The sequence below is a fragment of the Hyperoodon ampullatus genome (genome assembly GCF_949752795.1).
Source record: "Hyperoodon ampullatus genome assembly, chromosome: 3".
NCBI classification, from domain to species: domain Eukaryota; kingdom Metazoa; phylum Chordata; class Mammalia; order Artiodactyla; family Ziphiidae; genus Hyperoodon; species Hyperoodon ampullatus.
The window spans coordinates 171,847,816-172,089,050 of NC_136916.1; the positions used below are offsets into that span (position 1 = coordinate 171,847,816).

At 43.7% G+C, this 241,235-nt stretch overlaps 5 protein-coding genes and 1 pseudogene across 8 annotated transcripts; 4 read left to right on the plus strand and 2 right to left on the minus strand.

The window, feature by feature from the left end:
• Positions 1-42,153: 42,153 nt before the first annotated feature.
• Positions 42,154-46,521, plus strand: BDKRB2 (bradykinin receptor B2; the record flags this gene model as incomplete). The annotated part of the gene is made up of 2 exons (XM_079700133.1): positions 42,154-42,203; positions 45,432-46,521. The coding sequence occupies 2 exons, from the start codon at positions 42,154-42,156 to the stop codon at positions 46,519-46,521; spliced, it is 1,140 nt and encodes a 379-aa protein (XP_079556259.1).
• A 21,513-nt stretch (positions 46,522-68,034) lies between these two features.
• On the plus strand, positions 68,035-69,075 carry BDKRB1 (bradykinin receptor B1; the record flags this gene model as incomplete). Its single annotated transcript, XM_079699213.1, has 1 exon — positions 68,035-69,075. The coding sequence occupies one exon, from the start codon at positions 68,035-68,037 to the stop codon at positions 69,073-69,075; it is 1,041 nt and encodes a 346-aa protein (XP_079555339.1).
• An 18,487-nt stretch (positions 69,076-87,562) lies between these two features.
• Positions 87,563-154,023, minus strand: ATG2B (autophagy related 2B; the record flags this gene model as incomplete). 2 transcript variants are annotated; one of them, XM_079701096.1, is made up of 42 exons in its annotated part: positions 87,563-88,051; positions 92,790-92,939; positions 93,656-93,810; positions 94,053-94,174; positions 95,158-95,240; positions 95,502-95,571; positions 98,071-98,278; positions 99,390-99,468; positions 104,398-104,499; positions 105,760-105,954; positions 106,898-107,003; positions 108,200-108,426; positions 109,166-109,368; positions 111,596-111,737; positions 113,316-113,486; positions 113,762-113,838; positions 114,245-114,315; positions 115,177-115,269; positions 115,433-115,539; positions 116,714-116,794; positions 116,967-117,166; positions 118,156-118,306; positions 118,789-118,961; positions 119,353-119,510; positions 124,151-124,293; positions 124,581-124,776; positions 127,786-127,888; positions 129,270-129,543; positions 131,342-131,530; positions 131,671-131,763; positions 132,728-132,878; positions 134,619-134,880; positions 135,609-135,714; positions 135,807-135,961; positions 137,155-137,340; positions 138,249-138,345; positions 140,455-140,634; positions 141,399-141,561; positions 142,235-142,337; positions 143,306-143,458; positions 146,875-147,037; positions 153,862-154,023. In XM_079701096.1, 42 exons carry the CDS (start codon positions 154,021-154,023, stop codon positions 87,821-87,823), a joined length of 6,234 nt encoding a protein of 2,077 aa, XP_079557222.1. In that variant the 3' UTR covers positions 87,563-87,820. The 2 variants fall into 2 exon arrangements, with proteins under 2 accessions (XP_079557222.1, XP_079557221.1); XM_079701095.1 differs by having other exon boundaries at positions 106,898-107,006.
• A 17,154-nt stretch (positions 154,024-171,177) lies between these two features.
• On the plus strand, positions 171,178-173,982 carry GSKIP (GSK3B interacting protein; the record flags this gene model as incomplete). Its single annotated transcript, XM_079700309.1, has 2 exons — positions 171,178-171,469; positions 173,821-173,982. Exons 1-2 carry the CDS (start codon positions 171,212-171,214, stop codon positions 173,980-173,982), a joined length of 420 nt encoding a protein of 139 aa, XP_079556435.1. The 5' UTR covers positions 171,178-171,211.
• Positions 173,983-178,906: 4,924 nt separating this feature from the next.
• AK7 (adenylate kinase 7) lies at positions 178,907-232,591 on the plus strand (the record flags this gene model as incomplete). 2 transcript variants are annotated; one of them, XM_079700019.1, is made up of 17 exons in its annotated part: positions 178,907-179,011; positions 181,788-181,976; positions 187,202-187,310; positions 194,058-194,152; positions 198,605-198,715; positions 202,306-202,386; positions 206,721-206,809; positions 208,715-208,805; positions 209,635-209,712; positions 210,826-210,975; positions 214,331-214,459; positions 216,639-216,771; positions 221,130-221,258; positions 226,051-226,248; positions 228,521-228,741; positions 232,032-232,190; positions 232,491-232,591. In XM_079700019.1, the coding sequence occupies 17 exons, from the start codon at positions 178,907-178,909 to the stop codon at positions 232,527-232,529; spliced, it is 2,106 nt and encodes a 701-aa protein (XP_079556145.1). In that variant the 3' UTR covers positions 232,530-232,591. The 2 variants fall into 2 exon arrangements, with proteins under 2 accessions (XP_079556145.1, XP_079556146.1); XM_079700020.1 differs by lacking the exon at positions 221,130-221,258.
• LOC307050849 (large ribosomal subunit protein P1-like) lies at positions 184,885-185,201 on the minus strand (annotated as a pseudogene). The gene has a single exon. The product of its transcript is annotated as a large ribosomal subunit protein P1-like (transcript).
• Positions 232,592-241,235: the final 8,644 nt, after the last annotated feature.

Below are 241,235 nucleotides of genomic sequence, written 5' to 3' on the forward strand. Positions count from 1 at the left end.
TGCCCCAAAGGCAGTCTACTGTAGGGGTTATATTGACTTGAAGGTGATAACTTAGTTTTACGTCCATCCTGGGCATTAGTCACCTTTGCTGGGCAAGACATATTTCTGGGCTTTAGCGTCACCATCTTTACCTTGAAGTTGTTGACTCTATCAGTGATTCTCAAGTTGAAGCCAAGCAGCATCAGTATTACCTGGGAATTTGTTAGAAGCACTGCTTCCCAGGCCCCAGCTTGCACCTACTAAATTAGAAATTCTGGGGCTGGGCTTCAGCAATATGTGGGGTTTTTCCCTCCAGTTTTATTGAGACGTAAGTGGCAAACAGCCCTGTATAAGTTTAAGGTGTACAGCGTAATGATTTTTTTGAATTTTTTTTAAACTTTTTATTTTCTATTGGAGTACAGCTGATTAACAATGCTGTGATAGTTTCAGGGGAACAGCAAAGCGACTCAGCCATACACATACACGTATCCATTCTCCCCCAAAAGTCCCTCCCATCCAGGCTGCCACGTAACACTGAGCAGAGTTCCCTGTGCTATACTGTAGGTCCTTGTTGGTTATCCATCTTAAATATAGAAGTGTATACATGTCAATCCCAAACTCCCTGACTAACCCTTCTCCTCACCCTTCCCCTTTAACTGTAAGTTCATTCTCTAAATCTGTGAGTCTGTCTCTGTTTTGTAAATAAGTTCATTTGTATCATTTCTTTTTAGATTCCGCATATAAGCGATATCATACAGTATTTCTCTTTCTCTGTCTGACTTACTTCACTCTACCTACAGCATAGTGATTTGACTTACCTACATCATGAAATGACTACCCCGATAGATTTAGCGTTCCTCCCCTTTCTCAGGGAGCCCTGATTGCCTAGGGACCTTCCTTTGTGATCTTCCCTTCCCCACCAGCAGCTCTTATTTCCTTCTCACGCTGGAGCTCGGGAGGTCAGATTTTATCTTACACAGCAAACCTCCCCTCCCCAAATGTTTGTTTAACTCTCTTACCTGCTGGCCTGTGAGTTCCATGTCACCTATCGGAGTGTAAAACAAAGCAAGGTTGTTGATACAGCCTGATATTGGTGGACAGGTTAAAAATCCATTCATGAAAGCATGTGTTTATTCATCCACCATTTCTCCAGTGCCCACCACACTGGTGAGGCTGATGTGTAAGAGGTGAGGCCACTGCCCCCAGGACTCCATGGGAACAAAGACATGTATGCAAATAACCCTGGAGCACCTGCTGGGTTCCAGGTGCCCAGGGGAGAGAAATAATCCCTCTCAACCGGCAGGTCAAGGCAGGGAAGCATGGGTGCTGTGGTGCTCATGGCACGGCTACAAGCCCCTGCAGCCGGGGCTTCCAGGGCAGGGTCTCAGGGGCATGGATGGTTAAGCTGAGGATGCTGCAAAATGAAGGGAATGGGAAGTGATGGGGAGAGTTCCAGGGCTGGCTGAGTACGTATTCAGCCAGGATGTCCTGGTTACTAAAATAGTGACATTCTTCCATATGCATTAATAGATAGATATTTTCCCACATGCCCACCCCTAACACTCTGGTCAACCCATAAGGATTGAATTGTGTCCCCTCGAAAAATCTTTGAAGCCCTAACCCCAGTCCCAATGAATGTGACTTTAATTGGAAATAGGGTCTTTACAGATGATCAAGTTAGGATGAGGTCATTAGGATGGGTCCCTAAGCCAATATGACCGTGTCCTTATAAAAAGGAGAAATTTGGACACAGACATGCACATCAAGAGAACGCCATGTGAAGACTGGAGTTAAGCTGTCATAGCCAAGAAGCTGGGAGTGAGGCCTGCTGGCACCTTTAGAGGGAGCACAGTCCTGCCGACACCTTGACCTCAGACTTCCAGCCCCCAGAAATGCAAGGCAATAAATATCTGCTGTTTCAGTCACTCCCTTTGTTGCACTTTGGTACAGCGGCCCCAGGAACTAATACCTTCTAGCGATCCAGACATTAAAGGGGTAACTCCTCGTAGAGCAGGAGGCCTCTGGGACCCTGTTATTGCATATTGCCTTTGTTCAATATTTTTAATATCACCCTTGGAGAAAAGCAAATGTAAAAATATGGAGTGCATGCTCCTTCTGGGACGGAAAGGAAGCTTGAGTGGAGAGTAGCGGGGCGTAGGGGGAGGTTGACAAGTCTAAGAACAGTGAGAAACGGTGAGGGTTTTAAGTGACAGATGCTGATGTATGTTCTTGGAGGGGCCCTTGGGCTACTGGGTGGAGACTGGGTGGGGGAGGGGCAAATGTGTCCCTGAAGACGGTACCCGGGCTGGAGGGGATGGTGGTAACGAGAACAGGAGGAGCCCTCATCCAGTGATTTTGGTTTTCCCTGTGAAGTAGCAGGAGGGTCATTTGCTTGGAGGAAGAGGAAGTTTTGGAATTTGAAGGAAAAGAGAAGGACCAGCAGATGAGAAACCATGGGCGACGCTAGGCGCTGTTCGGGGCCCGGCTGGGGTTGGCAATTCTCAGTCGACAGTGGCATCAGGGCTGTATGAGCTTAGTAGAGAGGGGATGGAGGGCAGTAAGGGACAAGGGTACAGGGAGGGACAACGGGCAATGTTGCAGTGTGGGGAAAGTCATGCACGTCCTGTGGGAAGAAGGGAGGTCATAGAAAGTAAAATGCCAGTTTTGGTTAAAAGTGGCACATTCGGGCTTCCCTGGTGGCGCAGTGGTTGAGAGTCCGCCTGCCGATGCAGGGGACACGGGTTCGTGCCCTGGTCCGGGAAGATCCCACATGCCGTGGAGCGGCTGGGCCCGTGAGCCATGGCCGCTGAGCCTGCACATCCGGAGCCTGTGCTCCGCAATGGGAGAGGCCACAGCAGTGAGAGGCCCGCGTACCGCAAAAAAAAAAAGAAAAAAAGTGGCACATTCACCATTAATGGGTCTCCCCCGTCTCCCCAAAACCCCTTTAAAATATTAATAGAGGTATCACCAAAAAATGGTAATACTCTATAAGAACATAAACACAGGAGAAGCTGCACTAGCAGCTGAGAGAGTCACGACGTTGTTAGTGGACTGAGAGCAGAAGAGGGATCTGGCAGAATAGGGATGGTTTCCACCTAAGGGCGTGAAGAGGGAGAGTCCATATAAACACACCACTTGACCACAGAACCCACAGGGGATGGGCGTCTGAGGCACCAGATACCACGAAAGGAGGGCGTTGGATTCCAGACTAAAAGGGCAGTGGAGATTGGATGAAAGTTTCTCTACAAAATGTTCAGGTTCCCGGTCCCTGGTCTGACACCAGCATCAGCTTCTTCCTTCCCATGCCACCTCCAGCCCCAGGACATGAGGTTTATCCTCTGGAAAAATCAGATTGAAAGGCGTAAAGGTGAGGCATGAAGCTGAACAGCCTAGGGAGCTGTAAACATCAGCACATTGAGCTCTTGCACCCACAGACCTGTCCCCAGAAAGCCAGGGGATCGGTAGGTTCTTCTCTGGGAAGCTGAGCGGCTTCAGAGGAAACACTGCAGCACTGACATTTGGAGGTTCCCCGACAGCATTCCCTGCTTGCTGCTTGGTTGTTCCTCCAGGAGGTGCACTTGGCACCAAGGCCAGCCCAGGTATGCAGAACCCTGGACAGCTCACTCTTCAAAATAAACAGACAGCGAAGGGAACTGGCCCTTTGAGGAAACCCTCTAAGCTAAAAGCAAAGAAGAAAAGAGACCAAGGATAAGCAGTGCAGAAAATAGAAGAAAAAATTTTAAGTATAATTTATATGTTCATAAGGATGAAATAGTGCATCCATTAAACAAGAACAGGATGTTATAAAACAAACAAAAAAAAAGAGGAACAAGAATAAGCAGAGAGGGGCTTCCCTGGTGGCGCAGTGGTTGAGAGTCCGCCTGCCGATGCAGGGGACATGGGTTCGTGCCCCGGTCCGGGAAGAGCCCACATGCCGCGGAGTGGCTGGGCCCGTGAGCCATGGCTGCTGAGCCTGCACGTCCGGAGCCTGTGCTCCGCAACGGGAGAGGCCACAACAGTGAGAGGCCCACGTACTGCAAAAAGAAGAATAAGCAGAGATCTTATACATCTACCCAGAAACAACATTTCATATCAGAGACAAAGTAACATGAAAACTGACGCTCGATGTAACCAAATAGTTTATATTACTATATTGAGAAGGATGGGGGGAGCAGACCAAGAGGAATGTATGTAGTGACGCACAGAGATGGGGAATGTGCAGCAGAATGTCAGGCCGAGTGCACAGAGCAGCACAAGCAAAGGCCCGGAGGCATGGCAATATGAGACACGGATTGGCCTAAGCATGGAATGTCCGTAGGGGACTGTTGTGAGCATGTTATTCCTGTTGGTCTCCCTCCATCTCGGAATACCTTTGCTGAGTTTGGGGGATTCCCCACCCAATGAGTTTTGGAGGATGGCAAATGCTTTCCCAGCCTCTCTTGCAACTGGGGTGCAGGCTTGTGGCCACGAGCCCCAACCAGACGTTCCCAAATGGCCTTTGAATCAGAAGCTAGTGAGGACCTGGAACCCATCCCAGGAGGGTGGCAGCAGCTGGCCCAGCTCCCTGATGCACCAGTGTCCAGTGCCAGGGCCTGGGCGCATCAGCAATGGCAGCAACAGTGTCTACACAGGCGAAGCTCCAAGGTGGCTTTGGGACACCATTCCTGGCTGGACAGCCTCCAAGCCCAGCCTCTAGTGTCCCCACTCCCATGCCCACCGTCAGGCTTGGGCCACCTACTCATGGCCTTGGGTGCACAGGCCTGCGCCAAAGACCAGCCTTCTATTGTAGGTCTTCAAGTGCTCTGTGTGCACAGGGCAGCGGGGAGAAGGCATCTGCTTAGTCAGTCAGCAACTGTTTTTCACACATTTCCCTTGGGCCAGGCGCTGTGTCAATCTCAATAATTTGACATAATTCACTTTGACTTCCATTAGGTTGCTAAAACAAACAAACAAACAAACAAAAAACTCAAATAAACCCTGAAATTAAAAACGTAGCCCTCAGGAAAGGGTAAGGTCACCTCCTCGCTCTGAATCACTCGGGTCTGGGAAGAGAACAGAGCTCCGTTCCCAGAAGGGCAGTCAGTCCCCGCCCACACCGTCTCTGCAGCTTGGGGGGCCCTGACCTATTTCTGGCATCACCTCCACGCCCTCAGTGTTTGGGGCAGAGAGGTGTTTTGGAAGGTGGTGCCTATTTATGGGGCAGAAACAACAGGATGGACTTGCTCACGTTCCCCTGACATCGTCAGGGCTGGTTCCTTCCCGGGCCCCAGAGCACCCCTCCCCTATGTCTCCTACACATCTGCTTTTGTGACCCACCCTAGAAACACAGGGACCCTCAAGGATGGGCTGGATGACTGAAACATCCCCTCTGGACCCGTTCCCCCGCGGGGCACTGAGGGAGCCCCCAGCTCTGAGGTGCCCAGCCCGCCCCGCTTTCTCCTGTGGACCCTCCAGGATCCAGGCTCCCTCTCTGCCCACCTGAGGACACATCCTCTTGCCCATCTCCTGCCTTTCTCCGAGGGCACTGCGTGGCTCCATGGGCGCTGTGGTGCCCTGCGGTATCTTCAGGTCATGCTCTCCTTGGGCAGGTCACTTCCCCTCCTGTTGATAATTCTAGTGTCACTCACCCCACAGGGCTGGGAGGAAGAGGCAACATGAGGAAGTGGGTGGGGGAGTCATCTCCCACCTCTGAAGTGCACGGTGGGGATGGGCGGCTGTTAATCTTGACCGTGGGAAAGCAGGGGCCAGCCTTACCAGCTCTGGGAGCCCTGGGCTGGCACGAGGGACAGAGCTGGCCTCAGTGAGTGTTTGATGGACAGACAGATGGATGGATAGATGCACAGATGAGTGAGAATCCTGGGGACGCACAAGGCACAGTGGAAAAGGTACAGATTGAGAGTCAGACACAAACTGGGTTCACTGCCATCAGCAGCCCCCCTTCATCTGTTCAGTGAGTGTTTTCTGAGCACCTAGGACCTGCCTGCCTGTGGATTGGCGGGTAGTGTAGACACGGTTCTGCCCTCATGGAGCTATGAGTTCACGGCAGACAAGGGAGACACACGAGCACACACATACAACTTTGCACCTTGTGGGTGTTCCGTAGAAGGGACCCAGGTGGGAAGGAGGGCACCTTCTTAGCCAGGCTGGCAGAGAAGACCCGCTCCCCCGAGAAGGAACCACTAAGGCTGTGACTTGGGGAGGAGAGCAGTTGGCCCTGGGAGAAGAGGGAGGAACATTCCTGGGGGAGGAGTGGGCGATGCTAATGTCCTGTGGCAGGGTATGCACTGAGTGAGCAAGAGGCCTGGAGCTGCATTTTATTTTAGATGCAGTGGAAGCTGTCACCAGAGACTGATTTTACCTTCTTTAAAATCCCTCTGGATAGAAAACAGATCAGCAGTTGCCAGAGAGCAGGGCACTGGGGAGGGTTGACGGCAAAGGAGCCTGCAGGCAATGTGCAGGGTGATTGAATTGTTCTGCGGGGCACAAGGGTGTAGATACACGATTCTGCCTTTGTCAAAACTCACAGAACCAACTGGACACCACAAAGAAGGAACTTGACTCTGTGCAATTTTTTTTAAGTTTTCTATTAAAAAAAAAAAAAGATCCCTCTGGCAACTGTGAAAGGGAAGGGTGGGAGGGGCAGGAGAGGAAGCGGGAAACCGGCCAGGGCTAACGGCAGTGGCCTGAGTGAGAGTGGCTGGGTCTGGGCTGGTGGTGGCTCAGGTTGTTGACCTCTGGGAGCCTGTTTCCTCACTGGGGACAGGGTTCCCACCTAGAAGCTGACTGCGTGGGTTGGAGATGTCACCTGTAACCTGCCTGGAGGGGCCTGGCTAGAGCAAGGTGCTGGGCACTTGGGAGCCTGGCTGATTGTGTTTTCCGGAGGGTGGCTGGAACTCACCAGCCAGGGCAGGGGGTGGAGGCTGGGAGCTGCCTGGGGCTGCGTTAGGAAAACAGACTAGAAAGTGAGCCAAAGGGGAATTACTCAACAATGAAGGGCACCCGGCTGGAGGCCCCCAGGCAGAGGAATGTGGCCCAGAATGCTGTGTACTAAGCTTCTCTCTCCCAGGGAGAGTTGGGGCGAATTCAGAATCTGGCTGCAGTGCCAGCCTGGGCAGAGAGGGATGGGGAGCAGAGAGTTCCAGGGGAAGGCTGGCTCTCGGGGGCCATCCACCGGGAAACAGAGGCGCCCGTCTGCAGGCTACAGTGCAGAGGAGGCCTGGATTCCTGCTCCAGCTCAGCCACCCTCTAGCTGGGGGACCTTCAGCAGGTTACTCAACATTTCTGCTTCGTTGTAAGACTCTGATGCATAGCACATGGGAATGCACCTCTTTGAACTGAAAATACACGAAACAAATGGATGAAGTGAAATGGAGGCTGATGTTGATGGTGATCAACGGTTAGCCCACTGAGTCAGTAGAAACGCGAATTGTTACTGAACGCAAGTTCATGTGCCCTACGCACAGGGAGGCCAAACAAACCGAAACGTCAGAGTCTGCAGCAGAGGAAGGTTTATTGCAGGGTCAAACAAGGAGAACGGGTGGCCCATGCCCCCCAAAACCCCAAACTCCCTGAAGAGTTTCAGCAAAGCATTTTTTTTTTGAGAGCAGCAATTTACAGCTTTTTATTTTTTACATTAAAAAAATTTTTTTATTTTATATTGGAGTACAGTTGATTAACAATGTTGTGTTAGTTTCAGGTGTACGGCAAAGGGATTCAGTTATACATATATATATCTATTCTTTTTTCAAATTCTTTTCCCTTTTAGGTTATTTCATAATACTGAGCAGAGTTCCCTGAGCTATACAGTATCATAGGGGCGGGGCATTTTTAAAGGCCAGGCGAGGGCGGGGCACCCCAGAGTCTGTAATCAGCTTGTGCACAGTTCTCTGATTTGTTGATGGTGAGATAACAGAGCAGTATCACAGGGATTAACCTTATCAATCCTTAGGCACCAGAAGGTCTGGGGGCTACATGCTCGTGATTATCCAATAGTTAGTTCATTTCTTCCATTTGGTGGTGGTTTTAGCATCAGGAAATGTGCATCAGATACTATTATCCAGGTGCTTCAGAGAGGAGCTACAGCAGAGGATGTCAGGGAGGGGCCTGTCTGGGAAAGTCCCCATAGGGTTCTGCTCGGCTCCAGAATGCCCCCCAGGGCAGTGTCCTTCTCCGCAACCCTCCAGCAGCATCAGTGCGCTAGGTGTTTGAACCTATGAGTGGGGAACAGCAAGGGGTTGGGGAACAGCAAGGGGTAGGGGCACCTCTTGATGCGGCTGCTGTGAAAACAGTCTGGCCCTTCCTCCAAAAGAGAAGCACAGAGTTACCCCATGGCCCAGCTGGGTACATACCCAAAAGATTGAAAACAGGAACCCAAACAAACACTTCTACGTGAGCGTTCCTGGCAACGTTATTCACAATGGTTGAAAGGTAGAAAGAGCCCCGAAGTCCATCCATGGGGGAACGGACAAACAGATGTGGTCCAGCCATATGACGGAGCATTGCTGAGCCACAAACAGGAATGTGCCGCCATGTGGCCGAGCCTCAAAAACATGACCCTGAGTGTAAGAAGCCAGGCCCCAGAGGCCACATGTCATAGGATTCCATTTCTATGAAATACCCAGAATGGGGAGATCCGAGGATGCCACTCGCTAGAGTAAATCCCCTCTCGGAGCTTCAGTCTCCTGATGAGGGGGTGGGAAGGGGAAAGGAGGGGCCTCGGCACCGAGCCTGGTGGGCGCCGGACCTGGGGTCCCAGCTTCCACGGGAGGCACGAGGAGACACGAGGACCCTGCAGGTAGACCCGGCTCCCTGGGCACCCTGGCTCAGCGGTCAGTCCCTTGAGAAGAGAGGCAAGGGGTGCCGGGAATCAGCCTGAGATCCTCACCCTTAGGATTTCCCAAACTTGGCAGCCCCCCAGCCTGCCGCCCGGGCAGGAAGTGAAAAATCACCTCTGGACATAAGAGCAGCGGCAGCCCCAGGGCCAAGGACAGAGGTAGGAAGCAGTGTGGCCAGGCCGACTGGCAACCGAGGCCTCCTTCCCACCAACATGCTGGCCCAGCAGGATGAGGCCCCCATCCACCTCCCAGGGCGGCAGGGAGACAGACAGACAGACGGAGGAAAGACTAGCCTCCCTGTGCCCTTCGCCCCCACCTCCTTCCTCAAGTTCCTCTCTGATCGCAGCTCTGAAGGTCTTTGCACCAGAAATAGCAAGGATTTCACTCACACCCTAAATCTGAGGACAGGGTGGTGGGAAAGTCCAGTCGGACAGAAATTGTGAGGAAAAGAGCCCATATCAAGAAGTTAAATAAAAGCAGATGAGTTTGCTTTCTGCCATGTTTCCACTGTTCTGGAAAGAACAAATACATATGCACGTACAAACTGCAAAATATAAATGGTGCTATTTCGGTGATTTCACATATGAGTTAAACGCACAGATATTTGCACTTCAAGCTGAGTAATATAAAGGTGAATGGTAAAATGCATGTTAATAAATTAAAAGTTTAATTCTCCTTTACTCAGAAGGATTTTAAACAGCTAGTAACTTAGCACTGGGGAGTGGACAGCCCGGGGGTTGGAGCTGGGGACTGAGGGCCAGCTGTGCCCAGGACGAAGCTTCCTGCAGGGCTATGGGGGCCTCTGGGGGTCGGGGGCGAGAACAGAGGCAGAACGCAGGGGGCTGCACGTCGGCTGGGACTTGCTCTGCAGGGTCCGTGGATGTGGGCATCAGTGTCAACCAGCCCACACTATAGGCTTTGTGCACGTTTCGTTCTGAATCAAAATCCGTGCCCACCCAGTTTTTCAGGATTGGTCTGCCTGTGGTATGCCGGGTGGCTGCCGAGTGACAGAGAACAGGGGTTGCTTTCTGGTCAAGACCATAGAGTTCTGGACAAAAGTGCAGCCCACTTCTGGAGGTGGATGGAAAAGGCCCTTCCTGGGGAGAGGACTGAGGACCTCAACCTCACACACAGACATTTGGAGAGAATGTACTGGAACACTGGGATGGAGGGGCAGACATACATAAACAAACACGTGTGCGTACATAGCTTGCTTTTGTGCTGTTCTGTTTTTTTTTTTTTTTTTTCCCCCGGTACGCGGGCCTCTCACTGTTGTGGCCTCTCCCGCTGCGGAGCACAGGCTCCGGACGCGCAGGCCCAGCAGCCATGGCTCACGGGCCCAGCCACTCCGCGGCACGTGGGATCCTCCCGGACCGGGGCACGAACCTGTGTCCCCTGCATCGGCAGGCGGACTCTCAACAACTGCACCACCAGGGAAGCCCGGTGTGCTGTTCTGTTTTATGGGATCTTTTCTCCACCCCAGTGAGGTTGGATCTGGGGGCTTTTGCCCATAGATTGACCTGTGTCTTCATTCCATCAGCAGGAGTTCACAGGGGCCCTGCTATGTGCTGGATGATAACAGACAGGATGATAAATAAAGAAATAAGACAGGAGTCCCTGCCTCACGGGATTCATGTCCAGGGGGCATGGAGGAAAACTCGGCACCATGGAGGGAGGCGGCCAGGCTGCTGAGTGCAGGCGGGGTGCAGCCTCCACCAGGCACATCAGGAAAAGGCCCGTGAGCGGCCCCTAAACGAAGAGTGGGAGTTTCCAAAGGAAGGGCGCTCCAAACAGAGATCACTGCATGTGCAAAGGTGTGGAGTCAGCTGCCATCTGCCACATTTGGGAGACTTAGATGACTGCGTGATGCTAAGGCTTAAGTCTGGACTTGAGCTGGAGAGGCCAGGGGTCGGTTCTTACCAAACCACAGAGGGGCCCTGGCTTAGTGCGGAGGCCATCAGGGTTATATGCAGGAGGAACTTGGTGCCTCCTCTAGTTGTCCCTGAAAACCCCCGGGCTGGCTGGAGCCGGAGTCCTGGCAGGGCTGAGCCCCCTTGTGACCCCAGCCAAGTGGATAAATGGAAAGGGGTAGAATAAGTCAGGGGTGTCAGATTTCGCAGGAAGGGTTTAGCTAAGTTTTCTCATAGCAAAAATGAAATACAAATATGTGCCGATCCAGATACAAATGAATGTGGGTTGTTACTGAGTTTGTGAGAAATTCCTTTTGAAATGGTTCCCTGGCCTCGGTGGTGGGCTCCTCCCAGACTTGGGTGCATTGACTCATTCACTTCTGCCTAACAATGCACAGACTACCTATGCGGATGTCTGATAAATCAGTGGATGGATGGATGGATGGACGGATGGATGGATGGATGGATGGAAGGATGGGAGAGCAGGTGGGTGGATGGGTGAATGGGTAGTTACACGTGTAGGTGAATGGAAGAGTGGGTGATTATTTTACAAGATTTAAAGATTCTTTGGTTGGAGAGACATGACACAATGGCACTCAGATAGATGAAAGGCAGAATTTTTTGTTAGTCACTTCCCCAAAGGAGAGAAGTCTTCCAGGCAGGGCCGCACGGGGGTTGCACCTGGAGACAGAGTAACAGCAAGCTGGTGCTACAGGGAGAGCTTATGTACAGCAAGCGAGATGGGTTAGGCAGCTTTCTCAGGCTCCCTGTGGATTGGCTACTGTGAATAATTTTGTAAGTTCCAGGGTATAGGGCCTGTCCATAGTTGTTTGGTACCTGGCCCCTGCGTGATGAGGGCAGGTGCATAGTGGCCCAGAGTGTGAAAGTCCGAGAAGGGAAGTGATGGGAGTGTGAACTTAGCTGTTCAAGAAGAATTGACCAACCACCAGCCAGGACTTCAAAACTGGGTCAAGATAGCATTTCCACCACCCCTCCCCCCAAAAAAACTATATTACAGTGGTGGATGGAGAAGTGTGTAGATGGACGATGCCTTCTGGAGCTCTCTGTCAATAGTATTTACAGAAGCATCAGCACTGGATTCAGACCTTTGAAGATTTTTCATCTCATAGATGTAGAACCCTAGAATATGTGAGCTGGAAGGGACCTCACAAGGTCTCTCTCTCTCTCTGACATCTGAGGGACTCAAGATGCTTTGGATCATAGAAGATCCTTTCAGTAATTTGATGAAGACTCTAGATCCTCTCTCCTGGAAAAAGCATATAGCACAGTCCATGTTCTAGGGCTGGTGGACACCAGGCAGCCTGTCCACAGAGCACTGCTTGCATCTAGGAAGTCAGAAACCTCAGATCAAGGAGTCCCAGCACCGTAGAACCAGCCACTGTGCAGAGGAGTCTCTGAGACACCAGGTCAGGGAAAGGACCACATTCAAGTTTATGCAACCAGTTCACAGGCAAGTCAGGCCTAGATCCCAGGCCTCGCCGTTAACCCTTCTGGGACTCAGTTTCCCCGTATCTCTGATAATGGAGTTGGACTCAGTTGCTGGTTTGAAGACTTGAGTCAGAGAAGTTACAGGGGAAGGGGAGACAGCAGGTGGAGTTGTGACCCTCCCATTTAGTCCCCCAGTCCCCCCGGACCCACGTTATCGGCTCTCTTTTGAAGGAAAGGCTTTAAGACTTTTTCCAAAAATGTTCAAAGGCCCCCATACTTTCCAGCTTCTAAGCTTCTGGGAGTGTTAAGTGCTGTGGATTGTCAGTAAGTCTCCAGAGCGAAGCCAAGATAGCCAATCAGCGTTGAAGTGTGAGGAAACCACAGCCAAACGTCCCCAAAGAAATGGCTGAGTCTCAGAGGCACAAATCCTTAAGTGTCACCAGAAAACAGGACAGGGAAGGGTGTTCTATCTCTGAAGATGTTTCCGAGTTTCTGCTGCCATCAGCCCTTTGGAAGTATACACGGCATAAAAAAAAAAAATCAGAACTCCCCTGCCTCCCTGGCCACCCTTGTTTCTAGCTTCTGTGTAAATGCCCACTGTTTACACCTGAACTCGGACACAAAACAACCACATAGGGAAAAGAAATCATGATAAGCAATACATGTGCTATTAGACAAATGTATTCACTTGTGGAGTGTGTCAGCTACCTACCTCAATACCAGAAAGAAGAGAACTAGTATTTTAGGGGTCACCTGCTATGCATCCAATATTCACACCAAAATTTCATTTAGTTGAGAAAAGCGATGGGAAAGTGGTTAAGAACAGATTTTGGAGCCAGACTGCCTGGGTTCCCGGGAGGATTAGCTGAGTTAATGCATTTTATGGGCTTAAAAAAAGCACCTGCCACAGTAAAAGTTATATACATGTCAGGACTGTTACTAATCCTCACCACTCCCTTCTCTGAAATTTGTCACCATCAGCAGCATTTCAGAGTTCAGAGAGGTTAAGTCACCTGCCCGAGGTTTTTCGCCTGGAAAGTGGCAGCACTGGGACTGAAATCCAGGCTGACTTGGAGCGCAGAACGCGTTTGCCAATCCGAGCCTCTAAAGGGCAGCCTGTCTACACAAGAGAACACTCCGTGGACTAACCTGGAAATCATCCATGCGGCTGGCCCAGCCCCCCAGGCTCAGAGGGCAGCAGAAGCCCTGGGCAGATGCAGCCACCCACCTGGCCTCTGTAGGTCTGGCTTCTGGAAACTGTAGCCAGCCTGGCTGGGGCCGGCGCTGGGCAGGAGCCGGAGCTCTGGACTAGGCTGGAGGTGGAGGGAGGAAGTGCCCAGGAGGGTGATGACATCACAGCCCAGCCCTTGAAAGATGATCTGTTCCCGCTGCCACTCCAGCTCAGCTCCGGAGGCTCCTCGGAGGACTGGGGCCCTCTGGACCAGAGAACTACGAAGTGCCTGTGTTTGTGCTCCGGACAAGGTGGGTGCCGGGCAGGGGCTGGTCCAGCCGCCTCACCTTCTCGGGGAAGGACAGGCAGACCAAGCACAGAGGGAGGGCGGGCAGATGGGTGACATGCGGGCTGATTCCCAGGCTGGGTGAGAAGTTTTCCTCAGGTCCTAGGGAGTTTGGGAAAGTTCCCTTCCTTCCCTACAGGTAACAGGAAGGGCTCCCAGCAAGAGAATTGTTCTCGTTTGTTCTAGGTTTGTCTTCTCCCTGAATGGAGGAGACAGACAGGCAAGTGTGTATTTATGTGAGCCATTTAGTGACCTGATTTTTATAGACTTTGGGTGGATTCCTGCACTAAAGCAGACAGGGTGGTGAAGCAGGGAAGGTGTGGGGTTTAGACTCAAGAATCTGGCTTTTCACTCACAGCCCTACCGCCCATTGGCCCTGTGTGACCCTGGACAAGTTACTCAACCTCTCTGAGCCTCAGTTTCTCGTCTGCAAAGTACCCTGCTCGCCTGCTTCCCGGGGCGGCGGGAGTTAATCAGAGCACAGACGGAAGGGGGTTTGGCTGATGTGCATTGGGGCAGTTGTGGTGATAACTCCGACAAGCTTCGCATCCCTCCCGTCTGGTCCTGGCTGTCCAGGACGGAGGGATAAAACAGTTTGTTTGTTCAGAGCGTGGGCTTTGCATCCAGCCCTGGGTTGGCACCAAGCTCTGCTCTCATCCCCTGGGTAATGTTTTTGAGTTCGTTTTTTTCCCAGTTTCCTGAGCCAGAAAGCTCACCTGGCAGGATGGGGGGCAAAGACAGAAATGGGCTGATGAAGTGAAGTGTCGCATATGCAGTAGGTGCTCAATAAATCGTAGCGGTTATCAGAGCTGCCGAGGGCAGGTAGTTTCCCCAGGCTGCGTCGGGGTGGGAGGTGGGAGTTGCTCTCCCAGGCAGGTGAGCATGTGCCTCCTTGAGTCAGGCTGCCTGGGGCTCCCACCAGTCCACAGGAAGTGGGAGCTCTGGCCCAGGAGTGGGACATGGGGGCCCAAGGGCCAAGCCGCCTCTTATTCCTTCTCTCAGTGGGTGGCTGGGGGTAGGGTGAGCGACCCCACAGGACACTGTCCACCCTCCTTATCTGGAGGAAAACTGTTCTGTGTCCTTCTGGGCCCTGTCAGCAGTCGGGGTGAAGAGGACATTCCACAATAGGAGCCCCACAAGCTTGAAGGAAGAGTTCACAGTTTTTCTCCTGTTCGGGACAGGAGTCAAGCAGGGGGTGGGGACGAGCCAGGAGAAGGGGTTTGGAGAACACTACAGATGCAGGCTCCCATGCTGGCCCCGTAGCCAGGACCCCAGGGTCTCATCCCAGCTCTGCCGGGAACTCACAGAACCCCTGCAGTCATGCGCTCTGAGGCCATCACAGGACAGATGAGGAAACTGAGTCTCTGAGCCAGGACGTAACTGAGCAAAGCCCTCTGCTCAGGGTCCGGGAAAGGTCTTGACCTCTTTGGGACTCAGGTCTCTCACTTATAAACAGGGGAAGTTTCCGATGATTGACGAAGGGTGAGACTAAGGACGTGGGATTAGACCGAACTGGAGACATGCTGGCCAATGGCACCAAGCAGGGGAAAGAGCAGTGCCACGTGGTCTCTGCTAACACAGTGACCGTGTCTGAATAAAAAGTTCAGAGGGGATCCGAGGGTAACACTAATGGCTGCCTTTCCGACCTGTGCAGCCTTGGGGTCAGAGAGGGCACTGGAGATTGCCCTGCAGACCCACCAGGGGATTCTAGTTTTCAAAATCAAAGTAGGGATCATGTCTGTCCATTCACAGCTGGCTTGCCTGCACTGAGAACTATGCCTACCATAAAGTGGGCACAGGTCAGTATTTGCTGAATGACTGAATGGTAGATGGGTGGGTGGATGGCTGGATGGGTAGATGGATGGATGGATGGATGGATGGATGGATAGAGGGATGGATGGGTGGATGGATGAATAAATGAATACTGGTCACTTGGCAGGCACTAAAAGCACACAGAGCATATTACTAAGTGAAAGAAGCCAATCTGAAAAGGCTACATACTGTAGGATTCCTATTATATGACATTCTGGAAAAGGCAGAACTATGCAGACAGTGAAAAAAATCAGTGGTTGCCAAAGTTGGGGGGAGGGAGGAATGAACACACGGAGCACAGAAGATTTTTAGGGCAGTGAAACTACTCTGCGTGAAGCTGTAATGGTGGATACATGTCATTATACATTTGTCCAAACCCACAGAATGTACAACATCAAGAGTGAACCCTAATGTAAACCATGGACTTTGGTGATATGATATGTCAGTGTAGGTTCATTGATTGTAAGAACACAGCACTGTGGTGCAGGATGTTGATAAGTGGGGAAGATTGTGCACATGTAGGGTAGGAGGTATATGGGAACTCTCTGTACTTTCTGCTCAATTTTTCTGTGAACCTGAAACTGCTTTAAAAATAAAGTCTATTTTTTTTTTAAAGCACACAGTGCAGGACTGTGTGCTGAGGATTCAGAAGGCACTTAGGGTATCCCAGAGCCATGAATCAAATGATCAGAACTTCCTAAGACTTGATAGTGAGACTGAGTATATCACTTCCAACACCCATCCGGCCCAGGAATCCCCTGACTTCTTTGTGCACATGCTTCCAGGAACGGGGAGGTCACTATTGTACAAGGCAGCCTGCTCCATCTCGAGAGGGTTGTACTGTTAAAAAGCCCTTCCTGGGCTTCCCTCGTGGTGCAGTGGTTGAGAGTCCGCCTGCCGATGCAGGGGACATGGGTTCGTGCCCCGGTCCAGGAAGATCCCACGTGCCACAGAGCGGCTGGGCCCGTGAGCCATGGCTGCTGAGCCTGCGCGTCTGGAGCCTGTGCTCCGCAGTAGGAGAGGCCACAACAGTGAGAGGCCCAAGTACCGCAAAACAAACAAACAAACAAACAAACAAACAAACTCCTTCCTTAGACTGAAGCTAAATCCCTCTCCCACTGAGCACTGGGCCACTTTCTATCTCTTGGAGTTGGACTGTATAATTTTCATCCTATGGGTCCTCCCTGAGCAAAACTTCCACAGCTCTTCAATCAAAATATACTTTCCAGGGCTTCCCTGGTGGCGCAGTGGTTGAGAGTCTGCCTGCCGACGCAGGGGACATGGGTTCGTGCCCCGGTCCGGGAAGATCCCACATGCCGCGGAGTGGCTGGGCCCGTGAGCCATGGCCACTGAGCCTGTGCGTCCGGAGCCTGTGCTCTGCAATGGGAGAGGCCACAACAGTGAGAGCCCCGTGTACTGCAAAAAAAAAAAAAAAAAAAATACTTTCCAGAACAAACCCAAGAAGTAAAGTATCCCTTTGACTCTGGAATCTATAGGGTTCTACAGACTAGAAAAATGTGAACCCCCTCCAAAAAAAATCATCACAGCACAAAGCAGGGTGGAACAATCACAGGATCTGCGTTCAAATTCTGACTGTTTACTGCTGGAGAAGCTCTCTGAGCCTCAGTTTTCTCAACTGTACGATGGGGATAGTCATGCCTATTTCTGAGGAGCATGGAGAGGTTTATCTCAGATGGTGTTAGTGCAGTGCAAACAGGGGCCAGGCTTACTGCAGGTGCCCACTTAGCAGAGGGACGGCAGCAAGGACCTGGGACTACCAGAGGTGTTGTCTGCCCTGCAGTGGGGTCACTACAGCTTGGGGGTTCCCAGGGAACAGGGTGCCCCAGCATGCCCACGCTCATATTCCTAGGCAGCACATCTGTGGGTGGCAACAGCTGGAGCCCTGCAGCTTTTCCCTTGAGGTCTCAGACCTCAGGTTTCCAGCCCACACTCCCCAGCGCCTCTGGGCCCCTCTGATTTCTCTGGCCAGTGGAACTCTGGGAAGGCGGGCGCAGAGAACTGGCTTCCATACCCCGATCCAAACTCGCTAGCTGGCTGAACCAGCTCAGCGAGGTCACTTTGCTTCTCTGAGCCTCATGAAATCAGCAGCGCCTGTGCCAGACACCTCGTGGGGTGTTGTAAACTGTAGAGTGCCAGGCACTTGGGCAAGGCCAGCGCTTCTGTGGCTGTTACTGTGCTGATGTGTACCTGTGACATTGTGCTCCCTCTTCTTTCCTTTGGGTCCTCAAGTGACCATATTCCAAGGGGGTGTGGCCTGACCGGGAAGACCAGCCACGGACACACACTGCCTTAGCAAATGGCTTTCTGGGGGGAGCAAATTTGAAAGGAACTCAGGCCCTGTCCCTGCCCTAGACCCCAAAGCCACCATCCCCAGACCCTCCTCTTAATCTCCATGGCCGAAATTCAGGGCCCCCAAACCCTGGTACCCAGGGTTGTATCACCGCCCCCTCCCATGTCATTTCAGGAACCGACAGACACACTCTCCCTGAGAACTCGGGGCCTCAGACAGCACCCAGCCTAGCTCCCCTGCAGGTGGATTTGGGCCTCAGGAAGCATCAAGCTGTGTCCTGCCTCTCCCACCCAAATGAAAGCCCCTCCAGGGAAAAGACTGAACCCAGCCCAGCACACGGCACCTACTATGAATACCTATACGGCAGGGGTGACACCCTGACGGCAGTAGGGAGGCTCTCTGGTCCTTCCAGAGCCTCTGAGATTGCACCTTCCAGCCAAATGGGAAATTAATCCCATCAAATAATTCAAGAAAAGGAAAGACAAGTTATAGGGAAAATTAGCTGATCAGTTAAACCAGTTCAATTCTAAACGATGGCTAACAAATTGGTTGTACTGTGATTGTGAAGCTTTGTACCTGTTTAGGCAGGATACTTAAAATAGACATAAAAATTAGGAAATAATCTGGAACAAAAAGTTCCTATTATTTCAGCTAAATCTGAAAAGTGAGAAGAGAAAAAGAAGGGAGGAGGAAAAGTGTGCTAAAGATTTTTTTTAAATTGAAGTATAGTTGATTTACACTAAAGATTTTATCTTAGCTAGAAGAACAGTTATTTTTCTACTCTTTTTTTTTTTAATGTTGAGCCTTCTTTTTAAATTTATTTATTTTTATTTTTTTGGCTGTGTTGGGTCTTTGTTTCTGTGCAAGGGCTTTCTCTAGTTGTGGCAAACGGGGTCTACTCTTCATTGCGGTGCGCGGGCCTCTCACTGTCGTGGCCTCTCTTGTTGTGGAGCACAGGCTCCAGACGCGCAGGCTCAGTAGTTGTGGCTCACGGGTCTAGTTGCTTTGCGGCATGTGGGATCTTCCCAGACCAGGGCTCGAACCCGTGTCCCCTGCATTAGCAGGCAGATTCTCAACCACTGCGCCACCAGGGAAGCCCTATTTTTCTACTCTTGATGCTAATAGATGGATACAAGTTTTAATATGTTTGTTAAAATTTTAAAGATAACCACTAGAAGAATTGAAGAGTATATATATATATATATATAATTATAGTATGTTATATTTGTAACATATAATTGTTATAAATTATGATAAATTATCTTACATTGTATTCAACAAAGGAAATACATTCTAAGGAATAGTTACAGAAATTGATTATGTTCTAGGCCCTAAAGAAAACCTTAATATAGTCCCAGATATAAAACTCTTACTGGCTGCATTACTTGATCATACTGTAGAAATTAATATCAAATATAGAAACTAAACATCACAAATCACTTGTAAATTTTAGGAAATGCTCTTCCTCAGAGCTCTCCCGTCAGAGATCATCAAAACTGAAATTACAGATATCTGAGACAAGATCAGTTACAAGAACACTGTTAATCAAATTTATGGGATACAGACAAAGCCATACTCATAGTTGAACTCATGTTAATAATAATAATTATGATGATGATTATTATATTATTGTTTATAGAGATTGCAAGTAAATGAATAAAATGTTCAGTTCAAGAAGCTGGATGGACAAAAAAAGTAGAAGAAAGAACAAAAGAAGAAAGAAAAAGAAGTAGAAGAAAGAATAATGATGACAAAACAAAATGATTCATTAGAAAGGAAAAAAACGTTAATATCAGTATTCCCTCTAAGGAAAAACCAAAAGCTGGCTCTTCGAAAATAGGGAAGGGGAAGGAAATATTAGGAAGTGATCTGTGCTATGCGGAGAATTAGAATAAGTTGCTGAGACAGGGAGGGCTGGGCTGCCACTTTATTTGTGGTCAAGAGTGGCCTGCAGCAGGGCTTCCCTGGTGGCGCAGTCGTTGGGAGTCCGCCTACCGATGCAGGGGACACGGGTTCGTGCCCCGGTCCGGGAAGATCCCACATGCCGCAGAGTGGCTAGGCCCATGGGCCATGGCCGCTGAGCCTGCGCGTCCGGAGCCTGTGCTCCGCAACGAGAGAGGCCACGACAGTGAGAGGCCTGCGAGCAAAGTTGGGGCCCAGCATCCCAGCCTTTCCAGGCTGTGGGAAGGAGGATCTGCCTGGTTGGGGGTTTCTGTTGGCCCCATGAAGGCCTTTTTTCCATACGGGCCTCCTGTTCACTGGGAGGGTCTCATGTCCCTGAAAGTACAAGAGCAGAGCTCAAAGCCCTGCCCCCCACCATGACCTGGCCCTGGAATCCCATCATCTCTGTTTCAGCCTTTTATACCTAAGTCTCAGTCAGAGCCCACGAACCAACAGGCTCACAGATGTGCTAAGTATTTAGCCACCAGCATTTCTTAAAAGAGTCAATATTTTTAAAATGGGATATTGCACAAAAAATTCAGCTAGCTCCCCAGCTTCTCTAGAAATGCAGACAGCTCTGGCAAGGCTGAAATTTAACGCCCCACCTGGCCACACACAGCTCTTTAGGTCAGACCTTGGCCGTCCCCCAGCTCCAGCATCTGCTCTCATCTCCAGCACCCCACTTTAATGGGCCCCTGTGGGCATTTGAATTTGAGGCCCTGCTTGGCGCGTTGATAGGTGCAGGACTGGTGAAGGCCACCGAGGCAGAGCTGAGCTGGTTACGACTGGGAGAAAGAACTTTCCGAGCAGATTTACAAGGGCAGCCTCTCCCCAAGACAGCCCCACGTAAGGGAGGGCAAAGACAGCCCCTCCCCACGCCAGCCTCTGGGGGCTGAACTCTAAAATGGGCCTGTGATGATGCTGCAGAGTGCCTTAGAGATGGAGCACTTCCCAGGCCTAAAGCAGGAACACCCAACCGTGGAGTTGAGACCATATTGGAGGGCTTGACTCTTCCAAACAGAGAGGGGAAAAAGCTGGTGTGAAACTGAGGAAACTCTGAACTACCCAGGATCCTAAGCACACGATGCTCTCCAATGCCTCTGAGCCTCAGTTCATGCTGTTCCCATGCCTCTGATGCTTTTCCACACTTTCCTCAAGCTTCTTCTACTCAGCCTTTGAGATGAAGGGGTCCCTCCTTCCAGGAAGCCTTCTACACCCCTTCCCAGAAGCTAGGTCCCTCCTTGGTGCCCCGCACCTGCCTTTGGCCCCTCAGTGACAGCACTAGCCATGCTGTGGTGACATAGTCTCTGTGTTTGCCGCTCCTGCAGCCTGCGAGCCCCCTCAAAGGCCAGGGCCTCATCTTACCCCTCTGTCCATCCCCAGCCTGGTCCCCAGGGGACCTGCAGTGCCCTCCTGGCTGTTAGGGCCTGTACCCTGGTAGGCTCAGCAGGCCTCCTGGGAGGTCGGACTCTACAGTGACAACAGGAAGGGCATCTGGCCATCAGATGCCAGGGCCAGTGAGCACTGGCATTCCCTGAGTGTGGCCTCTGGCCTCCTGGAGAGAGCAGGTGTTCCAAGGAGGCCTCTTTGTCACTGCAGACTAACAGTCGGGTGGCAGGTTTCCAGGCTTCCTTTCTGTGGGTCTTGCCATGCCCCTATGTCCTAAAGGCTCCGGGGCACAGATGAGATTTCTGAGCCCACCAGCTCTGAGCCGGGGTGCCTTCCCCAAAGGAATGGGGTCCGACCCAGGGGGTCCCGTGGCAGCCACTTGTAGGCCTGCATCACTCTGCAAAGTCCCTTCTTTTGGACCCTGAGTGCCAGCTTCTGCAAAGGTGGCCTCCAGCCAGTTCCAGTCCCTGGGCAGAGGCCATGGTGGAGGACACCGGCCTCGTTTTCCAACAGCCCTGCATTCTGATCGAGGCTTGGCCAACTGCTTGCTGAGTAACACAGGGCAGGTGGCTGACCGGCCTGAGCCCCTCCCTTCCCACCTGCATCAGGGGATCAGGACGACCATCCACAGCTTTTGTGCAGCCGACCCAGCAGGACTGGGTGTGAAGGTGCCCACACCGTGCAGGGCCCGCTCATTCCTTCCTTTCTGAACCACTCGGGAGAGACTCTCTGGGCTCCCAACCCGGAGGCTCCTGCCCACGAGGAGTGCGGAGCCTGTGGGAGCAACAGGCGAGGGCCTGGGAGACTTGGACTCAGCACCCTGCTCCTGTGACCCCAGGGGCCAGCCCAGAGGACCCAGGACGGTCACGTCCTCTGCTTGTCCTGAGCCTCCTGAATCCAGAGCCAGATGGCAGGATCTCCACCTTCCCCTTCCTGGGCCTTTGTGTGCCAGCCTGCCACACACACCCACACATCACACACACACACACACACATACACCCACACACACACATACACCACATGCTCACACACATTCACATACACACACATAAACACACACACAACACAGACAACATAGACACATACACACATGCACACACACGTACACACAAATACGCCACACCACACACACACAGAGCTCACACAGACACACATATACACTGCACACCACACGCTCACACACACTCACATACACACACGTAAACACACACACAACACAGACAACAAAGACACATACACACATGTACACACACATACACACCACACACACATTTCACACACGCACAAATATACACAAATAAATACACCACACACACACTACACTGCACACACATACACACATGTACACACACAGACACACACCACTACCTCTCTGCTGCCTGCATGTCCCCATAACCATCTTGTGACATCTATGCTCTCTGATTGTCGTTGTGGGCAGGGTTCAAGTTCTCTCCCAGGAGGGTCCTAGACCTTTAAAGTGGAGGGCGGGTCTAAATGGGGAAGAACAGGTGGGAGCCCACCCAGGGCCCCAAGAGTGTGTATCTCGGCCCTACCCTGGGCACCCTCGCCCTCAGAACTCTGCTAAAGCTGCTAAGCGGGGATGCTTCCCCGCAAAGCGCGGACACAGTGCTCTCTAGAGGTGACACAGCTGGTCAGAGGCGGTGCTAGGATCGGGACCTGGTCTGGTTCCCCCACGAGGACGCCGTGGCTCCCTGGATGGGCAAAGATGTCAGGGTGGGCATCAGGAGGTGCGCTCAGGCCGGCGGCGGCGAGGGTACCAGCCCTGCCACCACGGGGGAGGGAGCAGGTCGGGAAGCAAAAGAGGGGCCAGGCCTGGAGATGCCGGGGGGAGCCCGGGCCTTCCCACTCGGGGGCACCATCCCGAAGCCCCAGCTGGGCGCTGACTGCCCTGACTGGGCCGCCTTGCATGTCCCCAGCGGTGTACACGTGTGTTTACTGCAAAAATAAATCACAGCCACGGGGACTTTCAAGTGGCCTGGGGAATTTCTTCCAAGAGCGTGTGTGGACCGTGGTGGCTGTGCCTGAGGGGGTGAGTGTGGGCCCCCCGGGGCGGTCACCGCACAGAACACATGTGGATCTGGGGTGCCGTAGAGGCAACGGTTACTCCGAGGCAGTAAAGGGAGCCGAGGGCTAATGAGATCCTGATGGCCAGGGCTGATCCCGCTGGGTCCTCACCACAACCCGCAGGCAGGAGATAATGTCTCTAGTCCTGCAAGTGGGGGGACCCAGGCCCAGAGAGGCGGCCACTGGCTCAGTCACACTGTTGGTAAAGGGCAGAGCTGGCATCTGGTTGCCTGCAGACTGATGCTACCTCCCAGCCTTTTTCGTTTCGCTGCAGGTTTGCCTCAAGGGCCAGCACTGGCCTGACTGAGGATGACCTGAGAGGGTGGTGAGGACGGGCAGCCAGATAACCCAGAGGCGGGGGAACGGGGGGAAAGCGGCGAGCCACACACAAAGGAAGGAAAATCAGGCTGGCTTCAGGGTTTCCACAGCAGCAAATACACCAAATCCAACAGAGGAGCGTCTCCAGACTCAGGAGGGAAGCAGGCTGTGACAGCGCAGGGCCTTCCGTGAGTGAAGGGGGCAGAAAGACATGCTGAACGTGAAAGGGCTCAGAGAACCTGCCGTCCTTGCAACCGTCGTGAAAAAAATCCCTCAGAGACGAAACCCAGGTGACAGGGACATGAGTCAAAATGAAGAACAGAGGCTGGGGAAGGATTTTTGGTTCATTGGGACCCCAAATGTAAAAAATCAGGCTGAACCCTGTGACAAGAAGTGGCTTTTGAGTCCAGCAGGAAATCCCACCTTCCCAGAGTCTCCCTCAGCAGCTCCCCACCTGGGTGCTCTTTCTTGGGTGCTTAGAAGCCCACTGACTCCACCTGCTTGATACTGACCAGGGTTCTTGGACTTCCCCAAGCAATAGAAATTGACTAGAGGCCAGACAAGAAATTCAGGCAAGACTTATTGGGGCGCCTGCTGCAGCGGGTGGCAGGGGGTGGGTGAAAACAAGTAACAGTTTCCCTTGCTTGCCCCCGCCCCCAGGAGGGGCGAGCTTGTTCCTTATATGGGGTGAGGGTAGGGGTGTGTCCAGGGATCCAGCCAGAGGGGTGGCTTAGGTGTTTTGCCCACCCCTCTGGTGGTGTTGAGTGCAGGGGGCATGAGTAGTACACTGCTTTTGCTGGCGACACCCTGTTTTTGCTCCCAGCTCTTCAGAAGTGGCAGTTGGGGTTTTTTTGGTCTTTTTGTATCTTTTTGTCTGTAATTTGCCCCAGCTGCACATGCACACAGTTTTATTTTTAGTCCCTTATAATTTCTTTGTAATTTGTAGCTGGAGGAGACGTTTGTCCAGGTGCAAGCACTGCAGCAAAGGGTCCCAAGTCCCAGCCTGTCTCATGCTCAGGACTGGTGGTTGGGTAAGACAGGAAATCACTGCAGAAACAACTCATAAATACACTCAGCATTTCATTTTATATGAAAACAAGATTATGCATTGATTCACCGGTTTTTAAGTAAGCAAGGCCTTTTCTTTGAGCATGAGCTGGCTGATTATCTTTCTTACACAAGCTAACCCATCATTCATTCTCTATTTTGAAAAAAATAGGAGAGAACACTTGGCTTATTTAAATAGTTTCATTCCAAAAGCAATCAAGGTTCTTCACAGAAAATGTGAAGGCTACTACAAAGAATAAAGAAAACACAAAAGCAGCACAGGGTCCCGCTGGTCAAAGGCAACCACCACTAGTAACCATTTGGTATTTTGCCTTCCAGATTTTTTCCTGCTGTGTTATACACATGATTTAGTGCCCAGCTTTTTTTCCCACCTGGCCTGACATCAGAAGTATTCTCTCTCTTTTGGTGAACTCTTTGGAGCGTCATTTTTCATGTATAATATTTAATCAGTCCCCTGGTCCGAAAAGTTTTGGTTGTTTCTTATTTCCCTCATCGAAGGACAGGAGGCTTTCCCTGTCTTTCTGATTGTTTTCAGAAATCCCAAGCAAAAAGTAAAGGGTATTTTTTTAGGTTCTTGATTTGCTTCATTGAATTATCCCCAAATCAAATGTTCTGGAGGCAGGTTTGAGAGCCAGTCAACCCTCTCTGCCTGACCCTATTTGGAGAAGACCATCGAAGCTGTCGTCTGCCTGCCTCCCCACTCCGTGTGTGACTGGCCCATTAAACATTTGCAAACCAGATTGTTTTAATGCGGTCTTGGCTCCGAGGGTTCCTGAGGAATCAGGTCCGGGCAGCCAGGGGCTGGAGGCAGTGGACTTGGCATCTCGCCAGATACAAACTCCTACTAATCCCTCACTGAGTGCCTATGAGTGACCAGTCCCATTCCACCGATAAGGAAACTGAGGCTCCGAGGGGTTCAGGGACCTTGCAGTGAGCAGAGGCACAGAACTGTTGCCCCTGTGTCCCCTGGGCAGGCTTCAAGCTGGGTGGGTGGGAAGGTGAGCTGCTTGGTTGTGGCCCCCGTCTGGCACAGTCTCCCCATAGGCCGGGGACGTCATTTTCCAGGTTCTTCCTTCTGCTTCCCAAACTGGGAAGTACACAGGGATTAGGCAAGCTCGTGGTGTCAGAAATGCTCCTCCATCCCGGCTCAAAGATTTGGAATTTTCCGCTGCTTTAGCACTGAAATGATAAACCCTGGGGCCCTGCACCCACAAGCAGGGTCTGCGGAGGTCTCAGAGCCCCGGACCAGGACACACAACCCCTTGTGCCAGCTGAACTGCAAACCAGGCTTCCTCTGCAGGGTTATATAATAGAGATAATAACACCCTCCACACCCCGCCACTGCTTCTCTCCCCCTCCCACAAGGAGAAGGCAGCCTAGTGCGGGGTTGAATAAGTGCAGATGTTGGGTGGTCTGAGGCCAAACCCTGCTTCACAGCTGGGTGGCCTTTTGGGGGTTAGTGACCTCGCTGAAGTTCATTTTTCTCCCTGAAATCGGATGGTGTCTTACCCAGTGTAAACTTCCTATGGTGTTCTTGGAGAATTAAGGGAGATAGGGTCTGTGAATCTACTGACATACAATGGGCAATTGCAGTACCTTCATATCCTACAAATTTAATATATGTGTCTCAAACCAGAAAGGCCGAGGGGCAGGGGAGCCATGCATTGGATGGGACAGTCATATATAGTCCTAGGGCTAAATCCATAGAATTTAAGGAATCTTGGTCCAAATACACTGCCCAGACTTTACTTGAATACTTCCAATGACAGGGAACTCACTACTGCTAATAGCAATGCAATTCAGCAAACATTCAACAAGCAGTTACGTTGCCAGGACTGCGGATTCAGAGAAGCAAAGACTGTCGTGTGCTTGAGCGATTGACAATGTGGCAGTCTGGATGCGTGTAAAGAGAAAGAAAATTGCATGTGTGTGTGTGTGTGTGTGTGTGCTTGTGGGAACACCAATGTCTGGAATATGTATTAAGAGGAAGTCACTACAGTGGGGAGACCCACCCCAGCACCAGAATGAACAGATTTAGAAAGCTGCTAATCACAGACTGTCACAGTGGGAAAGACCTTACAAAATAATCTGTGTAATCACCCCCCTGCTTGCCCTACAGATGAGGAAACTGAGGCCCAGAGAGGGAAAGCCACCTGCTCAAAGGCACATGCTGAGTCAGCGGCGCAGGGTAGGTCTAATAATAGTAATACTAACAATAGCAAAAGCAACTCTGATGGCGGCTACCGTGGGGGGACCCCAGCTCCGTGCCAGCCCCGGGGCTCAGCATCTGACAGCACCAGCTCATTTCAGCCCCAGACAACATGGAGGGGGACACGCTACTACTATCCCCGCCTTGCAGATGAGGACACCGAGGTGCAGAGGGAAGTGGGGGGCTGGGGGTCAAGCCAGGTCTAACTGTCACCGCCCAGCCTTCCCACTGCCTGGCCCCAGGCTGACATTTGGGAGCACTGAGGAGACAGCCCCATAGCTGGGGGACGGGGCTCAGGAGGGGCTCATGAACGGGGTCTGCCTGATGCACTTGACCACAATCAACCTGGCTATTCTTTGGTTCTTGTCGTCTCTCTGGTGGCTCTGGGAGTTGTCACCTGGGTCCCCACCTAGGAGTCTGTGACCTTGGATACATCACTTTGCTGAGCCTCTGTTGCCTTGCCTATAAAATAGGCGTCACATCCCCTGGCAGGACAATTATGTGAGGATCAGGGAAAGAACCGCTGATCAGGGTACAAACCTCCCTGGCATAAACTGTAAAGTGCAGTGCACACTGCCACTGAGTAACCGGCGTCGTGGGGTTGTGTGCAGAGGGGTAGGGTCAGGACACTCATGCACGACTAGGGACAGGCCACCTCCCTCTTAGAGCTTTAATTTCCTCACGGTTAATATAGGGTTGGACTAAAAAAAACTTGTAATGGCGAGATCCTTCCAGCTCGAAAATTCCATGGCCTTAACACATCTGGGCTACTTGGCTCTTTACAAAGCACTTTTGTATCTGCAACCCCTGAGTTCGAATCCTACCCCATTCCCACCCACTTAATGGCTGATGACCTTGGCCAAGGCCCTTTACCTAAACTTGGACAAGCCCCTCACTGGAGTCGGAGCCTGTTTTGTTGTTTATTAAGATGAGGGCAGCCGCATAGCACAGGGAGATCAGATCAGCGTTTTGTGACCGCCTGGAGGGGTGGGATGGGGAGGGTGGGAGGGAGGGAGACGCAAGAGGGAAGGGATATGAGAACAGATGTATATGTATAACTGATTCACTTTGTTATAAAGCAGAAACTAACACACCATTGTGAAGCAATTATACTCCAATAAAGTTGTAAAAATAATACTAATAAATAAATAAATAAAAATAAAAATAAAAGATGATGGCAAGGCTGCGAGCCCCGCCTTTCTTACAGGACTGAGGGAGGCACTTCTGCACAGTTTCCCAGGCAGGGCTCTGCCGCTGAATTTTGCTGAGGCTCAGTTTCCACATCTGTAAAATGGGGTTAGCAATGCCTGTCTAGAGTTGTTGTAAGGATTGAGTGAGTTGATGCTTGTTATGTGCTCTGAACAGAACTGGCATGTGGAAGATGCTACATGTGTTGCTGTCAGCATCACCATCATCATTATTCGTCCTTTCCAGAATACTTCCTGAGGCACCTGCCCTTGGCCAGGCCCAGCGCTAGGAGATGGGGATACAGTGGAGGGAAGACTGAGACATTTATTGCAGTCAGGGTGCTCCCAGCCTGGTGGGGAGAGAACCAATTAAACAAGCTATTTACATAAGTGTACTGAGAGCCATGAGAGCACAGAAGCTAAGGGCCTCTGTGCAGAGACACTCGAGTCCAGGAAGACCTCCCGGAGGAGGTGATGTTAAGCTAGATCTGAAGGATCACCAGGAGTTGGAAGGGCTCCTGCCCTGTGCAGCGGGGTGGGTGGGCAGGGAGGCAAGGCCCTGAGACATGGTTGCTGGGGCTCTGGGCAGGGCAAGTCGGGAATCAACTGTCACATTGTCAGGAATTTCATGAGCTCAACTGGGCTTGAAATCAGCCATGGTGGGAATATTTACAACACGGAAATTTGCAGATGCTACCAGTTAGCGCTTTTCCCCCCCGAGATCCAGTTGGTAACAGGTGCCAGCACACCACTGCCTCTTTCTCCTCTCGGTCGGCCCGAAGAAGCCCACCCTTGCCCAGAGGTCCCCAGGGGCGCACGGCAGGGCAGCAGGAGCTTCTTCCTGTGAGCGCTGGTCCTGGGCTAGTCCGAGGGAACACCAGAGTGTTTATGGAAAAAAAGTTTACCAGGAGTCCACCCGTGCCAGGGGCTCAACGGTGGCGCAGGAGGCATGAATGCGGCTCTTGGGGACGAGCTTTCCACGCCAGGACAGGTAGTCCCAGGGTGCTGTACATCGACTACAAAGGGCAGAAGTGAAGGGAAAAGGAAGCTGACAGACCTTTGCTTCTCAAGAGAAGCAGAGGCTTGGGGATGAGAGAAACTGTTAAGGTCTTTCTGTCTGCCTTCTGAGGAGCTGGGGAGCACCTGAGACCCTGCAGGTGGAGGTGCCAAGCCCAGACCCAGAGGGCTTCCCTCTGCTGTTCTGCCCTCCCTCTCCCCACCCTTTTCAAGGCTGCTGATGCTTCACCTTCTCTGGAGTCCATCCCCCTTCTTCCATTTCCTCCTCCTACACCTCCCCCTCCCTTTCTCTCACCCTTCCTGCATCCCCCCATCCCCCTCTCCCTCCTTCCTCCCTCCCTCCCTCCATCTCCTCCTACCTGCATCTCCCCCTCCCTCCATCCCCCGTACCACATCCCTTCTCCCTGGATCTCCCCTTCCCTCCCTCTCTTCCTTCTTCCCTCTCCCCATCCCTCCCTCTCCCCCTCCCTCCTTGCCTTCCTCCCTCCCTCCATCCCCCCTCCATCTCAGGCACCATCTCCTCTCCCACCTGGCTGCCACAGCCTCTGACTCCCTGCCTCCAGATTTAGCCGGCCCCCTCATCCCAGCCAGAGTGATGGTGCCAGTCACCCATCAACAACGTCACGCTTTGGCTGTGTCAGGCGTCCTAGCAGAGAAGCCAAGGAAACAGAGCTGTACACGAGCGCTGCACAGTTGAGATCACCTGGTGCTCTTGGGCAGGGTCCAAATCTTCCCCAAGGAATCCTCCTGTGCTCCCACCCTTGGGCATACTCCCCGTCACCTGGGAGACACCTGAGGGCAGGTGCCAGCTCTCGTTTACCACTGTCCTCATACCATAGAGACAGTGTCGTGAGGTTCTAGTGTCAAATCCCAGCTCCACCAGTTACTAGCTGTGTGACTCTAGACAAGTCACTTCACCTCTCTGTGCCTCTGTTTTCTCATCTATAAAATGGGGATAATGATAGAACCTCCATTTAAGATAGGTGTGGATCACCTGAATTAATTCATGGGAAGCACTTAGACTACTGCTTGGCAATCAGAGTGAGACAACTGGAAATTGGAATAGTTGCCTGGATAGTTGATGCTGCTAAGGATTTATTGTTGGCTTCTTTTAGATGGAATAAGGGGTATGCGATTATGCTTTTTGAAAAAAAGGGTCCTTATCTTTTAGAGATGCACCCTGAAAGATGTACAGGTTAATGATAGGCATGTGAGATTTGCTTCAAATCATACAGAAGGGCTGGGGTGGGGTTTGGCATGGAAGAAACAAGATTGACTGTGACTTGGCAATTATTGAAGCTGGGTGGTAGGTACATAGAGTTTCATGATGCTAGTCTATCTTCTTGTGTGCATATTCAAAACTTCCATAATAATAAGCTAAAAAACAAAATCAAAAATCAAATCTGGGGGTCTGGCTTAGACCACCTGGGTTTAAAATCCCAGCTCCACCGTGCAGGCTGTGCCTCGGTTTGCCCATCTGTAAAATAAGGATGATAATAATAATAGTTCCTACATGCAGAGGTTACTCTATAATGTACTTAGAAACATGCAAACAAAGTTGCAGGCACTTTACACATTGCTGCCAGTCTTCACAACACCCTTTTCAGGGGAAGCGATGCCCATTTTACCAAGAGGCTACGTCGGCTGCCCCAGGTCATCCAGCCAGACAAAAACCAAGACACATCCCAGGCTTGCCTGGCTCTTGCATCCAGGCAGGATGTGAGTGCCGGAGCTGGGGACATGGGCCCGTTTCCCTTACTCTCTGCTTCTCCATTCTTGGGGGATTCCAAGCTCTGCAGATCAACTCTAAGAAATATGTACCTCTCCCACTCTTTTCTAAAAAACGTATCACACTGACAGAGCCCAGAGCTCTGGAATTCTGAAGGTTGACTCCCTGGATTCCAAGGAGATCAGCCTCCCTCAGTGGAATTGGGCAGAGGGAAGCAGTCATGTGGCTAGGGCAAGGCTGTTTTTTTTTTTTTTTTTGAAGTATAGTTGATTTACAATGCTGTGTTAATTTCTGCTGTACAGCAAAATGATTCAGTTATACATATATATCCATTTTTTTCACATTCTTTTTCACATTCTTTTCCATTTATCACAGGGTATTGAATATAGTTCCCTGACTATTCAGTAGGACCTTGTTGTTTATCTATTCTATATATACTAGCTTGCATCTGCTAATACCAAACTCCACTCCATCTCCCACCCCCCTCCCCCTTGGCAACCACAAGTCTGTTCTCTATGTCTGTGAGTCTGTTTCTGTTTCATAGATAAGTTCATTTGTGTCATATTTTAGATTCCACATATAAGCAATATCATATGGTATTTGTTTTTCTTTTTCTGACTTACCTCACTTACTGTGATAATCTCTAGGTCCATTCACATTGCTGCAAATGGCATTATTTTGTTCCTATTTTATGGCTGAGTAATACTCCATTGTATATATGTACCACATCTTCTCTATTCATTCATCTGTCCACAAACTTTTAGGTTGTTTCCATGTCTTGGCTATTGAAATAGTACTGCTATAAACAGCGGTGTATGTATCTTTTTGAATTATAGTTTTGTCCAGATATATGCCCAGGAGTGGGATTGTTGGATCATATGGCAACTCTGTTTTTAGTTTTTTGAGGAACCTCCATGCTGTTTTCCATAGTGGCTTCACCAACTTACATTCCCACCAGCAGTGCAGGAGGCTTCCCTCTTCTGCACGCCCTCTCCAGCATTTGTTATCTGTAGACTTCTTAATGATGGCCATTCTGACCAGAGTGAGGTGGTACCTCATTGTAGCTGACTTGACTGTGGCTTTGACTTGGGCAGGCCTGACAGGGCAGGGCCAGTACCCAGGACCTGGGATCCTTGGAGGCTTCAGGGAGCCAGACAGGGAGGCAGGAGGACACCTCTGTTTCACCACACCCAGTGAAGGTGAACTTACTAAGACTGCCTCATTCCGCCCATCTCCATAACAGTTTTCGGATGCCAACGAGTGGGGAGATGAACCCTGAAGATTCAGTGTGCTGACCCTATTGCCTCTGCCTGCATGCTTCTTAGAATGGGGAGCTCACTCCTTCCCCACAGCAGCTCATTTCCCCCCTAGGGACATGGTTCTACAAAGGTCTCCAGAACCACCTAGTACAATCTCTCATTCTCTCAATGAGGAAATGAAGTTCCAGCGTTGTCAAAGCATTTATCCAAGGTCACATGTGGCACTCAGTGATGGAGGCATGACTAGAACCCAGGGCTCTGATGCCCAGAGGCTTGCACCCTTCCATTTCTTTGCTATAGAGTCTCAGACAAGGGAGAGATCTCTGCTGGCTGAGAAATCAAGGAAGGCTTCTCAAAGGAGGTGACGTTTGAGATGGCCCTTGAAGGATGGCACTAGGTTGTGTCTTGATGTCCAAATTCTTTTTGTCCTGCCCACCATGCCTGTGCCCTTCCCATGATATCTTACACTAAGCATGGCAAACACATGGGGAATAGAAGTTTGTTGACTGAATGAATGAATGGGCAGGAAGGCCACTCGGGGAACTGAACAGGTACCGGTCCCTCAGGAGCCAAGGGCATCTTGTGGGGACCCCGTGCAGGAAGGGATAAAACTCCACCTGCCTCAAATTTGGTGTTCACCACTCCTTTTGCACGCATCTTAGGCAGGACCCAAATCCCTTCACACTACGAAGGAGTTTTTTCTCTGTGGTTGGCTCAGAGACTCCATGGTGTTTTCCTCCCCCATGTTTTATAACCAGGCTGGATGGGAAGACAGGTCATGGCACACACTTGCATGTGGCCGAAGCCCCAGGTCAGCCACCCTCTCCTCCCACCCCAGCAGGGCCAGGGCCACCCCCGGGGCCACAGGGACATTCAAGGAGCTGGAGTGTCTACGGGGAAATGAGCATCTTCAGCTCACCAAGTCCGAGCCGTTCCTGAGCAAAGGCTTTTCTGGAAAACAGACTCCTGCTGGACCCTAAATGGTTTTTGCTTTACCCTCTTGCAAAGATTTCTATTTCTTCCCATTATAAATTATTTACACGCTTGTAACAGAAACCCCAGAATGTACAGGAAAGTGGGAAGAGAACATCATTCTTTAAAAACATTTTTAATTGGAGTATAGTTGATTTACAATATTGTGCTAGTTTCTGGTGTACAACAAAGTGATTCAGTTTTATATATATATATATATATATATATATATATATATATATATATATATATATGTATATTCTTTTCCAGATTATTTTCCATTATAGTTTATTATAAGATGTTGAATATCTGTGCTATACAACAGGACCTTGTTTATCTATTTTATATATAATAGTGTGTATCTGTGAATCCCAAACTCCTAATTCATCCCTCTCCCACTTCCCCTTTGGTAACCATGAGTTTGTTTTCTATGTCTGTGAATCTGTTTCTGTTTTGTAAATAAGTTCATTTTTATAATTTTTTAGATTCCACATAAAGGTGATATTGTATGATATTTGTCTTTCTCTGACTTCACTTAGTATGATAATCTCTAGGTCCATCCATTTGGCTGCAAATGGCATTATTTCATTCTTTTTGATGGTTAATATTCCATTGTATATGTATACAACATCTTCTTTATCCATTCATCTGTCAATGAACATTTAGGTTGCTTCCATGTCTTGGCTATTGTAAATAATGCTGCTATGAACATTGGGGTGCATGTATCTTTTTGGATTAGAATTTTCTCCGGATATATGCCCAGAAGTGGGATTGCTGGGTCGTATGGTAGTTCTATTTTTAGTTTTTTAAGGAACCTCCATACTGTCGTCCATAGTGGCTGCACCAACTTACATTCCCACCAACGGTGTAGGAGGGTTCCCTTTTCTGCACATCTTCTCCAGCGTGTGTTATGTGTAGTCTTTTTGATGACGGTCATTCCGACTGTGTGAGGTGATCCCTCATTGTAGTTTTGATTTGCATTTCTCTCATGATTAGTGATGTTGAGCAGCTTTTCATGTGCCTGTTGGCCATCTGTAGGTCTTCTTTAGAGAAATGTCTATTTAGGTCTTCTGCCCATTTTTTGATTGAGTTGTTTGTTTTTTGTTATTGAGTTGTATGAGCTGTTTGTACATTTTGGAGATTAAGCCCTGTCAGTCGCATCGTTTTGCACATATTTTCTCCCAGAAGGACATCTTTCTAATCACACAAAGGCAGCAGCTCGTAACGTTTTGGTGTGTGCCCTCACCATCCCTTTGCGTGGGCTGTGGGTATGAGCTTGGGTTTTTGAACATGGTCATAATCAGACATTAGCACACAGCCCTGTCTCTACACGGGATGGGAGCAGCTGTAGGACGATAAAAAACAAAAACAAAAAAAAAACACAGAAACAAACAAACAAACAAAACACAGGGGGCTTAGATACCATAATTGCAGGACCTGGGTTCAAGATTGAGCTCTGCCACTAACTGGCTGTGTGTCCTGGGATAATGTCCACCCTCTCTGGGCCTCCGTGTCCACTTATATAACAGGGGCCTGATGAAGTAGTGTCCAAGAGCCCTTCCCACCCGAATATTCCAGGATCCTGTCATGTTAACCCAGGAAGGGTTTCCGGAGCAGGAAAAGGAAGGAGGAATATGCTGGGTATAGGAACCCATGCTTCCATTAAGACGGCCACTTGGGCTCTGTCCCCAGTGGCCCCAGACCTGTGAGTGTGTCCCAACCCCTGGTCACCTCTGGCCTGGAAGAGACCCCTAAAAGGCCACTCCAGGAGGAGACAGGCCAGGCCGTGGCTCTTTCTGCAGGCTGGCATTTACTCGCTGTGTGGCTTTAGGCATCTCCTCACCTCTCTGAGCCTCAGTTTCCCCCTTTGTCATGAGGGGTTGGAGGTAGACTGAACATTTTCTTTTTAAGTAGAACTTTTTTTTCCAATAAAATTGTTTGCAGAAACCTAATACAGAGCAGAGGGGAAGGAAACCCTGACACGTATAGAGAATTTAAAGTGTGTCAGGCATTGTTCTAAGCACTTTATATTCATTGACCTTCCTATCCTCACAGCAACCCCACAAAGTGGGTGATCTTAGCTTCCCATTTGACAGATGAAGAAGCTGAGGCCCTGAGGGGTTGGGCTGCTTGTCCAAGGTTATACACAGCTAGTAAGTGTTGGAATTGGGATTCTGAGCTGGTTGTATCTCAGTCATGAAACCCCAGGTCCCTTGTCTTTCCAACCCCTTAGGGACATCTCGGGGCACCCAACCCATGTTCTTACACACACACACACACACACACACACACACACACACTGTGTCTTGCCCTCTGCAGTTCCAATCAAGGTCCAAACCACAAGTGACTGGCGAGATTAAGACACTGAGCTTTCCTGCCTCCAAAACCCGCATTACCAAAAGGTCCCAGGGACCGAGTCCCACGGGCTGCCAATTTCTAGCCCTGTGCGAATCCCCCTGCCACCTCCACATGGCCAGCTGAGCCCTCATCTGAGCTGCCCGCCTGCAGCTGCCTGCACAAAACTTCTTCCCTTGAGGAATGAAGTCACAGTGCCCCCTCCAGGTCAGGGACAGCCAAACCTGCAAGCCCACTTAATCCCTCAACTATTCCGAGGGGGGGTCTCGCACCAGGAACTTCGACGAGGGGGAGATGCTTTCTGATGCAAGAAAAATGCCTCGGGGTTTGGAGTCAGGCAGACCTGGGTTTGAAGCCTGGCCCTGCCTCTGGCTAGCTTTGTGAGCTTGAACTATCTCAGGTTACTTAGCTAAACCTCTGCCTTCATGTCTGGTATATGGGAATAATGATGTATCAACCACACAGTACAGTCTTGAGGATGTCGCAGGAAGGGCACACGGTAAGTTCTTCCATTTCCCTTCGCCTCTACCCTGCAGATGTGTCTGCTGGGGAGAAAAAGAAAAGTAGGGATCGCCCTGCCCTCTATCAGGTCAGTCAACGATCATTTATTGAGTACCTAATAGGCATCGGGCACGGAACAGAGAAAAGAAGAAGCAACATAAGCATCTCTGATAGACCTGCCCTAAATGAATGTCACGGAGAAGGAGGGGGGAAGAGAAGGAAGAGAACTCCACTGCTCAAGGGCGTTCAGCAGAGAAAAAGAGTCAGTGGGAGAAATGTATTAACAGATTTATTGCAAGGAATTGGATTACTTAATTGCAGGGCTGGCTAGGCAGCCATCGGTAAGGTGGTCAGGAGAGGCAGGCCAGAACTCTTGGATATGCACTGAAGCTGCTGTTCCCAAGTGGAATTTCTTCTTCTGGGAAACCTCAGTTCCGCTCTTAAGGCCTTTCAACTGATTAAGCCAGGCCCACCCAAATACTGGAGGATAATCTCCCTTACTTAAAGCATGATGAGGGACTTCAATAACATCTACAAAATGTCTTTACCGCGACACCTAGACCAGTATTAGATTGAATAACTGGGGGCTGTAGCCTAGATATGTTGACACATAAAACCAGCCATCGTAGGGCACTTAAGGAGGAGGTTCCGTGGAAGGGTTGGTGACTCAGCCGGTGTCACCTTCAGGCAGAGGGCCGAGAAGGGCACTCAGGCAGAAGGGGCAGCCCCAGCAAAGGCAGAGGTGGTGGGAACGTGAGAACTATCCTTGGGATCATCCTGACAGAGCCCCATGGAAATACATTACATACGAAGGGATCGGAATCGAGGAATGGTTTCATAAACCACAATATACCAATACAATGCATTCTTTTAAAGGCATCCTTATGACAGCAATGGAGCCACATGGGAAAATCCCCTTGATGCGATATTCTACGTAAAACCACAGGAGATGAAAAGCTGGTTGAGTGTGGATATAAAAAGAGCTGTTTGGGGATAGAACTCTGAGAGATTCTAGTATTTTTTTTTAATATTTATTTATTTATTTGGCTGAACGGGGTCTTAGCTGCAGCAGGCAGGCTCCTTCATTGTGGCATGCAAACTCTTAGTTGCAGTATATGGGACCCAGTTCCCTGGCCAGGGATCGAACCCAGGCCCCCTGCACTGGGAGCGTGGAGTCTTATCCACTGTGCCACCAGGGGAGTCCCAAGATTCTAGTGTTTTTAAATGCCCTTTACTGTGGTCATATTATCTTTTAAGACAAAAAGGGAGATGTTATTTTTTTAAGGGGAAGGAGTGGTATTAGGATATCAGATAAAGTTGCTCATTCGTTAAAACTACAGAACCCGAGGTGAGGGAATCAGGATGTGCTGAACAGAATAAGCGAACAGTAAGAAACAGGAAACAGATGAAGCCCAGCAGGAGCCGGGGTGTGTGAGGGGGAGCAGTCAGGGAGGCACACGCCGTCCTCGGCTGCAGAAAGCAGGTGCGGAGAGGGGCTCCGCTTCTCAAGGCTCCCCCCGCTTCCTGCCACCCCATCTCCGCCCCCGTGTTTCCAAAACATTCCAGGCCCACAAAGTGTCCAAACGCAAGAAGGGCCCACACGGACGTCTAAGGTTGAATGGATCTTCTGATTCAGCTCTTAGGTGTTCCTGGAACCAAGGTTGAATTCCCAGAACCCCATCCTTCCCCGACAGACAGCTCTAACCTTTTCTCAGGGAAAAGGAGAAAAAGCCCCTTGGAAACTGTACTCAGGCCACACTTCTCCCTACAGACAGCATCCGTACTCAGCGATCACATAAAGCAGATTTTAGAGGAAAACATTTATTCCGGGGAGAACTCCAGGGAAGGGCTCTGAGCTGAGATTCGGGAGACCTTGGTTCTTTGTAGCTCTGGCCTTGACTCCAATTTGCTGGGTGGTCTGAGAGATTTTACTTATTTATGGAGTAAATATTTTCCAGGAGACTGGGATGTGCAAAACACAGCAGCAGGCACGGCAGAGGGTGGAAAGACGAGCGAGGCAGGTGTATTTAATATAACGGGACAGGAGCATGCGTGCATCCACACACAGACACACACACAGAAGACTATCACTGTGAGAGGGGATGCCAAAGGCGAAAGGGGACCGCACTCCCGACAGGATAGAACTGTGCGGTCTCAAGGGTTCCCCTGGATCAGCAGGCTGGTGATGTCCCAGCGACACACTCATCTCTCCATCCAGCTGTGGAGCTGTGTCTGAAAACCTCAACTGGGCTGTGGGTGGGAGAGCAGGCCACGTGGGGGGCTCCTGCAGCAGACAAGCCCCCCTGGGGAGCGGGGGTGAAGCAGCGCCCATCCTGGACATGTTCACCGCATGCTTCGTGCATTGGACATGGATTCACTCATCTAGTCCTCACAGCCACCCTTGGTGGTGAGGGCTCTTTTTATACTAGCCCCCATTTTACAGTTGAGAAAAACGAGGCACCACGAGGTTAAATAATGACCCGATAGAGGGGGACCCAATTCCAGCTCTGGCTCCAGAGCCCATAAGCCTGACCGCGGGGCTGGGTTTCCCGTTTGTGACGTGAGTTTCCAGCTAGACTCCTCAGACTGTTTCCCTCATTCGGTCATTCCATGCACAGGCTCTGACATCTATGTCACCTGTACAGTTACTTCTTTAATAGCGGCTCACTTCTGAACTGGTAACTCCATATCACCAACTTAAATGGGAAATGAGTATCATCTGTCACCAAAAAAAAAAAGCCTGTAAAAATAAATACAATGGACCATAAACAATCCGGTTAAAGTCTGGCTAGATTTGGGGGCCAGCCCAGGCGCTGGGCCTGCTGTGTTTGTTGAAAGGTGGGTTATAAACACCAGAGAGGTGCTGAAGACACTTTCTCCAGGGCTAACCCAGAGGAGTGGCTCAACGATTCGAGGTTATTTACCGTCCAGTCCACAACCCTCGCTTTGGGAAATACCTCCTATCTCCAACACACCGCCACAAAACATGGGGCATGAGTTGGCTACAGGATCAGGGGCTCCATACAAGGCAAATCCTGGCCCTTGAGAAAGTGACGCTGTGTGTCCTGGGGTGGCCACAGCCGCAGAGCCCTCAGACATGGATTCTTGGGCAACCAAAATAGACTCCCTCGGAGACTAAAATGGAAATACTCTCCAAAGCACCAAGAGCCAGTGTTTATGTGATTCAACCAAAGGAAATACTTTTAAAGTAAGTCTTCTTGGACCAGTTTCTGAGGGAGAATGTTGGATGTTTCTTCTAAAGCATCAGCTTGCAAAACAAGGGGAAAGCCCAGCTGCGGAGTCATCGGCCCAGCGCCCCGACCCAGACACGAGGATCAGAGTAGAGGCGGGAGGCGGCATGAGTCCATTCCCTCGCCCGACCACCGCTCCCACCCCCAGCCGTGTCGGCGAGGACACCGAGGCCCAGGGGGCTAAAGGGACTCCCTCAAATAACACCCAGAACCTCACACCTGATCGCCACCACCCTCAGCGCCGGCGTGCCCGCCACACCACGCCCGCGTGCCCGCCACACCACGCCCGCGCCCTCCCCCCGACAGTCCCTTAAATAGTTCTCTGACAAATGAGTTTATAATCCAAAGATATATTAGTCAGGGTCCAGTAGGAAGGAGAGGGCACATTCAAACCAGCTAATACTGGTTAGCGGAAGAGAATTTTAACAGAGGGTCTATTTTCTGCCTGTAGACAGCGCGTGGGGACACTGCCAGGGCCTCAGAGCTAGAGCAGCAGAGGCCTCGGCAGACGACCCACTCGTGCCTCCCTCCCTCCGGGCCTGAGGCCTGAGCGGCAAGAGGAGGTGGCACTTACCAGCAGCACTGGACAGCGAGTTGGAAAGGGCCCCGATAGGAGCTGTGAATGGGGCCAGGCCCAGCCAGCCCCTGGAGGCCCCCAAAGGAGGGAGCTGGGAGCCGGCACCCCATCCTCATTCTCCTCCCTCCCTCGGCCTCCTGCTGGTGCCCCCCATGGGCCAAAACCCATGGGAAGCCAGGTGGCAGCCATCTCATCCCCAGGGAGTGGTCCCCGCACTCCCAGGACAGGGCTGGGGAGAAGCAGGGGGTGATGGATGCTCCCACACGTGGAGCATCCAGAGCAGATGCAGAGGAACTAGAGTCGCCTCAGACTCCTACCTTCTCCCTGGTCCTCAAACTGCCTGCTCTCTGCACATGTGAAAGAGAAAAGCCCTCAACTTTGTTTTGAACAGGAAAGCCATGTTGGCAGTCCTTAGCAAACAATTAGGGTCCAGTTGGGCTGATCCTGCCAGATCTGGGGACACCTGGCCGTGCAGACCCCTAACAGAGGGCAGACAGGGAGGGCTGCCACCTCCCCAGGGTGACCGAGTTGGGAGACCCTGGGTTAGCTATGTGGCTGTCACTGTCCTGGTGGAAATGGTGACCTCAGCAGGCAGGCTGAGGTCCCTTGGCTGGACAGAGAGCCCCATGGGGGCAGGGGAAGCTCGGCTTCACTCTTCCCCACCAAATCTCCAGCACTGGAAAAACACTCAATAATTGCTGTTGAGGAATGAATGATCTGAATACATGACCTCTGACCTCTAGTTGAATTTTCTTTCCATGGGCCCAGCAGGGCCCCTCAGAAAAGCATTCTACTAGGTCTTTCTTTCCTTCCCCTAACCCCCCTCCTCGAAAAATCAAAAGGACTTGCTGTGCATTGCATCTCTTGCAAGTTCTAAATCCTGACCTCAGCTCAGCTTGGGGGTTTGGGGAAACACTTTCTGGGTGTTAACTGAAGATCTTTGGCTTTATTTCCTGCTTACCAACCCAGTTTTTTGTTTTGTTTTTTTCCTAATGTGTTCAAATTTCCAGAATTGTCTGCTAACTGATCTCCACCTCCCACAACTGCATTGGGAGAGCTGGGCTTCTGGAAGCCAGGTGTGCAGGGTCTGCACAGACTCCTCTAGCTGAGAAGCTGCTGAAACCTAGGGCAGGGCAGATCCGTGGCTAAACACACGCACACACGCACACACACACACATGCATGTGCCCAGCTTTTTACACCCTTCCCAGACAGCAGCCAGAGGTCACGTGGGATACTGGTCCGAGCTCCAGGTCTGGCACCAGAAGGGTTGAAGTCCCACCTCCACCTCTTGCCAGCAATGGCACTTGGATAAGTCACCCCACCTCTCTGCACCTCGTTTCTTCCTCTGCAAGGCAAGCGTACAGCCAATGCCTACCTCTCTGGATGAGAGTGCAGTTGAACTTGAAGAGGGAGAGGGAGGTTGCGTCAGTGCAAGCCCCATGGGGCAGAAAGGTCGTCACTTTTCCGCGGGGCTCAGGTAAGGACCCGGCTCAGAACTTGAGAGCACGTTGCAGCACTGACCACAGCTGTGGATTAGAAACACTCCTCTGTATTTGTCTATTAGGCTCGAAGGCCCTGGAGATCCTGTGTCTAATTCATCTCCATTGCATCAGGATGAGCCTGTCCTCCAGCCCAGCCCCCTCCCCGAGTTCCAGACCCACGTGCAAGTCTCTAAGCACTTCAAACTTCACAGGTTCAAGTCTAAACACATGATCCTGTCTCTCCAAGTTAGCCCTTCCCATTCATCCCCTTCATAGGAGACAGCAGCAGCGGGACGGGGGTGGCAGCATCCTTGATCCCTTCCTTACCCTCATTTCCAACCTCTCCATGTCCAATTTTGCTCCAGACATGTCAGTGTTCCTCCCTAAACACCTCTGGAATCGATCTTCTACAGTCTCCATCATCCCATGCCCAGAAAAACGGGCAGCAACTGCTCCTGCTCCCACCACAATCCAGCCACCAGGGCCTAACACACATCCACACCCAGCATCTTCCTGCCCCAGGGCCTTTGCACCTGCTGCTCCTTCTGCCCAGACATCCTCCACCACCATCCTTTCACCCAGCTTACTCCTGCTCCCCCTCGGGTCTCATGATAAATATCCACTCAGCCCCTGCCCGTGGCTGGATTAGAACCCCACATTCCATGCTGTCATGGGACCTTGAATTTTATTTCATAGGATTTATGTCAGTTTTCAGTAATTTAGTGATTGAGTTATGTCTGGCTTCTCCATGAGACCATAAGCCCCCGGAGGACAGACACTGTGCCTGTTCTCACATTACGTCCTGGCACCCAGTGTATGATGGATGCTTAATAAATATTTGTTAAGTGAAGGCCTCCATTTCTCTTCCCTAGTGGAGAATGCGTGTGTTTTATGGTCCCCAGTCCCACCACCTAACTGTCTTTTCTCCTCCAGTCAGCCTGGGCAGGCCGTTACTCAGGTCCCCCTCTGAGTCCAAGTGTTCTCTGCCTGGAAGAGATCAATGATCCAATCTGTTCATGAGGATGCTGTGCCCACCACTGCCTCTTTCAGCTGAGTCAGAGGGGTTCCTCGATTTACTATTTATGGGGCAGAGGGGAGGGCACAAGCTGGAGAACACCTAGGAGAGCACGCCCTTCCCCTCCGGGCCAACACTTGAAGCAACAGGCAATGGTAACCCAAAGACAAAAGTTCTCAAGGGCTGGTGAGGCTGGTGTTCCAATCCCCAAAGGCCTGTCGGGGGCAGAGGGAGTGGATTTTTCTGTTTGAGGGAGGGGAGTGCAGGAGGAGAAGCACACATTACACAGATGGTCACGTGTGAATGACCCCAGGTGAACGTGAAAAGAAAGAGATTGAAATTCTGAAGTCAACACAAGAAATCAGACAGAGATGTGGCATGTCTCCAATGGAGATGGGACGTCTCCAGCACAAGGCTGACCTCTGGGGAAGGTCTGAACACTCTCAAGAGATAATGTAGGGGGAATTGACCCCGAGTGGAAGCAGAGGAAAGGGAGAGTCAGTCCTGAGGGGGGCAGGGTTAGGAAGACAAAGGGGAGCTGGGCCCAGCCGGGCCTCTAGGTCCTGTGTCAGGTGTGACCTACTATGGACATGACCAGATGGCCATCTCAGCTGGGGCCATGGAACACGGGCCCTCTAACTCCTGGTCAAGCACTCCCCAGGCCACCTTCTAACGATCCTGTGGCTTCTCAGAGCCAGGTATGGGCCAGGTGCCATCCCGTTGGCTAGGGACTACCTTGTGGGGGAAATTAACAAGCAGCATGTGGTGTGACACTTGAGTGTCTAGAGAGCTGGACCATGAGAGACAGCACCCCAGGTCTGGGGCGCTAAGGAAACAAGTATTTTGTACCTGCAGAAATTGGGCCAAAGCCTGGACCAAGGGGACCGTGTAGGGGAGGTCTTACCTTCAGAGGCTCTGCAGAGAAGCCTGCCAGTTTCCATGGGTCAGGAATTTATGGTCCAGTGGGGATGGCTTGTCTCTATTCTGTGATGTCTGGGGCCTCAGCTGGAAGACTCACAGGCCGAGGGAACAGAATCTAACCGAAGGCTTCACTGGGGCCAGAGGATCCATGACCAAGGTGGCAAGTCGGTTCCTCTCCATGGAGCCTCTCCATGTGGCTGCTTGAGTGTCCTCACAACATGGCAGCTAGCCTCCCCCTGAGTAAGCAGCCCAAGAAGCCAAGGAGGAAGCTGTAAAGCCTCTTATGCCTCCATCTTGGATGTCACACACTGTCACTGTCGCCATGGGTGGGAAGCAAGTCACTAAGTCTGGCCACATTCACTGGAAGAGGACTTAGACTCCACCCTTTGAAAGGAGGAGTATCGAAGAATGTGTGGACATATTAAAACCACCATCCACTAGGAGGGCCTTTCCAGAGCGTATTTCCAATAGGGACAAAGCCTCACTTTCTCAGCACCCACTGAAGACTGCCCTTATCCCCTTATTCAACCCCATCACTTGCCACTTCCCACCTCCCCATCCAACATCTAGTCCACCTGCCAGAACACACCAGCGGCTTCCCCACTCCGGTGCCTCTGCTCAAGCTGCTCCTTCTGCCTGATCTGCCCTCCCTCCTTCTTGGCCCCTGTTGACATACTCTTCATCCTCTGAGACCCAGCTCCGGAGTTACCCCCAACCTCCTCCCCCCACATCTGTGTCCCTTGCCTCTCCTCCCACCCCTCGGCACTCATCGCGCACACTGGGTCGCAGGTGTTGGGAGCCTGGGCAGGGCAGGAGACGTGTGGTGTTCCCCTCTGGGTCCCTAGAGCCAAGGTGGAGCTCAGCACAGAGGAGATGCTCAAGAAACATTGAAAGATAAATTGCATCAATGAATGAGTTCATCCCACATCTCCAGTCTAGCCCCTCAAAGCCAGCCAGCTGCTCCAGGACATTTTCTGGGAAATCCCAGAGACAATCAGCAGATTCTTTCCCATGATCTATTGCTCAGCTCCTCCCCCACGAGCCTACCCAACAATCAATTGCCCAGGAAGAGCCCCTCCACCTCCACCTTCCTTCATCCACCCCACAGAGCACTAGGAAAGTGCCCAATTAGTCCTGCCCTTTGCATTGTGCTTTTAGTTTTTCAATGTGTCTTCATACCTGCTCTTTGATTAAACCTTGCAAGAGCCATGCAAGGCAAGCCAGGGAGAGAGCAAGACTCTATGACAATAAGGTGGAAGCTCAGAAAGGTCAAGCAATTTACCCAAGACAACACAGCTAGGGTTGGAGCCAATGTCTATCAAAACCCCATGCCTATTTGCTGAAGTCGGAGAGGAACTTCCAGAAAATGAACTGCCCCCCTGGTCTGAGTCTCACCGCTGGTCTGAGTCTCAGAGTGAAAGAGGAGCCAGTGGGTTAATGATGAAATCACCAATATAAGAGCAAGAATCTGCCAACAGTGGTGCTGGAGTTTGACATTGGTTATTTTAATAAGTTCGCAAAAAACAGGTAATTATTCATGTTTACTGAATCAAGTGCAGTGCTTGGGGCTTTCTGCACCTTGTCTCAGGTCCCCACCACAACCCTGAGAAGATTTTGTTATTCCCATTTTACAAGGTAGAACATTAAGGTTCAGAGAGGTTCATTAACTTACCCAAGGTCACACAACTAATGAATGAGTCAGGACTGAACCCAGAGGACTGTCTGGCTCCAAAGCCCCTTCCCCTCCCTTTTCATCAAGCAACCTCTGCTCATCATCAGTGCTCCACTGACGGAAGGTACGGAAGCATGATGCTGCCCTCTGCCGGAAGGAGACAGGGAGTGGGCAGGTGGACAGTGGTCTCCAAGCCAGGCTGGGATCTCCCTGTCTGACATGATATCACTTTTCTCTTCTAATAAATTGCTCACCCATGGCCAGGCCACAGGAGGCTGAAAGAGACCAGAGCCCCTGGGGGGGAGGGGTGGCCCTGTGATAAGGAAGGAATGTGCTGTGTATCCTCCCATCATGGAAGCTTCGAGGAGGTCCAGGGTCTAACACTCATGCTTGTTAGTCTGGGTGATGGATGCTGGTCAAGTACACATCCCAATGGAGCCTGGAGGCGAAGAACAGGAGCTCTCAGTTTAAGCCCAAGGAGCAGAGACGCCTTTCTAAGACCCTGGGGACACAGGTGTGCCTGAACTGCCTCTGAACACCGCACAGACAGGGTCTGAGTCTCACCCCTGACTTTGCCTTCTGGAAGCATCCCCCTCTCCTTCTGCATCAGTTGTTTCTCCTTTCTCTTGTGACCCTGAGGTGTAACTGCCTCTTTTCCACTTTCCTGCAGCGCCAAAATGTTCAACGTCACCTCGCAAGTCCTTGAACCTGCTCTCAACGGGACCCCTCCCCAGAGCAGCAGCTGTGTCGACTCCGACTGGTGGAGCTGGCTGAACACCATCCAGTCCCCCTTCCTCTGGGTCCTCTTCATACTGGCAGCTCTCGAGAACGCCTTCGTCCTCAGCGTCTTCTGCTTGCACAGGAGCCGCTGCACGGTGGCGGAGGTCTACCTGGGCAACCTGGCCGCGGCCGACCTGCTCCTGGCCTGCGGGCTGCCCTTCTGGGCCATCACCATCGCCAACAACTTCGACTGGCTCTTTGGGGAAGTTCTCTGCCGCGTGGTGAGCACCGTGCTCTACATGAATCTCTACAGCAGCATCTGCTTCCTCATGCTGGTGAGCATTGACCGCTACCTGGCCCTGGTGAAGACCATGTCCATGGGCCGGATGCGTGGGGTGCGCTGGGCCAGGCTCTACAGCCTGGTGATCTGGGGCTGCACGCTCTTCCTGAGCTTGCCCATGCTGGTCTTCCGGACCATGCAGGAGTACAGGGCCGAGGGCCACAACGTCACCGCCTGCATCATCATCTACCCGTCCCGCAGCTGGGAGGTCTTCACCAACAGCCTCCTGAACTCCGTGGGCTTCCTGCTGCCCCTGAGCGTCATCACCTTCTGCACCGTGCACATCATGCGCGTGCTGCGCAACAACGAGATGCAGAAGTTCAAGGAGATCCAGACGGAGAGGAAAGCCACCGTGCTGGTCCTGGCCGTGCTGCTACTGTTCATCGTTTGCTGGCTGCCCTTCCAGATCAGCACCTTCCTGGACACGCTGCAGCGCCTCGACGTCCTCTCCAGCTGCTGGGACGAGCACGTGGTCGACGTCTTCACGCAGATCGCGTCCTACGTGGCCTATAGCAACAGCTGCCTCAACCCGCTGGTGTACGTGATCGTGGGCAAGAGCTTCCGCAAGAAGTCGCGGGAGGTGTACGGGCGGCTGTGCTGGCAGGGGGGCTGCGGGGCGGAGCCCAGCCAGACGGAGAACTCCATGGGCACGCTGAGGACCTCCCTCTCAGTGGAACGCCAGATTCACAAACTGTCGTAGTGGGTGGGAAGCAGCCGGTGAGCACTTGTCACCAGGGCTACTAACGCGGGTGACGATTGTTGCTCAGTGATTCTCAGGCTGTGCCCCAGGAGGAATGGAAGGAATCCCAAGTGTGACCTTGGACAGTGAGTCGGTGTCTCCAGTAAATTCCTTCCCGGCTCAAGTTGCAGATAACAAGGCTGTGAGGTTGGAGTGATCTGGTACACAGCCAAGGGCTCCAGAAACACAAGAGTATTCTTGTTCTTATTTGCTGCCACCTCTAGACCAGTCTGCTGCTTCCCAGGAGTGGAGGGAGCCTGGGGGCAGGGACAGGAGTGACCGAGCTTCCCTCCCATGTGGTGTCCCACCTTGCCCCAGCATGACAGCTCAGATCTCCGGAAATGCCAGCCAGCTTTGGTGCAGCTGCTGAGTGCCCACGCAGGGCTCGGCTGAAGTTTTGCCTTGGGTTTCTTTAATCCACTCAGCTAGGACTTTGGAGGATGATTTCTCAGGTTAATGAAGGTTAAACTCTGAGAGATCCATGGTGTGAACCCGGAGACCAGGATTCTTTCATTCCCGTCATGGAAAGACAAGTGGTCTGTGCCAAAGAAGAACCCAATAAGCACTTATCCAGCACTTGCTGTATATGCAGCCTTGAGCACTGTGGGTAAGAGAAGAAAAAGAAAGTACAGTCTCTGTCTTGAAGGAACTTGCAGACTCATGTGGGGATAAGGCAGCACCTGCAGCCACCAGAAGGCTGCTCTAGACATGGTCAAGCAAGGCACAGTGGGCGGGGCAGCGCAGAGGGATGAGGAGAGGCCGCCCCAGCTCAGCCTGTAACTAGTTGCACGTGGCTGTGTCCCTGCCTCGGTTTCCTCCTCTGTAACACGAGGCTGTTGGGGGATTAAAGGAGCTAACAGGCATAAAAGCACTTTGACAAGTGAAAGGTGCTATGTAAATGTGAGGCATTATTACGCCCACAGAACAGGAATAAATTTATTATAAGGAGAAAGACACAGGTTCAGCAAAAGGGCCGTAGAGGATAATCGGTAGCTAATGGTGTGGTGTAAAGCACCCATCAGTGTCTGACACATACTAGGTGCTCAGTGTTAGCTCCCTTCCACCACCTGTCCTTCGCATCAACGTGCACACACACACACACACACGCGCGAGCACGCGCACACACAAGCATCTTCAGTGGAGGTGGGAGAACGCCCTCCCCAACCCGTAGATCATTTGCCCAAAGAAGCAGCTGCAGAGGGGTCCGCGGCTCTGCCTCCTGTGGGCGGGGCAGGGGCGGGTCGTTGTGCCGAAGGGCGGTGTGCGCAGTGACGGACGGGGCGGAAAGCCGGTACCAGGTGTCAGGCAGGATGAAGCTGGACCAGCATCCTTGGCCAGAGGCTTAAGACACAGCCCTAGCCCCAAGCCCGAGGTCCTCCAGGCAGAATTCGTTTCTTCTTTTTCTACACGTTTTATAATCTGCCTTCTGTGGCCGGCCCACGTGGAGATAACGGAGAACGCACCGCCCAGGCGCCAACATCAAGCCCTCAGAGTCAAGGCAGGGAGGCACGCTCAGTGGCAGTGGAGTTCGGGACGCGTAATGCAGGCAGCGCCCTGGAAGCACTCACTCGATCAGTAAATGGGTGATTTGTTAGCGGGCTGTCTCTCTGGAGAGGATAGAACCTGGGGGACCAGGAGGATTTAGATGGCAAAGAGCCCATAAATACTGCCCAATCCAGCTCTGGATTTTAAAAGAAAAAGAGTCACAGAAGATTCTTCCCCATCCCAGCCTTTGTTTTGTGCTGCTCATACCCCGCTGCCCAAATAAACATACACACTTCTAGCTGGAGAAAGAAAACAGAGGAAATAAGAAATAGGAACCATTTAGCATTAGAAAGAAGCAGGAACCATTTAGTATTAGAATGAAGTTAAAGCATGTGCATATTGTGAGTGAGGTAACACAAAAGGAGGCTGGGCTTTGGAATGTGTACCACTGATTCATCAGTGGGTGTGTATGGTCTGAAGGTCTCCTATGAGCAGAGCCGCATCACAGCCCTGGGCCCCTAATGGTCATTTAGGGTCCACCCGTGGGCTAAGGAGCAATCGGTCTGTGGGAAGGGAGCTGCCCCGTGGGTTGTGTTGCTACCATGATAAAGAACATCTGTCCTGTGAAAGGTCCAAAGAGCTACTACATTGTAAAGAGGAAGCATTTCGCAAACAAGGAGAAATGGATGAACCGCATAAACATGTGTTTTTGTCCAGCATAATAAAGGGATGAGGCATTTTTGCGCAGTTCTTTCATTTGTTACAACTCCCGAAAATCTGAGTCTTGTCACAGACACTGCCGTGGCGGTTAGAAGTCTTTGGGCTGGGGGTTCCACTTATTTCCACTCAACCTACTTTAGGGCTTCTGTAAGTCAGTGGTGTCCAAGCTATTGTAATTGTGTATCCATATAAGTAAAAAAATGTTGATTATATGTACCCAATACGTACACTTATTTACATGTATTAAAAGGTACATTCTAAAATATACTCAAGTACAATCTAAGAAATTTCAACAGGGTTTGAATATTTTCTCCCATCCCATATTCCTACACTGGTGACTCATTACCAAGCACCCATCAGGTGCGCATGAGGCCCCATGAGGCCCTAGAATCATAAGGATGATTGTAATTCAATCATCCATGCATGTGATATATATCTATTAGGCGCCTTCCATTTGACAAGGTCTAGATCAGACAGTTGTCTAACTACAGCTTGCATACTACCAGTGACGGGGAACTCACTACCCACTCCATTTTGAGGTCCCTTCATTATTCATGCATTCATTCACTCATTCATTTATTTAAAAAACTTGCTTTCTGTGTCTACAGAAATGACACTGCTCTGTCTCCGCATCCATCAATCCATGCTAGAAACCTGGGGCTCATGGTAAAGAGGAATAACCTTCTCTGTTCTTCCTTACACCTAGTGAATCAGCACCTCTTTTACATTCCACCTAAGTATTTCCTGGACCTATCTGCTTCTTTCTATGTCTAATCATCATCTCTTATTGGTCTCCCCATCTCTGATATTAACTGCCACCATCTCCCAATTCATATTCTCCACTCTTCAGCCAATGACGTCTTTTAAGAAGGCAAAGACAATGATAGGGAAGCTATACATGTAAAGAACATGTAAAGAACAGCGTTTAAGAGCCAAGGCTTTGGGATCAGGCAGACCTGGATTCCAGTTCTGCTTCTGGCTCAGACTCATTTGCTGTGTGGTTTTGGGCATCTCAGTTATCCTTTCTGAGTCTACATTCCCTCATCTGTAAAATGAGGATAGTAATGGCATCCACATCATAGAACTGTTAGCAGACTTAGTGCATGAAAGTGCTTGCTTTTGAACTTCTGGCCTCCTGCACCATGAGAGAATACATTTCTGTTCCTTTAAGCCACCCTGTCTGTGGTACTTTGATCTGGCCGCTCTAGGAGACGAATACAGATGTTTTAACAATTCTGAGTGCGTGCTCACCCACCAGGTGCCCGTCACAGTCCACACACACTCCTTCCCCCAACAATGGAGGAGGGAACCAGACACTTTCTTCAGGTCTCCTGGGGTTTCGAGATGCTAGTTGGTGATAGAAGGTGTCCTAAGAAAGAATGGGATACACCATCTTACAGAATTTTAGAGATTTCTTCACAGGGAAGATACTGAGGCCTCTCTCATGGTAACATAGCGTGCTGGGGGCTGCCCAGGCCCGTACAGTGTGTGCACCACAGGCCTCGACACACCGTGTCTACTGACCCAGGGCCAGGGCTGCCCTGTTTCTCTCCTTCCCCCTAAGGCAGGCCAGTTCCAGGAGTCTCAGACTGGGTTAAGAAGAGGCCACAGGGCCCAGCTCCCAGCTTCCTGACAGCTTCACCACCAAGCCCACCTTGGTGGGACGTTGTTTATAAACAACCCTGAAAAATGGCCCAAGACGGAGCTCTGAGGCTCCTCTGGACGCCCCCCTCCACGCTGAGTCACCGCACGGCCCACTCAGGGCAGTCAAGTACGCCTGCCTATTCCTCTCCCCAGTCCTGGCCAAGGCAGAGGACAGCTTACGTAACCCTGCTGTGCTCACGCTACCACCGCCTTGTGCAACGGCCAAGTGATGAAACCAGAGCAGCTCCCGCTGGCTGCCGACGAAGGGCCTGCTACATCGCCATCTCACCTGATCCCCAAACTCGGAGAAGAGGCCCACTTCACAGATTAAGAGACTGGGTCTCCTTGGGGGGCTGGGGGAGAGATAAATTAGGAGTTTGGGATTACATATACACACTACTGTATACAAAATAGATTAAAAAAAACAAGGACCTACTGTATAGCACAGGGGACTATATTCAATATTTTGTAATAATCTATAAGGGAACAGAATCTGAAAAAGAATAGACATATTTATGTGTATAACTGAATCATTTTGTCATACACCTGAAACTCACACAACATTGTAATTTAACTATACTTCAATTTTTAAAAGTGATTTTAAAAATCCAGAAAAAAAATAATGAAGAAACTGAGGCCCCAGGAGATGGTATAAAAAATGGCCCAAGTTCACCCAGCTCAACCGTGATGGAGCTGGGATTTAAACCCCCGTGACGTGGTTCCTCGGCCAGACCTGCCCACCCTGGCTTCCGCATCAGACCTCAAGGACCAGGGTCTTGCTTTGGAATCAGATTCTTTCACAAAGTACCAGCCCCCTTGAGGAAGACAAAGCAGTGAGACCCCCGACAGCTTGACAACTGAATGGCCTTCTGGACTAGTCCGACCCCTCCCCCTCGGCCTCCAGCTGGAAGAAGAGAACCTCTCATTTGGCAACCCCTCCCCACTCCATTAGTTGCCCAAATTCTTTTCTTCCACTCAGTCCTGACCTCATTTTCTTCTAGAGCTGCAGGGCTCCCCTTCCAATGTTTAAGCTCTTTTTTTTTTTTTTTTTTTTTTTTGCGGTACGCGGGCCTCTCACTGTTGCGGCCTCTCCCGTTGCGGAGCACAGGCTCCGGACGCGCAGGCTCAGCGGCCATGGCTCACGGGCCCAGCTGCTCCGCGGCACGTGGGATCTTCCCGGACCGGGGCACAAACCCATGTCCCCTGCATCGGCAGGCGGACTCTCAACCACTGCGCCACCAGGGAAGCCCTAAGCTCTTTTGATGCCATTATTTCCTTCTGCAGAGTTTCCGAAAGTTTCTCAAAAAACAAAAACAAAAACAACAAAAGAAGAGTCTGGCTCCTGATTGTTTACAAGAGTCTGAGAGGGCTTGGCGCAGTGGTTGAGAGTCCGCCTGCCGATGCAGGGGACGCGGGTTCGTGCCCCGGTCCGGGAAGATCCCACATGCCGCGGAGCAGCTGGGCCCGTGGGCCATGGCCGCTGAGCCTGCGCGTCCGGAGCCTGTGCTCCGCAACGGGAGAGGCCACAACGGGGAGAGGCCTGCGTACCGCAAAAAAAAAAAAAAAGAGTCTGAGAAATGCAACTACTACATCTTTCTTGTGGGGCTGCATAGATGCATACTGAAGGCCCTGGGAAGACCTGCAGGCAAGAGGCCAGTCCACTCTGCTTTGTCCAATGCAGGGCTTTGTCTAACCCATGGGCTCCCGGACTTGATGGGCACAGAACCTGGTCTTCACTGCCTACTCCTGCCTACTCTGCTTGCCCAGTGTCTCCTTCTCCACCTGAAGCTGAAATGTTGGAATTCCTCAGGCTTCAGTCCTAAGTCCTCTTCTCATCTCTCTACAGGGCCCACCTAACTAATCCCAGCCAGGGTCATTACTCTAAATATCATCTGTGATGCTTAGTCTTGTGTCAACGTGCCTGGGCTCCAGCACCCAGTTATTTAATCAAACACAAATCTAGGTGCTGCTGTGAAGGTATTCTGTGGATGTGGTAAACATCTCCTATCGATGGACTTTAAGTAAAAGAGATCATCCTCGATCATGTGGGTGGGCCTCCTCCAAGCAGTGGGAAGGCCTTAGGAGCGCAAACTGTGGTTTCTTGAAAAAGCAGAAATTCTGCCCCAAGACTGGAGCTTCAGCTCCTGCTTGAGTTTCCAGTCTGCTGACCTGACCTACAGATTTTGGACTTGTCAACCCCTACAATGATGTGAGCCAATTCCTTGAGATAAATCCATAGATAGATAGATAGATAGATAGGTATGATAGATGATAGATAGACAGATATGATAGATAGATGATTGATAGATAGATGATAGATAGATAAATGATAGATGATAGATAGATGATAGATGATAGATAGATGACAGATAGATGATAGATAGATGATAGATGATAGATAGATGATAGATAGATGATAGATAGATAGATAATAGATTAAGAGATAGATAGATGATAGATGATAGAGAGATGATCGATAGATAATAGATGATAGATAATGATAGATAGATGATAGATAGATAGATGGATCATAGATAGATAGATAAATAGATGATAGATAGGTGATAGATAGATAGATAGATAGACAGATAGATGATAGATAGATCCTATTGGTTCTACTTCTCTGGAGAGCCCTGACTGATACACATGTATGCCAACAACTCTCTTCTGAAAAATCTGCTCTGATCTAAATGCCTACTGGAAAGCCACTTAGGTATTTCACATGCATCTCCAACTTAAGTCCAAAACCAGACTTTCTGATTCTCTTTTTAAGAAACATATTCCTCCTTTCATCTCCCCCATCTCGGTAAATGGTACCACCCAGTTACCCCTACAAAAATCTGTGATGCTTCCCTCTGCCCCTGCACCACGAGGCACCCCTGGTCCTACCTCCAAACAGTATCTCAGACCCATCCCCATCTCTGGCTCCTCTTCCCGCCTTGAACCCTTCCAGCCCATCTGCCACACAAGAGCTAGGGTGACCTTTCTAAATGTTTAAAACCCTTTGGTGGCTTCCTATTTCTGGTCGATGTGCCATCCAGATGCTCCTCAGGGAATGAGGGATCTGCTACCCCAGCTGCCAGGGAAGCTGCCGGCAGATAGTGCTTACCTTAAGCGCTGCTTCACCCAAGGTCATGCCGTCTTCCAGGGCATCCTTCATCCAGTGGCTGAGAGAAGGTAGGAAGCCCAGCCCTCTTGCCCTGACTCAGACAGCTTTGAAGCGTCATCCCATCCAGGAATTTTCACAGGTCTTCGGAAGCTTCTCTTAAGACGACGCTGCAGCTCAGTTCTCCCTTTGCCCGATCCTTCCTTCCTTTCACTCTCACAGGTCCTGATCCCTTGGACCTCCTGCACCCTGCGATGCCACTGGACATGGGAAGCTCCAAACTCCATCAGCCGCTGTCCCAGGCTCTGTCTGGTCTGGCCCTGCCCAGCGTCCACCTCCTCTCCAGCCCTTCCACCTTCTGTGTTAGCTTCTTCAGTTCCTCAAGCAGATGGAGCTGTCACAGCCTCAGGGCCCTTGTTTATGCTGTTCCCCCTGGCTGCACTAAGCTCCTCCGGCTCTGCAATTGGTTTCTCCTGTTGCTCCCAGTTTTCCCTCTGCCTCCCTGACCTCCCTCAGTACAAGTCCTCACACCCTCTCTGTTTCGTGGAGCACTGCATCCTGAGCTGTTTCTTCATAGAACGCACCACAATTACAATCACAGTTGGTTTTCTCTGTTTGCTTGTCTGTCAAGGGTGACCCTGAGTCTTACAGGAAAGGTGAAAGTTATCTTCCACATTCAGTTCCCCTGTACCCAGAGTTTGCAGCTCAAAGAAGCATCCCCCATCATGGGGGCCAACATGACCTATGTTAAAGACAAATGCTCACAGCATCAATTCCATCTCCATTAAATACATCATATGAGAACTACTGGTTTCAAAGGAAGAGGAATTTTACTTCATGATCCCATTTTTTTGCAGTACATGTGGGCCAGTTAGGCATCTAGGCTGACTAGAAAATGGGTACTTTCTCCTAGATTACACAGAGAAAAGTCATAAAACTGGGAAAAGCTACATCAATGTATATAAACATTCATCTTACCCTGTGAACATATGTATAAAGTGATATTGACAGTTTCCATGCATGTGTATGATCTTCAGAACGGCTCTCAAAGCAGGGCATGATCTCAGATAAAGAAATCGAGGGTCAGAGCATTCCCAAGATTGTGTGGGTCACACAGCTCCCTTCCAGGAGTATTGCAGGTGGACGGCCTCCCCCTCTGTACCCACTCTCTCAGATCTGAAACTGTTTAATTCCCTTTCCTGCGCCAAACCAAGAGCCTTTGGGGGCACACCTGCACAGGGCCTGCCCCAGGGTAGGAGCTATGTGATCTCACATAAAGAATGACTAAATGGGGCGGGGTGGGGGAACGGCTAGAACCTGGGCTTTCTGACTCCAAGTTCCAAGTGAGTGTTCCACAAACACATCTGTGCACATGTGTGTTTATGGTATGCATGTGGGTCCTTCCATCTACAATGTTTTTCTCAGCTTGCCTGCCTTCCAAACTCCTATTCGTCTCTCAAAACCCCACTCAAATATCCTTCCACCATGAATCTTTCCCAACTCTGCCTTGAGCAGAATTAAATCCTCTCAGTCTTGACACTCAGACAGAACCTTGGCACTTCATTGCCACTTTGCATTCCACAAAGTATAGTCACTGGATGTCTGCCTGAGCTGCTCAAGGGGACAGCATTCACCTTTGTCCCTCCAGCGCCCACACAGGACCTGGCACCCACAAGGGGTTTGGGACATGCATGTTGATACAGAGACAAGCTGTTGATATTCTTGTATATAAATAAATAGAATTATGAAGTCATTCAGCAAATATTTATTAAGCATGTGAGCCCTGTTGTAGGAGCTGGGAACATGACTCTAATCAAAAGAGATAAACCCTTTGCCCGGTGCAGCCCACATTCTGCTGGGAGAGACAGGAAGTAAAAGATAAACGGATGAACGTATCCAGGTGATGATAACGGCTGTAACAAACAGTGAAACTGGGCAAGCGGAGGAAAGGCTATTTCAGGGGAAGGCTCTCTGATAAGGGGGGGATGTGTGGGGACCAGAAGGACCTGAGGGAGTGAGCGTGCAGGTCCCTATGGGAAGGGCGCTCCAGGCAGAGAGAATGGCCAGTGCAAAGGCCCTGAGGTAGGAGACAACACGGCTTGTTCAAAAGAGAGCGAGGAGGCCAGGGAACAGGCGGAGAGAGTGAGAGAGATGCTCAGAAAGGCATCAGGGGGTGGGGCACTGTGGCCTTGAGGGCCACTGTCAAATCTTAGTGTCCTCCTGGGCCCGAGACAGGACATGCCATGATCTGACTTAGGCTGTAGAACACCGAGGAACATAGCTGGTGATCCTCTGGCAGACCCCTTCTGAGTGTTGCCCCTGGGGGGGTATTTCCTGAGGGCCAGCCTGTGCCAGGCTCCAGGATGTGTTAGCTCATGGGATCCTCCCAGCTTCCCTAAGAGGCGGTTTCTAGTGAGCACACTACCCACCTGAGAAAACCTGATCTCCCAGAGCAAGGCCAACGTGGGGATGGAGAGTTTTCTGTGGACTTTCTTAAACTTTCGTGGTCCATGGAACCCCTGTCCCAGCGGAGTTTTCTCTGCAGAGTGACAGGCCCCAAGAACCCTTGGCTTCTCAACGGCCATGTACTCAGGCCAGGGCAGCGCCTGCGCCGCCTGAATACCCAGGACACACTCAAGTTGGCAGCTGTCTCCCTGTTGATCTCTGGGTCTTTGCGCTTTGTTAAACCTACATGGAGGAGTTTATTTTTATCTCCCTGACGTCATGACCCCTTCCTCCAGCCCTGCCCCGCCCTGCCCCCTTTGTGCAGCAGCTGTGCGGGGCTCTTCTGCCGTGGCCTTTGCCACACATGGCTGCTCACCTGCCTCATCCACCCGAGCGTGAGCGGCCCAGCACGGATGCTGAGACGTCCTCTCTGCCCCCGGCCCCCAGTTCGCCCCTGGCCCCAGGGAGCTGCTCCCCACGTGTTTGCAGAACAGGAAGAAAAACGCTCAGACCTGTGCTCACAAAGAGCAGAGCTTACAATGGGATGTGAACGATGGATGGACATGAAGCAGAAAGAGAGGACTGGGATGGTGATTTCTAGCGAACGCTCACAGGCCGGTGAGTCCAGATGCATTAGGCCCATGGGACTTCCCTCTCAGCCAGAATGGAAGAACCAGGTAGAGGTGGCTCTGGGTGATACGGCAGGACCGCCAAGGAGTGTGTGAATTCCAGGGGGCGGGGCCATTGAAGTGACAAAATCCAAGTCCTTCCGGAATATTCATCTAGCCCAAGGATAAACTGAAGGGAAAAAAATCAGAAAGCAAGGAGATTGGTTTGGGGTTCTTTGTTGCAGACTTATTTGTTGCATGAGTGTCTAAAACCAAGATGGGAAGGAAGGCTTAGGCAGAGGGGAAGAGCGCTAGCTAGACGGAAACGAAAATGCTGCCTTTCATCCTGGTGGGAAGCCGCCCCGCGGTCGTTTTCTTTCCTTAACTGCGGTGGAGATCCTGAGAGAGACGCCAGCTATTTTAAGGACTGAGCAGGACCCTCACCCCACCCCGCCCCCACACAAGAGGCTAGGCATACAGGTGTCATTCGTAGAGTTGCGCTGGATGAAATATACCAGAGTCTTTGACCTTGAAGAAGCTGCTGGATGTGACTAGGAAGGAGAAGAGACCAAGTGACTCCAGTGCTTCGCGGCTGGAGAGCCGGAAAGTGACCCTGAACGCCAGAGTGGGGACATAACCTCTTCGTCCCCAACTTCCTACAACTCCAGCGCATCCCTTCCTTGAATCTGCATCGAGCACAGTCCGAGCCCACCTGTACCTGCCTGGGATCCCGCTGCGTCAACACTGAGGACAGTTTCCAGGAGGGTCGGTCTGTCCCACCCAGCTGGCCAGGCTGTCCTCTGTTTCTGCGTCTTCCACCAAACGGTCTCTGCTGTAATCATTTTTAATTGGTTAAAATAATCATTTTAAATCTGTTAAAATAATTTTTAACACATTAAAAATCAGTTTTATTAACTAACGTATATTAAGTGCACACACTTAATGAACAAAGTGAGCAAAGCATTTCACAATCCACTGTAGGACCCTCGATCCGAATACAGATTACAGGAATGCGGAAGCATTCTTCTCCTTCTGGTATAATGATCAGAGAACTGTGATTTCTATGGTTCACAAGACGGGGCCTAATGATTTAGTAAACGTGGATGAACATTACTTTTACTACCTCTTAGGGATGGGTTACTATACTTTTCTTGGGTATCTGTGAAGATGTCTTCATTTCAGCCATGTCAACTAATATTTGTGACTTCTATCTGTTGCTTTTATGAATACCTAAGCCCACCTCCCCACAAAGGTCCCAGTGCCCAGGGGACTTCCACCCAGAACAGCTCACACCAGGCCTTTGCCATGTCACTCTCAGCGTCCTCCCACCTTCTCCACGTTCCAGGGATCTGTGGTGCCTTCCTACACGTGGGGTTCCCTCACCCTGCCCTCAGACCCCAGAATTCAGACTCCCACACCCCACAGCCCCAGAGGCAGAAGGAGACCCTCTCCTCCCTGGACCAAGGCCCACTTCCCTTTGCCCATCCCGGAAGGCAGCAGTGGGAGCATCCATTTTCTTCAGAGACCTTTCCATTCCACCACAGGGTGGGGCTCCGCAAGGCCTTGGCAGGGCTGCCATAGTGCCACTTACTCAGCCCTCACTAGTGGCATGTGACATACGGACAGTCCTGGCCATGTGGCCCTGCCACGCACAGGCCACTTCTCACAGTGAGGCAAAGCCAAGGTCAGGCCTGCGCACCCCACCTCCCAGCAGGACTGGAGTCATGACATCCTGTGGGTAAACCTGTGTTGGAGCCGGCAGACATGTCCTGAGAGCAGATACTTCTCAGAAACAACCCTGTGCAAACTCACATCAAAGGGAGAAAAGACAACCACCTTCTGCAAAGGCGGGTCTGGCTGGTGAGACTCTGATCTACATTACTAATTAGGAAGCACTGACAACTGGGATTTGGAGAAATTTCTCTAGTTAAAATCTACCCCAACATGATGGCAGGTACTCACCTAACATCTGCATGACTGAAAAAGTCCCAGATCTCTCCTGATACGAAGGGCCCTTCCCCAGAGATAAATTCCAGGTTTCTCCCTAAAATACACATCTGGTCCTTGGAGTGGCCTTTTTTTTTTCAACCTGCTTCCACAATTTTAAGATGTCCAGCAATGGGAGAAAACTGCTAGGAAATTCAAAGGTGCAATTGGTCTCCAGTGAGGTGTTAGTAACAGAAAAGGGAAACACGGTGAGGAGGCCAGAGTCTGAGGACAAAGGGGACATTTTCTGCTCCAGACACGCCAGGCTAAAGGTGACATCAAGAAATACAAGCAGGGCTTCCCTGGTGGCACAGTGGTTGAGAGTCCACCTGCCGATGCAGGGGACACGGGTTCGTGCCCTGGTCCGGGAAGATCCCACATGCCGCGGAGCGGCTGGGCCCGTGAGCCATGGCTGCTCAGCCTGTGCGTCTGGAGCCTGTGCTCCACAACGGGAGAGGCCACAACAGTGAGAGGCCCGCGTATTGCAAAAATAAAAGAGAGAAATACAAGCAGAGCGTCCAAGAGGCAGGACTAGGGTGTAGGGAGGCCTGAGGCCTGAGATTTGGGAGTCACTTTCCAGAAGCTAGAATCAAGCCCTGGTGTGGAAGCATTCTCCTGCACTTAGGGAGCGAGATTAGAACGTCTTCATTTTTAGGAGCTAAGATAGAAAGTAGGCGGCATTCGGTCAAAGGCTGTTGAGGTCTGACTCTCAAAAAATGCCAGATATGTCAGACTGTCTGAACACGAGGTCCTGAGTGGTTCAACTTGATATCCACAGACTTACATCAAAAACAGACTTCAGAACTGCCAGGGAAGATAAGGGAAAAGTGCATCTGACTTTACTCAGCTCTGCATATTGCATGAGTCAAGCTTTTTGTGGCTCACTGTTTGTTTAAAGGGGTCCACAGTGATGGATTCTTGGTGATATACCCTTCATGACCAAAATTCAAAGGTGGACATTCAAGTCAGCTCCCACAAAATTAAAGATGGCGATGGTAGTTGAGTAATCGCTTGCCAGCCCCAAAGTGCAAAGTTGTTTTTCTTTCAAAATTCCAGCTTGCTTCCTCTGTCTGAAAGACTCACTTTTTCAGCAGTCCAGCTGGTGACATCACTGTAATTTAAGGCCACCGCACTTCCACGGGGCTTCCCAGAACAGAAGATACCTCCAAAGGCAGCTCTCACCAGCAGAAAGCCCAGCTGAAGTTGTGACCTCTTTCATTTTGTCTGGGTAAGTAAATGACCATCTTTTTTTTCTCTTATAAGAGTAAAATATAAGAGAAGGTCCATATCTCAGGGGGAAAAATTTTCCTTTTACGACTAATATTGGCAGAGCTTTCAGCTTTCTGTTGTTGTATGTTTTTTAAAAAAAACAAAACATAATTCGGAATCAATTTAAGAGACTGTATTCCATGCCTACTTTGGGTTTTAGCTGCTTTTCCAGAAGAGGAGGAGGGAGGCTGTTTGGAACAGGAGAGTACTTCCGGCAGCTCTTTACACCAAGGTCACATGAAACGTGTAGAAGCTAAATACAGTCATCAGAGCTCCGTGTGGACTCTGACCAGTTACAGTCTACAAGTTCCAATTTATAAAAATCAAATTGCTCTCCCCAGGATCGCTTACAAAATTTCATAACGCCAAAAACTGGTTGGGTTAGTTGTGGATTGAAAACAGTATCTTATGATGTGATTGGGTTGACATCCTTTAATATCTATGTCTATTTCAAATGCCTTTATCATCACCTCACTTCTGAAATTGGAATTAATTTGAAGAAGGCTAATTTGTTGAAGAAGTAGCATGCACCAATGTTTTAATGTGCAGAACTCAGAAAGTATCACATAGAAATGACAGAATCGATCATCTCTAGTAGACTTGCCCAATGTCACTCTTGACTTTTTCAGATAAGATCAAATATGACTAATAATATCAATAGCTGCTGGTTTTTGAACACATACTATGTGCCAGGCAAATATCAGAGCTAAGACTCGGAACCAACAAAGGAAGGTTTCTCCTCTCTGGCCAACTTTACATAAACACAGGCAGCAGCTGGTAAAGACAACCTCCTGAAAATAGGCTTGGCTTGAGCAAACACATGCCGTGGCCACAGACCCAGCCGGGTCGCATGGGATGGCGGGCAGTGTCTGCTGAACCAATCAGATTCGAGCTGAAGTAAGAGGTTTCTGCTGGTGGCATAGGTGACAGTTCCTGGTTTCCTGGGCAGCGTGAAGCCTTGACCCATGTATTAGTGTCCAGTTGCTGTTGTAACAAATTAGCACAAATCTAGTGGCTTCAAAGAACACAAATGTGTTATCTTATAGTCCTGGAGGTCAGAAGTTCAAAATCAGCCTCACTGGGCTAAAGTCAGGGTGTTGGCTAGGGCTGTGCTCCTTCTGGAGGCTCGAAGGGAGAAGCCGTTCCTTGCTTTTTCTGGCTTCTAGAGGCTGCCTGTGTTCCATGAGCCTTAGCTCATGGCCCCTTCTCCATCTTCCAAGCCAATAGCATAGCATCTTCTACTCTCTTCCTGCCTTTGACGGCCCCCTACCTCCCTCTTTTACTTATAAATGAAATCACTTTCACTTGTGATGACGCCAAGCCCACCTCCATAATCCAGCATCATCTCCCCATCTCAAGATTCTTACCTCAACCCCACCTGCAAAGTCCCCTTTACCACGTAAGGGAACATATTTGCAGGTTCCAGGGACGAGGACGTGGACATCTTTGGGGACCATCATTCTGCCGACTGCACGGCTCTGGGGTACAGCCCATGGTTTGGTCTGGCGGTGCCCGGGCAGCCCCTGCCTCTTGCTGACCTGTGGTCCCTCAGGAGCACACAGGAGCCAGGCCCCCTTCACTGCCTCCCAAAGCCACCCTTTCGTGCCCAGACACCCACACTTCAAAGGGGACTCGAAATCAACGTTCAAGGTGACCTGGAGGAGGAAAGGGAGGGAAGCAAAGCAGACCACATCCGGGGTCTCTCTCAGCGTCCACAACGAACCGCTTCCCTCCTTCCAGCTTCTGCTTAAACCTCCTGGTGGTGAAAGCTCCAAGGCTGGAGACGAATGAGAATCCCACTGCCACGAAGACAGGCCCTCCTGGAACTCAGCTTTCTGGAATTTTAGTTCCTTAGTTTCCTGGTGTGCTAGGTGCCAGGTAATCCCTGAACTGTTCCACAGCTCAGGAAGAGCAGAAAAGGGGTCTCTTGGTACTTTCCAACCTCATGTTCTGACACCAGGGTAGCCCACATGAAGGAGAGGTTGCTTACACTCGGAGGCACCAGGACACTTTATCATCACATTATTATTACTACCGTAGTTATCACCATTATTATTGTTGTGGTGGTTATCATCATTCGAGCCTCATATTTGATGCTTTGCAGTCTACAAGGGGATTCTACAGGTATAGTCTCCTTCAAGCTTCACCATGACTCTTTGTAATAACTGCCGTTATTCCCATTCTACAGATGAACAAACTGAGGCTCAGAGAAGTTATCTGACTTGCCCAGAATCACAGCTTGGTGACCCCAGGACCCAAGCCCAGGCTCCCTAACACGAGGCCCATTCTCTTTATGGTCACAGCACGCTGGGTAAAAGAGGCCTGACCCTGAGCTGTGCCTGGAGGAAGAGCCATGTATAAACAGACTGGCTCCTATCGCCGTATGAACGTAGGCAAGTCATTTCATTTCTCTTCACCTCCGTTTGCCCATCTGTACAATGGGCAAGACAGCCATCCCTCCTCCCAGGCATGTTGTCAGGATCAGGTTACCTAAAGCCCAACACAGCCCACAGATCACAGGTGTGGCTGACAGTGAAGGGTCAGATCTGGCATCAGGGGCTTACTCTGCAGCCCCAGTGTCGGTGGGAGACTGGGGCTGAGACGAAGATGCTCGGGTTTTCCGTGGCACATAGAGCTTCCTCAGCACGTGCAGAGAAGCACACAGGAAGGAATGGCATGAGGCCCAACGGCAGTCTCAGGAAGCAGCTCCCACACGTGTGTGTAGTACAAGGGGGCTTCCGGGACAGGGGGCATGGAGGGGCCACCAGGTATCTGAGAAATCAGGCTTGCTGAGTGTATTGCTTTCCTGTGGCTGCCAGAGCAAATTACTACAAAACACTTAAAACTGATTATATTATATTGATGGAGTTATAAAGTAGTTCTAATCAAAAGCTTTTTTTTTTTTTTTTTTTTTTTTTCAGTACGCGGGCCTCTCACTGTTGTGGCCTCTCCTGTTGCGGAGCACAGGCTCCGGACGCGCAGGCTCAGTGGCCATGGCTCACGGGCCTAGCCGTTCTGCGGCATGTGGGATCTTCCCGGACCGGGGCTCGAACCCTTGTCCCCTGCATCGGCAGGTGGACTCTCAACTACTGCGCCACCAAGGAAGCCCTCAAAGGCTATTTTAAAAAAATATGTATATTTAATTATATATACATGTATGTATATGTATATACACACACACACACCAATGAATTGGTTATATTATATCCATGGAGTTATAAAAGTAGTTCTAATCAGGGCTTCCCTGGTGGTGCAGTGGTTGAGAGTCTGCCTGCCGATGCAGGGGACACGGGTTCATGCCCCGGTCCAGGAGGATCCCACATGTCGCAAAAAAAAAAAAAAAGTAGTTCTAATCAAAAGCTATTTTCAAAATAATTATATATTTAACTGTATATATTTATGTGTATACACACACACACACCCCAACTAATTGGTTATATTACATTGATGGAGTTATAAAGCAGTTCTAGTCAAAAATATTTTTTCCAAAAAAGTCTAAATATATTCATTAAAGCAAAATGAACGATTTTCTTTCTGTTAATTAACTGAACATTGAAAAATAACATAAGCAAAATAATTAGTTTGGGTACACATGCAAGTGCTACAATTAGCTTCTTGGGCTTGTACCTGACTCTCATATGTCTTTGGCGTTTTCCAGAGAATGTATTTTTCTCTCAATATGGTCTTTTTTTTTTTTTTTTTTTTTTTTTTTTTTTTTTTTGCAGTACGCGGGCCTCTCACTGTTGTGGCCTCTCCCGTTGCAGAGCACAGGCTCCGGACGCGCAGGCTCAGCGGCCATGGCTCACGGGCCCAGCCGCTCCGCGGCATGTGGGATCTTCCCGGACCGGGGCACGAACCCGTGTCCCCTGCAACGGCAGGCGGACTCTCAACCACTGCGCCACCAGGGAAGCCCGGTCTTATTATTTTTAATGATTCCATATAATTGCCTAAATTCTTTTTCCTTCAAATTTTATGGTTAATAAATTTAAATTAGTGCCTTCAATTAACTCTTCTCTTGGACCAGAAAATATTTAATGAAGAAAATGTTCTCTCTGCAGGTGTTGAGGTATCTGATAAACTCTGAGCAAATTCTGCCAAGCAGAGGCTATTCTCAAGTCTAATTCTTTGCATATGGAATTATGTAAATATTTCAGCCCAGATATTTTCACAGGCGCTGTCTTTTTGCCTCAGTTTGAGTTCCTTCAACACATATTTTCACCACATTAAACTCTTCAGATAAGTTGTAGCTATTTATAAGTTTTGATTGCTTTGTCAAATTTAGATGTTGCAGATCCGGGGCTGTCCCAATTTCATCTCAATTTTGTACAAAATATGAACTTCTCCAATTGAAAAGATGCTTCCCACAAATTGAGACATTCCAAAGTTCATTATAAAATTCAAAAATGAAATCCTGTGCACCATTTGACCTCTCATCGCTTAGTTTGATCATTTTCTCCCTTGCTTTTTTAGCTATAAATTTCAATTATTTTCTGCATAAAATTTTGTTTTCAATAACTACAATCTTCTAAAAACTCCAAAAGCTGCTGTTTTGGTGCTCCATTCATTGAATACTTGCTCGAAGATTCCTCATTGATTTGGAACAAAATTCAACAAAAATTCTCAATTCTGCTGTAACAAATAGTTGAATAACATTTTAGGGCACTTAGTGTCTTCTAAAATTGATTTATGGGGCTTCCCTGGTGGCGCAGTGGTTGAGAGTCCACCTGCCGATGCAGGGGACGCAGGTTCGTGCCCCGGTCCGGGAAGATCCCACATGCCGCAGAGCAGCTGGGCCCGTGAGCCATGGCCGCTGAGCCTGCGCGTCCGGAGCCTGTGCTCCGCAACGGCAGAGGCCACAACAGTGAGAGGCCCGCATACCGCAAAAAAAAAAAAAAAAAAAAAAAAAAAAAAAAATTGATTTATGATGGGCAGCAGAGAAAGAAAACGCATGCTAAAGTTGTTTTAATTCCTCATCAAGGGAATTCCCTGGCGGTCCAGTGTGTAGGACTCTGTGCTTTAACTGCCGAGGGCATGGGTTTGATCCCTGGTTGGGGAACTTCACAAAGATTTCACAAGCCTCACGGCATGACCATAAAAAATTCCTCATCAACTTCATCACAAAAGTTCGCAGTTCAGTAATTCTGAACTACAAATCTTATGTTTTAGAATTTTGTAAATCTTGTCAAATATAACCTCCATATCAATTGGTAAAATACTGAAACGTGTTTATATGCAGTTACAAATTGTGTGTGCACCATGAACTGTTCAAAGTACATTTCTGCTTCATCTGCTTTATATTAGCAAGAATATTGTTGTTAGCATGACCCTGGGCCCCACCAAAATGTGTGTGATCATCAGAAAAATACAAGTTTCTCTCCAATGTGAACAATTTAAAGTGAATGTAGGACTTCCCTGGTGGCGCAGTGGTTAAGAATCCGCCTGCCAATGCAGGGGGCACGGGTTCGAGCCCTGGTCCAGGAAGATCCCACATGTCGTGGAGCAACTAAGCCCGTGCGCCACAACTACTGAGCCTGCGCTCTAGAGCCCATGCTCCGCAACAAGAGAAGCCACCGCAATGAGAAGCCCGCACACTGCAACGAAGAGCAGCCCCCGCTCGCCACAACTAGAGAAAGCCCGTGTGCTCCAACAAAGACCAAATGCAGCCAAAAATAAAAATAAATTAATTTTAAAAAAAAGTGAATGTAGAATAGCATTCACAAAATGTCCATTGCTTCACTTTGCCAGAGTGAACTCTCAAAAGTTTTGCTTTGATTCCATGAACTGGATAAAAAAATGGAATCATGATTGGAATTGACTGGTTTTTCTATTTGAAGACTCTGAGGATACTGGTATCAAGCTGGCACCATTTCACTGTCCGTGGATTTCTTATGGAGCCGTCACGTTAATCAGCCATCACTTCATTTCTGTGTGTGCACGAGATAACCTGACACTAAAAATGAGCTGAATTAACTTTAAGAACAGTCGTTTGCTCTAAGTGAAAAGTCACAGCATCTTCTGCAGTAATATGGGTGAAATCAACGTCTTAGGGCTGATCTTTGAAAAATACCAACTTCTGAATTAGCAGCTTTGTGTTAGGTTTCCTTGTGGTCAGGGAAAGCGCTACAGCCCCCATCATGATATAAACGTCAACAAACATTTTGTGCAAGTTACACGTTCATCATTGACTTCCCTCAGAGACAGAAGTTCAGGACTTAAATTTTCATTAAACGTTCTTTTTTTGCTCATTGTTGCCAGAAGAACTCATTGCAAAATTGAAAAGTATTGCCAAATAACAAAATAAATACTTCATTGTGGATTTACGCCCTGAAATCAATGACAAAAGAAGAGTGTCCTTTCTCTTCCATATGCTCTGGGTCAGACCCTATAAACCATGGATACGTCATAGCCTCCTAACCCATCATTTCCCGTGTCCTCTGCTGACCTGTCAACAGGCAGCCCAGCAGCTGATTCTCTTCTCTGCCTACATTCTCCCTGGGTGATTTCATCCAGTCCTGTGACTTTAAATACCAAATACCATCTGTGTGATTATAGCTCCCAATGATGTATCACTGTCTCAGACGTGGTCTCTCAACACCAGTGCTGTGTAGCCAACTGCCCCAGTATGCCCACCTGATGTCCAACAGACAGCTCAGCCTTCACATGTCCAGACGTGAACTCCCGATCTTCCCCGCCAAAAAACCTGCTCCACCTTCACTCTGTCATCTCCGGTTCAGTTAACTGCAACTTCCTATTTCCAGGTGCTCAGGCCAAAAATCTAAGCATCATGCAATTCCTCTTGTGTCATAACCCATATCCGATTGGAAATCATGGTGATTCTACCTTCGGACTCTATCTAGAGCCTGATCGCAGCTCACCGCTTCCATGGCTGCCCCTCCCCGGCTAACAGGTTTATTCAGTATACTTATTGTCATTGCCTCTCTCCTCCCACAAGGCTAGAAGCACCTTGAGGGCAGGGGGTTTTTCCTGTTTGATTCACTGCTATGTCCCTAATACCCAGAACAGTGCCTAGCACATAGTGTGTGCTCAGTACATACTTGTCCAGTGGATGAATGAATGGAGAGACCCATGGATTTTACCCGATGTGAATGGCACAGTGTGTGGGTTACAGTGTCACAGTGAGAAGGTCATCACGTCCTCCTCAGATGAGGAAAGTCGGGCTCAGAGACACAAAGTGGTTGCCTAAGACTGCAGAGCCAAAAGGACTTTCCTGAGATCAGCTCTCTTACGCAATATCTTGTGCTGGATACTATGAGTTTTGCCCAGTTGAAGGGAAGGACTATTAGGCATCACTAAGGATAGCGATGATGATGACAGTAGTTAAGGGGTAGCACGTGCCTACAAAGAGCCAGGAACCCTTTGAAGCACTTTGCATATATTAACTCATCCAGGTGGGAGGAGGATTTTTAAGTGTAAAGCCCCAGAAACCCCACACCTTCTACTACTGACCTCACCTCCTCCACCCTACTGGTCCCAGTCCCAGTGGATCAGCACCCCTGAGGGCCGGGCCTCTTCCTTGCTTCATTCTATCTTCGGTCATCGACCACTGTCTCCATGTCTGCCTCCCTCTAGATGGTGAGCTCCTTCAGGGGGCTGGGCCCTGTTCCCTGTATCTCCAGTACCTGGCAAAGTACTGGCACAAAGTAGGTGCTTCTTAAATCAAACATGAGCACCTACTTTTGTTTAATGAAACACTGCTAATAACAATGGTAGGGTTGTAAATAAGACTCATCCTCCCCTTCCATTGAGCACTTCCTCTAAGCCAGGCGACCAGGCCAAGCTCTCCACAGATACACTCACCAGTCCTTGCCACAATCCCACAAGAGGGATACAATTAGTTCCAATGTTCAAAAAGGAAAATAAAAGTCAGTGGATCTAAGTGGCCCACACCAAGTAGTTACGTCAAGATTTGAACTCGGGTTTCAAAAGCCCTGGTCCTTTCCTTTATATCTGGGGTCATGAAACTTTTCCTCTAAGGGAATAAGGGGCAAATATTTTCAGTTTTGCAGGCCAAAGGGCCACTGTTGCAACCGCTCAACTATGCTGTTGTAACACAAAAGGTAAATGAATGGATGCAGCTGTGTGCCAATAAAACTTTATTTTCCAAAACTGGGGACAGGCTGGATGGGCCGCAGGCTAGAATGGGCTGCCTCCCGTGTGATGCTCTGTGATGTTCATTGCAGGTCACCGTGGATGGCCTCCCGGACCCTCCTGGAGCTCCAGTCCTCCAACCAGAGCCAGCTCCCGCCTCCAAATGCCACGTCCTGTGACAGCGCTCAGGAAGCCTGGGACCTGCTGCATAGAGTCTTACCCACATTTATCATCACCGTCTGCTTCTGTGGGCTGCTGGGAAACCTCTTCGTGCTGTCCGTCTTTCTCTTGACCCGACGGCGCCTGAACACGGCAGAAATCTACCTGGCCAACCTGGCGGCTTCCGACCTGGTGTTCGTCTTGGGCTTGCCCTTCTGGGCAGAGAACATCTGGAAGGAATTCAACTGGCCTTTCGGAGTCCTCCTCTGCCGCGTGGTCAACGGTGTCATCAAGGCCAATCTCTTCATCAGCATCTTCCTGGTGGTGGCCATCAGCCAGGACCGCTACTATGTGCTGGTGCACCCCATGGCCAGCCGGAGGCAGCGGCGACGGCGGTGGGCTCAGGCCACCTGCGTGCTCATCTGGGCCGTGGGGGGCCTCCTAAGTATCCCCACATTCCTGCTGCGCTCTGTCAAAGCTGTCCCGGAACTGAACATCTCTGCCTGTGTGCTGCTGTACCCCAGCGAGGCCTGGCCCTTTGCAAGGATGGTGGAGTTAAATGTGCTGGGGTTTCTTCTCCCCCTGGTTGCGATTGTCTTCTTCAACTATCACATCCTGGCAGCCCTGCGAGGGAGGGGGGAGGTCAGCAAGACAAGGCACGGGGGGCCCACGGACGGCAAGACCACGGTCCTGATCCTCATGCTCGTGGCTGCCTTCCTGCTCTGCTGGACCCCCTACCACTTCTTTGCCTTCCTGGAATTCCTGTTCCAGGTGTGGGCTGTCAGAGGCTGCTTCTGGGAGAATTTCACCGACCTGGGCCTGCAATGGGCCAACTTCTTTGCTTTCATCAACAGCTGCCTGAATCCAGTGATTTATGTCTTTTTGGGCCGGCTTTTCAGGACCAAGGTCTGGGAACTTTATAAACGATGCATCCCTAGACGACTGATTCCAATATCCACATCCCCTTCAACTTTTCTGGAATAATTAAAACAGCAGGGAGGGACTTCCCTGGGGGCACAGTGGTTTAGAATCCACCTGCCAATGCAGGGCACACGGGTTCGATCCCTGGTCCGGGAAGATCCCACATGCTGTGGAGCAAGTAAGCCCGTGCGCCACAAATACTGAGCCTGCGCTCTGGAGCTGGAGAGCCACAACTGCTGAAGCCCACATGCCACAACTACTGAAGCCCGCGAGCCACAACTACTGAAGCCTGTGCACCTAGAGCCCACGCTCTGCAACAAGAGAAGCCACCGCAATGAGAAACCTGAGCACTGCAACAAAGAGTAGCCCCCACTTGCCGCAACTAGAGAAAGCCTACGTGCAGCCACAAAGACCCAACGCAGCCAAAACTAAATAAATTTATTAAAAAAAAAAAAACAGCAGGGAGCCAAGAAGTGTGACTTCCTCATCAACTATTACTGACGTAATAAATACTACTGTAATAAGCTGAATGATGGTCCTCCAAGATCACCAGGACCTAGTCCCTGGAACCTGTAAATGTTTATAGGGTAATGGGGACTTTGCAGATGTAATTAAGCAAAGGATCTTGAGATGGGAAATTATCCTGGGTTATCTGGGTGACCCAATGTCATCACAGGGGTCTTTATAAAGAGGAGGCAGAAGTCTCAGAGACAGAGAAGGCTGGAGGGATACGATGAAGGGACCACAGGCCAAGAATTGCAGGTCCCCTGTCGAGACGTGAAATGGCAAAGAAATGGATCCGCCCTGGAGCCTCCTTCTGGAACCAGCCCTGCTGACATCTTGATTTCAGCCCAGTGACATTTCAGATGCCTGGTCTCCAGAACCAGAAGATAATAAATCTGTGTTGTTTTTAAGTCACCGAGTTTATGGTTAATTTGTCCCAGCGGTAGGAAACCAGTTTCCAGGAAGCATCTCTTGTTACCTTTCCACTTGCCTGTCCAGCCAGAATGTTCTAAGTTAACTGCTAGGACTAGAGAGAGGACATAGCTAGAGAGCCTATCCACAAGGAACTTGCGTAGATCGAAATGATTATAGTATAAAAACAAGTAAATGAGAAATCACATGCGCGCGACACAGACCCAGTACCTGGAGCATTCAGAGGGAAAGGGGACGGTCTCCTTCTAGGGTCATCAGAAAAGAGGCTGTGAAGGGAGTGAACTGAGAGCTGAGTTTGACGGGGGGTAGAATCGGGTACACGGAGAGAGGGAGAAAGGGCTGGTAGAGGCAGGACCGCACACACAGGTAGAAAGCGTGGGCTGCAGGTGAAAGGGTATCTACCGAACACTTAATGCTTCAGTGCCTTTCTTGCCGCGAGGGTCCCAGCGGTGAGCCTGAGAAAGTCTGTCTTCCAGGAGGCCGTGGCAACGGGGACGATCATGAGGACAGTGTCACAGTGTGGGATGATCCACCGCCAGGTGAAAGCAGGTGCTCTGAGAGCAGAGACAAGGGGTGTCCAGCCTGGGGTGCTGGGAGGGGACGTCTCGAGAGGGTTTCCCGGAGGAAGAGATAGAAACGCTGAGTCCCAAAAGACAAGCAAAATGGGGGAAAGGAGCATTCCAGAGAAAAGAAACGAATCAGATCCGGAGACAGGATGGTTCACAGGTTAAGGAGGAGGATGAAGGAAGGAAGGATGAGGCGGCCCTGGAAGGGTTCGAGGTTTGAGAAGGATGCACGTGTTGGGAGGATCTATGAGGGTCAAGGGCAGGGAGGGAAGCCTGAAGGCGTTCCAGGGGCTTTGAGGGCCCGGCTGGAGCCAGGAGGCATGCATTTCTTATGTGAATTACTCTAGCCAAGCTCAGCGGGCCCAAGAACAGCAGACAGTGGATGGTTCCAGAGTTGGGGATTTGTCAGATGGGCAGCCAACGTTCAAGGGCATTGGGGATTCTGGTTATACTATGGGACATGGCTCAATCGGGGAAGAAAATGAACATAGGAGATGAGGGAAGCGGAGTGCTGTTGATATGGTTAAAGAACAGGCGTAGCAGGCGTACCTAGATGAGAGGGCCAGAAAAATAGGAGGCTGTGGCCACAGAGTAAGAGTGTTGGCACAGAACCTTCCAAAGGTGGGGCCATCCCAGGAGATGACAAGGACCAAGGGCGGCCATGGCATCGCATGGTTGGAATAGAAGGACAAGACAGTCAAAGACTAGCGAGGTGAGGGATGGGTTATCAGGCAGGCAAGATGATGGAAGGACCTGGGGAGGAGGGGCCAGTGGGCCAGGTGCCAAGGCCAGTCTCCATGGAACAGAGCGGGACGGCGGAGGAGCAGCCTGTCCTGCTGCACGGGAAGGACTGGTCCTTATGCGATAGCAGCAAAGACCCAGATTCATTCAAGAAATGGAAAGGGCGCTGGTGTTGCTGGAGCCTGGTGACGGAGGAGCTGGCAGGGGCTGGGCCACCAAGCCCTCATAAGCTATCGGGGACAACACTTTGATCGGTGCTCCAGCCCCTGTAGGTTTCCTGGAGAGCAAAGAGAGGCTCAGGTGGCCTGGATTTAGGTCAGCAAGCAGGATCCCACCTCCACACGTATCTAATCTGGACCACACGGTGTTTAACTAATATTTAAATTCCATACAAAAAATCCATCTTTGGGGCTTCCCTTGAACACTTGGAAGCTCTTGCAATGCTGAATCTGCGCTCATTCCTTCATCTGATATGTAGTGAGCATCTGCTTTTGCCAGGCACTTAAGTAGGGAACTTAAGCAGGAAACAAGACGGAGGAGCATCCCTGGTCCTCTTGGAGCTGACCTCCTGGGGCTTCCCCAGGGCACCAGTTCTTCGGAGCCGAGTAGCTGCACCCCTGCTGACAGAGCAGGCCTCTTCCCCAGGGGTGGAGGCTGCACTCACTCGGCTTGCTTGCCTCCAGCGCAATGCAATTTCTGAGCCCCTGCACAGGAATCCAGTGAGCGAAGCCCCGTAGCAAAGTGGCCAGAATAGGCAGAAGTATCAGGCAGGAAGAGAGAGTTGGAAAGAGAAAATGACATCCAGTCTCTTGTGCAGTGACCTTCCTTCTTTCTCAGCCCCTGCTTTAAAGCTGTAGCTTACAACAATCCTTATAGAGCTTGCAAAGAACAATCCCACGTTCTAGAAGAGTGTGCTGGCCTGAGAAATCAGAACATTGCTCATTGGCCTGAAGTTCAACAGTAGACTGTCAACACGGGCTCTGATAAGCAAACACCTGACTTATGGAATGCCCGTCACATTTACCAAAGCACAGTGCACGGTCCTACAGCAGGACAGAAATTGGCAAACCCCACAATTAGGATTCTGTTGTTCTTCTACTGGGAAGGTCAATTATTCATTTGCAGATGAGGAAATTCCTGCCTTGGTTAACAGGATCAATGCTGAGGGAGACATTAATATTTTTGAGTTCCCATGAGTTGACGTGCCTGCCGGGAATATTTCACACCTGGGTCCAGGCCCAGGCCTCACCTTGTAGGGCTAACTAACACCTGGCATGGCAGGTTAGCAAAGGGTCTCCTAGCATCCCCAGCTCCAGCGCCCCAGCTCCTACTCTCTCTCTCTCTCTCTCTGAAGGGCCGAGTACAGACATGGAGCTTCTTCTCCAATCCACTTCCAGCTTTGGGCCTGTCATGTGGGTCCACGGCCGCTGGCCTCCCTCCCCCGCCACATCCACCATCCCATCCATCACGGGCACTGAGAAGCGCTAAGCCCCTCTAAATCCCAGCCTGGGGAGATTCCCCGGTGTCACAGTAGACATGGGCAGTTTCTTGTTCTCCGGAGGTGAGTCGCAAGTTTGATAAAAAGCAGGTGGGAAGTTCCCTCCTATGACCTAGAAGAGGCTTTAAATATCATCAAAATGAGTGCATGTCAAACTGGTGCCATCTGAATAAAAACTGAACAATTATATCAACGTCAGCTTCCTGGCTGTGACATTGTACCATACTGAGTTAAGATGTTACCACTGAGGGATACTGAGTAAAGAGTACGAGGGATCTATGAATCTAATAACAAGTTTTAAAAAGAAAATATGGGCTTCCCTGGTGGCGCAGTGGTTGAGAGTCCTCCTGCCGATGCAGGGGACGTGGGTTCGTGCCCCAGTCTGGGAGGATCCCACATGCCATGGAGTGGTTGGGCCTGTGAGCCGTGGCCGCTGGGCCTGCGCGTCCGGAGCCTGTGCTCCGCAACAGGAGAGGCCACAACAGTGGGAGGCCGCGGTACCGCAAAAAAAAAAAAAAAGAAAAAGAAAAAGAAAATATCATCAAGCTCAGCCCCTCCATTTCACAGACAAGGACACCAAGGCCCGGAGATGGGTGGAGAATTACCCAAGGTTACCCAGTGAGCTGGACTCCTAGGGCAGGGCTCTATCCAGACCAGGGATGCCCACGAGGCTGGCAGTTCAGAGAATAGACCTGAGTGCCAGGGATGCCACCATTTGAGTTGCCTTGATGGTGGCAGAGCTCCCTGTGTCTGGGGTCAGATTTAAGGCGGTGAGCAGGAGGACAGGCTTACTTTCCAGGAGTTTCGGGAGACAGAAAAGTATCAGAAGGCCATGCCACTCAATGGAGGCTCTGAGCAGGGGAGTGTCATATTCAGGCCTGCATTTCAGAGAGATCACTTCACTAGAACATGGAGGATGGCCTGAAGAGCATATCCGTCATCTATCGCTGCATAAAAAACACCCCCAAACAATGATTTAAAGCAAACACCTTAGCTCACCGTTCCGTAGTTGACCACTTGGGCTGGGTTCAGCTGGATGGTTCTTCCACTGGTCTTGGCTGGGTTCACCTGCCCACCTGTGATAAGCAGCCAGTCAACTAGTGGCTCTGCTTCTGGGGATTGAGCAGGGGGATGCAGTAGGCACAGAGCTGACCTCGGATAGAGTTAAAAACCACGGTGGGATAGGCGTAATGATGGTGGGCTGGGGAGCACCCCAACCGTGACCTTCCCAAACTCAGATGGAATCAGAGCAGCTAATTCATTCAGTGCTTTGACTACACATATTGAGTGTTCAATCCAGGCCGGGTATTGTGCCAGGCATAGGGGCGCAGAGTAAATAAGACTTTTCATACCTTCAGAGAGTTCACAGGATGTGGAAGAGATCAGCCAGTGCAGCCTGTTCAATTTACTGACGGAAAAACTGAGGCCCAGAATGCTTTGCCCGTCCCATGGTGACACTGTCCATGTGGGGTCTGGGATCAGGGCCAGCTCTTCTCCTGCCATGTCTAGTCCTCCAGCCCTGTCAAGTGGCTCCCTGGAAAACACTCCCTGAGATAAGCTTGTCTTTCCAATGGAAGTGCCTTTGCCCAGTGTTGATGGAGGCACTGGGAGGGGCAGGAAACCCTTCCTCACTCTTCTGCGCGAGACGTGACTGCTGCTCTCCAACAATTCTAGTTCCCTGTCCTTCTGGGAAGTGGGAGGATTGAACTTCCTCACCCTGTTGAAGCTAAGAGTGGCCTTTGCACTTCTTGGGCCAATGTGAGGGCACCCGTGGGTCACTTCTAGGCAGGAGCATTCAAGAGCAGAGTCCTCTGGGACCTCCTTTCCCTGCCATAGTGAACCCTGGGGACTTGCGTCAAGACCGTGGTGTCATTAAGATGTACAGCCCATCAACCTGGACCCCTGAAGGACTAGAAGAGCAGGGCCCCTGTGTTAAACATGCAGCATGAGTGAGAAATCAACCTTTGTTGCTCTTAAGCTACAGAGTTGGGGGATGTGTTTTACTGCAGCAGAACCTAGCTCATCCTCACTGATTCACCAGGTTTCAATGAGGAAGGTCTGCTCCCTAAACTCTGGGCCTCTTGCCCACCCCTTACTCCTCTCCAAGGAAGAAAAGTGATTTATCTGATTGATCAGTTTCAAAAAAAAAAAAGAGAACTGAGCCTACAGAGTGTATTTCCCTCCTCTGTACTCACACTTTGGGAAGTGCTATCTGCAGACCCCGGGCTTCTCTCAGCCATGAGGTTCTTCCTCAGAGGCGGGAAACTGTCAGCACTGTCTGGGCCTGTGTGGGTAAGTCAGCCTGATTCTGGGATTCAGAATTAAGAAGCCCATTGTTGTCACACGCCTGAGTGACACTGTGCAACCGAGTTCTTCTCAGTAACAAAGATAACGGGCTTCCCTGGTGGCGCAGCGGTTGAGAGTCCGCCTGCCGATGCAGGGGACATGGGTTCGTGTCCCGGTCTGGGAAGGTCCCACATGCCGCGGAGCGGCTGGGCCCGTGAGCCATGGCCACTGAGCCTGCGCATCTGGAGCCTGTGCTCCGCAATGGGAGAGGCCACAGCAGTGAGAGGCCCGCGTACCGCAAAATAAATAAATAAATAAATAACGTGGTGGCCCCATCTGCTGACTCCTGTTGCCTCCTTTAGTTCAGAACTGAGGCAGGAAAACAGGAGTGTCCTCAAACCCCAGCTCCTATTACCTTGCCCATCCCTTAGTCCACGGGACTCAAGTTCCAAACATCTTGCGTAAAAACATGAAGGCCTGTTGGTGAAATGCATAACTGATTCCTGAGAATTTTCACAAAATACCTTAGCAAGGTTGATGCAGCGTTCTTAGCACTAAGGACATTTGGGCCCAGATAGCTCTTTGTTGTGAGGCCTGGGCTGGGCATTGTAGGATGTTTAGCAGCATCTCAGGACTCTACCTGCTAGATGCCAGGAGCATCCGCCCTCCCCCAGTGTGACAACCAAAATGTCTCCAGATACGACCAAATGTCCTCTGGGAGCAAATCATCCCCCATCCCCAGCTGAGAACCACATTTTGGCTGACTGGATCCAGTTACTCAACAAAGACCTCTAGGAAAGGCTAGTGATCTGGGGGGACTTCTTGGAGGTGGTAGAATGTCAGCCCTTGAAGGATTGAACTTAACAAAGGGAAGGGGAGAAGCCATGGCGCTAGGATAGTGTGAGCAAAGGGAGGCTTGGAGGCCGGCACGCTTGGAGGTTGGCGGGGTGGGGAGCGGGGACTGCGCAAACAACAGGTGGAATGATTAAATAGCCAAACACAGAGAATCACTCAGCATTGTACATGCAATAAATGTTTGCTAATATCACAGCAGAAGCTCTCCTCCAGTCCAAACAGTGGCAGCGTTTATAGCAACTAGCCATCATTGATTCTGGCATCATTCCCAGTGTTTAACAATGAATACCCCTCACCTACACCCTGTGGCTTCTCCCGATGTTATTTTCCCCGCATCGTACTATAGCCAACCGTGTGATGGGGGTGGAGGGGCGGGTAAGACTGGGAAACAGGGAGCAAAGGGAGGAATGTGATTCAGTCATAATGAGCAAAATATCACATGTTAAGGAAAGACAGGGTCCAGCAGACCTGGCTGAGAGGGAGGCCACTGAGATGAGCATGGAGGTGCATGGGTCATCCTGTCTTCATCTAAAATGTCACCTTTTGTTCATCATGGGTGTTTGGCATTCATTTTGAGTTTTGAAAAACATTGCATTGAATTATTATCTTGATTCCTGCTGTGCTCCTGTACTCACACCCCTTCCTTAAACTTTGTGCCCAAGGCGAGGGCCTCAGCCGCCACACCCTAGCCCCAGCCTGGAGTGGCAGGATTCAGGGCTGGGGCTGCATTCCCAGTAGAGGAATGAATTAGCAGAGAAGCTTAAATAGCCTTCTGTTTCAGACTCACCTTTACATACCCCCTGCTGGGAAAACACAACAAAAATCTTTATCTGAATATAAAGCACATTTCTGTTGTCTCAGGCCCCAAATATTCCCTTATCAAACCTGTTGTGAAAACTGCATCAGGGCAACTTTCACAAGCCTCGGGGATTGAGAGAGGGGCTGGCGGTGCTTTACCCCTCAACCCAGTATTTACAGGGAGAAATTAATTGTGAAATCACATGACATTTTTATTTTAAATTTAAGCCATTTCCTCGACCAAGAGGACGCTGCCACAGACTAGCCTTGGGAAAGGGTAGGGATAGTTAGGATTTTTCCAAAACCTTCCCACCGTGTGCGGGGGTCAGAATTTGCGCAGGCTCAGATGGGCTGCAGAGGCTTCAGAAGGGGCAAATGCTGGAAACCAAAGTTCCACTCAGGAGGGGAGCGGGCGCCCCCTGCTGGCCTCGCAGGAGGAGTGCTCTTTCCCCAGAAATGTTTCTGCACAAATATTCAAAGCAGGTCCTTGAATGGGTTACAACAGATAGGTTACAAAGCTTAACAAAACATGGAAACGTGAACTTGAGCCCTGTTGGTGGGTATGTCAGTAGGTACAACTTCTATAAGAGGGCAATTGGCAAGAGCCACTCAAATTTTAAATGGGTGTCACATATCATTGATTCAGTGTTTTCCCTCGTAGTGATCCATCCAACAGATAAACTGAGACAGGCTGATCTTGGGTGGCCTCGGCCAGCAGCGGCTTGAAGCAGGGTTTCAGTTCCCAGCCAGTGCTTGAGGTTGGGTCACAGCAGTGAGAGCACCGAATCCCAGCCACTAGACCGGTGGTCAGTGACAAGGCCCTGGCCCTATGGCTTTGCAGAAAAAGAATTCCCACAAAGAAGGAAAGTAGTGAAACAAGTAAATTATTTAGTAGGAAAAAAAAGTACAGTACATGTGGATAGACATCCAGGCAGGCTCAAAGAGAGAGTCGTGCCCCTGTGGCAGTCTGAATCACTTTTATGGGGCATTTCTTCTGGGTTTCCTTTTGCCAATCATTTTGATTTGCCTGGTTCAAAAAGTCCGTATTTGGTGTATCTCAGTATCTTCCCACGTGTGCGTGTGCATCTCTTAGCCAAGATGGATTCTACTGAGAAGGACAATGGGTAGATTTAGCCACACTTAGCATCACTTCCCTTCTGACCTCCAAGGAGCCTTTCTGTGCATGTGTAGTTGGGGAGGTCTCCTGACTTTGAGAATGAGGAATATGTGGTCTCTTAACTTCTATCTGGGCAGGGCCCAGCCTCCTCTCTCAGTTGTCCTGTTATTCTTGTCTCGGAGTATCGGTCCACAGGACCAAACTCAAACTGTTTGCCCCGGGGGCCCATCTATCTCCTGCCTCAAGGCTGGAACCTGGGACCTTTTGCTGCAGTGCTGCAATGCTTGCACCTGGACAAACATCTCCTCGAGCTACAAAATACAAAGAATCTATAAGAGACTAAAAAATAACTGCGGGTATGCACAGTTGGGGCAAATTCTGGACGAAAGATACAAAAAGACCCAAAAACCCAACTGCCACTTCTGAAGAACTGGGAGCAAAAGCAGGGTACTGCCCCCGGAACTCAACACCACCAAAGGGGTGGGCAACCCACCTAAGCCACCCTCTAGCCTGACCCTTGGACACAGCCCTACCCTCACCCCATATAAGGAATGAGCTTGCGCCGCTCAGGGAGTAAACAAGGGAACCTGTTACTAGTTCTCAATCCCTCCTGTGACCACATGGGCCCCAATAAGCCTTGCCCGAATTTCTTGTCTGGCCTCTAGACAATTTCTGTTGATTGGGGAAGGCCAAGAACCCTGATTGGTATCAAAACCACTGAGAAACTGAGGTGCAGCCAAGTTCAGTGACTTGCTCAAGGTCAATCCTTGGGGTAGTGAGTTGGCTGAAACCCCAGCTCAGCAAATAAGACAGATTCGACTGAGAAGATGGCTTTCAAGATGAAATCTGGTATGAAGGATTAAGGAGGGTTTTGAAGAAAATAATATTTTAAAGAAAATGGGGGTGGGGTGAGGGAAGTAAGTAAAACTTAAGTTTAAACTGAAATGGAGAAGAAAGGGAGGTATTTATTTGGCCTTAGAAGTGCTTATTGTAAATGAAAAGAGGATTTCTAACTATAGAGCTATGACATTGATACTGATTTTTAAATAGCATATGGGGGGGTGGTATTGTGCTTAACTTTTACTAAATGTTAACTGTTTTTTGAGTTGTAGCCTTGAGGTCTCCATCACTCTAAAAATAAATGGGCCACATCTGGGCTGACAAATGCTCACATTAGGTTTTGGAAGCAACGGTAGTACTTGGTAACGAGCAGTCGTGTTTTCCGTTTTACCTCAGTGAAATCTAAATTTAAAAGAATGTTTTACCCTCTTCTGACAGCCTTAGGAATTCTTACTGTAAGGTTGTGCTAATGCTCATTTGTCTCAGCAAACCCAAAAGACTTTGCCTCCAGCACCCTCCTTGACTTTTATTTCCAGGTGCTACCCAAGATGTCTCCTTCAACTCAAATTTCCCTGTAACCAGTCAATCCTGAACATCAGGCTAAGAAGGGAAGCGGCTCCCCCAGCTTTCCCAAGGCTGCCCCGGATCTGTGTTTAACGCCAGGGAAGCAGATGTCTGGATGGCAGTGGAAGAGGAGACCAGGTGGTGTCTTCAAAACCAGGAATTCCAATTCTAAAACTGCTCTGAGCGGCTTCTGCTCCTTTTCTTGGCTTCCTATAATGCCATTCAATTTCTCAGAAGCAAAACAAATTGATTCCCATTTATAAGGAACAAATGGCTGGAATGATTAGCTGTGTCTAAGCTGTTTTATATTAGAGTCTGATGTATTCCCACTGGGTTCTGAGTTCCCCCAAATTGAGGACCGTATCTTTCATCTCTGGCCCAGAGCATTGCTCATAGTAGGCATTCGGGAAACAGTAACAGTATCTAACACTTAGATGGTACTTACTCTGTGTCAGACACTGTTCTGATTAACTCACGTCATCCTCATAATAACCCTATTATTAGCTCCATTTTATAGAGGAGGAAACTGAAGCACATAAAGGTCAAGCAACTTCCCCAAGGCCACACAGCTAACAAGTAATGCAGCCTGGGTTCACACCCAGGCAGTCTGACTCAAAAATATATATTCTTAGCCACTATACCAGCAGTTCCCCAACTTGTCTGAAATTAGTCACCTAGGGAGCTTCAAAAGTACACCTTCAAAAAGTACATTTAATACATTATGTTGTGATTTAATTGGTCTCGGGTATGGTATAGGTTTTGGAATTTTTAAAAGCTCCTCAGCTGATTACCATACACGGACTCATTTTGAGAACCAGTACATTATACTATCCTGCCTCATTACTCAGCAATGTTTGCTGAATTTAATGTGTTTGCTACAGGAGAAACTGCTTTCAGGAATGTAAACAAACAAGGAGGAAAAAATAATATCCAAACTTTGGTTGTATCAAATTACCCTGGACTGTAACTGATTGTAATTCCAACAGAGTCTGTGCTAAGAGCATGGGTCTGGAGTCAAGGCATTCTTGGATTAACATCTCTGCTCGTAGCAGAGTGTGAGTGGAAAATGTTGCCTGCCACATTACTAAACAAAGGATGTTGCAGCCATCAAGCCACTACAGCTGCCCTGATGGTGAGGCCTGAGGGAACTCAGGATGGAGACAAATGACCTCGCTGCCAGCCCTCAGCTATGGCAGCTGCCCCCAGTGGTGTACCCTGAGGGGAATCAGGATGGAAAAGCACGGGATACTGGCCCCAGATAGCTAAGGTGCACATCAAAGGAATGGTTTCAAGGAGCCCAGACTCTTGCATCTTCCCATACACAGAAAAGTGCTGAAGTCCTTAACTTGAGATACCTGATTTTCTTTAATTAACAGTAATCTTTTGAACTCCAACTACCTGGTCTTCATTGCAAAAACTCCTATGTATCCTGGCTCCTCCCTTACCTCTTCAGAGCTGTCCCTCAGAGCTAACTGAGAGGCTGTCTTCTGGGCTTGAAGTCCTCAGAAAGACTGCCAAATAAAACATAATTCTCAACTTTGAGGTTGTGCATTATTTTTTCCAGTCGACAAGAGTCTGCCCACCAACCTCCATTTCCTTCCTGCCTAGGCACACAGCAAGACTACATTACCCAGATTCCCTTGAAGCTAAAGTGTGATCACATGACAGGATTCTGACCAATAGAATGTGGGCAAAAGTCTCCAGCATTAGGCTGTCCTCTCTTTCCCGTGAGGCAGATTCTGAATGGGGAGGCAGAGCCTGGGCTCTTGCAGCACCACTTAGGGGAGAGCTGCCAGATATTCAGGAGCACTGACTGGACTTGATGTAAATGAGAAATAATTTTTTTGTTAAGCTGCTGGGATTCGGGGGTTTATCTGTCATCAGTGACTAGTGTTCCTTAACTAGTACATTGTGTGGCTTTGGGGAGGTCACTTATCCTAAGCCTCAGTGTTGTCATCTGCAGAATGAAGAGTACAAATACAAATCATGTCCGAGTGCTGGACAGCTTTCATTTGCCCCTCCAGATCCACTCTCCACCCCTCTCCCCTGCTCTCTGCAGGGGAGGCTGAGCCTGAGATACTGCAGCAAGTCAGGCTCAACCTATAGGACGCTCCAGCAGGAGATGGGAAAGCAGGGGCCTGAGGGTGGGGATTTAGTGGTCTGGGCCCCTCTGGCTACTTGTCTCCACCTAAGGCCACAGCTGCTATCAGGCAGCCCTCTCCTTCAGCTACAGGTTCTGTGAATCACTCTCTCCCTTTGTCCCCTCAGGCCTGTGATGAGGCTTAGCACTGCTTCGGTCTCCTGATAGGTGGGATGGGGAAGGGGGAGCAGCCTCGTGTTCCTGTGTCCAAGGACAGCGGGGGGGAAAAAGTCAGACACCACCACTGACTCACAGAGCTGAGGCCCCGAGTCAGCTCTGGAGGGGCCAGTGGAGCTCCCTCGCCCCTGCCCACCTATGCTAAATGAAGTCCCTTCCTTACACCTCCTCCAGTCGCCCCAGTGGCCATGTGCTTCCTGCCAGGACCCTGGCTGATACAGAATGTGAATGCCATGTTGCTGAGGTTTGAACAAAGTAGTAAATCACACAGTAAATACTTAACAAATGTTGAATTTAAAATGAGAGAAATGCCACAGAGTTTGCTGAGAGGAGTGTGTGCTATAATGAATAATGAGGTAATAAAGAGGTAAGGGTGGCTGGGCCTGAGAAGGGTAATCTTTAAGCTGAGATAAGGAGGAACCAGGCAGAATATTCCAGAAAGGAATGTGGGGAGGCTCTCAGGCACTGTGCTCGCTCCATGCCGCACATGATTTTCACCAGGGGAGCTTTTGGCCCAGTGGTTTGCACCAGGGGACATTTGCCACCCAGGGGACACTTGGCCATGTCTGAAGACATTTTTGGTTTACACAAGTGGGGATGGGGTGCTACTTGCATGTACTGGGTAAGGCCGAGGATGCTGCCAAACATCCTACAATGCACAGGACAGCCCCACAGCAAAAACTTATCTAGCCCCAAGGGTAAGATTTCTAAAGCAGAGAGAATCTAATTTAGACCTACTCCCAGACTTAACAACTGTGGCTGGAGCCCAGCCAGAGCCCAGGGGAGAGGGGTGGAGATGCAAGATAAGCAAGTTTGTCTGACTAAAGTATTCTAAGAGCCTATAGTCTCCATTTTCTAGCAAAATTCCTTTCTTGGTTTCCTAATTAGTGAAGAGTTTTCACTCATTTAGACAACTGTCCAAGTTCCTCTTAAATAAAGTCCTAGAATGAGCGTGGGCTTTGGGAGTCAAACCACGTGACCTTAAGCAACTTCCTTGACCTCTCTGGACCTCAGTCTCCTCCTCTGGAAAAGAGGGACCATTATAAGCACCCCTCAGAGGGGCTACTGAGGTTATGTAAAGAAGCTGGCTCACAGCAAGCACCTCACAAAGGTTCCCTTCCCTCTCTCCCAAGAGTCATGTGTGAAGTGTGTCGTCACTTACGATTTTTCCATGATTGCTCGAAGTGGGTGGTCATATAATGACATCTGTCACATCAAAACTTCTTTTACAGTACTGTCTTTAAGAATAAATATTTCTTTTAAATATTCCTTTTATAAATAATAATATTCCTCCAAAAAGAATAGGTTTTTCAAGTATGTATCTAGGTCCCTAAGACCAAAACTATAAGATGTGTTTGCTGCAAGTCTACATTGTGGAGATAAGATAACTAACTCAGTGATTAATATCCCCAAAGGGGAAGGAGTGGCAAATTCTAACATTATATGCCCTATATATCTCAGAAGTCAGCAGCAGGTAGCTGCAAGATGTGCTATTAGAAGTACTTATCAGGACAGGATCATAGGGACACCATTTCACAACAACAGGATCTGACACAGACCTACCCTCTGCCTCAAAAAGTATTTTATACAGGGAACATTTCTTGGTGAAAGACAATAGTGTTTAAAGCAAACTCCAAAGAGTAAATATTTTAATTTTCTTCAAGAATATTCTTAAATTCATAATACTTTAGTCACACTAACAAGTTAACATTTCCACAAAAATACTCATATAGCATCAGTATTCTTAAAGTATTCATATCCATAATTACCTCAATTAGGAAACTTAGCAATGACAGTCAACATACACAACATATGTTTTTTACTTCTGGTGAGATCAATTCAATGTCTAAAATAAATCAGGATGGATTAACATAAGAGCTGAATTGGCATCCCTACCAAATTTTGCAATGAAAAAGCAAACAATCCTGTGTGACTGGCAAGTTACACAAACAATGTAAGACAAATCCGACTAGAAACTGGAAGCTGCCATTTCATATACACAAAGTACATGTGAAACAGCAAAGTAAACATGTTTCTTAAAGGAGGGGCTGCTATTTCAACACCCCCAGAGCATTAGAGATGTCACTGAGTCAGCCAACATCACATCTACAATCTCTTGAAATACATCAGATAGCCATCTGGTGCTTTTTATGAAGCAACATGCTTGAAACCAGGGGCCAACACTGGTTACAGGAAGCAAAAATGTCTAACACCTCTGTTTTTAAAAATTGCTGACATTTCAAAATATGAATTGTTGAAACTCAAGTTTCTCACCCCCAAAGAAGCCGATCATGGTGTGTTAGAATGCCTTCTCTCTCTCTGATTTGCAGACACTACAATGAAAGGAAAATACTTCTGATTAAAACTAGCTGACTTGCAACTGTGCATGTAAACTCTACTACAGGGAGCAGTGCCTAGCATGATCCTGAAACTTTTGAGATAAAAATAAATTGGCATTAAAGCACTCAGTTATTCTCAGTGAAAAGACTGACTATACCTTCCAGGACACAGAAATAAGATTTCTTGGTAATGGAAAAAAATTTTTCTTTCCTTCATTATCTGTATACTACCCAGATAACCTTCCTTTTTAACCTAAGACTCACAAATTTATATTGATACTTGAGTTATTCAATTTAGTACCAATGGGTATGTCCAGTTGATGCATTTGCAGATGCAAAGTATCGCTTTGCATATGCACAGGCCCTTACTTTTACGATGCTTAAAGAACTTTATAGACATTTTCTCTCATGTCTTAAATAGGTCAAGAGGATATAAAGGAAAACAGGGAACAGACTGCTCACCACGGGCCACGAGTCCTGCCACACTGCCACAAGGCTGAGGGTTCATTTACACCCCACTCAGGTGTGAGAAAACTGAGGCGGGGCAAAGGTAAATGATTTCTCTTAAGCTGAGTCATGCAGCTTTTTACATATACAAGATCTAAATTCATGGTAAGATAATTAATTGTTAATCCTATAACTACTTAGTGCAAGTGTGGATTCCTCGTTTAAAACGGCTTAACTTGCCTCTGCCCTCTATCTCTCGTCTCTCGTCTCTGCTGAGAGCACACACGGTGCACAGAACCTGAACCAACAGTACCCGAGGGTGCCGAGCGGCCCCGAGGAGCAGACGTAGTTGTTTGGACTGTTTGGGAACTGAACAAAGGCACCAAACCTACAAAACACAGTTTTTAAAGGAGATGGAAGTGACGCATAGCAGGACGCAGGAAATACTGGTTTTTAGTCTTTTTCCCATTTTAGGCACATTGCTATTTGGGAAGATGTTTTTTTTTTTCTTAAAGTGAGTTCTGCATTATAAAAATATTGATGTTAAATATATGTGCTTAAGTGGGAATCCAAATTGGACCCAAGCTTTGCTAAAATGAAAGTCTTCGCTATGATGTCTAGAAAAAAACATTGCATCCTATCTGTCCTAAAAGGCAAATGCTGAGCGGACATTCTATTTGTAAATAATAGCAATCTGTGGACAGACAGGAAGGGAAACTGGGGGATCCTAATCAAGAGAAGATGTCACCATGGCCTCTGCTGCCTTTGTAACGTAAAGTGGTCTTAACGTGTTCCTGCAACACTGTGAGGTTCTGAAACTCACAAACGCATCCTGATCAAGCTCGCTGACCTGGACCCCTCGGGAAGAAACGTACGTGGACTCGATGCAGCAATACGTGCACATGCTCCGTTTGCTCCATTCAGAAGTCAGCCTTGAAGACACCATGGCCGTTCAGAGACACGTTACTCTAAGAGATCAGAGATCTGAAGGAGCCGCGGCTACTGTGGGTGTGACGTGGCCAGTGCTCTCGTTCGACGCCACCACCCGTCCCAGGTGCCAGAGGCCTGGGGCCCTCGACAGAGTGCCACATCCCATGCCATCATTCACATGCATACACATGCACGCTCTACTCATCCGAAAATCTCTGCTGGGCTTTGTCGTAAGAAACCCCTTCGTTTACAGAGAGGGACACAGAGGCACAAAGAAACTCAATGTCTCGGCAAAGGCATCCACTTGGTAAGTCACAGATCTGGAAACACGAGGACCCTGCCGATGCTCTTTACTGTGTTGTGGTGACATCAAAGTTCGGAAAGACACTCTTGAAAAAATTAAGGATATTTAACAATGCCTAAGTATTCAAATATAGAAAGGACCTCTATGTAAACATCTCAAGTAAAGAGCATCTTGGTTAAACTGACAATGACTAGACCCTTGACACTCAATCTTTCTGAGACACAAGGTTTCTGTTCCCAAACATGGATTCTATTAAAAGCAGGTGCAGGAGGGCAGAACAGAGAGCCATGGAAATTACACTATAAAGACATATGTTTAAATGGGACTTAGAAACCCCATTTGCCAAAAAAAACAGGTCCATTTGCAACTCAGAGTACAAAGAAGAGGATGATTATTTCTCCCTATACTAATTATTTAAGTTCAATTAGATATAGTATGGAAAATATATTTAATAAAGAGATTTTATATTTTTAAATTTGAGCAAGTGTTTTCCAGTTTGATTAATCGTCACAGATATCACACACAGCATGTTCCCTTATAAGGGAAAATACTGGTGTCAATGTGAGGGTGCCTGGAAAGCACCCCGGAAGCAGGCTGAAGCTTCATATAATAAACAGCCATGGCTAGCGTTTACTCAGGACCACGTTCTAGGTGGACTCCATCTAATTGGGGCCGTGTAATAAACGGTCCTGTGATGCTTAAACAGGTGGTTTTCTGAGCACTATCCTTTTAAGTTTTTCAGCAGTAAACAGAAAAAATTAAATTAAATGCTATTTAACATAATTTTATAAATTTTAAATGTTCAGATTTTTGGTTTACATTTGCTTTCTTGTTTAAAAAGTTTAGAGAATGAAATTGATTCAACGTCATTTTCCAAACCCCAAAGTGAAAGCAGTTCTGAAATCCAAATTCACCTCCATGACATCCCCCCACTCTAGAAAATGAGAATGTACATCATGCAACTTTAAACAGTGGATGAATACAAAGTCCTATATTTTCTTTCTGCTAGATTAATCTAAAGTTAGAGGCTGAGTTCTTGAGAACAATTTCCCTCTCACTCCTAGGTAATGATTTACTTGATACTAACCAAAATCAATTTTGAGAAAGTGTTCCCAAGGATCTTGGAATAAATTCTAGTCTTGCATCTATGAATATGCTTTAAGAGAAGCAAAATATTCATGGAAGCATAAAACAATTTTACCTTTAAATAAAAATACTTTATTCATTCCTGACAGATTATCAAAATGTACATTGTTAACCAAGTAAAAATGGTACTTCGAAATAGCTGACTAGGGCATATTTGGAGGATTTTTGGTTAATTTCAAAAGAGTAAAAACCACTTTCAATCTCCCTTTCCACACATTCCTAATAACCTTGCACTATACCTGCTTGAAACTGAATATATAAACAATTAGATGGGCCCCAGTTCATTATAGAATGCACATTTTCATTTACACTTAGAATGAATGAAAGCTGTTACATTTGAGTTACCTTCCTTTGCCAAAAACCTTCAGACTTACCCCTCTTTATATTTTGTGTAACTCTATAAATTACACGTAGAATATAGCACATGACTTGTATTAATCTAAACACACACACACACAGACACACACACACAATAAAGTGCAACACAACAGAACCAGTCTGCGACATTCACGTCCTCAAACTCCCACAGAAGGCTCTTCTGAGCAAATGGAAACGACGCTGTTCTCGAGTGCGGGAACACTAAATCCAACAGACTAGGTTATTTTTTCCTCACGGGTATTTATATTGAACATCCTATTTGTTTTACTTTCCCTGTGGCTTCTGTCTCTCATTTTCAATGAAAGTTTCAAAGCTGTGATTCTCTTCAAACCTAGAGAAAAATCAACTCCTTAGAGCAACATAAATAGTGCTTTCAAAGTGCTCAAATGTTTCTGAGCACTCTGTCCTGTGAAAGGAGGTTTCCAGGGACAGCTGTCTGTAACAAGGAAAAGTACAGTCATTTTAATAAAAGCAAACATTCCACTCACTGGGCAGCAAATGCTTTATGGACTTTTGACACCAGCCACCAAACATTTCTATTCTACAGGCAAGTACCAAAGTAGCCCTAAAATGTCAAAAGGTTTTGGTTGCATGTTGTTTTGATACTAAATTATTTCACTAAGAAATGGTTTTGTTCCTGAGATGAGCACAATCAAATGAAACGAGTTCCCTCTAAAGCTGCCAGTGGGATACTCCGCTCCTTGTTTCCACCCTCATGATCCTCGTAAAGAATCATGTCTGAAATGTCAGTCTTCTCCGTGGCGCCATTTCTGTGACTCGTCTTGCCGAACGTCCGGTCTAATTTGGTTTCTCATGCCACCTAAGACGTTGGATGTTGCTTCTGTGGCAACGATCAGAGGTTTCACCACGGCTGGGGGGATCTGGCGCAGGACTTCGCCCACGGCGCCAGTCACCCCTCTGCTCTCGTGTTCCCGGGCTGCGGTTTCGTAAATGGTCTGAGCCGTGTCTGCAATTCCCTGAAAGGGGGGAGGGGAGAGAAGGGGAGTAAATCACTGGTCAGAAAACTCTCTAAATTATCTCATAATACACGCTTTAGTAGAGTTAATCAACAGCAGGTTTATAACTAGACAAAAAACAAAACAAAACAAAACAGAACCTGTACTTTTGAGATAAGCCAGGATAATTATTTTTATGACAATTCTAAGGGAAAGTAAGATGCAATTATTATGATTTAGCATTTTGTTGTGACAGTTGTGTAAACTACTATTGTAAACTACAATTTCACATGGGGAAGCTTACAGAAATAGTTAATAATCCAAGAGCAGCTTTTCTGGCACTAGTAATCACTCTAGTTAAATCAAACTTAGCAAACAAAGCTTCCTAAATAAACATAATCACTAAATGAATATGGTGATAGCTCCTGTGATTCAACTGTAACAAAAAAACCTAATTTCACTAAGCTCCAGAAAATAATTTAATTTGTTTTAAATTACTGGCTATGTACTAGAAGAGATAACTGTGGAACATTCAATTAAGATAAAAGGCTAAATAGAACATGTTACTGGATTAAACAGAGAAAATTCTGAGAACATAAAGCAGGAACATGTTTAATAATTAGAAACAAAGCTTCTGTAGCATTTTTCATCTTTCTTATAATGGTGTAACATTGAAATAATCATGATTGCTGAGCTTTAGAGCTGAATATACAAATGAGTAGGTCAAGCCAGCGTGGTAAAATGTCATACATGACTTTCAAATCTCTACCATTTGTCTAACTCAAAATCCCTTAGGGGCCACGAGGCACTATTCCACTGTGACCATTTCAGTGACGGGCACAATGAGAGGAACTTTGGGCTCTCCAGGGAAATCAAGGAGCTTTGTCCTAGTCCAAAGTCTAGCCCTCACTTTGACAACCTGACAGGAGTATCATTTTTACACAGCACAGCAGGCAAAAAACACGTAATACCGTGGCGGGGAGGGGGTTACAGAAGAACTAAAAAAAAATGTAAGTGCTGTTTTTCAAACTATCTACAGAATAACAGCCAACAAGTAAAACCGTCACCACAGTGAAGAAGACGCTTACAATTTACACATTTGCCCATATCCCCTCCTGCCTGCTCCCAGGTCCCCTCCCTAACCCACAAACAGTCGCTGTTAGTGTGTCAGATGTGGCGATCCGCACCACCAAGCAAATTCAAACCTCAGCCCCATCATTTAGCTGTGTGACCTTACACAAGTGCTTTAAGAGGGGAATGAAGATGCTGTACTGATTGTTAGAGTTAAATGAAATACTGCACCTAAAGCGCCCGGTACAACTCAGCAGGCACCAAGTGCTCACCGAACAGCCCCTACATAAACCACTACTTCCCTCACCACTGCTCCCCAACCACCACGAGACCTGATCGTGCAGAGCGGGGCTCGGCAAACTGTCCCTGCAAAGGGCCAGGTGCTAAGTATTTGCGGGCCACATAGTCTCCGTCATATACTCTTCTTCTTCCTTCTTGTTTTCTTCTTTTTACAATCCTTTAAGACTGTAAAACTCATTCTTATTAGAAGGTCCGTATAAAAACAGGTATGGGCCAGATCTGACCTGAGACCTATCATTGGCCAACCCCTGATCTTGTGAAACACATGGGATGTTTCCTCTTGATCTTTGAGTTACCAACATATGATAGGAAAAGAGAGAGTATTTTTTAAATACATTTATTTATTTTATTTATTTATTTTTGGCTGCGTTGGGTCTTTGTTGCTGTGCGCGGGCTTTTCTCTAGTTGCAGTGAGCGGGGGCTACTCTTCATTGTGGTGCACGGGATTCTCACTGCTGTGGCTTCTCTTGTTGCAGAGCACAGGCTCTAGGTACATGGGCTTCAGCAGTTGTGGCACGTGGGCTCAGTAGTTGTAGCTTGCGTGCTCAGTTGCTCCACGGAATGTGGGATCTTCCCGGACCAGGGATTGAACCCGTGCCCCCTGCATTGGCAGGAAGATTCTTAACCACTGCACCACCAGGGAAGTCCAAGAGATAGTATTTATCACCACTTAGGAACGTCTATTTTACAAGTTTTCTAATACAGAATTCAGACTCCGTCTAATCAAGCACACCTACCACATCAAATCATGCTCACCTTCCTTCCTCCCTTCTTCGCACAGACGGTTTTAGAGAACTAAACATTAGACCCAAATACCTGGGTTCCGATCCAGGCTCCACTACCGCCTTGCCACAGTACAGTGGGGAAGCCATTCTTGCTGACCCCGTTTCCTCATCTCTAAGTCAGGAAAACCACCTATCCTTTAAGGGTTACTATACTCTTGGCACAGAGTAAGCACACAAATAGTTTTATTTAAATGAGCAAAGATTAAATTAGGGAAGCATTTTGTGGACTTCAAAGTGCTACATACCCAAGTGCTATTATATCCTGCTGCAAAGTGCCCCTGCTATGCCTTGAAGCCCAGGATCATTTTTACAAACCTGATTTCTAACATGTCTGCTGATTACTGGCCCAATCCTGACATCTGTAGGAACAGGTCTGACTGGGAATTATCTCTCTTTATTCTCCCAACTAAATTTCTTTTTAGAGAGGTGATCTGGGGCTTCCCTGGTGGCGCAGTGGTTGACAGTCCGTCTGCCGATGCAGGGGACACGGGTTCGTGCCCCGGTCCGGGAAGATCCCACGTGCCGCGGAGCGGCTGGGGCCGCGAGCCATGGCCGCTGAGGCTGCGCGTCCGGAGCTTGTGCTCTGCAACGGGAGAGGCCACAATAGTGAGAAGCCCATGTACCAAAAAAAAAAAAAAAAAAAAAAAGAGAGGTGATCTGTGGTCTTGCCTTTATTTATCCACTAGCACATTTCTTGGGGGCCTCACTTCAGTCTTCTTCCCACCATTTGGGACCACATGGGCTTTTTTTGTCACGTAAAAGACTGTCCTAAGGCACTTCTGCCTGTCAGATTATGACGGAAAAATATCATTAATGAAATCTTAATACACAAATTGTAAGTAAAATGACCTCAAACTTCATGTCTTATGTCAAAAAAAAAAAAAGATTAAGACAAAGAATGCTAAAAAAAGGAAAAAAAACTAATACTAAACTTTCTTTGTGTTATTTGTATGGACATATGTTAATATTAATGTTTCAGACATTACATGAAATTCCTAAAAATCTTATATGTTCTGGTATAATGTTACAAGTCATAATTCTAGTTATTATTTTAAAATGTATATCTCAGAAATAACTAAATTTCCTTGTCAATTGCATTATTATGAACTTTCATCAAATCTTTAACCGTGGTCATTTTTAACCGTACACAGTTCTGGGTGTACTCTGATGCTTTTGCAAAAATGTTCCTATAAAAGGGTTTCATCTTCAAGGAATTCATGGAAAAGACTTTGACAAGGACAGGTTTCTGGTAACTGACTATACTGCTGAACTGAATGAATAAGTATTCTCAGAACTCTAATGGAAAACTGATGAATTCACAAAAGTGCTAAGAAAAGATCAAGATGAAAACCAAATTAATTACATGGGACTGAGTGAACTGATGAGGATGATTATAATTTTTGTGACTTTCTCTTTGAATAAGAAAAAAAGAAGAAGAAGAAAAAAAAGACAAGGAATGCTCCTGTCAACACCCATAAAGAACCAGGATTCACTGGTGCAACTAAATTACAATTTGTTAATGCTTAATAAGTGTCAAGATTCAAATAGTTACAAATCACCAATTCCACCCTTAACAACTTCTTGCACATACAAAGGGGCATTTATATGAACATTCCAATAGCTGTATTTCTAGGAAAAAAATGGAACCTGGGACTTCCCTGGTGGCGCAGTGGTTAAGAATCCGCCTGTCAATGCAGGGGACATGGGTTTGATCCCTGGTCCGGGAAGATCCCACGTGCCATGGAGCAACTAAGTCTGTGCGCCACAACTACTGAGCCCACACGCCTTAACTACTGAAGCCCGCACACCTAGAACCCATGCTCTGCAACAAGAGAAGCCACTGCAGTGAGAAGCCTGTGCACCACAACGAAGAGTAGCCCCCGCTTGCCGCAACTAGAGAAAGCCCTCGCGCAGCAACGACGACCCAACACAGCCAACAAGAAATAAATTAATTACTTTTTTAAAAAAAGAAACTGTCCACCAATAGGAAGATAAATAAATTATGCTATATTCATACAGTGAAATACTATAAAAGTTTAAATTAGATCTACATATAACAACATGGATATATCTTGAAAGACAAAAGTTACAGAATGGTAGAGATGATACCATTTATGTTAACTTTTAAAATATAAGCAATTAAGTATTTGCTTATGAATACATATTTATATGAAACTATAAAAACGTGCACAGAAAAAATATGTACCATCTTCAGGATAGTGAAGGCATGGGAATGGGGTCAGCATTTGTGATTAACCTGAAAAATTTTATTTTTTAAACAAATCTGTGGAAAATACAGCAAAATATAAACATATGTTAACTCCACTGGTGAGTCCATGGCGTGTTTCTACTACTCCTGTTTGCTTCTGTATGTAAAGAGATCAGTCTTCCCACTAGATCACTACTCTTCTCGTGAGCCTGCAGGTCAGGACACAGCCTCCTCTCTTACCTCATGCAGATATTTGCACCCACCAGCGACAGAACAGTCCCAAATCCACCCCAGGGGTTTCTTTGGAACAAAGCCCAAGCGCCGATGATCTTTAGATGAACGTCAGGAAAGCACGCAAACTGCTTCTGGCCTGTCCCCTCGGGTGCCCACTCACCTCCTTCACGACACTGTAGGCCTTGGCCACGCCTTCCCTCAGGTCCACTGGCTGGTGGGCTAAGCGGTGATGAGGGAACCTTTTGACCTTCTTGGGCTCGATAGAAAGGGTACCAGGAGACACCATGTCATAAGCAGTCTCCGCCGCCGCCTGGATCATTTTATCAGAGAGTGAAAAGTGAATCAGAAAACAAAAAAGTGAATCAGAAGAAAGTCTGGAGGGTTAAGCTCCAACAGTGCACTGCCTACGGGGAGAGAGGAAGAGCAGAGGGACTCACACACCCTCAGACCAGCCCTTCTGCAGCATGTGAATTCTTTACAAGAATGTGTCACTTTTATAACAAGAATGTTAAAGTGTACTCTAATAACTCATATCTGGATTGAGCTGCATTTTTCAGGCCCTCCTCTGCCTTCTGAGAACACTCTCCGTATTACCAAGGTTAGATAAGAATGCATGGTCTGTGAACAACTGGATAAGGCCAAATGGAGCTTAATACTTAATACAGCAAACCTTAATATGACTACTATTAGATCTCTAATGCCTTCTTTACATTCAGCTATGATCTTTTCACATAAATGTGGTGAAATAAATCCTTGGCTAACTTAATAGTTATAATTTACCTGAAAGAGGCAAACAAATCAGAGGCAAACAAATTTGACACTGTAGTCCACTGCTTTATTATTTAACTACTTATTTAACACTGGACAGCTAATCAAAAATAAAAAGTTAATGATATGAAATCATTACAAATAAAATATTCTCAATATTTTATATACTGTCACAGTACATTTTGAGAACAAAATAACCCAACTGCTTACAACAGCTCTTCCTCTTTGTATAGATCAAGCTGGTCTTTGAAAAGATACCTGTATGGTTTGAACCATTCTGTTCGTGAGTTCTAGAGCAGCCATCGCTGTTGAGGTGCCAAAGGAGGCAGCGCCTCTCTGAAACCCTCTGACGATGCGGCCGCCCTTCCGGTACTGCTCAACTGGCAACCAGACCAAGTCCTTCAGGCCTTGCGCTAGAACAGCAGCCAACACACAGAAATCAAGAGGCGTGCTGGAGCTTAGATCTCTGCTATCATTCCAACCCTCGGGTTTTTAACTCCTAAAATGGGAGGCAAAATTTTGTACGACTAACATGTAGGTTTTTCTAGAAAGATGATCCTCACGTAGATTCTCAAAGGCATCCATAACCCCAAAAGAGTTAAGAATCACTGATCAGGCAAAATAAATTATCTTCTAATTAAAAAAGAACACTCACCTAATTGCACTAGTGAATGCATAGGCCCAACACCTCCCAGAATTCCTGGCAGCTGGTTCTTCTTAATGTCAGTAAGCCATTCAGTGATTGCATATGAGAATAATTTGTCAACACCTAGCAAACTAGAGCAAATGACCGTAAGTATATAGGAAGGAAAATGAAATTTATAGGTTTAGACAAGTTTGGGGATATTTTTTACTTAAGACAAAAAAAGAGGGCTTCCCTGGTGGCACAGTGGTTAAGAATCCGCCTGCCAATGCAGGTGACGTGGGTTCGAGCCCTTGTCCGGGAAGATGTCACATGCCGTGGAGCAATGAAGCTCGTGCGCCACAACTACTGAGCCTGCGCTCTAGAGCCCGCGAGTCACAACTACTGAGCCCACGTGCCTAGAGCCCGTGCTCCCCAGCAAGAGAAGCCACTGCAATGAGAAGCCCGCACACTGCAACAAGAGTAGCCCCCACGCACCGCAGCTAAAGAAAGCCCGTGGTGCAGCAACAAAGACCCAATGCAGCCAAAAATAAATAAATAGATAAATAAATAAGTTTATTAAAAAAAAGACAAAAAAGAAAATGTACAAATTATAAGGACAAAATTTTATAGATTTTCAATTTAAGTATATACATACTTCTATGTATACACATACATTTAACCCAACTGTAATGCTAATCATTTCTATATAAGGCTTAGGTAGTATATATAAGTGTGCTTTTCCACTGTTCTTACTTCTTCAACATCTAAAGCTTTGGCATAGGGTTAACTCAGTGTCTATAAATTGCCAGACAGTTCTTAGCTACTAAGAACTGTTACCTTGTGAACTTCCAGTCTTTTCAATGAATAGGCTAATTTATAACTTTGGGAAATTATTTTTAAAAATCCTAACTATAGCTGTTCTTTGAAAAATACTACTCTCTTCAAACTACTTCTATCCTCTCAGAATAAAAATTAGCCCCTAGCCAGTAAAAATCCTCTAAAAATGAGGTCTCTGCAAACAACACTGTAAAATAATTAAAATTATGTACGCTCGCTAAGAAAACTTAATTTTTTGTTTGTTGTAAACTAACTTTAGTAACTACATCTTATAGTCTCATGTAATAAACCAACTTACCCATGCCGATAGAAAAGTCTCTTCAGCTTTAGTTCAGAGCAGTTTAACTGGGCCAGACCAATCAAAATCCCAGCTAATGTACCCTTTAAAATTAAAAAAAAAAAAAAATCACTATTAAAGGTAAAACACCTAAAATACTTAGAGCAAAAAAGTACTTGTATTTTATATGACCCAATTTATATCAAATTTTACTCAATTTACTTTAAAAGCAGAATTAAATTTTAAAATCTTGCACTGCATTTCACATACACAAACTATAACGGAAAAAAGTTTTTAAAAAATTGAGTCCACTAAAAAAAAAAGGAGATAATTTTGTAAAGTATATTTGTGCAAAGTTTCCAGACCTGATCCATTGATACGTGTTTGCCATGATAATCAAGTCGAATAGGAACTTCTGATGTGAATCTAAATTCTCTGAAGATAAAGAAAGGAGGGGAGTTATTTATATTCAAACTTACTAAGAGCTGAAATTAGATATAAATGAATTTGTTCAATTGGAGAATAAAAACAAAACCACAAAATAAATAATGTGAATATATTAAGGCCTAAATAAAAGAGAACGTCTTTTAGCTCCACCTTTTCTTAAGGCAATGTAACAACTAAACAGATGTTAATCATCTTATAAATCTTATTTATTTCATTATATATTAAATTTCTCACAAAAACCTTTTCCTAGTTTACTAAACAATGTTTATCTTAGGAAAATTTATTCTGGCACATATTCGATTCATACAGAGAACGAACTAATAAAAACAACTTTCAAGATTAAACCAAATAACACAATCATTACTAAAAAGTAAAAAAGGGCTAAGGTATTCATTTTAGCTCTGTGATAAAGCAGAAAGATCCCGAAGACCTAGACATGAACCCTAGTTTTATCAGTTACATGGGATGCAGTCGAGGCAAGTAACTTAAACTCTCTGAGCCTAAATGTCTTCATCAGTAAATTTTTAAATGCCATCTACATTGGTGAATTTTAGTGGACAGTCATGAAGTTAACGCTTGCAAATAGGATACTGACACACAAATATTGGGAATTCTGAATGAAATTATAATTATACTTTGATGGTACACATCAAACAAAAGCAGTTGGCTTCCAAAAGTTGGACTGTAAATTGGAGGCTGAAACACATTTTTACTACAGAATTAATGTCGGTGGTTCTATACTAAGTCATCCCACAGAAGTCCATTTAACCTACAGTAAAATGGAAATGCTGGATATTTATATCAACCACGACAAGAAGTCTGGGTTCCCAGGTCATCCCTCATCTTCCGAGCACTCATCTGCACTGGGTTCTCTGGGCGACAGCCCCTCGACACCTGTCTCCTCCATTCTCACTCTTTCCTCCGTGGCATGTACGTAATAGGCCAAATCATATATTTTTATTATCTATAAGCTCAATTAAATAGGGATTTTTCTCTACTTTGTTCACCTAGAACAAAATCTGACATACGTATAATAAATGTTCAATAAATATCTGCGGGATGAATAAATGTCTGCAGGAGAGGGGGCTATTATGCCATTACTTGGAAAACGCACTGGATTTGGGATTCAGAAGACCTCTGTTCTAGTCCTGGCTTGGCCACTAACTAACTGTGTGGCCTTGAGCAAGTCACCTCTCCTCTTGGTGCATTAACTTCCTCATCTGTAAAGTGAGTAATTTGAACTATATCACCAAGTACCACCCCAGGGTCCTAGATACACTGGGAGCTTTTGAGAGTAGAAACAGAAATCTACAAGCTATTTTAAGTAGTCTAAATGGAAAAAAACAAATATTTACCTAAGTAAGTGAGGTTACATAGTTTGACTAAAAAGTGTCAAATTTCTGTGCTTTCAGGCCAGAATTTTAACAATTCAATTTCTTTTATACTGGTTATGCAGTGTTCACAAAAACCAAATTGGCAGCTTATATGAAATGAGAATTCAAATTATTACTTAAGATACACAATGTTTTTGTTAGAAAAAAATTTTAAATAAAAAAGAAATGTAGGAAAAGAATAAAAGAGATTCTTCTTTTATGGTAGAAAAGTTTAGAACCACCAGAGATCCTCTCTCCCAGGATCTTTCCAATTCTCACATTCTATTTTCTAACTCTTTTCATCAATATACAAGATATTTAAAACATGAAAACACTTTAAAACAGTTATACTGCCTACTTTGGGCCATATTCTAAACTCAGAACTTAGAAAGACAGAACTTGGGGACCACTGATGTCAACAAGAGAGGACTACAGAAAACCAGGGAAAGGAGCTAACTGTCCCTCACAACACAGGTGGTTTCGATCTTCAACCTCTCTCCTTCCAATAGAGCCAAGGCTCCATCCCTACCATCAAGGGATGGGAAAGAAAGAAGATGGTTAGAATGAACGGATCTGGAAACGAGGAGAAACTCCAACGTACAACCAGCTAGTTGTTGGCTGTAGTCAACAGGGACATGCGTTTCCTGATGATTCCAACTCAGCCAGTTAGCAGCGGGTCAGGAAGGACACAACAGTGATAGAGAAGGGCACAGAAAGTAGACAGAAAATCCCCATAAGGGAAAAGGGAGGAATGCTGAAGGCGAGGTCTTTGAGGGCAAAGGACAGCATCACGTCCAAGGACACACAAACAGGCCATAATAAGTGACTGGAAAGCGAGGGACAGGTGGAGGAAAAAAGAACGGAGAATCTAAGGGGAAGAGAAAATTCCTGCTACAGAATCAATAGGAGGATGAATCCTGAGCCAAGGTTACTATGTGTAAAAATGAGAGGTGCAAGTAGGTGGGGCCCGCATACAAATAAATACACTGGTTGATTATTTGCCAGTGCACAGAAACGCTGATGCGACCTCATGATTTCTGGTACACAAACACATTAAAGGACAACCTTCACACTCTAAAATAACTTCATTTGTTATCAAAATTAAATGATGTACCTAAAAAACACAGGCTGATCACTAAACGACGCTTCTTCAGCAGAGAAGTCCTTCTCTTCTTCCCCATTGACCACTTGCACTGAATTGGCACTGCCATTTGGGGAAGGCTGCTTTGGCCCAGGGAAAGAAATAACTAGATTTGGCTCCTTTGAGGTGCTTAAATGCCTTGGCAAACTGCAGGTGACATCAGCTCCAGGAGACTTTTTAACTGAAAGTGCACATTTGAAAAATTAGGTGTATTTCTTTAAAGCAACAATTTAAATCAATCTACACTTAACTTCTTTTGCTACATTTCATTTAATAAATACAACTACTGCTAGAGAAATCTTTCACCTTTTAAATTATTACAGTAGTCCCTCCTTATCTTCAGTTTCACTTTCCAAGATCAACTGTGGTCCAAAAACATGAAATGGAAAATTCCAGAAATAAACAATTCCTAAGTTTTAAACTGCACACCATTCTGAGTAGCATGATGAAATCTTGCATTGTCATACTCTATCCCACCGGAATGTGAATCATCCCTTTGTCCAGCATATCTCACCAGTGAGTCACTGAGTGGCCGTCTCAGTTATCAGGTCGACTGTTGGGGTACTGCAGTGCTTGCATTAAGTAACCCTTATTTTATTAATAATGGCCCCAAAGTACAAGAACAGAGATGCTGGCAATTCGGATACACCAAAGAGAAGCCGCAGCATGCTTCCTCTAAGTGAAAAGGTGAAAGCTCTTAATAAGGAAAAAAAAAATTGTATGCTCAGGCCACTAAGATCTACAGTAAGAACAAATCTGTATAATTGTGATGAAGGAAAAAGAAATTCACGCTCACTTTGCTGTCATACCTCAAAGGTTACAGCCACAGTGCATGATAAGTGCTTAGTTAAGATGGAAAAGGCATTGAATTTGTACAAGACATTTTGAGAGAAAGATCATGCTCACCCAACTTTTATTACAGTATATTGTTATAATTGTTTTATTTTATTACTAGTTACTGTTGTTAATCTCTTACTGTGCCTAATTTATAAATTAAATTTTATCATAGGCATGTACGTACAGAAAGAAAAAACTTAGTATATTTAGGGTTTGGTAGTATCTGCAGTTTCAGGCAGCCACCGGGGGTCTTAGAAGGTACTTCTGGAGGATAAGGGGGGACTCCTGTACTTTTACATAAACTACATTTGTACAACTTGACAAAAATGAGCACAGAGCACATTTATATAAATGAGAATAAAGATGTGTACGTACATTCTCAAAAAGGCCTCATAACAATCAAAATCAATCCAAGTACTTGTTATAGATTTTTTCAAACTCTACACATTTAATACCTTCTGGATCTGGAGCCATGAGAAGCTCTACTTCTGTGGAAACACTTGTGAAGAAATCCTTCAGGAAGAACAAGGCATCCTAAAATTGAGAGATGTAATTATAACTAAAAGGTTCTAAAACTATGAAACGAAGTGTCTTGAAGTCTTATATTTCACTCATTGTTCATATACAGCTATAATTTATTCAGTCCCTACTCTGTGCCAAGCATGTTCCTATTCTCAATCTCTCCCTCTTTCTCACACATACACACACACACACTTCCTTGTTAATTCTCACAACTCTGAGAAAATTAATTTATAGATGCAGAAATTAAGACAGATAAGTTAGAAATTAAACTGCTATTTCTAAGTCAAAGTACATTTTGGTTTTCTTAGAAATATAGTAGTCTCATTCTTAATTTGGCATTAGTTCTCACTCTGAATTGGTAGCAGTGATATTACTAAACAATAACAGCAGCTAGCATGTACTGGATACTCAGATGTGCCTTAAAAGTTCTTAATGTCTTATTTCTGCTTTTACCACTATGTTGTATTGCCTTAAACATTTTCTTCATTAGACATGATATTCAAAATAAAAACTGAAAATAAATAAAATCACCCAATCAGTGTGGTCTTTTCTGAAATTCTATGGTATGGACCGTTCTTGGTGCTGTGTATGCAAGCCACATTTGCCCATTATTAGCAGCTTCACTAAGCCTTACTGAGACTGACAAATCCATTTTGGGGAATATGAAAATTAAATACCTGAGTCTGTTCTTTCTAACTCTTCCCTCCCATTAAAAAAAAATTAAATTAATATAAAACAATATTGTACCAAACCGCAATGTGAAAGTGAAATACAGGGTCACAGTAAGTGGTAGCACACCAAGTGCCTGACTGGCAATTCCAAAGGATCCGATCTACTACTGATCTCACTTGTCAGAAGTATAAATGATGGAAGTTAGAAAGGTATTTTTCTAGATAACATGGCACATGGGAGACTGAGGGCTAGGACTGAAGAACAAACAGGAGGTTTCAACAGTATTAGAAATATTCTGGTTCTGCAGTTGGGGAGTAAGTTCATGAACTGTTCATTATATTATTATGCTTTATACATACATATTTAAGTATATATTTATATATTATTTACACTACATACATCTATTATAAATCACTATATATGTGTATATTTACATATATCAAATATTACATGTTGACAGTTAATAGTATATAAAATGTTATCCTTTGGCCACCAGATGGCGATATTTTAACACTATGAATGTTTTGCCTCCAAAAAACACAAAGAGAAAATTCCAGGTATAAATGTGCTCTTATTTAAAAAAAAAAAAAAAAGGGAAGACTAAAGCGACAGTGGTTTTTACACATTTCTACTACAAACAACAGACAAAGGGATACTAATTATCAGCTTTTCAAAATGTTCTCCAAATTTTTTATTTTGGTATTTACGCTGAACTCTTTACAACTCAATAAGACAAACAACCTAACTCTAAAACTAGAAAGACACAAGGATTTCCCTGGTGGTGCAGTGGTTAAAAATCTGCTTGCCACTGCAGGGGACACGAGTTGATCCCTGGTCCGGGAAGATCCCACGTGCCGCAGAGCAACTAAGCCCGTGCGCCACAACTACTGAGCCTGCGCTCTAGAGCCCGCGAGCCACAAATGCTGAAGCCCGCGTACCTAGAGCCCGTGCTCCGCAACAAGACAAGCCACCGCAATGAGAAGCCCGCGCACCGCAACGAAGAAGAGTAGCCCCTGCTCGCAACAACTAGAGAAAGCCCACACGCAGCAACGAAGACACAACAGAGCCACAGATAAATAAATAAAAAATAAAATTTTAAAAAATCACTTAAAAAAAAAACTAGAAAGACACTGACACTTCAAAAAAGAAGATATACAAATGTCAAATAAGCTCACGAAAACATGCTCAGCATCATTAGTCATCAGGGAAATCCAAATTAAAACCAAAATGAACACCAACTAAGATAGCGAAAATTAAGAAGACAACACCAAGTTTGGTCAGAGCTGAAGCAGCTGCTGCTCTCGTCTGTTACTGATGGGAACCCACAATGGTACAACCACTGTGGAAAACTATTCGGCAGCTTCTTACGATGGTAAACACACATCTACTCTACGACCCAGACATTCGGTTTATAATTACCCAAGAAAACTGAAAACTTATGTCCATAAAAGACTTGTACACCAATTTCATAGCAGCTTTATTCATTAAGAGCCAAAACAAGAAATATTTTTCAAGCTCAAACTGTATACCTAAAATCTCTGCATTTTATTATATGCAAATAATACTTCAATAAAATCAATTTTTAAACTTTAAAAAATATGGTTTATTATTTATGTTAAACCTTCACTATAAAATAGTTATTTCTAGCTTTAAGGTCCTATGGTAAAGGATATTAACAGTGTGATATGACTTAAGGTGTTGAAAGAAATGCTTTCAATGTCATGCTCGGGTGATGCTGAAAAAAATCACAAACATGCCAGCTGGTACTGCTACATGTTCATCACTTCCAACCTCAGCCAAGCACCTGTCCCACCCAACGGCCTCACATTGCATCTCACAACCTGAATTAGGCTCTCAACGCCTTTACAAAAATTCGTAATTTTACATTCCTTAAGACCCAGCTTGATTGTCACCTCCTCCAGGAAGCCTTTACTGCTCACCCCTCATCTTCCAAACTCCCAGCCCGGCTTAGGAGCCCTCTTCTGGTGGGACACAGCTTTATGCCTATCTTCTTCACAGGGTGTTAAAGCCATTTGTCTCTTTGTCTCCCCACTAAACAGAGATCTCTGAGGATGGGATGTTTCTTCCTCTTTGTATTCCCAGCATCCTACTTCAGACCTGGGACAAGGTTGGCACATTCAGCAAATGATTTGGAATTAACATATCTTCCCTACACAGATTTCCAGGCAGTTCAATACTAAAATGAACACCAGACCAGGAAATCTGGCCCCTTCAGATTTCGGATCTCAAACCGCTTAGTTACACAACCTCCATCGTCTACTTAGCTCCCCACATGGCAATCACTCCATCTGCCTAGTGTCCTGCCTGCCCTACAGGTACGCTGCGCTTCACAAGCAAGTGCACCGAGTTTCAACAGCAAGGCAGCTTCTTAGAAACAAGAGAAAACAACACATTGCTTTCATACTTACTGTCTATGATCCAGTGAAGATAAAGTCAGAGATATGCTTGGTAAGAAAAATATTACTCAAAGCATTCTCATTCATCAACTGGTATGTTTTCAAAAGAAAAACTAAAGAACACAAATATTTGGCTTTCTATTCAGATGACCATTTGGTATGGTATGTCAATCTTAGAAAAGGCAAACTAGAAAGGACTCTTTTGTATCATAATATTCCTAGTTAAGGCATTATGTATTTGTAGCATGGCTTTGTTTCCCTCGATCCCATACCTTGGGGAATTATTTCCCATTCCTCCTCAGTTTAGTCATAACATTCATTTCCCTGACTGTTTTTGCTAAGGTTAATATTTCTCCATTTTAAAATCATAATGCTTTATAGTTCTAAAGAAGAAATTAAGCTCAATATTAAAGAAGAGGTCTATTAAAGAAAACTGGGCTTGATAAGTCTGGTAAAGTCATGCCATAAAGATAAATCTCACTCAAATTCTTGCTCACACTGGTGATTTTCACAGATCAAATTTCCCATAAATACTTCATCATATTCCTACTAGGCCAATATGGATAAATTAAATTAAAATATGGGTTTCAAAAGATATTCTTCTCATAATGAGAAAACATAAATCTAAAATACTCACTGGCAAGACTGACCCAGCTCAGAAGCTACAAATATTAACATAAAGTTGTGCTAAACTTCTGTGCTTCACAATACATTTTCTCTGAGATATTCCTATATTGTGTTTACAATATAAATATTACTTCAGATTATCCCTGATACATCTATTACTTATTTAAATAATGAATCGACATTATTCAATCAATGTTATTTAATCAAACAAATAATACCACCCCACATATACTCTACTTCCAAACCTGAGCTCACACCAATATATAAGGTATAAGGGGAGGGTTTTGTTATTTTAAAAGCAGATTATTATAAAAACTCCGTGTATTTTCTGTAGTTGTTATACGCTTCAGTTAATAATAACAGCTAACACTTCTGATCGTTAACAGTGTGTGCCAGGCACCAAGCTAAATGTTTTACATACACCAGTCTCCTTTAATCCTCATTTTTAAAAAAATGATGCTACATGTACTATTACTTTTTCCATTTTATCAGTGAAGAAACTGAGGCTTGGGGAAATTAAGTTACCTACCAAAAGCCACACAGTTAGTAAAAGAGAACTGAGATTTAAGCCCAGGTCTGACTCTAAACCCACACTCTTCACTACACTGCACTACTTCCAAGTATCATGTCTTCATACACCGAACAAAGCTTGTAAAACACCAACTATGCTTTAAACAGCTCTCTGGGAAGGCAAAACCCAGGATCATTTGATGGGGTGCTTGCCAGAATATAGGAAAGTGGATTTGTTTACCTCTTTCCATAAACCTCTGCTTTGTTTGTGACCTGTTCAAGTGCCAATTTACTAATTTGTCATTGTGCCCAGGGCAGGGAATTCTCTTTCAGATGCTGTGATTACAATCCCTTATATCTTTCAATAGCATATATCGAGGAGTCCTTCCATCCTCTGAAAATACCTGTATATCTGCATTAGGAGTACGTATGTAAAGATCAGAGAACATGAGAAGCAGGTATTAAGCGCTATGTCACGTAGACAGTGAGTAGGAAACTGGAGGACAAAATCTAATAATGTTTATTCACTAATAATTCAGATTCCAAACAGCTAATGAATTTGCCCTATTCTTTACCAGCAGAAGTCTGTTTTAATTATGCAACTTCCATAAAAGTTAAATCATAATAAACATAATTCTACTAAACTAAATCTCTCATTCTGAATGTGGGATATATATTTAAACATAATTCCATGCATTATGCTTGTAATACAAACCTGGTCAATATTGAGGCGAAGTGGCATTAGTGACACTCTGAGGCAGCATTCCTGTGGTGACCTGCCAGACTCCGGGCGCACATGTAATGCTTTCACTGTCAGCTACAAGATGAGACAGACAAACACATTTTTTCCCTAGTGATAATATGACCTTGTTTTCATTAAAAAAAAGAAAAGCAAAAAGGAGGGAAAAAAATCCTGTATCTAGTCCCTATATCAGAACAAAAAGTGGAACTGTTTACCCTCTTTCCTTAGAATCCTGAATCTAACTTTTTTGGGTCACACACTCTTTCAAGGATCTGATGAGGGCTTCCCTGGTGGCGCAGTGGTTGAGAGTCCGCCTGCCGATGCAGGGGACACGGGTTCGTGCCCCGGTCCGGGAGGATCCCACATGCCGTGGAGCAGCTGGGCCCGTGAGCCATGGCCACTGGGCCTGCGCGTCCGGAGCCTGTGCTCCGTAGCGGGAGAGGCAACAGCGGTAAGAGGCCCGCGTACCGCAAAAAAAAAAAAAAAATCTGATGAAAGATATGAATTCTCTTTACAGGAAAAAACGCAAACGATAATGTTGTATTCGCAGTCTCAAAGAAGTTTGCTAAGCCCCAGAAGCTAATCCATAGACCCACACTCCAAAGACAACTTCTATGACGTTTTCTTCTGGAAGTCCTGAGCTGATCATTTCTATTCTAATAAAATTTAAAAGTTAGAAATGTGGAATACTGCCAACAATTTCATTTAAATATTTTGTGTTTTTTTTTTTTTTTTTTTTTTTTTTTTTGCGGTACGCGGGCCTCTCACTGTTGTGGCCTCTCCCGTTGCAGAGCACAAGCTCTGGACGTGCAGGCTCAGCGGCCATGGCTCACGCGCCCAGCTGCTCTGCGGCATGTGGGATCTTCCCGGACCGGGGCACGAACCCGTGTCCCCTGCATCGGCAGGCGGACTCTCAACCACTGCGCCACCAGGGAAGCCCTAAATATTTTGTGTTATTTTTGGCCACGCCGCGTGGCGTGTGGGATCTTAGCTCCCCAACCAGGGATCGAACCAGGGCCCTCAGCAATGAGAGCACGGAGTCCTAACCACGGGACCGCCAGGGAATTCCCTGTGTAAGTGTTTTGTGTAGATCATTATGGACTTCTGGTTTTCCTCAGGTATTGATATATTGGCAATTATAGAAACAACATGCAAAATAATTTTTAAAACATAAAACTTTAAGCAGCGTATTTAAAAGGGATTTTCATATAAAAATGAGAAAAAAAAATCCCATAATTTTCCCTAATCTAAAATAAATCTTCTGCAGTTAGATATAATAAAAATACTTTTCTGAAACTAATACAACAACAAAATATATGAAGTTTTAAATCTTACCATGTTGGAATGAGCTTTTCGAGGCATTTCTTTACTGCAATACAGGTACAAAAACTTATTCATTTGTGATGTTGCCAGACGATCTCGAATTTCAAGATCCTGCACAATGAACACCTGCCGCGAGACCGGGTGCTCCAAGAGGCTAGAATCGCACTCTGGTTTGCATGGGGGGTAGACCTCGTGCTGAAACTTCACCTTTACAGAAGAGAAAGAACACAGAACAATCTCTACATTTTATTTAAATCAGATTTTCTCTTTAAAATGTAACACATCACTCATTTTCTTTGAATTCTCAACTTTCGATTCCACTTTCAGAGAACAGCATAACATTCCTATATTTGTCCACGTATTTATTTATTAATCCACGTGCTCAGGACCATACAAGGAAAAGCCTGACTGACATTTCTTATTTGACCTTGGTAAAATCCCTATCCTTTCCAAGTAAAATGCTCAATAGGCATAAGTCATAAAATTATTGTCTTGCATACCTATGAAACTGCTTGGAGGCAAAGTTCAAGTCCCCAAAGGGCGCAAGGACACAATTAAGTATATGGAGCTGTCATCACTGCCCTATTTCTGTGCTAAGAGCCCTAATATTCGACCCTTGGCACAATCCCAGACAAGCTGACAGAATGAACTGCATCACTGGCACCGGCAGCCTGGCCTACTGGTCTCTAGATGCTCACAAAGGACCTGAGACCTGTGTGCTATGCAATGGCAGGCCTGCCCAGAGACACACCCCAGCGCAGTGGTTCCCCAAGCACGGTCCTGGGTAAAGTGGTATCACAATCACCTGGGAACTCATTAAAAATGCAAATTCCTGGGCCCTACCTCAGACCTACTGAATCAAAAACTCTGGGGCCCAGCAACCTGTGTTTTAACAAGCCCTCAAGGGGATTCTGATGCTTGTTCAACTCTGAGAGACACTGCTCTAGGGAGCCTGGGAAAACAAAAACAAACACCCTAAATTTTCTCAGAGTATTTGAGAAAGAAAAAGAGGCAAGAGTTTCTATACAAGACCCCTGCACTTTTCCACTTACACCCCAAGACCACATGGGGGAGGGGACAGGGAGTAACCAAAGAACGCCCACTAATGCTCCTACTTCGGTGGATTTTTCCTTTCAAAATGTCACATTACCTTGCTTAACTGTATTTCCATTAAAAAGTCATGGTTTCTTCCTTTTCCCCCACATACTACATTACGTCCATGTCTTGCAGGTGTGTGAGAAGGTGAGCTGTGGGGACTACTATAAATGAAAAATAAAACCTTTTGTTAAAGGAATAGTCAAAGAAAGGCAATGAATGACACCAGAAAAAATAACAGGATGAAAAAAGAAAATAAGATTACAGAACTAGCAAAACACTTCCACAAACTGTATTGCTATAAATCAAAACCGCATCTTTTATCCCTTGGAGACACTGAGAACATAAATGTTATTACTGCCATTACAGCAATCATCTACTTGCTAAATATTTAAAACTACAGAAAACGCTAACTATGATGTTGGTGTGCATATCACATGATAGACTTAGAAATGAGACCTCCCTGTAAGTTCCTTGTTACTTCAGAAACCCCTGAGAGTCAGAGGACAAGTCCTAGAAATTCCAATTAACACGGAAAAGAATTATAGTAAAGTTGTAAGTTTTTTTAAAAGCACTTTTAAATAGAAAAAGTCATTACAATGCTGTGCCAAAGGTTCCCACCCCGTGAAGCCTTTCCTGACCCTCCCCACCCCACTGAGAGTGTTTGCCCTTAGTCTCTGCCTCGTCTTCCCATCCAGTTCCCTTCTAGAACCATGGAATAACGCACTCATTAACAGGTACTTCAGCAGCATCCACTCTGTGCTGGGCACCCTGCTGGGTGCTAGAGAATCAGGGGCACGCGTGGTCCCCACCTCCTGACGCACACACTTCACTTCATTGCCCTCATTGGCTCATGTAACTCTCTCTTCCTTCTGAACTTAGGACAGGGTCTGGGTAGTATTCATTTGAATGAATGTGCCTCTAACACAGGCTCTGGCACATGGTAGGTACCCGAAAAATTTTGCTGAATGGAAGTGGCTTAAGTCATCATATTTTAGGAGAAAAATACAAAGAATGCAAACAAGTTTTCAAATGCAAAACTTTAACATTAAAAGAGTAACATTTAAATTACAGTTTTTAATACTACTTATTAATAATTCTTAAAAGGATAAATTCTATGTATTTTTAGTGAAAAGAAAATATTGGTCTGGTGGTCCAGTGGTTAAGAATCCGCCTTCCAATGTAGGGGATGCGGGTTTGATCCCTGGTCGGGGAACTAAGATCCCACATGCTGCGGGGCAACCAAGCCCTCGCGCCACAACTACTGAGCCCATGCGCCACAACTAGAGAAGCCCGTGCGCCGCAACAAAGAGAGTATATTGGTCTGCCAAATAAACTTATGTAGAAATTAACTTACATATAACTTTTAGCTGGAGAAGCAGGAGGGGCTGTTCCAAAATCTTTTCCTCCAAAAAGATGCCAAACGAGAGAGACTTCTTTAACCAGGTACCGAATTACAGGAATAGGAAAGTGTAACGGGGCTTTGCTCGTATCCGTCTTCTTAACAGGCAGACTAAAATAGTTATCTCTTATCACAATCGCATCATCAACCATTATTTTTACAACTGGTTCTTCTTCCTTCTCCTAAGACAAAGGAAGAGGTAACTCATACTCTCTTATTTAAGCAGAAACCACTGATTATGGTGCGCATCTCAAGGGGATTTCTTGATGCTGCATTCTTTCTAATAATTTCAATATATAAAGTGGAATAACAAATACTGACGTTAATCACCACATAAGATACTCTGCTTTATTAACAATAAAATGAACTCTCTCTTCTATGTGAATCACTCCATAAGAATTTTTTATAGTCTACGATTTGGCTTTTACTACTTGTTTGACAATAAAAAGGTACAGATTCAATGCTTTACCATTTTGTTTAGTGAACTGTGGATTCATTAAATCCAGACCATGCTTTTACAATGTGAGCATGATTCTAAAAAGGAAATTATATATCCATTAACCAAGCATTAGCCTTCTCACAAATCACATCTTATCTTTCCCAATTCTTGTGTTAACAGCTCTGTACAGAACTCCTTTCTGCCATTTAATTTCACAACCCTGAAGAGGTATCTTACTACATACTTCCTCTGTAGTTCAATAAACAATGCAGGAGACTTTGCAAGTAGAGAGTCTCTGAGAGATGTTCATAAAAAGAGTAAAGTATAACAAACATTTACAAAGTCTCAAGAGTAAATTACAAAAGGAAGTAATTCTGAACTGTACAGAGTTAACAAAACCTAAAGAATCTTTTCAGGTGCCCTTTGGTCAATTCAATTTATAACACTATTTTAAGACATTAATTATATCATCAATTTATTACCTGAATGGTTGCTCTTGGTGCAAAAAGAATGCAAAAGTCGTCGTTTTCTGTGGGCACGCCTGTCACCGCATCACTCATCAAGTGGTGTGTGAATGAGGCGTAAGTGGGCCCAGGCTCCTGGGACACATTTCCACTCTCATCAGGAAACAGGAAGAGGTCTGAACAACATGGCTCCTGAATTTGAGATTTTTCATCCAAAACACCTAGGTGAAAAGATTACAACATTCAATTTTGGCATATTTTAAACATCAACAACAATAACATTTATTAAGCATTTTAGGACTTCCCTCGTGGCACAGTGGTAAAAATCCGCCTGCCAATGCAGGGGACACAGGTTCAATCCGTGGTCCAGGAAGATCCCACATGCCATGGAGCAACTAAGCCCGTGCACCACAACTACTGAGTCCCTGCACTGCAACTACTGAAGCCCGTGTGCACTAGGGCCCACGTGCCGCAACTACTGAGCCCGCGTGCTGCAACCAAGGAAGCCCGCGCACCTAGAGCCCGTGCTCTGCAACAAGAGAAGGCACCGCAATGAGAAGCCCACGCACCGCAGACAAGAGTAGCCTCCGCTCACCGCAACCAGAGAAAGCTTGCATGCAGCAACGAAGACCCAATGCAGCCAAAAATTTTTAAAAAACAGTATCTCACTTATTTCTTACAATAACCTTCTGACTACGAATAAAAAGAATAGTAAGTATGAAGTTTTCTACGAAACAGTAAATGATGGACTCATAAAGTTACAGTCTCCTCTTAGTTATTTAGTGTCAGAGAAGTTCAGGAATTCAACAGCAGCTAGTTAGTGTGGACTGGAGTTCCATTTTAGCCAGAATTTCATATTGACAATTATGTGCTGTAGGTGCAGTTCTGGAAGAAACGCCTTGGACAATATAGCAAGGGGAGGGGAAATAGTTACATCTAGCAGCGTCTCACCTAAAACTATAGGAAATCTCTGCTCGGGGAAGGGGTGGGGGAAACAGTTGCCAAGCATGTCTTAGGCCAGGGAATGATTCGAAGCAATAAAAAGACTCCTTGGGGTCGCTGGATACCCAAATGGGACACCTGTTCTCAGGTAGCTCTCACAATATGAAGTTCACAAAAGGCTGCATGTGTGCAAAAATCTGTATGTGAACATATATTTTTTTATACATTTATATTATATATTAGATTCACTAATTCTTTTCTTATCTTTTTTTTTTTTTTTTTTTTGTGGCCGCACTGCATACTATGTGGGATCTTAGTTCCCCCGACCAGGGATCAAACCCATGTGCCCTGCGGTGGAAGCATGGAGTCCTAACCACTGTACTGCCAGGGAATTCCATAGATTCACTAATTCTTTCTCCATTCATTCATTTAAACCAAACCCTGTCATATGAACTAAGAATACTAAGATGAATGCGGTGACATCTTAGCCTCGGAAGGCTCACAGACTAGACTTTAAATTCTCCTACTTTGAACCCACTCATCCTTTTAAGTGCTCAGTGTCCAGTACATAGTCTTGTGTGTTGAAGCTGCTCGGTAAATATTCATTAAACATTCTTTCCCACATGAGTAGGTTAGCTGCTAACATTTATTACAAATAATGTTAGTACATAGGGAGCTAAAAGTTCCCATTTGCTTCCTTAGCTCTAATTTATTCTAAATTAGAATGAAAGCAACACTGAATGCTAAACTTCTATAACACTATGAAATAATTTTAAAAATTAAGATCTCACAACATACAGAAATAGGTATGTTCAGCCAATTAGAAAAAAACTATTTTTAGATAGATACTTCAAAATATTTAGATGCTTCCACTTGGCTTTAAAGCTCTCTGTCTGGTTCCTCCCTGCTTATCTAACATTACTGCCTAATTCTTTTCGACAAGAAGGGAACTTTTGTTCCAGTATTAATAGCCTGAGTTACTAGATCATTAAGGCTCATACAGGCCTCTGGGCCTCTGCTGATGTTAGTGACATTGCCAAGATTATCTTCTCTCTCCACACTACACGCCTAGGTCCTACACACTTTTTAAAAGCCAACTCGTCTCATTTTCACTGAAGTCTAATGAAGGGATTCCAAATCCTTTCCAACCAGTGATTAGAGTGTACACTACATTCTGAAGTGTTTTCTTATATCACCTCTCGATGGTTCTAAGCACTAGCCTCAGTCTGGTTCAGTGCCAATTTGCTGCACTAGACCATGAGCTACCAGGGAACATAAGCCTTGTCTTCCATTTTATCTGTCGCCCCCCACCCAACACTCTGGCCAGTATTATTGATCTACTAAACATTCAATAAACACAAGCTGACTGACTAATAAATATCCACCAAAACTCAGACCTGTCTTTTCTTTAGTAAGCTACTTATTGAGGACTCTGTAAGAACACAAACAATGTCAGCCTCAACTACGACATCACAGTTCCCAGGAAGAAGTCCTGGTCTGTCTCACCATTAGACTGTGGTTTTACAGACACAGCAGCCTCTTGCGTGTCAATTTCCTCCATAGCGTCACTCATCAAATCTCGTAATATTTGTTGATCTGCTTCAGGAAGTACTGAACCACGTGAGGATGACCGACCAGCGGAATCTACCTACAGCCAAAAAACCTAATTAAAATCAACTTGAAAATGCTCTAAAAAGCAAATTACTCAACGTTTATTTTGTCCTAGAAATACATTACATTTCACAAAAACACCAAAAACAGTAGCACATTCATTTTTCTACATTCTCTCAGCAGGTGTTACATTTTCATTTTAAGTCTTTAGTATCAGCATTTTCACCCCAACAACTACTGGCAAATAGAAATAAATGTGTTATATCTCAAAGCCGGCACAGTGAGCTGAATCTTGAAGAGGTCAGACATTCGAAGAGAAGGAAGGTGAAAAACACTGCAGTGAAGCTGGAGGAGAGGTGGGGTCTCTCTGTAGAGAGTCCGATCTGCTCAAACCTGATGGCTGCCATGACCTCCACCCTCTGAGACAAAGCCACTGTAGGTAGAGCCTCATTTCTTGGAACAAATAGACACCTAAAGACAGTAGGGGGTATACATGAGAGGGGAAATCTACTAAAAGGTGATCTGTGGAGTTCAATTCCAACATTGATGCTTAACCATTTTTGTTAGTGAATCGTGGATTCATTAAATCCAAACCATGCTTTTAAAATGTCAGCATGACTCTAAAATGGAAAGATCTCATTTGAAAGGGATAATTTAAAATAACTTTTAATAAACCGGAGAATAAAAGAGAAGAAACAGTAGAGAGAGAGTATCATAAATCACTTCATTATCAGGGAGAATACAGCAGGAGCAAGGAAACAAAAACAGACATGTAACACAAATGAGGTGTAAGATCAGCGTGAACAAAAGATAATGCAAGGCCTGTCAGACCCTTACTGAAGGATCTATTGACCTAAGGGGACTGAGAATTCTGTTCACAGAAGAGGCCATGAAGAAGAATAAAAAGACTGAAAAAAAGTAAATGCTAAACAAACTGGACATTGTTCTATCTGGACATATGAGAGGGCAGAGAGGTGACAGCTGGGGGCATAAGAAAGCAATGAACTGGGAATCCAAATACCTGCATATTGTTGCTGTTGTCTGCTACTAATTAGGGCAAATTACCTAAATTCTCTGAGTCTTAACTTATTCATCTACTAAACAGAGATGATAATCTTTAACCTCTCAACTGCACTGGCTAAGAGTAAATCACATATGAGAAAGTATACTGAAAACTGGATAGAATTGTAGATAACAAATATGAAAGATAATACCATATAAATAAGTCTTCTGGTAATAATACTAATTCCTGCCATCTACCTTCTCAAAGCATTTTTACATACAACTGCATATAACAGACTCTCACATGATAAATGTTTTCTTTCTTCCCTGAGGACATATGAAAATAACTTAAGTCTGGGAAAATATATGTTGGTTGAGAAGATTAATGCTCTGAAACTGAGAGCATCAAACAGTAGAATGGTTTTCCAAAAAGGCCCATGGAATCACCTTTCTAGACCCCATCACCCTGAAAGTAAGAATAGATAGATGATTATTCAAAGTTTCCTTTCTACCCTATGACTGTCAAGAAGACCTCGCCGATGTACAGGTCACTCGCATGTCTGGAATGAGGTGGGGGTGAGTGAGTTCTAATGAATGAGGCTGGCGGCTGTACCTTCATCTTTCTTTGCGGGGCTCCGGACTTCACGTCCGCCTTGTTAGCCGCATGTAAGTCCCCGTAGCTTGCAACGTACTGAATGAGATTCATTAATGCAGCACAAGAGTCCGAGCACGTTCTAATGTGGACAACGTCACTCGAACAGTGTAATTCAAAGTGCGGCTCAGTCTGGACAGGACACGGAAAAAAGGATAAAAATGTCTACCAAAACGAGAAAAAAATGTTTGCATAGGTTTACATTAAATAAAATATAATATGATAATTTGTCTTGCCACAGGAAACATGCATTTATAATAACTCAATCTTAACTTCCAAATATTTTATCTATTTCTGACTAAAATTAGGTAAGTGGAAAAATAATTTACAGTAAGTTCAGTATGTTTTTAGTCTCTTCTATAAAAAAAGGACTTAAATAAAAATATCCATTTATTTTAATAACTTACTTGCTCTCCATCAGAATCAGACTTCACTGCAGTTATGGTTAATTCCAAAAGCCCCATATCCATCACACGAACATAATCTAAAATTTTTTTAAGTAATTAATAAAATATCTGAGTATAACTTTCAAAAAATGCTTATCCAACAAACACCTAATAAAACTAGTGTTTCTTTAAAATTCATGGCAGGTAGTACTACAAATACTTATAATGTAATGGAAACATAGTTTCATCCTACAAAAATCCTACAGTTCACTTTATTTTTAGTTAGAAACAAAATCTTCCTTCTATTAAATAAACAAGAGTATATATATATAATTTGATGCATTTCACCAATGTTATTGATATTATAAACTGGTATTACAATACTCAGACTGATAAGATCCTTAGTTCACTGGCATTATTCTAGAGTTAAAATGCTTAAAAATATTCAAATGCAAAAAATAAAAGAGGATTCATCTATCCCAGATTTTGTTTTTTAACTCTTACCTCTATTCAGATTTACAGTGACAGTATTACACTTGTCAGACAGATGTAAAGCAGCTTCATCCAAGATTATTCTGGGCAAAAAAAAGATAAAATCAAGATCTAAAAAACTAACCTTGAATATAAGCTGTATGATCACTATATACTTAGCTGTACCATTCTTTCTGATATAAATATGATCAAAGTCATATGCAGTTTCTAACTTACAAATGTCACCTAACATTTGTTTTTTTAATATTTATTTATTTTTTTATCTATCTTTGGCCGTGTTGGGTCTTAGTCGTGGCACACGGGATCTGCAAACTGCGGGGTCTCTCGTTGCGGTGTGCAGGCTTCTCTCTAGTTGTGGTGCGCAGGCTCCAGAGCACGTGGGCTCTCTAGCTGTGGTGTGGGCTTAGTTGCCCCACAGCATGTGGGATCCTAGTTCCCTGACCAGGGGTTGAACCCATGTCCCCTGCATTGGAAGGCGGATTCTTAACCACTGAACCACCAGGGAAGTCCCTAACATTTCTTTAAAACTCACTGTTTATGAGTACTAGAAACATTTAAATGGCATAAATGAGATTAAATCATCTGCTCAAATCAATTTTAAATTTTCAGCAATTTTAACAGATGCCCAAATTCACAAGGTTTAAATTAGGAAAATGAAGTGTATCAGGTATTATGGGAAGTTTACATATAAATGTTTTAAAAAGTTAACCAAAAATCTCAAGAATTAATTTTCTCCCTAAAAATGAAATACAGTAATGAATTGAAGAGGTGGGACGAATCATCTGAGAAAGAAAAACTGAAAACTTGGATAAAGGAACATGACTAATAGTAAAAGGATGTTGCTTTTAACAAAGACTGAGACTTTAATCAAAGGGTTGAGATAAAGCTCTGTCAGTATGTTTTGAACTGCTGCATTTAGTAGACAGCGAGGCTTAACACGGTACCTGAGAGTAGAAGATGATTTATCCAAGGCAACACTACTTGAAATGCTGAATGTTTCAACAGTAAGAAGAGATCGGATTGGCAAATAAAGAGGCCTATTACCACAAAGAAACAAGAGAACATTAGTCTGCTGCAAAAAAAAGAAACTACCTTTAAAGAGCATTTTGAACCTTAACTCTACTGAATTACATATTTTTCTCAAAACTTAGTACACATTTTAAAGACTAAAACTTTATTTTGCTCCATTTATGAACTAACCTATAATCAAGTGCACAGCTCCAGAGATGAACATGAAAGGTTGTAAATGAAGTTGGAGGATTGTATCCCAGAACAGGTTCATCAGCAATATTCAAGAAGTATAAAATCTATAATCACAAAAATATAAAATGCCCTGCTTTAGAAGAAAAAAAAAGTTTTGATATGATATCCTTAATACCAACATGAAATAAAATAGCTCACACAAAAAAACAACCATTTAGTGGAAAATCATAATGTTAAAAGAAAATCATCATTTGAAGGAATTCATTTCAAAAAGTATTTGCAAAACTAGAATTTGAAATGAAGAGGCCCATCTAACAATTGCAATGCTACAGAGATATTGGAAAAATCATATCCTATGAAACTAACAAAGTATGTATAACATACTTCCAACATTACTTTGCTTGGACTAATTCTTTTGAAAAAAACAAAATTTGCCAAAGACTGTTTAAAACTCTCCATCTGGTTTTCTATAAAATCCACTGTTGGGAGAAGTTCCTGTTCCTTAATTTATACCCAGATCTGTCTGAAAACCAGTCCTTCTCACCAACATCTACTCTATATTTCTATCTAAATAAAAAAGTTAGGCTAAATCCCTCCCTTACAGCCAGCCATTTGACTGACCATCTCTCTACCCCTGCTCTATTTATTCTCTCTTTCTATCTATATATTTTATGTTTCAGAATGTTTCTGAAAGCATTCAGGTTTAAAATAATTTATTATTTTCCAAGCACAAAGAAAAGCTTTCTCCTTCTAAGGAAAATGAACAATAATCATAGTGTGCTAGTTTTCACTCTCATATAAAGAAGAGTTAACTTCTTACCCAAAGTTTCCTTTGAAAAAATGTAATTAACCAAATACAGTTATTACACTGGAAATTAATTACAGAATTCCTTATAAATGCCTCAGTGTATATTATTGGCCTAGGAGATAATTCTGAAATTACGGCACTTAAAGAATATACAGTTATAAGTGCAAGTCAACACTCATTTATTCTCCTCTATGCCAGGCACTCTATAGGTCCCTTCCCTTTAATGACAAAACATAACTGTCTTTGAGATGATTAAGGACCAAACTTTAAGGTAAAAAATCAATTACATTCTGCGGTGGTGATGATGTTCTATTTCCTACCATAACAGGTGGTATTTATATAGGAGTATTTATTTCATGAAAATTCGATGAGCACTGAATATTTATGATTTGTGAACTTTTCAGTATGTGTATTACACATTAACATAAAGTAAAAAATAAATCAATAAATATACATCACAGCTCTCTTACCTGCTCATGCCAGCTAAGCCCAGAAGGAAGCATTCTGTGCTGGAGAGTGGCTCCTTTCAGTCCCACAGCAATGAGAAATTCCTACAGAGCAACACAAAGAATTACATTTATCACCTACATAACCCTCTGGTTCAAAACTTGAAAAGTTTTTCTAAGAAAATAAATGTGTTACATTTATGCAATCATTTTTATTAACTAGTAATCAAATCAGCAGCAGCAAGTATTTAATGGTATAAAAGTACAAAACACACACCTTTGTATTGGACTCTGATTTATCAGACAATATTTTAACTGCAACAGAGAGCATATTCAAAGTCTCTCCTCCAACACCATCTGAAGAAGCTCGACTGAGGCCATCTTCTTCAGAGGAATAAATAGTAGGTTCTAACCAATGTGGTCGGGTTGAACTGGGCAGTCGTGTTTCTGTAGAAGGAATTGCTCCATCCACTATGCCTATATCCACAATGAGGTGACAAGATAACAAAATGATTATTTGAAATGAATTCACGAACTTCTATAACTCAAAACAAAAATCCATGTACTTCCACTGAATATAACATACACTGGAGGCAAAATGACCAAGAACCAGCTTGATATTAATAATTCATTCTCCTCTACTAATGTTGGTATAAGTGACTATCCAAGTTAAAAAAAAAATTTGAGATCTGAAATGCTAGAAAAGTTAAATTTAAATAGGAAAATCTAATAAACATTAAGAATGTGCAAGTATCTCATTTCTATTCACAAAGCAACACAAGGAATGTGCTCAAAGAAGAGCAATTTCTGTATTTGTTACCAAAAGGAAATACCACTTAAGAGAAAATAAAGAATGTAAAGTCGCATCAACTGACCAATGTATAATAAGACATGGTATATCCATAAAATGGAATATTCCTTGGCAATAAAAAGGAATAAAACACTGATACATTTGGATTAACCTTGAAAACATCATGCCAAGATGCCAATCACAAAAGACCTTCTATTGTATGATACCATGTATATGAAACAGCCAGAATATGCAAATCCATAGAGACGGAGAGTAAATCAGTGGTTTCTTGAGGCTAGAGTGGACTGCAGGACTGGGGGTTTATAGCTCAAAGGTGCAGACTTCTTCTGGGGGGTTGATGAAAATGTTCTAAAGTTGACTATGATGATGGTTACACAGCTCTATGGAATACTAAAAACCACTGAAATGTATATTTTAAATGGGTGAATTACATGGTATGTGAATTATATCTCAATATAAGTTGCTGCAAAAAAAGAACATAAAGTCAACTTCTAATTTACAATAATTATTACTTTGCCAGTGGAATCAGAACACCCTACAGAAAATAATTTCTAATGTTAAGAGTTCTGTTCTCAGTAGATTTTCTTTATTAAGCAAAATTTAAACATGTCTAACCAGAAGTGAACAAAACACACATATTTAACATTTGTCCTACCTTTGTGATAGAGACTGAAACTGCTACAGTGAAGGCAGATATAGTGCTTGTCATCAAAACCTTCATATTTTGTCACACAAAATAATGAACCACTGTTGAATTCTAACCAGAATTCACCATGCTTGTTTTCCAACAGATCTCCATTATCTTGCTAATAAGAAGATCAGAAAAAACAGAGAAGTCATTAATTAAATACAGAAAAGTAAGAACGACCCTTGAGATGCTCCTCCTTGATTCAGGTTAGGAGGATCTCCCACACTGCAGCAAAGTGGTCTGATTCTTGAACCATCCAACATGGTGGTATTCAAAACTGAATAATTAAACACTAGGCCGGCCTCTTCTGCCAAATGAACCTCGGTACTTCATCACCCTTTGGAACAGATAAATTACTGTTACCACCCCAGGAGTGGGACCAGCATGTTTTCCAAAAGAAGGTCCAGGTAATGTTTGTCTTTTGATCTGCAACGAAAGCTAAGCTTCCAAAGCTGCTGTCATCGTGGTGCCTCAGAAAACTGACCTTCATCAGCAGTCACTGAAACAACCTCCAACTACCTCAGTTACTGAATGCGTACATCATGCTAGATTTATAATAAGATGCACTTGAAAAATCACTTTGGATTTGTACATCCTTACCTTTACATCTGTAAACACTGCAATTAATCCATGATTAATGCTCAGAAGAACTGAGAGAAAACTCTGCGAGTTCTTGTTCTGAGAGTCTAGTTTTTTCTTCCTACGAGAACGATAACTGGGATCAACAGTGGAAAAATACTGCAAAGTCTCCTCCTCAGATCCACTTTCCTCATCTATGAGAAATGAATTGCACAATTACAGCTGTTCTAGCAGCTTATTAACACAAAACAGCATTCAAACCTGAACTTTATCACAAGAATATTTACTTATTTTACAACCTGTTTATTTTTACAAAGAATCTGGTAGGACAATAAAAATGTACTGTCTTTACCACTGAACTTCAGACAATGAATATGCTATCACTATAAAAATAACACTTAACTGATAACATTCTTAATAAATAGCTAGAAGTGGGGAAATACTGTAAATTACTAAAAGATATTATAAAATATAGTTATAAATGGAAAACACCAAAGAAACATTTTTAAATCCATCAATTTAAAAGGTTACTACTTTATTGATAAACCAGGCATTTTAATTCAGAAGAAATTTAAAATATATTACCATAGTGAACTGTAGATTTAAATGGACTGAAACTATCTTTGTTGAAGGTATTAATCAGTTGACTGGCTACTGAAAGCCCAATACCATATGAAATATTTTCAAATGTCTCTACTGGTGAAGGAGCTGTTGGTTCCCAGAGCAGCAAATCATTAAAGATCCTACAAAGGCAAAAGTTGAAAAATAAATACATAACTCCTACTTCAACCAAAGGCAAACTAAAGTATATCCCTTTAAGAAGTCACATGAATAATAAATTTTCCAAATGGTGAAATGGAATTTCTTTCAATGGAAAAAAAACTGCTATGCCTATCAGGGCAATGAGAAAGGAATCTGGACAATTAGATACCTAATTAGATATCCTCCTAGTTTCACCAGTGTTATATGCATCAAATTACATACATCTAAATGCACTTAAAGGAGGAGGTTTATTAAAAATAAAACCCATAAAGAACAAAAGGATTGTTCACATATATGAGAACACTCAATAAACTATAACAGATTATGCACTGTCTCATTTGACTCCCCTCAATCCTCTGGGGCAGCCAAGGCAGAATTATTATTCTCACTTTACACTTGAAGAAACTGCATCATAAAGGTTAAGTGACCTGCCCAAGGTCACACAGCTAATTAGTGGGAGAAGTGAAACCAGAGCCCAGATTACGTCCAGCTCCCAATTCAGTTCTCTTCCATTACTCACTTTCTCTAGGGATATCTGCTTTTTCTTTCTTCCACAGAAAGCACAGCTTCGCTGGGAAGTTTGCATGAGATGAAGAAGCAGACAGAATAGGGAATAAAGAGAGGAAACCCTTCTAACTAATGGAACAGACGAACAGCCAAGTCAATACTGGTGACTACTGGGGTGATACATGTCAAGCTAGGTCACCACTGCATCCTATTTTTTCAAAGAAATATTTGTCACTTCTCAGATACCTCCACCCCCACCACTCACCTCTATGTTGTCATGAAAACTGAGACTTTACAATGTTCTCTACAAAGATTGTTGTTAGGCTTGGACCCATAGCACATCCTTCACGTGCATAATGCAGTCACTGCACCTATAACATTCTACTCCATTTTCTAGTTTCCCTTTCCTAGACTAAGACTTGTGTCTTAGTCATCTTTATATGTGCCTAGCACAGTGGCTGTCACACAGCAGGCACTGAAGGTTTGAAGAAAGGACCAGTGGATGACTCACATGGAAGGACTGCCAAAAGCACAGACTTGTCAAAAAGCCTAGTGTGAATACCAATCAAGGTGCCAAGCGATGATGTAGCCCTGGTCCCTTCCTGTGAGAAGCCACTTGTCTAGGAACCTTCCGGGCCAATTCCTGAGCTTCTGAGGCCCTAGAAAGTATAAACGAGGACTGAGTACTGTCACTCTCAGTAGACTGTAATCCCCACCCAAAAGGTCTCTTTTTGGAAGCATTGCTGGATGAAGAATACCAGGGACACGGGGCAGAAGCATGTCTCACCTCAGACACCCTGACAGCGATGCCCAGAACTGTGCGGTACTCATTTGGCTCGCTACCTCTTGGGTGCGTCACTCACAGAACAAAGAAACAAGAGTCTAGGACTTCCCTGGTGGCGCAGTGGTTAAGAATCTGCCTGCCAATGCAGGGGACAAGTTCAAGCCCTGGTCCGGGAAGACCCCACATGCCACGGAGCAACTAAGCCCGCGAGCCATAACTACTGAGCCCGCATGCCTAGAGCCCATGCTCTGCAGCAAAAGAAGCCACCGCAATGAGAAGCCCGAGCTCTGCAACGAAGAGTAGCCCCCGCTCGCCGCAACTACAGAACGCCCGCACGCAGCAACGAAGACCCAACACAGCCAAAAATAAATAAATTTATTGAAAAAAAAGAAACGAGTCTAAATCCAGATCTTAGTCTAAATTCCTGTATGAAGAAATAGTGAAAGTATAAAATGAAGAATTTTCTCAGGAAATTTTTCTTTACCTTATTCCCTACAACCATTCTCTTATCTTCACAGGTTAAAGAGAAACTATTACTTTAAATAAAACCTGGAGTTCATGGTATACGACCTGCAAATATGTTTCATATGATTTTACTATTTTTCCTTATTTACATTTTGGTCTAAACACAGTCTTGATACCATAATATTATAAAACACTGAATGATGTTTCTAATATCAAGACAAAAAAAAACACTTAAGATGTTTAAGGACACATCACCCTGATTCCGTGGCGATGAGCTTGAAACATTATAGAAGCTCAAAAATATCTGATTTAATAAAACCAGGTAGAATATTTTTTATATTCTATTCTAAAGGATTTTTGACATAGAAAAAAAATCTATCTGTACTTGAGACTATCTTTCTGAAAAGAGTCAGCTGATGAAGGAATAAACCAACATTTCAGATGTATGAAGTAAAGGCAGAATTGGTTATAATTCCTGCTCAGAAAGATACCTGTAAATTTTATGTATAATAAAGGGCATTATTAAGACATTTAGCAAAACATGAATGGGGTCTGAGGATTAGATGCTAATGTATAATATTAATTTTCTTGTTTTAATGTCTGAATTATGGTCATGTAGAAGAATGTCCCTGTTTGTGAGAAATACACATTCAACTGCTCAAAGCAGAAGGGACATCAAGTCAGTAACTTACTCTCAAATGGTTCAGGGTAAAAACGTTCTTTGTACTGTACTTGCAACTTACCTATAAGTTTGAGAATGTCTGAAAATTAGAAGAAAAAAAAATATATATGTATATATAGACAAAGCCAAACAGAGGGCAAAGAATTCACATGCTAACTTAGATCTATGATTTATATGACCCACAGTGGGGGAACACTGCGGTATTTATATAAGTCTAGGGGCCTGGGAGACAGAGCAGTGGGCAGGGTAAGAGAGAACAGAAACTCTCGTGACCAACACCCCTGAGCCAGCTCCCCAGATGAGCAGATGCTCTCCAGTTCCCTGATTTAAGCTACCCTGCCTGCCGTACTGACTGACGTCCCCCACATGCTACCGCTTGCTGCTGGTAGACAACTCGCTAGCCCACCTGAGAACTTCTGCTCCCACCAGCTGAATTATATGTTTTGTATAGTCACCACGGGTAAATCGTGCTTGGCCCCAAATCTGCTCATCCCAGCTGTATGTTATTGTAAGCATAGTTTAATTCAATCTTGTGCTAACTGATGACTTTTAAGTATATACACTGAAGTGAGAAAAAAATCTTAAAAACCTGAAAGGATTCTGCACTCAGACTGCTTTGAAACTATTTTTTCACTCCACTTCAAAGAAACTGAAACTGAGAATTGTAGACAAAGCCTTCTGGGTATACAGTAAGCAAAAATTCTAACCAGTGGCTTGTCATCAAAAAAAGGCACTGTCCTACATTTTAAAAAGAAGTGGTGGCCTTCCCTGGTGGCGCAGTGGTTGAGAGTCTGCCTGCCAATGTAGGGGATACGGGTTCGTGTCCTGGTCCGGGAAGATCCCACATGCCACCGAGCGGCTGGGCCCGTGAGCCATGGCTGCTGAGCCTGCACGTCCAGAGCCTGTTGCTCCGCAACGGGAGAGGCCACAACAGTGAGAGGACCACATATCGCAAAAAAAAAAAAAAAAAAGAGGAAGTGGTAAATGAACATATATTCATAAATGGAATGTTTAAGTTATATTTTACTATTCTGATGTTGCAATCTAACCAATAGCCACCTGTTCAATCAATGCATAAGGAGAAAGAAATGGATGAAGCCCTTCTGACCTCTGGGATGGACTTTGAACTAGTTGTTTCATTTTGCTCAGTCTTAGCCTTGCACATTCGTTAGCTCTTGGTAGATATCCCTCAACTATAAAATAAGGAGAGTAGTCTAGAGATCAGTGGTTTCCAAATGTCAGATCCTGTATAAATCCAAATCCTATTCTGTACCAAGTAAATCTACAGCAGAAACAACGGTCTGCAGTTTCTGAAGATTAACAAAAATCTGGATACTTGTTTACAAGTGGGAAGCTAGCGATAACAGACACTAAGGACCTGTCTTTTTCCAGAAACCCACACGACCACCTTTCAGCTATGCCACAGTGGGCGGGAATGATAACATTCTTACTTACTATTCGCCAGGCACTGCTCTCAGAACTTTTCCAAATGTTGTATCATTTAATGCTCCAAACAACCCACTGAGGCCTGTACAAGTATCATCTCCAATTTATATGTGAGGAAATGGAGCTCAAGGGGCCTAGGTAAATTGTACAAGATCTTCAGAGTCTATGACCTTTCTACTCTAGAGTGCCATTTATTTCAACATATTTGCTTGGTATATATGTTTAAGGGTATTTAAATGTAATAAATTTAAGTTTTTATAGACAAGTTTATAAGTTAGAGTTTCTAATTCTAAAAAGATGCTTTTTTTTAGACTCTGAGAAGGGATTCTCTTTGCACAAAGACTCTAGGACTCTGACTTTACACCAGTATCTCTTGGCCCTCTATACAAGTATATCCTAACTCTTTTCATGTCATTATACACAAAGAGATATTTTCTCAGTACTCTGTGGTAAGGTGACAGAGGGCAACCAGCCAACCTACGATGGAGGGAATACCTCTCACACACAAGAAACCCAGTTACCAGACACACTGGTTAGGAAACTCTGCTATGACAATAGCTCATCATAACGGTAACAGGTCTATAATCAACACTATACAAAGTACATTGAAATAGCTGATAATATTAAAACAAGGAAAGAAAAGGGGGAAGAGGGAAAACAAGGAGGTAGGACGGTAGAGAGGCAGTTAGACAGGAAAGTTTGATCCCAAAGATTCAATGAAATGTGTTTAAACTCACCTATTATAAAGCTTCTCATAAAAGCTTTTATTAGGTAGTGTTATATGAATATTGGGTAATGTAAGTTCCAGCACATAGTGAGAATTGCTGATTGCTTTATCTTGAAACTCTGTCATTTCTACAGGGTCTCCTGGCATCACCATCTAAAACATAACAATTTAGTGCAAAAAAAAGAAGAAAAAAAAAGCATCAAATAACTATTTTATATTTAAAATAGTAGTAGCATCTTCTTACCGGACCCATACGACTTGTATGTGGGCAAATAAATAAGCATGTAACTTTTAACCAAGGGAAAAAAATAGATATTATTCAATCTTGGAGCTAAAAATATGGCAAAAAATAGTATACAAAGTATTTTTTTAAAGATAGAGCATGAAAAGCTCTCTGATAGAGGGTACTCCTTTGTTGCTTGCTCACACTTTTATTTTACCTGTTCATTTTCAAACATCACTCTACGAGAAGAGAAGGGAGACGGGGCTGGTCTTCTCAGATCACAAACGTCTTTCAGGGAATGAGCGCCTCCTTCCTCTTCTTCCTGGTAGTGGCCATCACTCTCTTCTGCTTCCTCAGCTGCTATTCTCTCCAAAATGGAATGCATGGCTGGTGGGTTTACTTTCAGCACAATTCTGATAGCAAAGACAATTTAAAAAATCAAGATCTAAGTGTAAACTGCAAAACTAACCTGTATTCAAACTAATACAAAGCCCACTGATTAAATCATTACTGATAGGCGTCAACTTCTCCACAAAGTCTAATTATATCTAACGCAACCCACTCCTGAGCATGCTGTAAACTTAAAAGTGTGGAACTGATGAAACAAGCAAATAAAAGAAGGGCATTAACATTTTATACTTGGATAACTGGAAAATCTGCTCTTTTGAGAACAAAAGGGTTATTTTAAAATTTCATTACCAAACTTACTTACAAAACAGAAACAGACTCACGGACATAGAAAACAAATTTATGGTTACCAAAGGGGTAAGGGGGTAGGGGAGAGATAAATAAGGAGTAGCAGATACACACTACTATATATAAAGTAGATAAACAAGATCCTACTGTATAGCAAAGGCAACTATATTCAATATCCTGTAATAAACCATAATGGCAAAGAACATGATAAAAAATATGTGTGTGTGTGTGTGTGTAATATATATATATATATTCATACACACATACATACATATATATATATATATATATATATATATATATATATATCTGAATCACTTTGCCATACACCAGAAACTAACACAGTATTGTAAATCAACTATGTATCAGTTAAACAAAATTTTTTTTAAAATTTCATTAACAGCTTGCAAATTTTACCTAAGAATTCTATTTATTATCATTAAACCAAATCCTTCTACATTCCAGCTGTTCAGCTATTATGGAACACTTGCATACCTAAGAAACCTCATGCTATATAAATTGTTCAAATGGAAGAAGGAGAGTTTGATTAGAGAATATTTTCAGAACTGCAACAACAAAGTAATCTTCTCCTTTAGGAAGTTCAATAATAAAAGACTTGTGTTATTGGTGGTGTTTTGTAGCTACAAACCCAAAATATCAAGAGCTAACAGCCTTTGATGACATTAGCTTCTGCCCCAGAGTAATGCCAGTCCTTTCCTAACTCTCTGCAGCATGTCACGAGCACAAGGCTTTGTAGCCTCCTTTTTATCTCACCAGCCTGCCGTCATGATGAGGCATGGCACGCTCAAACAAAACAGCTGTGTTGCATCTATAATAGCTTATTTTTTCCTAAGAAGGTATTGCCAGTTGGTTTTAGTTATCAACTAAAACAACTGCTTCCTAATTTACAGATATCTTAATGTAAACTGTGCTTTCAAATTACCTAATTGAAGTAGATTCGTTTCTTATGATGCAAACTCCTGCTCGTGATCAGCTGTGTGCTGACAAGGCCTGTCCTAGGAGTCTGATAGGTGGGACACATAGGGTATAGGGGTGTAAAAGAAGGCAGGTAGAAAAGCGGCACAAGAAAGATCACTTTAATTCTTGAGAGAGGCTTCACAAACTCAGTTTTCAATATAATAAAGGATCATTATTTTGGGTAAACTAAGTTCTTTTAAATGTAATCCAAGGGACTTCCCTGGTGGCGCAGTGGTTAAGAATTTGTCTGACAATGCAGGGGACATGGGTTCAGAACCCTGGTCTGGGAAGATCCCACATGCCGTGGAGCAACTAAGCCTGTGCGCCACAACTACTGAGACTGTGCTCTAGAGCCCGCGAGCCACAACTACTGAGCCCACGTGCCGCAACTACTGAAGCCCACGTGCCTACAGCCCATGCTCCACAACAAGAGAAGCCACCACAATGAGAAGCCTGTGAAGCACTGCAACGAAGAGTAGCCCTCGCTCACCGCAGCTAGAGAAAGCCCGCGCACAGCAACGAAAACCCAACGCAGCCAAAATACAAATAAATAAATTTTTAAAAAGAGAAAAAAAAATGTAATCCAAGCCCATTATTAGGCTAATTTAGAGAATGAGTTCTCCTGCCTAAGAAATCCTGAAGCAGTGGTTCTCTAAATCCAACTGCACATTGGTATCACCTACTGTAGTTTCATTTTTTTAATTGCAGTATAGTTGATTTACAATGTTGTGTTAATTTACAGCAAAGTGATTCACTCATACATATATATGTATATATATATTCTTGTTCATATTCTTTTCCGCTATGGTTTATCACAGGATATTGAATATAGTTCCCTGTGCTATACAGTAGGACCTTGTTGCTTATTCATTCTATATATAATAGTTTGCATCCGCTAATCCCAAACTCCCATTCCATCCCTCCCCCATCCCACCTCCCCCTTATCAACCACAAATCTGTTCTCGATGTGAGTCTGTTGCTGTTTTCTAGTTAAGTTCATTTGTGTCATATTTTAGATTCCACATATAAATGATATCATATGGTATGTCCTTCTCTTTCTGACTTACTTTACTTAGTATGATAATCTCTAGTTCCACCCATGTTGCTACAAATGGCATTATTTCATTCTTTTTTATGGCTGGGTAGTATTCCATTGTATATATGCTCCACAGCTTCTTTATCCATTCATCTGTCAATGCACATTGAGGTTGTTTCCATGTCTTGGCTATTGTGAATAGTGCTGCTATGAACATATCACCTGGTGTATTTTTAAACTATACTGATGCCCAGGTTCTATCTCAGAATCTCAACGTGGGGCGCAAGAATCAGTGTTCTGTAAAAGCTCCCCAGATTTGAAAATACTTTCCTAAAACAATCACTGACTATAAAATTCATCTGATAATTAACCAAATGGTGCTGTATGATACCTCTTCTACTAAAGCCTTTTTCAAAAATGAACTGTTTTTAGAATGGTCATGATTCTTTTGTCCATCTCATTAGGCTAAGTAACTTGAGGCCAGAGAACACATTTTATATGTCCATCTCTGTCCGTATCTCACAGGCACCTTTGATAAAGTAGTACATATTTTTTATTTAATTTTTCCATCTTCCTCGGGGTTTTCTTATCAAGGCTGGATACTTTTAGCTTAAATTTAATAGCCAAAATGTCAGTCAAAAAAGCTATAGCAACTTGTTTCTGAGAGGAAAGTCTCATTAAATGTATGTATCATGTCCATCTGCTTACTCACCGTGGCCAGTCAAAGTCATCTGACGATGCTGTATCTCCATCTCCTCCACTAGTCACGTGGAAAAAATTAACAGATGGTTCTCCTTTATCCTCCTGGAATGACCCTAATAAAACAAGACTGATTCATGGAGATGCATTTCTTCTCAAATACTAAGAGAAGACACTTTCCTCCTTTGAGGAGCAAAGATCCTCTAAATCAGGGACATAATGCAGTGTTAAGTTCTACAACATTTATTCATTTATTCCTGCTGCACATGTACATGTGGGGAGACAGGATGAGCAGATAAATTAAATTAAATGCTGTTTTCTGCTCAAACTCAAATTCTTAAGTATGAATGTTTAACGTGTAAGGTGCATAATCATAACATATTAAATATAAGGGACTTCCTTGGCGGTCCAGTTGTTAAGACTCTGCGCTCCCAATGCAGGGGACAAGGTTCAATCCCTGGTCAGGGAACTAAGATGCCACGTGGCATGGCCAAATAAATAAATAAATAAATAAGCATAACATATTAAATATAGTAGTTACCACTTACTGAGTGCCACTTAGTGATTATTCTTCATAAAAGTTTATGCGGTTAGTCTAGGAACAGATTTTTTTAATGTAGTTATTTTAAGAAATAACTACATTTCTTAAATGTCTATTTTGTACCAAGCACTGTAAGAATTACTTCTTCACAATAAACCCATATATGTTTTTTCATTCCATTTTACAAAGAATGACTTTCCACCAGAATAATGAGTTTCTTATCACTAGAGATAAGGGAAGATTCCAGATAACCCCTAAAGGCCTTTCCATGAAATCATAACTGGCAAGTCAATTTTAAATATCTCTAATGATATGCAAAACTCAGAGAAAACAAGGGAAGGAAAACTGCAGCCTACAGAGAAGGAGGTGAGCAGAAAGAGGAGGAGAGGGGAACTTAAAACAGATTTTACAAAGAAAAGTCACTGTTAGTATGATGGTCGAAAGCTCAAGCTCTAGTGTCAGACTTGGGTTTGAATCTTGATTCCGCCATTTATTACTACATTGACCTTGGGAGGTACCTCTTCGGAAGTTGACAGATTCCTCACTTATAAATGATAAAAATAATTGGAAATAATAAGCCTATCATAACTATGATGATTAAAGAAAACAAGATAATGTGTGTGAAGTGCTCAGCACACAGCAAACACAGAGTGGCACTCAATAAATTTTGGCTACTATTAGCCCTACAACAAGTAAGTAGTAGGTGGTATTAAAATGTAGGCTAAAGCACTATATTCTCAAAGTGAATAAATCATCATGCATTGTAGTTTCTTTTCAAAAACTGACAGATATCACGTTTGCATACAGTATTAGAAAAAAGCTGTTACACCTGCTTTCTAACATATGTTCTTTAATTTTATTGTATTGGGGGGCTGTCATATACTTTTCTTAATGTAAGTTTCAGTAGCAGTTGTTAGTTTCTAGTCTGGCTCTTTTACGGGCATGGTCAATCTTACCAACTAGTTCTCTAAAGGTAAGTTCCAATTTAACTTGTTCAGGGGTTGATCCTCCTAGGAATTCAGTCTTAAATTCTAGATCTGTGAATGCTAAATGAAGAATCTCCTTCTGAAGTGACTTCTTAAACCATGGTCCCCTCTCTTGATCTGATCGAAGATCAGGTATTGGGAAGCGAACAGAAAGGTTTAATACTGGCGTGGCAACTTGTACTGATATCCGACAATTTGCAGGATTATGTGAATCATCTTGAAATACTTCAGTGAAAGCTTTGTGCTAAAACACAAAACATCAAAAATATGCCAAAATGTTAAATTAAGCAAATGAACATAAATGACACTAGTATTCAACATTACGATATACATAATCACTACTTCCTCATTCAGGATAACGTATTAACACACAATTCATATTAACTACTACATTAATTTAGTGTAATGAAATTTTATAATGCAACAGCTACTGACAAAAGTCAAAGCTACCGGCAAAAGTTAAATCCTCACCTAAAAAAATTAATTAAAATAAAAACTGAACCAAAGTGAAGACACAGGTGCTATAGATGTATATGTATCTTACTACAGACTATAAAGAATAATGTGTAAATTAGCTTATCAACAAACTCAATATGGTTAAAACTCACTATAGTACCCAGCATTCAATTTGAAGGATTTATCCACCAACATGCTACTTTAAAGACTTCAGTGTGAAATCCGATGAATTATCAAATGCAAAGGCCCATCCCTGACTCATCTTTGTATTTCCAGGACTAAGCAGGGCCTGGCACATCACAGGTTCTAAATAAATATTCCCTAAGTGACTCACTCTGAGTTCCCCCTAAATGGCTCACTCTGAGCTCCCATCCAACTGCAGGGTATGATGCCATCAAATGACTCATAGAAACCAAAACATGTATGCACCATTTACTTAAAGCCACATTATAATAAAAGGGTCAAAGAACATGCCCTTCAGATAAAAGTCTATTTCTATTTTTTCTCTAAAATGAATTAAAACTTATGAAGCTTTAGTCCAGAGTACAGTGTAGGTGATAACAATCCTCAATTTCACGGATCAGTCTCTAACCACCTAGATTAGAAAATTCCATTTTTATGCTAAGACTTGGATCCTATTTTTTCTCTCCCTTATTTGACTTTCTAATACTAACACCCACTCTCAGCAAAAATTGCTCAAGAGATAAAATCATCATCCCAGTACATCTATGGCTAACAGCAAATATAAACACTTGCCCCACAGAACTTAAAATAGCAATTGTTGACAATAATAATTAAAGAATCTTGATTTAATGTGAATACTCACCACTAATTAAGGGAGAGGCAAATATGTAGAAAAATATCTTTTCCCTTTTCTTTTTAGACAAAGTTGTCTCTGACTGTGCCTAATCCTAAAATTCCTAACAGGCACCTTACAAACCTGACTTATTTGATTAGCTTAGAAAAGACTCCAGGTACCAGATCTAAGTAAAAGTGATACAATGTGATGCTCCATAACACAATATGATAAATTATGTTCCCAGTTTCAAGAGTATATTCTACATTATATGGGCTGCATTTTACAGGAGATTCAGCTAGTTCATTATATGTGTGAATAAAGTTTTATCAAGATATTATAGTCACAGTTTATAAAATTCAGATAAACACAGAAAAGGAAATCTAATTTTACTACTCTAACATAATCAGTGCTACCAAATGGTATATTTCAATCCAGTCTTTTTCTATACAATTTTATTTACACAGTTGTAATAAAAGTTTATGTGGAAATATATTCTACATTTCACTTCATACTTCTTCATGAGCCTTCTTCATGCTGCTGTACCCTCTTTATAGCCATCATTTAAAGTGGCAGCATAAAATTGCACTCAGTACATTAGCACAACTTATTTAGCTAGTCTACTATCTAGACATTAAAGATGCCTCCTTTTTTCATTATTACAAATAATGCCGTTTTAATAACATATGCTATTTAACCTATTAAGAATACTTAAGCTCAGAAATCATCCCAATAAGCCTATTAGCTAGCTATGATCATGATGTGTATTTGCAACTTTTTAAATACTTACCAGACTAATATGCTTATTATATGAAGTATACATGTGTGATGCCATCATCTCTACTGTAGTGAGCTTCTGTGGTTGAAGCAAAGAATTTAACCTGTCCACAATACTGATATCCAGCTCACAAAACACTGGATTTAACTTAACTTGTAATTCTGCCTTCTGAGGAACAGAACTAAGTCTTGCCTGACTACCCTAAAAAAAAGAAAAAGAAAAAGAAAGCATTAATATGATCACTAACAATTCTATAAAATTAAATTAAAACCTTGTGATTGTGATAAAATATATATCAAATGAAAATTTACAGGTGCTAATCACACAAAAAGATCTCTTACCTGGGGTCCTTTATTCTCAGAATGCTTATAATGAAGCTGAAGACACACAGGGGGGTGAGAATCAGTTTGTTCTTTGGAATGGAACATTAAAAGCTTAAAAACAAAGATGAAGATAAATGAAATGTACAATATTGAGCTATAATTAATCACATGAATTAATGGAGCTAACATAATAGTGGAAAGAGCTTTTTGAAGTCAGAAAGGCTGGTTTAAGCCTTAGTTTTGTCACTTACTAGCAATGTGACTTTTAGACAAATTAGTTAACTTCTGAAATACTTAGTATCACATCTGCAAAATGTATGTTAGGATTCAAATAAAGCGCTTTGAAAATAAAATAACTCACAAGGGCAAAGTAACAGCAATAAAAATGTCATTCTGATAGCTTTTAAAAGTTTCTCTAGGACATGCTTTTAGGATAGGAAAAAAATCAGATTAACGATAAATGAGCACAAGACATTTCACTTATCTTGAACAGTGCTTAGCACATAGTAGGCATTCAATAACTGTTCGTTGAATAATAGAATTCTTCTGAAATTAAGAGTGCTTGGAAAATGAGTGAAATTAAGTCATTTGTCCCATAACCTGTCTGACTCTAAAACAAGTCAACTCTAAAAATGTAACACACTCTTATAATGGCCTTAAAGGTCACCCTTAAAAATCTGTTTCAGGACTTCCCTGGTGGCACAGAGGGTAAGACTCTGTGCTCCCAACGCAGGGGGCCCAGGTTCCATCCCTGGTCAGGGAACTAGATCCCACATGCATGCTGCAACTAAGAGTTCACATGCTACAACTAAGGAGCCCGCCTGTCGCAACTAAGGAACCCACGTGCTGCAACTAAGGAGCCCGCCTGCCACAACTAAAACCTGCTGCAACCAAATAAATAAATAAATATTTTTTTTAAAAATCTGTTTCAACAAAATATAAATGCAAACACCACAAAAAACTTCTTCCTATACAACTTCCTATGCCTTTTTAAAGAAAATCATTGCTGTTCACACAATTCTTAACAAGCAAGACATTTTAAGACTAATCCTAAAGGAAAAGTATCAGCATTTACCTCTGTATAGTGAGGAGGAACAGAATGAAAATCAGTCGGAAACAGGCATTCCAAAAGTTCCATTTGCCCTATGGACATATCAGTACTGAAATATCTAGAAGCTGATCTTTGTCTTTGTTCATAGGATACTTTGATGCCAGTACCTATAAATCTGTTATAAAAAAATGCATCATTTAAGAGTATCCATATACTTCTAGATTAAACAATGTGTCAAAGAATAGTACACAACTGTTAATACCTACCTGTTCTGACAAGTTCAAATTGTTAGTAATAACTAATATTCTTAAGGATATTAACCAGAAAGACCGCTTCAAATTCCCCATTTCCTGACATAAGATAAAGAAATCAGATCTGCTGATAAGAAATCACCCAGGACATATTTCCCAACACTTCCCTTCCCTCTTCTACATTTTAAAATTTTCACTTCAGGGCTTCCCTGGTGGCGCAGTGGTTGAGAGTCCGCCTGCCGATGTAGGGGACGTGGGATCGTGCCCCAGTCCTGGAGGATCCCACATGCCGCAGAGCGGCTGGGCCTGTGAGCCATGGCCGCTAGGCCTGCACGTCCAGAGCCTGTGCTCCACAGCAGGAGAGGCCACAACAGTGAGAGGCCCGCGTACCACAAAAAAAAAAAAAAAATTTACACTTCAGTGGATAAAATCTTTCAAATCTGTAAAATGTATGTACATAGTTTCTTAAACTTATCTAGAAGGATCATGCAATATTTTTAAAACTTTAGTCAGTGGAACTCAAATGAAGGTCTACCTCTAGTTTTTGTTGCATTTATTGTATTTCCTACTGGCAGATATTTGAAACCTTATCAAAATAAGGAGGAAAAAATGTTTTTGCAGTTTTATTATAAATATTATGGTCCTAACCTGTAGAGTTTCTGTTGCGAGATATAAAAACTACTTTGTATATTAATTTTAATACTTCAAAAAAGTTAAAGTTAAAATGAAAGCCCAAAGCGTTTTCTAAAAATAGTAATATATGTGCCTAAGCCATTACATAAAATAACATATGAATGGACAATTTATAGGTCACTCTCATGTTAAAATAAATAGTATTTGGGCTTCCCTGGTGGCGCAGTGGTTGAGAGTCCGCCTGCCGATGCAGGGGACACGGGTTTGTGTCCCGGTCCGGGAAGATCCCACATGCCGTGGAGCGGCTGGGCCCGTGAGCCATGGCCGCTGAGCCTGCGTGTCCAGAGCCTGTGCTCCACAACGGGAGAGGCCACCACAGTGGGAGGCCCGCGTACCACAAAAAAAAAAAAAAAATTGCACATTAACAATATTATATGTACTTATAAACTTAATTATCTCCTCATCTATTAGGACTCAACCCATAAAAAGATCAGTGGCTATTTGAACAGCTTTGATTTTTTTTTTTTTTTTAAGCAGGAGTTGAAAATGTAGCATCCAAGCTCAGGATGAGCCTTGGTATCATTTCCCACCCCATGGCCAGCAGCATATGAATCACTTTCAAGTCCCTTTGCATTAGCCCATTCTATGTTCACCACCACTGCCATCTCTACTAAACCTGTGACAGTAAGAACTATTTTTATGATCATAATGGTGTCAGTGGGGAATGAAGGCAAAATGTGGGCAAAGAAACTTGACAAGAGCAGGGCAGGGAACTAAAGAAAAGATAATTTAGACAACTCCAAATTATATAGATCTTATATCTGAATGTTTCACATGCCAAATAACCTGAATGAGAGATTCTATGGTAAACATCTTTGCAGCACTGCAAGAAAACCACACTCACTCCACTCATTTACAAATATTTAAAATGTGAATTGGAAAAACAAATGGAGATAGGTAGGCATTGTAGATAAATGAAAAGTCCACATTTGGTTCTTTTTCAAGGATCATTAAAAAATATAAGAGTTTACCTAAGGTGATCATGTGAGCAAGCTTCTGCAAATACTGCTCGGAAAGACTTAAAATCTTCTGTTGAAAATCTTGCTGGATCAATCTTTTCTATACAAGTAAAGAAAGCTATCGCCATAGGTGTCAATGGATTAAGGTTCAATGATGTTTCAGGTGGAGATAAAGGATCGATGTGAAGCACAGAGATTGAAAAAGTTCCCACAGCTAGTCTAAAAATAAATTCAGGCCTGGATTCATCCACTGAAACAGATCTAGAGGGGAGAGCTGAAATACATGTATTAAAATTATATTCATAAAAAAGTTAATACTTTAAACAATCCATTATATCAAAATTATAAAACATTTACTCGTGTGTTAATTTTAAAACTAAACCTGAGGTTTTAGTCTCAAAAAGCATGTGACCACACATTTTTAGTGATATTAAACAAGTAAAATAAACTAATCTTTCTGCATTTTATATCCAAGATCCTTGATACTTGAAGTACAAAAAAAAAATGTTACAACAGGAAACATATGAACAAAACTTCTGCATTAATAAAACTGTATTGGAAAAAGTCAGAGATTAACCAAAAGCTGCTCTTCAAATTTTCCTTTAAGCCTGTGTCTATTTCATTTAAATTGTGCAGAAAAGAAACTTGAGGTTCTCTTTCAAGGAAAGCGTAAACGTGAAACAAAAATCAGATAGTTGATTGAGACCCCTAAACTGCAATAATAATATGAAACTTATGGTGTACTTTTTACTAAAAATATTTAAGTATTTAAATACACAAAGAATACAATAATAGGCACCTATTCTGAAACAGTTCATAGTGAAATGTTCAACAATGCTTCATTTTGTTTCTAAATTTTGTTAAATAGCCTAGACCAAAGAAAATTTTATGAAAAAGAAAAGAGTCAATAGAATGGCATTTCTTAAAAACAATTTTTTTTTAATTTTTAAGGTTTTAAAAATTCCAGGGGAAACTATCAACAAACGTCTTGTTTTTACTTACCAGTCTTCTGTAAAGACGCTGGGTGAACTAGGTTGGATGGTAATGCTGACCCTCTTACTGGCTGTTCTTTATGATGATCCAGGAAATCTCCCCAAGTTGGCTGAAGCTATAAAATAATTTTTTAAAAGCACATGAATAAAGTGTAAAATTTTAGAAGCAACTTTTCAAGAATAGAACAAAAATTAATTAATACTTTACCACAGTAGTACTTAACGGAGATCCTGCTGGGGTGTTTGTATATGTACTAGTTAATGATAACTCAAGGTCCATATTTGGGGGTTCCCCAAGGGGTGGAAGAGAAGAGAGACTATGGGACATGTCCATATCAGCCATGGAGAAGAAAACTTCTTCTTCTAGACAGAATTAAACTTTGTCAGTTTTATTATAATTCCAATTCACATCTTTAAATAAGTTCATATATATTAATATCATATTCTTCCCTCAGGTTATCTGAGATATAGTGATGTTCTAAATTTTATGTTACTTCAAATGGGGTAATTTCTTTGGAACCAAGATATTAATGTCATAGTAAAAACTCAACTGGTATAGATTAACAAAAGGTTAAGCTAGCCCACTGGTGAACTTTTTAAAAAAATATATGATAAGCTACATTACACGGTATAATGTAATGTCATTAACTGTCATATGATTTTAAAATAATTCAGACTATGAATATCTTGCAATCTCTGGTTTCATATGGATACAGCTATTTCTTTAAAAGAAAATAAAAGAGTTGAATATTTTATTTAGAATTCTATTTATGTTTTACTTCTTTCTAGAGACTGTTTTACTCTCATGCAAATGAAGTTTCTTATGGCCAAAATTTCTTGAGTAGACTTTAATTTTTTATTTAGTTCAACATTCCATACTTAAATTAATTCTTATTATTCGTGGTATTAGTGCTTACACATTCTGAAATGCAAAGTAAACTGGGTAAAGATTATATATACATTTAATTGATAGAACGATTAATGGACAAAGGTTTCTATGTAAAGAAAACTACTGTAAATCATTATGTGAGCACATAAGAATTTGACAAAATGAATAATTACCCCCAATTTATCTTCTGTGTAAATCCACATTTTTAATTGACTTTCCTTAGAATAAATCATGATTTACAAAACAAAACTATACAATCAAAAGGGATACTGGGGCTTCCCTGGTGGCGCAGTGGTTGAGAGTGACCTGCCGATGCAGGGGACACGGGTTCGTGCCCCGGTCCAGGAAGATCCCACATGCCATGGAGCGGCTGGGCCCATGAGCCATGGCCGCTGAGCCTGTGCGTCTGGAGCCTGTGCTCCGCAACGGGAGAGGCCACAGCAGTGAGAAGCCCGCGTACCGCAAAAAAATAAAAAAAGAGATAGTGCAGCACATGTGTGCCAGCGCACCACTGTAAGGCTGTGGTTAGATCAACTTATAAATTTAAACCTTCTTGGATCTTCAGTTTTTTCATTACTAAACTCCATTTTACAGCAGCCAAAATTAAGTTTACCTTGCTCTATGATGATAATGCATGATTCTGAAGTCAACTTTTTGAGTTGCTTACCCCGGCTAGAAGGTGTACGAGTTGTTTCTGTCTCATAAAAGCTTTGCTCTGAGGATACACCCACAGAGAGGGAATCTTTCCTTAAATAATACCGGTTTAATTCCATTTGAATTCGATATTCATCTTCTTGCTGCATGGGTCGATTTTTTCTGTCTTTATTAGCTAACCCGATTTTGCTTGAATTTTCTACAAGTATACAAAAGGAAAGCAAAACAGTAATTAAATTTGGAGTTAATTAATCATTTCTCTCCCAACCCACTTATCCAATATCAATGGCAACTTAGTACCACAGTCAGTGCAAAACCACCACTATTTAATATTAACCGGAGATCTAAGCAATAGCTCTTAGCAGCTAGCTAGGAATCAGAAGTTCTGATCTCTGATAGATAAGTCATTAAAAATTTTAAGTGCGTGCTATTTAATGTGTTTAAGAATTACACCTTCTCAGTTGTATGAAGTACTACCCCCAACCAAGGAAGTAAGCCAGTCAGTTCTGAAAATGTTATGTATATGATACAAAGAATCTGAACTACAATTTGTGCCACGCTAATACAATTTGAAAGATCCAATCAAATTTAACTATTGGGGATTCTTATTTACAATACATTACAGCTCTTTTTTTTTTTTTTGGCTGCATTGGGTCTTCGTTGCTGTGCACGGGCTTTCTCTAGTTGCAGCGAGCAGGGGCTACTCTTCATTGCAGTGCGTGGGCTTCTCATTGCGGTGGCTTCTTTTGTTGCGGAGCACGGGCTCCAGGCATGCGGGATTCAACAGTTGCAGCACATGGGCTCAGTAGTTTCAGCATGCAGGCCCTAGAGTGCGTGGGCTTCAGGAGTTGCAGCACGCAGGCTCAGTAGTTGCGCTGCACAGGCTTAGTTGCTCCGTGCTTGTGGGATCTTCCCAGACCAGGGATCAAACCCGTGTCCCCTGCATTGGCAGGCGGACTCTTAACCACTGTGCCACCAGGGAAGTCCCTACAATACAGCTTTAAGTTCACACATTTCCTATATAGCAATACAATTTCCTATTTGTATGCTATATATTTTAGCTAAAACGTTTTAAAGAATTAGAAATAATAACAGAGTTATACTTGCCTGGTCCAGCAATAGCTGCTAACATATCCAAAAGCAAGTGCACCTGCCTTGGCGACAGGAATAGATGTATAGAGTCTATCTGTCCATCAATATCCAACTTGAAAAAAAAAAGAAAGAAAACTACTCAGGATGAATACTCTTTATAAACTCATCATGACAAATCCCAGTGCATTTTAATGCACTAAGAGGAATACTGATCATTTAGCCTTGGATTCCTTTACCTAAGATTCTCTCTACTAATCCACACAATCTAAATGAAAAGATATAAGGCCAACAACTGTTGTCTTAAGAGGGAAAATCCTCCTGAGAAATTCCATGTTGGCAAGTCCAATGTCATACTTTGTGTCTCTCTGAGTTTTCTGAGTATTTAAGGTATTTGAGGAGGCCTTAAGATACAGTCTCCAAGAAAGAATATCTATAGCAGTAACAGAGTAATCATTCCCGTCATGATTTCAAAAGACTCAAATCATAATCTTTAAAGCTTGATTCAAACCAAGAGCAAATAAAGTTGGCTTTCATAAGTTTGCCCACAGATCACACTCCTTTGTAGAACATGCAAGGACCTTCTCTATCAACAGTGTGTCCCTGTGAATGCCCTCTGTGCTCCACAAAGCCCACTCTCCACTGGGCATGGGGCCACAGCAGAAAGAGGGTGCTCATGTGGAATTCCCTTCTCTTTTCCAACTCCCTGTCCATTTTTCCTTCTAGAAATAAAAGCCTGATCCCACTCTCACCCTGGTTCTTTTGGAGTATACTCTGACAAAAGCAATTACCCTGTTCTCTGTGTCGCATTCTGGAAAGTTGAATATGCTCGCCTTACTTTTCATTCACCTCCTCTTATTTCTAATGTTAACACAGACTCCTATTATCTTTATGCCATTTTACAATTTAAAGCTAATTCAATTAAGAAAATACTTATATTTGGGAAATGGCATCTTTCCCAGGCGAAAAACAAATTTCTTCTGATTGTAAGAACAAAAAATAAAATAAATCACAGAGTGACTTTGAGAAATTTCCATGATCTAACTAATAAAATAATACATCCTCCAATAATAATAATCATCATTATTACCAACTTTTTTTTTTGCGTACTGGGGCACTGTGTTAGATGCTTTTATTTCCTCTAATTCTTAGTACTGTTCCTGTCTTACAGATGAGAAAACAGTTCACCAAGATTAAGTCATTTGCGCAAGGCCATCGAACAGAGCCAGAGCCAGGATTTTCAGCCAAGCTGACCCGTGGAGTGCTGGTTTCATGGGCCTCCTTACTGACTGCTGACATCCCAGGCCATAAATCAACAAGGAGTTAAGGCTGGGGACAGTGGGAAGATCTCTTTTTGATTATATGCTGAACTTAAAACCTTTCTATGTATGTTCACGTGTACTCAGTGGCTCCCTCTTCCACATTCCCACAGCCATGTCTATGCCCTTATTTTCTCTCTTATTAAGACAAAGATTGCATTCCGTTCATCTCTGCATCCGTCCCAAGAACTTGTATCGGGTCTGGCATACAGTAGTCACTCAAACGTCTAGAGCTAGTTAGATAAGTGAATATACAAATGAATAAACCCTGATATCTTCTCAAACTCCATTTTACACAGATTATTAACTGACTAAATACATGCAAGTTTTTTAACTGACTAAACACATGCAAGTTTCCTGATTCTCCAGACTGTTCAATATTGTCCCCTAAGAAATGAGTATGGTTGTCTTTACACTGTCTTCAAAAAGCTATGAGACATCATGAAAAAAATCAATCTCTTTTCATAAATATTATAAAAATGGACATTCCATTCAAAATACACATAGGTGGATAGTTTTACATACATGTAATTAAACATCCCCTTCAGTCAACTTCCTTTCCCAATCTCTCCTTCCTTTAACTTTATCATTTGATGACGACAGAGATTCTTTAAGACATTCCTAGTTATCTGAACTAATGAATGTTTCTGAAAGTGGAGGAAAGTAAGCGTAGGAGACAGCTTCAAATCCTGAGCTGCAGCAGATGGGCAGAAAGCCCGTCTTCACCCGAACTCTGTCACCTACAGACAGAAGCACCAGCTGAGAGTAAAAACGCTGACTCCAAGACCGTGGCCCCCTCATCACAGGGTAATTTACAGCAACCAATCAGTGGGTCCCCGCATAGAGTAAAGGATGCCTGTGGCTTCCTTATGTTTTTATCTACAGAAAATAAAACAAATACTTACCTTAGCTCCAGGAAGTACCTCATTCTGTTTCAATGTGAGACTCAACCCCAAACTACCGACTAGCCCTCCAATCTGCACCGGGTCAGAGGGTGCTGCTTCTGGCAAACTCCTAGTTAGTTGCGGGTGTGGCTCATACACAATTCTGGGACTCCAGCTAGGGGACAGCTTTGGCTCAGCTTCCTACAGTAAGGCAATAAGAAAAAAAGCAATTCTTTAAAATACCTTATGTAAATAAATTGAAATGCAAAATACAGTTGCCAGTTTAAGAAGAATAAAGTATTTGACATGAAAACTGTATGATGTGACAATGGATAAACCAGTATTGTAGAGGTACCATGAAACAGCACAGTACCTTAATAAAGGCAAATCATGGAAAAGGACTTTATGAATAAAGCACAGTCTCTGTTCAAGTTCCATAATAAGAAAATGTAATAGACATTCTATCATTAAGAAAATAAGATTTGTGAAATAAAGTAAAAGATAAATCATGGAGTGACTAATTTATAAAAGGACTCTCCACTCTCAGAAGGGATTAACAAAGAGCTCCTTAATTATAAAACTTCTTTAAGATATGACTTGTAAGATACATTTTCAGCAATACATTCAGCATGTAAGGTAAATGTGAACATTACTTGATTTCCTGTTTTTACTGTAAAAAGGGTATTAGGTGTTAATATATCATTTCCCTCTGAGACATAGAATCCAGTGTTTCTCTATCAAAGTAATACATAGCAAACTGGCAGAAATGGCAGTAATTATAAATGTGAGGATTCTTAAATCTCCAAAACATATGCCCCCATTACTGAATATCTGTGTTAACTCTCACAGCAGATGGAAACCTATTAGTACATATTACATATCCTAGGAAATTTTAATAACCCTCATGTAAACCTTTCAAAAATCTATGATCTTGGTTTTTTGGTTTTTTGTTTTGTTTTCCTTACCACTGGTGCAGTTGAACAAACTGGGGAAGATTTTGCTGATGCAGAAAACTCATCCCAGAAGAGAGACACTCCAGAGAGCTGAAGTAACTTGTGGGCAAAAGCTGTGGGTTGATGTACATTAATTCCTGAGGACTCGTCAGCAGTTTCATCACAGTACATGGTTCTGAAAGTTAAAAACAAAAAGAGCGTTTGCATAAAACTCCTAGGAAAACCTACTTGCAGTTATAAGAAATGCACATAGCTGTTGAAGTTAAAGGAATTTTTCAAGTGTTAGCTCTTCTTAGAATATATCTAAAAGGTGGGTCAGCATTACCATGCTTTACTACAGTAAATATTTTCATGAAGAGACATTAAGCCCAAGAAAGTAACGTTTTGAGGCCCCTAAATTTGGGGAAAAAATTAATAACTTCCTAAAGTTAGCTTCAAGGAAAACAACTCCTGTGTGCCCTCACAAACATCTCTTGGTTAACAGTGAGACAGCATTTGGCTCCAAGTCACAAGTCTGACATGACATTTCTTGAATTCCTGTAACTATTCTATGAGTCCTTACGACTCATCTTCAGCTTAAATATTGTTGTGCTAAATGCATGAGATTTTAGAAATTTTTTACAGTATAGCTCTACAATACTGGTTTATCCATTGTCACATCATACAGTTTTCATGTCAAATACTTTATTCTTCTTAAACTGACAATTGTATCTTGCATTTCAATTTATTTACATTAAGGTATTTTAAAGAATTGCTTTTTTTTCTTATTGCCTTACTGTAGGAAGCAGATTTTATTATTTACAAAGAAAAGAACAGGGTAATTTGCTTTCAGATATAAGAAGTCTTACCTTTCTATTCGAATTTCAAGTGCAGTTCCAGTTTTGGAATTTTCTGGCACATGTTCAATTCTCAAGACAGTGTCTATAAAAGTGACTTTTACTCTTCTTAGTACTAGAGTAAACAGGTAACCGTCAACATGAGACCATGTGTATACTAAATAAAAACTTCTAATGAAAGGAATAAATACTAAGTTAGTTTAATAAGAACTTACAAAATAAAAGTTGAATTTCTTTCCTTAAAAAAATCCCCAAATCTTGAGATTTGTAATAAATATTTTGCCTTGCTGAGCACTTACCCATGTAACATCTCAACCTGGGGCAATGACTAACACTATCTGTTGAATTCTAATCCCTTCATTATGCAAGCATAATAAAATAAACAGAGGAGAAACTAGGGTAAAAAAGAACATGAAATTTAATTGAATACAGTAAGTCCCCTACATATGAACGAATTCCATTCCGAGAGCGAGTCCAATTTTTTCCTAAGTCCAACAAAGTTAGCCTAGGTACCCAACTAACACTATCGGCTATATAGTACTGTACTGTAATAGGTTTATAATACTTTTCACACAAAATACATAAAAAAACAAACACAAAAAATAAAGAAAACATTTTTAACCTTACAGTGCAGTACCTTGAAAAGTACAGTAGTACAGCACAACAGCTGGCATACAGGGGCTGGTAGTAGTACCAGCTACATCACTGCTGTTTTTATGCTTGCTTCTAGACATCCTGGGCTTGAAATAAAGATACTGTATTACTGTACTCTATATAGTACTGTGCAGTAAAGTACATAAAAGCACAACCACTTGAAGAGGATGCACACACATGACAACGTACACCAGACACGTGAACTAACACGTGATTGGACATGTGAACGCACGTTCACATCTTTGAAAGTTCGCAACTTGAAGGTTTGTATGTGGGGGATTTACTGTACAATTTTTTAAATAACCTCAATTCTAAAGTTCTGAAGTAAGAATAACAATTCTTTTAAAATCACTCAAATGAGTTTTTCTTATACAAGGCTTACTACTAAGTAAAATCTAAAATTTTTGAAAATACTCAATAATGCCAAACCTGTTTCAATGGTTTCAGCAAACTTTTCAAGTCCTTCAAAAGGCTGGGATCCTTCTCCTTGTTCATCTGTTAGTTTCTGGCTAAGACATTCTTTTGCCAATTGCATACTGCTGGTCATGAAACTTGACCAATACATAGGCTCAGAACCAGTTGCTGCAGAAAATATAGATTAATCCTAAATAACTTCTCACAGTTACAACAAAGCCATTTCTTAAAATCACACATTTCAAACAGATAAATTCTTAATCCTCCAAGAGATATTCAGCATCATGGTGTCACCCAGGGATACCATAGTCTAGAAATTACTCCTGAGATTTAAACATCACCTTATAATAACTAAGAAGGAAAAAAAAAATCACAGAAAAAAGTCCAGAGACACATGTTCTCATTACATGATATATATCTGACAAATATTAATTCACATATTCATTCAAGTATTTAATGGATATTTTATATGAGTGGTATTGTTCAAAATACTGTAGAGCAGGGGTCAACAAAATTCCTGCAAAGGATCAGACAGTAAATATTTTAGGTTTTGTGGGCCATATGGTCTCTATCACAACTACTCAACTGTCTCACTCTAGTACAAAAGCAGACAGAGAGAATGAATGAATGAATGAATGAATATGTATATATGGTGATGTTCCAATAAAAATTTATTTACAAAAACAGATGACAGACCAGATTTGGTGTGCAGGCCATAGTTAGCTGACCCTGCTATAAAAGAAAGAAAAACAAAATAATTATTAATTCTGCCCTCAAAGAGACTACAAGATAGTAGAAGAAATGAGATAAAATTAAGAAGAATTAATAGCCAACTACTGAGTGTCAACAGAAAATATTATGATAACTAAGAGAAGAGGCTAAATCTTCTAGCTGAGGGAATTCACGGGCAAGTAGAGATAGCAGCTGACCTAGGCTTTAGAAGGTTACTATAAATGTAGATAAAACAGAAGAGCATCCTTGGAGAAGGAACACATGAACTGTGAAGAGTCTTTTCCAGATCCTCCCTTAGGAGAGAATTCCACCACACTTCCTTATGTGATTCAAAACAAACTGACAGAGATTACTAGAATCATTGTCTTCTAAAATTAAAAGTCCTTTTAATGAAATATTTTTAAAATAAGGGGAGAATATTTGACTTTCCTTAGTAAAGTATTACTATATCTACTCAGCTTGGTTAAAATATAAAATATTCTTGTTAATTAAATACCAGATTATTAAGAATTTCCATGCATAGATTACCAATTTTAAAAATACAGATACTAAATTTTACTAAGCATAACTTAAACGTTGGTGTTTCAGTCAGCATTTGGCATCATAATTCTTCAAATATATCTTTACAAACATCACTTGTCACTGAAAGAATTTAAGTTCATAATTTAAGTTGATTCACCATCATGACTTTACTAGCTTATACATAAACACACACTCTCTGCAGCAGACAATCCAAGACACAACATAGCACAGTGGTTAAGAATAGGGGCTCCAGAACTAGACTGCCTAGATCCAGATCCCATCTTTTCCATTTAATTAGCTATAACCTTGGACAAGTTATTAAACCTAGTATTTATGTTTCAATTTCCTATTCGGCAAAATGGGGATAATTAAAAGTATCTATGTCAAAGAGCTACTGTGAGGACAGTACTTGTAAACCACCCAGAACAGTATCTGGCATGCAAGAAGCACAGTACACGTTTGATAAATCAGAAAACATCATATGTGTAATTAAAGCTACCACACGCATATATTTGTAAACAATGACTTGCTACTACTTTAAATCTTTTCCTTCCCAAAGTTTTCTTCTGAAAAATTTCAATCCTAAGAAAGAGGTGTACAATGAACACCTGCATACCCTACACCTAGATTCATCAAGATTACACACACACTGAGACTTCCCTGGTGGTCCAGTGGTTAAGAATCCGCCTTCCAATGCAGGGGATGTGGGCTCAATCCCTGGTCGGGGAACTAAGATCCCATATGCTGCGGGGCAACTAAGCCCACGTGCCACACCCAGAGAATCCGTACGCCGCAACTACTGAGCCCACACGCTACACCTAGAGAAGTCCATGCGCTGCAACGAAGAGCCCACACACTGCAACAAAGAACCAGTGCAGCCAGGAAAAAAAAAAAAAGATTACATACACACTTTCAAACTTTCACTGAACTATTTGAAGGTAAACTGCAGACATCATAACACTCACTCCTAATGACTTCAGCATGTAACTCCTAAGAACAGGACCAGTCTCCTGCAAAAGCTCAATACCATTAACACACCCAAGCAATGTAACATTGACAAAATATCTTACATACATTCAACACCCAAATTTCCCCAGCTGCCTCAATACCCTTCATAGGAAAGAAAGAAAGAGAGAAAGAGAACTATGTGCTGCAATTAGTTATTCGTGTCTTTAGCCTCCTTTGATCTGAACAGTTCCTCCACCTTCATTGTCTTTCATGACACGGACATTTTTTTAACAGTACCAACCAGTTAGTTTACAGAAGTTCCCTTATTTTGGATTTGTCTGACTGCTTCCTCGTGATTTGATTCAGATTAAGCACTTTTAGCAGGAATAATACATAAGTGATCACCTCTTTCTCAGTCCCTCAGTCAGGACACACATGATGTCAGTTTAACCCATTATGGATGAGGTTAAGCTTGATCACTCAGTTTATGGTGGTGACTGTCAATTTTCTGCATTGTAAAAGAAACTTTTTCCCTCTGCAAATAATATGTAAACAGTGGGAGATATTCTGATACTGTCTAAAATGTCCAGTTTTTCAACAACCCTTCACCGAATGGTATCAGCGTTCATTGACGATCTTGATACCATTAATTTTTACTATGGTGGCTGAAAACATGGGGATATTCTATCATTTTTTATGTTTATAAGTAGTAGCAATGAAGAGCTTTCCCTTCTCCTTGCCCCCTTTACATACTTATTTACTTATTTGTATTGACATGGACTCAGGGTTTTTTTTTATTTAGTGTGTTATAATCCATTATTTTCATTATCCTTTTTGATGCTCAAGTTTTCCAGATTTGGCCAATGGGAGCCCCTTCAAGCCCAATCCTGTGTCCTTTAACATTTCTCCATCAATCTTTGAGCACTTCCTTGCTTTCTGGCACAATACTTTGAATCTTTAAAACATAAGTCACTTTTTATTCAGTATTGTGTAATAACTGATAATGGAAAAGAATTTGAACCATAACATATATACATATAAACATATAAATATGTATAACAATCACTTTGCTGTACACCTGAAGCATTGTAAATCAACTATACTTCAAGTAAAAAAAAAAGCATAAGTCACTTTAGATAACTGGTAACAAACAATTAAACCAATCATCTATATACTAAAGTTCCTGTAGGTAAATAGAGACAGAAATAACTCTGAAGATACAATCACATGCCCCCCACATGGACCACGCCCTAATATTTCATCTACTGAAAATCTCACAAATACAATGCAAAATTAATACTGAATTTAACGCAATTAGGTTACTTTCCCAATCTCTGAAAATTAAAAATAGAAACAAACAGAAACACATAATATACGCCTACCTAGGCGAGGTCTCGGTCGGAAGACCAGTTCTAACCCTTTCACTTCCAGTGCACAATTATCCTGCAGCAAGGAGCCCCATGGAACGGACAGAGAAATTGACTGTATGAATCCTTCAGTGACTTCTAAAGGCGCATCTGCTGACTCCAGGATCTCATTGAGACACTAAAGACAAAAAAAAAAGTGCATTCTGAAATTACAAGAACAAGAACTTAAAATTGTTAACTTATTCAGAGATGCTAAATATGCTCGTACATGTGTCAGGCTCTAAGGATAAAGAAAGCAGAGACCAAGATAAGGGTGAGTCCTGTCCCTCACTAAGCTGACAAAACAGCTTACCACAAAAGACACATTTAACTAAAGTGGGATAAGCTGCATGACAGAGGAAATACGCTGTACTATTTGAACCTAACCTAGAGATACAAGGCAGGCCACCTGAGGAAGTGCTATTTAAAGCTGAGACCAGAAGGCTGAGGAGTTAATTGGACACAGTGGTCCAGAGAGAGACAATACCATGTAGGAGGCAGACGTCAGAGTGTACAAGCACACATACTTGAGATATAAGAGTTTTGGGCGGGGTGGGGGGCAGGTGTGGAAAAAGCTGCTTTAGGCTTTCCTGTAGCATGCCAGGGTGAGGAGCGTGCCAGGGTGATGAGCCAGAGATAAGGCTACATAGATAAGGGTGAATGGGATCCAAAAAGCCTTGTAATTAATGTTAAAGAGTCTGAAATTTATCTCAAGGGCAATGTGAAGCCAGTGAAAGATTTTAAGCAAGCGCGCCATGATGGGGATAGAACTTGTAGTGAGCCACTCCTGCTGTCATGTACAGCATGTATCGGAGGAAAGCAAAATTCAAGCAGAAAGCATGTTATAAGGAAGAGAAACTAAAGTTTGGTTTGGCAAGGATAGTGACAATGAGGAAAGCTAGAGGAAGATGGATTTTTGTAATATATTAGGAAGTAGAATTAACTGGCATCATGAGGGGTAAAGACAAGAAGGAATGAAGAACGACTCGCAGGTTGCTGGCTTGGGCAACGGCTTAGACAGGGGCGCCATTTACTGCGACAGGGGAAGGGGAAGGTGAGGAATTCAGTTCCAAAGAGAATAGCTGAGCAGACATCAAGGTGGAGATGTCTAGGAGGTCTAGAGCTCAGGAGAGCCATCTGGGCTTATAATACAGAAGGGCTTTATAAACACAGAGGGTAAATGAAGCCACAGGGGTGAGCAGAGACAGCCTTTGGGAACTAATGTAGAGTAAAAAGACAAGAGGCCTAGGACAGAATCCTGATAAACACCAACATTTAAGAAACAAGTTAAGAAAGAGGAACCTGCAAAGTAAACAAACAAAAAAGCAAACAGAGAAGTAGAAAGAAAATCAAGAGAGCCTCTTGCCCCAGAAAATTGTGGAAAGACAACATAAAGAGTGGTCAAGTGCAACAAGAACTAACAAGAAGTCAAAGATTTTTAAATGTCCACTGAATTTAGTGACATTTAGGGTATAGGTGATCCCACTGACAGCAATTTCAGTGAAGTTTTAACTAGAACAAAAGGAAGACAGATGGATGTAAATACAGTTAGTAGAATAATTAAATGGATTTTTTTTGAGAGACAATATACTTTTTAAATTAAAATAACAAAAATTTATTAAATGCCAGCCTACACGTAATGTGCTTCCTGTATGCTATGTTGCATAAGGGTAGTGTTGTAATTCTTTGTCTACAAACCTAACGTTGAACATTGAGATCTAGACTGGCTCACGTTCTATCACTGGAGGTTACTACCTTGATTTTTTTTTTTTTTTGGCTGCACCACAGCACGCGGGATCTCAGTTCCCCGACCAGGGACCCGCGCCCCCTGCAGTGGAAGCGCACAGTCTTAACCACTGGACCGCCAGCGAAGTCACTGGAAGTTACTATTTTAATAGGCTTTCTTCACAATGGTGTTTGTGCGATCCTACAGACTTCCTAAAGAGTACATGGGCATGGATGGTTTTCAGGGATAAAATTCCAGATCCCCAATCTCCAAATATATTCTTTCCTAAAATGGACCTTCCTGAGAAGGGTACTTAAAGCAGTGGCATCATGTTGGGTCTCCTTTCCCATATTCCCTTGTACAGTCTCCCTTCTCCCACTGAGCCAAAAATGGCATATCTTTTTCCCTTCCTGAACCCACCCTTACGCACTGCCTAGGACATAAAAATCTTCAGGCAGGACCAGCAATAAGTTTTCTGGTCTTTCCCCACCTTATACATATTTTTGGCATTGCCATTCAAAGAAATTCAAAGAACTACGTGATACTGCTACTGCAAAATCCCTGTAATTCTCATCTACTTATTTAGGATGGCAGTGTTTCTCAAGCTTGTAACAATTTAAAAAATTTAGAGTGAAATTTATACTGAACCCTATCAAATTCTAGTTGTAAGTACTTTCGTCTATGGACACATGAGCAAATCAGGGAAGAGGGAGAAACACACCCATAACATCAATAAATATATTTCCAATAAGTTTTTATGTTTAGTTATTCAAATGTATAATATATTTACATTGTTTTGATCAACTGCCCTTAAAATTGTAATAACAAAACAATCCAGGGGAAAAATTCACTTAAAACCCAATGATTATGTGAAGGAGATACTGATAAGATCAATATGGTAAAAGCCCTAGAGCAACCACTAAAAAACTCAAAAAAAAGAATCAATAGTGAAGAAATTATATGGGAATTAAAACGTTACACCAGAAAATATTCACTTAATGCACAAGAAAGTTGAATTGTGACAAAAATTTATCGTATGATCGATTTCAATTTAGTTACATGTTTTTATTATAGAGAAATGACAGCATGATCAATAAAAGATGTAAGCATAAGATATACAAATTACAATAAAATTTTGCAGAGGAAGTTGGATGGACATATGAGTTCAATGGGAAAACATACAATGTTAAATTTCCAACTATTAATGGTGACCTTGTTCAAGCATGTTTAAATATATAATGGCAGGTATTTAGATCTTACTGGGTAAAAAAAACTATATTTTTATTATATCAGTATTTACATTATTCTTACAACTATTTAAACTTATAATGAAAACATTTTAAAGTCAATTTTAAAATGTACAAGGAATATGTTAGTATTTCAAAAATTTTTTAAAGAAAACTGGGCAAACATGTTTGAAGAATAGTCTTCTAAAACATAGTCTTTTAAAACACAGTAGCTCGGTCACTTACTAGCTGGGTGGCTTTGGACAAGTTTTTAACTTGAGTCACAATTTCCTCATCCATCAAATAGCGATACTACCAGTTTAAGGTTATTGTGAGTGTAAACGAAATAACGTGTAAAGCTACCAACATGGTTCCTGGTGCCAAGTAAACACTCTATAAATGCTGGTTATTGTTCTTTGTCTTCCACACTGCCTACCTAGTACAATGATGAGCACTACTAGGGATTCAAGGTGTGCTTGGCAGGATGAAGAAAAGCAAACATTAAGTTATACGCTTCTTTTTGATACCGTAAGACTAAATAGGAAAAGAATACATCCCTATTAGTTTAAGCCCAGGCATAAGAATTCAAATAAAGATAAAACAGATTTAAAAGTTGTAATATACTTAATGTACAAATGGGCATTTGCACTCTCACTCAGGCCATACATCAGACTGGAACAAAGAGAAGACTAGCAGTTCCACAGTGGGAAGGGTGGTACCTTTGGTTGGACGTTCCATTTCAGTGCACTGACACTTGAGCATACAGTCTACATAAGAAAAACAGACTTTTAAACAGTAGAATCTTTGTGAGAGACAGAAAATGACAGTAACTTTCTGATTTCCTGGGTTTTCTTATGACCAAACATTTAGGAGTTGAATTTAAAGATAATAAGCAATTTTCTTCTTCACAAAGACTAGAATTTTAAATATGCCTGCCTTTTATGTGATGACAAATGGCTATCAGTAGTACATGCTACCTAGCAGGTATACTCCAAAACACAAAACACACTTAATCTGTCTTTTCAAAGTAAAGATACCACTTTATTAATGAGTGAGAAAAGTCGCTGCTTTTCAAAGGATTTTTGTACTATGGAGAGGACATTTTGAAAAGTTTTATTTGGAAATGTTTCCACTGTTACATGATTTTGTTGCTGAAAAAAATGTCTATTAAAAACACTATTTTTTTAAAGTCGTTATCTACACAGGTTACAAAGGTTTGAAAACATGAAAAATTATCTCAGTAAATTTAAAGTCTTCTTAAAACAGTTTTATATATATAAATGCTACATGTCCCAATTAATTAGCAAGAATAATTGACTGAGATCAAGGAAGAAGGGAATCTCACAGGCGATTTCAACACAATCCTGCGCATAATTGATGACTGAGAATTGAAACATTAGGAATGTTGTCAATAATAGGATTCTCCCATTTGGATCTATGAATCTTTGTGAGGTATCTTTTTATCTGTCATGAAAGTCCTTCAAATCAAATGTCAAAAGTAACTGAATTTGCAATCAGAAGTTTAAATAGTTGTATCTAAACGTCACACCAAGATTGATCTTAGTCATAAACACAGCACACTATAATGAAATAAAGAAACCAGCAACAGCCTATGTTTAGTGGATACTTTATTTGACATTATCATTTTGGCTGGGCATATCCCTCACCTTCAAGAAGCAGAACAAAACATAACCTTCAGATTAAGTCCAACCATAAGTTACTTTTCCAATGATCCTGAAGTCAAACTGTAAAACTGAAATATTACCACCTCTGATTTCCCATGAAGATTAAATAAAACCTCGTAAATGACATGCCTAGGACAGTGCCTGAAATAAACAAATGCTCAGTTACATTAACTGCTCTTTCCTTGGCTTGAAGCCATGTGATTAATAAAGAAATAAAAGGCTTAAGGAGTGAGACTTGAATTCTCACTATACCACTTGCTAGCTGTGTGACTTGAGGCAAATTATGTAACTCCATCTGTAAAATAGTAATAATAATTCCCACCTTATAGGGTTAATGTGAAAAGTCATTAAAGAATAATGCAGGGGCTTCCCTGGTGGCACAGCGGTTAAGAATCTGCCTCCCAATGCAGGGGACACGGGTTCGAGCCCTGGTCCGGGAAGATCCCACATGCTGTGGAGCAATTAAGCCCGTGCACCACAACTACTGAGCCTGCGCTCTGGAGCCGGCAAGCCACAACTACTGAGGCCGCGTGCCCATGCTCTGCAACAAGAGACGCCACCGCAATGAAAAGCTCACGCACCACAATGAAGAGTAGCCCCCGCTCGCCACAACTAGAGAAAGCCCGCGCTCAGCAACAAAGACCCAATGCAGCCAAAAATAAATTAATTAATTAAAAAAAAGAATGATGCATATGCACAACATTGTAAATCAACTACACTTCAATAAATAAATAATAATTTAAAAAGAATAATGCAGCCAAGTCATTCAACCCAAAAAGGACTGTTAATAAATATCCAACCCTCCTCCTTAAAGACAGTCTATTCATAACTGTACCAAAAGGATAGACTTATGGGTCAATGAATTTTAAAATACCCATCAGAATCCTTATCTTTTGGTAAGAATTACAGCAATGCAGTACCCTGACACAGTGCCTGGCATGGAGTGGATACTCCATTAATGTTTACTGAACTCGGGTGAATTACTATGTCCAATGTCACTTGGCTAACTGTGGCAGCATGCGCTAGCCTGGGTTGGAACTAGGTCCTTCTGCTACTCAAGCCAAGGCTTTTCCCACTATCCTGTGTACTCTCCCTAGTTTAGGTCATCCACTTGCTGATAAAATTACATGCTTATTTACACCAGTACAAATTAATTTAAGGGTCAGAGTAAGGTGTCACCATAATTTGAGTTTTTCAGGTTTCTACAGCTAAAGAAGTCACTACTCTGTTAAAATACTTTTACATAAAAGAAAAACAAAAACAAAAAAAACACACAAGCTTTTTACACAGCTTAAATCAAGAAAAAAATGTTTCCTTTTGTGTTGCCCAGCTACCACAGGAAAGTTACCTATATTGATGATTTCCTAAACGTAAACCGTGCTGGAACGTTTTCAGAATAGTAATACTTTAGAATGGTACAACCAACACAAACTGTAAGCCGCAAACTCTAGTGGAACAAATAAAGAGTTGGGGGAAGTGGGAGAGCCACTCCATTCTTGCCAAACTCAAGGCTGAATACACATGAAGTAAAATACTATGCACTGAAAACATACAGATGCAGGTTCAACTATACATGAAGCACCTGTTAAGACGAGTCAACTCACAACCTCTGGATGACAAGCGGAAAACAGGTTTTTAAATGTCTGAACGCTGCAGCTTCAGCGCTTTTCCAACACCCGCTGTTACGATCTGTCACGTGAAGCAAACAGGCACAACCAAGCATCACTATTAGAGCCACACTACCATTCACCGACTGGCCTTCTACACACAGTATCAAACAAAAGCAGGTAAACCGGCAGAGGAGGGCTTCACCTAACTTTCTTCCAGATGCCAAATGCTGTACGGAGGCCGCGGTGCGCAAGTAACCAACCCCAAGTAAATAAATGAATACCTAGGCATTCTGACATCCCCAAAGGTCCTCCTCATCCTTAATCTTTCCAGAGTGTCATCCCATGAAATACGACTTGTTTGCACAGAACCCCGCGACCCGTCCTTCCCCAAAGGGGCAGCACTGATCACCTCCTTCCATGGACCCCTTTCAGCCAGATTCACAGACACCCACCCCCGCCCAAACCACTGACTCCGCTGATTCCCACAGGGTAGACTCCATTACCTATGTTAAGTTTCTGAACACGTGATTTGGGAGAGCAAACTTGCTAGAAACAGATTACACGACACTTGAACACATTTCTCGGAGTACTGCCCCATCCTGGAGCCAAACAACCCCCAGGGAGGGACTGAACGTCACCAATCTTAGATGACACTCGTTCGAATCGCGCTAAAGAGAAGACTGAGTCCCTCCCGGCTGGCCGCCGGCAGCTCTTACCCATTTGTCCAAGGGAACTTGGGCGAGAGACCCGGTGCCCTGGTACAGGTCCAGACTGAGCTGCTCCAGGCTCAGTTTCTCCTGCAGAAAGTGGCCCAGGTACCTCTGCAGGAGGTACCGACAGGCCCTCTTCTTGATGGACTCCGAAAACGGCCAAGGCATGACGAGGGCTGGCAGCTGGGCCGGCGGGGGCTGCGGACGGCTCTGGCCTGGGGGTCCAGGCTCCGGCTCCAGGCCGCTGCTGTGGCTGAGGCGGCGTCTCAGGTCCCGGCCGGCGAGCCCAGGCCGCGACGAAGCCTAAGCCCGGGGAGGCCCCTCCATGCCCGCTCGGGGCCGGGAATCCCTCAGGGAGACCCCATCACCTGTGCCGCGCCGCTCGCGCTAGGCCTGGCGGGGACAAGGCGCGGAGGAGTCCCCGTCACCCCAAGCCCGGGGGCTTCCGAGGGGGTCCTAGTCGGCCCAGAGAGAGGATGCAAGAGATCACGCGGGGAGACGGCAGGGCCTGAGGCCGGGGCTGAGGCGGACACCTCCACCGCCGCTGCGCGACGAATTTGTTGTCATCCACGGGGCGCGCTCCCGACTGCGGGACGCTACCGGCGCGTCCGCGAGACACGGACTCCAGCGCGCGGCCGGGCAAGGCGGAAGTGACGCCAGACTGGGGGCCGAAGGAGGCGGGGAAAAGGGCCCGGAAGGGGGCAGTTCCGGCTCCGAGGGGGCGGGGCGAGGGCGGGGAGGAGAGGGGCTGGCGCCGCAGGTCGCTTCCAGAAGGCTGGGGAGGGAATGAGAGGAGGGCGAGGGGCGTGCGCAGGTGAGCAGTCGCGGGGCCGGCGGCGGGTGGCCGGCCGGGGGCCGAGGGGGGTTCGAGGGCGAGCTGGGGGCCCTCTGAGCCGGACGTGGCTCTGCAGGCCGGGCGGTGAGGGGCGACGGCAGAAGCGGCCCGGTGCCCGGGCTGAGAGGGGGAGGGGTCTGGGGGTGGATCCGGCCTGGGCTGTCCCGGGCAGCTTAGACCCCGACCCCGGAAACGGGCGCTCGGACGCCGCCGGCTCTACGGGGAGGGCTGCAGCCCCTCTCGAGCATCCCTGTCCCCCCGTATTGGCCGGTGCCCATAGTCTGCAAGTTATTCGTCGCCCGCCTCATTCAGGTATTGTTTTCCGGAGCTTCAGCTTCGCTACTGTCTGTCTAGAGGCTTGCAGTTTCCAAAGCGCTTTATTTATCCCGCGTGTGCTGCGCCAGCGACCAAGACACTTGAGCTTTCTAGGCATTTGTGGGCAAAACTGCTCTCTCTGATCGATACCAGGATCTTCCGACCCCGCGGAAACCTGGGCAAAGTACTTGTGCGGTCTGGGAATCTGCGCAGCCGTGTTCCTGCCTTTTAGAAGGCAACTCCTGCAGAGGCGGAGCCGGCTCTTAACTTGGTCCACCCACGAGAAGGCCTGCGTGCCGGTGTTCCGTGGCCCGGAATCCAAGTGTCCTGGGTTAGAATCCCGCCCCTGGCGCTCATTAGCCGAGCCCCCTCGAAGCGGCCGCTGCCATCTCGGAGTCTTCGCCAACTGTGAGCACATTAATAATATCTTATCTCCATATATTGTTGGGAAACTTAAACGATATCCGTAGGGAACCAGCGGAGTCCCGATATATCCAGTTTAATCAAGAATAGTGAAATAAACCCGCCTTTCGCTTTATCAGTCGGACTCCTGTCTGTCTTGGTTATTCCGGGGGAACAAAGGAAGTACCCTTTTAAAACTCAAGCAGACTGGGTGTTTTGTCTTGTAACCTGTCAGAGGAAACAGACTGTAATAAGCTTACTGGAAAGTCTTGTGGAGTTTGTCACTAAGCAGTTCTAGTATTCGGAGTGTAGAAAGTTTAATTAAAGTTGTAAATTTTATTAGCCGTCCGGTTTTGCTTAAATTATTTGGTATTTCTACCAAATAATTGAGTCTGTCACCTCATTAGAAGAGAGCTTAAAAGTGGGGATGTTTGCCTCAAGGCCCCGTTCAGTAAGATTTAGTAAATGATTTTAAATTTGCCAACACTTTGTTGATTTATCCTATCTGTGGGTAAAAAGGTTCATGGTTAGTTAATAAATGAAACTGTCGAAAGAAAAAAAAATAGTGAATTAAGACGACCGGGTTAAGAAGATTTTGTTTGTATGCTGATAACTTTCACCAGTGCCTTAGAAATACTAACACAGCCCACAAGTGTTGGCAGATGGAGAAAGCTCTGGTTCCCCTTTCCACAGTCACCTTTTCATTTTGGAACCAGGGTGCTTTCCACTGTACGGAGGTGCTGGGATTGTTGCTACCCCTCATTCTTTGTAGACTTGTCCCAAGCATTCTTGGTAACTTCAGTTCCCTTGCTCTTCATGCATGTTTAAATGTTTGTTAAGGGTCCTTTGAATGAAAGTCTCCACAGTTGGTGATGTGAAAAAGGTAAAGAGGAATTCAAGGAGCTTATGTTCTATAGTGAAGGGGTCACTCCTTTATTCAGTAAATGTTTACTGATTGCCTGCTATGTGCCAGGGATTGTTCTAGGTACTGGGGATACAGCAGTGACCAGATTAAGTCCCTGCCCTCATGGAGTGCTTACATTTTATTGAAGGGAGGGGAAACAGTAATCAGATGTGTCATATGCCATGCGGTGATAAGTGCTGTAGAAAAAAAAATAAAGTAATATAAAGGGAATGGAGAGCAGAGAGATTTGCCACTTTTATATAGGGGATAAAGGAAGGCCTCTCTTGTTTAATAGGTGACATTTTAACAGAGACTTAGGGGAAGCTGGGGAGCAAGGCAAGTGAATACCTGCAAGAGTTTTCTAGGCAGGGGGGACAGCAGAACTCAAGGCCTATGTCAAGAGCATGCTTAGCGAGTTCAAGGAACGTCAGGAGGGAGTGAAGGAAAGAGGAGAAGCTGGGGGTTTGCGGGAGGAGGGGTCATATAGGGCCTTGTAGGCCACTATAAGGACTTTGCCTTTTTATTCAGTCGGTGAATGGGTTTGAGGAAAGCAGTGCCATAATCTGGCCAAAATTTTTACAGGATCATGCCAACTGCTGTGTTGAGAATAGACTTTTGTGGAGGTGAGAGGACCAAAGGAGAAAAGGCAAGACCAGTTAGAGAGATATTGCAATAATACAGGCAGAGATGACAGTGGCTTGGACTAGAGTGATAGAAGTGAAGATGGGAAAAAGCAGTTGGATTCTGGATATATTTGGAAGATAGTAAGCCATGTTTATGAATAATTATAATGCTTAGCATAAAAGGAGTGTAAACAAAGTGGTATGAAACTGGGATCCAATCTGGCAGGGAATTAGACTAGACCTTGGGAGGTTTGAACCAGACTTTTGATGAATGAGTACAGCTGACTTCTTTTCAAGTTGAAATGTTAAGTAAGTGATTTCTTTTGGAATATAGAATTACATTCAGACTGTCCATAGAATGTGTGAAATTTCAAACATCAGAAAAGGGAAATAAAAATTAGAAGATTTTGTAGAAACAAACATGCTCCCTTCACAGTCTTAAGTGTGTTGCCGGGTACGTTTTATGCTTTCTAGGAGAAATTCAGCATAAATTGTTAAGGTTTGGGATCTGTCATTATTATACCTCTAGCTCAAATAGGGTACAGACTCATCCTAACAGCGTTTTGTGTTTTATCAAAGACAAAGTACTATCACAAAATTTTAACAGCTAACATTAATTAAGGGAGGACGATGAAGGTAATTACCAACCAAACATTGTCAACTTCCAAAAAATTCTAGAAAAGATTTGAAATGACAGGTTAGAGGCTGTATACCAGAGGCTGAATGGGTCATGTCAAAAAATCATCCATGAAAGAAATCCATGTTAACATGTGAAATAAAAGAAAAGCTGAGATGTTGTTGTCCTTCTAAGACTTGTGCCTGAGGTAACAGGAATAAGATAATAGTGTTCCTGTGTCTCATGCTTCTCAGAGCCGTGAAAGGCCGCAGCTGCAGCCACTCCACATACTGTAAAGAGCATGGAACTTGGAGTCAAAGGGCTTAGGTCAGAGGTTAGTCTTTCTTCTTTAAAGATATTTAAATACTCTATTTTTAACAATTAGCAGATAATATTTCTTGAGCTTATTGCGTGTCCAGCACCGTGCTAAGCGTTTTCCATATATTCACTCATTTAGTTCTCTCGGGATCCCGTTAAGGTAGATGCTCTTGTTGGCTTCGTTTTAGGGAGGCGGAATGTGTGACTAGAGGGATTAAGATATCTTACTCCAAGTCGCAGAGTAAGTGGCAGAGCTGAGATTCTAGCCCCGATCAGTCTGTTCAAAGAGCCCTTTAACCATCGCACCATATGGCCACTTCTTATTCACGTTGACAGGATTTTCCAGACTGCGATGTATGATACAAATAAAAGTACAGTTGACCCTTGAACAACGCTGGGGTTAAGGACGCCAACCCCCCCAAAACTGAAAATCCATGTATAACTTATAGTCAGCCCTGTATATACGCAGTTCCACATCCGCCAATTCAATCAACATGGATAGTGTAATACTGTAGTATTTACTATTGAAAAAAATCTATGCATAAGTGGACCTGTGCAGTTCAAACCTGTGTTGTTCAAAGATCAGCTGTAATCATCATTAAGATATTACATTTTAACCCTCAGCTGACTGTTGTAATGGCAACTGAAAAATCGAACTTTCTTTCAAAATGTAAATTTGACATCTGTATACTGCTCTTGAAATCATTCTGGCTCTGTTCTTTTGCCATGCTGTAGACACGCAGACAGTCGTATGTCTTTCTCTGCCCATTCTTTTGTCATCAAGGACAAATCTAGTCTTTTGCTAGCTCTTTAATGCTGTAAGTTTGTGATGAAACAAAACAAAGTCTACTAAATTAAGAAGTAGAGAGTAAAGAATTCAGTGAGGGGCCTCCCTGGTGGCGCAGTGGTTGAGAGTCCGCCTGCCGATGCAGGGGATACGGGTTCGTGCCCCGGTCTGGGAGGATCCCATATGCCGCGGAGCGGCTGGGCCCGTGAGCCATGGCTGCTGAGCCTGCGCATCCGGAGCCTGTGCTCCGCAACGGGAGAGGCCACAACAGTGAGAGGCCCGCATACCACAAAAAAAAAAAAAAAAAAAAGAATTCAGTGAACAATATCTTGATAACTAGTTTCATGAATTCTCCCCAAACCACTAACACTGTCCAAAAATTATACCAACAGATGAAGTAAGAGCGGTTCCTAAATAATTTATGGATGATGTTATAAGGGATCATTTGGAAACTTTTTGCAAGGTGATGCAATCTACCAGAATAACGAAAAGCAACCATACGGTATTCCAATTTTTGAAGGTGCTGGCAACAGGATATTGCTCAGAGTCTGGTAGAGAGTCAATTTAGAGTTTACCAGGAAAACAAAGAGGTTTTCTATTTCATATCTCTTTAGATATTGATTTATGTTGGTTAGAATGTACCTTATATTAAATATAATACCAAGTCCTCTGTATAACCTAGTGGATTATATAGAAACAAAAAACTAATTCCTGGAGTTATTTTGGTTTTAGTTCTTAAGCGTTCAATTTTTTAGTCTTAGAATCTCATTTACTATTTCTGGTTTCAAAGGAAAGATTGTTTACAGGGTTGTAGTGTTCTTGCCTATTTTTTTACAGTTTAAAAGACTTCTCCAGGAGTACCCTTCTAGTTGCCAGATGGGATTCTGCCCGATTCATGAACTGCCTAATAAAGCCAATTAAATCTTTAAAAAAAAAAAAAAAGACTTCTCAAATGAACATCATATATTTCTTCACCGTCACCTTCCTCTTTAATCAGCTGAAGCACAATACAATTCTGGTGGCTTGATTTGTTATTACTAGGTTGTGTATGTGTGTCTTTGTTGAAAGTGGGGTGCAGAATAATTTTATAAATCAGTGTACAAATGGAAGGATAAGCCCTTTTTATTTGAATTACAAATAATATATGTTTTTAATGCTGCAAATGATTCTGATTTAAAATTTTTAATTTCAAAATAAGCATCTCAGAGCTATTGAAAACATTAAATGTTATGTGTTACAGAAAATAATGTTTAAACTAGCTTTAGCTTCACCTCAATTCTAAATATTGCGAATTAGTCAACTTTATTCATCTTTACTTTCAAAACAGTAGTTTGAAAGGCAGATAAATTCAAAGCTCTCATTTCATTTGAAACTGAAGCTGCTAGTTAATTTAACTGTCTTAGGACTTCCCTGGTGGTGCAGTGGTTAAGAATCTGCCTGCCAGTGCAGGAGACACGGGTTCGATCCCTAGTCTGGGAAGATTCCACATGCCAAGGAGCGACTAAGCCCGTGTGCCACAACTACTGAGCCTGCACTGTAGAGCCCACGAGCCACAACTGCTGAGCCCACGCACCACAACTACTGAGCCCATGCCCCACAACTATTGAAGCACGTGTGCCTAGAGCCCAGGCTCCACAACAGAGAAGCCACTGCAGCAAGAAGCCAGCGCACCGCAACAAAGAGTAGCCCCCACTCGCCACAACTAGAGAAAGCCCACACACAGCAACGAAGACCCAATGCAGCCAAAAAAAACAAAAAAACAAAAAAAACACTAAGTAGTCAGGCTTCTCTAAGAAGAAAAATGTTTCTGCTTCCTACACCTCATACTTTCTAATACATCACATTTTTTAAAGTTTTTTGTCTTATTACAAACATAATACATTTTTCTGCCATAGAATATAAAAAATTAGGAAATAGAGAATGAAGGACTTAGTAATCAATATCTTGATAACCAGTTTCATGAATCCTCCAAAAACACTAACACAGCCCCCAAATTATACCAGAAGTAAGAGCTATCAATAATTACCTTAACTTTTAATAAAGAGCATTATTATAACTGAAGTGGGAAGAGCTATAAAGACTTAGAGAAGGTCCAACCCAGTACTAACATTCCACTCTTCCACCAGCTCCAGCCTCTGCCTATTAACTTTATACCTCCAGACCCAGTGCCTGGAATTTTCAGCTTTTTTAGTTAATTCCTTGAGTTAAAGCAGTCCTTCTCTCACTTATTTTTCACTCATATATTTCAGTCAGAGGCAAAGGAAACCCTAGAGGTGGGGAAACATAACCTAAAGAGGACATGGCTTGAGGCTGCCATTTGCTTTAAACTTGTACGTAATTTTGCATCGTACTTCATAATATTGTTACTCTAGTAGTGATGTGTATTTTCCAGGAGTGTCTATCATGTTTATCCTGTAGCTTTGTATGCCCCGTGTCACAGAGCTGAGTACTACAGCTTGAGAAGCAGAAAATTAGTATTTTTCCTTTGGTTTATTTGCTCAGAAAGTATTCAGTGAAGACCTGCTTTATGCCAGACACTGTGCTGGTGATATGGACACCACAGACCTTCATTTGCAGTGAGGTATGATAAGCACAGAAGTATCAAAACAAATTCTAAGGAAGGAGGATATAGTGATTAACTCTACCTTGAGATCTGAAACAGATGTGTCCGAACTGAATTTGGAAGGATTAGAAGTCTGAAAGTAGTGTCAAAATATAATTTTTTAAGTTAAAAACGTGAGTCTTGGGCTTCCTTGGTGGCGCAGTGGTTGAGAGTCCGCCTGCCGATGCAGGGGACGCAGGTTTGTGCCCCGGTCCGGGAAGATCCCACATGCCACGGAGCGGTTAGGCCCGTGAGCCATGGCCATTGAACCTGCACGTCCGGAGCCTGTGCTCCGCAACGGGAGAGGCCACAACAGTGAGAGGCCCGCATACCGCAAAAAAATAAAAATAAAAAAAAATAATAAAAACGTGAGTCTTATACAAGCATATAGTAAGCATGTGTCAAAAATGTATTTAACTCATTAATGAAAGAACCAACAAGATGGTGCAGTTGATTCAAAGTAATATAGGAGAGACCAAAATCAATGAAAGAAAAACTGATGAAATAAGATTCCAAAATTAGCTGAAAACTGGTTAATAAGCTTTCCACTTCTGGCTAAGATAGAGTAACAGGGACCAGATTTACCCTTCCACCTGAAACAACAAAAAAAGTGGGCAAAAGTACATGAAACAATGGTTTTAAGACTTTGGACGTTAGGCAGTGGAGGACAGTGATCCCTGAGACAAGATGCAAACTGTTGCCGCAGATTATTGCCTGGAGAGAATTTCTAGGCATGGCCTTGGGAGGAGAAACCCAGGTAGAACTAGCAGTCTACCTGAATTGAGGATAAGAAGCTAGGATTCCAGGAAGGCCAAGGCAGCTAGGACAGAGTACTAGAAGGTAGAGAGCTTCTTATAGCCGTGGATAAGTACAGAGGATACCCCTCCAGTCTGCAGCTGAATACTGATCAACACATAGTTGTGAGGAAACTCCCCAGGGCTGGGGAAGAGATTACCCAAAAGAATTAGAGGAATTTTCAGAGCTCAAACAGGACCAGTGATAGTTCCAGTTCCTCTCACCCAGAATGAAAAATCTCATAATTCATAGGCCATCCAGTAGAGTGCTCAGAAAGGTTTTGCCTCTGTAGTTGGGAAAAAAATTAACCAGAGACTAAATGAGTTTTGATACTGCCTTAAAAAGCCTAAAAGCAAGACCTGAAAGGATCAAGCTTTTCCCAGATAACTACATCCCAGGGCAATACTCAATAATATTTATAGGAATATAAAAATATCAAGCACCATGCAAAGTAAAATCCACGCAGTCTAGCATCCAGTCAAAAAATATCAGGCATGCACGTGGAGCAGCTGGGCCCGTGGGCCATGGCCGCTGGGCCTGCGCGTCCGGGGCCTGTGCTCCACAGCGGGAGAGGCCACAACAGTGAGAGGCCCACGTACCACCAAAAAAAAAAAAAAAAAATCAGGTATGCAAAGAAGCAGTATGCAACCCATAACGATTAGAAAAATCTATCAATTGAAACTAACCCAGAAATAACAGTGACATTAAAACAGTTATTATAATTATTCCATATGTTTAAAAAAATTAGAGAAAAGATTGAGCAAATGAAGTAGAGGCATGAAAAATGTGTTTTTTAAAGAAGAACCCAAGTATAAGAGATTAGATACAGCAAAGAAAAGATTAGAAAAAAACTTTAAATAGCAATAGAAACTATTCAAAGTGAAACACAAAGAGGAAAAGAGTGAAAAAATGAGCATAGGGGTAGGACAACTTCACTTGGACTAATATTCATGAAATTGGACTCCCCAGAGAGAGGAGAGACAAATGTTAGAAGAAATAATGACCAAAATTTTTCCAAATTTGCTAGAATCTATGAACCCACAGATGCAAGAGGCTCAATGAACCCCAAGCAAAAGAAACATGAAGAAAAACTACACCAAGAGGAGCAAAGATAACAATGACATCAGATTTCTCATGGGAAACAGTGCGAATAAGATGATGGTAGAGAAACATCTTTGATTTTTTTCTTGAAGGAAACATTTTTTCTTGAAAGAAAAAAAGTCAGCCTAGGATTCTATACCCAGCAAAAATATCTTTTAAAAATGAAAGTGAGGCTTCCCTGGTGGCACAGTGGTTAAGAATCTGCCTGCCAATGCAGGGGACACGGGTTCGAGCCCTGGTCCAGGAAGATCCCACATGCCATGGAGCAGCTAAGCCCATGTGTCACAACTGCTGAGCCTGCGCTCTAGAGCCCACAAGCCACAACTTCTGAGCCTGCGTGCTACAACTACTGAAGCCCATGTGCCTAGAGCCTGTGCTCTTCAACAAGAGAAGCCACTGCAATGAGAAGCCCGCGCGCTGCAATGAAGAGTAGCCCCTGCTTGCCGCCACTAAAGAAAGCCTGCGCACAGCAACAAAGACCCAGTGCAGCCAAAAATAAATAAATAAAATAAGTTTATTTAAAAAAATGAAAGTGATAGGAAGACTTGTTCAGACATAGAAAAGCTGAAAGAATTCGTCAACAGCAGACCTACACTACAGGAAATGTTTAAGGAAATCATCAGGCAGAAGAAAAATTATATAGATCATAGATACACAAAGAAATGAGGACCATCAGAAATAGTAACCATATGGTTAAATATAAAATGCATTTTTCTTATTACCTAAGTCTTTTTGAAAAGTAACTGGCTATTTAAAGCAAAAATAATGGGAATTCCCTGGTGGCCTAGTGGTTACAATTCCAGCCTTTCACTGCTGTGGCCTGGGTTCAATCCCTGGTCAGGGAACTGAGATCCCACGAGCCATGACGTGTGGCCGAAAAACGAACAAAAAAACACTGTTAAAAATAATAATAAAGCAAAAATAACATGTATTATGAAGTTTCTAACATATGTAGAAGTAAAATGTATGACAAAAATAGCACAAAGACTGTGTAATATACTCTTGTAAGGTTCTTATATTATGCATAAAGTAGTATAAGAACACTTGAAGGTGTGATAAATTAAAGATGTATACTACAAACTCTAAAGCAACCACCAAAAACCTTCAACAAAGAGTCAATAAGCCACCAAAGGATGTAAAAAAGAATCCTAAAAAGTGGTCAGTCCGGGGCTTCTTTGGTGGCGCAGTGGTTGAGAGTCCGCCTGCCGATGCAGGGGACACGGGTTCCTGTCCTGGTTTGGGAAAATCCCACATGCCGCGGAGCGGCTGGGCCCGTGAGCCATGGCCGCTGGGCCTGCGCATCCGGAGCCTGTGCTCCGCAACGGGAGAGGCCACAACAGTGAGCAGCCTACATACCACAAAAAAAAAAAAAAAAAAAAAAAAAAAAAGTGGTCAGTCCAAAAGTAGGCAGAAAAATAAGGAAAAGGGAATAAAGTACAGATGGGACAAATAGAAAACAAACAGCAAGATAGTAACCACATCAATCATAGTAATCATATCAATAATCATAGTAATCATATTAAACATAAATGGTCTAAACACTCCAATTAAAAGGTAGAGAGGGCTTCCCTGGTGGCGCAGTGGTTGAGAGTCCGCCTGCCGATGCAGGGGACACGGGTTCGTGCCCCGGTCTGGGAAGATCCCACATGCCGCGGAGCGGTTGGGCCCGTGAGCCATGGCCGTTGAGCCTGCGCGTCCGGAGCCTGTGCTCCGCAATGGGAGAGGCCACAACAGTGAGAGGCCCACGTACAGCAAAAAAAAAAAAAAAAAAAAAAAAAAGGTAGAGATTATCAGACCGGATGAAAAAGCAGGACCAAACTATATACTGCCTACAAGGAACCTACTTTAAATATAAAGACATTGCTCTTCCCATTCTCAAGAGCTTAAAACAGCCTATTGTATCAAAATCAAATTCTTTTGTCTGGGTATTAGCACCTTGTCACATTGGGCCATTCCTGTCTGTTATTCTCTTAGCATTTTCCTTGTAGTAGACTACCTAGTCTAGTTTCCTTACAATTCCTGCCACACCCTGGACCTTGTTTATGCATTGTTCCCTCTGAAGAACCCTTCACAACTCTCAAGTCTTCTCTGCTTATCCATAACTTTTCATCTGTGCTCATTCAAGCCCGATTTTGACTGACCTGTTCCATGAGTCAAGCCCCATAGTAACTAACAATTATGTCATAAATCATGGAATGTCAGAGCTCTCAAGAACAGTAAAGAATTTCCCATTCATTCCCCCTTATTCTGTAAGTGAGAAAACCAGTGAGGTTACATGGCCAGCCCAGGTTTACACAAGTTTAGTGGTAAGTTTGTAGTAGGACCAAGGCATATTGTTTTCTCTAATTATACATTTTTTATGTTATGATTCATGTGCATGGCATTAATATTTGTGTACGTATTTCATGTGCCTGTCTTATTTCCCAAATTAGGCTGTAAACTACTACCAGTAAGCATACTTAATTAGTGTTCTAATGCTTAGAAAAGTGCTGGATATATAAACTTAGAGTCTAAATTGAAAAGATTAAAAAATAGAAGTAATTCATTGGTTTTTACCAGTGAAACACTGACAGTTAATTTCCCTCCATAGATTAGCTAAGATTCAAAATAGATTTTCTAACATACCTATTTCCAAATCTTGGTACTCATATAAAATAAGCTGAATTTAGTACCTTTATATCTATTGATTTTTTTCAACAATAATATAAATTCAGTTCATTATATTATCCACAAGTATTCACAAAGGTCTAGTCCTGTGCTATGTGATACAGTAGCCACTAGCTTTTTAAATTTAAATGAATGAAAATTAAATAAAATTTGAAATTCAGTTCCTCAGTCACTCTAGCGAAACTTCAAGTGCTTAATAGCCACATGTTTCTAGTAGCTACTGTATTGGACAGCATAGATAAAGAACATTTCCATCATTGCACAGAGTTCTACTGGTCTAACATTTCTCATACAATAATAAGTTGTTTTGCCTACAGAAGAATCCAGGGATTTTTACAGGAATCACATTGATGAGTCAACCATTCTGATAACCTGACAGCATCTCTCATGTTTCATTAGTAATTTTAGCAGTTGGCCCTTCACCAACAGGGACGTATATGTCCCCATCCTCAATGGTGCAGGCTTCTACAGTTGGGTACACAAGATAATCCATTGAGAAGAAGAAAATAAGCTTATATTTCATATTTTACCTTCTCTTTAAATTCATATTTATGTGTTTTGATATGCTGATTGTGATATTATATGTAAGTAAATATACATATGATGAGGTATCTGCTCAAAATATTTTTAGTTATGGGGATGAATAATCAAAATATAGAAACCACTCCTCTAGTGCCCCATTGGTAAGGCTACCCAGTTGCTCCCCGCTTTGCTTTTGTAGCTCCTTTCATCACACACTGAATTCATGTTTTTTGGCTCTGTGTTCATACTCCTCAAAAGAGGATCTGATTGGATGAGCCAGTCACCATCCAGAATCGGGTAGTTGGACAGAGCTCTTGATTCAAGACAATTCTTAAACCCCTCGCCAGCCTCGAAATGGTGACTTTAATTAAAACACCCAAACCCAGTTCATTTCACTGTATCACGGTGCTGGAGTTACAGAATACAAATCATGAAACCTGTAACTAAGGAATCTTTCCAAAGAAGGCAGTGAGCTTGACAAGTACGCTGGACCTCCTTTTAAAAGTAAATTATGACTGTTCCAAAAAGGAAAGTCAGAAAATGAAGTCTCTTTGACTACCTTTTTTTTTTTTTTTTTTTTTTTGCGGTAGGCGGGCCTCTCACTGTTGTGGCCTCTCCCCCTGCGGAGCACAGGCTCCGGAGCACAGGCTCAGCGGCCACGGCTCACGGGCCCAGCCGCTCCGCGGCATGTGGGATCCTCCCAGACCGGGGCACGAACCCGCGCCCCCTGCATCGGCAGGCGGACTCTCAACCACTGCGCCACCAGGGAAGCCCCTTCTTTGACTACCTTTATACTCCTTTCCCTGCTGATAGGATATGGACACTGGTAGGCAGAATAATGACCCCCGCAAAGATGTCCATGTCCTAATTCCCAGAAACTGTGAATGTATTATCAATACCTTATATGGCAAAAGGAATTTTGCAGGTTCAAGTTAAGGACCGTGGATGGGGAAATTATCCTGGAATGTTCAAGTGGGTCCAATATAATCAATCACAAAGGTCCTTACAAAAGGGAGTGCAGGTGCCAAGAGTCAGAAAAAGGAGATAATGTGACCACAGAACCAGAGATTGGAGTGATGTGCTTTGAAGGTGGAGGAAGAAGGGACCATGAGCCAAGGAATGCGGGAGACTTCTAGAAGCTAGAGAGCCAAGGAAACAGATTCTCCCCTGAAGGCTCCAAAAGGAATGCAGCCTTGCTAACACCTTGATTTTAGATTTCTCACATCCAGAATTGTAAGAAAATTAATTCGTGTTATTTTAAGCCACTAAGTTTGTGGTAATTTGTTACAGCAGCAATAGGAAACTAATACACATGTTGATACTCACATTCTACAAAGCTTTTATTAAGCACTTTCTACATGACAGGCACAAAAATATCATCATGGTTCCATTTTTTTTAAACCTCTTCCTTAAAGCTGTTGAAGAGCTAGATTAATGAGTGCTTTTTATTTTGGGTAGACTCCTAATTCAGTATGCTTTCAGTTGCCAGTAAAATAATGAATTTATTGGCTGCAATAACTGAAAAGTGCAAAGGTTGGGCAGTTGTCAGGGCTTGGGCTTCATTTCTCTGTGAATCTCTTGGCTCTGTTTTCCCATTGTCAGCATCATCCTTGAGTTTCCTGCACCTTGGGATGGCTACCAGGGACAGCCGGGGCTGGCTGTGTGCTGTAAACTATTCTGCATTAAAGTGACTAGAAAAGGGACTTCCCTGGTGGTCCAGTGGTAAAGAATCCGCCTTCCAGTGCTGGGGACATGGGTTCGATCCTTGGTCAGGGAACTGAGATCTCACATGCCACGGGGCGACTAAGCCCACACGCCACAACTACTGAGCTCGCATGCCTCAATGAGAGAGCCTGTGTGCTGTAAACCACAGAGTGCATGCACTCTGGACCCCGTGTACCACAACTACAGAGCCCATGTGCCCTGGAGCCTGCGCGCCACAACTAGAGAGAGAAAACCCGCATGCCACAACTAGAGAGAAGCCCGTGCTGCAACAAAAGATCCCGCATGCCTCAAGACCATGGGTGCTGCAACTAAAAGCTGATGCAGCAAAACATAAATAAATAAATAAATTTTTTAAAAAATAAAATAACTAGGAAGAATTCGGTGTATTGATAAGTTCAGGACAGTCTTCAATTGGGTTTGGGGTCAATCTCACGCAAATTGCTTGGTTACTTTACTCAATAGGGGAAGGGGGGACTTCCCCGGCAGTCCAGTGGTTAAGACTCTGCCTTCCAATGCAGGAGGCGTGGGTTCAGTCCCTGGTTGGGGAACTAAGATCCCACATGCCGTGGGGTGCAGCCAAAAACTTAAAAAAAAAAAAAAAATAGAGGAAGGGGAGGTATTATGATTCCTCTTGGAAAATCTGGTTCTGGGTGCTGTTAGGAAGGGGAAAGGATACTGATAAATAATCAAGAGCTTGTCATACCAACAAAAGATAATTGTAATAATACCTTAAAATAATGATAGCTTAAAATGTTAACTTGTATAATGCTTCAGTACTAAAATCTATCAATTCTTATATATCATCAAAGGTTCTGGATGTGTCTGCTATTTAATGCATCATTCAAAAGCATTTCAGAGAAAAACCTGCAAGTTCACAGTCTCAGGAAAGGTGCCTTTCTCTTTTTTTGCCCCTTGGTGCTAACTACTACACACAGTTTGATGACCTGCTTTACTGACCTGTGAGGATTTTTTATATTCTAGTATTGGATTCTTTGGCTTATCATATCACTATGGTCCTAGTTGCAATGAATTAGGCTCTTTCTTTAAAAGCTTGACTCTTGTCAAGTTTTCTCATATAAACATCTTTTTCATGTAACAGTTACTATTTCTGTCATCTGTAGTTAAGGTACTTGATTACTTGAGCAAAGTAAAGATGTTTGGCATTCAGGATGTTAAGAGATTTATGGTAGACAGTCACATTTCAAAATCTTCAAAACTGACTCTGTAAAAAATTAAAATGGTCTCATTTCTTGTACATAAAACCAAGTGTAATATTAAGGAATATAATGATTATTTCTAGAGAAGGTAGAAATTTTTAGAAAATCAAATATTTTCACTTTCATGTATACTAAGTCAACATTAGATTTCAGTTACCTGACAAATTCCTCCAGCAATAATTGATAAATTTATAATTAACTTGTATTGTTAGTAGTGAGTGACTAATCCTATAAAGTGCTGTGGGAGACAAGATAAAGGACCCTTAAAACGTATCATTAGTTGAAATAGGATTGGAGGATTATATTATTTGTACCAGTTTGCTGTGTAGTTTTTTGAAAGAGCTTTACATAGTTTATCATAAGTTGCCTTTAGCAAATACTTTTGACTTTTATAATGTGCAAATGACTTGCAGCTATAGGAACTCTAGCACCTTAAGATTTTTGCTAATAATTCAGATCATTGGCTGTACAGTAGAATCACCCAGAAACTCTGAAAAAATACCCAGAAAAATCTCCCAGAGGTTTTGATTCAGTTTCTCAGATGGGGTTTGTGGCCACAATTGAGAACCACTAATTTAAAGGATTTTGAACATCACACAGATAGGGCACAAGTTGGTAACTTTAGAAAAAGGGATGGAATTTGTAAGGTAATAGACAAACAGTACAAATAAATGTTCATAACGAGTTGAACAGTCGTCCTACATTTAGGACAGTGGGTGCTTAATCCATATCAGAGAAATGAAATCTTAATTTACTTTTAAAGCCTACAGGTAAAAAGAAAGTATATCTTATTCTGAAAAGCTGTTTTTACATTCCAAAGCAGTCTCACATTTATTAACTTTTCCCATCCATACATTTAGAATTTTTAACAATACTCAACTGCTCCCCCAGTCACAGAAGAGAAGCAAGAACTACATAGCAGACTCGCAGGAATATTGGGTCAAGTTAGCACGAGAAATAATATTTTTCAGAGTATAATATGTGAGCCAGTTCAAGTAAATAGTAAAAAGAGTTATTCAGTAAGTGGTGTTGGGACAATAGGCTATCCACTTGGAAAATAAAGCTACACAGAATAAATTCCAGACAGATCAAAGAGTTAAATATAGAGATAGAGAATGAGAATTCAAAAGATAATTTAGAGCATTTTAAAATGTAATCGTGGAATGGGGAAGATTGCTTCTTAGGCAAAACCCCAAATCGAGAAGTCATAAAAGGAACTATTGAGGGTGTAGCTAAAGACTGAAACTTTGATTTCACACAACTTAGTTCATTTCTATTTGTTTTTTTTAATAGCTGTATGATCTTGGAACTAAAAAGATCCTATAAATACCCAAAGGTTGTTTAATCAAGGATATACATATTCAAACAATGAGACATCATTCTTTGCCTCTCAAGTTGGCAAATGTTAAAAAGGATTGGAGAGGGTGTGGTGAAAAAGAGCACAGTCCTTCATATTCTGTTGGTGGCATATCAATCCGTACAGCCTTTTTTGAAGGGTGACTCAGCAGTATCTATTAAAAGTTAAAATGAGTATGTACTTTGACTCAGCAATTCCAGTTCTAAATATCTATCCTAGAAAAATAATAATACCTTTAAAAAGAAGTAGGTACTAGGATTTTTACATTGGCATTGTTTGAAATAGCTAAAAACTGATATTCTGAATTCGTACCAATGTGGGGATTAATCTTTTGAGGAGAAGTGGAGAACAAGAGTTTTTTGTTTTTTGGGTTTTTTTAAATCTATAGGTGTCTGTAATTTTGCTGTGAAAAACTACTGAAAATGGTTTCAGGCAATGTTTTCTCTAAAAGTTGTTAACTCATTAATGTTTTCCAATTAGTAGCAGTTGTAAGGCATAACTGCTTTTAATCAAACATTAGTATGTGGAGTGTCTTTCTATAAGCCAGTTTTATATCCAGATTTTTGCAGAATGGAAACAGACTGTAATCCCATGGAGCTGAGCAGTGTGTCAGGATTTGAAGAAGATGCAGAACTTAATGGCTTTGAAGGAACTGATATGAAAGACATGAGACTGGAAGCTGAAGCAGTCGTAAATGATGTTCTCTTTGCTGTTAACACCATGTTTGTCTCAAAAACCCTGCGCTCTGCGGACGATGTGGCCTATATCAATGTGGAAACAAGAGAAAGGAATAGATACTGCCTGGAGCTCACTGAAGCCGGGCTCAGGGTAAGTCATTTTCTCTTTAGGAAAAAAAAAAAAAAATTACATCTTTACCACTTAATCAAAAAGGGCCGGGAGTCAGGGAGTGGGAAAGAGTGTTAGAGGAGAACTTGACACTCAGTAGCTTCTAAGTTTTTTTAAGGAAAGCTTTTTTCCCTAGGAATTTTTATTAATACTAAAGTCTTTCAGCCAACATGGGAAAATTGGATTTTTTGAAAAAGAAAAAACAGATTTGATTTGCAGAGTATTTTGTTGTAACCATCACCCCCCAGATTAACTTATTTCTTATCTCTAGCTAAATATGTTTACCAGAATTATGCATTCTCTGCATTGGATGAGTTTTGCAGCCATTGTGTTGAATATTTTGCCACCTCTTATAAATGTCTCTTCTATTGAAACAACATACTTGAGGGAATTCCCTGGAGGTCCAGTGGTTAGAACTCCGTACTTTCATTGCCAAGGGCCCAGGTTCAACCCCTGGTCAGGGAATTAAGATCCCACAGGCCGTGCGACACAGCCAAAATAAATAAATAACCTTCTGTCTTGGTCAAAAATCTCTGACTTTTCTGTTTCTATATCTGTTAAAGATAGTTCTCCCAAAGATACACAGTATCATAAAGTAGCGCACAGGGTTTAAGCAAGTAAAAATGTCATGTGATACATTAAACAAGCACATGAACATCTCTTTATTTCACTAGATTCAATTTACCTAAGATGTATGTGATCGTGTGTTCTGTGTATCCCTTGATAGAGGATCACTTATATTGAAGCCGATTGCAAGGCCAGCATCGTCACTACCCTGAGTTCCCCAACAGCTGAGGCTTGGCTTTGGCAGTAGTCCCGGAATTAACTAATCTTTGCGCTCCCCTTCCTAAATTTGTACCAAAAACTGGCAATCTTTAGAAGTGGATGTTAAATAGAAATAGGCAAATCGAAAGTAGAGATAAATGACCCCAGGTAAATTAATTCTGTCTGACACTGTTTAATTCTGGTGAGGTAGGAAAGGTTCTAATGAGAGTCAGGTCTTACACGTGAATTTGAGTGACCTTGGGTGAGTCAGTCAACCTGAGTCCCTACTTCTCTATAAGTTGGACATTTAAAAAAAAAAACAAACTGAAAAGGATTTGGGGGATGGTTATGTGAATAAAGTTTGCAGAAAGATCTGGATCAGTTATAAAACCGGGCATGTAAGTACTCAAATATTTATTTTTTCACTCTGATTCAGTTGACATTTATTGAGTAACTCTCCTGTGTCAGGAGTTAGAAATCAAACGATGCGAATAAGACATGATCCCTGTCCCCAGGTAGACCACATTCTAGTGGGGATAAGAGAGGGGCAAACAAAATTGTAATATGTTGTAGAAAGTGCTGGGACAGAGCATGGTCCCGAAGTGGTGCAATAACAACAACTCTGCTTCTGTTTCTAGCATAAACTTGCATCTCCTATGGCTTGAATAGATGTCATAAAATGTGGGGTTCCTACGGGGAATTCACAAGCTTTAATGAAGTCAGCAAAACCTAAGTTGATTTTGTCCTACACTGTGCTGGTGAACCATGATATAGGTCTTATAATCTTGTTGAAGAAAAAAGCTTTAGCTGTGTTTAAGGGGAAAAAACACACAGAGAAGCACACGGAATAACATTCCCTTTTATCTCACAGAGTTGAGCAGATAAGTAATGTATTAGTAATGAAAGTGGCATTTCAGATAACTAATTATAAAGCAGAATTAAAACTTTAAATAAATTTTAGAATTCTTTATACAAAGTCCAAATCACATAAATTATGATAAAAATATGGACTAATAATACTGTAGTAATAATAAGTATAATTATTTATTATAGTACCTTTATAAAAAGACCCTCAATATATGTGGAATTAAATAGAAGCATGGGGACTTCCTTGGCGGTCCAGTGGTTAAGACTCTGTGCTTCCAGTGCAGGGGGCACGGGTTCATGCCCTGGTCAGGGAACTAAGATCCCATATGCCGTGTGGTGCAGCCAAAAAACAAACCCAAAATAAATAGAAGTATGTTTTAGACCATGAAAATGAAATACTATTTTTGTATAGCTTTTTAAATTCTTCCTGCATTTTACATTCCTGTAGGATCAAGAGTAGGTAAAACAGACCTTTTAAATTTTGAGAAGAAAATTATAACGAGAGCATTTTGCTGGTGGTGTTCCTGTATGTTATGAATTGCTTAAATATTACAGGTTGTATTAAAAATATGTGTATTCTAACTATTGATGGAGAAACACATAATGTCAGAGAATGACCCATGTAAAAACTTGGGGGTTTTTTTGCTTTCTGTACCAAGATGAAATCTGATTATTTATACACTACTGCATTTCTCTTGTAGGTGGTAGGTTATGCTTTCGACCAGGTGGATGATCATTTACAGACTCCCTACCATGAAACAGTCTACTCCTTGTTGGATACACTTAGTCCTGCCTACCGGGAAGCATTTGGAAATGCACTCCTTCAAAGACTGGAAGCTTTGAAAAGGGATGGACAGTCATGACTAAGTTTTTTCCTGTTAAGAGAGGCCGCTGCTGGTACACAATGTTGACCTAAAGCTTGAAATTCTTCCAGCTGGTCATAGTAGAAAATGCATCTTTGATTTTGTGTCTTTATCATTTTTTGCTTCACATTTAGGCTTTTGATTGAGAACTTTATTGACTAATGAATTGTCTTTCTTAGTTTGTGATTCATTAAGGAAATCCTGAGGCCATTGCTGTGACACCGTCATTAAGACATTCAAATTTCTTCATATAGTATCTCTGGCATTCTGAAAACCTAATCAGTATTTCATTCTCTTATTGCAGGACTTTGATGCTGCCAGCACTCTCTCTTACATAGGAAATTCTAGATTTGCACAGTAATATAGGAAATAAACTAACTTCAAACTTTGATTCAGCTTGCTAAATCAGGGGTTTGCTACTAGCTTGGACTGACTTTGTAGTAATTATTTTGCTACTAGCCTTATTGGAAACAAATTATCAACTAGTTTCCCCTGCACAGTTTTTGAAATTCACTGCTTCATGTAATCTATTTATATTATTAATATGGACTGATAAAGATGAATTAATTCTATATTACGTAGCTAGTATTACGTGAAGAACAGGTACTGAAATAGTACTGTATTCCTGTTTGCAACAGCCAGCCAAGTAAGAGGACAAACCGTTAGCAAATGAATGCAACAATTACTTGTTTCCAAGATATTTAAGCACATAAGCAAATACAGGAACAGGCTCCATTCTTTTCCTAACAAAAAGCATCTTCAGTGTGTGTGATTTAAAAGAAAAAAGACTCTGATTTCCTAGAAAACAATATTTTGGCCTGTGTTGATTCTTATTATGAATGTTTGTTTACATAATGTACAGTATATATTCAGAAAGTATTTTTGCTTCAACGTTTCCTTTCTATGAGTAGTGCTTTGGTATTCCCACAGCACCCCTCCTTCCCCAACAGATGTACAGTGTTCTGTCTGAATGCTAAATCTGCAGTGTCATATAAGTGCATCATATTCGTTTGAAACCAAAGGATGAATGAAGCATTCAGAGACTTAATATTTGAAAAACGGAGACTCTGTATTTTATATTTTATTACAGGTACTAATATTTATAAAAATAAACTATACCATGCTGCTACATGTTTTCAAGTACATGTTGAATAATAAGGATTGGGGAGTTGTTTTTTTAATACTAGTCTAAAGCAGCAACTATAGAAATGTTGAACTAAAATTCCACATCTGGACACACCTTCATAATTTGTCATTTGAAGACTTTTTAAAATCATTATTAAATAATAGGTACTTTTAGGCTCTGAAGATCATATAGACCAGGGCAAGTTAAAGTTTGGTTTGGGTCACTATTCATTGTCAGAGTTTATTGGAATGCTTAAATTATGTTTGATAAATGAGCATTCATCCTCAGCTTTATTTTCAGATGCTGAAGTGTTTGGGTAATGAAGTCTAACTTCAGGTTGAACTTTCTCATGCTTAATCTCAGGCTAAATGTAAAGGATATTTGTAAAGTCTGAATAAAATTCTGTTTACTAATTTTGGGTTAAGTATGAAAAAAAGTGACTGTATGTTTAAAAATTGAAAGCATTCATTTTGTGATAAATGTTTGATTCCGAGAGATTCCGTTTCCATTTTTGAATTCTGTATTGTTCCATTTCGGTGTGAAGTGATTTGCTCTTTTTATTACTCTGAAAGAGCAACAGAGAGAGAAGACGTTAATAGAACCACACATATCAAGACCTCCACTAGGTATGAAAACCTTCATTTTACCTAGATTTTTAAAAGAATTTAACCAGATAAATTAAGTCTTGATTTCACTTCCAAAAGAAAAAGAAAAAAAGAACCTCCAAATAAGTAGCTCTTATAAGTCAGTAAGAAAAAAATAAGGGGCAAATAATATGATCAACTCAGAAAAATATACAAATGTCCAGTAACCACTTGAAGGATGTTCGACCAGACCAGTAATTCAAGAAAGGAAAATAGGCTTAGCTATGTTGAGCCATTTTACCTAATAATTTAATAGTTTCTCTTATTTAAATATAATGATATCAATAAAGATTTAGTGAGAGGCATAGTTACACTCTATTGGAATATACATTGGTGAAACCTTTCTGGAAAATAGTGGTAATAAAGCCTTTACAAAGCTTATAACTTCTGTGCTGGTAATAGCCTAGAAATCTAGCATAGTGACATGATTCAGCAGAAGATATACAACAAGGATGTCATTTTCGCTAATGAAAAATTGAAAAGGCTCTAAAAAGTGGTTAAGTTATGCCAGATCCTCTTGATAGAAAAATATGCAGCCATTAAAATTGGAGAAAATTATACTACAGGAAAAAAGGGATTTAAAACTACATCTTGAAAAATAATCTTATATGTAACAGAAGGAAAAATGAAATAAAATACCCTACAATGTTAATATAGTAGCCATCACTAGGTGGTAAGATAAGTAATTTTCTTTTTTTTTTCATATTTTCTACATTAGCTTTTATATACTAATTAGAGAAGGGAAATGCAATAGATAACGGTGTTCAAACCAGCTGAAGAACATCCCTTTCTAGCAAAAGCACCAATCTGTGCTGAGCTGTGCCTGCTCCCAGGGTCCTTGAAGCGTCAGTATGATTATGAAGAGGATGCACACCTCATTTCCCACAATGACACTTCCCACCTTTCCTCCAGGTCCAGAATCAATCATTACACATCCCACACAGCTAATCAGCAGCTCCTGGGGTACTGAGCATTCATTTGCTTCTCCCATCACAGCACTGCACTATTCTCTCGCCAGTGTTCAAAAACACGAAATGTGTGGTTTGATTGTTAAGGGGGAACAGGGTAGGAAAACAGATTCTGATACGTGCCACGTTGACTTAAGAACTCTGCCTTTTACCCCTTCATTTTGTGTGTGACATGTCCAGCTGAGACTTGGACAGGTTGTGGCACTTGCTCAGCAGCCCACCTGTGAGCAGGAGGGTACAGTCAGAACCCAAGTCTTCTGACTCCACCAACCATCCCCATATGTGTCAATAAAAGCATCCCCTGAACTTTGTGGTTACATGAAAGCTGATTTTTGAAAGAGGAACAGGGAACTATACTCAATATCTCGTAATAACCTATATATGTAACTGAATCACTCTGCTGTACACCTGAAACTAGCACAGCATTGTAAATCAACTATACTTCAATAAAAACTAAAATATAAAAAAAAAATTTTAAAGAGGAAAGGAATAACAGGAGAAGAAAGATTCCTTAGTTGGCATAATAGAATTGACCAATAGAATCTCCTTTCCTAACCTACCAATATGATATAAAATTCTCTGGAAGCCATCCCCTTGTAACTAGCTCATTTACATGTTATCAGTAATGTAAGCAAGAATGAAACAAAAATGAGTTACAGTAGCATGACCGGTTGAATAAAAGTACTTAACCTGCTTAACTGCATGTCAGTAGGGTCAAACTGACAATCTGGAAATGAGGCAACTAGTGAACTCCAGAATATTTGATCTAATAGACCTTTTGAAAGAATGCTGAAGAGTATTTATTCCATCACGTTTTGTACTGGTCTTACATGAGTATTTTTACATTTAAATTGACAGCACTTTCTTGTTGATACTAAAAAAAAGAATGTTGCTGTGAGCAAGCTGTTCCCCAATTAAGTCTGCAAAATTTCAAAGTGTTGTTTTATCAAAACAGAAGTTTCAATGAGACATATGTATAAAAGGAAAGGGAGTCAGGGTGGGGATGAAAAAAGGAATGAAAAACTCCCATTGGTAGAAGTGTGCTTCAGCGTTGCAGAAAAAAAGCAATTTCACTTTTGGAGACCACTTCAGAAGGTGCTTTCATATATCCTGTTTAATCCTGACCGCCCTGTTAGGTTGGCGGTTTCACCCCGTTTTACAGCCAATTTAACAGCTTGGGTAAGGTTAAAAGGTTGGCCCCAGTCTCCCACAAATGGCTGCAGAGCTGGAAGTCAAAGCCTAGTCTCCCAAATGCCTGAGTGCCCAGAACCTCCAGGCTGTCTGGAGCTCCCTGGCCATCTCCAATTTCTGAGGCAATCAGTATTAAAAAAAAAAAAAAGGTACACAGTCAATCCATGTGTTAAATATTTACATTCAACAAGTTAATGTTTAAAGCACAAAAATATTTACTATTCTAAGATAACAGGATATATATATATATAGTCCACCATGACCTTTGTGCTTCTGTGATAAGACAAATCGAATGGCATCTTTTAATTTGTCGGTTTATCTCGGCAACTGCGTGCCTAACCTGATTTGGAAAGGGCAAAGTCTAAATTCTATCCCTTTGTGAATGGGGGTGAATCCCCAGCACAAATGGCTGCTAGGCACTCCCATCCCAGCCCCGGAACTGCTAAACCAGTTGAGCCCAGTGGACCAAGCAGCGACTGGCAGCAGTGAGGACCACACCATGACCCCAAAACTCCATGGCAACAGCCCTTCTCTGCAGTAGAGGATTATGTCACGCCCTCCTGGTCAGACCGCCCCACAGGGGCACGTTCATTCACTCCAACGTTTCAGGAGAAGCCTAGGCTTGCGGGTTTTACCTTTTCATCAGATTCATGAGTATTTTTAGTGCTCCGTGTCAGGTGGACACTGGGACGTGTTTCCGGAGTTACCGAATGAGAGGAAAGGGACGGAGGGCGCGCCCTGCCCGAGGGCCCCCGGCGTGAAGCAGGGGAGGGTGGGGCTCGGGCGGGGACGCAGGCCTGCCTGGCTCCCTGGGCAGGGAGAGCCAGCCTGGCGCAGGAAACCGGAGGCCCCGCCCTCCGCCCCGGAAACGCCCCGCCCCGAGCCCTAGCCCCAACCCCGGAGGGCCGCCTGGCCCCGCGGTCCTAGGGCCGCGGCTCCATCTCCTTGGCAACCAAAGGGACGCTTTCCCCTTAGCAACCAACGAGGCTCCCACCATGGCTGAAGAAGAGGAAGTTGCTACCCGGACGAAGAAAGTTATCCGGATCCAGAGGGTGTTTATAAACCTGCTGGACTCATACAGCAGCAGAAACATCGGGAAGGTGAGCGGCGGTGGATCACAGCAGAACCCCAGCCCCCAACTGCCAGTCCCCCGCCCCAGCCCCGGAACCCAGCGAGGGCCTGCACCACCGGGCGCTATCAGGGCCTCCCCTAAGGGACCCTCCCTCGTCCTGGGCACGGCCAATGGCCCCTGCTCCCCAGTCTGCACCCAGGCTAGACAAGCGCCCCACCTGGAAGCCCAGGTGTTTGGAGATCTCCATTCCAGCCGGGGTTCCTCCCCTGTTAATAAGAGGAAACTGAGGCTTCGAGGCAGAAAGGGGCTTGCCCAAGATCACTTAGCGAGTTGGGGGCAGGTCCTGGACATAGGGCCAGGTCTCCGACCTCCTAACCGGGTTCTCTTTCCCTTCCCGCCAACTCGTCTGAATCAGGCAACTGACGGAAAAAGAAGTCCAAAACTAAATGCAATAACACAGCATTAAAAAGACAGGAGTAGTATGAACTTACTTGTGACTTTCAAAAAGATAGATACAAATATAGAGAAGATAGATAGATAGATAGATAGATAGATAGATAGATAGATAGGTAGATAGACAACCTAAATACAGAAAACGTCTCAAAGGATACACAAGACACTTAACCGTTATCACCTCTGGAGGATGGGAGTCACTCATTCATGAGCTCCTACTAAAAGGCTGGCACAGTAAATAAGACCAAAAAAGGTTTTGACCCTTGAAGACCCTGCCCCTCTGGAAGGAGACAGACAATAAATAATTACTAGAATAAACAAGATATTTCAATAGGTGATAAGTACTCTGAAGGAAAGAGAATAGAAGAGGTGAACTGGGGGAAGAGCGCAGCTGCTTTAAATAGAGTTGCATGAAAGAGCTCTCTTGAAAGGTGACATTTAATCTGACACACACAAGATGAAGGTCCAGCCCGAGGAAATAGTTCCCAGAGGGCATGGCAAAGGCAAAGGTTGCAGAGGACAGAATGGTGAGAGGCTGCAGTGAACCAGGGGCTCCAGGGGACAGCAGGCACCGTGCCCAGGACCCATGTGGCTTTGGGGCCCGCACAAATGTTATAATTTCTCTTAAAATAGGAAGGAAGCAAATCAAATTTTAGAGTCAAAGATAGTGTGTCATTATAGATATACAGTCATAAAATATCATTTTTAATATACTTTTGGAGGAAAGGGCCTGTGAAAGTCAAAATGTGGCCCAGCTCAGCAACTAAACAGTGCCTCACACATGGTCAGCAGTTCATCGATATTTATTGTGTAAATTAGCAAAGCAGAGTCAAGCCCAAAGGCCCAGATCTTGTGGGGCTTTGGTCAGGAATTTGGTTTATGTTCTAAATCCATTGATAGCCATTGGAGTACTTTAGAAGGGACGTGACATGATTGAAATTAGGAGGGAGGGAGGGAAGAGAATTTAACTTTTTACTTTGTCCCCTTTTGATCTCTGATTATTTTTTACGACATAATATTTTTACAATAAAACTTTTCGTTGGGAGAGATTTTTTCCAAAGCTTATCAATAACAGAATTTCCGGTTATTCCTTAACAAACCAGGACTTGACTTTCTCAAATTCCAAGTAATTGCTATTGTCTGCACTAAGCAATATGGGAGTAGAACCATGTCTCTTGTCCTCAGGCCCAGCTGGGCAATGCCACCACAGCCCCTTCTCCCCGGATCTCTGGGTAGTGTGTCAGGGCGGGGCACCTGTGCAGCCGTGGGTGTCATTATCAGAAGGTCCAACTTCACCCCTCCCTGCCTATGCGATCTTGGGCAAATTACTTATTGCTGGGCCTCAATCTCCTCATCTGTGAAATGGGATAATAAAATTGAATATGTGTGTTTGAGAGGTAAATGAAAATTTATATGGCATACTTGGGAAAAATAGATTCCAATAAGAGATTGAACCTGACACCTTGTCTATTAACTTGGACTGTTTTTTTATCAAAATAAAGGGGGTGGGGCATTCTGTTGTGTTTTTACTCCCACGGGGTGATATCGTCATGATTATTTACACATGTTTAAACTATAAATTATATGTCTAATATATAAATTAAAATTATTTCTATTTATATATGAAACCCATGAACATTGCATAAACAACTCGCAAAGACAGCTTTTGTAAAACAAAAAAAAGAAACTTTGCCAACCTCATTCTATTTCATTATTCATAGCCACTGATCCCATGTGGTTGTGGAATGTTTAAAAGTGTCTAGTCCAAATGGAGATGCATTGTAAGTGTAAAATGCACATCAAATTTCAAACACTTACTATGGGAAAAGAAAACAATATACAATACCTCAATAATGTTTATATTGATGACATGTTAAACTGATAATGTTTTGGATATTGAGTTAAATAAAAAGTTACCTAAATTTTTAAAAATTTAAACTTTACCTAAGTTAACTTCACCTGTTTCTTTCTCCTTTTGTTAATGTGGCTACTAGCAAATTTAAGTTACCTAAGCTGATCGCGTTACATTTCTACCTATCTGTTAGACAAAACAGCCATCGTGAATTTAGCCCAGCTCTGCCTGACGCTAGGGAAGGCTAATACCCTTAACGAGCTTTTAAGCTCTCCGAGCCTGAGTTCCTCACCTATGAAATGGGGAGTCATAATAGTGAATAGACACTTCACTGTGTCGTTGTGGGAATTAAACCAATTTCAATGAGATACCGGTGTACAAAGCATGGGTGGCACCACTAGCAAACCTTCAGTAAAGGTCAGGTTTTAGAATCATCATTCATTGACTGGCCTTACTCTCCGTTGTTCTTAGTATTCAGGAAATTCCTGTTTGCTTGCAGTTTCTTTCTAACTCTGTCGTCGGGGCTTCACTTGAAGAAATTACTGAAGAGGAGGAAGAGCACGATGAAGATAAATCAGCGGTGCCAGAAGCCTCCTCAGCCAACCTGAAGGAAGGCACATTCCAGATCGTGGGCACGCTTTCCTCGCTCGAAACCCCCTGCCCCAACTTTGCCGTGGAGACCTACTATGTAAGTCCAGAGGGACTGCTGAGAGGGGCGAAGGGGAGGGCCACCCCCTGCTCCGATGCCCTGCCAATGTGTTTGCTCCTTGTCTCCTCTCTCCTGCCAACGTGAGACGGTGGGGAAGCTGAGGAGAGAGGTGAGGGCAGGTCTTCCGCCCGTGATGGAAATGAACAACCCTTGTCTCTCCACTTTCAAGTCTTGCGTGCAGCAAAGAACTTAAATGAGATATTCTTAGAAAGTATGGATCTCATTTGGACTTTCAGACTCATAAAGTTCTCTGCCCTGTACTTAAAATGTATTCTGCCCTGTATCACCCCCACGTGGCTCTGGGCCATGGCCGGCGCAATCTGTGAAAGAGACGTCTCCTTTGGTAATAAGCCACTCAAAGATAACACCGTTATATGGCTGTCTTACTGAGAAATACTGCTGCCTTCACATGACAAATTCTACACAGTCCTCATCCAAGGACTTAAATATCTGCAAGTAGGGTGACCCTCCCAGCCTAATTCCTCCCGTCACCCTGCCTGCAGCCCTCTAGGTCCTAGGAGACGGCTTTGCACATGCTGTACCCTGGAGTAGCCTTCCCTCTTCCCTCCCCCAACCAGCCCTATCCATCCGTCACGATTTAACTCGGGTTGTCTTCTCCTCCAGGAAGCCCTCCATGATTCCCCACTCCCAGTTTAGATTCTGAGCTCTCTACCTGCCTAGATTCTTACACTTTTCTTACTCCGTTGTTATTATCTGTCTATTGTGGGTCACACTATTACAATCTGTTCCTTGAGAGTAGAGACAGCACCCCATTTTTTCTCATGTGTATCCTTGCACGGTGACGGACAGCACTGGCCCTCAATAAGTATTCGTCAATGAATGAATGAGTCCCCTCCTACTATCTTTGGGAACTTTCTTCGCCACTTACCCCCTTTTACCCTCTTCTGGATCTTCACTCGCCACTGGCTTCTTTCTTTCCACCTCTACTACGTATGCTCACATCCTTCTCGCTGGAAACACACACACACACACACACCCTTACTTTGGCCTCCCTGCCTCTTTCTCTGCCCCTGGCCCCTGCCACCACTGAACCTGAAAGAGGGCTCAGCCACCTTTGCAGGCCTCACTCCTGCACTCTCCAGCCCCTACCCCTTCACAGGAGATGCCCTGGCCATTGTCACCAGCCAGCCCCTCATTACCAAGGGCCTCTCGTCCCTGCTTCCCAGCAGCAGCAGCTGGCAGACTGCCCTTATGCATCCACTCCTTCCCTTTAAATGCAGTTTTTCTCAGAGCTCCCTCCCTTCTCCTAATAGGCATCCGTTCTAAATCTTATTCAGTCCCATAGCTTCAGCTCCCCTGTACAAGCCAATGCCTTTCAAATCCTTCTCCAGCCCTGTTGACCAACCTGCACATCCAACCGCTTCCAGTCCTATAGCTTCAGCTCCCCTGTACAAGCCAATGCCTTTCAAATCCTTCTCCAGCCCTGTTGACCAACCTGCACATCCAACCGCTTCCTAGTCCACTCCCCCAGATGTCCTGCAGCACTTCTATATCAATTTACCCAGGATGAAGTCTCTCACACTCCTCTACAAAACTACTCTGCCCTGGGGCTTCCCTGGTGGCGCAGTGGTTGAGAGTCCGCCTGCCGATGCAGGGGACACGGGTTCGTGCCCCGGTCTGGTCTCCACATGCCGCGGAGCGGCTGGGCCCGTGATCCATGGCCGCTGAGCCTGCGCGTCCGGAGCCTGTGCTCCGCAACGGGAGAGGCCACAACAGTGAGAGTCCCGCATACTACAAAAAACAAACAAACAAAAAAAAACTACTCTGCCCTAATTTGTATTAAGGGCCTTGCTGTCTGTTACCAGTTTAGGCTGTTTGGGGCCGCAAGTAATAGAAAAAAAAAAAAAAAAGGCAGTGCAAATCGATAACCAATAAGGAATTCATCAGCTTATGTGGCTGGTGGTCTCAAGGAAGCACCTGCTTCAGGCCTGGCATGATCCAGGGGCTGCAGCTCCTTTTCCTGCCCTTTTCTGTGCTCTGTCTTCCTCTGGGGGTGACTTCATCCTCAGATTGGCAACAAGCCGGCAACATTCCAGGGCTTTGCACACAAACGCAGCAACACTCTGATGAAGAGAACTTCCAGAAGTTCTCAGCAAAAGGAGGATGAACATTCCAGCAGCACCCCACAGGTATCTCCTTGAACCTCAGTGTCTTGAGTTGAGTCACTTGCTGATTCCTGAACCAATCACTTACCCTGAGATCAGTAAGGCCCATTCCTTAAGCTAGAAGGTGGAGTTAATTTCCCACAGGCTGAGAAGGGGCATATCTGAACAAAATTGGGGTTCTGTTGGGAAAGAAGAAAAGGAGATGGATGTCTGTAGACAACCAAGAGTGTCCTTTATACCATTCGTCATGCACTTGCCCCCATCACAGCTGCAAGCCTGGTATTGCTGTGGGCTCTTGGCTTCCCACTATAGACTGGAAAACACACACACACACACACACATACACACACACACACATACACACACACACACACTGCGAGTGCTGTGGATTCAGTTTTATTTGGGGTTTACTGAAGACTATAGCCTGGGAGACAGCCTCTCAGAGAGCTCTGAGGAACTGCTCCAAAGAGCTTGAGGTGTGGGGATTCAGGATGCATATGGTTTTGGTGACGGGGCCACGTGCAACCAAGTACACGTCTCAGCAAAAGTCGGCGCTGGTCACAAGGAGCAGATCTCTCCAGTCATGACTTTGGTGCTTTTCTAGGTATGAGAAGACGCACAATATTGGGTTCATAAAAATTTCTCCGGAAAATGTCTGTCTGAAGTCCTGTTCTGCCAGTTTTTTCCAGAGCACAGAGTGCCTCCTTGCTGACCTCAAATTAAAGAGCTCGGCTTCTTATTGAACATGTTACTAAAGACGTTTAGTCAAACCTGTCATCATCAGACTCTTCAGATTCTTCTTTCTTTGCATCTACTTTCTTCTCCTCAGCAGGGGCAGCAGTGGTGGAGGAGGCAGGACCTCCTGCTGGGGCAGCTCCACCAGCCCCTGCACTGCAGATGAGGCTCCCTGTGTGCTGACCTTGGCCAAAACCTTTGCAAACAATCCTGGCCAGAAAGGTTCAACGTTTACACTGGCTGCTTTCATGAGAGCATAGATTTTGTCCTCTGTGACCGTCACCTCATCGTCATGCGGGACGAGGGACGAGTAGATGCAGGCGAGCTCTGAGACGGAGGCCATGGTGCGGGGCCAGCGCTAGGCGGGGGCTGCTGGACAGATGAAGTGAGGGCCTCGCCCCAACGCGGCCTTAGCTTCCTCGGAAGGATGGAGCACCTTAGTGGCAGCTGAAGAAAGGGAGGCCTCAACCCGTGTCTTTAATCGCTCTCGAAAGACCGCCTCCTTTCCATTCTCCTGGCTATTTGCGTTGCTTCAGATCTCCATCACTGATCACTCTTTATACCTGAATTTGATTCAGTGAATGAGTATTGAGCACTTCGAAGACCCACAGATAAACACGGAGCTCACAGCCTAGCAGGGACCCTGCAATGTCAACTAGTGGCTCCAGAGCAGGACAGTGACATGATGACAGAGGTGTGCGCACAGCCGCGTCCAGAGCACTCTGAAAAGGGCAGTATGAATTCTCAGTTTTATCTATAGAGCCAGGCAAATGGAGCTTCAGACTCCTCCCTGCCACACGGAGCAAGACCCCCTAAGCTCCTCTGATCTGGAGATTCTGAACAGCTGGCCCTCCTTTGGGAGCTTGGGATCTACTGGAGATGCTGGGACTGAGGCTGAACCTCCAAGGCTGAATAGAGCTTTCCAAGCAGATAAAGGGACAAGGAAATGACACACAAGGGGGCACCTGGGAAAGTGTATGGTGTGCTTTCGAATAGAAAGCATCGGTACAGCTAGAGCTTGGGTTCTGGGCGGCCAAGGGGAAGAAGCAAGGGTGGCATGAAAGGTGAGAGAGAGTGGAGGATGGAAGAGCATTAGGCTGGTCCAGGTTGTCAAAGGTGCCTTTGCCTGGCTCAGCAAATGGCCTGCTAGTCCGTGAACTTCCCAGGCTCTGCTGAGTGAGCTTGTATTCATCCTTTCAGCCCAGCTCAAATGTCAACTCCTATGAGCCATAGTCCCATACTTCACCTAGTCCATCAAACCTCAAATGTACTTCTATGATAGCCCTTTCTACATTGGGGGCTGCCCTGTAGGGCTGTACAGGTTGCACACTGCACAAGGATGCCCAGCTATGGGCATGAGTAGGGGCTGAAAAGTGATGGGTTCTGCTGGCTACAGTGTGTCCCAGACTGGGTGCCTTATAATTTTTCCACCAAGAGCAGGTTTCCTTTTTCTAATTTGTACAAAGGCTTCATATGTGCTTAGTTGCACCCTCGTCCACATTAGACCCTAGTTATTTGTTAAAATTTTGCCAACAACACACACACACACACTCACACGCTAATCTGTAGTATCAACAATCATACATTATTTATTTTGCCTTTCCCCTTGGGGTGAAAATCAGGGCCCAGAAATATTTATTGGGGGAACCAGTGAATGCACAATCATGGTCACTCAATATCTGGTCAGGATGTCCATTCTCTTGAAGACGTGCCTGTTTCATCCTCAATCATTCCAATCATGATTTACCAAGTGTGTGTGGTTTCCTTTGGACATAATGATCACCTAAGTGACTTTCATCTCATATAAGAACTTGGTATTTTTAACCATTAAAAGTTTCTGTTTTTTTAAAAACACTCCCTGCTGTCAACTGTAATAAGGTACCTTACATCTCGAATGAGACCAGATTAATTCCATTTTGAGGATTCTGAAATAATCCACATTAATCACTTATCAGCACTTCTGAGTGATTCATGATCTATAGTTGCTCAAAGAAACTTGCATAGCGCTTGAGTTTGTTTTAAATGCCTCACACATTTTCTTCCAGTGTGTTCTAATTCTCTCCTCCTGAATTGGGGTTTAAACAGCATGCAGAAATAGTACCTAAGATCATTATGCAATTTTCTTATTCATCTGTTCCGGGCTATTTACATAAATTTTGTTACTTGAAAACTACACACAGAAGAGAGCCAAACTTTCATTTTAAATAAAAAAATCCTTCTGCGAATGTTTCCTGTGGGACTATCCAGGCAACATGTCTCATTTGGAAATTGTCATTCCCATCTAAATATTAAGGTTACTTTGTTCGCTTCTTGCAACAAATGACAGTCAACTTTCTTTTTCAGGCTATCTCTCGAGAAGACCTTCTCATGCACCTGCTGGAGTGTGATGTCATCATTTATAACATCACTGAGAACCCCCAGCAAGTGGAGGAAGCCATCTGGGCAGTGTCTGGTCAGTGAGATGTACCCTTGATCTCCAGGGACGGGACTTTTTACTTTACCTAAGAGTCATCTCAGGAGCACTAGGCAAATTAGGACCGTGGAAGAACTGATCTGAAATTCACCTAAAACAGGAAGTGAAATCAGATGAGTGGATATGCCTGTGGATAGCATTAAAAGATAGACGGAGGCATATGAAAATATTTAAGAGTTTATGTGAGGGACTTCCCTGGTGGTCCAGTGGTTAGGACTTTGTGCTTCCAGTGAAGGGGGCACCGGTTCCATCCCTGGTTGGGGAAATAAGATCCCACATCCCACATAATGTGCAGGGTGGCCAAAATAAATAAATACATAAAAATAAAGTTGATGTTTACTGCATTTGACAGTGTTTCTTATTATATATAAAAAAAGAAGAGTTTATGCGAACAAAAATCAATTCATATTGGGAATTCCCTGGCGGTCCAGTGGTTAGGACTCTGAGCTTTTCACAGCGGAGAACCTGGGTTCTATCCATGGTCCGGGAACTAAGATCCCTGCAAGGGATGTGACGTGGATTAAAAAAAATAACAACAGAAAACAATCTGATTCATGTTGGAAGTGGTTAGGAGCTCCACCAACAGCAGCTAGGGACAAGACTTTTATAGAGAAAAGCAGTTATTTGACTGGCTGTAACTTAAGTGTTTCCCTTATTTGGGAGAGCCTAGTTGACTGTTTGTGATTGGCTGTTCTTAGGTTTGGGTTTGTTTATTTAGGCTGCTAAGCTATTAGGACCACCTCAATCTAATGGCTTCCTTGTTTAATTAATTTAGCAACAGGAGCTTCCGAAGAATAGAATTTTTAAAATTGAAATATAGTTAATGTACGATATTATAAGTTATAGGTGTACAGTACAGTGATTCAAAATGTTTAAAGGTTATACTCCGTTTATAGTTGTTATAAAATACTGCCTGTTCCCTGTGTTGTACATCATATCCTTGTAGCTTATTTTATACCTAATAGTTTGTACCTCTTAATCCTCTACCGCATAAAGCCCCTCCCCCTTCCCTCTCTTCACTGGTAACCACTAGCTTGTTCTCTATTTCTGTGAGTCTGCTTCTTTTTTGTTATAGTCACTAGTTTGTTGTATTTTTTAGATTCCACATATAAGTGATATCATACAGTATTTGCCCTTCTCCGTCTGACTTATTTTACTTGGCATAATATGTCCATCCATGTTGTTGCAAATGGCAAAATTTCATTCTTTTTTGTATAGCTGAGTAGTATTCCATTGTATATATATTCACCAATTTTTCTGTATCCATTCATCTGTTGATGGACCTTAGGTTGCTTCCATATCTTGCCAATTATAAATAATGCTGCTAGGAACACTGGGGTACATGTATCTTTTGGAATTAGTGTTTTCGTTTTTTTAGATATAGACCCAAGAGTGGAGTTGCTGGGTCATATGGTAGTTCTGTTTTTGGTTTTTTGAGAAACTGCCATACTGTTTTCCACAATGGCTGCACCAAGGTACAGTCTCACCAACAGTGCATGAGGGTTCCCTTTTCTCCACATCTTCCCCAACACTTGTTATTTGTTGTCTTTTTGATGATGGCCATTCTGACAATTGTGAGGTGGTATCTCTGTGGTTTTGATTTGCCTTTCCCTGATGATTAGCCATGTTGAGCATCTTTTCATGTGCCTGTTGGCCATCAGTATGTCTTCTTTGGAAAGATGTCTACTCAGTTCTTCTGCCCATTTTTTAATCTGGGTCATTTGTCTTTTTGATGTTGGGTTGTATGAGCTGTTTATATATGTTGGATATTAACCCCTTATCGTTTATATCATTTGCAAATATTTTCTCCCATTCAGTAGGTTGTCTTTTCATTTTGTCAGTGTTTTCCTTTGCTGTGCAAGAGCTTTTACATTTAATTATGTCCCATTTGTTTATTTTTGCTTTTATTTCCTTTGCTTTAGGAGAGAGATCCAAACAAATATTGCTACAATTTATGTCAAAGGGTGTTCTGCCTATGTTTTCCTCTAGGAGTTTTACGGTTTCTGGTCTTACATTTAGGTCTTTAACCATTTTGAGTTTATTTTTGTATATGATGTCAGAGAATGTTCTAATTTCAATCTTTTACATGTAGCTGTCCAGTTTTCCCAGCACCATTTATTGAAGAGACTGTCTTTTCTTGCCTCCTTTGTCATAGATTAACTGACCATAAGTGCATGGGTTTATTTCTGGGCTCTCTATTCTGTTCCATTGATTTATGTGTCTGAAGAATAGAATATTTTTAATCATTAAAATAAATGAAACATTAACTTTCAAAATTCAACCTTTATTCATTCCACAGGCATGGCTTAAGGAGGTGGGGTTGAACGTATTGGGAAGATACAAAGACAAATTTTAAAAAAATGAGACCCTCAAGGCTCTTGTAGGCCCACAAGAGAGCTAAGGGACTCCGGAGAAACTTTCATGCAGGGCAGAGAATGGCATGTTGACACAAAAGCTATCACAAGATGGATGTGACTTTAGGAGGAAAGGAATTATTTCTTTTTTATTTTTTTAATTTTTTTATTTTTGGCTGTGTTGGGTCTTTGATGCTACACGGGGGCTTTTCTCTAGTTACAGCGAGCGGGGGCTGCTCTTCATTGTGGTGCGCGAGCTTCTCATTGCAGTGGCTTCTCTTGTTGCAGAGCACGGGCTCTAGGCACGCAGGCTTCAAGTAGTTGTGGCGTGCAGCCTCAGTAGTTGTGGCCTGCAGGCTCTAGAGCTCAGTTTCAGTAGTTGCGACGCACGGGTTTAGTCGCTCTGCAGCATGTGGGATCTTCCTGGACCAGGGCCCGAACCCGTGTCCCCTGCATTGGCAGGCGGATTCTTAACCACTGCGCCACCAGTGAAACCCCAGGAGAAAAGGAATTATTTCTAACTGTGAGGATTTGATTCAGTTCAACAAGTGTTCCCCAATAGAAAGGGTCAGGAAGGGGTCTCAGAGAACACTTTCATATTTTAAATGCTTTGAAATAGGTAATGAACTCTAAGGGACAAGATGATGTTTAGCAATTTGGTGCTTTGTGATTCATCTCCTTATTAAGTCCGGATCAAAGGAGAGAGCAAATCAGCTTATTTGAATTGCCATTCTAGGCTAGGAGGACAGCCAAAAAGACACAAGCACCTTACTTTGCAATATTTTTTACACTTCAGTATGTTGGGTTTTGGCAGATTAGTTCAGGCGTCAGCAAACTTTTTCTGTTAAAGACCAGATAGTAAATATGTTTAGCTTTTCAAGCCAACTCCTCTGCTGTTGTAGCAAGAATGCAACTATAGACAATATGTAAATGAATGGGCTGGGTTCCAATAAAACTTTATTTACAAAAACAGGCGGTACATTGCCAACCCCTGAATAAGACCAATAGCAAAGCTATATTTTGGCTCATGTTCAGAGAAATGGAATAAAGCCTCAGTAATGTCTGTACCATATTCAGAGAAATCATGATGAAAAAGTACTCTCTGTGGATGTGCTGGAGTCCTCAGGAGCTTAGAATGTTTGATTTCTCATTTATCCCTGTGGGCCTAAGTTTCATTCAGTAAGAGACAAATCAATAACATGAACAATGTGTCATCTTTTGGAACAGAGCTTTTTAAACGCCTACTCTCCACGTTTTTATCCCTTTGCAAATATTTACAGATGATGTGTAATTGCACTTTCTAAGATAATTTCACCACCTAAAATAATAATCAGACCTAATGTTTATTGAGTTCTTATTTTGTGCCGGTCTTTGGAAATTGATTTTTTTTCTGTATAATGTATACTCACAATTTTCTTTACATTTTAATTTTTTTTCTGAAATAAAACCTGGACATGTTTTGAAAGTTAAAAAGCACAGTAGGATTTAGAATAAAAAGCAACAATTCCCTGCATTTCTTTTCCATCCCATCTCTACTGTTCAAAAGGAACCTCATTTAACCCACTTGTTCCTTTTAATACACAAAAACGCCTGCACTGATGTCCTCTGATTATGAACTTTAGACATTAACCACTGAGTTCCTGCTATGACAGATGAGCTTCAGCACCTAACAGGATTTCTCCCACTAATCGTCAAGGGAACATAGTAGTTCTCAAACTTTGATACTGCATTTCCTTTCATGAGCTTTAAAATGTAGAGTATGTTCTATATTGCTCCCTTCTTCATTCTAATAAAGAGCTTTAAATAATTAAGACAGTTTTATTCTCTATTTGGTGAAAAACTTTTAAATGTGTTACCTCTTTTTTGAGATACAAAGTGTTTGTGTCTGTAAGAAAGTATAGCCCTTGGTCAGTCATGGGGGACTGGGTGAGTGGGAGGACATGGGGTGGGTGGGGCTATAGAGAGAATAGTAGAGGGAACTTTCTCACTTTACCTCATGTACTTTCTGAGATTTGGGGAGTTTTCTGTTTTTGTTTTTCCAGTGGATATGTATTACTTCTTAATGATGTTTTATTGAACTATTTTCAAAGATTTTAATATAAAAGAATTCTTCTACCTTGCCTTTCACAGATACTATCAAAGGAAGGCAAAACTGGAGAAAGAAATGAAGTATAAGAAATGCAAGAAAACATTTGTATATATGGATAAGATGTGCTGCTCATTCACAAGTGAACAAGCACATCATTTTAGACCCATTAAAATGATCACAAATAAAAAAGGATAACCCAGTTAGAAGACCTCTAAGTGTGCCAAGCATTCACAAAATAGGCCAATCTGAGGCACAGCAGAGCAGGAAGGGTAAAAGAACAAAATTAAATTAAAGAGGCGATTTTTGTTAATAGAATAAAAATAGAAACTAAAGTTAACATTTGATTGGGATTAATATGTGGACATAGTGTCTTTTTTTTAAAAAAACATTTTTATTGGAGTATAATTGCTTTGCAATGTTGTGTTAGTTTCTGCTTTATAACAAAGTGAACCAGCTATACGTATACACATATCCCCATATCTCTTCCTTCTTGAGTCTCCCTCCCTCCCACCCTCCCTATCCCACTCCTCTAGGTGGTCACAAAGCACCGAGCTGATCTCCCTGTGCTACACGGCTGCTTCCCACTAGCTGTCGATTTTACGTTTGGTAGTGTATATATGTCCATGCCACTCTCTCACTTTGTCCCAGCTTACCCTTCCCCCTCCCCGTATCCTCAAGTCCATTCTCTAGTAGGTCTGTGGACATAGTGTTCCTAGACTTAATTCAATAATACTTTCTCACCTTATGGTTGGAATCCATGAGTTTATTAGATTCGGGATATCAGTATTTTATTGTTTTCCTTGTTGTTCGAGAAATCAGCTCATGAGACTAAAACTTACCATGACTACTGTGTCGCTTATATCCTCTGACAATTTAACTATATCTCACTTTAGTTTTTTTTTTTCCTGGAAAATTATACATTATGAAAAATATTTTAGTGGAATCACATGCCAGAAAGTATTCAAGGAGATTCAATGCTTAAATGTGTGGGGAGCCCTCCTGTGGAATGACAAGTCCTTTGGAAACCAGACACTCCCAGGTCCAGGCCGCCACTATTCTAAATTCCCATCTCTACAGATGATTCGTGATCAAGCATCGGGGTGTTACCAAAGCCCTCCCTCCACACACAGCCCACAGCCCCCAACGCATAAGCTGCTCTCCCCCAGCCAGGGAGAGTGGAGGGGGAGGGAATTACTTCCTTCTGCAAGCGCTTAAGCTAAATAGCACTGCTTTATGTGAAATCATGAGAGGGCCTTGCCCATAAAAAAGAATGAAATCATGCCATTTGCAGCAACATGGATGGACCTAGAGGTGATCATACTAAGTGAAGTAAGTCAGACAGAGAAAGACAAATGTCACATGATATCACTTATATGTGGAATGGAAAAAAATAATGTGAATGAACTTATTTACAAACTGGAAATAGGCTCACAGACATAGAAAACAAACTTATGGTTACCAGACGGGGGAAGGTAAGGAGATAAATTAGGAGTTTGGGATTAACATATATATACTACTATATATAAACTAGATAAAGAGCAAGGATTTACTGTACGACACAGGGAACTATATTCAAGGTCTTGTAATAACCTATAATGGAAAAGAATCTGAAAAAGAATATATTAGATATAGATATAGATAGATATAACTGAATCACTTTTCTGTATACCTGAAGCTAACACAACATTGAAAATTAGCTATACTTTAATTTTTTTTAATGGTTAAAAAAAAAAAAAAGAGGGCCTTGCTTTCTGATCTGGGACCTCCCACTCCATTCTCCATGCAGCTGGAGGGGGGGCATAGTAGGGAGACCACAGGCCGGGCAACCAGGCTTCCTGGATCGGACTCTATACCACCACCTCCCTCCGTGATCCTGGGCAAACTGTGCCTCAGCTCTCTTAGAAGGTAGAAACAGAGATGAGAGTATCTATCCCCTGATGGTGAGAATTCGATAAAGCCCATGAACTGTTCCCATCCGTGTCAGCTATTATCAGTATCACAAGCCCTCCCCAAAAGTGAAAGCACAGCGCTGCAGGCCAGGAAATAGGAAGGGACTGAAGATTTGAGCTGGGCTCAGAAGAGGTCGGGTGGCTGGAGGGGGGCAGCCAGGGACAAAGATGGGGAGGGGACAGTGAAGCATCAGAGGGGATGCCCCCCTGGTGTAAAGCCACTACTCCTTGAAAGAGGAGTCACTTCAGGTCTCGCTGGTAATTAAAAGTACACATGATTTTAAAACACGTTCTAAATGGATCTAAGTAACTGCTCCGCTTTTTGGCCCTACAGCCCTGAATGAAGAAATCAGCCATTTCGAAAAGCGGAAGGTGTTTATTTTAGTGTCCACGGTGATGACCTGGGCGCGGTCCAAACCCCTGGACCCAGTAAGTAGTGTGCTGGCTTTTCTTTTATGCAACATTTCACCCCCGATTCCTTGTAATCTGCACGCGAGAACTTTCTACAGTGGATGGTGTATTCTTACACTCCTGAACCCTACCCCGTAATAAGCACTCTGCAGAGTTCACAGGCTCAGAGAACACTCCATTCTAAGGGGCCACATTGTTTTACATGCCCCTTAGAAAAAAAAAGGAAATGCTGCCTAGTCAAGTATAACAATGCTTATCACTTTTTTTTTTTTTTTTTTTTTTTTTTTTTGCGGTACGCGGGCCTCTCACCGCTGTGGCCTCTCCCGTTGAGCGGAGCACAGGCTCCGGAGGCGCAGGCTCAGCGGCCATGGCTCATGTGCCCAGCCGCTCCGCGGCATGTGAGATCTTCCCGGACCAGGGCACGAGCCCGTGTCCCCTGCATCGGCAGGCGGACTCTCAACCACTGCGCCACCAGGGAAGCCCCCATATCACTTTTTATTTTAAATGTATTGAAAGCCCTCTCTTTTAGACTTATTTAGACCTATATCTTTGTCATATACATTCCTGTGCATACATTAAAAGGAAAAATATAAGCAAAATACGGTGGTGATAGTATTCCCCAAACTTCTTCAAACTCAGAGCCCAGTTTCTCTGAATCACACCTGCATTCTGTCTGTTTTCACACAATAACTTAGTATAAAACCTGAGTCATGTCATTCATCTCTAGGTAGTTTCCTATAAAGCTCATGGTTATTATTTTGCAAAAAAAAAAAAATGGATTCAGGGTCATTCTTCTAGTATTGCTTATTTTCTCCCCTGAGACCAGATTTCCATTTGTGTCTCTGCCCCAGTGCCTCTGTGCCTATGAACTACCTTTTCCTCTCAGTGCTGAGTCACACTACAATCTTTTTAAAGACATCGTAAAAGGCAATTAGACCAACATGCATAGTACCTAACTCAGTTTAAGGATGACAGGATGTGCTCAAGGTGACCCGAAGGTGACCCAGGCTCCAGCGAGGACAGCACGGATGCTTCTTGGCTGAGTACATTGTGATAAACCATTGATGACAAGACACATTCTAATTTCAGAGATGTTAAAATGTGGGGAAAAAATGCACAGTGGACTAGACTCAATGGAATACATTATTTATAATAAGGAAATATTTAGGGATTTATCAGACTTATTGCGTCAAAGGCCATTTGTTTGTTTAATTTTCTCTCCCTCAGTGGACTGGGAGGTCTTTGAGGGCAGGGACCAGAGGTTTCCTGTCCTTTTCTTATAAAGCTCTCTCACCTATTCCATTTGGTTGCTATCATCTCAGGAAGCAGGCCAGTCACTTTATTCCTGTTGAAGTTCTATCCCTCAAAGAGTCTAGTAAAGTGTCTGCTACAAAACAACCATTGGTCATTTGACTGGCTGATCATTTTGCTGGCCTGATAGATCATCATCACTCCTTCAGTTATAAACTAACTTGTACTGACTTAAGCAAAATGGGGATTTATTGACTCATATAACTGGTAAGTCCAATAATGGACTTCAGGCACAGCTGGATCTAGAGGCTTAAAAAGTGTTCTCAGAACTAACCTACTCTTTTTCTCGATTCACCTGCTTCTTTTCCTCTCTGAGTAGGCTTCATTCTCAGGTAAGCTGTCCCCTCCTTCTGGCCCCCAGGAGCTCCCAGGCTTACATCCCTAGAACTTCAATTGTCTTTTCCATTTTGACCATGTCCCAACCCAGCCCTGGAATATGCTGTTTTTCCAGGTCTTAGGTCACAGGCCAAACCCTAAACCAGTCACTGTGGCCAGGGAAATGTAGAGCTCTGATTGGCCAGACCTGGGATCATGTACCCACTTCTAGAGGCAGGGATGATCACCCAGCCCTGACCTCGCAGTCTAGATCAGCAAGCAACCTTGCCCTCTGCTTCCCATTGGGTTTGGCCAGTGGGAAGCGCCAGTGAAGGATGGGGAAAATGAGAAGACTGAGGTCACGGTATTATCCCTCCAACTCCTTTCTACCCAGTTGCTACTGGCCAGCTGAGCCCTTCAACCAAAGTCACTGCTCCTGCCAGGCAGCCCTCTCCACGCTGCTCACCCCCAGGTCCTAATTATCACTTGCGCCCTCTATACTCTGGGACCTTGGAGTGGTACTGAGCACCCTGTTACTGACTCCAGGGTATGTGATTTCCCTATACCTGCCCACATCTTTGTAAATAGTCCTATTATTAAACCCTCAAATTACCCGTGTTGAGTGTGCTATTTCTTTCATGCGAGGACCCTGACTGATGCTTTATGGTTCACTGAAATCAGCTGAGCTTGTGAAAAGTCATGACTTCGTAATGCAACTCAAAAGAGAAACGTGAATACTAGATTGGGGTAGATGCTGCTGTTTTCCAGTCAAACAGCCATCCTCTTGTCTTCCCATCAGAGTCCTGATTTGTTCAGGTGTCCACGCTGCCCACGAGACCCAGGGAAGGAAGTCTCTATCCCCAGCTCCAGGGGGAAAAAATCCTAATTAATTCAAATGAGCCATTGCCTCCTTCCAGTCCAATCTCCAAAAAACAGCTTAAGTGATCTTGTTAAAATATAATTCAGGGATTTCCCTGGTGGCGCAGTGGTTAAGAGTCTGCCTGCCAAACCAGGGGACACGGGTTCTTTCCCTGGTCCGGGCAGATCCCACATGCCATGGAGCGACTAGGCCCGTGCGCCACAACTACTGAAACCCCCACTCCCTAGAGCCCTCATGCTGCAGCTACTGAGCCCACACACCGCAACTGCTGAAGCCCACAAGCCTGGAGGCCGTGCTCCACAATGGGAGAAGCCACCACAGTGAGAAGCCCATGCACTGCAGCAAAGAGTAACCCCCGCTCACCACAACTAGAGAAAGACCCAACGCAGCCAAATAAATAAATAAAATATAATATAATTCACATTGTGTTAGAGTCCTGCTTAAGACCCTTCTATGCTCCTAGAATGAATCTAAACTCCTTCACATGGTCCACAAACCCTGGCAACCTGGCATTGCCTACCCTTTTTCTTTTTAAAGGTTTTTATTTTAAATATTTATTTATTTATTTGGCTGTGCTGGGTCTTAGTTGCGGCACATGGGATATTTAGTTGTGGCATGAGGGATCTAGTTCCCTGACCAGGGATCGAACCCAGGCCCCCTGCATTGGGAGCGTGGAGTCTTAAACACTGCACCACCAGGGAAGAACCCTGGCATTACCTACCTCCTCCTCTACGAATCCCCAGCTTGGCTCCAGTCATTTCAGCCCTTCTTCCCATTTCTCAAATCTGCAATGACTGTTCTACCTCAGGGTCCTCATCCTTGTGTTTCTTCTGCCTCTCTGATTAATTTCGTGTAAGCCCTGGACTCAGATGCTTTGGGCTGGTTATTTAACTTATACCAGTGTGATGTGATTGAAAGGCTCCTGACTGGACTGTATATTTTAGAAATCCTACTCCAAATAGGACCTCTAAATCTGGATGGATTGGGGGGAAATCACTCTGTATCATGGATCTCAGTTTCTCCCTTTGATTCTCCAGGAAGTTTTTATTTAATTGTCCTTCCACGGGAGGAGTGTACAGCAGGGTGAGTTGTGGAGAGACTGAGTGATGAACAGCTCAGTATAGGGAAATATTTTCCTTTTTCTTTCCTGATTCTTAGGGCAAACTGATATCTTATCTGATGAAGCCAGTTTTTAAAGCCTGAGACAGAAACTTGCACATGGTATGTTCTCATTAATGTGGGATGAATTTGAGGGAAAGAGGCAGTGTGGAAAAGAGAAAAAACACACATAATTTAGATTTTAAAAATGAGGGCTTCTCTGGTGGCACAGTGGTTAAGAATCCGCCTGCCAATGCAGGGGACAAGGGATCGAACCCTGGTTCGGGAAGATCCCACATGCCGCGGAGCAGCTAAGCCTGTGCGCCACAACTACTGAAGCCCGCGCACCTAGAGCCCGTGTTCCGCAACAAGAGAAGCCACCGCAATGAGAAGCCCGCGCACCACAACAAAGAGTAGCCCCTGCTCGCCGCAACTAGAGAAAGCCCGCGCGCAGCAAGGAAGACCCAACACAGCAAAAAATAAATTAATTAATTAAAAATAAATAAATAAATAAAAGAACTAAAGACTTTTTTTTTAAAAGACACATTGAAAAAAAAAAAGAAACTACACACATCGCAAGAACTATTAGGAAATGGGTTTTTTAATGCCTTTATGGAATCACAGGGACAATATGTCTCTACAAAATAAAAGAAGACATTTAAATTTTTTATTTTGTTTAAATTAAGTTTAAATGATAGAATCTGGCTAGCTAAAACATTTTCAAGAAAATTAAATCACTATAAAAATAAGCAGTAGTTTTTAGAATGCTTTATTTGAGCTTAAAGGAACATAGTCTCCCTAGCATCTGTGGGCTTAGCAGTTTCTGTAGCTCTAACACATGGAGTCTGGCCTTTTTTCTCTCATAGGATGATTCTGAGATTCCATTTACTGAAGAGGATTATCGAAGAAGAAAGCACCATCCTAATTTTCTGTACCACATCAATGCTGAAAAAATGGTTCTCAAGTTTGGGAAAAAGGTAAGTCTCGAGTAGTAGAACCTTTAGGGTAAGAAAAGTTCTTTTGGAAGCAGCTTACAATGCACATGGTCAGGACTGTCCCACATACTCTATGTGTATCATGTCAGCTCGCTCCCCACCTCTGTATTTAGTTCCCACGTCCTTACACCCACAGAGCTCCGAGCTTCAGGCTCCCCCAAGAGGCACTGTCCCAGGTCCTGCCCCACGTTCTGTTCCAGCCCCCTAAGATGGAAGCCTTGTATGGAGTCCCCAGCAGAGCTCAAGCCCTCACCTCCTAAGGGGTCTGTAGGTCCAAAGAGTCCCTTGGTCCAGAAGAGGCAAATAACTGAGAGCGGGAATGGGGAAGAGGGAACCACATTTTCCCTTCTTCCAGACTCTGTCTCACTAGTTTCTTACAGCAACTCTGAAGAGTGCATATAAACCTCATCTTACAGGGAATTCCCTGCTGGTCCAGTGATTAGGACTCAGCACTTTCACTGCTGAGGGCCCGGGGTTCAATCCCTGGTCAGGGAACTAAAATCCCGCAAGCTGAGCAGCCAAAGTAAATAAATAAAAATAAAAATAAACCTCATCTTACAAACAAGGAGACGGAAACTTCCAGAGGTTAAGTAACTCGCTCAAGGTCGCATAGCTAGGATTTGCTGAGCACTGTGCTGAGCATTTCTTAGCCTCATCTGATCTACTCCTTGCAGCAACTGTCTCGTGTACATACATAATTATTCCCATTTCACAAATGCAGACACTGTGGGAAAGAGCAGAGCTGGGATTCAAACCTGGATCCATCAGATACCAAAGCCTGTGGCTTTTGTTCTTCTTTTCTCCTGACTCCAAAACTCCGTCATTCAGTAGAGTTGATCCTGACACATCCATGTCACTGATTACTGACACACCTCTAGCTGGGAAGTTCACGTAAACAAAAAGAATAGCTTATTAGCCTTCTGTTGCAGCAAAAGTTATCATTTTGAAATCCATATATTATAAAATTGTTTTACTTCTCTTATCTTTTATCAAAATAGATGACAGGAATGCCCTGGTGATGAATAAGTAGTAACAACTAAAAATTATTGAGGGCTTGCTTACCATGTACCAGGCACTGCACCAGAACTATTACTTACAGTACCTCACGTAATCCTCCTATATCTCATTTGTAATCCTCACAATTCTGTGAATTAAGTGCTATCATCATCATCTTCATTTAACTTAGGTAGAATTTATACAGAAGCCCTAAACCTCTAAAGGTTCCATCCACTGCATTTTTCCCATTATCCGAAGACCTACAGTAATGATATGTAATGATAGTTCTAAGATGACACCTAGTGGTCTCAGAGGATATTACAGTAGGAACTTGGTCCTTAAATTCTGTCCTACTAGTAAATGTTTTCATTTTATTAAAAAAATTTTTTTTTACTTGGCAATACAAACACTGTGAGTATAAAATATTTGAGGGAAAAAACATGGGATTAGGCATTCTAGTCCCTTTTCTACCCATTAACTTATGACCTTAGCCAAGTCATTCAACTTTTGCAGTTAAATAAGTAAAATAAAGGGGTTAGACTAGAAAATCTAAATCTCTTCCAACTCCAAATCCTACAACTATATTGTTTTATTAAACTTTGAACATTGCCCCAAATAGAAAATTCATGATTTCTTGATCATTTATTTCAAATTCACTGATTGAGAAGGCATGATCACACATGCAGAAATAATAGATGTGAATGATAGTCTAAAATGGAGAAATAGGGAATTCCCTGGTAGTCCAGTGGTTAGGACTCTGCGCTTCCATTGCAGGGGCTACGGGTTCGATCCCTAGTCTGGGAACTAAGATCCCACAAGCTGTGTGGCACAGCCAAAATAAATAAATTAATTTAATTAAATAGAGAAATAGTGTCATCTTAATATCTTTTTTATCATAAAAACGTTAAATATGTCCCATGCTCTAAATTATATGATCAAAATTTGATTTCAAAAATTATTTTTTTAATCCCAAGCTTTCCTAATCACTCTTTTCTGAACAATTAATAAGATAAGGTTGATCTGGCCAACTTGGTCATCTTAATAACCCTTCTGTAACCTAGTGTTTTTCATCAAATAGGTAGAACCTTGGAAGGAATCATTTAACTCATATCCATTAAGTTCTTGCTATGTAACAGGCACTGTGGCTAAGAGCTGGCCTCACAGCCATGAACAAAACAGACGTGGTCTCTGCACTCCTGGGGCTGGCTGTCCAGTGTTCATCAACTGTCACCACATCTGCAGTAATCACATTTATATTTACATGCTATATTATAAACACAAGAAGGTGGACCAGTTTAGTTTTTGAGGCAAGTTCATAGGCTTTTTAAATCCTCTGGGGCATTTTCACTTATCACTTTCCCTAGGACAGGTAGGAAAAGCCAGGGGACTGGGTCACCTTGTCCTTGCCTCTCTTATCCACTCATCCAGATGTAGAGGAACGTAGGTCAATTATGATGATATGGTTCCTCCTCAGAAAGCTCACTCAGAGACCCCAGTTCTCTCATATCAGGGATGAGGGTGTGTGTGAGGGGGGATTTTCTGGTCTCTACTTGGGTTCCATCCTCAGTTCATGATTATCTCTTCAACTTACCAACATCCAACCTTCCCAAATCGAATCACAGTGGTGATGGAGGGTGTCTGTATTGATAATTCTACTTGTGACACCAACTACAGCATTCTAATTGGATGATGAATTAGCAAGAAGAGGCCAGTCAGAGCACACATATGCTCACAAATCACACTCTCTCAGGTTAGATTAAATCCCCAATGTAATTAACCAAAGATTAAAAATCTCAAGTGGGACGGCTCATGAGTCAAATGTTTAATGGAACCTAAACAGATCTCTGTTGGTCATTGCACCTTTTATACTTGGACCTCACATTAGCAATACAGAAAAAATTGCACCAGCCATTGCATGAGTCTCTCTGGATGGTTAAGTTAAACATCATCAAAGCCACGTGATTATTGGATTATGAGAGTGGAGAGCATCAGAGGAAGAGAATCAGTGCCCAGGTATCCCTAAGTATTACCTCCGCCTTAAGCTTTTCAACAGGCCCAAAAGCCTGTTTCTACACAGTGTAGCTGCTAGTACCTTGATGACAGTAAAAAATAGTTGAGTATTGAGGCAAATTCTCCCAGCACCTAAAACTCCTCCTGGATGAAGGGAACTCCATGTCTATTAAAATCCTCATCTTAAGGCCCATCACCAAATTCCTTGGTTCTATGTATGTCCCCCTCCCCTACTAGGTAATTAAAGACCATCATGGAAGGACAGATTTTTACATCTTCCTTTGCCTTTAGGTGCCCGGCATAGCACTTACAGGTGGTAAGTCTTCACAAATAATAAACTCTGGCTTTCATTTAACTGAGTCCCAATTAAATTTTAATAGTGGTCAGTGGGGTTGAGTTCCCCGCCTTTTAAGCGATACTCTTTTTGTCCTAAACAGTACATGAGGAGCTTGAAAGAGGTGATGAGACTTACTGAAGTGCTCATTTAAAATAATCACTAAAAATAATCTGATTCAACGTGGTTCATAATAATATATTTAGCTTTTTTCTTGTATTTTATCTAATAGGTCAGAAAATTTGCCACTTACGTAGTTGCTGCCGGACTTCAGTATGGAATGGAAGGAGGCATCTTACATGCTTTTTTTAAGGTATGACTTTCCATGACTATAACTTTTTTTTTTTAAGTATTTTACACTACGGTTACACAATTCGAAGGTTATATACTGGCTAGGCCCGTTTAATAGCAGAAAGTTAAGGAAAATATGGATGTCCAACATAACTACCTCTTTTTCTTGTATTTCCCACTCTCAGAATAATAAAGAAAAAATGGATCTCCTTTCATTCGTGAGACAAATGTTGATCCAGTGCCTACCATGTACCAGAAACCATTGTAGATACTGGGAACACAACATAATAAAGTCCCTGCCCTCGTGGAGCTTACATTCTAGTGGGTGGAGAAGAAGAGTGATAGATAATAAACAAGTTAGCCAGTAAACAGAGTATTTCAGAGGTTAAAAAATAATCTGGAAAACAATGAAGCAGAGAAAGGTAGATAGAGCATGTGGGGCTAGGGTTGGGGGGTTATGTCTTTATATGATGGTTGAGGAAGGCCTTTCTTTTTTTACTTTATTTTATTTTTATATTTATTTTACTGTAGTATAGTTGATTTACAATGTTGTGTTAATTTCTGCTGTACAGCACAGTGATTCAGATATATATATATATATAAATATATATATGTATATATATAGATAATCTTTTTCATATTCTTTTCCATTATGGTTAATCACCAGATATTGAATCTAGTTTCCTGTGCTATACGGTAGGACCTTGCTGTTTATCCATTCTGCATATACTAGTTTGCATCTGCTAATCCCAAACTCCCACTCCATCCCTCCTGTCCCTTGGCAACCACAAGTCTGTTCTCTATGTCTGTGAGTCTGTTTCTGTTTCATAGATAAGCTCATTTGTGTCATGTTTTAGATTCCACATATAAGTGATATCATATGGTATTTGTCTTTCTCTGTCTGACTTACTTCACTTAGTATGATCATCTCTAGGTCCATCCATCTTGCTGCAAATGGCATTATTTCATTCTTTTTTATGCCTGAGTAGCATTCCATTGTATATATGTCGCACATCTTTATTCATTCATCTATCGATGGACATTTAGGTTGTTTCTACGCCGTGGCTATTGTGAATAGTGCTGCTATAAACATAGGGGTGCATGTATCTTTTTGAGTAATAGTTTTGTCTGGATATACGCCCAGGATTGCTGGATCATATGGCAACTCTATTTTTAGTTTTTTGAGGAGCCTCTATACTGTTTTCCATAGTGGCTGCACCCATTTATATTCCCACCAACAGTGTAAGAGGGTTCCCTTTTCTCCACACGCTCTCCAGCATTTGTTATATGTAGACTTTTTTTTTTTTTTTTTTTTTTTTTGCAGTATGTGGGCCTCTCACTGTTGTGGCCTCTCCCGCTGCGGAGCACAGGCTCCGGACATGCAGGCTCAGCGGCCATGGCTCACGGGCCCAGCCGCTCCGTGGCATGTGGGATCTTCCCGGACCGGGGCACAAACCCGTGTCCCCTACATCGGCAGGCGGACTCTCAACCACTGCGCCACCAGGGAAGCCCTTTGTAGACTTTTTAATGACGGCCATTCTGACCAGTGTGAGGTGGTAACTCATTGTAGTTTTGATTTGCATTTCTCTAGTAATTAGTTGAGCATCTTTTCCTGTGAAGAAGGCCTTTCTAATGATGTGACATTTGAGCAGACAGTGAAAGGCAAAGGGGAGCCAGCTAAGTGGATTCCTGGGGAAAGGCAGTGGGCCCTGCAAGTGCAAAGAACCAACGCAGGGGCTTCCCTGGTGGCACAGTGGTTGAGAGTCCGCCTGCCGATGCAGGGGACACGGGTTCGTGCCCCAGTCTGGGAGGATCCCACATGCCGCGGAGCGGCTGGGCCCGTGAGCCATGGCTGCTGAGCCTGCGCGTCTGGAGCCTGTGCTCCGCAACGGGAGAGGCCACAATGGTGAGAGACCCGCGTACCAAAAAATTAAAAAATAATAAAAAATAAAATAACCAAGGCAGAAACGTGCTGGCTGGGTTAAGGTGCAGCAAGGAGACCAATGTGGCTGAAAGTGCTGGAGGATGGGGGGTGATGGAGTCAAAGAGGTGATGGAAGAGCCAGGTGGATCCCAGCTTTGTAGCCCATTGTGAGGGTTTGGGCTTTTATTCTGAGTGGGTTGGGAAACAGACTATTTTCAGCATAGAAGTGGCCTAATCTGTCTTAAGTTTTCAAGGATAACGTTGTTCTTCTGCTGAGTTGAGAATGTACTTACTGTAGGGGGGCAAGAGCAGGGTAGTGCCTAAAACCTGGGTGGAAATGGTGGAGATACTGAAGATTGTTGGGATTTGGGATGTTTTGAAGATGAAGCCAATGGGATTGGTTCAAAGCTTGGATATAAGGGTGACAGAAAGAAAGTAAAAGGTGACTTTAAGGATTTTGGTGCAAGTAACCGGAAGTAGGGAGTTGCTGTTTACTGAGCTGGGGAAAACTGGGAAGGGACAGATTAGGACGAGGTATGCAATCAGTGGGAAGTTCAGGAGCTCAGCTTAGACATGTTGAGTTTGAGATGGCTGACATCCAAGTGTCAACACTCAGCAGGGAGGGACATTGCACTGGAAGGTGGGAGGTGTGTTTGGAGATTATGGAGGTCGTCAGGACTAGAGTTATAACCTTGGAAGCCATCAGCATATGGGTGGAATTTAAAACCATAAGACTGGATGGCATCACCTAGAGAATGAGTATGGAGAAGAGAAGAGGTCTGAGGACTGAGTCTTGGGACACTCCTATAGTTGGAGATTTACAAGGATATGGGAGGGAGTCGGGAAAGGCAGCTGAGGAGGCGTTCCCAGTGAACCAAGAGGGGAGTGTGGAAAAAGACACGTGAAAGAAGTGTTTCTAAAACAAAATAATGACCAACCATGTCACACACTGCAGATAATCAAGTAAGATGAGACCGGAGGATTGACCTGGATATTTTCGGAATCAGGTAGAACAAAAGCCTGATATGAGTAGGTTCAAGGAGGGAGCACGAAGAGAGGAAGGGGAGACGGTGAGAACAGAGGAGCTTTCTGAGAGATTTTACTGTAAAATGGGGCAGAAAAAGAAGGCAGGAGCTAGACAAAGAAGTGTCAGGAAAGGGTGGGCTGGTTGGGTTTTTAATACAAGAGATATGACAGCTGAAGAGCATGAGCTAAAGAAAGCTCTTTCTCTTTGTCCATGCTCAGTTCCCTTTTACCTACCTGACCACCGGAGGCTGGCCTTCCAGGCCTCTGCCCGGGACCCTCTTATCTTCTCCATCTATACTCTTTCCCCGGGTTGGGCTGTTCAATCCTATGACTGGCGCCAATGACCCTCAAACATCAGTCTCCAGCGGGACTCCCTCTCCTTAGTTCTCACTCTGCAGATCCATCACCTCAACTTGGATGTTTCACAAATCCAAACTACATCGACAATCACCCCCATACCTGCAGCTCCTCCAGGGCCCCACCTTAGGAAGTTGGACCACCTTCCACCCAGCTGCACCAATCAGAACCCAACTCCTTCCTCTTTCTCATCCATCTCAAGATCCCCAAGTCCTCCAGAGACAACCTCCCCAATACCTCCCTTCTCTCCAACCCAACGCCTCCAACTCCCCACCCAAAGGCTAGGAGAAACCCTCTCTTGTCCTCAGCTGTCATGACCTCCATCTCTTCATTTAAACTCTTACTTCCCATCAGCCCTTCACAAGGCAACCAAAGCAAATCCAGTGATGTCACTTCCCTGCTTAAAGCCCTTCAATGGTTTCCCCAAGTCCAAAATATCTTACAAGAGCCAGTGGTCTGCTGTGGCCCCACCCCTACCTCTTTCACTCTTGAAAAGCGATATAAAATCATCTAGTACATGACAGTTAAACAGTACCCAGACTATCTATTTATTTACTGAAATATTTAATGAAGGGAAAAGACAAGGATTTGGACTCTGAAGATCAGGGTTCAAATCCAGTCAAAGGGACTCATTGGAAGTGTAATGTCCTGGAGGATACTTTATCCACTAAGCATTTCATCTACAAACTGATGATAATTACCCCCAGCCAGTGGGGGTAATTTTAAATTTTAATTCTCACTTTTATGAGAATTAAAGACACCATGCATACTAAAGTATTTTCTTTCTATGTAGATGACCACTAAAGACAGCTGATGAGATTATGATTTCTTGAAAAGTATTTCAGCCCTGAGGTTGCACTTTATTTCTCTTAATAGGATTTGATCAGCAACTAAATCTCATCAGAACTGATTTACAAAACATCTTGAGGCTATTATTTCATCGGATAGATAGATCTTTTTGGATGCCTCTGACTATGGCTCTGTCTGTGAGCTGTAATAGTCAGGCACACATAACTGGGGAAAATATGCTTTTGCTTTTCTTTCTTTTAGCTAGCTTGGTTGGGTGAGGTCCCTGCATTACCAGTTTTTGGAGATGGAACAAATGTAATTCCAGCAATTCATGTTCTTGATCTAGCAGGGTAAGTATTCTACCAGATATATGACTTCCCGAGAATTAGCTGACTACCGTGCTTGTTTCTTACCGAGTGCTAAGACCCCCACGTGTATTATTGTATTTCTTCTTCACAACAACCCTAAGCAGAAGGTACTTTTATCATCTCCACTTTGCATCTGATGAAATAGTGTCCATCACCTAAATGCTCCACACTTCTGATAGCAAGTTCAAGTTCACCTTTTAGAAACCTTACCAGCAGAATAGCATGTCTTCCAATATGGGAAATGAACTCTTTATATGCATTCTGGGGACCTGGTCCTTTGTCCCAGATGAGATTGATATGTCCAGCCCACCAACTTAAATTCCAGAAATCTGTGAACTATAAACCAGAAGCTTTTTTTCTTTTTTTTTGTGGCAATTGTTAAGTGATGTTAACACGTGTTTTTCAGACTCACAGAGTATCCCCAGGTCCCCTTCTCCTTCTTTGCAGACACTTACTTAAACACTAAGTCAAAGATAAGTTTCACTTTATTTGCAGTTCATTGCTTCTACATGTCGAGTTCCAGGGGCTTTATTCTGTCAACCCCTCGGCTCACCCCACAGGAGGGAGCAGCACCTCTCTGAGATTCTTTCTGGTTTCTAGATTCCCCCCTCTTTCTCCCATCCACCAGCCACTATTAAATTAGTCTCAATCCCAAGCGGATTTACAGATTTACTGGGAAACAATGAAGCTTAAGCTTCAAGACCCTCCCCTGCATGGGTCCCTTGCATGACCCTAAACTTCATTTTTCTTATTGTTCTCAAAGAGGGATCCCCTAAGTTGTCTAAGCTTCAGACTCCACATAAAACCTGGATCTGCTCCAGCCAACATTGACACTGGACACGGCAGGGCTGACACAGACCCTTTTTGCCTGCAGAGATTTTGCATGATTACATTATCAGGTTTTAAAGTTGTGAAAGAATCATACATTATTAAATTAATTAAATTATTCCCATTACACAAGGACTCGGGGGCCCTTGCGGTAGCATTTTTTTCCACAAGCTTCTTGAAGACTGTCAACTATTTAACAAAGAAAGAAGCTACAAGAGGAAATGTTCTGTGAAATTAATATAAAACAAATATGAAATGGATATTTAGACAGGTGCGTTTGCTTTATTTTCGTTTGACTGAAAAGGAAGCTGAGATGGAGGTAGAATCTACAGTCTTGGGACAGTTTTCCATTCACTATTGTTTCTCTGGAACTTTTTTCATCTGTATTCCAATCCCTGTCCTGCCTCTCACTAGCTGTGTGAATTTGGGAAAGTTGCTTAACCCCTTTGGGTCTGATTTTCTCATTTGTGAGATGCGGATGATAATAGCCTTACCTGATAGGGTTGTTCTGAGAATTCCACGGGGTAACACCTGGAAAGCCCACAGCACAGGCCTGACGGGGTTAAGCCCTCAGACACGTTGGCCATCATTCATAATTAATCCAGAGTAGGAAATCTAAGCCACTCCGTGCTGTGTGACTTAAGGAGCCACAGCTTCTGTGAATCTGTGTTTTACTTTGTGAAACACCTTCCCCAAAGCATTGTTTTGGGACTTTAATGAGCCACTGGGTAAGCGGACTTCATCAACGCAAGTCCTGTCGGGGCTCAGCTAACTCTTGTACTTGGGGCGAATCTGGAGCCAGGTGGACTGGCTTCCAATCCCGGCCCTTCTACCTTCCCATTAGCTCTTCAGCCCAGGAAATGTCACTTAACTCTTTACCAGCTTCCTTCACTGTAGAGTGGGGACCATCATCCCAACCCTGACCTTGTTGGAAAATAAGATAATTGCTAAATCACCAAACCCAGCATCTGGTCCATGGGGGTGGCATCCATTGAATTCTATTTACTACATCTCCTTTGTTTATTCCCTCTGGGGATGATGTTCCCTGGCGGTCTGCAGAGTGATACAGAACGTCATAGACCATGTGCCAAAGTTCCATTACCTGGTGGCTGTGGACGAGTCAGTTCATACTCTGGAAGACTTTGTCAAGGTATGGCCATGTCATCCCAGATTGGATGGCATCTCTTAAATCATTTTACCCTCCCCCCTACCGCCCTCGCCAAAGTATTATAATTATGGGATCAGGAGTGCTAACAAGACCGGGGACTCCTAAAATACAATATCCTCAAACCCAAGCTTGCTATTTGTATCTGCAGTATATGTATTGGGAAATTACAACCACAATGTTTTTTTCTCCAGTATATGCACAGAGGGGAGCAAAAAAAAGTCTACTGTAGGACTCACACACACACAAATCACACACCGCACTACTAAAATCTATCTGTGACTTGTTCCCCAAAGTACTCATATGGTCAAGTTCACCAAACCTATGGCGGCTTCCAGGAGCTCTGGGTCTCTGAGGGTCCCCTTTCCTATCTGGGCTGCTCTGGCTAAAGCCACCTGTCACCTTATGGCCCAGCCGGCCCAGCCAGTGTGGCCTTCTCTCACCCTTTCCTTGGCCACCACTACTAATTCTTAAGATTTGGCTCAGACATCTTCCTCTGCACCCTCCTGGCTCCATCCCACCTCCCCCGTGGACAAGCCCCTCTTTTCCAGACGCCCAGCATCAGACAATACACACAAGCATCTGTCTCTCCCTTTTCAGACCGGGGGCCCCCTGAGGGCAGAGATCGGGCCTTATTCATCTCTGTGCTCTTTAGCTACATGTGCAACAAATACACCAGTGAACACCCTCAGTGCTCTCCCCAGTTGCTTGGCAAATTTTTTTTTTGTATTCAGTTATGTTTATATTCATTTGAGAAATTTTATATTGAAACCTTACAGGTCAACCAAATAATATTTCTATTTTTCTCTAACAGTGCATCAGTAAAAGTACTGGCCCTGGGAAAATCCAGAAAGTACCCAAAGAAAATGCTTTCCTAACCAAGGACTTAACCGTTAGTATATAAGAGATTCTTTTTTTTTCTACTCTTGTCCTAAAGGTGTTGGTTCTTGAGGGATTTGGAGTCAGAAGACCTGGCTTCCAAGTTCCTTTCACCTCCTCCTGCACAGCTGGCAGTCTTAGCTATCGCAACTTCCTCTTCAGCTCTGTGAGCCTGTGGTTTTTTGTTTTTTCTTTTTTTGAAAAACCCTCCGAGGTTGTGGTCAGAAAATGTATTTGAAAGCTGTCTGTTGTGTAAAATGCTCTACAAACACTGGGTGTTGCTTTCTTTGGCCTCTTTCAAAAATTCAAACAGGAGGCTGAATTTCTGATTCCATCACAGCAGCAACGAAAGTACAGTTTTAGTCATACAGTGCATTCTTCCAGCTTGTTTTAGAATATAATATGTTTAGGAATAAATTGCAACAAAACGGTGCATTGGAACATGTTTCTGAAAGAACTGATATCATTGGTTGCCTCTGAGGAGCAGAACTGGGTGGGTGGAGATGGGGACCAAAGGGAGTGCTTTCCCCTCTACTGTTTCTTTTTAATTGAAGTCTAGTTGATTTCCAATGTTGTGTTAGTTTCAGGTGTACAGCAAAGTGATTCAGTTATTCATATATATTTGTTTTCCAGATCCTTTTCCCTTATAGGTTATTACAAAATACTAAGTAGAGTTCCCTGTGCTATACAGTAGGTCCTGTTGGTTATCTATTTTATATATGGTAGTGTGTATAAGTTTCCCCTATACTTTTTGTTCTTTTGGATTTTGAACCGTGTGATTGCACTACTCAAAAAATAGGTAGTATTAAAATTTGTAAAAAAAAAAAAAAAGGAAGAAGGAAGCCTTCCACTTGGGCTTCTAGTATCTCCCTACTCTTTGAGTTGCTTGTGTCACTGTACAAGCCAGGTTGCTGCCCACCACAAGAGTGCAGATGTGAGGGAAGTTTAGGGTCACAGAGTCTCACAGCAGGTGCTCTGTCAAAACTTAGAGCTGCCTTCGTTGACGGCCATGTTTAGTGAATGTGTTCATATTTTTTTCTTCAGTAACTTCAGTGATTTGGGTTTGTTATAACTCTCAAGTGGTGGGGGGGAAAGGACAAATCTCTAATGTTCCTTTATCTCTTAGCAAGAGGATATTGACCATTTACTGGTCAATTTGAGAATGGAAACACTCTTTGTGAAGGAAAAGTTTAACATTCGATGGTTCGCCCAAGCAGGATTTGTGGAAAATATCAACAGTATCCTCAAAGAGTACAAGCAAAGCAGAAGATTATTGGTAACTATAACCACTTCCTGTTTAAACGTCTGATTTAAGCAAAGTAAATGAAACTTTTGGTGTAATTACACCAATGAAAGTACTTTTTCAAATGTCTGAATTTCTCAATTCAAGTTCTTTTTCAATCTTTTTTTTTTTTTTTGGCCACACCACGCAGCTTGAGGGATCCTAATTCCCCAACCAGGGATCAAACCCGTGCCCCCTGCAGTGAAAGTGTGGAGTCCTAACCACCGGACCGCCAGGGAATTCCCTCAAGTTTTTTTTTCAAATCTGACCTATTGCCCAGGCCAAAAAAATCTACCTCTATATTCTATTGATACTTGCCAATCGAATATTAAAAATTTTTAAGTTGACAGAGATGATTGTTATGCTTGACACAAATTGAACATGATAGTAAGCCCCAGACTGACTGTCACAGAGTTGTCCCTATAAGGGAAAATGTCTGGTACCTTACTGGTCTGCCTGTTTCACCCCGGGTATACATCTGGAAAAGGGTAGGTAGCAGGTGGGGACATCTGATGATTACTTTGATCTTTTCTTGTTGGCCAGGGGATTTGCCAGTCATTTTAATCACCACAACTTTTCATAGATATTCTTATCTACATATATAGATGAGGAAACCAAGGCTCAGAAGATGGAGCAATTTCTTCAAGGTCACACAGCTAGTCAGGGATTCAAATTAGCTAAGATGCCAATTTAGCTAGAATGGCCTTACTCTGGGAGCCTCCACACACCCCTCTCTGAAATCAGGTAAATGCAGCACTTGCCCACATCTTTGGATTTATCCCAGGGAGGCATTCCAAAGATGAGAGTAAATATGACATGAGAAGGCATTTTGAAAACTATAGTCTATGAGTAACAGGTGCCATCATAGTTGAATTGCCATCGTGCATGGAAATACTGCATAAAAGCAAGTAGAGTTGCCATTGTATCCTAAGAACAATATTCTCCTGAAAAGCATGCCTTGTTGAGAATCAGTAAAAGATGTGCCACTTTAAAAACTAGAAAGAAAAAATTAAAAAAAAATTTTAATTAAGTAATTAAAAAAAAAAAGATGTACCACTTTACAAAAGAAACAATGACCCGAGACTTCCCTGGTGGTTCAGTGGTTAAGACTCTGAACTTCCAGTGCTTCCATTGCAGGGGGCACGGGTTTGATCCCTGGCTGGAGAACTAAGATCCCACATGCTGTGTGGCACGGCCAAAAAGTTTTTTTAAAAATTAAAAAAAAAAGAAACAATGATCCTTTTAAGCATCTGAGACACCCACGATGGCTCTACTTGGAGGCTGTCCCGAGGCACAGAGCAACCTGAGAGGTTAGACTAGTATTGTCATTTGTGGGTCAACGTAAAACAACACCCAGTCAGAGTAGAGATGGGACAAGACACCTTAAAGAGACCATATGGTTCCTGATTAGCAAAACTGGACAGGACATGATAGAAGGAGTAAGCATATCTAAAAATTAAACTGAGTCTATCCATCCCTGGGGGCATTGGTCAGCTTGGCAGCATAGAAGAGGAAACACGACCAAGGACAATGTAGACAGTGCCACACCAGTGACATCCAGCAAGATGGAGCCTCAAGCCAAGGGCCTCCACAACTCCAGTTCCTTTAGCAAGGCAAAGTCATCCCTGTGCAGAGACAGGTGCATCCAATCACCTTGACCTAACACCATTCAGCAGTCCATTCATCCAACTCTCCATGGTCTGATCAAAGCTCATCAAGCTACTTTCTAAATGTGTCTGCCTTGAGGGGTAAATGTGCCAGACACGTGCACTTGGAGTGTTCTGAGTTCAGTGGCAACCCTACTTCTCATTATAACTGAATAAACCACCATTCTGGTTTTGTACCCGGATGAGGTGAGCTTACCCCAGGAGACAGATCCTCCCTTGGTGTGTGGATGAAACAAGGCACATGAACCTGCCCAGTTGACAGCCGGACCTCAGGCCTTGGTGACTGCACCATGCCTACCTCGGAGCCCAGCCCTGTCCATCAATACTCAGCTCCAGAGATGCTCTCCTGACCGCTGCCACCCTCCACTGCCCGCCGTCTTGGTCATTGCCATCACCCTGAGAGAGCCTGTCCCTAAGCAGACAGGGTTGTTCACGCCCACCATGCCTCACCCAGCACCACTGCAGTAGCCCTCCTCACTCCCTTCACAGCCTTGGCTTCCTCATCTGACAAATAGTAATAATAACAATAGTAGTAGTAATAATAATAATGTTAGTAGCAATAATAACGATAACCAGCTCTGTGCATGCAAGTATGTAGTCTTTAAGCACATGGACACTCTGTCCATGGAAATGCTTTTCAATGGCATGATTTAAAAAAAAATTTTTTTTAAATTTAAAATTTAAAAAATTTGGGCTTCCCTGGTGGCGCAGTGGTTAAGAGTCTGCCTGCCGACGCAGGGGACATGGGTTCGTGCCCCGGTCCGGGAGGATCTCGCATGCCGCGGAGCGGCTGGGCCCATGAGCCATGGCTGCTGAGCTTGTGCGTCCGGAGCCTGTGCTCCACAACGGGAGAGGCCACAACAGTGAGAGGCCCGCATACCACAAAAAATAAAAATAAAAATAAAATAAAATAAATTTAAAAATTGCCTTGCAAAATACCAGGCTTTAGTTTCACAACTGTTTGGACCATTTTGAAAGAAATGACTATTTGTCACTGATGTTTTTATTTCTATTAGAAATAAACAAACATTTGCTCACCAGTTATGAATGTGATGAGCTTCTAGAAACTTTTTTTTAAATGAGTGCATTTTTCAGATGTAGAGAACAAACGTATGGACACCAAGGGCGGGAAAGCAGGGGGTTCAGGGGTGGGGTGGTGGTGGTAGAATGAACTGGGAGATTGGGATTGACATATATACACTAATATGTATAAGATAGATAACTAATAAAAAATAAAATTAAAAAATGAGTGTATTTTTAAAAACTAGGATAAATTAACTGTTTTCATTTATTTTTTTATTTTTATTTATTTATTTATTTTTTTATTTTTTATTTTTTATTTTTTTTTGCGGTATGCAGGCCTCTCACTGTTGTGGCCTCTCCCATTGCGGAGCACAGGCTCCGGACGCGCAGGCTCAGCGGCCATGGCTCACGGGCCCAGCCGCTCTGCGGCATGTGGGATCTTCCCGGACCGGGGCACGAACCCGTGTCCCCTGCATCGGCAGGCGGACTCTCAACCACTGCGCCACCAGGGAAGCCCGACTCTGGGGTATTGATGGAGGAGTGAGAGTCAGCCTGCAGGATCCCGAGACTTAAAAGGGCTGCGACCCTTGAAATAGCGAACACTGTCTAGCTACAGATGGTTCAGAGCTCCCTGTATGATGCTTATTCTCCTCTTTTAGCCCATCAAAATTTGCATTCTTGGCCCTCCTGCTGTGGGAAAATCCAGCATCGCTGAAGTGTTGTCCAAATACTACAAACTGCATCACATTAAATTGAAGGATGTCATTTCCGAAGCCATAGCAAAACTGGTAACACTTTTAACTACTTTACTGTGAATTTTTATATTTTAAAAATGCTTTGTCTTAGTCATAATTAAGAAATCACTAATTTTCCATGGCATATCCTACAAAGAGATTTGTTATTTTAATTGGATTTTGTTGTTGGCTCCATTATGGAAACACAGAAACCCACATGACTTTTCCTCTGGAAGCGTCTTTCATGGGTCGCCCTTAAAATTTAGTCTTTCTCCAGCTGTTGCTCAAAATATATCTTGCATTCTCTCTATTGACTGGAACATTTTCATTTTTTTCTTTATTCTTTTTTTTTTAATTGAAGTATAGTTGATGTACAATATTATATAACTTACAGGTGTACAGTGTAGTGATTCACAATTTTTAAAGCTTACACTCCATTTATAGTTATTAAGATGCATTGTCTACATTCCCCATGTTGTACGATATATCCTTATTGTAGTTTATTTTATACCTAATAGTTTGTACCTCTTAATCCCCTCCCCCTACCTAGCCCATTTCCCCTTCCGTCTCCTCACCAGTAACCACTAGTTTGTTCTCTACATCTGTGAGTCTGCTTCCTTTTTGTTATATACACTAGTTGTATTTTTTAGATTCCACATATAAGTGATATCATACAATATTTGTCTTACTCTGTCTGACTTATTTCACTTAGCATAATGCCCTCCAAGTCCATCCATGTTGCTGCAAATGGCAACACTTCATTCTTTTTTATGGCTGAGTAGTATTCCATTGTATGTATGAGTATGTGTGTGTATATATATATATATATACACACACACACACACACCATATCTTGTTTATCCATTTATCTGTTAATGGAAGTTAGTCTGCTTCCATATTTTGGCTACTGTAAATAATGCTGCTATGAACTTTGGGGTGCACATATCATTTTGAATTAGTGTTTTTGTTTTTTTCGGATATATACACAGGTTTTTTTTATTCTTGATGTATTTCTCAGGGTATTATCAGACCGTTTATCAACAGCTTAAAAAAAAAAGACTATTTTCTTAGTGCAGTTTTAGGTTCACAGCAAAGTTGAGAGGAAGGTACAGAGATTTCCCCTACATCCCCTACCCCTTGCACAGGCAACCTCCCCCATTATCATTAAACCCCACCAGAGTGGCACATCTGTTACATCGATGAATTTATATTCACATATCAGATCACCTAAAGTCCATAGTTGACATTAGGGTTCACTCTTGCTGTTGTACATTCTATGGGTTTGGACAAATGTATAATGAAATGTGTCCACCATTATAGTATCATACAGAGTAGTTTTTTTTTTTTTTTTTTTTTTTTTTTAATTAATTTATTTATTTATTTATTTTTGGCTGTATTGGGTCTTCATTGCAGTGCACGGGCTTCTCATCGCCGTGGCTTCTCTTGTTGTGGAGCAAAGGCTCTAGGTGCGTGGGCTTCAGTAGTTGTGCCTCGAAGGCTGTAGAGCACCGGCTCAGCAGTTGTGGCACACGGGCTTAGTTGCTCCGCAGCATGTGGGATCTTCCCAGACCAGGGCTCGAACCCGTGTCCCCTGCATTGGCAGGCAGACTCCTAACCACTGAGCCACCAGAGAAGTCCCCAGAGTAGTTTTCACTGCCCTGAAAATTCTCTGTGCTCTGCTGTCCCTCCTTCTCCCCAAATAGCTGCTTTTTATCATTTTATTGGGAATGGTAGGTACTGAGGTACATTTCCAAAGGTGATTATTAAAAGTCTTGATTTCTACAAAATGTGTGCCCCCCAAGTAAGATCCAACCTGATACTTGGAAAAGTGTTGATTCTTTTTTGTTTGTTTGTTTGTTTTTTGGCTGCATCATGCAGCTTGCAGGATTAGGATTACTTACCCAACCAGGGATCCAACCTGGGCCCCCTGCAGTGGAAGCTCGGAGTCCTAACCACTGGACCACCAGGGAATTCCTAGAAAAGTGTTGATTCTTAAGTAGTTCTGGCGTTAGCATAGAAGTAGATTATTCTCCTAAAATAGAGTAAGAAAACCCCCGAGGCTCTTATCTGTCTTCGTAGATAGATAGACGCATCCTGACCACTTTTGCACAGCTGTCCTTGAGCACCTCCCTTGTTTGGGTACCAGCCTTTTCCAGGATCACTCACCAGATGATTTATGAGCAGCCAATCAATGCAGGGCATCATCTGATTTGAATATCCCTGTGGTATGTAGGAGGCGATCATTACACCGAAGGATGTAGGGGAAGGAGGAGAAGAAGAAGGTGAAGAGGAGGGAGAAGAGGAGACCGTGGAGGATGCTCAGGAGCTCTTGGACGGCATCAAGGAAAGCCTGGAGCAGAATGCAGGTAACTGCACAGCACACGCTGCACTGCTTCTGTAACGGTGGGATTTATTTCCTTGTTATAAAAAACTACTTGTTTGCTATTAAAAGTAAAGTACAGAAATTATAACAACCACACACACACACACACACACACACACACACACACACAAAATCATTCACTATCTCAACCCCGGGGAAAAAAATCCCCATTAACATTTTTTTTTTTTTTTTTTTTGCGGTACGCGGGCCTCTCACTGTTGTGGCCTCTCCCGTTGTGGAGCACAGGCTCCGGACGCGCAGGCTCAGCGGCCATGGCTCACGGGCCCAGCCGCTCCACGGCATGTGGGATCTTCCCGGACCGGGGCACGAACCCGTGTCCCCTGCATCGGCAGGTGGACCCTCAACCACTGTGCCACCAGGGAAGCCCCCCACCATTAACATTTTGTTGACTATTGGTTATAAGATGGGAAAGAATTACCTAAGTTTTAAAACAATCAAATGTGTAGTCATAAATATTTATAAAGCATCAAAAAACATTAATTAAAAGGCAAAGGGCAAATCAGGAAAAAGTATTTGCCACCAATATGACAAAGAGTTAATAGCCTTCATGCATAAAACGCTCAGGCAAACTAATTAGAAAATCATTAAGTCCTGAAGAGAAAAAAAAAAATGGATGAATAACTTGGACCAATAATTAATTCATTCAGGAAGCAATACAAATAAATAGAAAAATATTCTTGCCCACGGGGTAATTTTAACCAGTTTGCTGAACACATGCATCCCAGTAAGGTGTCCCTTTAAACTCAAACTCTGGACTCATCCTTTCCCCACCCTTGGGTGGAATTTCAGGCTGGTCCCACTGCAGCTCTTAGATAATAAGTAAGTGGGCTCTCTGTTTATTCATGCTTTCAGAAGTCCAATCCAATCAAATAATCACAAACGAAGTTTTGAACTGAGATGTCTTTAAGGGAGCTTGCCACCCAGCAGGAAAGCAGTCAGCAGCAGTTATGAGAAAAATAAAACCACTTCATTTTTACACCTAGATAGTTGAGAACCTCCATCAAACTGGTAATACTGGCATTGGCTATAAACCAGTCCAACGTGTAAGCAAGTTTGGACTCTTACTCAATGGAGAATTTCCCCACCTCCCATCCTCTCAAGCACATTTGGTTTCCTGCCTCTTACTTCTCCCATCTTGCTGGTGGCTGTCTCTGATCCTCCAGGGTTGGGCTGGGGCCAGTCGGGGTCAGGGAAGAAGGACAGAGGTATAAACTGGCCCTCCCCCTGAGCACCGCCCACTGCATTCCCCTCCCCCTGAGCACCGCCCACTGCATTCCCCTCCCCCTGAGCACCGCCCACTGCATTCCCCTCCCCCTGAGCACCGCCCACTGCATTCCCCTGGGGCCCCGCTCTGGCCCGCCCTCCCCTCTCAGGTGTTCTGGCACCCCACCCTTTGTCCCTCCAGGCCGTCGTCTTCCCAGCTGCTCTTGTCAGCAGTAATCCCTTCACACCCTCCTCTGAAGTCCTGTTTACCCCTTTTCCTCTCCTTCCCCCAGGCCACTCCAATCTAGCTTATGGGGTGGAGAAAATGTTTTTGTCTGCATACACTGAGCATTCACTTAAACCAGCTCATCATCTGAGTCTGGGTTTCTGCTTTGCTGTGGGCTGGGCCAGGAGGAGATGGAATTTGGAATCCCAGAGCAATTACCCAGAGGAAAAGGTACGCAGAAACATGCAGATCAACACTTTGAGATATGACACTGCCCCTGCCTCGCCTGTGACACTGGGGAATCACTATTTTGGTTTTAGAGTTTAATAGCGTCCTGGCTCCTACCTTTTGGGAGACGGGGAAAAAACCAAAATAAGACACTCCATTGGGAGGCCACCTGTGGAAGGAAGTCTGGCAAGGCCACGTGAAAGGGCAGGGGACTGGGAGTTTTAGGAATGCACAGGTGAATATGGCCATGTGTACACACTTTGTAAGCCTGGGGCGTAGGGCCAGAAACAAACATGGGACAGCATTTACTGACAGGAACATATAACTGGTCTCTGCAAGGACCCAAAAGTCTTATCCAAGGACTTTGTGTAACAGGATGACGTGAAGTACTGACTGGGCTCTTTTCATGTCCAGGGAGGTGACCACACAGAACAAAAATTATGGCTGAGAGCAGTCATTGCATCACCCAAGTTCAAGAAGGGCCTGTCCTTGGCAGCAGAGTCTGTTCTTCCCGCAGATGCAAGAGAGGCCAAACTGGGTCAGCAGCCTCTGTCTTCAGAGGGGAACGGGGAGGGAGGCAAACCTGCCTCCTGTCAGTCTGCCCTCCCACCCACTTCCTACAAGATGGCGATGGCGCAGTCAGTCCCCTTTACCTTAGGAAAGTACTTTTTTCTTCAAGTTTGTCCCAAACTCCTTCCTATTCATATTTACCTGAAACTAGAAACACGGACCCAGGTCACGTTGAAACAAAATAACACCTGTGAACCCATGACATTAACCTATGTAGAAATTTCACAGGACGAGGACGCAGAGGTTAGTACACTTCTCCCTCACGTGAACCAATGTGTCATCATGTGATTCTAAGGATTCCAGCAAGACAGATCTCACAATCCCACCGTGAGACACCTCCGTATCCTTTTCTATCCATGATTCCACTCCTGTCGGCCCCTGACCGTTCAGCCAAAATGGGGACTCGGTGAAATCACTAGAATGCACAGAATCCCAGTGGTTGGTGGGATTCCAGGTGATCATTGAACTAGTCTTTCAACTTTGCTGTGAGTTTGAAAATAAAAAGTTGGGGGGGGATGTATGTAAAGGTATCAACTTTTATGTTGATAGCGTAGTGTCTCTACTGTGTATGGATGATTTTAAAAACCTTGGTTGCAGCTATCTATTTTTAAACCAAGTTTTAGTAATTATGAATATGCATTAATATTAGCATTTTAAACATTACTGTTATTTGAAAGGCAGACTTAAAATTTTAAAAAAAGAAGAAGAAGCAGTGTGGTGTTTTAAAGGCCATCCAGCAGGGCTGTGCTCATTCACTTTAAAACAGAAGTGACCGTCCCCTTCCGAGATGCTCAACGCCGCCGGCAGCCAAGATCACAAGTGTATCTCCAGGAGGTCACAGTTCTCTAGAAAAAGGCGCTTGGGCTTGGCCCTTTGTGTCCTCACATTCCATAATTATCATAAACTGCTGCTCAAGCTCCCTTCTGGCATAATGAACACTTATTTCTAAAACAAATAGAAATGAATGGCAAAGCTCACTGCCTGAAATAAACCAAAGGAGGGGGCCGAAGCTAGATTTCCGAGTATGTGCCTTTCCCTACCAACGAAGCTTTTGAAAATTGAAGATAGAATGTTTAAATAAAAATTGTCCTTTGATATCAGTGTATCCCTCAGTAGGGCTCAGTAGTTGCGGCGCGTGGGCTCCAGAGCGCATGGGCTCGGTAGTTGTGGCACACAGGCTCTCTAGTTGTGGGGTGCGGGCTCAGTTGCCCCATGGCATGTGGGAGCTTAGTTCCCAGACCAGGGATTGAACCTGCATCCCTTGCATTGGAAGCCGGATTCTTAACCACTGGACCACCACGGAGGTCCCCCTTGACATTTTTTTTGTGTGTGTGCGGTACGCGGACCTCTCACTGTTGTGGCCTCTCCCGTTGAGGAGCAACAGGCTTCGGACACGCAGGCTCAGCGGCCATGGCTCACGGGCCTAGCCGCTCCGCGGCATGTGGGATCTTCCCAGACCGGGGCACGAACCCGTGTCCCCTGCATCGGAAGGCGGACTCTCAACCACTGCACCACCAGGGAAGCCCCACAAGAATTTTTGAGATCACTTTACTTTAAAAAAAATTTTTTAACATCTTTATTGGAGTATAATTGCTTTACAATGGTGTGTTAGTTTCTGCTTTATAACAAAGTGAATCAGTTATACATATACATATATCCCCATATCTCTTCCCTCTTGCATCTCCCTCCCTCCCACCCTCCCTATCCCACCCCTCTAGGTGGTCACAGAGCACTGAGCTGATCTTCCTGTGCTATGCAGCTGCTTCCCACTAGCTATCTATTTCACGTTTGGTAGTATATATATATGTCCATGCCACTCTCTCACTTTGTCCCTGCTTACCTTTCCCCCTCCCTGTATCCTCAAGTCCATTCTCTACGTCTGCGTCTTTATTCCCGTCTTGCCCCTAGGTTCTTCATGACCTTTTTTTTTTTTTTAGATTCCATATATTTGTGTTAGCATATGGTATTTGTTTTTCTCTTTCTTACTTACTTCACTCTGTATGACAGACTCTAGGTCCATCCACCTCACTACAAATAACTCAATTTCGTTATGTAGAATGTGACTGCACAGTAATTTTTTTTCTTTTTATTAGGTCGACTAGAAGATGAATATATAATTAGATTTATAAAAGAAAAGCTAAAATCCATGCCTTGCAAGAATCAAGGTTACATTTTGGATGGATTCCCAAAGACCTATGATCAAGCCAAAGACCTGTTCAACAGTAAGTGTGGGTGTTACCTTTATTTTGAATGTTTACATTCAAGTAAGTTACAGCTTTATTGTTCAGAGTAATTATAGTCACAATTAAAATAAACAAAAAAATCGGAGCGACTATATCTAAAATGCAGGCTTTCTTAGTTATGGCTAGTTTTCATTAGTGACTACTAGTTAAAATATTTAATTATTTTAAAAATAATTTTATTTATTTATTTATTGGCTGGGCCGGTTCTTAGTTGCAGCATGCGGACTTCTTAGTTGCAGCATGCATGCAAGATCTAGTTCCCCAACCAGAGATCGACCCAGGCCCCCTGCATTGGGAGCGTGGAGTCTTAACCACTGGACCACCAGGGAAGTCCCGAAATATTTAAATTTTTTTGCACTATCCTTAGTAATAACATGTAATAAACTTGACGATGTATATTTTGTTTTACCAGAAGAAGAGGAAGAGGAAGAGGCCAGAGGCAAAATGTTTCCCTTTGATAAATTAATCATACCTGGTAAGTTTAAAAGACTTCTCCAAGGTCATATTTAAATGAATGCCATTTAATATCTCTTTTGTACCAAAACAATCTTTTTGATGTGAATAAAATAGCTTTGTTTGTTTGTTTTAGGAAAAAAGTAAAAGGATATACTTAAAATCAAACTTCCAAACTAAAGAATTCACTGGGGGTAAATATCAGGGATATTAAAATTCTGAAATGGACAGAAGTCCCTTTGAGAGCATTCATTTCTGCTGTTCCTTCCTGTAAGAGAGCAAAAGATTAGCCAATCTGTTGGTGCCCTGACTTTTTTATTTCCGTATTTTAAAAACATTGAGGTATAGTTAATTTACAATATTATATAAGTTTCAGGTGTACAACATAGTAATTCACGATTTTTAAAGATTATACTCCATTTGTAGTTATTATAAAATATTGGCTCTATTCCCTGTGCTGTACAGTGTCCTGGCTTCTGAGTCAGTTGGCAAGACCCCCAGGGACTCGATCACTGCCCCTCCCTTCTGTTCTGCTTCAGGTGCTAGCCATGCCATAATCTTTTCTGGAGGACATTCAGAATCCAGAATTGAGACTGGGCAGGAAAAAGCTGCTCGGTTCCCTAACTCCACAGCAAGTTTATCCTATTGCATGTTTACACAGAGCTTTCACAACATACCCTTGAAAGAGAAATATAAACAACTTATTCCACAAAAAAGGATTTGCTGAGTACTTAGCAGGCATTTCTTGTGACTTTGCCATGAACTTTAAAGGTTTTTTTTCTTTATCAGTTTGCATGAGGTTTAATCAAGTTTTGGTCATATGGTAAATACAAGAACAGCTATTTTCAGGAACTTAGCCCAAGGTTGTGACTTGGAAGGGCCTGCTTGCTCATTGTGTCAAAGTCCCCAGGAGAGTCGGTTCACAGCTGTAATCCTCTCCTGCTCCTGGTCCAGGCACAGCTTGTGATGAAGCTTCTGGAAGCAGAGACCATCAGAGAGCAGTCATCCTCAAGGATGGATATTTACTGTTTGCCTGAGGCAGGAACACGAAATGCCGGAGGAATGGGCTGTCTTAGATTTCCTATTAATTTATGTATTTGCCTCAGAAAAAGTTAAAAAGTAAAGTTGATTAGTCTAAATAACCAGGTCTGTCCAGTTTATGAGAGTTGATCACTTCTGGGCAACAGTCATTCATTGAAAACCCCATGGTAAATCCTCCTGTTCCCCCTGAGGCAGCTGGATAAAATTCACCCCAACCCAACATCTGTCACGCACCAGGCATCACACAAGATGAGAGCTTATTGAGCCTTTCCACGAGCCTGTGAGGTAGGAATTACTCCCCTGTTTACTTGATCCAGAGCCTGAAGCCCAGAGACTAATCCAAGTCCACTTCGCTGGTAAACGGCAGGGCTTGGATTCAAACTCAGGTCTTCTCATGCCACTGCCTCCAAAAACCAGAATTAATGAAACCCCTCCCTAAGATAAGAAAATGGAAACACAAGAGGTAAGATGCTGCATTATTCTTAGTCCTGATCCACTGGGCTGCCCTCTCTTTGTCGGATAAGGTCCAAACATGTCTAAGATGTAATCTCTTTGGAATGTTTAGTCTGTTCTTTTCAATTAGCCTCTTTCTAGAAATTGTCATTATTTTCTATCTTCCAGAAAGAAATCACATCATTGTCTCATTTGTGCTGAGGGATTTTAGTCTGTGGCAGTGACTGAGACACGTGAGGCTAATGCCATTGAAAGAAGAATTTATTACTCACATTTCCCCAGAGAAGGAACTGTGGCAACCATGCAGGGCCACATGGGGAAGCACCAGGCTTGGTCAGGAGGCAGGGGAAAGTCTAGGACACAGCCTTTCTTGGGGTTTCCATGGGAAAGACAAAGCAGGGCAGAGTAAACAGCTTTTTTAGAGAGTTGACTAGTGTGAGTAGTTGCAGTGGGCTTTGGTCTTTAGTTGCCTGGTCCTGGCCCTGGGATGAGTTAAGGCAGGAGAAATATTGGCTTGTTATCTGAGTTACATAAAGGGCGTGGTTGGCTTGCATATGTGAGGCGTGCTCTCACTTCAAGTGAATTGATTACTGTCTTCAGAGGTAGCCCTGGGAGGGGCATTCTCTCCCTAGGTCTGTAAGCAAAAACATCATAAGATACAGAAAATAATAAGCATGCTTAATATCAGCATCAGTGCTTGATTTGAATGATGAAATATTTGATTGTACAGTAATTCAGTCCTAGGTGGTATTATCTCTCATTGATAAATCATTGCATTTTATCACTGTTAGCGTATATCCATTTTGATTCTTTTCAGATCTGTTAGTTGAAGGAGACAAGTTTAAAGCTATACCTATGTGATGAATATGGAAAAATGTGTTAAGACATAGATTTTTCACATGGCTCCAGATAGACCTCTTTGCTGTATACAATCTCACCAAGCAGAAATCTATTCCTTATTATCTACAGTCAGCCAGTTCAAAGACAGTAGATGTCCTGAATAATTATCTTGAGATACTGCAAAATCTTGAAGTTCTTTCTGAATCACAAAAGAGAAAGGACTTTAAAAAATATATCATCTAGTGGGAAATATATTTCATCATATTAAAACTCTGAAAATTAGAAGCCAAGTATATCACTTATTATTTGCAATATTTTATTAGCTAGAATCTTCCATCCCCCCCAATCACTGGAAAAAAAGATACAGTACTACATCATGAAATTCTTAGATTATGAACAGAATTATTAAGTTTTGATCTACATGTCTGAGATCATAGAGCTTAAATAGATTCAATTTCTGGTGAATTTATTGACATAATTTCAATTTAAGTACAGTACCAGCATGTGGGGCTCCAGATGTCTTCTTTCTTTTGAAAAATATAGCTACTCATGCAAATCAAATGGTAAAAGATGAGCATTGAAACTAAAGTAAAATAGGTCAGCAGAGTGGTAATATCAGACAATGATTATGAGTTTATAAGATCTTATTCTGTAAGCTCTGTCCTCAGCCTTTGTTTTCACTATTTGCTTTCACACGAAGCAGATGAAGTTCACATGTGTTCCACGCCCCCTGGTCAGCACCCCACTATGGACTCTACCCGACACACTTATTTTTCTCACCCACTCAAGAAAGCTTATTAGGGCTTTCCAGGAACGGGCTTCCCTGGTGGCGCAGTGGTTGAGAGTCCGCCTGCCGATGCAGGGGACACGGGTTCGTGCCCCGGTCCGGGAAGATCCTACATGCCGCGGAGCGGCTAGGCCCGTGAGCCATGGCCGCTGAGCCTGTGCGTCCAGAGCCTGTGCTCTGCAACAGGGAAAGGCCACAACAGTGAGAGGCCCGCGTACCGCACAAAAAAAAAAAAAAAAAAAAAAAAGAAAGCTTATTAGAATGCAGTTAAGTGAGAATGGCATTTTTATGTGGCAAACCAATACAATTTTAGAATAAAAATTAAATCAGTCCCAATCTTTGCCAGGCTCTTATAGGCAGCAAGTTATTTTCAATACACCTGGCTACTGATCTGGGCACCAGGGTACTCTGGTCCTCTTGAGAACAGCTGAGAACAGTAACTCGCCTAGAAAGCTTATTACACAGATCTACACTTTAATTATTCACTCATTCATTCATTCACTCCACAAATATCCACTGAATTTGTGCTAGGCGCTGGAGAAACAGCTGCTTTTACAGTTTAAAAGAAAATTGCAGGTGGGTGAAATGATCAGTCATTAATATGATCCGTGTATCAAATATTCGATAAGCATTGGCCATGTTTTACTGAACATAGATGTTTCATAGCCCATGGCATGAAGTGAGGGAAGAGCTCAACTCATGGAAAATTTAAATCCCAGGAGGGTCTCTATTTTTATGAAGTTGGCGAATCAGCCATGAAAGCATTTCCCTCATAGCCTTGAGTCTCTTTGGGAGCCTGTGATATTGTACTGGAAAAGTGGCAAGGTGATGACAGGTATCATAGGGTTATTAGAGATTTGCATTTACAATTTCTGCTGTTTTAATTTTAAAAAAAAGAAGAAGGAAGGAAGGAAGGAAAGCAGAAAGGAAGGGAGGAAGGAAGGGAAAGAAAAATAATAGATCTCACAAAATGCCCATTGATTGGGCTTCATAGTGTGGTCTCTGGAAACATGGGTGATGGGCATGCATCTGTCCTCCATGAGAGGCAGCAAGAAGGCCAACCTGTCAGGCCCTTTGCCGTGACAGGAGATCCCACCTGGTAACCAGACATTCGGCCGAGCGGTGACTCGTCCACCAGCACCTACTTGCAAGCTCCGCAGTCACTGTGTTAACCCACGAGCTTCTCCTTCTCTCCAGAATTCGTTTGTTCACTGGATGCCTCCGATGAGTTCCTCAAGGAGCGGGTGATGAATCTCCCTGAGAGCATCGTGGCGGGGACCCACTACAGCCAGGACCAGTTCCTCCGGGCTCTGAGCAACTACTGGGACATCAACACTGAAGATGAGACTGTTCTCAACTACTTTGACGAACTTGAAATCCATCCGATACATATTGGTATGAAACAAACTCAAGGATAACCTGCAAGTGGAGCAACGCTGCTCGGGGTCAGGACCCCCGGCCAACTGGGTGCACGCTTTCATAGGGCTGGGGGAGGGCGGGTCGGTATAACCATGTGCCTGGGAAGTCACAGGATAAGACAGAGGAGTTGTCTACTTGAGGATTTGGTGGTGTGGCGGGTGTTATTGCCATATGAAAACATGCGGATATATTATGAAGTTGAATACCAAATTGGCATTTTAAATTTAATTTTATTTATTTAATTTTTAATTTTTAATTTTAATTTTAATTTTTTACCAAATTGGCATTTTTTAAAGGGCACTTCAAAGATATGCGGTTTGCTGCCAGCTGCTTTGGGCCATCTCCCCAGGGTCCTTGGGGGCAGCGTCTTGTCCCCATAGCATTGCAGGGCACTGGTGCTCTTCACAGAGCCCCTCCTGGCCTTTAGACCAGCCAGCTGGCCCCTTAGCTACTCAGAAATCAAATAGCTCTTCATCGCATTCCTCTTGTTTCCTGTAAGCACTTAACTCAGAGCCGAGCACCCAGCGAGCATCCAGTGAATACGATCTCTCATCAACCTCACCTCCATCATCACTGTCCCTGCCTCCAAATCCGATCTGTTGTAGCTGTTTCTCCTCCCCTTGGCTTGATGGACCCCTGAACTTCCTTTCTGATTTTCTGGGTCTTGACACCTCTTCTTCCTCTGGGTTTGGTGAGAAACCGCTAGCCTGGTGGAAGCTTAGCAGCCAGGCTGACCTTTGGGACCTCCCGAGGCCTCTCTTCATCCCCCAGAACCAGCTGAGACAGCATCTGGATACTGGAGTCCTGGGAGGCTTAGAGCTCCTCCTCTCTTCCCCTGCCCTCCCCCCTCCTTTTCCTTCTCCTTCTTTTGGTCTTGATATTAACATTAGTCACGTATTCTGGAGTTTGGACTTTTTTCTATTCAAGTAGGCTAACTGAAACAGTTAATTTTTTATGAATTGGAAATGTATCCTAGGGATTTGCCTGGCGATCCAGTGGTTAAGACTCCGTGTTTCCACTGCAGGGGGCACGGGTTCGATCCCTGGTCTGGTCCGGGAACTAAGATCCCGCATGCTGGCTGGTGTGGCCAAAAAATTAAAATAAAATAAAATAAAATAAAATAAAATAAAATAAAATAATAATCCCAGAATCAGGACTTCCCTGGTGGTGCAGTGGTTAAGAATCCGTCTGCCAATGCAGGGAACACAGGTTCGATCCCCGGTCCGGGAAGATCACACAAGCCGCGGAGCAAATAAGCCCGCGACTACTGAGTCTGCGCTCTAGAGCCCGCGAGCCACAACTACTGAGCCCACGGGGCACAACTACTGAAGCCCTCGCACCTAGAGCCCGTGCTCTGCAACAAGAGAAGCTAACGCAATGAGAAGCCCGCGCACCGCAACGAAGAGTAGCCCCAGCTCGCTGCAACTAGAGAAAGCCCATGTGCAGCAATGAAGACGCAACGCGGCCAAAATAAATTAAAAAAAAAAAAGTGTCCTAGAATCATTGATTCTCAGAAACAGAAAACAAAAGAAACCTGGAGGTCACCCAGCCCGGCCTCCAAGTACAGGAGTTCCTTCTGTGGAAACCCCCAAGTGAGGTGCCTCAGTCTCTGCTTGATTGCTTCCCGGGGTGGAGAACTCATTCCTTTTGAGGAGGTCCACACCCCCATCCATCCACTCAAATCAGCGGCGACTGTCACAGCTCAGACCAGAGCTCCAGTCTTGCTCCCTGTGACTCCCAGAGACCAGTCTGATATTTGCCAGTGAGACCAGAAATTCTAAACTGTGCTGCTAACTAGAAAAGGAAACCCTCATATGGTAATTTACACAATCTACCATCACAAGATTATAGTAATAGAATTTTCCCAAAAATGGACTCAGAATAGATTGCAGGCAGGACCAGATTATATATATATATTTTTTTAAATTTATTTTTGGCTGCATTGGGTCTTCCTTGCTGCACGCGGGCTTTCTCTAGTTGCAGTGCGCGGGCTTCTCATTGGTGGCTTCTCTTGTTGCAGAGCACAGGCTCTAGGCGCGTGGGCTTTAGTGGTTGCAGCACGTGGGCTCAGTAGTTGTGGCGCACGGGCTTAGTTGCTCCGCGGCATGTGGGATCTTCCCGGATCAGGGCTGAAACCCGTGTCCCCTGCACCGGCAGGCGGATTCTTAACCTCTGCGCCCCCAGGGAAGCCCCAGGACCAGATTATAAAAGTCTGTATTGCTCTCTTCCTCTCTTCTGGTTTTTAAAGGTGTAGGAAGACTCGAAGATGCTCAGAACAGACTTGCTATCAAACAGCTCATCAAAGAGATTGGGGAGCCTCGCAATTATGGTTTAACGGATGAAGAAAAGGCAGAAGAGGAGCGGAGGGCTGCCGAGGAACGGCTGGCCAAGGAGGCCATGGAGGAGGCAGAGCGACAGCACAAGGAGGCTGCGGAGACCGCAGAGAGGATCGCTCGCTGGGAGGAGTGGGTGAGTGTGTGCGCATGCGTCGGGGCGGGGGAGGGGGTGGGGGGTGGGGGACTGGGGCTGGCAAGACCATTCCGGCCTCTCGCGCTTCCCATCCGGCTAATAGAGAAATGTCACAGAAATACCCCAAACATTTTGTTGTTGTTTTTTTGTTTTTGTTTGTTTTGTCATATGTACCATTTCTTTTTCTTTTTTTAAGATTTCTTTCATATGTATCATTTTTTAAAAGATTCCCCGGTCTTTTGCTCAGGGTAAATAATAACAATAATAACAACTAGCCATTGACATAGCATTAACAATACACATCGTTGTAAAAGTGTGCCATTTGCTGCCTGTCAACCTGGTGATTTCATTCGGTTTTCCTCCATTTACCCATCCAACTTGGGGGGTCAGCCTCATTCTACCCTTCTTCTCCAAATCACTGAATCTTATCTGTTCTGCCTCCTAAAACAGCACTCACATTCACCTGCAGGGCTCCCTTCTCCTGACCAGGGTGCCAGAACGATGTGGTGCCTTCTGGCTGGTCTCCCCAGCTCCACCCTCCATCTCCAGTCTGTTCCCCCGCTGCTGCCAGGTGATCCTTCTAAAATACAGATCTAGGCTTCCCTGGTGGTTCAGTGGTCAAGAATCCGCCTGCCAATGCAGGGGACACGGGTTTGAGCCCTGGTCCGGGAAGACCCCACATGCCACGGAGCAACTAAGCCCGTTCGCCACAACTACTGAGCCCGCACGCCTAGAGCCCATGCTCCGCAACGAGAGAAGCCACTGCAGTGAGAAAATGGCGCACTGCAACAAAGGGTAGCCCCCGCTCGCTGCAGCTAGAGAAAGCCCGGCGCAGCAACAAAGACCCAACGCAGCCAAAATAAATAAATAAATAAATAAATAAATTTATTTAAAAAAAAATACATATGTGGACTTCCCTGGCAGTCTAGTGGTTAAGACTCTGTGCTCCCAATGCCGGGGGCACAGGTTCCATCCCTGGTAAGGGAAGATCCCACATGCCGCGGAGCAACTAAGCCCATGTGCCACAACTACTGAGCCCGCGCTCTAGAGCCCGCGAGCCACAACTACTGAGCCCGCGTGCCACAGCTACTAAAGCCCGCATGCCTAGAGCCCATGCTCCGCAACAAGAGAAGCCACCGCAGTGAGAAAATGGCGCACTGCAACAAAGAGTAGCCCCCGCTCGCCACAGCTAGAGAAAGCCCGGTGCAGCAACAAAGACCCAACACAGCCAAAAATAAATAAATAAATAAATAAATTTATTTTAAAAAACAAAAAATAAAATACAGATCTGGACTTTCCTGGCAGTCCAGTGGTTAAGACTCCATGCTCCCAATGCAGGGGGCACAGTTTCCATCCCTGGTCAGGGAAGATCCCACATGCCTCTTGGCAGGGCCAAAAAAAAAAAAAAAGTACAGATTCACCACGTCCATTCTGTTTAAACTCTTCACAGGCTGTTCATCACTGTTCAATGAAAGTCCAAACTCCTTATTGTGGCCCCCAAGGTCCTCTGTGACCTGGCTGCCTCTAATATCTCCGTGCATTTAAACAATGTGCCATCTGTGCGATTAACTTCTTCCCTTGCTTCAAGTCTTTGCTAAAAGTCATCTTTCTAATGAGGCCTTTCCTGGACACCATATTTAAAATTGCAACACCTGCCCCACTGCATAACACGTCCTATCCCTTTCTATACTTTTAAATTTGCCTCTTGGTGCTTCCCTGGAGGCCCAATGGTTAAGGCTCCTCGCTTCCCCGTGCAGGGGACACAGGTTCAATCCCTAGTGGGGGACCTAAGATCCTGCATGCCAAAAAAACACAAAAACAAAATAAATAAATTTCCCTCTTTGCATTTATTCTACCTAAGGCAGTATGTATTTTATATCTTTATCTTGTTTCTTGTCTTTTGGCTGCACATTTAACTAATGTCCATGGCCAGGAGTGGGCTGGACTGATGGGCTTAAATCCCACCCAATCCACTAGACTGAGAAGGGAGATTTCTCAAAGGAAATCTGGAATTATTAGTCCTGAGAGAGGGAGGCTGTATGCTGAGCATAACACAAGTCCACTAGATCAATACCTTCGAGACTTTCTATTAGCACTTTTTTGTGTTTTTTTGGCTGCGTTGGGTATTCGTTGCTGCACGCAGGCTTTCTCTAGTTGCGGCAAGCGGGGGCTACTCCTCATTGAGGTGCGCGGGCTTCTCATTGCTGTGGTTCCTCTCTTGTTGTGGAACACAGGCTCTAGAGTGCGTGGGCTTTAGTAGTTGTGGCGTGCAGGCTTAGTTTCTCCGCGGCATGTGGGATCTTCCCCAACCAGGACTCGAACCCATGTCCCCTGCATTGGCAGGTGGGTTCTTAACCACTGGACCACCAGGGAAGTCCCTATTAGCACTTCTATGATTCTGTGATCCTTCCTTCCTTCCTTCCTCTTTCTTTCCTTCTTTCTTTCTTCCTTCCTCCCTTTCTTTCTTTCTCTCTTTCTTTCTCTCACTTTGATTCATCTGGGCAGCTAAAATTATTTTGGTTTAAGAAGTGAGGTAGGATCATCATCATCATTATTATCATCACCGTCATCATCATTACCACCATCATCATCATCATGATCACCATCATTATCATCATTATCATCATCATCATCATCATCATCTTTTTGCCTGTCCTAGAGGGATTTGGATTGCCTAAGTAATTAAGAAAGTGAACATACTAGAGAATGGACTTGAGGATACGGGGAGGGGGAAGGGTAAACTGAGACAAAGTGAGAGAGTGGCATGGACATATATACACTATCAAATGTAAAATAGATAGCTAGTGAGAAGCAGCTGCATAGCACAGGGAGATCAGCTCCGTGCTTTGTGACCACCTAGAGGGGTGGGATAGGGAGGGTGGGAGGGAGGGAGACGCAAGAGGGAAGAGATATGGGAACATATGTATATGTATAACTGATTCACTTTGTTATAAAGCAGAAATTAACACACAATTGTAAAACAATTATACTCCAATAAAGATGTTAAAAAAAAAAAGAAAGTGAACAAAAGGGGTGATTAATAATAAAGATAAATCATGCTGGAAAAAAAAAAAAGAAGTGAAGTAGGGGTCCAGTTTATTATTTTCTATATGACTAGGCAGTTGTTAAAACACCATTTACATCTTTTCCTTGTCAATTGGAAATGCCATCTTTATCAAAACATGATGAACATTTATAGCAGCATCTACTTCTAGTGCACTCTGGGGTGAGTCGTATGAAACCGTTCTTTTTCCATCTATTTATTGCACCCCCGAATGTTCTATTTGTAGAGTAAACAACTAGAGGAAGTTAAAAGAGAAGAAAAAGAATTACTGGAGGCCCAGTCTATTCCCTTGAGAAACTATTTAATGACCCACGTTATGCCAACGCTTATGCAAGGTCTGAATGAGTGTTGTAAGATCAGACCCGATGATCCTGTTGATTTTCTGGTAAGAGATTGAAGCCTTTTTTTTTAATATCAATTTGAAAATAAAATATACCCAAATCTAAATGAAAAGCCAGTTGAGACAGAGAAATTGTGTGTCTGGTTATTTGGGAAATAGCCTCTAACACCTTCATTACAGTTTATAATAAGATTTTTGTTACTCATTTGAAAGCAAAAAATTTGTGCACTTTCATTTTTAAATTGTAAACATTAATAGTACAAATTAATGTACTATTAATTCTAAATTCTAAATTAACAGTATATTCTAAATTGTTGACTTATTTTTCTTTTTTCTCAATTACAGGCAGAGTATCTTTTCAAGAACAATCCTGAAACGCAGTGAAATTTTAAAGATCTCATGTCATATTCTTTTACAGAGCTGGAGATGACTTTAACATTGTAATTTGAAAAATTGCTTTAAAAAATTCTTTTCTAGTTTTGGGGAAATTCTTTTATTCTCCCTGCAAACAAATATTTTAGTAAGTAGATTCATTACAAAAAGTTCTATGGCAACGAGTCACTACTTCATTAAAACCATATTTTGAGAGGTAAATTGTTAAAGTATCTGTGCATAGCTCATGGGATAAATATTGATTTAATATTTCATTCTTTGTCTGAGTATTCTGTACACTAATGTTTATAGTAATTTAATTTATAGCATGAAAAAAATCAGACTATGTATTATTCTAACATGTAAGCTAATGAATTTATGTGATTTGTTATGTCCTCAATACTAGTGGTGTTAGAAATGGAAATAAATTAGAACAGTTTATGCTTTTTGAGTCACAGTAAGTCAGACATGTTTGGTTTCTGCAAGGTTGCTTTTTGAGTTCAAGGTCAGCACCCAACCTATGAGTCAGAGAGAATTCTAAACCTCTTGGTAGAAAAATTCATGTAACAAGATGAATAATTTTTAATATCTGTGATAATTAGAAAGTTGCTAAATATTTTTAACAAACTAACTTTACCATATAGACATAAACAATCAATCCCTATGGCCTTTTCAGCTCTAAAGATCCTATAATTCCCAGAATTACACTGGATGAGAAATCAGTTTAGGTTTATCTTAATGGCATATATATTTCATTTCTTTAAATAATGAAATCTGAATATAACGTCACTATTTTTTTGTGTGGCAAAATACACACAACATAAATTTACCATTGCAACCATGTTAAGGTGTACAATTCAGTGGCACTAAGTACATTCATGATACTGTCCGCTTATCACCACAATCTAGCTCCAGAACTTTTCCATCACCCCAGTTGGAAGCCCTGTACCCATTAATCAGTCACTCCCCATTATCCCCTCCCCTCAAGCTCCTAGCAAACACTAATCTGCTTCCTGTCTCTATGGATTTGTCTATTCTGGATATTTTATATAAATGGAATCATGCAATATGTGGCCTTTTGTGTCTGGCTTCTTTCACTTAGCATGTTTTCAAAGTTCATTCATGTTGTAGCATGTATCAATACTTCATTCCTTTTTATGGCTGAAACATATTCCACTGTATAGATAGACCATATTTTGTTTAATCATTCATGTGTTGATGGACAGTTAAGTTGTTTCCACCTTTTGGCTGTTGTGAATAGAGCGGCTATGAACATTTGAGTACAACTTCCTCTTTGAACCCCTGTTGTCAATTTTCGGTAGAAACCTAGGAGTGGAAATATTGTCATATGGTAATTCTGTATGGGGAACTACCAGACTAGTGGGTGTGTAGTAGTATCACTTTGTAACTAAGCATCTTTTCATGTGCTTGCTGGCCGTTTGTGTATCTTCTTTGGTGAAATCTATTTTCGAGTCCTTTGCTCACTTTTTATTTGGGTTGTCTTTTTGTTACTGAATTGTAAAAGTTCTTTATATATTCTGGATAGAATACCCTTATCAGATATGTGATTGGCAAATATTTTCTCCCATTCTGTGGCTTGTCTTTTCACTCTCTTGATAATGCCCTTCAATGCACAAAAACTTTTAATTTTGATGAAGTCCATTTACCTATTTTTCTTTTACTTCACTGCACTCTTTTTGATCCTTATTTTAATCAAAAACACTAAGTAACTAAAGAGAATACCTTTTGGACAGTTTGAAATCACTGGTCTGTATAATAGTTACATTTTCATGCCTTCAGGATGGTTACATCTCGTGACCTTGCTTCTTGGTTCACTGAGAAAACCCAAGCAATGGAAAGAGAACTTCTACATCCTCCCACTGCAGACCTACCTCTGCCTTCCCTTCTGCTGCAGAGAACTGTCTGTGTTCCCACCTAAGATTAACCTGTGCCCTGAATCCCATCTCTTCTCACATAATCCGATTCTGCTCCTATAATCATCCCTTCTCTCTCACAGCTTGATTTTTCCCTCTCCTCTGGATCATCACCCTTAGCTTCAAACTTATTCTCCTAACTCCCATACGTCAAAACAAGACAAGACAAAAACCCAATTCAAATGGAAAAACCCTCCTAGACCTCCACATCCTCCTCCAACCACAGGCCCCAAATTCTTGTCCTCTTAACAGCCAGGTTACCGGTGACGTCCACATTTCCAAACCTAATTGTTAGTTCTCGGTCCTCATCTTCCTTGCCCTCTCCGATCATCTGACACATTTGATCATTTCCTCCTTGAAACCCTCTCTTCCCCCCACCTGAACGTCTAACAGCCCCTCGAACTTCAGCATAGCCAATCCAGCTCCTGATCACTCTCTTCCTTCCCCTCACCTGCTGCTCCCACAATTTCCAATCTCAGGTATTGGCAACTCCATCCTTCCAGCCGCTCAGGCCCTAAACGGTGGAGGCATCCCTGGTTCTTTTCTTATTCTCTTACCCCATATTCCATGCCTCAGAGCATCATATTGGCCCAACTTTCAAAACATATCTGAAGTCTGTCTGCTTCTTACTCCTCCAACGTTACTGTCCTGGCCTGCTCCTTTCTGTGACTTCTTTCCACATCCCAACAGGGGAATCTTGTTAAAACACAAGTCAGATCTGCTTAAAGCCCCCCAGTGCCTTCCAATCTCACACGGACGGGCCTTCGAAGCCTGATACAGTCTGACCCCTCGTGATCTCACTGCCCCCTCTCTAAAATCTTCATTGCCAAGTACACTCCGTGTTGGGGCCTTGGCCTGGAAAACTTGGCTCCCACATACCCACGTGGCTCACCCTCACTTCATCCGTGGCTCAGCTCAAATATCACCTCCTCAGAGAGGCCCCCCGGATTGTCCTCCCAAGGACATCCCACGCTGTTCCTTTTCTCTGCTGACACTTGACATCATTTTATATGCCCATGTACTTATTGTCTGTATCCCTGACTAAAATGTAGCCTCCACGGAGGCAGGGATTTTGTTTTGTTTTTCTGTCTCTCTACAGACTAAAAAATTGCATAGCACATGGTAGAGGTACAATAAATATCAGTGTATGAAGCTGTTTAACTGAAATTTTGCTACACAGCTATGTTTTTTATAACTAAATCAAATCTCTAGTTATTCAACAAAGTCTGTAGTCTATTTATATTTCTATATGGCTGTGACAGAACACTTAAGTAACTCTGAGGGTCACCAAGATGCTTCACTAAGTGGCATCAATTTTGGTGACTTTGCTATGGAGTCTGGCCCTCAGCCATGCAAGTTTAGAAGAGTGATCTCAGTAGTGTTTAAGGATAGATAGGACCCTGAGACGCTGACATGTCTTAACAAATCTCCTAAGAGACCAGCAGAGAAGACAGAGTACCGATTTATTTACAATGAGAAACATAGTTGAGTGAGCTGAGACTGGCACCCACTTCAGCAGTACATTCTCTTCTTGGAAGCAGGTTATAGGAGAAGCCAAATGATCAGAAGTGCTTGGTGAATGCAAAACCAAGACAAGGCATGAGTGCTGGCTGGCTTGATAGATCCATCCCTGCCGTGCCGGCCAAGCTGCTTTAGTCCTTGCCGGCAAGATGCGCTTTCCCAGACATCGTTTGGATGGGCAGCGATGATTTTTACCCCTGTGACTCCCCTTGACATGTTCTTGTTTCAGATATATTAATATATTCACTCTCCCAGGTCTTTGTAGGTTAGGAGGCATTTACTTTCTTTAAGGTGACTTTTCGTATTTCTGGTTTGATCCATTGTGTCATTTTATAATTAGGCCCTCTGAAGTCAATTCCCGCCCCTCCCCCACACCCAGATCTGAGTAGGCCAGCCTGTCACTGCTAAGCCTCCTCTGTATATACCTGTAATTTTTTTTAATTGAAGTATAGTTTATTTACAATGTTGTGTTAGTTTTGGGTGTACAGTAAAGTGATTCAGTTATACATACATATATATCTATTTTTATTTTCAGATTCTTTTCCCTATAGGTTATTACAGAATACTGAGTATAATTCCCTGTGATGTACAGTAGGTCCTATATACCTGTAATTTTGATAGACATTATTATATATACCTACATTTTGGATAAGCATATTCCTATATTACTTATACAGAGCTGGTATCATTTACAATAACATAGCTAGGGGCAAGCTAAGAAAGATATATAAGTCCTCTACATTGAAAATTTAAAAACACTGCTGATAGTAATTAAAAATGAAATAAATGGAGTGATACTTTTTTTTTTTTTTTTTTTTTTTTTTTGCGGTACGTGGGCCTCTCTCTGTTGTGGCCTCTCCCGTTGCGGAGCAACAGGCTCCGGACGTGCAGGCTCAGCGGCCATGGCTCATGGGCCTAGCCGCTCCACAGCATGTGGGATCTTCCCAGACTGGGGCACGAAGCCGTGTCCCCTGCATCGGCAGGCGCACTCTCAACCACTGCGCCACCAGGGAAGCCCCCACTGTTTTGTTTTTTTTTAAAATATTTATTTATTTACGTGGCTGCGTCAGGTCTTAATTGCAGCACGCGGGATCTTCGTTGTGGCATGCGGGGTCTTTTGTTGCAGTACGTGGGCTTCTCTCTAGTTGTGGTGCATGGGCTCCAGAATGCACGGGCTCAGTAGTTGTGGTGCTGGTCCTTAGTTGCCCCACAGCATGTGGGATCTTAGTTCCCTGACCAGGGATCAAACCTGCGTCCGCTGCATTGGAAGGCGGATTCTTAACCACTGGACCACCAGGGAAGTCCCAAGATATACTGTTAATGGCTTGTAAAGCTCAATATTTTTAATACTTCAATTTTTCTCCAAAATGATCTGTAGAGTCAATGCAGTCCCAATCAAAATCCCAGTGTGTTTCTTCCTTCCTTCCTTCCTTCCTCCCTCCCTCCCTCTCTCTCTCTTTTTGGTAGAAATTGATCATCTGTTTCTGAAATATATATGGTAATGCAAAGGACCTAGAATATAGAATAGTCTAGACAGTTTTGAGGAACAGCAAACCTGGAAGACTTCACTCTAAATATTAAGATTTATTATAAAGCTACAGTAATTAAGACAGACACATAGATCAATGGAACAGAATAAGGAGTCCAGAAACAGATCCACATATTTACAATCACTTGATTTACAACAAAGGCCCTATTGCAATTCAATGGGGAAAGTATGGTCTTTTCAATAAATTTGGCAGGTCATTAGGAGATCTATATATTAAAAACAAATAAACAAACAACCCCCCCCAAAAAAAACCACCTTGACCTCTACCTCACAGTATATACAAAATTACTTTGAGATGGATCTTAGACCAAAATGTGCAAGTCAGAATAATAAAGCTTCTAGAATAGAATAAAACATAAGAGGAATTCTTTGTAACCCTGGAGTGGGCAAAGATTTCTCAAGACAACATTAAGAGTGAAAAGACAAGCCTCAGAATGGGGAAGATATTTGCAACACATACAAATGACAGAGGTCTTGTACTCAGAATATGTTAAAAACTCCTACAAGTCAATAAGACTGAAAACTCAATTTAAAGGTAGGCAGAAGACTTGAGTAACCACTCCATAAAAAGGGATATCCAAATGATCAATCAGCATATTGAAAAAGGCTGAAAATCATTAATCATCAGAGAAATACAAATGAAAACTACAATAAGATTCCGTTATGATACTACCCTTTGGCCAAAATTAAATGAACTGATAATACCAAGTGTTGATGAGGATGTGGAGCAACTGGAACCCACCTATAGAGTGGAATATAGATTGGTGCTCATCCTTTGAAAACCATTTGGGAGGACTTAATAAAGTCAAATATACGTATACACATGACCCAGCAATTCCATTCCTGGTTATATACCCAAGACTGCTTATATCTTCAAAAAGACACGTACAAGAATGTTCAGAGCAACATTATTCACAAAAGCCCCAAACTAGAAACAACCCAAATGTCCATGAATAGGAGAAAGATATGCTGTGGTATCTACAATAGGAGAAAGATATATCGTCATAGTATAGAGTACCACATTGAAATGAAAAAGAGTGACTCTTACCTCTGACAACATGAAGAATCTTACAAATGAAATGTTGAGTGAAAGAAGTTAGATACAAGGGTAAATACCGTATCTGAAGTTGAAAAACAGATATAAATAGTCCATAGTGGACTAGTCAGAAGAGTGATTACCAGGTAATGGTGGTGCTGGTGGCAATAGAGGGTTATCCACTGGGAGGAAGCCTGCTGGGAGACTGGACATTTTCTACATCTTGATTTAAGTGATAATTACATTGGCGTGTACATGGATAAAACTTCATTCCACTCAGTAGGGGGTGCTACAGAGACGGGGAACAAGCACATGCCTTAGTACTTGTAGTTTACTGTATAAGTCATACTTTAATAATCTTTTAAAAAGGAGTTGGTACTCTACCTTAAAAAATACTAGAGTATACTATGTTTCCTTAAAGTTAAAAAAAAAAAAACCCAGAAACTCTTCCTTAAAATATGGATTTGTTCATAGAGTTCCTTAGGTCCACTTCAGGAGAGAAAAATACCATTTGAATACCCATAAAATTTTTTTTGGAGTACTTTATATTAAAAAAAAAAGGAAGTTAATCAAAACACCATTCAAATTCTTTATTTAGAGTGTATTTGGGAGTGGCACAAAGTCAGTTTAGTTGATATGGCAGGCAAGACATCCCCCAGTGCTCTCTGCCTGCTGGTGTTCATGCCTTTGTGTAATCCCTTCCCTCTGAGTGTAGGTGGACCCTGTGATTTGCTTCCATCCAATGGAATACAGCAAAGCTTAGCTTAGAGAGGATTGCGAATGAGATCATGCCAGTCGACTCTATTGCCTACTGGGCTTACATTCTTTAACAGAGCAGGCTGCTGTGTGGGAGAGGCCCACATGGACAGGGACTGAGAGGGGCCTTAGCAAACAGCCAGCAAGACACTGATGCTTTCAATCCAATAGCTTCAAAGGACTGAATCCTGCCAACCAACACGAGTGTAGAAGTGGATCCTTCCCAGTTGAGCTTTCAGATGACACCCCAGTCCTGTTTGACCCTGAATGTGGCTTTGTTGACACACCCTAAAGTAGAGGACCCAGCTAAGCCGTGTCCAAATTCCTGATTCACAGAAACTGCTGGATAATAAACGTGTGCTATTTAACTAGCTTAAAGTTTGTGGCAAATTGTTAACACAACAAGAGAGAACTGATATGATTGAATAGGCATCCTTACCTTCCAGGCATTAACAATCTGAGATGATCACTGTTATGGACTCAATTTTTTTAAAAAAATATATTTATTTATTTTTGGCTGCGTTGGGTCTTCGTTGCTGCGCACGGTCTTTCTCTAGTTTCGGCGAGCGGGGGCTACTCTTCATTGCAGTGCGTGGGCTTCTCATTGCGGTGGCTTCTCTTGTTGCAGAGCATGGGCTCTAGGCATGCGGGCTTCAGTAGTTGTGGCACATGGGCTCAGTAGTTGTGGCTTGTGGGCTCTAGAGCGCAGGCTCTGTAGTTGCGGTGCATGGGCTTAGTTGCTCCGTGGCATGTGGGATCTTCCTGGACCAGGGCTCAAACCCATGTCACCTGCATTGACAGGCAGATTCTTAACCAGTGCTCCACCAGGGAAGCCCGCCAGGCACTGTTTTGTGCTTTGTTTAAACAGGGTCCCTACCTTCATGGAGCGTAGATTTTAATGAGGATCACAGAATAAATAGTAATAAAAAAATTAACAAGAAAGTTTTGGTTATGTGATAAGGACCACAGCGCAAATAAACACGATTTAGATCAGGTGGTCTGGGAAGGCATCTCTGAGGCAGTGACCTTTGAGCTTGACAGACAGAACAAGCGTCAGAAAAACTGGGGCAGCATACAGATGTGGACAACCGTGTGGAGGTTCTCAGGTGGAAAGAAGCTTAGCTGTTTAAGGAAAAGAAGAGAGTCCAGTAGGGTTGAAGCACAGCCAGGAAAGGGGAAGAGTTTCACATGCAGTTGGAGAGAAAATCAAGAGTCAGATCATGCAGGGCTTTGTAAGTGCCTGTCAAGTTCATTCTTATGCTAAGAGCAATGGGAAACCAATCTACTCAGTTTTGATGCAGGGGAGGGATAATATCTAGAGAATGTTTTAAAAGTTCCAGCTGCTGTCTATGGAGACTGGACTGGAGAAAAGCAGGAATGGAATCCAGAGAAGTCCTGAGGCTACTGCAGTGGTCTAAGCTAGAACAGACAGTGGCTAGGATTAGGGTGGTGGCAGAGGAGATGGGGAGAAGGGGATGGATTTCAGGTGGATTTGGAAGGTGGAGCCAGTAGGCCTTGATGATGGATTGGATATAAGTAGTGAGGGAAAGGAAGGAATCAAGGATACTGACTTGTTTTGGCTTAAGCCTGGAGGATGACTGCACTGTTGACTGAGAGGCAGAGACTAGAGGACGCACAGGTTTGGGGCCGGTTCTAATCAACATGCTACTGTGGTCCTTCTGGAACCGAGGAGGGCCCTGTGGGGCCCCCAGGCACTGAAAGCAAGTGAGGCCTGGGCACGGAGGCCTCCTTTTGTCCACCATTTCTTATAGGCAAGACTCCAGTCTCCGTGACCTTCCCTGAGTTCCAAAGGGCAGATTTGAACAGTTGCTAATCAAGGAAGGAGCAGAAGAAGCTCATCAAGATTAAGAGACAAGGAACTTCCCTGGTGGCGCAGTGGTTGAGACTCTGCCTGCCGATGC